The 274640-nt window shown below is 35.9% G+C and overlaps 2 long non-coding RNA genes across 2 annotated transcripts; one reads left to right on the top strand and one right to left on the bottom strand.

Moving 5' to 3' along the window:
- Window positions 1-39820: 39820 nt before the first annotated feature.
- LOC141577399 (uncharacterized) lies at window positions 39821-234227 on the bottom strand. The gene is made up of 3 exons (XR_012506273.1): window positions 234092-234227; window positions 59059-59093; window positions 39821-43851 (listed from the first exon to the last, which is right to left on the bottom strand). It is a non-coding gene; the product is annotated as an uncharacterized LOC141577399 (long non-coding RNA).
- LOC141577398 (uncharacterized) lies at window positions 47151-52593 on the top strand. The gene is made up of 3 exons (XR_012506272.1): window positions 47151-49657; window positions 50116-50208; window positions 52011-52593. It is a non-coding gene; the product is annotated as an uncharacterized LOC141577398 (long non-coding RNA).
- Window positions 234228-274640: the final 40413 nt, after the last annotated feature.

Genomic DNA, 274640 nt, shown 5'->3' with positions numbered 1-274640 from the left:
ACATGAAGGGAAACAAAACTACTAATGTAATTTACATAGAAATATGCTTTATCTCCTTCCTTAGTCCCCATGTGAATATGCTTCAGTAATATATAGCCTATAGATTCTGAGAAATTCAAGAGAAAATATTCTGTGACATGGTTACAGAGCTATATTTAAAACAACAAAGGATAGAGAAGAAACTTCAGAAAGCAGAAAGCTTCAAAAGAGGTGTGTTTTTGTATTGTTACGCAGACGCCCTAATTCAGTAAAATACAGTGAATATAGCCACTTATTCATAGACATGCCTGCTGTATATTTTCTTATGTGTTGTGTGCTTTCAGGATGTTTTTTCTATTTTTTTAACAATGTATATTATAGGCACTTAAAAAAATCCTTGTGACTTGTTTAAAACTACAGTCATTTGCTAGACTACCCTAGGAATGCAGTGAATAATTAGAATAGGAGGCATTGGATTTGGTAATACATTCTTCCCTGTGCTAGGTACCATGGAAAATTAAAAATAAACATGCCCTGGTCCCTTTATAAGCAACACGCAATCTAGTGATTAGGTGCTGCAGTAGATAATCAATCACTGTTATGTATCGTCATATATTAAAATACTCACTTGAAATTCTAATAGTCATCTCAAAATTGATATTTTCAAATCTGCACTCCTTCTATTGACATTACCCTGCTAACCTCAACATGCTCCATCTACCACCTTCTCCGTCTCAGTTAAAGACAATTCCATCCTTCCAGTTGTCAGGCTGCATCACCTGGACTTGTCCTTCATTCTTCTCTCTCACACTCATCATCCATGCCTTCAGGAAATTATGGTTACTTTATTTTAAAAATATGTTCCCAACCTGAATTTTCACTATTTGTACTGCTACCAGATCAGAGCTACCATTAACTTTCTTCTAAACTATTGCAAAAGGCTTATAGGTAGTTTTCTTGTTTTTAACCTTCACCCCATATTTACTTTGAAATTCTATTGTCTGCTATCCTTACATAGGAGCAGCTAGAATAAATATTGTAAGACATAACTTAGACCATACCACTCAATTCTGATCAAAACACCATATTAAGTGGCTCTCCACTTCATTCACAGTAAAGCCAGAATCCTTACATCATCAAGAAGGAATTGCATGGCTTCTCTCATTACCTCTAGGCATCATCTTCCACCCTTTACCATGTTCACTTAACTCTGATGGTGGAGGATTCTCTAACACTCCAAGTACACTCTTGCCCCAGTGACGTTACTTCAGGCTTATGTCTGCAGTTCCTTTTCCCCAGATATGTTCTTGGCTGAATCTCTATCTTCAAGCTTTGCTCAGTTCTCACCTTCTAAGATAGATTTTCCTTAACTCCTCTAATTAATTGTGTAACCCATGCCCTCTACCTCTGTTTCACTGCCTCATGGCTATCCTTTCTGATCCCTTTTACTGTGACCTATTCTTTTTCTTTATGTTTGCTTTAGTCTTCTTAAAGACCAATTTTTTCTTTAATTCATCTCTCTTGTACCATACACTATCATAGGCAGCTAACAGTTGAAAATCTCTAAGTGAAATCTCATTAGCCAAAGCAACAAGGTTCATTAATTACTCTGTTTGTCTCCTAAATGGCTACAGTTTACAATTGGGAGTGAGACCTTCTGATCACCCACCGTTCTGCCTGGTTAAGGGAAGAGCAAATCAAGCAAAGCATCGCGGTCTCACTGAAGTGAAGAGAGAGAGAATGGCTGAAGAGGCTGGGATTTGTGGAGCAGAAAGGAGGGAGCTGCAGAAAGGGAGAGTTGTAAAAAACACTAAAAATAATCACAAGGAGATATAAGAGCCCAAAATAGGGTAAACCTTTGCTTTTCCTTGACCAAAAAAAATTCCTACCTTCTTCTAACTCTGAAAGAACGATCTCCATTCAGAATTGTCACAGTTACTTTGTATTGTAGCTACCTGCTGATGCTTTGTGTTTACCTTCTCTGTATTCCATCAACTTTTTGAAGGCAGTGGTTATGCAGAGTTTTGTATTTCCAGCAGCAACCAATCAGTATTTGTTGAAAAAAAAAAGGTAAAGAAAAATGTCTAGCTTTTGGATATAGAAGTTGCTCATCTTCTGTTTAAAAGGAAATGGTATCTCTTAAACTTGGATATTATGAATATACATCCATTCTTTTAAGTTAATTATGCTATAACTTCCAGTAAGATAGTTGATTTCCATGTGTGTCTCTTTAAAAATTCTTAACATATAATATACATTTAAATCTAATTAGTTGCCATTTTCAACAGTGAAAAAGCTGGTACTAGAAATTTTATACCTAATTTTAAAATAAAACTGCCTTTGAGAAATGTGTTTTTTAAAGGAAAAAGAAAAGTCTAGTTTCTGGTTCTAAACCTCATAAGGGTCGAAGCGTATGGATTTTTTCCAATTCTAAATATATGATACAGAAAAGAATTGCTAACAAAGTGGGCTTTTAAATAAATGCTATCCAAAGTAGCTAATTTCTAGCAGCTTTTCCTTTACCATTTAACTATAAAATATGGTGATTACATAGGAAGGTTATAACCCTCATCCATTACCTTCCCCTAGTATTCACTAGAAATGGAAGATGATGACTCCAACAAGCCTATAAAATATGATACAAAGAAACCTTAGTGAGTTTTAAGATGTAAAACCCCACATTATATTCTAAAACTCTACATAATATTTCTGACTATTTCACTTTATAAACATCTAAGATTAAAAAATAGGAAGAAAGTATTTCTCCTGAGGTGAAAATTATAGCCTACGGGCTACTTGAAAATCTCTTTTAAATGGATTGGGAATATTGCCGGTATTTAGCTGCGATGCTCCATCCAGATTCAGAGTTGCATTATCTTCTCAGTCTAATCCACACTGAGTAATTTTTATACTAAAGCTTTTACTAAAAAAAAAAAAAAAAAAAAAAAAAGCAGTGTTGCTATATCTTTAGCTGAAGACTGGATTGATTTAATTTTAATGATTTACTAATTGTTTGGCTGAATTGTTAAAACAAAATTATATCTAACAGAATTTTCCCACTTCTAATTCTCAATTTGAAGTTAATAAGGCTTATTTTCAGAGTGAAGATTTGCATGTGATGTTATTAATTAACTAAAATTCTACATTTATCATTGAACAAAGAGGGGGAAAGTTTTTAATCACTTTTATTCCTTATAATAATTCATTCAAGTGAAAACAAGATGTACTATTTTCTTTTTAGGTATTTGAGTAGTTCAATTTTGTGGCTAAAATATCATTCATTGTACTTGAATCCATTTGTCTCCTTTACTACAATTTGTTTTTATCAATGTGAACATTAAAAAAGAAGGTTGTGCTAGGCTGAGTAATAACTCCCCAAGAGATGTTCATGTCCTAATTCCTGTAAGCCATGAATGTTTAACTTATATGGTAAAAGATGGGATTGAGTGAAGGATCTTGAGATGGGAAGATCACTTTAATTTATCCAGGTGGACCCTAATTGCAATCACAAGTATCTTTATAAGAGGAGACACAGTGATTTGACATAGACAGAAGTCATTGTGACCAGGGAAACTGAAATCTGACACAGACAGAAGTCATTGTGACCAAGGAAAGCTGGAGGAGGTGAGGAAGACATTCTCCCCTAGAGCTTCCAGAGGGAGTATGAGTTGGCCAACATCTTGACTTTGGTCCAGTGAAATTGAATTTAGACATCTGGCCTCCATAACATGAGAGAATAAATTTATGTTTGTGGTAATTTATTACAAAAGCTTCCATAAAATAATACAAAATTATTGATAATTATTCCGTCTTTAACAGCAGGAAAAAATAAGATTTCTTTAGAATAAGATGGTGGAATGAATCTGTAACTTTTTGTGTGTTTAGGAAAATAATAAATATTTGGAGTAAATTTTTTTTTTTGTCCCCTGTTGTAGAACCTGTATTCTGTTTTTAGAAAAAATGTAGTAATAGGCATTGTTTAGGTTCAGAATTCCTGGGGTGTTTCATTTCCCCTTTTTGAAAACTCAACTGCTTTATTTCTCCTGAGGAGAACAATGAATCTGGGCTCTGTTAGCCTCCATTCTCCTATCTTCTCTTTCCACAGTCTTTTACAGTTTTTTTTCCTTTTTTTTTTTTTTTTCCAAATTTTGATTGAGATGCGAAGCTTGTGGAAGGATAAGCAAAAGAGAAGTAAAATTGATCCCATTCCAACAAGCAGCTTATGTTCTGGTTAAAAATACCTAAGAGCACAAGAATAGCTGCTAGGAAGAGAAATTCCCTGAAAGAAAATGGGGCTTATGGAGAAGTGTTTTGGACAGGTCTGTATTTTCTCAGACTTGGCAAAATAGATGTAAACTTGCGAAAATAAGAAAAGCATATTCCTGAGCTGTCTCCTGCTCTCCTACGCTATATGTCAATTCCCATCCTCCGAAATCTAGTAATTAGATTTTTCGTAGGCCCTTTCAAGTTGCAAGGAAAGAGAAATCAATCAGGAAACCAAAGATGAAAGGGATTTAATAAGTATGTATAAGAAGAAAGGAAATCCAGAAATCTCTCTAAGTAGCTGAACCAAGTCTGTACTTCAGTAATTTCCCTTTCCACTTAGAGCAGCCAGAATTCAAGACCACTCCTAGGAGCTGTAATTAGTGTTGGTATGCCTTTGATGGGGAGAATAACATGTCACCAAAGTCTATTGGCCTTAAAACAGGTTTGGGTATAAAGGAAAATTTTCTGGAAATATTTGATAATCCATCTTTTTGGAGTGTATCTGGTATTTATGGTAAATGGTGATCCAAACATTTCTATTTTCTTATTTGCTTGACTTAATTTCTACCACTGGTGGCCAGTGTTTCTGCCACTCAAGCAATGACAGAACTTGATAGACTTTTTCAGTAAACACCAGTTTGGATTTTTAGACTCTGTTAGTTTTTTGGGCATCTCTTCTGGTCTTGTACGTTTTGACTTAGCTTCTGCTCTATTGTAACTATTTCCACTCAAGCTTGAGTCTTATGCACTAAATAGTTGGCAAGTTCCATTCTGTATTATACTTGAACCCAGGTACCGGAAATAAAAGGGGGCATTGTCTGTATAGATATAACAACAACAGAATTAACTAGTAGTCAATTTGCCTTTTTTAAATGAGCACACACCAAAAATTCTAAACAGTATTAGTGATACAACATTCCTTCTTGATGGAGCACATGGCTGCCAGTGCTGCCTTGATATGTCATCTACCGATAGTCTCCGTCGTTTCCAAACATTGTTATAAATGATATCATAGGAGAGCTTTTTACCTATTAACCTTATTTTTTATTGAGAAATTAGTTACAGGCGATAAAATGTACACTTAAGCATTCAACTTCACGTGTTCTAAGAATTGATCCCTTGCAACCACCATGCTAATAAACACGTAGAATATATCCGTTACCCAGAAATATCACACTAGTTCACTTCCAGTTAATTCAAAGCCATCCCCAAACCCCACCAAGAAACAATCCTTTCTGTTTTAATCACTCTCAATTATTTTGATATTCTCAAATGCATTTTAAATGGAATGTGTCGAGCTACATTTGCTCATTGATCTGTTTCTGTTTTTAGGCCAGTACCTTACTGTTTTGATAACTGTAGCTTTGTAGTATATTATGAAGTCAGGGAGTGTGACACCTCCAGCTTTTTTCTTTTTTTTCCCTCCAGATTGCTTTGGCTTATCAATTTTTTTTTGTGTGTGTGGGTTCATATAAAATTTAGGATTATTTGGTCTAGTTTTGTGAAAAATGTCATGAATATTCTTATAATGAGGATTGCATTAAATCTATACATTGCTTTGGGTAGTAGGGTCATTTAAAAATATTAATTCTACCAATCCATGAACACAGGGTATCTTTCCATTTGTTTGTATCATCTTTGATTTCCTTTATCAGTGTTTTATAGATTTCTGAGGACAGGTCTCTCACCCCCTTGGTTAAGTTTGTTCCTAGGTATTTTATTCTGTTAGACGCAACTTTAAACAGGATTGTTCTCTTGCTTTCTGTTTCTGATAGTTCATTATTAGCGTATAGAAAAGCAACAGAATTCTACATATTAATATTCTATCCTGCAACTTTACTGAATTAATTTATTAATTCTAATAGTTTTGGTTGAGACTTTAGGGCTTTTTTTTAATGTATAGTAGCATGCCATCCATAAACACTGACAGCTTTACCTCTTCACTTCAAACTTGGTTGCTTTTTATTTGTTTTCCTTGTCTGCCTTTTGTTTTCCTTGTCTGATAGCTGTGACTGGAACTTCCAGTACTATATTAAATAGCAGAGATAAGAGTGGGCATCCTTGTCTTGTTCCTGATTTTAGAGAAAAAAATGGTTAGCTTTTCACTGTTAAGTATGATAGCTGTTGGTTTATCATAAATGCCCTTAATTATGTTAAGCTATATTCCCTCTATGCACACTTTGATGAGAATTTTTATTGTGAATAAACATGGAATTGTGTCAAATGCTTTTATTGCATCTATTGAGATGATTGTGTGGTTTTTGTCTTTCTTTTCATTAAGTGATTCTATCTCATTGACTGATTTGCATATGTTGAATCATCTTTGTGACCCTAGAATAAATCAAACGTGATCATAGTGTATGATCCTTTTTATACATTATTGGATTCAGTTTGCTAATATTTTGTTGAGGATTTTTGCATCTATATTCATCAAGGATATTGGCCTGTATTTTCTTTCTTTTGTAGCACCTTTGTCTGGTTTTGGTGTCAGGGTAATGATGACTTTGTAGAAAGAATTTGGGAGTATTCTGTCCTCTTCAGTTTTTTAGAATAGATTAAGAAAGATAGATATAAGTTATTTTATGTTTCAGAGAATTTCTCTGTGATGCCTTCTGATCCTGGATTTTTGTTTGCTGGGAATTTTTAAAAAATTGTTTTAGTACAGATTCAGTGTCACTACTAGTGATCAGTCTATTCCAATTATATATCCTTCCTGATTCTATCCTACTTCCTGAGTCAGTCACGGAAGATTGTAGGTTTCTGTTTTACTATATGTGTTGCCAAAGCGAGCACAAGATTGTAGGTTTCTAGGAATTTATCCATTTATTCTAGGTGGTCAAATTTGTTAGTGTACCTGTTTGTAGTATTCTTTTATGGTTTTTTATATGTCTGTGTTATTGGTTGTAATTTCTCTTCTTTTCTTATTTTATTTGTGTCCTCTCTCTTTTTTCATGATGTGCCTAGCTAAAGGCTTGTCAATTTGGTTAATCCTTTTAAAAAACCAGCTCTTGGTTTTACAGATCTTTTCTATTTTTTCTTTTTTTGGCCTGCATTTTATTTATTTCTTCTCTGATCTTTATTATTTCCTTCCTTCTGCTGACTTTGGGCTTTGTTTTTTCCTTTCCTTAATCCTTTAGATAATAGATTGTTTGAGCTTTCTCTGATTTTCTGACTTAGTTCTGTATTACTATAAACTTCTCTCTTAGAACTACTTTTGCTATGTCTTACAGATTTTTAAGAGCTGTGTTTTAATTTTCACTTGTCTCAAGGTATTTTCTGGTTTCCTTTTTGATTTCTCCATTGACCCTTTGTTTTTTCAGTAGCATGTGGTTTTTTCCCCCATTTTTCTAAATGTAATTGATTTCTAGTTTCATACCGTTGTGATCAGATAAAAATGCTTGATATAATTTTTATCCTCTTAAATTTGTTGAGACTTGTTGTATGGCCTAGCATGTGATCTGTCCTGGAGAATTTTTCATGTACACTTGAAAAGAATGTACATGCTGCTGCTTTAGAGTGGAATGTCCTGTAGGTATCTATTAAGGAGAACTGGTCTAATGTGTGATTTAAGATTACTGTTAAGAGTAAAGATATTCATTTTCTTTCTGGATGATGTGCCCATTGATGTAAGTCGGGTGTTAAAATCCCCTTCTATCATTTTATATTGTTGTCAATTTCTCCCTTTATGTCTGTTAATGTTTGCTTTATATATTTAACTAAATATATAAAACTCGTGTATGAGTTGCAAATGTATTAACTAATGTTGTATCCTATTCTTGTACTGATCACTTTATCATTATATAATGCCTGTCTTTGTCTTTTGTTATAGAACTTTATTTTAAAGCCTATTTTGTCTGACATGATTATCACTACCCTCACTTTCTTGTTGTTTCTATTTGCATGAAATATCTTTTTTCCATCTCCTCACTTTCAGTCTGTGTGTGTGTCTATAGTTCTGAGGTAAGTCTCTTGTAAACAGCCCATAGATGGGTATTTTTTTTAATCCAACCAGCCACCCTATGTCTTTTGACTGGAAGACTTAGTCAATTTACATTTAACGTAATTATAAATAGGTATGTGCTTACTGGCAATTTTGTTACTTCTGTTTTGTTTTATTTTATTTTTGTTTTTATAGTTTTTTGTTCTTTTCTCCTTTTAGTTTCTTCTCTTACGGTTTTATGATTTCCTTTAGTGGTATCTTGTGTTTCTGTCCCTAGCTTTTGTGTAGATTTTTCATTTGTAGTTAGCATGATGTTCATAATTTGACTTATAACTATATTTACTTGTTTTAAACTGGTAGTCATTGAGGCTCAAAGCACATTCTAAAAGATCGATATTTTCTTAATCTATGCTATGTATTTATAGTGTCTTATTTTACATCTTTGTCTATCCCTTAACTGTTTATTGTAGTTATAGTAGATTTTACAATTTTTGTCTCTCAGGCATAATACTAGCTTATTTAAGTAGCTGATCCACAGCTTTTACTATATATTTGCCTTTACTAGTGGGGTTTTTCCTTTCCAATAGCTTCTTTCTTCTTGTTATAGGTATGTGTTTTCCATTTAGCAAAGACCTTTCAATTTTTCTTTTAGGGTCAGATTAGAAATGATGAACTCTTTCTTTTTTTCTTTTGCTTTTTTTTTTTTTTTTTGCTTGTCTGAGAAGTTCTTTTTCTCTGCTTCAATTCTGAATGATAATCCTCCTGAGTTTGTAGGTTGTTCCCTTTCAGGACTTCAAAATATCATGCCACCTTCTTATGGCCTGCAAAGTTTTGGCAGAAAAATTAGGTGATATTCTAATGGAGGTTGGCTTGTATATGATTCTTTGTTTTTCTCTTGCTGCATTTAGAATTCTCTTTGTAACTTTTGCCATTTTTGATTATGATATGTCTTGTTGTGGGTCTCTTTGATTGGCTTCTCTAGAACTCTCTTGTGCTTTCTGTACCTGGATATCTGTTTCCTTCTTCAGGTTCAAGAGTTTTTCAGCTATAATTTTATCAAATACATGTTCAACCCTTTTCTCTCTTCTCTTTCTGCAACCCCTATAATGTGAATGTTAGCACACTTGGTATTATCCTAGAGTCTCTTAAACTGTTCTCATTTAAATTTTTTTTTCTTTTTGCTTTTCTGATTGGGTGATTTCCAGTTTTCTATCTTTCTGATCACTTATGGATTCTTCTGTATCACCTAGTCTGTTATTAATTTTTTCTAGTGTGTTTTTCATTTCAGTTATTGCATTCATCAGTTCCGCTTGGTTCTTATATTTTTTAGTTTCTTGTTAAAAATTTCACTCTGTTCATTATTCATTTCCCTAGTTAAGTTAGCATTCTTATTATTCTTATTACTAAGCTTTGAACTTCTTTATTTGGTAAATTATCTCTGTTTCATTAGAATTTTTTCAGAGTTTTTTTTCTTTTTCTTTCATTTGAAAAAAAATCCTTTGTCTTCTTATTTTGCTTAACTTTCTCTCTCTGTGAAATTAGTTGAAACAGTTATGTATCCTAGTTTTGAAGAGTTATCTTTGTGTGGAAGCATCCCCATACAGTCTACATGTGCCCAGTGGCCTTGGTGAGAAAGCTGGATCTGACACGAGCATGAGTCACATCTTTTCTCAGGGTGTGCTGGCAGCTGTCAGCTTGGTTGGATTTGGGGCTGGAGATGGATTGGCTAGAGGCTGAGTCAGGTGTGAGCCAGTGCCTTTTCCCTGCTCGGTGGCCGATACCACCCTATCAGAGGTGGGAGTGTGTCCCAAGTTGCTGGAGCAGAAGCCCTGAAGTTTGGGTCTGAGCTGGTTCAGTTCCCTCTAAGTGTGTGTTCACCCCAGATGGGAATAGTGCTGGAGCAAGAGGAGCTGAAGCAGGCCTCCTGTGTGGGCTGGGGTGCTGGCTGTGGTGGTCCTGGGACAGCAGTCAGAGTTCTGGACTGCTTCTGATCTGCCACCTCTGAGCACCAGTGATGGCTGCTCTTGCTGTCTTCAGATACTTTGCCACATCTGATCCTGCTCTGATCCCCACAACTGTGCACTCAACTTGGTCGTGGCATTCTTTGACCTAGCATAGAGCTGCCCTGCTGAGCAAGACGGGTAGGAGTGGGTGCTTGGCTCAGGCTGCTGTGTTCATGGGAAACTGGCCAGAATCCCAGGCAGTTTCAATCTTCTTTCTCCACCTTTTTTCAGGAGTAAGCAAGCATGTGTGCACTCCTCATGAGCGAAGTCTAGGTTTCTTACAGCCCCACTGTCAGTCCCACTGATTTTCAAACCAGCTAAGGGGACCCATCCTCCTGGTGTCGAACCACAGTGCTGGGGTGCCCAATATGTGATTCAAGCTGCTCACTCCCCAGGGAGGGTCACCAAACACATGTAATCCCTCTCCTCTTCTGTGTCCCCTCCTAGAGGCACAGGTCCTGACCTGACTTCTCTTCCCTTCCTACTTGATCTTGTGTGCATATTTATTACAGCCTTGGCTGTAGATGAGTCTTTCTGCCAGTGTCCAGTTTGTTTCTAGTGAGGATTGCTCCACATATGGATGTAGTTTTAGTGTGTTCACAGGTAGAGGTGAGCTCTGTATCCTCCTACTCTGCCATCTTGACCTCTCCTCACTATTCAGACAGTTTAGTTCACCATTGTATTCATTGAACTAGTCCTTTTATACCTTATAGTCTGACAATTTTACATATTTCAAACAATGCTAGCTCTTTCCCTCATGTTTCACTTTCTGTAAATTTTTCCTGCATGATTTAGAATTTTAGAATAAAAAAATAAAGTTCGAGCTCTTCATTGACAAATACATTTATATATATGCAACATTAATAGGATCAGTCAACAAGTATACTGTATACTTTATTATACTAGTACGTCAGGTTTTAATTTTTAGTTTTATTTCTTTCCCACAGCACTTGTACAGAATGTATAAGCTAAATTAAAGATATAAATAAAAACTCACACAAGTCTGAGATATATTTGGTGCATGTGCATTGCCTCTCTTATAAAATGAGATGATTACTTGCAAAATCATCAGTGTCATAATCTGCCTTTGTTAGTTCATATATACTTAGTTTTCTTACGTTTCCTTTTGTTTTAATTCTGTCCCTTAATCTGATTGATAAAAAAATTTTCATCAGTATCATTTATAAAACATTTCTACTTCAAGCCTAAGTATCAGAATTTTAAAAGAACACTACAGGATGATATTTATTAAAATACAGTTTGATTTTTTTCTATGCATCTTGGGTATGTGTAAGCATATCACAAAAGGCTGAAATGTAGTTTTCAAACTCTTTAGAAAGCTTTGACAGTAAAGAAAAATTTTAAAAAATCATACTTTAAAAAATTAATATCTTTAGCAAATTGTTGAATGTTGTTTAACTTGTTTTTCCCATCACTATATTTTTAAATGCTTTTCCTCTGCAGGATGTTATTAGTGTTCTCCCAAAGGAAAAGGAAAACTGTGTGTCAAATTATTTTTTTATTACGAGGATTATTAGTCAGGATTTCCACAGAAATGCAACCAATAGCATCTCTCTCTCTCTCTTTGTCTCTCACCCTAGAGAGAAAGATTTATTATATGGAATTGGTGATTAGGGAGATTTATAAGTCCCCAGAGCTGCAGTTGGCAGGCTGCAGACCCAGGAGAGTTGTAGTGTTGTTCCATTTGGAAGCCTGGTGGCCTCAAGACCCAGGAGGACCTGATGTTTCAGGGCAAATCTGAAGGCAGAAAACACTGGCGCCTTTACTCAAGGCGGTCGGGCAGGAGGAGTTTCCTCACACTTACTGGTGGGTCAGCTTTGTTGTTTCTCGCAGGCCTTCCACCAGCTGCATGGGAGCCACTCACTGTTCTGAGGGAAATCAGCTTTACTCGGTCTACCTATTCAGATGTTAATGTCATCATGTCATCCAGAACACCGGTACATACACATCCAGATTAACCTTTGGCCCAAGTCCTGGGCACCCTGTTAGCTGAAACATGAAATTAATCATCACATTAGACAATGGTTGAGTTACCAGTTTGAAGATTTCCCCACTGTAGAACAACTCAGTCTTCAGTATGGTAATATACATTGCTAGTTTGCATAGCATGGATAATTCCAAAATATTTTCGGTCTTTTTTTTTTTTTTTAAGGAACAACACAATAATGTTTCCAGTAAGTGTGCTGCAAAGAGCAGTTTGGAATACACAGTCAACCTTTGAACAATGCTAGTGGTTTGAGGCACTGAGCTTCTGCTCAAACAAAACTCTGCATATATGTGTACAACTTTCCTGTTGGCCCTCGGTATCTGCGGTTCTACATCTATGGATTTAACCAGCCACAGGCTTTGTAATACTATAGATCACATTTACTGAAAAAAATTTAAGTATAAGTGGACCCCCTCAGTTCAAACCCGTGTTGTTCAAGGCTCAACTGTACTTACTTAACTCTCAGAATAATGATCAGACAATGACAACAAAATACTGTTAGTCACAGGTTATCTAGTTGTTCTCATTGTTGAAATTCTAGAGATTTTACATCTGGAATTATAGTAAATCACTCGTTTTAATCTCTTTCTCCAACTGTTGTTTGTCATGTTCAGCCAAATATATTAATAAATCTTTCCAAAATTCAGGATTATTTATTGATCTTGCAACCAACATGGAAGTGGAGATGACAGTAAACTGATTTCCACTCAAATAATGATTCCTGCATTTACAGGCTCTTTTTAGATGGCCTTTTTTACATAGTGAATGCTTTTGTATTTTAGTGTTTTCTGTTAAACCTGATTATCTGAAATTTTGATATTCTGTTTAACTTCCACGGGCCCCATAGGTGTGCCATGAATGACTCTGCATTAGAAAGAGCCAAATGGAAATTTGGTATTATCTGGTAGTAATTTGGTAATATTATAGGTAAATTTTCTATGAAAAAATGCTTTCTTTTTTTTTTTCTGATTTCATCAGTGGGGCACATTGAAATTGAAATATTATAGTTTAATGTAATTCAACTATTTGTTCTATGAAAATTCTTTTTCCCCACTGTGGGTTCTTTAATAGGTAGTTGTTACATAAGCATAACCATTAATTTTTTACTAATGTATTCATCGAGATAACCACAACTGATTTGTTGTTTTGGTAGTCTGGTTATGTAAGCGTATGCTATTGACAGTCTTAGGCAACTGTTCAGTAATCTAATTAGGTCATATATTTAAAACCCTAAATTGAATATATTTTTGACACTGCAAAATAAATCACAAGCTTTCTTTGGAAGATTTAATGTAATTACCAAGCGTATGTGTGGTGATGATCAATATACTAACTTGACATAAATAAAACAAATAAATCCTTATATTTAATAATTTGAATTGCCAAGCAAGTAATCATTTTCATGTTGATTAAATTATTGAATATCACTTTTCTCTCATGACAGTAGCTCGTCCTCAGAAGAATATTGTCAGAATTTGCCATCTGTGTCTCTATGTCTTAACTCCAAATCTCCTTATATAATTTAATTGTTTCTAAAAGTGGTCTGGAACTCAAATCTATGTTTCTGATTTTCTTGTCATTACTCTTCTAGACACACGCCTTAGCATATTAACATAGCCTTTTTGGTGTTTCCTTCAGAGCTGTTATGTTCATTTCGCTTGGTGATCACCTTGATGGGTCGAGCTGTGATGAGGAGGAGGTTGAATGAGATAACTTATAAGTTCCCTTACTAAAACATGGGGGGAAATGAACAAAAGAAGTACACAAAGCACATTAGACAGATGGGGAAGGACCATCAAAGAAGTCAAGAGAGGGAGATAAGTTCAGGTGGTGGTCACCAGTGTCAACTTTCGCAGAGTGTGTCATGATTGTGGTTACCATGTTCAGTGTTAATCCCCCAGGATAATTTCCAAAAGATACACTTTTCACAACTCTTTTGCTTCCACTTCTGTCACGGTGGCCTCTTTCATATTACTGGGATTACAGGCATATTTTCGAGATGCTGCAAGTTCAGTTCAGGACCACTGCAATACAGTGAATATCACACTAAAGCGAGTCACATGGAATTTTTGGCTTCCTAGTACACGTAAAAGTTACGTGCACATCATGCTGTAGTCTACTAAGTGTGCTGTAGCATTATGTCTAAAAGGTAATGTGCATATCTTAATTAAAAAGTGCTTTATTACTAAAAAAAAATCTAAGCAAAATCCGAGCCTTCGGTAAGTTGTAACATTTTTGCAACAGTAACAGGAAAAAATCACCGATTACAGAGCAACATAACAAGTATAATAATATTGCAGACGTTTGAAATGCCACACAAATTAGCAAAATGTGACACAGAGAGATGAAGTGAGCAAATGCTGTTGGAAAAATGGTGCCATTAGACTTGCTTCACGTAGGGTTGCCAGAAACCTTCGATTTGTACAAAATGCAGTATCTGCAAAGCACAGTAAATGAGGTATACCTGCATACATACCAGATGAAACTCCAGTAGCTTGTCACAGATCCTGTAGCTAGCAGTATGGTGGCAGAATCCAATGCTTTGGCCTTCAAATTAAGAGAGCTTTCTATCTAGAACCCCAAAGCATCATTCTCATTTACTCTTTTCTTCTGTGTTTTCCCAGTTTTGCCTTAGGAGGTCTTCACAGTAAGTGTAGTGTATCTTGATGGTGGACAGAGTAAGATGCTTTTTCTAAGCAAATAATTGGGCAAGTGAAAATACTGGCAGCTGCAACATTTTATTACTGTAAGAACCAGGCTTTTGGGTGTGTTGAGGTAACAGTATCTTGGAGCAATGTGTGCTTTCGTGTAGTCAGGCTTATTATATAAATAGTAGCTCCCACTTATCTGCAGGGGGCATGCTCAGGATCCCCGTGAATGCTTGAAAGTGTAGATGGTATCGATCCGTACGTGTACTAGGTTTTCTCCTATACATACATACCTGTGATGAAGTTTAATTTATAAATCAGACAGTAAGAGAGTATCTAAATTGCCAACACCACTACCCTTGCACTTTGGGGCCATCGTTAAGTAAACTGAGGGTTCTTTGAACACAAGCACTTTAATACCTTCACAGTCGATCTGATGACAGAGAGGGCTATGCTAAGCGAATAATGAGTGGGATATGCTGAGCAAAGGGACGGTTCGTGTTCTGAAAGGGGCAGAGCAGTACCGCGTGAGACTTCACCACGCTACTCAGAATGGCGCCCAATGTAAAACTTAGGCATTGTTGAATTCTAGAATTTTCCATGTACTGTTTTTGGACTGCGGTTGGCCACAGGTAATTGAAACCACAGAAAGTGAAACCACGGATAAGGGAGGACTGCTATAGTTAAAAATCACAGAGTCCGAAAAGGAAGGAAGATTCCATTTCCTTGACCATTCTTTTGTTCCCTCAAGGAAGGCCCTCAGTGCAAAAGGCATTTATATCTTATTATTGTGCTAATAAAGGAAATGCCAGAGCATGTATTCTATCTGCTGTTCAAACTGAGAGCTATAAAGCATTTATCTCAGGCTCAGCATTAGAGAGAGATTTGTTCCGTCAATTTTATTAGACATCAGCAGAAAGAAGACAACTGGGGAAGCCCTTGAGTAGAAACCATAAATGCTGTGTATTTGCTAAGAGGGAACCATTCACTTCTCTTACAATCCTGGGGATCGTAGGCCTCAAACAAAGCAAAAGTTCTTAGGAAGAACTGTCCTTTAAAAATACTTTTCATGGCTTTAAAAATATTATTCTTGTTTAACTTGTTCTCTATAATTCTTACAATTGGTGAAGACAATATGTGACATGGTATTTTTCTCTCATCAAAACATAATGTACAACAATACCTCAAGCAACTTTGATAGCAATAACTAAATGTCTTTCTTTTTCTCTGTCTATCTATCTATCTGTCTTTCTAGCTATCACTCATTTTGTGCCATACACAGCTCTATGAATGTGTGCTATTATTAGCTCCATTAAGTGATGAACAAAGGGAAGCGTTGACAGGTTAAATAACTTGTATAGAGTCACACAGATAAATTCACTATGGCAGGCTAATCAATTATATATGATCTTGTTAAATTTTCCTTCCTTTTATCTAAACTCCCCGAAAGATAATCATGTATATAATTTATCTTCTGAGACAAGATATATATTTAATTTTTGATATGAAACAATCAATTACACCTTCTTAATGGCAACTCCTTTACAATCTATGGGAAGCTTTTAATGCTTCTAAAATAAATTTTAATTCAAATCTCTATTAAAATGTATCATTGCAAATAAAAACTAATAAAAAGGCTATACTATGTTTTGTTCTATTCTGTCATTAAATTTAATAGAAAAATTTGAAACATAAATGTTTCTTATTATAGAACTATTTAAGTGAATTATGATACATCTGTATGTAGAATATTACATAGCTATGAATGCAGTCATCTTCAAGAAATGCTCATATCATAAAGCAATAAACATGATACAAATCTGAGTGAAATTCTGATCTATAGTGAATATAATATGAGTAAAATCAGTTTTACCTGCAACATGATCTTCATTATAAAGGTATAGATATGTATATACATGCAGAAAAAAAAACAATGGAAAGAAATACTCCCAAGAGGCTGTGAGTGGTTATCTCTGGAGGGTGGGCTCTTGAGAAATGTCTGTGTATGTTGTGTCTTTATACTCTTCTTTATTTTTCTAATTTCATGCTGTGTACATAAACAACAAAACTTACCAAAGACACTTTTATTCCTTGCCTCAAATATTCTTAGTAGGTTATTATTTCTGAATCAGTTAAGGTAGTAGACGCAGTAAAGCTTTATGAAAAGTGTACTGATCTTATACTCAGGAGACACACTGCCTGATTCCTAGCCCTCATCTAAAAATAGATCATAGAAATAATATTTAGGATTATTTCTAGATTTAATATTTAGATAAAATTAATGTGTTATCATCAACTAAAGAAGTACAATTAGGATCTAAGAAATTATGGAAAATTCATGCAAATGTTATACATTTTTATCTGATATAGAATATTTAAAATAAAAGAAATATGTGAACATTATATGGTATTTGATTGATTATAAAATTTATATACAATAAAAATATTCTTTCACTTTGGAAAAAATAGGGAAGTCATGCAACAGCACACTACTATAGGGAATTTAAGGTATGTTAGGCATCCCCTAGGGAACAACCGGGAATTTTCGCTCCTTCACTCTTGTCTATTACACTGCCTGAAACTGACTTTCTCTAGAATGAGAGCTAGTGGGGAGAATGATGCTTCTAAAGGCAGTCACCACACAGAGTTATGCAGGTAGTATGAAAATACATTTCAAATATGAATACATTCCAAAATGCAGACAAGTACTGGTGACTCTTATATTTTAGAAAGATTTTCTGCATTTATTTTTAAAGTGTTTTTTTTTTTTGCGTAACTTAGTTAACAAATGCATGTTCTTCTCCAGATAGTCATATTAAAGTGAACATTCATTTCCTGGAACATTCAAGCTAGATGAGATTTTCCCACCCTCACATAAAGTGCTTGACTTTAAAAATAACCTAGGTAGAAAACATTTTAATACTCATTTATCCTTTTTTTTTTTTGCTAGCTCTCCTAGTAAAATGGGTCAGACATACAGAATGAAGAGATCTGAATAGGTTGAAAATGTCTAAGCACAAATACCATAGCAAAAGGACCCACAAGGTATTTTAAGTTAATTTTAAATGTAGGTAAAATACACCTTGTGTTGTGAAGATTTCAAAAGTGGCTTGATTTATTCATCTCCTCTGACTTTTAAAATTGTACAGCAGTGACTACTCACTAACTAAAACCATAAGTATCATCACTAGATTATGGTATATTATACTGTTAATGTGATGTTAAATTTGATATCTAATAGTTTGTTGAGATTTTTCCATCTATGTTTATCAGGCATCACGGATACTGATCGGTAGTTCTCTTGCAGGTTCCTTATTTGGCTTTGGTATTAGGGTAATGCTGGCCTCATACAAAGAGCTTTGCCATATTCCCACCTCCCAATTTTTTAAGGGCTAGCATTAATTCCTCTTAAAGTTTCTTAGAATTCACCAGTGAAACCATCTGGTCCTGAGCTTTTCTGGTTGGGAGGTTTTTGATGACAGTTTCCATCTCTTTATTCACTATTGATCTATTCAGATTTTCTGGTTTTTTTTTTTTCATTTTTCAGTCTTAATAAGTTCTATGTTTCTAGGGATTTGTCAATTATTCTAAGTTATCCAATTTAGTGGCATAGAGTAGTTCATTGTAGCCTGTATATTTCTGTGGTATCAGTTATAATGTTTTCTCTTTTATTTCTGATTTCAAGTTTCTGCATCTTTTCCTTTTTTCTTAGTTTAGCTAAAGGGTTGTTAATTTAATCTTTTCAAAATTGTGAGTTTTATTGACTATTTCCATTTTTTTGGTCTCTATTTCTGTTCTAATCTTTTTTATTTCCTTCCTTCTACTAGCTATGGGTTTAGTTTGTTCATTTTTTCCTAGGTCTTTGAGGTATAAAGTTAGGTTGTTTTTAAGATCTTTCTTTTTTTCCTCATGTAATTATCACTACAAACTTTTCCCTTAGAACTATTTTTGCATCACTCCATCGATTTGGATACATTGTGCTTCCATTTTTATTTCGTATCTTTATCTCACTTTTGATTCACTGCTTATTCAAGAGCATGTTGGTTGATTTTCACATATTTGTGAGTTTTCCAGCTTTCTTTCTGTAAATGATTTGTAGTTTCATACCATCGCGATTGGAGATGATATGTTTTATGATTTTGTGAAGCCCTGTTTTGTGACCTGTCATATGATCTATCTTGGAGAATATTTTGTGTGCACTTGAAAGAATGTGTATTCTGTTGCTGTCGAATGGAATGCTCTGTTTTTGTGTTAGGTCCGTTTGATCTAAAGTGTGTTGATTTCTTGTTTGGATGATCTCTTCACTGTTGAAAGTAGGGTATTGAAGTTTCCTACTACTGTTTTATTGTCTGCTTCTCCCTTTAGATGTTAGTATTTGCCTAACATACTTAGGTGTTCCAATATTGGGTGCATATATGTTTATGAGTATTGTTCCTATTGATAGATTGACCTTCACATCATTTTATAATAGCTTTCTTTGTCTCCTGTTACATTTTTTAGGTTTACAGTCCAATTTTTTCTTGATAGAAATTTGGTTCCTACTTTCACGGTGTATCTTTGTTCCATCTCTTCACTTTGCACCAACATGTATCCTTAAAGCTTAAGTGAATCTGTTGTAGACAGTATATAGTTGGTTCATTTTTTTTTAACGTATCTAACCACTATATATCTTTTGATTAGATAATTCAATCTGCATACCCTTGGAGTAATTACTAGTTGGTAAGGACTTATGACTGCCATATTATGACCTGTGTCCTGGCTTTAGAGTTCCTTTGTTCCTTCCTTTTTCTCTTGATGCCTTCCTTTGTGGATTGATTTTTTTTTGTTATGATTTGCTTTGATTGCCTCCTCTTCATCTTTTGTGAATCTCCTCTTTTACTTCCTCCCTTTTATATTTTTGGTGTCACAATTCACATCTTTTAATATTGTGTAGCCCTTAACAAATTACTGTAGCTATAGCTATATGTTATACATTTCTGTAACATTTGTACTGAGGTAGTTAACACAAGCCTGCATCACAGTATTAGTGTATTGTGAATCTGACTGTATGCTTACCTTTACCAGTGTATGGGGTCTTTTCATATGTTTTCATGTACTTATTATCTTCTGCGGTCATTTCCCCTTGACACACTCCTTTCAGAATTTCTTATAAGGTACATTTAGTGGTGGTGAACTCCCTTGGCTGTTGTTTGTTAGGCAATAATGGATAGCTTTGCTGGGTATTCTTGAGTTTTGTAGGGGGATAGAGGCTGGGTTCTCCTATGTCCCTGTTTTGATGGAGATGGCAGGCTGTTAATGGTCAAGAATTCATCACTGAGTAAATGAATATAAATATTTAAACATATTTATATTTGCAGAGATATTTTCCTTTATTGTAGCCTCAAATTGTAATTATTGAAAATGTGAAATAATGTGATTGGACAAATCTGTAACATCATGAATTCTGTTTTGGGCTGCTTAGCCTTGATCCAAACCAAGTTCCAACAAAGTCTTTTGTGATAGTCTTGTATTTATAATATAATATACTCTCATTCTTGGTCTCTGAGGTCAGAATCATGGAAAATAAGGGGAAATATAGTGAAGAATAAAATAAAGCACTATTGAAAACTATAGGAAATGATGAAAAACCTTAAAACCTCAAAAAATCTAGATATATTTTTTCTCAATGTAAAGAATATTATGTGAATCCAACTAGATAGATTTTCTGTCCAATGCAATGTCATAATTACACAATATAGCTTTCAAAAGTATAGTAACAAATGCGTAGTCTTTTAAGGTGAGAATTAGGAAGAATGTCTAGAAATATGCAGGATAACCACAAATGGGAGTGGTGAGTCAGACTTTCATTTAGTTTGCATCTTTATGAAGAAAGAAAAAATAATGTTGAAGCAGTTATCTAGATAATTTATTAAAAATAAAAAAGACAAATCTTCCAATTATAGAAATGTAGGGTTGGCTGCTTTTTTAAAGAACTAGGTTTATTTCTGATGAGTAGTCTGGGTAACTTTGGAAGTGTTCCGTCTTCTAAGCACTCTTAATTATGTATTATAGACACAGACTTAAATGGTTCATACTAGGACTGACTTTAGGTTTCAGTGTAGTCAAAGAATAATGAAGTGTATCAATGAGGACTTTAACTGCATCCTACTGTACTTATGTCTGCAAACAGGCAAGAATCATTATGAAATGGCCGTAACATGCAGGAGGCTGAGCAACATGCTTTATTCTGCTGAAGCAAAAATAACTTGATTGGCTAAATGCTGAATCCTGAACTTTGTTGTCTATTGTAGTTATCTTGATGGGAATGACTTGAATTTGATCTCCTCATGGAGATCAAAGGAATTCAAGTCACAAATTATACAAAGGTATAGGCAGAGGAGAGGTGAAGAGACCAGAGGAATATGGAAATTTAAAACTGACAATTCACCAAGGCTAGGCTGGTTCTTTGCAATAGATTGTGGAAACTCAGTGGTTGGTACACTGAAATACTCAAAAGTGTAAACTACTATGTTCTTCTTAAATATTTATATGACTGAGAAAATTATTTAAATGCTCTTTTCTTTAGGTTTCTTATACTTGAGACGTGGATATTGATCATTCTCTAACTTGATTGTCAGATAAAGTTGATAAAAATGAAAATAAGAGTGTACCTAGTTCTTGGTACAGATTAGGCACTTACTAAACATTTGTTGGTTTTTACTCTTATAAGGGTGTGTGATGATGTTGTGGAATAATGTGTTACATTTCAGTGCTATAGCTCATTTGAAGGAATTTTGGCTTTTCATGTCTAATTTTAGGAAAAGCTGTGTAATTTCTACTTTAAGAGTTGAAAACAAAAAAGGGGAAAAAACCTGATTATGTTTAGCCCTACCACTTTACCAGGTGTGGAGAAGGGTTTAAGTATCTGGACAAATGTTACTAAACTAGTGATTGGTAGAAGTATAATTTAAACCCCGCCTTCTGATTGCAAGTTCATATTCTTTGCACTGGACAATGCCATCATGTTCATTGGTGAATCCACTGCCTCACGTAAGATATGTGGGTGGCCCCTTCTTCCTAACTCCTCCATGTGTCAGTGATGCTTGTTGCTACTGTGTGAGAAAAGGCAGAATCAACACATTAGTCGTGCCAACCGTTCTGCTGACAAATTTTCACCCAAGGGAAAGGAATGTAACAGAATTTGTAGATTTTCACATTAAGAAAGTCATTACTACATGAGAAGGAAAATGTTACGCCATCTCCCAAAAAGGACTCGCTTAAAGAGAAAACAAACAAATAAATACCTGTCAAATATGTAGGTCAAGCCTTGCCTTAGGTAGTGACCTCACTATTTCTTTATACCTCTGTGGTCTCTCCAACAGGAAATGATTTTTACTTGTATTTTAAGTAAAAAGACGTCAGGCATATTTGCCATTTGGTTCCTTTCATGACCGGTCCCAGTCAGCTCAGATATCATGGTTGCTATCACACATCACATTCTGATACCTCCATACAAGGTGGATACTGTTTCTTTTTCTTTATTTCTCTAAACTTGGTAACCAAAGGGAGCTGTAGGTTTGATCTCTGAAGTGAGTCGTAATCGTAGACATTCTATTTGATATCTGAAATACATGGTTCATCCGTGCATCAGATAGAACCATGTTTCCTAAGTGGCAGTTTAGTATTTAAATATAGACTTTACCCAAGAGTATGAGGAGCAGTCACTGAAAACCCACTACCCTATGAGACAATACATAACTCCCCGACACCACTTTGCTATTTCTGTTGGCAGAATGTTCTGTACAGAGTTGGAAACGAGGAGCTAGTGAGATTCCCAGTGTGGTCACATGTGTCCCGCCCAGGAAGCACATAACGTGGCATAAATGAGGGTTGCAAGGTGCCTTGAAATGATTTTAAGGCCACTCAATTGCAAAAGGCATCCACTGATGACTATAGTTCCAGCTCAGACACCATCTAGTAATTTATAAGAGGCATGAAAACAGGCATGGCTGCTGGGCTGGTAGATATTAGACCAAGGATGGGGCAAAAAAGAATCCACTAAAGAAGTAACAAAGTAAGGACAGGAAGGAGAGGAGAGAAGAGAGAAAGAGAGAGAGAAAGGAAAGAAAGAAAGAAACAAAGAAAGAAAAAAAGAGAAAGAAAAAGAAAGAAAGAGAGAAAGAAAGAGAAAGAAACAGAAAGAAAGAAAGAAAGAAAGAAAGAAAGAAAGAAAGAAAGAAAGAAAGAAAGAAAGAAAGAAAGAAAAGACAGAAAGAAAGAAAGAAAGATCTCTCCTACTCTCCTACAAAAGAAAGAAAGAAAGAGAAAGAAAGAAAGCTACTCTCTCCTACTCTCTCCTACTCTCTCCTACTCTCTCCTACTCTCTCCTACTCTCTCCTACTCTCTCCTACTCTCTCCTACTCTCTCCTACTCTCTCCTACTCTCTCCTACTCTCTCCTACTCTCTCCTACTCTCTCCTACTCTCTCCTACTCTCTCCTACTCTCTCCTACTCTCTCCTACTCTCTCCTACTCTCTCCTACTCTCTCCTACTCTCTCCTACTCTCTCCTACTCTCTCCTACTCTCTCCTACTCTCTCCTACTCTCTCCTACTCTCTCCTACTCTCTCCTACTCTCTCCTACTCTCTCCTACTCTCTCCTACTCTCTCCTACTCTCTCCTACTCTCTCCTACTCTCTCCTACTCTCTCCTACTCTCTCCTACTCTCTCCTACTCTCTCCTACTCTCTCCTACTCTCTCCTACTCTCTCCTACTCTCTCCTACTCTCTCCTACTCTCTCCTACTCTCTCCTACTCTCTCCTACTCTCTCCTACTCTCTCCTACTCTCTCCTACTCTCTCCTACTCTCTCCTACTCTCTCCTACTCTCTCCTACTCTCTCCTACTCTCTCCTACTCTCTCCTACTCTCTCCTACTCTCTCCTACTCTCTCCTACTCTCTCCTACTCTCTCCTACTCTCTCCTACTCTCTCCTACTCTCTCCTACTCTCTCCTACTCTCTCCTACTCTCTCCTACTCTCTCCTACTCTCTCCTACTCTCTCCTACTCTCTCCTACTCTCTCCTACTCTCTCCTACTCTCTCCTACTCTCTCCTACTCTCTCCTACTCTCTCCTACTCTCTCCTACTCTCTCCTACTCTCTCCTACTCTCTCCTACTCTCTCCTACTCTCTCCTACTCTCTCCTACTCTCTCCTACTCTCTCCTACTCTCTCCTACTCTCTCCTACTCTCTCCTACTCTCTCCTACTCTCTCCTACTCTCTCCTACTCTCTCCTACTCTCTCCTACTCTCTCCTACTCTCTCCTACTCTCTCCTACTCTCTCCTACTCTCTCCTACTCTCTCCTACTCTCTCCTACTCTCTCCTACTCTCTCCTACTCTCTCCTACTCTCTCCTACTCTCTCCTACTCTCTCCTACTCTCTCCTACTCTCTCCTACTCTCTCCTACTCTCTCCTACTCTCTCCTACTCTCTCCTACTCTCTCCTACTCTCTCCTACTCTCTCCTACTCTCTCCTACTCTCTCCTACTCTCTCCTACTCTCTCCTACTCTCTCCTACTCTCTCCTACTCTCTCCTACTCTCTCCTACTCTCTCCTACTCTCTCCTACTCTCTCCTACTCTCTCCTACTCTCTCCTACTCTCTCCTACTCTCTCCTACTCTCTCCTACTCTCTCCTACTCTCTCCTACTCTCTCCTACTCTCTCCTACTCTCTCCTACTCTCTCCTACTCTCTCCTACTCTCTCCTACTCTCTCCTACTCTCTCCTACTCTCTCCTACTCTCTCCTACTCTCTCTCCCTGCCTGGAATCGAACCTACAACCTCCTGCCTGCTAGCTCTATGCTCTACCACTACCCTACAGCCTCTCTCTAGCTACCTGACTTACCTCCATACTCACCTTTATCTCTTCAATTCAGCCAGTATGCTGGGTTCCAGGTTCCTCCAAAAATAAAAATAATCAAATTTAGTGCTAATATCCTTAGATGCCTGCATACATTTCTGTGTCGTTTGCTACCTATGCTACTGAAATTTCCCAAAATGTCTGATTTAGGACTCTCATTTCCTCAACAGGTTTCTTTGAACTGGATACACTCATCCTTTGGATTTGTTCCATTTATCAGAAATGGTAGGCCACAGAGTCAACACACCCTTGTTATCATCAGCACATGGAAGCAGAGGTATGACTGATGCTGACTTGACTTCTTCCTTCTTGACTATTAAGGGTTGTCCCTAGCATAAGTTTAATTATTTCAAGTCTGGCACAAAACCTCTTCACATGCCCCCTGTACTTCCCTTCTCCATCTAAATGCTCCCCAGTGGCTTTTAAGATTCTGTCTTTGCATCCATGTCTTGTTTACCCGAGTAGATATTGTGATTGGCAAAAACAGACATATAAGACAATGGACTAAGTGCCACAAGGCCCTGAGGAAACAACTTACACTGCAAATTTTTGGGTCCTGCTAAACTATCTAACAATGACTGCAAGAACAAGCCCCAAATCCACAAATAAGATGTATTAGAAAAAAAAGAAAAAAAAACCACTAGCTAACATACCTTGAACCGTATCATAGCTATATATGTGATATATATAGAATATATGTATATATGATATATATATTCTATATATACTTAGGAAAATAAATTCCTTTATTCATTTATTTAATTTTCTATATTTTCATTAAATATACTCAGTTTACAAACTTGTGACAATTTCTGGTCAGCAACACACAGCTTCAGGCATCTCGAAGCATACATATTCATTTTCATAATTTTTTCATCATAATTTAATTCTAGCTATTGGATATAGACTTACCTGTGGTATACAGTATAAACTTGCTGTTTATCTCCTTTACAATGACATGAGTTGGTATCTATCCGCAAATCTCAAACTACCAATCTATCCCTTCCTAACCCCTGCCCACCCTACCCTGGGTCGAGTAACCATAAGTTTGTTTCCTGTGTCTATGAGTCTCTTTCTGGTTTGGAAACAACTTGGTGTCTTGTTTTTCTTTTTTTGTTCCACATATAAGTGATTTCATATGGTATTTTCCTTCCCGTTCTGCCTTATTTGCCTTAAATGACATTCTCCAGGTCCATCCATGTCGCTGCAAGCAAATGGCATTTTTTCATTATTTTTTATGGCTGCATTGTATTCTGTTCTCTAAATGTACCATAGCTTCTTTAAACAGTCCTCTGTCAATTCGTGGGTGAAGTTATTTCCATGTCTTGTCACCTGGAAACAGTGCCACTGTGAACACTGGGGTGCATGTGTCTTTTTGAATTAAAGTTCCATCTGGATACATGACCAGGAGTGGGACTGGTGGATCACAGTGTCAGTAAGTCCACGATTAGACTTCTGAGGAACTGCCCTGCTGTTTTCCATAACGGGTGCACCTAAATACATTCCAACCAAGAGTGCAGGAGGGTTCCCTTTCCTTCACACCCTCTCCAGCACTGATCCTTTGTGGACGTCTGATTGATGGCCATTCTGAGGAGCATGCGGTGACATCTCATTGTAGTTCTGATTTTCATTTGTCTGACAATTAGTTATATTGAGCAGTTCTTCATGGCCCTATCGGCCATGTGTATGTCATCGTTGGAGAATAGCTTGCTTAGGTCTTCTGCCCATTTCTGGATTGCGTTGTTTGCCTTTATCTTCTTTGGAAAATTAATTTTAGTATAAAGGCAAAATAGAGACATTTTCAAAGAAACACACAGAATTTGCCACCTGTAGACTGAATAAAGACTTACTCCACTCACAAAGTCATGAAACATTCTTCTCGACATAAAACAGTCTCAGATTTACTAATAATTTCTAAACAAAAAAAAGAAGGCAACTTGGTCTGCCCTTCTGTGCCCCAACAGTAGACAGGAATTTCCCTGCACAGACTTCAGGCAAGAAATAAGAGGAATCCACTTTCCATCTGAGACATGAAAATGGTGTCTATTGACAGAATTCAAAGTATGTTTGCTTGTATGTGAACCTATTACTAATCAAATAATATTATTTGCTCTGCTCGGCAAATGCTGCAAAGTTATGGTACAGGAGAATCTTTCATGAAAATTCATTTTGTTTTCACACATATATATATAATCAAATCTCTGTCAATGAATTAATGAAAGCCATTGCAGTTCCACTAACATCAACATTACTCCCCAGGAATATATGACAGCAAGATGCAATACTTTTTATGGAGGTAAAGCTTATTGTATGACTCAACTGAATAGAAAATAAATTCCTTTTTAAAATGCTATGTCAATACTGTGTCAGAAGTGGAATGATTTAATAAACAAGTGCACGTAATGCCCAAGCCCCAACAAGTTCCCACTCCTCCCCACAAAAACTGGAGAGACACTTTGGAAAGATTATAATCATGAGCCATTTTATTTGATGCAGATGAGGACTTGGTGTGGTTACAATAGTGCCATATTTAGAAATTCACTTTTCCATAATTTTCCAACAAAACTGTAGATAACATTACAAATGAATGCTGAATAGTTGCACAATAAATACACAAACATCAATTGCATTTTTAACACTGCAGATGAACATCAACAACAATCAACAGTGACAGAAAGAAGAAAGCGAGAAAGAGACAGAAGGAAAGAAATAAACAAGAAATACAGAAGGAAAAAAAAAGCCATCCTATGTACAATTACAGGCAAAGGAAAAATTAGGAAGGAATCTGTATACACAGGAGAGTGGAACACATGCACACTGAAATCTTGCACATCTAGATAATCCATTGAAAAGGACAAAAACATAGATGCAAATTTCATGTCCTCATGGCATCAAAGAATGACAATGGTTAAAACATTCATTCTGCCCAAACACTGTAACTTAGTCCCTACCTGAACCGCAATACATTATTCACAGATAAAGAGCCAGTCGACCTAGGTTTTGTGTGGAACCAAACCACAGTGTATCTAGATGGCTCAACTCAGTCAAAGATGGGGGAATCAGGCCTTCCCTGTCCTTGGAATAATTTCATATGGTTTCTCTGTATCTTCCCTGTCCAGCTGTCCATTCACACTTAAGCCTGTTTGGAATTGAAAGAGTTGATAATACCTGTCTCAAAAATTAATCTCAAAAAATATAAACAATATAAATTCCATTTTCCTGATTCCAAATCGGAAACATCTGAATGGTCACCTGGGCAAAGAAGATACATTGATTCCATACAAACTTATGCCAAAGAAGTGTAGGGCCATGAAAACAATGGTCTAGAACAACTCCTGAAATCCTGTGCAACTCTGATCTAGTTCACTATGTAAAAAAAGCACCCTAAAAATCAACAGAAAACATCATACTCAGTGTAAAACACTTTCGGCTTTCCTTACGGTTCCTACATAGAAAAAGAAGGCGGTGGCGGCTTTCCCGACTGCGTTTCTCAGTGCACTGGATGTCTTCATCAGGCTGGAAAAGCCAAGTCCATTTGAAATTTCCCTAGTTACCCACGAGGGTGTCTCTTCAGGGAGAGCTCCACTCTGAGGTGGCATTTCGGGGAATGGAACCCAAATTGTCTACGACAGAGACAATACAGAGGAAAATTCTAGATGAAAGTGGAAGGGAAAAGAAAGCCAGTCAATCTCCAAAATCAAGGTAGATGCCATATTTTTACACAAAGCACAAAAACAACAGAAATGGGAGCCTTCTAAAGTTGCACAGGCTACTATAAAATGTACTTTCTTGTAAAAGGAAATTCCATTCATGTAAAAATGGGCAACACAGAAACTATTAAGGCCAGATACCCATATAAGTTAGAAGAAAATTTTAAAAAATGGACTAAAAAGCAGAATTTTCTTTCAGAAACAGTATGCATGCCAGAAAACAAGAAGGTACATTTCAAAGTAAGCTCAGTATATTAGATACTTATGCAAGGCACGAAATAGCATCATAAATAAAAATGCAAAATGGGATGACAGAAGTTAAGAATTATACATTTTTTAAAAAATCTTAATATTTTAGAAGTTGTACAGCAACAAATAAATATGCAAATAATACCATAATAGCAGCTGATGATACAAACTGAGGAAATTTTATACATTAAAAAAGACAGAAAACATTGGGGAAAGTAGCAGTTATTGAGGGCTGGCACAAGAAAATGTATGGATAAAACTAATACCTGAAGGTGAACATCTGATCCAGGAGATGGAATACATTAATAATAATGTGAACACCGTAATTCAAAGAACTACAGTAAGAAATTTCCCAATGTCCTTTTAAAAACAGAAAACAAAATACCTGACACTTTTAATCCAGAATGACAACACGTTCTAGTAAAATGGTTGAACTTAAGTAAAAAATTTAGCCATTCATGCCAAAGAGTATGAGATTTATGTAAGAAAGCAAATAGATTATCAGGAGCTGCTTAACTGCTACACCTTCAGCTACAGTAAAATGAGGTAACATTTCAGGTACCCAAGAATAGAAAATGTGAGCCAAGGATTTCCTGCTCAGCAAAATTGAGCTTTATTTCTACAGACTATCAATTGTTATTAATTTATCAATATTAATAAGATTGTTCCCATGAGACTTTACTCAGTTGTCTCCCTGTGAAAATGGTTCAGGCAATCAAAGACTAGAAATATAGTGACTTAAGGACTGCTGATAGCAGTGATACACATACTTACCTATGAAACTAAATTGAGATCTAAAACTTATAGCATGTAACGGCTGTGTTATCTGCCATTGTAGACTAGTGTAAACATGAAAGTGTGGAGAAATTGTATGCAAAAAAAAAAAAATAATTAAACTCTTTCAGTCACCATAATTGATTTGGACACTATTCCCATTGTGTTATTCTGGTTCTGTTCGTGTGTGCTATGCTATATAGCAAACTGAGTAACCGTGGACTAGTGTAATCGTACCACCTTCTGTGTTCTTTAGAACCAAGATCTTCATGAGGAAGAAAGAAGGTATCTACAGAGACAATGCAAATATAATATAGACTAGATTAAATGAAAGCCCCCTAGAACTACTTACACATTAGAACCAGGAGTATTAGCAGCTTTAACAAGGAAGGACAGACCTCAGTCCATCTTAGATCTACGCCTGCAGCTCTAACACTGTGTTGTTTCCTGTTCTCAGTCACGCTGGTTCTGCATGTTTTGTAAACGAATGTTGCCCACAGCCTGAAATGCACGTTAGCCCGTTCTCAAGGCTCTGACCTTTACAGTTGTAACCACTTTCCCATTCATGTAAACATAAACGTTGCAGAACAGAGAGTAACATTTGTCTTGTCGGGGGTTTACAGGAACATCGTGCTCTGACCTAAGCGAACAGTTGCGAGAACAAAGGATTCTGACACCAAGAAGTTTGCAACAACCAACCGCACCCTGTCCCCTTCTTACTATAAAAGAACCTGAATTCTCGCTTGAGGAAGATGGTCATTAGTTCCCCATCTTCTCAGTCTTCTGGCTCTCCGAATATCCATGCTGTTCCTCATGCCAGTACCTCGTTTCTTGATTTATCATCCTGTTGTATGGCAAGCACGATGAATTTGGACTCCATAACATGGTTTGAGTAGGCGCTCATAAAGTTTCCTGTTCCTTTCACCTACATGTATACACCTTTTTATGGTCCGCTTCTCCCTGCCTTTTCCTCTCCTCCACATATAGGCGATACATATCACATTTTCTGATGACTGTGTATACATATATATTCTCTATAGATATATATTCTATAAACTATCTTTAAACTTAGTAGCAATGAGCATCCATATTGTTTTCTTCAATTACCATTCCTCTTTGAAGGAATCCAGGGCTCATACAGAATGGGCTGATTCCTTGTGTAAGATGAGCCCAGATCAACTTGTCATACCAAGTTGTAAGTTACCTATCAACAAATATTAACACCATGTCCAAAGAACCAAAAGGACACAGGAAGCGATTTGGGAAACCTACCACTGTCCAAAGAGGGGACATGTTACACTTCATGAATGATAAGAATGGCCATGGATGGCACCCCATAAAGTGTTTACATCTCTTTGTAACTGTACTTAAAAATCATAATTGGTCATCTTTTGAGGATGGCAGAAATTAATTTTTACATACAGCAGGTACACAGGATGTAAAAATCAAACATTTTTATGTGGCTTTTTTCCATCTGGTGGATACTCAAATTATAATTGAGGAAGAATATCACTGTATTCAAAGCATTATAGTGAATCATTACAAAATAACAGGATGGAACTAGAGCCATCTTGAAAACTCCCTGAGTTAGTGGGTCTAGGCATTGAACCCCTATGTATTTTAACATCAAAAGAGACTGAAAACCTAAACATATGCCTCCTCCTAAGGCAGGAACACACGTGAATCTATACCATTGCCAAAGGGACTGTGCCTGATTCCGATAGTGCCTTGGCATCCAGAGGCCAATTTGCAGTAATTACAGAGGAGGGACTAAATTGCTGCCATGCACCATGACTATACAATGAGCAAAATCCAGACTCTGAGAAATTCTAGAATAAATGGCCTAATATCTTAAACAGATAAACATCATAAGGAAAATGAAGGACTGGAATGGAAATTTTAGATTAAGATTTCATCCATGTGGCTGTTACAGACAGGTACACAAACATACACAGACAATTGCCCATACACAGGTACCTATGTATCCTTACTTCAGCATCTGCCTACAATATCATATTCAAAATATACATAAATAAAAATTCTGAATCCCATCCTTCAACAGTTAACTGTAAGATGCATTTAAAAAAATTCACTTATTAAAATAAACTTTAACACTGTGGCGTGACATCACTAAAATGGTAGCAAGCCATTCCCAACTGCGCTCCCCCTCACAAGAAGGCCTACTAACAACTATTCATCTGCAAGACACCATTGTGAAAATCTAAAAACACGGGGGTGAAGGGAAACACCTCCTCCATCAAGGAATCTGCCCGATGTAGATCCATCACCCCATATAGTTACAAAAAAGGGCTTTTTTTTTTTTCTGTGAAGAGAACTTTTAGGTGTCTGCAAGTCCCCAGAGTGCTAACCACTCTGGCCATGTAGGGAAGCTCATCTGTATCCCTGCCCACTCCTGAGTGCGGCCTTCAGCCACCCAATCAATGAACCTAACCAGAGCATGTTGGCAGGTGCACAGACCAGCCTATAGCCCCACTTACAGTGGCATTTGACCAGAAGACACATCAAAACCAGGGGTCCCCTTCTGGCCAGAGGATTCAGTGCACAGTCTTGTGTGAATCAGGACCCTAAGCCATGAGCCATGCTGGCCACCCTGGGGCACATTCTGTAGCCCTGCTAGGACAGGGAAGCTAATTCATAGCTTCCTCTTCTGGTGAGGACAGTACCCAGTCTTGACCATTTAGGAAAGCTGACCAGAGAATCCAGGCAACTGTGGAGGCTAGCCTGCAGCCTTGCTTGGGCAATGAACTAGTCCAGGAAAGAAATGAATGGTATATTCAGATTACTGAAAGAAACAAAAATGTCAACCAGAAAAACTATACCCAGCCAAGCTGTTCTTCAGAAATGAAGGAAAGATAAGACTTTCCCGAACAAACAAAAGCTGAGTGAGGCTATCAACACTAGATCTGTCTTGCAGAAAATGCTAAAGGGAGTTATTCAAGTGGAGCTAAGAGGAGGTCAGTTAACATTATAAAAACCTATGTAGATAGAATAAAACTCACTGGTAATGAAATAAATTAAGGTTTCTAATACAGTAATGGTGATGCATAATACACATAACTCTGGGTTAAGAGTTGAAAAAAACAAGCATATTGCAATAATTATAACTGCAATGTATTATTGTATACATAATGTAAAAATATGTAAACTATAATAATAATGTGAAATACCCTGATACAAATGCCAAATAAGACATCACAAGAAAAGAAAACTAAGGCCAATATTCTTAATAAAGATAGATGCAAACTTTTCTACAGAATATTAGCATACTGAATTCAGCAGCACATGAAAGGAATCATACACAGGAAAGGAATCATTCAAGTGGGATTCAATCTTGGGATGCAAGGATGATTCAACAGAAGCAAGTCAATGAATGTGATACAACATACTGACAGAAAGAAATATAACATTCATATGTTCATCTCAATGTATACAAAATATTTCATAAAATTCAATACCCATTCATAATAAAAACTCTCAACCAATTAGATACAGAAGAAAGGTACCTCAACATAAAAATGGCCATAAAATTCAAGCCCACAGCTAACATCCTACTCAGTGGGAAAAGTTTGAAAGTCTTTAAGATCAAGAACAAGATAAATGTGTCTACTCTTTTTTTTTTTTTTTTTTTAGTCAGTTATAGTCAGATTACAATGTTGTGTCAATTTCTGGTGTTAAAAGTGTCTACTCTTACCACTCTGATTCAATTCAGTATGGAAGTCATAGAAAAATCAGGCAAGAAAAAGGAAATAGAAGACTTTAGAATTTGAGACAAGGAAGTAAAAATGCCTCTATCTGCAGATGACATGATTTTATATATGGACACTTCTAAAGGCTCCACCACAAATTAAAAAAAGAAACTGCTGGAACTATTAAACAAATTTAGTACAGTTGCAGCACATAAAAGCAACATACAAAAATCAATAGCATTTCTATACACAAACACAAATTATCTCTACAAGAAGTAAAGAAAAGTACCTCATTTACAACAGCATCAAGAGAATAGTTAGAAGTAAATTCAACCAAGGAAATGAAAGACCTCTACACTGAAAACTATGACGTTGATAAAAGACACTGAAGAACACAAAAATGGAAAGGTATCGTGTAGTCATAGATTGGGAGAGTTAATATTGTTAAAGGGCCTGTATCACCTAAAGCCAACCATAAATTTGCTATAATCTGTATCAAAATTCCAGTGGCATTTTTTTTACACAAGTAGAAATAAAACAATCCTAAAAGTCACATGAAATCATAAAACACTTCAAATAGCCAAAGTAACCCTGAAAAAGAAGAATCAAGCAGTATTAGACTTCCTGATTTCAAATTATATTACAATGTTGTAACAATCTAAACAATATAGTGTTGCATAAAAATAAAGACACCTACCTCAATGAAGCAGAATCAAGAGCCCAGAAATAAACCCATGCACTTACAGTCAACTAACATTTGACAAGGGAGCCAAGAATACCAATGAGAAATGACAATGTCCTCTATAAATTGTGCTGGTAAACCTGGATATTCACTTGTAAAAAATGAAACTAGACTGCTATCTTTCCTCACTCATAAAAATTAACTCAAAATGGATTAAAGATTTAAATGTAAGACCGAAACCATAAGACTCCTAGAAGAAAATATAGAGGAAAAGTTCCTTGACAGATTTCTTGGCAACAATTTTTTAATATAACTCCTAAAACCCAAGCAGCAAAATCTAAAATCAACAAATGGGGATATATCAAACTAAAATGATTCTGCCCAGCAAAAGAAAAGAAACAACACAATGGAAAAGGAGCTTATGAAATCAGAGAAAATATGTACAAATCATACCTGGTAGTGGATTGATATCCAGACTATATTATAAGACTCATAAAAATGAATGGCAAAAAAATAATAATCAAAAAATGAGCAAAGGACCTAAATAGATATTTTTCCAAAGAAGACGTAAAAATGGCCAACAGGAACATGAAAAAGGTACTCAACATCACTGATCATTAGTAACATACAAATGAAAAACATAATGAGACATTAGTTCATGCCTGTTAGAATGGCTGTCAGTAAGACACAAGAGATTACAAATGCTGGTGAGGATGTAGACAAAAGGGAATTCTTGGGCACTGTTGGTGAGAAAGTTAGTTGGTACAACCATTATGGAAAACAGTATGGAGGTTCCTCAAGAAATTAAAAATGGAACTACCATATGATCCAGCAATTCCACTTCTGGATATATGGCCAAAGAAATTGAAATCAGTATGTCATAGAGACATCTGCATTTCCATGCTCATTGCAGCATTGATCACAATAGCCAAGACATGGAAGCACCCTAAGTGTCTACGGACAGATGGAAGGAGAAGAAAATTGTATATATAGAAAATTGTGTGTGTGTGTGTGTGTGTGTGTGTCTATCTATATATACACAAAATTGATTACCATTAAGCCATAAAAAAACAGGGAAATCATGTTACTTGTGACAACATGGGTGGACCTTCAGGGCATTATGTAAGGAAGGCAAATACGGTATGATCTCACTTAGATGTGGAATCTAAAGAAATCTAACTCATAGAAAAAAAGTTCAGATTTCATTTCCTGAGTTGATCAATGGATGAGGAGTCAGGGAATTGGGTGAAGGTGGTCAAAGGCACAAACTTCCTGTTATAAGGGAACTAAGTACTAGGGGATGTAATGTATGACATGATGATGGTTAACACTGCTCTGTGCTACATTCAAAAGTGGGTAAGAAAGTAGATCCTAAAAGTTCTCTTCAGAGGAAAAAAGGCCCTTTTTTGTAACTATATGAGGTGATGGATGTCAACTACACTTATTGTGGTAATCCTTTCACAATACATATGTGACGCCACTATGCTCTATACCACAAACTTACACAGTTTTGAATGTCCATTATATCTCAATAAAACTGGAGGAAATAAAAAAGAATTCTACTCATAGAATGAGGTACTTAGTCATCATTAGGTGGCCATGCGGTTTTCTCACCTTTTTCCTTTATACTGTTGAGTGCCCGTAAAATATTACGATATTCCATGTTGATAATCATAAAAACTTGGGTTTTTTAACCAAACACTAAAATCCGTTGTATCTCAAATACATCTAAGGCAAAGACTGCAAAGTATCTTCACTCTGTGTTTCTATCCAACTTGGAAATGCTGAAGCATAGCTGTTATTACAATATTTTGTCATTTTAGTTTTTGTTCCAAAGCCATGTCAGATGGAGAAATAGTTTTCTCATTTTCACCCATTTCAAGCAGTAAGAACTCTAGAAGCTTCTTTATTAGACAAGGCCATGAGGCTACACTGTATTACTTGTGTAGCACGGTGACCGTGTAGCATATTTTAGGGTAATTTATTAGCTTGTACTTCAGACAAGCCCCCCAATTCTACAACCATAAGCCAAATGGATCCGAATTCAGCTACTTTGCTGTGAGGGAGACAGTCAGCCTCCTCTATGTCCTCTTACGTTCATTTTTAACCTTTCAATTCAATTTAATGTATTGTTCTTGTGTTTTCTACATGTCATTGTACTAGGCACAAAAATAAGTAGTGTGAATAGAAAACTCTGGTTCCTAACCTCAAAAATATTTTAAAACTACCCAGAAAAAAAAGACCACTGCACAAGTACTTAAAGTATGGTAAATGTTATAAGAAAAGGAAACCTCGTGCTTTTATGATGATTACTCTTTGGTCTTATTCCAGTCCTGGATACTAAATTCATCACTTGGAAATAATAGTATACTGAACCACTATGGCAGTTAATTCAAAGACAACCCGGTTATCACCTACATGATCTCTTGTGAAATTCTGCTTGAGAAAAGTAGAAAAAAGGAACACTACAACCCTTTAATTTTTTTGATTAATATGTCGCTTTTGATGGTTCCTTTTCTAATCTTTGTTGAAAATGGAACTCAAGGACACAAAGAGGTATAGTCAGTTAATTATAAAAGGTTAATCTATAACCTGGCAATCTTTAATAAAAAGTAGATCCTACATTCTTTTTCCTCATTGTATTCCTTAGATTGACTTCCCAGATAAGCTATTGGGCGGGAGGGACTCCAGCCTCCAGTTTTTAATTGTATATTAGTACATTAATTTCTAGAAATACATATTTTTGAATTCTTGATATTACTAAAGCTGGTACTGGTGAGGCAAAGTTCATAATGATGTAGGAATTCATGTCTGAATATTTATCTATTCTATTTAATTCTGCTGTATTATTTCATTATATTGTACAATTTTCCTAACAACCCCAAGTTTTGATATTTTCCCTGTTTCTCATTACAAAACTCATCCTGTATTATTTAGGTTAAAATAGAATAAATAAAATAAAATAATGAAATGAAATGAAATGAAATACCAGAGAAAGTTAATAAAAACTTTTCTGGCATAGGAAGTTTTTTTTTTGTTTTTGTTTTTGTTTTTTTTTACACAAGTGATAGAACTCTTGTATTTAATCCCAGGTCTGTTTGATGTCAAATGTTCTTGGTAAGCTACATGGCACCAGCAGCTTTCTGGTTTCATGAAATAAAGATACATGCTTTGAAATTTGAACAGTCTATACTACTGCCAATCAGTCTTTCCTGGTGAAGTCCTATAATCATTTGCAACTGTATGGTTGCTTGGATGTACATATTTGTTATAATTTTATATCAGCTCCTTTACATTTCTCCTTCACACATAGGTAAAAGTGAAGGGGTGTCCCTTGTGGCTGACTGACTTGTCTGAGGACAGAATCCATCTGATGTATTCAGAACTAACAAGAAAAAAACAATTTAGTAAGACAAGTATAAATTGGAAAGCGCACCCTTTCTTTCTTGCTTTTGAGGATGAAGTGATTTTTGGAAACTCTGTTAAATCTGTCATCTTCCAGGCAGGAATCTGAGAGGAGTAGATATTTGGGGGGATATTATTCCTTTACAGGTAGATCAGGTATATCTAGACATGATTCACTCATTCATTCATGTTGTCAATGTGAAGTCGTTGACCCCTTTTACCAAGTCCTCCTAATTGTTACATGTAATCATTCTGATCACTCAGCTCTAAATGTTTACAAATTAGGCAAATAACCTGATGACATATTCTCATATTTTTACCTAAACTTCTCTATGAAACTTAGTAATATTCCAACAACTTCAGTGATCCTTAATGTCTGTATTCTGTCTCTCTGAAAGAACCGTATACTAGCATAACGTCCTGAAAACTAAGATTCCCATGTCACAATTCAATTCATAGGCTTCATCCCCCTAAATTCTTAGTGATCGCTTTATAACATGCTGGGGAGGGGTCTACAGATGCTTTTATGCCTCTTGTTTCAGTAGTTCCTTCATTCTGTCTTCCGGGTTCCCACGTTTTAATGCCTACACTAATAGCAGCTTTGACATAGTAAAGGCACAATTCAATAAACGAAAGCTAAATGAATGCGCAGCCTAGGACCGTTACCTTCTGGGTGTGGGTAACGGTCCTGGGCAGTCCTCGGAAACCAGGATCGAATATTCTCATATTGGCAACGATTTTAGAATGCCTAAGCATTCAGAGAAACAGCTTCATGGAGATTTTCGAATCTGAAGTGTACCGAAAAGAAAATGTGTCACCTTTCTCTCCAGGTGGCCATTGCTCCAGCAGGAATTAGAAGAGGCCTTTCAGGGAAGTAGGAACTGATAGATTAGGTTCATCTGAAATAATTTGTGGCTGTGAAAGATGCTGCTTTAATAATCAGGATGTTAGCCCCAGTGTTCTGGAGACATTCCAGCTGTCATTATCTCTGCCCACCTACTTTCCTCCCTGAAGTTTCAATGGAATTGTTTTTCTTCCCAGAAACTTAAAAAGCTAATAAGGCCATGTCGAGTTAAAGTAACACTACAATATTTTACTCTTAAATACTGGAATTTTAAGAATAAAATGACTATACATTTTCTTATGAAAGATGTAATTACATGCTTCAAATATTTACTCATATAAAGATAGTTACAGAGTCCAATCAACAGCATACTTGTGGGAAGTGAAAATTTTCAGAATTATTCTCTTTACAATATAATTTTGGGAAAAAAATCAGAAGACAACACAATTACACCTTTATTTGCTTCAGATAGCAAGGCTTTATTCTAAGTGTGAATATGTTTTGCGGGCGACTCATAAGTCTGAGGTCTCTGGATGATTTAGGTTTACCTGTGTCTTTAAAAGTCTCCTTGATGCTAGTCACAAAGTTGTAACAGCATAAGCGTGAAAAACATATTTTAAGAATTGCTGCAATATGGGCAATCCATTTTGTGCTTCAATATGTAAAGAATTCTAAAATTTTGAAGAAAGCTATGTTATTGCCCTGGCTTATTCGTCTGAGGAATTGAGAACTTTTTAAAATAGCCTAATTAATTATAAAGATAGTTAAAAAAAAGTTGCTCAGAAATATAAATTTTTTTTTTTTTACATTTTGAGCTATTATCCACTTACAAGTTGGAAAGCCATTGTTCAGCAATTAAATCTATCATATATATTATTTTTATTAACTTCTTATGTGACATCAATTAAAACATAGAATTTTATCACAATGTTTTGCAAACAGTGAACTCTTCCTCATGTTAATAGAAACATGACCATCTAGAGACGGAAGCATTGCTATTCTGTTACCATTTTAGTCTTACTGAGCTTCCTACTCAGAACAATATACTTCTTGCTACCAAATTTCTCAGGAATGTGACAAATGCCCCCTAGATATCATAAATTAGAGAATAAATTGGGAAGTGCTGTAACAGGACTCCTGAAGGTCATTTGAAGGGCTTTAGGAGGAACGCTCATAGATAACAGGAGAGTAGCTTTGGACCAGAGACAATGTCTATCACTACTGAGTTAATGATTAAGGATGCTTGGAGGTTGAAGTGAATGTCATTAACCTTCTCCTGCCAATGTTAGTAGCAAAGTCAGATAGTATAAAGTGGATGCTTACTTTTTAAAGTATCATTTTCATAGGACACTTGAAATATTCTTTAAAGAAGCAACGGCCTTCTATGAAGATTAATAAATACAAATGAATGAAAAATGGAGTCTACAGTTCGTTAACAAACCACTGGTGAATGAGAATGAGGTCTTAATCTCAGAGCAAGTGTACTTTAATCAGTCCTTTCTGTGGTTGATTGCTTGCATCCTAGGTTGGGAATTTTGTTTCTAATTCAGAAAAGTCTCAATAGCAATATCTCTATTATTCTCTGGCATGTAGAACTTGAAACAGGAATTACAGGTACTTCAGGGGTAAGTGCTAGTCTCACTCATCTTGGTAACAGCCACTCTTCCATTTGCACAGCCATTCCTGAATTATTTCTGAGCCAGAGTTTCTGTGTCTTCAGTATATCTATTTGTTAACATGCTGACTGACCCTACACATCCATTGCTTTCAAATATCCAACAGATACTACAGTTTAACAGCTGGGGGGGTCCTCATATGTACCTTCATATCTAAAGCTGTCATTTTTAGATAGGGAAATTAAGATATCCTTACTAAAATCATTTGGGAACATTCACAGACTTGGACAGAGCCTAGCAAGGGACATTGAGAAAAATCTATCAGAATTTTAAGGTAAAATTAAGTTCATTAAGATGATGTGGATGATAAAGAAATATGCACATTATCAAAGAAGATAAAGCACACTGGCTTTCCATTATATAGTAACAGCAAAGATATGGATATATTTACACTGCATAAAGTAAACTATACCAGTAGTGATAGCTTGTTTATTTCCTTAGAAATGAAGATTGATCTGTCTACCTACCTACCTGTGAGTTTGTTTACTGACGATGATAGCCCAGCAAACAGAGTCTCAGTAGCTCTGAGAGGACCGCTCCCAGGAGTCCAGCCAATATTACTAAGTGAAGTTTGAAGACAGAGATGAGTATAATGTAGAACATACTGGCCAGGGCCCACCTGCTATGAATCTTAACTTCGCCTATTATAAATGGTAGTGTTTTAATCTTCTACAAACTCTTGCCTTCTGTGAGCCCCAGGAGACAGTTGAACTAGATCATTCTTCCAAGGTCTGAGATGTTACAACTCTCTAGAAGGGAAAATTTTCATTTTAGATTAGATTAATTAAAGTACATGTACATTTTAGATACAAGGAGCCAATTTAATGTTTACTGTATCAACTTACCAGCTGTAACTAATTTGAAATATTTTAATCAAGTCAAAGAAAAGGCATAAGTTAGATGATCCCCTATGTTTACATTTTATTTTTTACTTAGAATGTTCCTAGGTAATTAGATGAATATTATGCATAGTTCATCTTCACTCATTATTAATTTAAAAATTAATCATATTTTTTTACATTTTTGTTATTTTACAATGTGTCAAATTCTACTGTAGAGAACAATTTTTCACTCATACGTGAACATGTATATGTTCATTGTCACATTTTTTTTCGCTATGAGCTACCACAAGATCTTGTTTATATTTCCCTGTGCTATACAATATAGTCTTGTTTATCTATTCTGCATTTTAAAATCCCAGTCTGTCCCTTCCCACCCCCTGCCCCCTTGGCAACCACAAGTTTGTATTCTATGTCTATGAGTTTGTTTCTGTTTTGTATTTATGTTTGTTTGTTTAGATTTAGATAAGTGATCTCATATGGTATTTTTCTTTCTCTTTCTGGCTTACTTCACTTAGAATGACATTCTCCAGGGACATCCATGTTGCTGCAAATGGCGTTATGTTGTTGGTTTTTGTGGCTGAATAGTGTTCCATTGTATAAATATACCACAGCTTCTTTGGTCAGTCATCTGTTGATGGACATCTAGTCTGCTTCCATGTCTTGTCTATTGTAAATAGTGCTGCTATGAATATTGGGGTGCAGGTGTCATTTTGAAGTAGGGTTCCTTCTGGATAGATGCCCAGAAGCACGATTCCTGGGTCACATGGTAAGTCTATTCCTAGTCTTTTGAGGACTATCCATGCTGTTTTCCACAGTGGCTTTCCTTGCTTCCCTCTCCCACTCTTAATTATTTAGATGTCTTCTTTTACAAATTTGTGTTTATTCTTTTTGTAATTCATGGCAGTTATCTCCTCTCCAGTTATGAGTTTCTCATTTTTGTAGCATCCTGCTTCTTTTCTATTTAGAGTAGACCTGTGAATATTTCTTTTAGCATGGATTAGTGTTGCTAAACTCTTTTAGATTTTGCTTGTCTATCAAGTTCTTTATCTCTCCCTCTATTCTAAAGGATAACCTTGCTGGATAGCGTATCCTTGGCTGCATCCTTTTTTCATTCAGGACTTTGCATATATCTTGCCCACTCCCTTCTGGCCTGTAGTGTTCGTGTAGAGAAATCAGCTGAGAGCCTTATGGGGGTTCTCTTGTAACTCACTCTTTGCTTTTCTCTTGCTGCCTTTAGAATCATTTCTTTATCCTTGACTCTGGCCATCTTGACTATGATATGTCTTAGTGTGGGTCTGTCTGGATTTTTCCTGTTTGGGACCCTCTGAGCCTCCTTACTTGGATATCTGATTCCTTTAGGTTTGGGAATTTTTCAGTCATGATTTCCTCAAATACATTTTCAATCCCCTTTGTTTTTTCTTCCCCTTCTGGAACCCATAATATGCGTAGATTGGCATGCTTTATATTATCCCATAGGTCCCTAATATTGTTTTTGTTGTTTTTTATTTGTTTTTCTCTCAGCTCTTCTGATTGGGTGCTTTCTGTTGCCCTGTCTTCTAGGTCACTTATTCGTTCCTCTGCATTATCTAGCCTGCTTTGTACAGTCATTAGGTCAGCTCTCATCTCAGCAAATGAGTTTACTAATTCTACTTGGTTCTTCTTTATACCTTCTATTTCATTTTTGACATATTTTATATCTCTAAACACTATTTCTTTTAGTTCCTTCAGTACTTTCACTCCTTCTTTGAAATCTTGATCTAGTAGGCCATCAGTGTGTATTATTTCCTTGATTGTGCTTTCAGGGGATTTCTCTTGATCTTTTAATTGGGAGTGGTTCCTCTGCTTCTTCATATTGCTCATATCTCTTTGGCACAGTGGCTTAAGGAGTATCAGTTATCTAGTTCTCCTGGAGATGGTGTGCTCTTAATGATTTTATCGAGAGGTCTTTGTGTCTTCACCCTGTTTTGTGAACTCAGCTTGTTGTTTCCAGAGGCCCTCTGTTGGTGCCCTCGTCTGTGCTGCTCCCAGTGGCTGTCGGCTAGCGGAATGCGCCCCCTCCCAACACTGGGTCAGGTGCTGAGCTTTTACTCAGTGGGCAGGCGGATCACTCCCCTTCCAGATGCTGCACTCAGCTGCTGCTGTAGGGCGAGGGAGGTGGGTGGATCGTGCCCTCTCCCGGCTCTATGGTCAGGTGCTGCATTCCTGCCAGGAACAGTGGTAGCAGCCCGCCCTCTCCCAGCACCGGTCGCTCCGCTGTTCTGTGCAGCTGCCCACTCCACCTCGGGTCGGCGCTCTGAAAGTGGGCTTGGGGAAGACCGCAGAATGGCTGCCCCTGTTCCATGCCAAATCTCAGCTCCTTATTTGTCTTGGTGGCACGAGTACTCTGAGGTGCCAGGGCAGAAAGATCCTATCTGCTTCGGGCTGTAGACAAGTCTCAGTCCTGCCTATGAGGTTGTGGAGCCCCGGGGTGTGGAGTCAGGTCTCGGCCCCTCCCCAACCCGGGCGCTGAGCACAGGAGGAGATGGTGGCTGTGGCTGCGCCCCGCCTCTCTTCTCACGAGAAGCATCAGTAATGGCAGTGCAGGTCTGAGGAGACAAAGGCTACGGCGCCCCTCCCCCCAGGGCACACCAGCTGTGTTGCTTTGCTTTTTTCACAATTTATAGGGGACTGAGGTTGTTCTGCTCTGTCCACCTTCCCAGCCATGGCGCGCAACCCCCTGCAGTCCCCTGGGGCTGCCTCAGTGCAGCCGCCCCAGTCCTCCGCCCGACTCAGGAGGCCTGTCCCAGCCCCAGCTGCTGGCTTGCGTCTCAGGCTGGGTGTCACGGGGACTCTTTGTGCCCATTTAACTCAGTTCTGTCGGTCAAGGGGTGCTCAGGGCAGATCTAAACCTCGGAGGCTCCCCTTCTGTCCCACTGGCCTCTCCGTTGGAGGGGGGGACCCAGCAAATGAGCACCAGTCCTCCTTTGCCACTCCCTCCCTGTGGGATTGGTCCCGCACTGTTTTGCTTTTTCTTCTTTCTTTTTTCCTTTTCTCCTACCAGATTTTTGGCACCTTTGTCTTTTGAAGGCGGCGATGTTCTGTCAGAGTTCAGCAGGTGCTCTGGGTGGCTGAGTGGGTCCATAGATGTGAGTTTTGGTGCCTATGTGGGAGACGGTGAGCTACAAGCGTCCTTCTACTCCACCATCTTGCTTCTCTTTCCCAGTCATATACTTAGAGATGTAAAGAACCTAGAATAGCCAAAACATTTTGTCAAAGATGAACAAAACTACCTGATTTCAATAATTATTATAATGGTGCAGTAATCAAGGCTGTGTATAATTGACATGCGGACCAAAAACAATAGATCAGCGTAATGAAAAAGAACATGGGCAACTCATTTTTAACAAAAAGGGGAAAATAGCACTTCAGTAGGTGGAACAATTGATAACCTTATGCAAAACAAACAAAATAAACCCCTTAGATTCATACAATGTACAACAATTAACTCAAATGTAACACTTACAGTGATAAAATTCAATTAAAATGCATAGGAAAAATGCATATGACCTTGTGTTTATACAAGCGCATTTTAAGATTTGATACCAAAAACAAAGCCCATAAAAGAACAAACCAATATATTGGACTTCATTAAAATTAAAAGCTTCTTTCCTTTGAAAGTCAATGTAAAAAGAATCAACAAACCAGTTACAGACTGGAAGAAAATATATATAAACCATATTTCTGATAAAGGACTTGTACCTAGAACTCTCAAAATTACCCAGTTTAAAACAAATGGGCAAAATTTATGAAAAAAATCCTTTACCAAAGATGATGAGTCATTAAACATACGAAAAGATACTAAACATGAATAATCATTAGAAAATGAAAAGTGTAACCACAATGAGATTCCATTTCACATATATTAGAATGGCAAGAATTAAAGAGATTGACTATTAAAATTTTGGCAAGGATAAGGTGGAACTGTACTTCTCATACACTGATGGCAGGAATGTAAAATTATACAGTCACTTTGGAAAAGATGTGGCCGTTTCTTTTAAAGTTAACTGGACACCTTCTGCATGATCTAGACTTCCCACTCCTAAGACTTACTCAAGATAAATGGGAGCACACACATGCATATATTAAGACCTGTACGTAAGTGCTCATAACAACTTTCATTGTAATGGCTGGATGTTGGATGCAACCCAAATATTAATCAATGAATAAACTTGTAAACAAATATGTTATATCTATAAAGTTGAATACTATTTAACAACAACAATGAAGAAACTATTGGTAATTATCCCTACATGGGTGAATTTTAAAATAATTATGGTTAAGTGGATTACGTGTACAATTTATGATTTCATTTATATAAAGTAGTAGAGTTAGAAAATGCAAATGAATCTATGGAAAGATTGTAGACAACTCATCTATGGTTTCTCTGGGGATGGGGAAGGAAGTTAATTGGTCATAAAGGGGAGGGAGAGAGAGAGATTACAAAGGAACATGTACACATTTTTAATAATGATAAATACGTTTATAAAGATTTTGGCAACAGCATCTTGGGCACATGCATGTATCAAAACCTATAAAATTATATGCTTTAAATGTGTGCAACCTATGTCAAAACTATTTAAAAATGATACTTAAGAAAGATTATTCAGACCTAATCTTGGCATGCAAGGTCCTAGTAATGTTATTAGTGTTAAATATACATTGGTGAAAAACAAGAGAACATGATAGTTTTCTATCAGAATAAACACACACACACACACACACACACGGAAGTAAATAATCCAAAGGAATTGAAAATTTTTGGATCAATCTTTAAAAGGACTATGTAAATGTAGGGCAAAATGGAAACAGAATGGGAAAGACAGAAAAAAGTAGAAATAAACATTTTAATTAGCACTATGTTTTGTTGTGAATTTAAAAGAAGCAAAGCAATTTCATTAACCTCTTATTTGTTTTATTGTAATTTGGTTGGTTAATATTATAACTATAGCCCACACAAGGTCAAATATTGCTCCTGGTTCCTAGAGTTTGAGCAGTTTTAATTGCACACTGGAAAACCAGTATGTTTATGGTTTGCAGTGTGTATAGTGTTTCAACAAAGGAAAAGGAAATATCTTGAGTGTCATAAAATGAAAAACATAAGTACAAAAAATTAATTGTGAGTTTTCATCATAAGGCTGAATGACTTTCAAAAGCACAGGGGCTCTGTGCTTATCTGGACACTGACATTGCGATGTTTTAGATACATCACAGCATCGCTCTGACTTAACAACTTGGCTTCTTTAAAAAAGATATTGTATTATGAAAAACAATATTGAGAAAGAAAGAAAGACATGTCTGGAGACCAGTTTATAAACCTCCGTTTCCTTCTGCCAATAAATATTTTATTCTAGTTGTAGCAATGAATTGTTGAAGGTGAAAATTGTTTATAGGTTACTTCTTATTATATTGTATTATGTTATATCATATCCAGTTATAGCTTCTCCACCTAGGATATTCTTTCCGAAGCTTCCATTTCTGGGCTTTGTTCCCCTAGCCTGCTTTGCCTGTTTAAGTCCTATTCGTCAGTACCCAGCATAAGTATCAGCTCTTCTATAAACAGTCCCAAACTCCTTGTGTTTGTGACATATGTTATCTCAAGTTTACCGCTTCGATGGCACTCAGTCCACTACGTTATCTGTTATCTCTTCTGTCTTCTCCGCTGGGCCAACCTGGCCCATGAACCCTTTACTTGTATTCATGTACATGCAAAGAAACCATTCAAAACCCAACACGTATTTGACATAAGTGATTGAAAGGATTGAGTGCAATGCAATGCGTGAATTGTCATGAGAAGATACACTACAAAGATGAAATTTAAATAAATATATAGCTTCTCAAATAACTAGAAAAGTCAACCAGTTACATTGAAGGATTATGGAAATTAAGGAGCTCTTTTGTTCAAATCAACAACACAACTAAATACAGCCAGAGGAATTAGCAAGCAGACACAGCAGAACTACGGAAGAAATGAGTCACAGTTGCCCTGGGCAACTCCTACAAGCCATTGGCTGGAATCTGCTGTATCGTGTCCTAAAGGATAAGTCACTGGCCAGTCCTCTCCCATCCATACCAAAACAGCAGTATCTGTGGTTTGTTCGTAGGTTCAATATAGTTAGAAAGACCAGCTCTCCAAGCAAAATGTAGAATCAGTGTATGTACTTCCCTAGAAAGTATGGTAGGGCTACCAAGATACCCAAGACAGTATTTGGGGTCACTTTAGTCTTTCCCACATGGTGTATACAGCTCACAGACTGAGGAAAACCTTACCCTTTTATCACAGTGAGGGCTTTTCCATTCACACCTGCATTTCCTGCTACAGAACAGTGATCTCTATAAGGAAACTCATTAGTTTTGAATATTGATCATTTATTACCACTCATTATTACTGATCCCTATGCTTTATATGAATGGACAATGAATTCTCAGTAGACATGTGAGGACAATGAAGACAGGGAAACTAGAGAAAACAGTCAAATAAACAAAGAAACCAACTTCCAAGAAAATAGAAAATGGAAAAAAGTATCTAGCTTATATTGTCAAAAATTCAAGAAAAGTTCACATTCATAAAACAAAAATAGGCTAATCTGAATAAAAGAACATTCGTTCTTCCTTTCCGTCTGTGTTATCTTCAGTAGATCTCGTGACTTCTTCTGTGCCTGTAACAGTGCATTTACTAAGTTTTTCTCCCCATCTGTGCTCTTTTGTTGCAAGGTAGTTAAAAGCTTCAAGAAATATCACACTAACTTCTTCCATTGATAAAAACTGGTGAGACCTAAGCATTTATTATTCAACAAAGTAATCCATTCATCAAATATTGATGAAGCAGCAATGTGTGTCAAATACTTTTACAGGTTCTAAGAATGCATCCATGGGAGAAAAAAAGAGATAACCGACTCTCTTCATGGAACTTACATTTTAGGGAGATGAAACTGAAATGATCAGATGTGGTAAGTTTGAAGAAGAAAAACAAGGTAGGTAATGAGAAGAGAGAATGATACTATATTTTGATTGTCTTCTTGGGGAAGACTCTTCTGATAAAACTGTATTTAGCATTGACATGAAAACAGAGTTTGTGAACCCTGAGTAAAGAAATTTGCAGGCAGAAGTAACAGCAAATGTAAATCCTGTGCCAAGTATTATATTCTTGTCGTGTTCATAGGATAATGAGCCTCAGTGGCAGCGGGGAGGGAAGTAAAAGCTGAGTCAGCGAGGCCCCCGATGAACGGGTGTGAAGACCTCCCAGCTGCTGGCTTCGCGCGCCCATGGCAGTGGGACAGGGGCGGGGGCGTGGACAACAGTCACAAGGTCATCGCAATAACCCTACTGAACCAGGATGCTCAGGTTCTGGACGTATTCTGAAAGGGGAGCTGACAGAATTGGATGTAAAATGTGAAAGAAAGCAGGTAAGATTAAATGTTATTCTCCTTCTTTGGGGTACACATCTGCATACTGCACCGCTGGAACCGCCCTGGAAAGAGGAGGAAAGAGGTAGGGGCAAGGAAAGAACAATTAGGATAGCTAACATTAATTGAACATGTACTTTGTGCTGGCAAACTTCTCAGTGCTTTCCATGAATAATATCATTAGATATTCACGATAATTGTCTGAGATAGGTGCTGTTAATAACCACAGTTTCAGAAAAGGAAACTTACCCTTAATGATGCTATATTCCAAACCCTAAGTTAGTACACCTAGTAATTAGAGAAGATGATGACATCAAGCCATCTGACTTCAGGTCCAAAATAGTATCTGTAGGCCACCCGCTTTGGCATGAAGGACTTCCTGTCAAGCACTTTGCAGAGGTGCTCCTGTTTAATCATCACTATCAAGTAACTGTGAGAAAATCTTTACTTAACAAGGATGTTAAACTTACTAAAAATCACAGATGCTTCAAACATTAATGATTACATTTCTAGTTTTAAGTAATATGTATACGATATTAATTGAGCTATTACCAAACATAGAGGGAGATTTTATAATCAAATATTTCCAGATTTGCTGAATTAATTAGTTATATTGATTGCAGGAGTTTTTAGAATCTTTGAATATTATTATTACTCAAAAGGAGTTTTAGCATGCAACACGTTTCAGGCTTTTATTTGACCAGGCTCTTATTTTTGGAGTTCCTGGTTTAAAGTATTTTCTGCCATACGTTTTGTTGCATGTACCATGAGAATGATGACTGTTCCTAGCAACCAGATGAACCACATTCCTTGGGAATTTTGTTACCTCTTGGAAGAGAATTCATGGAGTTGTGAACGGCTTCACAAGGATCCTGCAGAATAACTTCAGCCACATTATTTTCCTTAGAAAAATTAGAAAAGTGGAGTGTTTGGAGTAGTAGATGAATAGTGAAGAGGGGAAAAAATAACTTGCTATAATTCCACCAGCTGTGGCCAGGACAGGGCACGATCAAATGCGCCACATTCCCAGCCTGTATGTGGTAAAATCTGGATATGTCCACACTCATATCTTGTTATTCAGCAAATGGGTCACTCACTACAAATATTTATCTTCATTACTTGCATGGACTCAGATACTCCTAAAGAGTTATCTCAAGCCCTGAAAGACTCACCTTTGATAAAAACTGGGCCACTGATATCCTTAACCAACAGTGGTTTTGATTGTCTAAGCCACAACATACAAAAAAAGTTACAATTATTTTTTCGTTGGTGTCTGTGTTTCTGAGAAAGGATGAATTCCACAGACTGACATGTCAGAGCTAGGAATGTTCAGCTGCTAAAACTGATGCCGATTTATGTCTAAGACTGCCTGCTGGTAAAAACTGCCACACGCTGCATCAGGCTTGGCTGTTTAATTGCCATATGACATCGGACAGGTGACTAATAATCACAGTGCTGACCTTCTAGGGCTGTTATGCAGATGCTTGATGATGATGATGATGAAGAAGAAGAGAAGGGAGAGGAAGGGGAGGAAGGAGAGGAAGAAGAAGAACTACTACTACTTAGAATGGACCATGATATATTGCAAGAGGTAGGATTGCAAACTCATAGTGAGTGAACATGCCACAGTAATAATAGAGACAAAGTATGCATATTTAAAGTTGCTGTATTCGGATATACTTTTTTTTAAATCTATAAACCTCTAAAAGGTGGAGCAAACATTAACATGGCATCAATCCCTCACAACTGAGATAAATATAATCTATTAAGTAACTTTTCTAGTAACAGTTTACAGGGGGCAAAACACAAGTGGATGCTCTGAGAGAAATGGGTAACTCTGAGTGACGGCTCTGCTTGGAACTTGCACCTACAAATAGTCATTAATTACTGAGCATTTTAAATGGTCATTCCAGAAATGATAAAACTCTCTCCATTTGGAATATTTATGTAATTATTGATCTGAATTATATATCCATTGATGTGCTAGCCCTTTCTAAGTGTGCATATTAATTTAGAAAAAAATACATTGTACATTTCTGCTTAAAATAGAACACGGTGTTAGAACACAGAAGTAACACAGTTGAGCCTTAGTTAACGTGCTGCTTACACCTGGAGTCTAACGGAGAGGAAGACACGTGAAAGGTGAGTGGTATTAGCCTTGTTTTGAATCTTATGGCTTGAGATTTAATTATGACACTAGCAGTGTCCCTGCACTGGGTTATATAAAGTCACTTCCCAAGGACCCATATCTGCAACCTCTTTCAGGTGTGAGCTAGAAATGCCATCAGCAGTTCTGTGACACACCGATGTCCTGATGCCCGGCAGCAAGAGGAATGCTGACTCTGCCTCTTACACACCTTTCATTCCTTCTGTTATGAAGCAAGGGAATGAAACTGCTGTGTTTTGAAACATAAAATTAAGAAACTACTGGTACAAATAAATTGGTTTTAATTCATACATGTCTTTTAATTCTTTCTAAGCCTGAGAAGATAATTTAAGCCCTCAAAATAAATATATGCTAACAGAATAGCTCAGCAACTGAACTCAGATGACCTTCTATTTCAGAAATATGTATCCCTTGGGTTTTTTTAATACACCATATCCTAAAATGCTTTCAGAATTTTCTCAAACTTGGTAAATATAATTCTCTCCATATAGATAGACAGACAGACATGTCAATGGACTGTCTGATTGACTTCTGTTTAATGGTGATGGTTTCTACTTTTCCCCCATGTTTTTTAGGAATTATAAACTGAACGCAACCAAGATCTATCTAATTCTTTCTTTCACAGAAACTTCTGGATGTATTTTTACCTAAACCTCCAAGCATTACTTTTTAATATGGAATCCTAGGAGCCTTACAGCAGTATTTTTCAAACTGTGACTTGACCTACTTACGGATTATGATGGAATAGTGGGTCATGAGAGCAAGTTAGGGGTGAGGCAACAATTTTTTAAATAAAATAGGATAGGATAGAACAAAACAGTAAAAATCAGAGTGCAGAACTAAAAGTAGATATATAGTATAAGATGTTGTCTCATGAACATTTTATTCCCTTTGGCACACAAGAGTGTGCGTGTCCAAAGTTGTTAAACCGTATTTATACTATGGACGGGTATGTAAAATTTTGATAGCTGCAGTGTGATAATTTATGTTTCTACTTCCCTTGTTTCACGTGCCCTAAAAATGGTCTTCCAAATTCTCTCTATGCACATTTTCTTGGGAAACGTATTTTGGCGTTCATCTGTTTATGAAAATATGTTTTTCAAAATGCTCCAGAGACATACTTATCCTAGAAAAAAATTTAATTATTATAGGCATAGCTTTAGAACAGGTACACTTTGAAATTTGAAATTAACAAATAAGTTTATATATCTCTCTATTCCACAAATAGATATACCAAAAATAATTGCTTCTGTGTTCCCAACTTAAATTTAAGTTCTAATCAGGTTACATACAAAATTTATTTATGTTCCTAAAAATGAAAGTATATTTACACTTATAAAGGTGTGAATAAAGCTTATTCTACATTTCAGTTTGCCTAAAAGAGTTTACATCTTCATAAAACAACAGCATGTCATGAATTCAATTTATCTAAATACTATATTTCCAGGCTTGTGATAATAGACATACAATATACTAAGTACATAATGAGGATGGTGGCCTGTGGAAAGTTGCAGGTGAGGGGAAGAGATGAAAGGTTATTTTATTAAAGATCTAAAAATGAGCTAAAAGAAGAAGCAAATGCATTCTGAACAATAATTTACACCACCTACCATGCTAGAGGTTTTATATCAGTATGTTCAGCACATAGGCAACACTCTGATGTGGATAATATTATTTAAAATTTGCAAATGAGGAAACCAAAGATCAATGTAGTGAAGGTTTTTGTTTTTGTTTTTGTTTTTGTTTTTGTTTTTGTTTTTGTTTTTGTTTGCCATAGGTCACAAAGCCAGTAAGTGGTGGGTCTTGAAGTTTATCACAGCTCTGACTCCAAGTCCACCCGTGTCACACTGCACAGAATACTGAAGGAGGGAGCAGGAATTCTCATTTCTAGTTCTCATCTGCAGGTAACTTAGGTAAAAGAGAAGCCAGTATTTTACACCTTCACACTATCCAATTCTACAGACTAAACTGGAAGTTAAATTATTGTGGAAAACAACCAGCCGTGCAAAAGAGATATTACATTCTTTACTTCCACCCAATTTATTCTAGTACACTGGGGCCTCAAATGAGAAAGGAATGATTTAGCAGCAGGAGGAACTGAATGGAGTTGGAAAAGGTATATATAAACAAACAGGCAAATGTTCAGTTTTTATGCCAGTTTTGGGTGATGGCAGAATGTGTGCCTTGGGCAGACACCATCAACAGAGAAACAGATAACACACATATTTTAGCAAAGATCAGATCTAAGTTAAGAAATCAGAACCTGCAGGAGTAGCGGATGCTGTGATGCGCTTTCCAGATGCCCCTTCAAGACTGAAGAGCTGCTTTCCCATCTGCTGTGGCTGTTGCTGGCTGATGGCTCTCAACTGCCAGCCCTCCCTGGAAGCTGTCCTGGGTTGCAGGGACTGCCTTACTTCTCTCTCTGTGGGCAGCCTACGTTCGTTGGCTGGTAGCTTCCATAGCATAAAGACCTGGTTCCCTCACTGTAACACGGACTAATCTAAGGGGTCCATCTGGCCTCAGAAATTCCTTCCTTAATGTCTGGTCACCTGAGGTGTTCTTTGAGACAACCTTGCATCCAGAGCTTTCCCTCTGCCCAACCCTGCTGCTTTGTCCTTCCTCTTCTACAGTGATGATGATCTCCAAAGTCCTCTCTTACCAAGTCCCTAAAATATATGCTCCACCTCACACTCTGTTTTCTGGGGAACCCAAGCTTCAAGGAGGTCTACAATAATCTGAGTCCACATCGACTGTCAGACACCAAGGGCTCCTTGAGCAAGCAACACTGATCAAATGATGAGGCAAATGGTCACACTCATTCAAAAGGTTAAAAACACACAGATGTGGGACAGAAAGTACTCAAAGAAGGGAAAAGGAAAGGGGATACACTGGACAGTGGCTGAGTCTGTTTGGATGAGGCCAAGTAGGAAGAAAAATGGCTCCCAAAGTTGTCTGCATCATAATCTCCACAGCCAATGAGTACGTTATCTTACATGACAAAAGGGACTTTGCCAGTGTGATTAATGTTAAGGATCTTGAAATGGGGAGACCGTGCTGGATACCCAGGGAGCCCAGTCTAATCATAGACATCCTTAAATGCAGAAAGCCTTTCCTAACTGTCATCAGAAAAGGAGTTGTGAGAATGGTCAAAGTGATGCAGTATCACTGGATTGAAGGTAAAGGAACAGGGGCAAAAGCCAAGAAATATGGTTACCATTAAAAGCTGGGAAAGGCAAGGAAACATTCTGCCCTAGAGACTCCACACAAAATGACGACAACAAAACACACACAAAAAACCCCCCAAAATACAAAGACAGACTATTGGTATCTTAATTTTAGCCCAATAAGGCTTTTTTTTTTCTTCAATTCAAACTTACAGATCTATAAGATTATATATTTGCATTGTTTAAAATACTTCTTTGGACTATTTGTTACAGCACCAATAGTAAACTAATCTATATTTGGTATCAGGGGTGACGTGCTGCTATAACAAATATCTAAAAATGTATAAATGGCTTTGGAATTGGGCAACAGGCAGAGACTGGAAGAATTTTGTAGATCATGCTAAAAAAAAAAAGAAACAACTAGATGTCTTTGGGGAAACTGTTAGTCGAAATATTGATGGGAACTATTCTTCATAAGGACTCAGAAAGAAGCGTGGAGCAGGACTGAGAAAACATAAATCATCTCACAGAATCTAATATCACTGTGAACAGACTGTTAGGAAAATATGGACTTTAAAAGAACAGCTGGTAAAAGCTGAGAAGGAAATGAAGAACACGTTATTGGAAACGAGAGGAAATAACATCGTTGCTGCATAGCGGTGGAATGCGCAGCAGAACCGTGTCCTTCAGTTACGTGGACAGCAGAACTGGTGAAGGACAAAGCTGTACATTTCCTGGGGAGACGTCTAAGCAGAGTGTTGAAGGTGCAGCCTGGTTTCTTCTTGCTGCTTATAGTAAAATGTTAGAGGAAGGAGATTGACTGCAGAACTGTTAAAATAACACAAAAGTGAGTTTAAAAAAAAAAAAGCAAAAAACACCCCATTACTGCATGATTTTGCAAGTTGTCAGCCTATTCAGATTGTGGGGAAAAAAATCACTATAATGGAGAGGTTCACCACCTGGAAATCATGATCTAGAGGAAAAGTCAAGTATGAGGCTACACTCCTTCTTGCTAATACCTCAGAAGAATCAAAAGAGCATAATGTTCCTTTGCACATATGGCTCTTGGAGGAGATTAAGTTCTAACAGGTCACTTTAATCTAACTGGCATCTTGGGAAACCATACGGCATGAGCTCTCAGCCATCCCAACAAAAACCAAACACAGAAACTGGGTACTCTAGGAAAGATCTTGTCCAATGGAGGGGACACCATGACATAGATGGGAGAGCCCCAAGAGTCTCCAGAATTCCAGCCAACAGAAACACTGCTAGCTGGGAATGAAAGGGGTAGGGAGAGTAAAAAATTAACGAAGGCTGGCGGAACCACCCATTTCTACAGGCAGGAAACAGGCCGCTACAACTATCTAGCTGCAAAGCATGCACCACCATTTATTAAAAATGGAGGCTGCCGACCAGGGCGGAGCTACGAGCCCAGATAACTGAGCCCCTTAGGGTTACTCCCAGCACTTAAAACAGAGCTTCCCTGCCTAGACTTTGAATTTGCCTGGGACCAGTAACTCGTCCTCCTTCCATCTTTGACTATCTTGAGCCTGAATTCTGGGAACTGTTATCATGTACCTGTCTCACCATAGTGCTTTAGGAACAGGTAACTTGCTTCTCAAGTTCCATGAGTCCATAGATGGACAGGATGCCCAGCAGGGATTGTTACCAGGGAAGCTCCCATGTCTCATTTAGATGATTTAGACGATGAGATTTTAGGCTTTTAGGCTAATGAGATTTAGATGAGACTTAAAGTCTTGAGACTTTTTATACTGTTGTGATGGGTTGAATATACTTTTTATATGGGAATATAAACATGTAATGTAAACAGAATAATGACCCCCTACATAAGTCCACATCCTTATCACTGGAATGTGTAATCATGTTATCTCACATGGATAAATGGATTCTGCAGATATAATTAAGGTTAAGGATCTTGAGATGGGAGATTATCCTAGATTAGATTATCTAAAGAGGTCCAATCTAATCATATCAGCCCATAAAAGAAACTTTCCTGGCTGAGGTCAGGCTCAGAGAGAGAGTCGATGTCAAAAGAATGGTAGAGAGATGCAAGGCCAGGAAGGAAATGGGCACAGAGCCAGGGAATGTATGTGGCCACTGGAAGCTAAGAAAGAGAAGAAAATGGATTCTTTGCTAGTGCCACCAGGAAGAAACACAGCCTTCCTCTCACACTGATTTTTTTTTAATTTTTAATTTTTTTTTTAAATTTTGTCTCCCACACTGATTTTAGCCCACTGACACCCGTGTAGAACTTCTCACGTACAGAACTGTAGGATAATAAATTTGCATTCTTTTAAACCATGAATTTTGTATAAGTTTTATAGCAATGAGAAAGATAATACAACATTTATAACTATCACCCAGTATAGTATTTGGGACACCTATGAGAAGAATTAAAAGGTTAAGTATGACAATTGAAATGTGCTAATGAAGATTTAGGAGTCAATATGGTGTCTCCTTTGAAATATCTTCTCTATAATAGTTGCTGGAATCCAAAAAAAAATCAAGATTTATGAAATTGTAAATTAATGTTTATATATATATAATCCTAAATTGAAACCTGACATATATATGTTACATATGTTCCTTTTCACTTTTGACCTAAATTATTCCCATGAAATTTGGGGTGCTGCTTTTTACGACAAGGAATTTGTATTCACTTTGATTATTTTATATTTTTCTTTTTATATGGAGCATGGATGGCTTTAGCTTTTACTTTTCATAATAACAGGTACTTTATTGACTGTAATTATAAATTTTTTTTCTTTTCACTGAATTCAAAAGAAACCACTTCTTTGATCTCATCTGATTTGACTGAAAAACACTTACTCTGTGAAAATGCTGACAGAGCTGTTCTCCAGAAAGAACAATGTCACATTTTAGGGGGTGTTGGGGAGAATGCTTATGGAGGGTAGGGTTTCACTGTTGCAAACTTAATTGTTCTGAAGTAACTAAACAGGCAGAATTAACAAGTAAATTTGAAACAGTTACAGAATTTATACATAATCCAGATTGCTGGCAATGTTTCATACAGACATCGAGTTTATAAGACAGTTTTAACGCATCATGTAAATAGAAATGCAGAATAAGCAGTGTGCTTTTATCTTTAGAAAAGTAAGTAAACATATGCTGTTTGAAGGATAATTTTCTAATCTTTAAGGTGAAATGAAATTTCCTGTAATCCCTTCCATGATTTATTGCTGTCTCATGAGCCAGACTCAACTCTAATTTTTTCCTGTAATATTTCAGGTCAGCCTTTTTCTTTCTTTTGCTTTTCCAGTTGTTCACCGTATGATCTTCTGCAATTTTTTCAAATACAGACAATACGTATGGATTCACTTATCTGAGCACACATGTGTGCCTGTATATATACAATTTCTGATTGTTGGTTTGGCTAGATACAGAATTCTCAGAATGAATTAATTTTCTCAGAATTTTAATGGAAATTTAACATTATTTTGTATCGTCATGTATTACTGATAGAAGTTATGCCAATGGCTTGCATTCATTTGTAGGTAACCAATTTCATCTTCCTGAAGGTAATATCATCATCAATGGAGTTGTGAAATATATAGGTACCTATTATTTAACATTCCTTCTGTTTATAATGAAGCGAACTCGTTTTCATTTTGAAAGCCTAAAATTACTAAGATGTTTTAGATCAGAATAATTCTCCTCTAGCATAATGTTTTAAAATTTTTTAAAATTTCTTTTATATATTTTTATTGATTTATTTTTACTGGTGGGGGACGTAGTTAGATTTGTTTATTCATTTTTAGAGGAGGTTCTGGGATTGAACCCAGGACCTTTTGTAAACTAAATTGTGCTCTACCACTTGAGTTATACCCGCCCCTCATCACATTGTTAATAAATGCTTCATTTTCTCCTTTCAGCCCTCCCAGTATGTGGATTAATACTCCACGTCTCTTAATGTTTTCCTATTTTCCATTGTCTTATTGTCTTGGACTCAGGATTTCCTCCTCCCCCCCAAAAAAAATCTGTGATTACTAAATAGGTAGATACCTGCATCCATCCTATTGTTTACCTATCCTAATAAAGTTGTATTTTGTAATTTTATTTTACATTCTCAATACATTTTTGTTGTGCTTCTTTACTACTTATTTCCTAGAGATAATGACTATTCACGTCTTTCTAAGAATATGACTAGAGTTTTTTTTAAATTTTTATTTTATGTCCCCTGGGTCTGTTTCTCTATTTGCATATTTAGCTCTTTTATCCAAATAGTTTTTTTTCTATCCCTAAATTGCAGGTGGTTGGGATGGCTTGTTGTGTTTTTAAGTGGGAAATCAGGCTGCTTAATAGATACCTGGTAGGTGTTTTCTCTGCAGGTATGTAGGCCTGTTTCCCCAATATTTCCCTCCCCTGGACGAGCATAAACAGCAGACCTTATTAAACTGGTTTGTGTTAAGTTTGCCATACATGTCGACTGACAGGTTCTGCTCTAGCATGTTATGTAGCAGAAAAACTAGGCACCCACCAATCTCCAAAATAAGAAGGTAAAATCATTTCATGTGTAGAACCTTTTTGTTCTCTTTTTCATTATTTAGAAAGCCCAGCTATGCTTACTTTTCCCTCAAATCCTAATACCTACACATGGGCCCTTCTTCTGGTCAGAACTGAGGCTCGCTTTAGAAAGACAATGTTCATGGGATAGTAAATTAGATGGAGCTTTTAGGAAAAAGGATATTTTTTACTTAGAACTTGGTATGTCTGAAAATTTCTTTTCCTCTTGCTGACATGTGCTCCACCTTGTGTTGTATGTATGGGGGCTCTGATTCTTTTACTCTGCTTTTGATCTAATCTCATTTGCCTTCTATATCCCAGGAATTCTTTAATTTTTTGGCTCACTAGTGGCATCTCTTCATATTATGGAGATGTGTTCTATCATAGGAGTGGAAATTCAGGATGCCATTCATCAGTTAATCTGCACAGCAACTCTATAAGGAAATTTTAAAAAATCAGCCAAGAAACTAAATGTCTCTATGTCATAGTTTCTGAGTGACAGAGCTGTAATTTAACCTTCAGATTCTCTATCTCCATATTCAGATCTCTCTTTCTTAACCAGAGATAATCTTGAATTCCCTTCCATTTCAATCAATTCCATTGAATTCAGCAAAATGTACTCTGAATGTCTATAATGTGAGAGTACTATTAAAGCAATGAAAATACACAAATGGCTAAGACAAAGATCCTATTTTCAACGGATTCACACTTTTGTATGCGGAATTTAGTAAAGAAGGAAAATCAGTGAAAGCAAAGACTAAATTTACTTGCCATTCAGTTTTGCCTAAGATTGTACTGGTATAGGTAAACTGACAAACATGTAAATTAGCAGAAGAATCGAATAGCCATTTTTCCAAAGAGGAAAGGCAGATGGCCAACAGACACACGAAAAGATACTCAACATTGCTAATGATCATGGAAATGCAAATCAAAACCACAATGAGATACCAATTCACACTGTCTGAATGTCTATCATCAGAAAGAACGCAAATAACAAATGTTGGCGAGGACATGAAGAAAAGGGAACCCTTGTACACCGTTGGTGGGAATGTAGTGTGGTGCAGCCACTGTGGAAATCAGTATGGAGATTTCTCAAAACACTAAAAATAGACTTACCATATGATCCAGCAATCCCACTCCTGGATATATATCTGAAAAAAACACAAATTCAAAAAGATACATGCACCCCAATGTTCACAGCCATGTTATTTACAATTGCCAAGGTATGAAAGCAACCTAAGTGTCCATCAACAGATAAATGGTTAAAGAAGGTGTGATACACACACAGTGGATTACTACTCAGCCATAAAAAGAATGAAATTTTGCCATCTGCAAAATTAGAGGTTTAGAGCGCCTTATGCTAAATGAAACATGTCAGAGAAAGACAAATACTGTATGATATCACTTACATGTGGAATCGAAAAAGTTTTAATTTTATTTTGGTGAGTAAAACAAAACAAAACAAAAAAAGAAGCCGATTCACAGATATAGAAAACAAATTAGTGGTTACCAGTGGGGAGAGGGAATGGGGAAGGGGCAACATAGGAGTAAGAGGATAAAAAAATAGGGATTATTATGGGATTATATGAAATCATGTGTGTGAAACTCTTGAAAATTTTAAAGCACTGTAGAATTTAAACACTCTTTCATTCAATTTTTAAAAACTGTAAAAAAATAATAAAAAACAAAACCCTTAACTTCTAGCGATTAAAGTTGAAAAACATTCATTATGAATACTCTATATATAAGAGAAAATAATGAACGTGTTTGTTTTCATGTCTTGATATAATCTATAAAATACTGCATATTTCAAGTAATATACAAATGATAGAAATAAACCTATTCATATATACACAATAAGGATTAATGTTTTTAACCTATGTCCTACTTGTCAGAGTTAATTTGCAACAAGGAGGCAAGTGGAATAACAAGTAGCATTATTCATAAATAAAATACATAAAAGTATATTCAGGAAAACCATGCTGTTACTTAACTGTCTAATTTACGCTCTGCCTATTCAGTTTGTGTAAATAGTATTTTAAATTTTCCATGAAATGTGAGATCTTAGCACTTGTCTGTCTTTAGTTTCAGAGAAACTGAAATCAAAGGAAGACTTGTCCTTGGACACATATACACATACAGGCACAACCAAGCCTGCTTCTTAAGTCACTTCTCTGAGTCCCTTGTCTGAATGGAATGGGAAGATGGGAGATCTTTGAGTCACTTAATTTTCCACGTTTTCCTTGAGGGAAACTTTTCCTTTAGTGTTATGGAAATATGATATGTCAGTCTATTATATGATTCCTTTGAAAAACAACTTAGGCTCAGAAGGGCTAGACGATACTGAAACAAATGGAACCTGAAGAGATATTTTCTTACATGTCATCAAATCTGTTTCATTAAAGGCACAAACTAGGGGATACCTAATAAAGTCAATGAGGTTTCTTTGGTTGTTGACATCTTTCATATTGAAAGGAATACTGCCAACGTTTTCCCCTATCATTGGAATTTATGCAGGAAGTAGACTCATATCATCATACGGTACAGTGGAATCTTATTTTTCACTCTTTCTACTCTAGTTCCAAAGTAAATTAGGTGACTGAGAACAATGACACACCATTATTAACTGAAGGTAAGTAGAATTTTCCATGGAATCCAGTACTGATTAAGGGAAAAGACAATATTAAGAGATATATTTTCACATCCTCCAGGTTATATTGATGATCTGAGGAAGGAAAAAACTTGTTTCTTGTGCCATGTATGTGCTCTTTACTTGCTACAGATTCCAATTACACTTCAGTAGAAAACCAGCAGTAAGAAAACACCACAGACATTATTGTTCTAGACAAAGCCCACCAGAGGTTACTGAGTAGCAGGTGAAACTTTCAGAAGAAACAAGATATTATCATACTTTCAAAATATCTACCCCAAGATATTTATTAACTATAAATGGAAAGATAGTAACACAGCAAACACTATTTAACCAAGTAATCACAGTTAGCATCAGCGGTAAAATATATTGACATTGTTTTTGATACCAAGTGTTGAAGAAGGACATATTCTTAACCTTAGACCAATCATGAGGAAACATCAGAAAAATTCAAATTGAAGGACATTCTGGAATATAATTAATCAATTATACTATTCAGAAGTGTCAAGATCATAAAAAAAAAATAAGGAAAGACTAAAGAACTGTTGCAAGTTGAAAGAGACTTAGGGAAAGAAAAGTGCAATGTCAGATCCAGAACTGGATCCTAAAACAAAAAGAGGACATTAGTGGAAAAACTGGTGAAATCTGAATATGGTCTGCAGTTTAATAAATAATATTATAACAATGTTGGTTTGCTAGTATTGACAATTTTACCATGCTATGTCAGATACTTACCTTTGCAGAAGCTGATGGGATAGATACAGGAATCTCTGCCGCTTGTAAGTCTAACATTTCAAAATCAAAAAATTTTTTAATCATTTGAGAAGAAAAGGCAGAGTCTGAGGGAATACACTTTCTCCATCGAACTTTTAAAATTTCACTGACAGAAAAAGACTAGATTTGGAGGCTGCTCTTTAATTCTATCAGGAAATACACATGTTTCCATGAGAAAGAAAATGAGGCCTACAAGGAGAGTGGGTGAGGAAAAAAATGGGAAGGTTTGAGGGTTTTTCATTCAAGGATATGTCTACTTATCATTCTTCCTCAGAAATGGAAGGTGGGGTTCCTAGCAGCAGTAGTCATACAGAACAGGAGGCATTTAGACTTGCTCACCGCCGAAAAGGGGGGACTCTGTCTCTTCCTAAATGAAGAATGCTGTTTCTATGTAAATCAATCAGGAATTGTCAGAAATATGGTCCAAAAATTATGAGATCAAGCTGAACGCAAAAACCAGGAATTAGCAAACTCCTGGGCACAATGGAATAACCTCTGGAGTTGGGCCTCCTGGCTCCTCCCCCTAGCAGGCCCCCTCCTTGTGATCCTTCAAGCACTGCTGTTTGGTCCCTGCATCCTTAATCTCATTACCCATTTCATTAGCTCACGAATAGAGTCACTGAGACTATAGCTAGTAATTACTCAGTACAGGCCCCTGGACCAGGAAGAACCAATGATGAATAAGGGACACCACTCTAAGGTTGATGCTCCCTACAGATGTTAAAGAGAGCATTAAAAGAGGGGAATGAGGTGGGAAGCCCCATAAAAAGAGCGGCAGGACCCCCTAGGCAGGGCTGGTGCTCTCCTCCCAGCAACGACTGGTTCCCTTGCCCAGAGGCTCTATCTCACTTTTTGCCTCTAAAGCGGCTAACTTACACCTAGAATTCTATTGGTGCCCTGAGCTCACTTCTGATTGGCTATTTCCTTCACTCCTGATTGGTTATTACTCTCGCTTCTGATTGGTTATTTTTCTCACTTCTGATTGGTCCACCTCCCTAACTTCTGATTGGTCCATTTGTAGTACTTTATTTGCATGGAGCTCACTCCTGATTGGTCTATTTCTACAAAGCTTGTTCCTGGTTGGTCGACTTCTGTTGTACTTTATTTGCATATGATGTTGCAAAGTGTAAGACTGGCAGCCTATAAAAGGCTTGTGTAAACCTACAGATTGGGTCCAGAGCTTGAAGTGTTAACTCCTCTGGCCCCCTGGCGTAATAAACCTGAGTTCTCCAACTCTCTAAGTGCTACTTGGTCTCTCGCCCGGATCCAGGTTGCTGTCACAACTGAGTTGTAACACTTTTTTCCACAACAATTACACGGAGTCAGCATGGGGTCAAACACAGAGAGAGCATACGTTAAAGACCGTAAGTTTCAGAGGCAGACCAATCATCTGTCAAGTCCTGAATATTCTACCTGGTAACTGTGTGACCAGTTTAACCATAAGTTACGACTACCACCATGGCCAGTACTACTACTACCACAACTATCATGGCTACCATGACTACTGTCACCACTACCAGTACTAATACTACCACTACCACTACTACTATTACTACCATTACTACCACTGCTATCACTACTACCATCACTACTATCACTACCAGTACTACTACCATCACTACTACCATTACTTCCACTACCACTATCACTACCATTACTACCTCTACCACTACTACTACCACTACTACCATTACTACCACTACCACCACCACCACCATTATCAATACTACCGCTAATTCTCCTCCTTTTTTAGTGGCAATAATACTTACCTTGTAGATTTCTCAAGATATTACTGAAGTCATGTAAACACTACAAATAAGAGCCATTAATCTCATGTCTCTTTAAAGCCATACATTTCTTATCATTGTATCATTACATAAAGTTTAAAAGAAGAGAAAAATCACATCCATTTTAATTTACCAAAAGGTATGTGTGATCATTTTAAGTTTTATGGTTATATATTTTAACATGGTTGTGATCTTAGTGTATCATTTTTATTTTCCATTTTCGCACATTACTGTTTATGGCTTTTTCATGTTGGTACAATATACTTAAAATGATAATTACCTCTCCTCATTGGAGCATTTTAGTTTATTCCCTTTTTTTTTAACTATTGTAAGCCATGTGTGTTGCATTGTTTGCATTGCTTTTTTCCTTAACTTGGATTATTCCTTTTATAAAGAATTCTGTATCAATGTCTGTAGCTTTTTTTTTGTAAACTCAATAGTTAAAAATTGACCCTCTTTCTAGATTTTTATTATTTTTACCTGCTACTTTTTAGATATCTGAATACATGTATCTTAAAGCACTTGATTTTCTTGATGTTATTATCAGAAGTACTCTCTTGTCAGTACCAGACAAAGCAAGGTTATTGGCATGATCCTTCCTTCCAGTACAGGATTACAACCCTGGTGCAGACCATGTATAACCACCACTGTTTAGTTATATGAAGCATGACAAGTGCTATGTAAATGTTACTTCTCATTATTAGTTATTCATTCTGGCATGATACTATAGGGAAAAAGTAACTTTGCCAGAGATTTTACTATCATTCTATTAGCCTCCTTTAGTGTAGGTTGCCACTGGTGATGGTGCGTAAGAATACAGAACAGATGAGATCTTTTACGTTATGTGGAAAAGCCTATCACAGTGTCCCTCATTTTCCAGGGTTAGCACAGTGCAAATTTTCTATGAGTTCTTTGGAATTTGACCAGCGACTGCTTTGCCTGGGCCATTCATCTTGATCCTGAGGCTGTGCAGATTTCTGGCTTTTGAGTATCCACACAGACCTCTCACTATACTCTAAACTGCAATTTTATGTTCCCTGAACTTTGCTTACTTTTGTTATCTCAGGTTCATTGTGACCCCATTAGTGTCCTTCCTTTGTAGCCTGCTCTCATGTCTTGTTTTCTTGTTCAGCTATTATAACATGTTGCCATCATTGATCCAGGAGGGAAAATTTAGTCTACGGGTATAAGAATTAGATATGTTGCTTGTATTGGAGAATAACATAGTTATCAATTTCTTAGAAAGAGAAAAGATGAAAGGTTAAGAAAATAGAGGAGATGCTATGGGCTTTCTCTGCAATTTCCCCAAGCTGGGAAGGAAGAGTGAAGCACAACCTCTAAGTTAGAACACATGCTGCTAGTTTTGAAACAGAAAAAAACAAACTAATTCCACAGTGTTATTGTGATCATGTCAAAATATACATGACATGAAAGTTGCGATTTAAAATATTTAAGGGTACACTTCAGTGGCACTAAATACATTCATTATCATGCAAATGTTGCCACCATCTATCTCCAGGACTGTTGATTTTCTCAAATTGTAACTCTATCCATTAAACAATAACTCCCAGCCTTCCCTGCTCCCAGCCTCTGGCAACCATCATTATATTTTGTATTAATTTGATTAATCTAGGTGCCTAGAATAGTACAATATTTTTCTTTTGATTATTGGCTTATCTCCCTTAGCATGTTTTCAAAATTCATTCATGGTACAGCATGTGTCAGAACTACCTTCCTTTTTAAAGCTAAATATTTAATTGAATGTATACCACATTTTGTTTATCTGTTCACCCATATAGGGACACTTGAGTTGCTTCTACCTTTTAGCTAATGTGAAGAATGCTGCTATGAACATGTGTGTACAGATATCGCAGACCCTGCTTTTATTTCTTTTGGATATATAATTTTGCCAATATCTAACACTCGTTATTTTCTGCGTGTTTCTTGCCAATATCCCACAATTGTTATTTTCTGTTCATTTGTTTTAACACTAGCCATCCTTATGGGTGTGAGACAGTATCTCACTGTGGTTTTGATTTGCATGCCCCTAATTATTAGTGATGCTGAGTAACTTTTCATGTGGTTATTGGCCACTTGCATATCTTCTTTGGAAAAGTATCTGCCCAATCAAGATACTTTGCCCATTCTAATTAGGATTTCCCCCCTTTACAATAGTTTTAATAATGGAAGATTTAAACTTTGAATTAAAATATGAAGCTAGAGAAGGGACAGAAGAGATGTGAGAAAGGGCTCTGGCCTCAATCCAATACACTTGGCTATACCTAGATATTTTACATGTGTTAATGGAAATGATCATGTAAACACTGTTACTCCTTAAAGAGTCCTGTATCATAGTTGAAATAGTGGGTTACAAAGACCCCACAGGTGATAGGGAAATGGCAACATCTGGAAGCCCCCCACCCACATCGGAGCAGATGGCTCTTCCCCAAGGGATATAATAGTAACTACTTCCCTCAAAGAAGCCATCTGTCTGAATCATTATTTTCACCAATTAATGAAGAAGGCATTTGAAAGGCTGAGAAACTTGTTAATTCTAAAAACAGGAAGGAGGAAAGAACTATGATTTGCCCAATTATAAACTGACACCATTTCTAGACATCTCTGTTGAATACGAAATAGTATCTACTTCTGTTGCCCTTTCTGCATCATTCAGTGGAACTAGCTGAATTGGTAAAAAGCAAATCAATAGATGAAACTAGTCTGTGATGACAAATTTGACTTGCTTGACAGCAGTGTATATTATTACTGATCACCAAGATCAAATCAGGCAGAACAAGCAAGTCACAAAGTCTTATGATACAATAAAGCTCCAACTCATAGTATTAATCTGACGGTGAATTCAGCAGGGCAGGTAATAGTATTTTATCTTGATGTTGTTCAACTATTATAATATTGGTTAAACCCTTACCTACCACTCACTGACCCATTTCTTCACTCCTTAAACCCCAGCCATATAGAAAAATTAACAGTTCCCTTATCCACTAACAAGCCCATATAGCTGCTAATGTCAGCCCCAGATGATAACAAATTGGCAAACCTTTCTCATTCTGATTCCAGCTCAAGCATCTTCTATGTGAAGAACTGTTCTATCATGTAAGAAAGCTGATAATGCCACCTTAGCCTCCTCATGGTTTGTAATATAAATTGATACTGCAGCATTTTCTCACTCAGCTAATTCACTGTAAAATGCTGACTTTCATAGTAGACTGTTATCATGTGAGGAAATAGAATGCATCCCCCTCACCTATGTAGCACTAGTCCCCAGAAATAAAACTTAAAAAAAAGAAACTGGTAATTAAAGAAAAAAAAAAGGTTTGGAAATGCTATTGACAAGATGAGAACTTGCTTTAAAAAATCATAACATGATAATTTTATGAAGGCTTTCATTCCTTTTTGCTTACAATGAAAAGCTATACATAAAACTGTTATTCTCAACTTTTAAGCACACAGCAAAAATAAACTTCAGTTAAAAAAACAACTATCTGGAAACAGAGATGCTGAGATTACAAATCTGATTTTTTGGGTTTAGGGTTGGTGTTTATTAAATAGGGCTTGCCAAAATCAGTCACTGAACTTTGAACCTGGAAATTTATGGGTTCTTAAATAATGGTTCCTTATCCATGCCTATAGCTTTGTGTCTGACAGCAGGGCAAAAATGCTTCCTGGTGTTCAAAGGGGCTAATCTAATGTCTTACCTAGTTTCATTAATTATTCTCAATCAAACAAAATATTAAAAAAACAACCTTATAATCACTTCTGCTGGCCTGTTTGTAGTGCAGCTGCTACAGGCTCATGATATTTCTGTCTCTGCCCTACTCAGATTTCCTCGAGCCAGACACACTGGGTGGACCGACACTCTAGAAGCAAAGCTTGCACACCATGCTGAAAGTAACAATGCTACATGGCAAACTCACACCTGACTTTCCCAAACAAAGAAACCAGCTCTTGATGAGGTGATCTGTCAGTAAGCACAAGCGTGGAGAGATTTATAACAGACGGCTCATTCCAATGGGGATGTGATTTTATTAGTTTCCTCTCTCTTGTTCTCTCAGCCTGTCTCTCTCTCTCCCTTACCTCTTAAATATAATTACAAATATAAATATTGTATTTTGATGCCCACCTTTGCCAAAACAGTGCAAAGTGACTCACTTTTCATTGTATTTTTTCTCAAACATTGACTCATCAGGCTTTTTATAGCTCCTCACCCTGTTTTTTTTTTTTTCCCCCTCAGTAACTTTCTGATTAGTGAGCCTTTTGCTCATGACAGCACTTAATGATGTCGCTTAAGGGAGAAGTGCTTGGGATGAATTTATGTCTGCTTGCTTTATCCAAGCAGAAAAGTACTTTGCATCCTTTTCCTTGCCTGGTCCCCTTAGAGCTGCATTCTAGCCCAGCTGATGGATCGCTTCCTGTCTACAAAGACTAACCACAGTGTCTTTCAGTCTGGGAGTGTGCACGTTAACGCACGCTGTCTCATTGTCCTGTCCTCTTAATTTAAATGCTTGTCTCCTTGCTTCTCAGTCTAATAGCTCATTCCTTCTCCCCTATTACTCAGTACTGTTTCTCCATCCTATCACTTGCAATTTCCAGGATGACATATTTTAATTCAGATCATAGCTCATTTAGTCCTTTCTCCTGATATGCTAATAGCACCTCAAGCTAATCATTAATTTATACCCTGTGGTTTCAATAATTCCTTCCATGCTAAATCTTGCAAAGGAATATTGTTTTAGGCTTGGCACCTTAACTTAGTCTAAGGCAAAAATGTGCCAGAAGATGCCAAGTCACTGCAAACCCCCACCCCTGCCCCACCAATGGGGGCATCATTGCTCACCTAAAGGCTTGCTTTCTCAACAAGTGAAGACTAAAAGGCACAGAAATGACTGTACACCTGCTGCTTTATGTGGGTTTAATTAATGTCTTTTGGAAACAAAAAGGAAGTGTTTTGCAAAATTACTGTTTATGTGCCCCTGCAAGTAAATATATTAATAGGAAAAAGAGATCAAAAGAGAGAGAAAAAATTTAATGTTAGTGCTTGAAAGATCTTCAGAGATCAAGTGCAAGCTCTTCCTTTTTACTAATGAAACAACTGAGGTCCATGGAGTTTCAAAGATTTGCTGTGGGTCACACATCCTGTTACGTGAGGTTGTTAAAGGGGCAAAGCAAGCCCATGGGTCATAAAAGCAGGCAGGCAAGTTCTAAAAGGGGAGAACTTGGGCTGGCTCATTTGGAGAGCTTCTGTGCATGTGTGTGTGTGTGTGTGTGTGTGTTATTTATTTAAATATCATATGTTTATACACACTGATAACATTCCTCTGTCTCCATAGACAGACAGACATACGTATATACACACACTCTCTTTTCTCTTGGAGTTCCTTTTTCCTCTAATTATTTTTTACTCTCTTTCATGTTGTTGGATAGTCTCAAATCTGCCCTCCTTCACTACAACACTCATACACACACACACACACTCATATCTGATATTTTATGTTATCATTCATGTTTAAGTTCGGGACACTCAAATACTGATAGATGATCTATGTTGGGTGGAGGGAGAAAACTGTCAACTACTGATTTTCCTAATAGAAATACCAGATGGACAGGCTGGGCAACCATACATTTAGCAGTCAGACTCCAAAGTATCAGTATCTAAAAATCTGTTCTGTTGGTTTATTCAGTGTCTCTGTAGGAGGATTTGCTCAGCTCATACCTGGAGTGTGTAGATCTGGCTATCAGCATTCTAAGAAGTTTAATTATCTATCAGAGGACAGGAAGTCCCACCACTCCATGTGCTGGATTTCCCTTAACACTTCTGGTTTTTGGAAGGCAGCTCTCTGTCAGTCTACAGTGACACATGTCCCTGAGTCTGATGCTTCTCTAGTACCATTTTGCAGTGTTGGGGACAAGCAGTCACTAGGATGCATGAAATAATAAAGTTACCTGGGGCAGGTACCTGTTCCATATTGTGCTTTTTACCGATTTCCCTGATCTTAGCCCTACATGTAATACACAGGCCTCACTCCCACTCATCATCTCACCCAATAATATCAGTGCCTCTGATTCCCAGGTCTACTCAGGGCTCTGCAGGATGAATCACTGGGCTTTCCTTTGGCAATGTCTTCTGCCAGGAACTGACAACAACCTTCTGAATCTGCTAATGCTTCATCCACATCCCTTCATTAAAAATTTGTTAACATCTTTTACTCACTGTAGTCCCCACTCCTGTTCTCTTTGTAATCATAGTGTACAACTAATGTCTTTTGTTTTTTCTTAAAGTTTCAGAAGGCAGCAGAGAATGAGTCTGGATTTAGCTGTTGCCCCTTGGATAGTGTGACGAGAGGAGGATTTGTTATTTATCATTCATTATTATGCTTCTCACAAAATCACTGAAGAGGCCAGATAAGCATCTCTTGAAAAATTCCCTGAACAACACTGCTGAACTAGACCACTAAGTCAGCCACTGACTCTGTGATGTTTGGGATGCTACAGAATTAAGAAACGACCATCATTATTGCTGACTCCAGAGCCATGCTATGTCTGCCATGAACTGGGCCAAAAGATCTTTGCCCCATGTCTCTCCATAGCCAGGAGACTAAGCTCCTGACTTTGGATTTCTGATGCAGCTCACACTCATAAACACACACACACACACCCCAAATATCATTATAATCATGCTTGCCAGAGGAGTTACATATCTGCTTGATATTTTCTTTGCCTTTACTATCAAATGTTGCTGCCTTGGCTTGGTTTAATGTAGATAACTTGCAGAATCTGAACTGTAATGAGTCTTGGAAATACGGGTTTTAGGTTTCCATGCACTAACATGCAGTAAGGAATATTAAAAGGGAATTGGGCTGGAGTTGAGTGAGCTTTTATAAAATATCTTTCATGTTTGTGTTTAACTGAAATTCCCTTAAGATCCCTTTTCTATGGATTCAAATGTGTATATTCATATGTGTAATTCTCCTCAACTGGGGGTACTTTTGCCCCTTGGGGACATTTGGACACACATCATCTTTGACTGTCTCTCTGGGGGTTCAGAACTGATACCTAGGCAGCAGAGGCAAAGCATGCTGATAAATATCTTACAATGCACAGTACAGCCTCCAACAACAGATATCAATAGTGATGGAATTAAGAAACCCTAGTATATGTGAATACATGAAAGATGAGTAGTTCATAACTATAATTATCTCTGGGGATGAGAGAAAAGGACTCGATTTAAGAATGATGATTAATGACAGTGGCATTTCTTTACACAAACAATGAAATATCAGGAAAGAAAAGCAAAGAAAAACATACCTTTTAAAATTGCATCCAAAAAAATAAAATACTTAGGAATAAATCTAACCAAGGAAGTGAAAGACTTATATGCAGAGAACTACAAAGCACTGACTAAGGAAATTAAAGATGACATAAAGAAATGGAAAGATAACCCATGTTCTTGGATTGGAAGAATTAATATTATTAAAATGACCATACTACCCAAAGCAATCTACAGATTTAACGTAATCTCTATCAAATTAACCAGGATGTTTTTCACAGAATTAGAACAAATAATCCTAAAGTTTATATGGAATCACAGAAGACCGAGAATTGCCAAAGCATTACTGAAGAAAAAGAATGAAGCTGGAGGAATAACCCTCCCAGACTTCAGACAATACTACAGAGCTACAGTAATCAAAACAGCTTGCTATTGGTACAAAAACTGACATGTGGATCCATGGAGCAGAATAGAGTCCAGAAATAAACCCACAGACTTTTGGTTAGTTAATCTTTGACAAAGGAGGCAAGAACATAAAATGGAGGAAAGTCCAAGTCTCTTTAGCAAATGGCATTGGGAAAACTGGACAGCAGCATGTAAATCAGTGAAGTTAGAATGCTCACACTATACATAAAAATAAATTCAAAATGGCTTAAAGACTGAAACATAATACAAGACACTATAAACCTCTTAGAAGAAAACAGGCAAAACATTACCCAACATAAATCTCAGCAATGTTGTCTTGGGGCTATATACCCAGGCAATAGAAATAAAAGCAAAAATAAACAAGTAGATAAACAAGATTATACTGTATAGTACAGGGAAATATATATATATATATATATATATGTATATTTTTTATATAGCTCACAGTGAAAAAAATGTGACAATGAATATATGTATGTTCATTATAACTGAAAAATTGTGCTCTACACTGGAATTTGACACAACTTTGTAAAATAACTCAATAAAAATGCAAAAAAATTAAAAATATACATAAGACCTAATTAAACTTATAAGCTTTTGCACAGGAAAGGAAACCATAAACAAAACAAAAAGACAACCTGCAGAATGGGAGAAAATATTTGCAAAACATGAGACTGACAAGGGCTTAATCTCCAGAATATACAAACAGCTCATATAACTTAAAAAGAAAAAAACAACCAACCCAATCCAACAATGGGCAGAATACCTAAACCAACAATTCTCCAATGAAGACATACTAATGGCCAATAGGCACATGTAAATATGTTCATTATCACTATCAGAGAAATGAAAATCAAAACTACAATGAGGTATCACCTCACACCACTCAGAATGGCCATCATTCAAAAGTCCACAAAGAATTAATGTTGGAGAGGCTATGGAGAAAAGAGAATCCTCCTACACTGTTGGTGGGAATGTAGCTTGGTGCAACCATTATGGAAAACAGTATGGAGATTCCTCAAAAAACTAAAAATAGACTTACCATATGATCCAGCAATCCCACTCCTGGGCATATATCTGGAGGGAATCTTAATTCAAAAAGATACATGTACTCCAATGTTCATAGCAGCACTATAATACAATAGCCAATACATGGAAACAACCTAAATGTCCATCAACAAATGACTGGATAAAGAAGTTGTGGTATATTTATACAATGGAATACTACTCAGCCATAAAAAAGAACAGAATAATGCCATTTGCAGCAATGTGGTTGGACCTGGAGATTGTCATTCTAAGGTAAGTAAGCCAGAAAGAGAAAGAAAAATACCATATGATATCATTTCTATGGGGAATCAAAAAGAAAAAAAAAGGAAAGAAAAACTTATCTACAAAATAGAGTCACAGACATAGAAAACAAATTTATGGTTACCAGGGAGTGGGAAGGGATAAACTGGGAGATTGAGATTTGCAGATACTAACTACTACATATAAAATTGACAACAAGTTCATACTGTATAGCACAGGAAACTGTATTCAATATCTTTTAGTAACTTATGGTTAAAAAGAATATGAAAATGAATATATGTATGTTCATGTATGACTGAAGCATTAAGCTGTACACCAGAAATTGACACACTGCAAACTGACTATACTTCAATAAAAATATATATATACAACAAATGATTAAAGGGACTTTAGCCATTATTTAATTTTATTTTTTTAACAAAGTGTCTGTGTGTATTGGTGTCATTAAAAAGTAGTAAAAATAATAAAGTATAATGAACAGCAACCAAAATGTGGAGTAGGGATATTCAGAACAGAGTATCTGCCTTATCTCTAAAGGCCCTTTGTTTTCATATATATTCCCAGTGATATAACAGTCCACACTATCATTTTAGCAATAAATCTAAGTGTCTTCCTTAACTCCTTTCTTCTTCATCCTCCACATCTAATCTAGGATTAATTCAAACCCATTCTAATAGTGAGTAAACTCTCTGAACCATCATTCCCTCTTCATCTCCACTGATCATTTTAATTTATGCTTTCTTTTTAGGTTTTCCCTATGGCAACAGACTCATTACTAGTTCCCTGCTATCTGCCTTCAAAACTCTCTTTCCAAGTAATTTTCCACATCATTGACAATTTCATTCATATGTGCCATTATTCACAGTTTCCCCTAACAAAGACCTCAGTTGTTTTCTTCTTGGATGAAGGATGATGAAGACAGTCTCAGTATCAGTCTCAGTCTCCAGGACTGAGGCAAGTACCACTGGTATCACTGATTAATCTCAGTAGTCTTTTGGGCTGATACTAACTCTGACTTCAGACTCCCTCCTAACATGATCCATGCAGCCACCACAAGTATTCTGGGGTCTGTATGAAGATGACACTGAGCATGCTTTCTTTCAACACTGAACTGCTGCATATCTAACAGCTGTTTTTCTCTGTCAGTGGGTATTTCCATATTGAGGAATAAAAGTGATGAGGGGATACTGATGACTTAAAGAATGGAGCAAGAGATTCAGGAATATCCTGTAACTGAGTGTTCTTTTCAGATACTTTACTCTGATTTTGAAGATCTAACAAACTTAGTCACAATACTTGACCAGTAACTGACCATGTTCTAGAACTGACCCTATATTCTATTATATTAGTTTCCCAAAATAGAGTTTGGTGGAAGCTGACATCCAATTGTACCAGATTTGAAACTACAACTCTTACTAAAGCTTATGCTTTCACCTACTTGTAAACAGACGTCATCTCAATGGGAAAGAGAAAAATAAAGAGAAACAGTCCCAGGAAATAGCAGTCCAGAGAACAATTAGGGAGCAGTCAAAAAAAATCGGAAAAGGGGGGTAAAAACAAGAACCTATGATTCTGAACAAGTTTAAATAAAGCAGTGTCAAGGCAATAAGAATGAGATCACTTCAGAATAAGCAAAACTACCATAGAAAATAGATGGTGGTTCACCGTGACATAGACAAACTGGGGATTTATCTTGAGTGTGGAAATGTCATCAAAAAGATGTCAAATAAAATGGGCAGGAGTAAAGAATACAAAGATATGAAAGAAAAGAATTATAAGTTTGAGTCAATTCTTAATAGGAACCTAATTCCTAAACTCATGAAAAAAGGAAAAAATGAGTGAGAAATATGAAGAGTTGAGTAGACCTCGGAGGGGATGAGTATGAAGAATCCGATATCAGACAGAATGAAAAGAGAAGATGTGACATGTCAAGAAAATTATTTAACATCTTCCTCAGGAGAAGGATGATTTTTAAAAGAGGTATTTTTTCAGCAGCACATTTTAAACTGATTTCACCTGCCTTCTATAGAGGCTGAGGGAATCATTACTGATTTCAATAATCATTTTAGAAAAAAAAATTCTTCATACTTTATTTTTTATAATTTCACCTCTTCATAGGACCAAACAAGGAATCAAGTGTAAATATAACATTTGAACCTAAATGAAATGTCATGCATCAATGTCACCACCAGATGAGGACGGAGCACCCAACAGGGCAGCAGTACCTTCTGGATGAACCCCACACTCACCTTTCCCAATAGTCACGGTTCCAGCCTCACAGGGTCCTTGAGGTACCCTGGGTTTGCACTTCATTCAGTTGGCACAGTTTTATTTCTTTCAATGACTCATTACAGAAACAGACAGAATAATAGCTGGGATGAAAAGTTGGATGGTTTGAACTTTTCATCTTAGAAATAAAAACTGAGGTGCTTTTATGGAGCACATATAACTTTAAACGTTTGGTGTTTTCCATACAATCACATAATGATGACATTGTTGGAGGAAATCAGAGTAAGCACAAAACCAATAGGGTTAGCAAGGTTGGAGCCTACCAATATTGAGATTGATTTTCTACACAGAATGATTAAACTACCACTGCTCCCTTACATACTAAATCTTTAAAATCCAACTCACCACTTCACTTTTCCCAAAAGTTGAAAAGCAAAAGAAAAAAGAGAAAAACTTATATGAAGAAAAGTCATTACTTCCCCAAAGTACAATAGCATATTGGCTTTGAAAACAGTATCTTCTGAGAGATGGGAGCCCAAAAGCTAGGGTTCAATTAACTCAATGAAGGCTCCATGTTCCTTCCCATCAAGTCAGAGGCAATTACGTCTATACGCAAGTACAGACGTATGAATCAGTCTTTCTGTTCCAACTCTTCCCACTGTGTGTATGTATGTTTCTATTTTTATTTGTTTATGGAACATTCCAGGAAGAGATACCAGATAAAAACAAGAGGGATTACTCAGCATTTCTGAATTCTGTCATAAGATAGTCTAAAACTTACACATGTGCTACAATTATAGGCAGTTCTTGACATAAGTCATCAAATAAAAAGGAATAGAAGATGGTGACATAGAAGTCTCCCAAGCTCCCCTGCTCCCATGGGCACAATGAATCTATGGCTGCACATGGAACAATTCCCTCTGAAAAAGAACTCAGAAAGTAGCTCAGTGATGCCTGCACAATGGAACGATAAGAAAATCGCCACATCGTAAAGTGTAGTAGAGGGTGAGACACAATCTTGTCGTCACTACACCCCCGGCATGGTAACACACCATCAGGAGGGAACTCACAACTCCAGATTCTCCCTGAGGAGCAGAAGGTTTGGACTCCACATCTGACAACCCAACTTTTAAGACTTTCACCTGACAGATGGGTCCCCAAAACATCTAGCTCTGAAGGCCAGTGGGAATTGCCTCCATGAGACTCACAAGGGTATAGCAGACTGAGAAAGTCTCAAGGGGCATGTGAGGACTCACTGGGGCTATCCCCACAAGCCCAGTACAGAGGCAGCAGACAAACCTGCCCAGTAGTTCCATGAAAGAGACTTATTTGCTTAACTTAAAAACTGTACACTGAGGGTCAGACTTCCAATTTAACACACAGCTAAGATCCAACTGCATTCTCTCCAAACACCAGGCAGGCCAGTGGGTGCTGCCTTTGTGCTCTTTCTCTGCCCTGCACCCGGTCACTGGTACAAGAAAGATGCTTGTACACGCATCCCATACCAAGGACACATCCCTTGACAGCCTGGCTCCATTGCTAGAAGGGCTTGTGTTCACAGGATTAACAGGACAGAGGCAACAAAACAGCTCTTCTCCCCTCCTCCTTTTATTTTTTATTTTTTTGTTAATGGAGGTACTGGGGATTGAACCCAAGACCTCTTGCATGCTAAGCATGTGCTCTGCCACTGAGCTAATCCCTCATCCAGAAATAGTTCTTAACTGGCTAAGTACAGAGGGATCAGACAGAAACACCCAGAAAGAGGTATATTTACACACTTTAAAGCTGCTACCTGAGGGTCCAGCTTCCAATCAGCCTCCATCTAGGGGCTGACAGAGATCCTCCCGTGTGGCACACTGAGTGGTCTTGGCACATCCTCAACTACTGGGTACCACTAAGGACAGAGAAGGCTGCTTGGACATTCACAAAAGTTTGAGAGACGAGCAAGAGCTAGGGCAGGGCTGGATGGCAAGTTTCATCTCCTATCCAAGACCACTCCTTCAAGCCTAGAAGTGGTGGTTTTATCTATAGAAAACAAACACAGCAAGGATCAAAGTAAATGAAGGGAGAGAGGAATATGTTTCCAACTAAAAAATAAAATAAAATCACAGAAAAAGACCTTAAGGAAATGGGGATAAGTGATTTACCTGAAAAAATGTTCAAAATATGGTCATAAAAATGCCCACAAATTCTTACATTCTCCTGAGAACAATGTACGAACAAAGTAAGAATTTCAACAAAGGGACAGAAAATATAAGAATGTACCAAACAAAAATCAAAAAGATCAAAAATTGAGTAACAAAACTGAAAAATTCAATAAGAGTTCAACAGAAGACGAGGTGAAGTAGAAGAAAGGATCCAAAGTTCAAAGATAGGACAGTGGAATTCATACAGAAGAGCAAAAAGAAAAAAAAAAAGATTAAAAGAAGGTAAAGACAGCTTAAAGGACTTATGGGACATAAACATATGGAAGATATTCCCATTATGGGAATTCCGGAAGACGAAGAGAGGGAGAAAGAGGTAGAGAACTTATTAAAAGAAATAATGTCTGAAAACTTTCTGAACCTGGGAAAAGAAACAGAATTCCAAAACCAGGAAGCCCCTAGATTTCAAAGAAGGTAAAACCAATGAGACTCACAGTAAAACACATGATCATTAAAGTGTCAAAAGTTAAAGACAAGGAGAGAATCTTAAAAGCAGAAAGACAAAAACTAATTGTTATATACATGTAAACCCCCAGATGGCTAACTGCAGATTTTTCTAGCAGGACAGAAAGAAGTGGCATAGTATATTCAAAGTCCTGTGGTGAGGTGGGGGAAGGAAGGAAGGGAGGGAGGGAGGAAGGAAGCCCAAACCCTGCCAAGTAAGAGTACTTTACCCACCAAAGCTGTCCTTCAGCATTGAAGGAGAGATCAGAGTTTTCCAGACAAGTAAAAGCTAAAGTAATTCATCATTAGATCAGCCATACAGAAAAAATGTTAAAGGGACTTCTTTTCATTGAAAAGAAAGGGTGCTAATTAGTAACAGCAAAACAGTATAAATAACCCTAGAAAATGTAAATATACAGTTGACCTATGAACATGGGTTTGAACTCTGTACACTGACTTATACATTCATTTTTAAAATAAATATGTGCTACAGTACTGCATGATCTGTGGTTGGCCGAATCCATGTACACCAAACTGCACACATGGAGGTCTAACTATAAAATTTTATACAGATTTTAGACTGCAAGGAGGGTAAAGCCCCCAGCCCTTGTGTTGTTCAAAAGTCAAGTGTACTGTTAAACTCAGAATAATCTACTATTATAATGGTGATGGATGACTCATTTATAAGTTTGGTATAAAAGTTAAAAGACAAAAGTAGTAAAATGACTATAATACAAAAACTTTTTAATGAATACACAAAATAAAAAGATGTAAATTGTGACATCAAAAACATAAAACATGAGGAGGGACTAAAATTATAGAGCTTTAGAATGCATACACACTTAAGTTTTTAACAGCTTAAAACAGACTGTTATAGCTCTGTTTTATGCAAGCCTCATGAAATCATAAAGCAAAAACATATAGTAGATATATTAATGATAAAGAGAAAGGAATCTAAAGATACTACATTAAGTTACCAAATCACAGTGAAAGAGAACAGGAATAAGAAGGAAACAAAAGAATGAGAAAAATAGCCAGAAAACAATGTTTTTAAAATGGCAGAAAGTCCCTACCTACCAATGATTACTTCAAATTTAAATGAATTAAGTTCTCCAATCAAAAGATAGAGAATGGCTCAATAAATTTTTTAAACATTCAAGATCTAAGTATATGCTGCCTACAAGAGACTCACTTCAGCTCTAAGGATGCACACAGAGTGACAGAGAGGGGGTAGAAACAGACATTGCATGTAAATAGAAGCCAAAATGAATCCGGATAGCTATGCAGGAAAAAAGTAGGGTTTAAGCCCAAGACTGTAACAAGAAACAAAATTATGTCTGTAAATAAGGATAAAGGAGTCTATCCAACAAGAGACTGTACATTGCACATGTTTATGCACCCAACAAAGGATCACCTAAATATATAAAGGTGTTATTAACAGAATAAAGGGGAAAAATAGACATCAATGTGATAATGGTGGGGGAATGCAATACCATAGTTTCATCAATAGATAGATCATTCAGACAGAAATCAATAAGGAAACATTGTCTTAAATTACATGTTAGAACATATGAAATTAACAGTTATTTATAGAAAATTCCATCCTAAAACAGCAGAATATACATTCTTCTCAAGCATAGATAACATTCTCTAGGATAGATCATATGTTAAGCCACAAAGGAGATCTTAATAAACTTAAGCCGAAATCATATCAATCCTCTTTCCCAACCACAATGGTGAGAAACTAGAAACCAAGTACAAGAAGGAAAGTGGAAAGTTCACAAATACGTGACAATTCTACAACATGCTACTGAACGACCAATTGTCGAATGAGAACTCAAAAGAGTAATAAAAAATTATCGAGACAAATGAAAATGGAAACACACAATATCAAAAGTTATGGGATGCAGCCAAAGTAGTTTTAAGAAGGAAGTCCACAGCCATAAAAGCCAACATTAAGAAAAAGAAATATCTCAGGCAACCTAACTTTAAACCTTAAGGAACTGGAAAAAAAAATTAAGTTCAAAACCTGTAGATGGAAGGAAATAAAGATCAGAGCAGAAATAAGTAAAATATGGATAGAAATATGGTCAAACAAACAAACAAACCACCACCACCAATGAAAGTAAGAGCTGGTGTTTTGACAAGATAAACAAAATAAACAAAACTTTAGATCATCAAGAAAAGAGAGAGAAATCAAATAAATAAGATTAGAAATGAAAGAGAAGATATTAAAGCCAATACCCCAGATATACAAGGCATCATAAAATACTATAAAAAATATACACCATATTGGACAATTAGAAGAAGTGGATCATTTGCCAGAAAAAAACAACTTATCAAAACTGAATCATAAAGAAATACAAAACTATCTGAAAAGATCTATGACTAGTAAGGAGACTGAAAGTCCAGGACCAGATGGCTTTACTGGTGAATTCTGCCAAACATTTAAAGAAGAACTAATACCAATTCTTCTCAAATTCCTCCAACAAATAAAAGGAGAGGTAACACTTCAGGACACATTTTAGAAGGTCACAAATATCTGATACCAAAACCAGACAAGTGTGCCACAAGAAAGGGAATTACAGACCAATATCCCTGAAGAACAGATGCAAAGATCTTTCACAAAATATTAGCAAGTTGAATTCAAAACTGCATTTAAAAAATCATACACCATAATGAAGTGGGATTTATTTCAGGGATGCAAAGTGGTTCAACATTCTCAAATCAATCAGGGAGATACAGGCACTCATTTATTGTTTGTTTGTTTTTGGATTTGACCAAAATCAAAGACAGTAAAAACAAAAATAAACAAGCAGAACTATATCAAATGAAAAGTTTCTGTCCGGTGAAGCAAACCTCAAGAAAATGAAAATGAAACCTAAAGAATGGGAGACAACAGTTACAAATCATTTATCTGATGTGGTCATGAAAAGGTGCTAAACATCACTAATGATCAGGGAAACACAAATCAAAACCACAATAGATATCACCTCACACCTGTTAGAATGTCTATTATTCAGAAGACAAGAAATAACATGTATTGGGCAGGAGATGAAGGAAAGAGAACCCTCACGCACTGTTGGTGGGAATGTGAATTGCTTGTGCCTACTATGGAAAACAGTATGGAAGGCCCTCAAAAATTAAAAGTATAACTATCATATGATCCAGCAATTCCATTTCCAAGTATTTATCTGAAGGAAACAAAATCACTATGTTGAAGCAGTGTCTTGCATCTCTTTGTTCACTGTGGCATTATTTAGAACAGCCAAAACATAGAAATCTAAGTGTCCATCAGCAGAGAATGAAGAAAAGTGTCGTACATATACAATGGGATATTAATCAGCTATAAAAAGAAGAAAATTCTGTCATTTGCAAGGACATGGTCAGTCTTGAGGATGCTATGCTTTGTGAAATAAGGCAGACAGAGAAACACAAATACTGCATGATCTAACTCATATACCGACTCTTTTAAAAAAAGCCAAACTCAAAGATGCAGATAACACACTGTGGTTGCCAGAAACAGGGGCCAGGAATGGAGGAAGGTGGCCAAAAGTTATACACTTCCTTATAAGATAAATAAGTCCTAGGGATGTAATCTACAGCACAGTGGTTATAGTTAATAACATATTGTAAATATGAAAGTTCCTCAGAGAGTAGATCTAAACATTCTCATCATAAGAAAAAAGAATTATAACTGTGTGGTAATGGATGTTAACTTATTCTGGTAATCATTTTGCAGTGTTTACACATATCAAGTCATTATGACATATCTAAAACTAATAAAATTTTATGTTGATGTTTCCTTAATATTAAAATATTGTCAATATATTTTCATGACATAAATAAATTTTAAAAAGAAACATTGCATTTCAAATACCTCTTATATACATGTAGATACTATCTGACTAAAATTAGTAACGGGACTCCAATATAATTCCATATATTTTATATCTTTATAAGTTCTATAGGAGAAATTTTGCATATTGGAATGAGAAAAAGTTTAAATAATAAGTAGTCTAAGAGGGAAATAATTATTTTCAACGACTAAAAGGGTCTGATTAGGGATCACAAATGTTATTACTTAAAGCACGAAATAACTGGGCTTCCAGAACTCTCTCCTCGATAATTAATTCTATTTGATATTAACAGCTAACATGGCCAAACTTGTTCTTATAACTGAAAAGGGTAACTTGGAGCCTCACCTCTTATTTACCTTCTAAACACTGAAATGTGTTTCAGTTGCTGTTGTACCAATCTTATTAATCAGAGAGATTTCTTATGGTAGAAACAAAACCCTCTAACATCTTTCTGACACATGTCTGCTCAAACCAGAACCTTTGTTTATTTATCCCTTTTATTTGCTTTTCACATATGTATCGCTGCTCTACAGAGAGTAGTATAGGAAGCAAAGATTAACTACATTTTTATTATTTCAGCTTCAGAGTGGTCATGTGTGGTTAAGATTCCCATCTTGGGAAAAGGCCCAGGAAGGCAAAACTACATCACGGTCCACTCTGCTACAAGTTCTTTTAGTACTCAAGGGACTTTTTTCCTCTTACGGTTTTAGAAATAAGATGTGAAGTTTTTATTTTCCTGATTTCAATGAGAACATACGAATCTTTTAGAAAATGTAACAATGAGTAAAGGACAAAATTTAAATAACTCTTTTTCCCACCTTTAAGGGGTCCTCACTATTGTTTTCACTGTAAGCTGCATGCTGATAAAGTCAAGGAAGTAACAAGGACAGATGAATACATGGCACAGATGAGGTGATAGGACAGAGTGGTGGGCGGTCATTTTGTTTCACATCCAGTTATTGTTGTCAGAATGCACTTAAAAAAAAAAAAAAAACTTCCCCATCTACAGGTGGTTCAGTTATCACTTGGTGTTTCTATAAATTAACCAACCTGCTTAGAGTAAACGGCTGATGCGCCGTTTGTCATTCTTCCTGATGCAGCAGTTGCCACTTTCACCATGAAGCCGTATTAATAATCATGTCACTCCTTGCGGTTATGATTGGTGATTCAGTCATTCAGTTATTTTCAAATATTATGTTACTGTGTTTTTTAAAAAATATTTACTTTATTGGTTGCAAATGTGCTTCATGCTTCTTTAGTCTTAAAATGGTATCAATTACCCACTGCAGCATATAACTCGTATTTTTGAAGCTGGAGAGAAATTCGACTCACAACAATTATGTCTTTGCTATAGTAGGCACCTTCATGTATTCCTTTGTTTTTGTTGGTTTTATGTTACTTTAAAAAACTTGTCTATTTTCACTTTGCTCTTGGTTTTAAGACCAAAGCTAGACAACGTTCATAGTATCTAAGAAATTTTCTGAGTCATTCAAAATTAGTTAAAATTGAAGTTATTAGCCACATAATCCTAGAAAGTTAAGCAACTTAGAAATATGAAAATGAATATTCCAAGAAAACTGATTCTAAAATTTATTATTTATGCAAAAAGTGAAAAAGATTAATATAGTGATCCTTTATTGGTACAATTGAGATAGCAACTATATTACCCTAAACAATTGCTTGGGGTTTTTGATACTAATTATGAAGCAATATTCTGTTTTCACCATGTCCCAGGGGTTCACTTTTTTTCTTGATGCAAAGGGCATGAGATTTGATATTTGGAGGCCAGACCATTAAATTTCTATCAGTGATGAAATGCTGGTACCCATTTATTCTCTTTGGGAAAATCTCTGCTAATTTTAATAGGTTTATCATTATTAATATCAAAATTATCTTAGATAATTTTAAGTTTTTTCATTGTCAATATGCTATACATATTGCATATTTTATTTTGGAAAAATTTTTTCTAAATTCTGGTAAGATTTCCATATATTTGCATTCAATTATAATTTCAATTAACAGTTACTATTATTTCACAATACCATAATAAATAATAGAGAAATAATGTGCTGCTCCTTGTGTTTAAAATGACTGCTGTCTGAAATGAATCCTAGCAACATATATATGAGAGTACATAATACTCATTTAATATTTTTGGAAAAATTATATATATATATACCCGAGCCAGTTTAATTGTTTGATTAATGCAATTGGTCAACCTTTCAATTGTATTTATCAATTAGACTATTAAAAATAATCAAACATCCTGGGAGTCAGGGAAGTTAAGTAAATATCTGGTTAACAAATCTATAAGTATATTAAAGCCCCAGTTCCAAAATAGATCATTGAAACATTAGCACTTTCAAAGCCAGTTTAGAAATTTAGAGCACTTAATTATTTTTAATATAATCAGTTTTAAAAACTTTGACATGGCCTTGACTTAAGACAAGTGGGTCAAAATGTGCCTTGAAACATTATTTACTGAATAGATTAGTGATAAGAGAACAGTGAGAATAATGGCCAAGTTTGTCTCTGCGGTAACATGCATTCTTTCCATATCTTTTTAAAAACTTATTTCATATGAGAGTAAAAACATCTTCATGAATAACAAGAATCAAAGGAAATGAAATGGCAGACACATATTCATTTTTCCCTTTTAAATAAATATTTAAAATTTTAGTCTTCTTCAATCTAGGAGCCACAAGGAGGCATTTGAATTTGTGCTCGCCATAATACTAGTTGAGAATTAGGTTATGGTTGTCTTTGCTAAAATGTTACCTAGCCTTCTTTCTACCACTGATCTCAAACTATTTATACATGCATGAAGAAGGATTCTTTTATAAGGTATTTTTATGATGTTTCACTTCTAACAATTTCAATACGCACATTAATCAAGACATCGTGCAAGTTACGGAGTAGGTGCAATGTAAGGACCTTCCTTGCGAATGAGAATTCTAAAAAGACGGCTAATGTTCAGACTACATAACTTCTTTCCTTTCCTGTGAAAGCATTAAGGTCTTGGCTTGGCCTCATTTTCCACCGAGAGTACTATGGAAATGAAGTTCTTTACTGACATATATTTTATTTGTTCTCCTTCCCTTCAATCTCTTATTGTCATTTAAGCTCAGCTCAATGTTTAATCCTGAGCAGACTGATTAAACTAAAAGGCCTTAAAATATGACATGAATTCTTGCCCCCTGCCCCTGCTCCCCTATCACACACACACACAAAGGAACACAGCTTCTTTTGGCTCTCCTCATTTTTCTAGGGGTTAAGTGCTTAGTAAATGGAATTTAATTTTGCATCCGCAATGGTATGAGTTTTAGAGTTAGAAAATTTGGGGCTCCCATTTCTAACTACCACTTACTTGTTTGATGACATTAGAGTACCTGCTTAATCTCTTAAAGCCTCAGTTTTCTCATCCATAAAATTTAATTTGATTGGATTGTTGTAAATATAAATCCGACAATATATGTAACAGGACAAGGGAAGGTACAGACTGACTAGCTGCAAATTAATGCATTTCTTTTATTTAGGTGTGGACATGTAATTAGGCTTTTGAAGCAATTGGATGTGCTTGGGAAATGTACACTCTCCTAAATTCAGCTCGTTAAACAAAATTTCTGGCATAATACTCCACTTTTCCTCTCCTTTCAACTGGTGCAGTGAAACCCCATTGAAAGTGGCAAATCTTGTCAGGTTACGTGCCTGAATGACTGCCTTGTTCAGAGTCAAAAACTGAAATTTCACTGGGGGAGAAATAAACTTCAATTTCTTTGTAAAGCACTGCTTTCAAAGTTTATCCGTTACATTATTAGCTTTAGCTTAACTGATAAGGATCTGAATAATCAATGTTACTAATTGTTCTCCAGTTGGAAAGGAAGAGAAAAAACTTAGTTTAGCCATATGGACAGCTTATACAAAGGCATAGACTAGGCATTCACTGTAAAGAGGAAGGTATTCACTGTGTTGCCTCTTTCTGCACAAATATCAGCAAAACATAATTCAGAAGAAAAGATTACCCGCTGATTTACATTATACATGCTAAAGCTCAGCGCCCAGGAGCATTACATTTATATGACATTTCCCCCCTGATTATAGGATCAAAGTCTCGCTGCTAAAATTTTAACTTCAAAAGACCTTTGGGTAACCAAAGGCATGGGAGTGTCAGGAGCAGTGAATATTTAGCCACTGAGCAGATACATGAAAGAGAGAGATGACTGAAACACAGAAGTTTTCATTTGATTGATATTTTATGTTTTTAAATAGCCCATATTGTCAGAAATTTATTGATTTAACTCCCCCAATTAAATGCAATTATGATACATGTTAAGAGAATCATAGTTACCGAACTAAGTATCAAATAATAAAGAAATATGTGTATATATATGTATTATTGTGCTATAATACATAAAACATACAACTTACTATGTGAACCATTTTTAAGTGTAGAGTTCAATGGTATTGAGGATATCTGCATTGTTGTGCAACTATTAACCAGGATCACCATCATCCTTCTTCAGAACTATATTCATCTTGCAAAACAGTAACTCCAAAACAATAAATAAATTCCCATGACTTCCTCCTCCCAGCCCTGGCAAACACCATTCTACTTTCTTTCTTTCTTTCTTACTATTTTTTAAAATCTCTTCTTAATTCTATACTCAAGCTTCTGGTAATCAATATTCTGCTCTGTTACTGTGATTTTGAATTTACTGTACTTAATTTTTTAATATTCCACACATCTGCATGATTATGCAAATTTATCTTTCTGTGTCTAGCTTATTTCACTTAGCTTAATATCCTCCCATTCATCCACGTTGCCGGAAATGGCAGGATTTGCATCTTTTTAAAAGTTGAATAATATTCCAATATATATACCATTTTGTTTACCCATTCATTCATCAAAGGACATTAGGATGTTACTATATCTTGGCTACTGTGAATAAGGCTGCAAAGAACGTGGAGGTACAGATATATCTTCAAGTCAGCATTTTCACTTCCTTTGGATAAACACCCAGAAATGAAACTGCTGGATCATATGGTAATTCTATTTTCAGTTTCTTGAGAAACCTCCATACTCTTTTCCATAATGGTTGTACCAACTTACATTCCTAATAATAGTACATCAGGATTCCCTTTGATCCATGCCCTTATCAACATTTATTATCTCTTACCTGTTGATAATAGCCATCTTAACAGGTATGAGGAGAGTCCCCATTTTGCTTTTGATTTACGTTTCCCTGGTAATTAATGATGTTGAACATCTTTTCATAAAACTGTTGGAAATTATGTGAATTCTTTGAAAAAAAATCACTGTTCGAAAAGAGCCTATTTGTTTTCCGTGGTCCTTAGGGATTCATAAATGCCAAGCTCCACTGGGTCTTCAGGATGAGGCATTCAGGAGCTGGTCCCTTGGGTGGAAGTCTTCAAAGTCAGGGGCTAGATGTGTCAGAGATGCTGAGGGTTAGAGATGCCCTCCTGACTGTCAGGCACTGTCCTGGGGTGGCATTTATGGCCTGAGAGTGTCTAAGTTTTCCTGCCCATTTTGATGTGTGTATTTTCTGTTTCCCTCTGTTTAGGATTCACAAAACTAGTTTCTGGCTTTCTCACAGAGGTAGTGATCTACAAGTAGCTGTATATCTGGTGTGTCCATGGAGCAGGGAAAGTCAGTAGTTTCTAATTCTACCATCTTACTGATGTTTCTAGTATGGATTTTTATAAAAATATATACATTTTTTAATTAGGAGGGAAAATGATATACAGTAATACCAACATGTACCCATCTCTCAGTGGCTCAGGCCACTGAGCAGTGATATTCTGGGGGTTCAAGCTCCTGACCTAGAATCTTATGGAAGAGAGAGATTCAGCTGGTTGGATCATGTCAGGTTATTAACATTTCTATGCTTCACAAATTATTTAAAATAATGACCCTCCACCTTTCTTTCCCATTTGAGTTATAGGGAGAACTTTTATACATCCCAATATTCAGCCAATGACTCAAAACTATAAGCAGAATATTTAGAGGTATTATCAAGATATTACCAAAGCTTTAAGATTTTCACGTAATTCTAACTTGTCCCCAAGTTGAGAAGTGCTACTTTAAAATGACAGGGAAGTGTTTTTTGGTTGTTATTCTTTTTTTTTTTTAATGGGATTGTTGTACATCAGAGCTGGAAAGTAAAAATAAAATGATGGACTACCACTTCCAGGAAGATGACATAGACATATTTTTTCCTATTATGGACATAATATATAAGACAAACGTAAGAAGTCTCTGAAAGGTGGAGAAAAGAAGATTGGCTTGGGTCAACAGGTTCCAGGAAATAAAATAATAATGAGTTCCTTAGGTTCTGTTTTTGCCACATATAACTTAGACTTGGACCTGAGGAAGCTGACAACTTGGAAGTGCCAACAAATAAATGAATAACTGAGAAATAAACCAACCCACCATTACAGCTGGAGACTGTATAGCACATCTCTCTCAGCAACTGACAGACCAACTAGACGGAGAATCAGTACAAATATGAAAGAATTCAACAGAATAGCTTCCACATTGAGAATTTAGGAAATGAAGAGCAAAAGGACTTCCACACAGTAGAGGAAAGGAAATAATGGAGGTAAGAGCAGAAGTCAGCAACATCAAAAACAAAAAAAAGCAACAGAGAAAACTATTGCAACAACAGCAACAAAACGCTCTTTGAACAATATCAATACAATTGATAAAGCTCTGGCAAGACTAACAAAAAGAAAAAAAATGACACAAATATCAATGTTAGGAATGAAACATGAGCTATTACCCTGCATTTTGTAGGCATCTGAAGAGTAAAAAGAGAATGTTATGAACAACTCTAAATGCATCAATTTGAAAATTTTCATGAAATAGACCTATTCCTCAAAAAACACCAACTACCACAACTCATGGAGTACAAAATAGATAATTTGAATTGTTTTATAACTTATAACAAATAAGGGCATTGAATGCATGCTTTTAAAATGCCCAATGAAGAAATCTGAAGGTCCACATGGTTTTGCTGAAGAATTCTGCCAAACATACAGAAGAATTAACACCATTTCTACACAATCTCTTCTGAAAAATGAGATACAGGAACAACTCCCAATTTATTGTCCAAAATTAATTATTTCCCTGTACAAAAACTCAAGCACTTGCAAAAAAATAAAATTATAGACCAATGCCCCTAATGAGTATAGAAGCAACATTTCTTAATAAAATATTATCAAATAGAATTCAGCAATACATAAAAATAATTATACACTACGGCCAAGTGGGGATGAATTCCAGGGAAGTAAGTTTCATTTGATATTTTAAAATCAAAAAATGGAATCCAATATATATATCTTTAGCATGCTGAAGAGCAAAACTCACATGATTGCATAAAACAATGCAGAAAAAGCATGTGATAAAATTCAATACCAACTCATGATAAAAAAAACTCTTGGTAGTATCACCATATTCCTATTTCTCCCTTCTCAAGTCCGTTTACATTTAAATTAATTTTTGATATGTAAGGACTTACTATTGCCATTATGTTCATTGTTATGTTTTTGTTTTGTAGTTCTCTAACTGCTGTTTGTGGTTTGATTTACTTTGTAGGTGTGAGTTTTGATTTCTCTCTTTTTTTGTGTATGTGTTTACTTTATTTGTTTTTGTAGTTACCAGGGATTTACATTGAACACTTCATAGTTATTGCAACCTCTTTTAAACTGATAACTTTTGTAATACACAGACTCTAAACTTTGCACCTCCTTGTACGTATTTTATGTAACTGATGACAGATTTTACATCTATACTGTGCTTCCATCAACAAATTCTGTGCTTATAGTTATTCTTACTGCTTCTGTCTTTTAACTTATATGCTAGTGTTAAAAGTGATTTTATGCCACTATTATGAATGATAATATTCTGTCTTCATACTGTATTTACAATAGCAGTGGATTTATACTTTTGATAAGCTTTCGTGCTTCTGTATACTGTCTTTTTGTTTCAACTTGAAGAACTCCTTTTAGCACTTCTTATAAGGCAGGTTTACTGGCCAGGAAATCTCTCAATTTTTTGTCTGGTTAAGTCTTTATCTCTCATTTGTGAAGTACCCTGGAGTCTTTGTCCGTGAATGACTGCCAAGCCATTGCTTTTGTAGGGGTTTAAGGCCTGGAGACATCTTATTCCACCAACTTGCAGACATCCCTCAGGTTCTGTTAAATGCAAATTTCCAGCTGTTTATTACAGATATTAAAAATATCAAGTGATTTTTCAACATGTGTAAACTATATTGTTAGTTATAAAGTGCTTTTCTTGATTCTATTTTTCTACATAGATGAATTATATGATTTGCAAATGTTGCCAGCTCTGCTCTTCCTTGATTGGCTAACGAGTGATGCGCTTGTGTTTTGTTGATTCTCTTTTCCACAGAACTTAGGTTTTTGCTTCCAAAAGTTAGTTCTTTATTTTAACACTTTCATCATTTTTTTCTCATCTGCTCCTATCTTTCTTTCCATTTATTTGTTAATTTTTATATTTTGCTGAAATGAATGCTTAGTTTGTATCTTTTAAATTCTAACTATAAATATTTAAATTTGTGTGCATAGTTTTCTGATTATGGTTAGGCTATACTTTTCTAAGTGACTTACTCTTATCATCACAACTTGATGATAATTTTAACTAGAATGTTGGCCAAAGATAAAATCTATCACTGGTTGTAATAGTAGATTAAATTGAGATCATCCACAGATGGAGATAGCTTGTGGATAATCCACATTTTTGTTTAGAATGGTTGTAAATTCTGAGAGAACTTGCTTCAAAATTCTAGAGCTTTGCAGGTATGGTTGAGTGAATAAGAGTTAGAATGTGCCTGACAGATAAGCCAGACATTGTATTTGGCCTGTGATGTTCCCAAAATCTTGTGAAATATAGTATCATTATTATCTGTTTGCCAGTGAGTAATGATGAGGGATTTGCTTGCAGGCAAAATAAGCAGAGGTTACAATATTCAAAATAAGATTATGCTTTTTGCACTTGAACTTGGTATCATCCGTCCATCCCTTGTAAAGGATTACTCCTATGAAGAATTTCCTTTATGGGAATACTTGTTTTGCACATTTCTCTCTCAAACATGAAAAGCATGTATATAGGTTAAGGATTTTATCCACGTCATCGCTAAGTGTTGAGAATTTACTATAGGCTAGACTTGTGATTTCTGGAGGTCAGAAACTGAATAAAACAAACACATAACTGCTTTTTATGAATTGGATCATCTACTGGGGAAAACTGGAGAGAGATAACTTTAAAGTGTGATGAATGTTACAGAAGAAAATATTATGGTGGGATACAGCTTTATCTGTATTTCCTTCTTCTCATGTATACTAGAAATTGTTGTAAAAGTTTGATGTGTCCATATATTAAATATGGCTCAAATGTCTTATAAGTCTTAGTGTGCAATTAGGGCTGTTTTATAGTTCAAACTGCATCATGGCATGAGACATGGTTGTTTGGCTGACCATTTGTTAATGATGCTGAGACAGGTCATTGTATTGTAATTATGACATTCTAATCCCTTCATTAGTTTTATTTTGTAATTTATGACTGAAAAGAATTTCTACAATTTATATAGCATTATTTTGGTATCATGTGAACGTCTCTTTCCTTTAACCGTCTGTCTAATGCTCTTAACACCACCTGGTAACCTTTGCCTAAATAAGTCCAACCAACTGGTGGCAAAAAAGTAACGTTCTATTTGAATTGATTATTTTAGAGTAAACGGATCAATTTCTTCTGTCAGAAAAAGCTCAGTATGTGTTTGTCTTTCAAATTTCAAAAAGTAATGGGTTCAATTGAGCCCCCCAATGCTTACAAAGAATTTTCTTCTGGCTTGCTTTCTTAGATAAATATACTTCGTACTCCTTTATTTTCATTGATTACATGGGTTGAAATTATTGAAATATTATTTCTTTTCTACTGTTGACACTGTCATAATTTTGGTTAGTAGGCATGAATTCAAGCTGATATCTGTGACTTTTTTCATGATATTACTTTTTAATGCTTCCCTCTTTCTGCTGTTCAGGCTTGTATCAGGATCTGGAATCAAATCAGGCATTTCTAAGAAGTCCAGCTTCCATTTAGAGGACAACTCTCATAAAGACTTAAGTATGGTATGGCTAGCAGTGTTTACTGTCACTGAGCAGACATTCCTATAAGAGTATATATGTTTAGTACACAGAGATCAATATTTCATAATGTTTTCAGTTTAATTCTAACATTATGGTATTTTCACTTAATCTACTTGATTTTATAATTGCATCTCTTTTACATTGAATCTAATTATTCATAACATAATTAAGATAATTGCTTTATTCTCCCTCATAAAAACACTTTTAAAATAAAAATGCTGACATCAGTACAAACAACAAATGTACCAAGTGAAGTTTAAAATTTCTCTATGTTCTTTTATGTCCTAGAATCTATTCCACTCGTTCAAATTCCAAGGGCAGTGTGGTAGAAGTAGTCAAATCTGGGTGTAGGCAATAAAGGGATGCTCTTTTGAGGATTTTAAATCAACAACAACATTTACTTTACTAACACTTAGTCTACCTTTTATTATCATGAGGTGCCAGCAATTTCAGTATTGCTAGCAAGAGTTTAATTATCCCATATCTTTTCTTTTTCTAACTTTCTAAACAATTACCGTATTGTTTTCACTGCACACAGAAAAATATGCTTCACAGCAGCAAATATATTACTCATCTTTAGTAAATGTTTTATACTTGGAAGTTACTCTGTTATACAGCTAGCCTGGAAATGTGCAGGCTCAGCTACATGCGATCCTTTCGAGAGTAACCCTGTAATATTTCAAAATCATTCCACTGTCCTCTGATTCAGTCTGTGTCTCTAATCTCGGTGGTACCACATATCCTTTTCTGTAAACAACAAACCGAGGTGAGCAATGAGTGCAGCGATCGTGAAGCCAAAGATGCACAACATGAAATACTCTAGTTCTGTTCTGCAGTGTGAGCGTGTTGTGGACGACTGGTGTCAAAGGAAAAAGACTTCCCCATAAAAGCTGATGTGTTGCTCACTGTCAAGCTGTGAATGCAGTAAAGAGAAGTCTGGGGAAGTTCATCTCAACCTCTGAAGTCCTGCGTTACCCAGAAGAATATATGGATATGAAAGAATCTGCTCTTATTTTTCTATTTGCTATATGTCATTTTGCTTTTCTGAGTTACTATTTTCTCCTGGGATAGAGTTTTATAACATTTGCAAGGAGTCAAATGAGCCTTTTAAAGTAAGATGTCAAGTTTTAAAGTTGCTCCTTGAAGACTGAAAAGCAGAAATTGTGTAGAAGACCATTAATTTTTCAATAACAATAAGCACATAACAGAGAAAGTGACATTTACATATACAAAGGAAGAGTCAAATTTCCAATAAGGATACCAGAGAATCTAGGAAAGAAGCTTGTCGTAAACTTCCAGAACTAGATATTCATTTTAAAGCAACAAATCAAGTGATCTCAACATTTACTATCATTTAGTCATTCCCTCTGGCCTTTTTTTCCCAGAGAAAGAACAGTTTCAAAAAAATTTTTTTTAATCTTTGAGATATTACAATAGAATATGTTGGACTATGAGGATATATAAAAACCAAGAGAATAAATCCAGAAGAAGCAAAGACAGCAACTGAGACCAAGACAGGACTATTGCTAGCAATTTCTAGAATTTATTATGAAAAGGAAATTTAAACGATTTCTACCAAACTCATTTATATATTATTTTCCTATTTACTTGCATATCTGTTGCTTTACATCAAAAACTCAATAGTAAAAATTATTTCAAATTGTTCTTTGATAAACTATGAGTGAAGATGCAATAACATGTAAACTATATTTTCTAATAAACATGAATATGTGAAGATCATTGAAAAATTTACAGAAGTTAAGTCCTGAAAACAGGAATTATGTCACTATACTGTGACAGATCAAAATATATGTTTTTTACTTTTTAATTAAGATAAAACCATTACTGTATTTTAGAACTAATTCATTACTTTTAATATTTTATATTTTTATTTTTTACTAGCATGATCATGTGAACTTCAAAAACTTCTGATTGAATTTCTTTTCTGAGCATTATTTTTATTACTGTTTACTGAAAATACCTTTGTCACATAAACAAAGAGTATGTTAAAAAATGGACATTCTGGGTGTCTGAGTTCTTCTCTGAATTCCTTTGTGTTAGTTTCCTGTTATCCTTTCACAGTTTCAATGCATACATATTTAAATTAAACTTGGTATGTTATTTTTCTCTGCTTTGGTTTGGCTCTTTTCTGGTGATTTTTTTTTTTCTTCTTGATGAAACTCTCCAAATTTATTTTTAATCTTTAAAAAATATCCTTCTGTGATCATGGATGCGTTTTAAATCTGTATTCATATTTAAATAATTCAATTGACATGTTTGGGACTTTCCCGGACCCTCTGGAGGAGAAGGGGAGAAGTTTAAACAGATCAAGAACTTCTGTTGCTCACATGACATGCAGTTTCTTTAACACAACGTTCTCACGTGTTTTTCTGCACCTTATCACACTTCTTCCCTTTAGCCATTTTCAGAAACTCCTTTGCTACTTGCTGGCCTCAGAGATGATTACATCAGCTTCTCCTGGGGATGGGTTGGGGGGCTCCCACCCTGAGGGGGTGGGAGTCCTAGCCGTGCTGGGCTCTCTAGGAATACTTGAGCCCTGCCAGTCCCCTCGTGGAACCTGCCGCACCACCACAGCTACTGGCAGAATTCTCAGAGGTTTGGAGGGCCCTCTCATCCTGGTCACTTACATCTTAACTGGGAATTTTCTGGAAATCCCTGCCTCCATTTTACTCATGGAATAAATCACTGGGGACTTGTTTTTGTTCCCACGGTTTAGGTGAAGGAGTAGACAGTCAGCTCAAGGATGCTGCCTTGTCCCTGTGAAAAGTGGATACTTTAAGAATATCGTCTCACATGAAAATTATAGTCCAAAGAATGGCTCAAAAGAATAACTATTAGAATCGTGATGAAAGAAAGATGACTGAAGAACAAAGCAGTAAAAGTTAACTTCTTTTGAATTAGGAAGAAAACAGTTAATGTCTAAGATTTCAAAATATTTAGGAACATGGAAGGAAGCATCATAGGACCTGAAAGTCAAAATTGATCAAAGTTAGTTGCTCAAAGGAAGAAGGTATGGTGGTGGAGAAATGGTGGCATGGGGGATTTGAAATGTCCTTCATACGCTCTTCTTCACTATGTATGTTAGAAGATGTGCTCTTGTTGCTATATTCTGTCTGTCTCTCTTTGTCTCTCTCTATTTCAGGTCATCTATGTCCCAAGCAGTTTGGAGCATTCAGGTCCTGAAGTAAGAAAATGGAGAGACTGGTCTCACATGTAACTAATTAGGAGACTTTATGGCTGTCATGGCACTCTGCTGAACACCATGTGAGTTGAGGCCATAGATGATTATTCATCTGAAATTCAATAGCAGATTTTTACTTCAAAGATACTATGAATTACTTTAAAAAGGTCTTAAACACATTTTCTTGTGATTTCTAATAATTCAGGGACTGCTGGGGATTTTCAGTTCAGATAATCTTGTGATCATTTCTGAGAATTTTCTCTAAACACATTTAGTTACCATGTGTATACCCAAATCAATGTATATTGTATCTGTGGGTATGTGATTTAAACACTTAGTTATTGACTAAACTCATTGATCTACTTAGTGGTCAATCACTTTAAAGGTAGATTCATATAGTTCGATGTAGCTGTGTCATTACAGGCAAACTTAACTTTTCTCAGATGATGTTTGGACCGTGGCCATTTAGGGTTTACTGTGAGTGAGTGAACCAGAGCACTCATTTTTAGAGAACTACTCTGGACCGGTTTTCCTCCCTTGTAGTAAAAGACTTGGTAAGTTCTATAAAATGTCGATTACTAGCATTTGCAAACATTCAAAATCTGTGATAGCCTGTCTGGTAGGTTTGAAGATTAAGTCCAGTTCAAGACATATGTTAGCATTTATAAGACATATAATCAAGTCATTTATATGGACTTTTAAAATATTGGATAACTGAAGAGACTTTTGTCTTTCTTACAATAGGAAAAGTAAGATGGTGCTGATTACCAGAATAAAGCTCTACTTTAGTCGGAGGCTGGTTTTGAAGGTCATACTGGGATTTCTCTCTTTGCAAGAATATAGGGGCACTATGGTTTATTGCACTTCCAGTCATACTTATAATTTAATAAACAAATATAGATTTTTCATCAAATCTGTAAGTCACTGAGACATATTTCCAATTCAGTGTTTGGCACCATCAATTCCCATTTTCATTTTTTCCCACTGTCAACTTTAGTCATAGAGGGACATGCAACTGATGTCTTCATACATCCTCCAGTTTCTCCCATGACTGTCCTCTTAGAATGATTCCTAGCCTGTTACATAGAGCCACTGACTTCTTAAATTCTACTAAAGACGCCAAATGCTTCTATGTGCTCTTCCTCTGGTTCCTGCAAAGGATGATTTTTGGTGACACTCTTTCCTACATTTTCAGGATTCTCTTTTCTTTTTTTTTTTTTTTTGTAGTATTTTCAAATATACCAACTCAACCATGTGCTCTAAAGACTTGGTGTTTCCCAAGAGATCAAAAAATAAATGTCTTTGATTTTTGTTTTTACAATTTACGTGAGTGATAGCTGGGCTCAATATCACTAATTATCAGAGAAATGAAAATCAAAACTACAATGAGGTATCACCTCACACCAGTCAGAATGGCCGTCATTCAAAAATCCACAAATGACAAATGCTGGAGAGGCTGTAGAGAAAGGGGAACCCTCCTACACTGCTGGTGGGAATGCAGTTTGGTGAAGCCACTATGGAAAACAGTGTGGAGATTCCTCAAAAGACTAGGAATAGACTTACCATATGACCCAGGAATCCCACTCCTGGGCTTGTATCCAGAAGGAAATCTACTTCAGGATGACACCTGCACCCCAATGTTCATAGTAGCACTATTTACAATAGCCAAAACATGGAAACAGCCTAAATGTCCATCAACAGGTGACTGGATAAAGAAGAAGTGGTATATTTATACAATGGAATACTACTCAGCCATAAAAACCAACAACATAATGCCATTTGCAGCAACATGGATGCTCCTGGAGAATGTCATTCTAAGTGAAGTAAGCCAGAAAAAGAAAGAAAAATACCATATGAGATCGCTCATATGTGGAATCTAAAAAACAAAAACAAAAACAAACAAACAAACAAAAACAAAGCATAAATACAGGACAGAAATAGACTCACAGACAGAGAATACAGACTTCTGGTTACAAGTGGGGTGGAGGGTGGGAAGGGATAGACTGAGATTTCAAAATTGTAGAATAGATAAACAAGATTACACTGTATATCACAGGGAAAGATACACAAAATGTTATGATAACTCACAGAGAAAAAAATGTGACAGTGAGTGTGTATATGTCCATGAATAACTGAAAAATTGTGCTGAACACTGGAATTTGACACAACATTGTAAAATGATTATAAATCAATAAAAAATGTTAAAAATAATCTCATTTGTAAGTCAGAAGCATTAATAAACACGGTTTCCAACGAAAAATATTTTATTCCTCAAATCTGTCCCCTTTCTGTATTCTCAAATTCATTCATATAAGTTCTTTAACACATTGCATCAGGCCATCAACAGAAGCCTGCCTAGACCATGACCTTGCCTTCCCATAGCAAGTCTTGTCTCATTGAGCCTATTCTTCATTATAGTACCTATGATCAACCCCACCCATGTCCCCAGATTCAGGTTACACACTGTTATTTTGTGTCCAATATATCTTTCAATCCTTCAAATAGGCCATGCATTCTCTAGGCCGAGCGTTTTACCTCGCATGCAATCTTTTTTGCCCTCCTTCCCTCACTTATCACGAGCACACTGCCTGTGCAATTCACATCCACCTCTAGTAAATCATTTTAGCAGAGTTATTTATGTGATTTTCTTGCATTATTATAATAGGTTAGAATAGAAACATAAGTACATTGATAAATAAATATATCACTGCCCTTGTAATTAAATCTCTACTTGTTTAAAATCGGCTTTCCCCATTTAATTTTATATGAGTAATTATGCATAACTTATCCATAGTAATTCAAGGAAATAACCAATGTTACAGATTAAATGTACTTCAATGTAAGCTCCTTAAAAATAGATAGTTTTTCTCATATTCATCTCTGCACCCATATCTAGATGTAATTTAGTATCTAATAACAACAACATATTCTTTCAATAAGAAAATGACTTCTTACAAACCTCCTACTAAAATCTAACTCTTTGCAATCAAAATAGCTCAAATATGTCTGCTATCGTTTTAAGAAATTTTCCTGACTCAGATCTTAGACCTACTTTCAAATTGAAATATTTTTGAACTATGCATTTAATTTGAGTATCTGTCCATTATCTGGTGATTAAAATATATTAGTAACAATTATCTCACCAGTCTAGATTTCATAAAGGCATGGAAATCTATCTTGTAAAAGCTGCTTTTCCTAGTATTTATGAATGTAGCTCTCCATGCAGTTCATCTACTCATCTGTAGTAAAATAATGATTAGTATCTGCAGTGCTAACTCAAGACTCTACAAGATTCTGAGGTAACTTCTGAGAATCAAAGACAGGCTTAAATTGTGTTTATCAGAGTTCTAGTGGCCATAATAATAATAGCTCCTATGTGTGGTTTACAAGGCAGGTTCCTACCATTTTGTCTCACCTTTAACACAACCCTTATGTACAGACATTAGCATCCCCCTTTTACATACTAAGACATCCCCAGTATCACACAGGGCGGAAGTGACAAGACTCAAAGTCAAACCCAGGTTGGTCTGATTTACAAAGTCTGGGCTCTTAAGAACTACTTGCAAGTCCCTGGCATCAGAGTCATGTGAGCTGAAGTAGCTGCATTGATTCTCTCTGGGAATCTATGCCTTATTGGGTCCAAGAAGATCTGGGTTTCAGCTTTTCAGGACTAGGAAAAACGTGGATCAAGTCAGCTCCCTCAGGGATGATTTGATAAAATAAAACTCACAAGAGACTTGGTTATAGAACAGAATGACTATTTACGATTTCACCCTGAGAAATATTACTGTCAAGCTGGTTTCAATACTCATGTTTGTTTGTTTGTGTATATTTTTTATGACAAATTCTATGGTAGGCTATAAAGTCTGAATCCTTTGAGAACTGTTTGTTAACTTAAGTGACTAGAAGACACTGGTAAACAGATAGTTGCAACGCAAGTGATTTTTTGAGATGGTGCTGATAACTGATATTTCCTAAGAAGTATTTCTTATTTTTATGTGATTCTTAGCTAATTGTTGAGAACACTGCCTTTCTATTACTCCTTCCATTCAAACTGAAAAACAGATTTGTTCTCTCAAATGTAATACTTGTCATTCTGTCTTACAGGTTTAAAAATAAAATTCCCTTAGTTCCTTGAAAGCAGCTCCACCCTGCAGGGCCAAATAACCGTTAACCAACTCAGAGGACTGACGTATCATTCAGAATACTATGTGCGTTTTAAACTGCAAATACATCTACAGGAATAGCATGCATTTAGTATGCACAAACTAGTACATTCCTCTCCTATACACAGGATAACAAACACAAATCAGAACCATAAAGCTGTTGGATGAGCATATAATAAGGATAAAAGGTTTTATGCGGTGTATTAAACGTCTAGTGGCACCAGAATAAGGGTAGCCTCTTTTGACCTACACATTTGGAATGACCTTAACAATGGGGCTACATTTTAAAATACTCTGAACAAGCAGGAGTGGACACTGTCATCATTTCCTTTATTTAACTTCCTTTTCTTTCCTCCTAGGTAGAGTACACAATCCTACTTTAGATTTTTTTTTTTTTTTTTGGTATTTTTAAAAGATTGTTTACATTAGTTTCCAGTTAAAATCAGAACATTGTATCTGGTCATTTAAAATGTTCCAAACTCTTTTTCTGACTCACTTGGTGATGATTTAAAGTTTAACTCTCAGAATGTCATATATTTATTTCATTTCTAAGGTCTTTCTGAGCAATTTATGCCATCTCCATGCACTGATACATGCACTGTTGCCTAGCATTCAGGTTCACACACACACACTACCTCACACTGCCTGGTTTCTAAACCTTATTACATCATTTATTAAGTAAACTTGGGATGTGGGTCTTTCTGCGCTTATGTTTTCTCATCTGTAAAATGGGGGCAATATATTATAGCAGCTAGAAACAGAAGATTCAGCTAAAGTGACATTAGCAAAGGGGCTATATGCAGAGGTATATTTAGGGTTAAAAGAAAAACACAAAAATGAGATTGTGAGGCACAAAAAAACAACCACAGAGCAAAGCTGTTACCATCACTATGACTGAAGGGACAAGGGAGACAAATGATATAGTTAGAGACCAGTGAAAATGGAATGATAAATTTGGGTCATGAAGCAGAAGCTGATTTTAAGGAACGATGCATCTAAGAGATAACAATGGCTAAGCAGGAATGGACTTGGGAAAAAAAAGTATCCTGACTGCTACCTTTTTTCCCTGAACCAAGCTCTTGCTATTGCTTCCCTTTGGCTTCCAGAACACAAAGAGAAGTCAAGAATGGATCAGAGGAAGGAAGAATAGAGAAGAGCCAACATATCCTGTATTCAGAGCAACTTAAGAGATTAATATGAGGAACAAATGGGTTAATGTCTATGAAATTGTTCATAAACTCATAGCTGGGGAGAGGAAGCAATCAGAACGTCTGGGCGAGGCTGGCATAACAGAACTTGTAACATATGCAGGAAATTGGGGAAGAGGAAGTTCTGATACTTGGCAGCCCCTGAACTATTGGGGCTCTGTTCCATCATGGCACATGTCTCCAGCATCAATCCCTCTACATCTTGCATGTTGCCTCCTACTATGATAGACTATTTAGAAGGAATGCTGTGAATTTATGAAAACCATCATATTTCCATGGCAGTAACACCATGAATTTTGTATTAGTAAAGGACAACTTGGCTGCCTGTGAACAAGACAGTAAGATCTGAAAGAGCGAAGTGAGCCTTCCGAGTCTGGATGGCTCCGTCCCTCACATCATTTAGGCTTTGGGTTCCTTCCATCTGACTTCTCTGTCAACCCCTGAGGAATCATACTTGTCTGCATGACTGAAGCTTTATCCTGGGCATCTCTATGTATCAGCTTCTGGGAGTGGGATGAGCAGGAAAAGGGTGTTCACTGTTTAAAGTGCTGACAGAGAAATGGTACTCAGTGCTTCTGTTCATATTCCACCTCCCAAACCTTTATCACTTAACCTTTTTGTCACACCTGATGACAAAGGAGGCTGGGAACATACTTGGGCATGTACCTATTTTTTTAAGGAAGAATAAATGAACAAATGATGATTGACAGCCATACCTCAGATACTACTTTTCTTCCTTGATACTCTTTGACAAAATAATGAATGCTGTCTGAGATACGCATTTACACACTTAGTTTACTTAAAGAATGCATTTCATAAGTGTCTTAGATATTTGTTATTTGGCTCTGGGCAATTAAACTAAGTGAGCAATATTGGAGGGGTATGTTGAAAGCATATGGGAGAGTATATTGAATGTATGAATAAGGATTGCACAGAACACTTCCCCAAAACAGTAATCCCTCCCTTTCCCCATTCTTCCTCTTGATGGCAGTTTTAATTTTTTTCTTTTGTTATTTTTGTATGTCATTTCATTCTTTTCCTCTCAAGATTACTTTATTTGGTCCACTTGAATGTACGGATTCCTGATTGGCTCACTTGGAACTATCTTCTACCTCAGTCCTTCCTCATTGCTTGTGTCAGAGCCTAGTGCCATGTGGTCCACTACCTATTCATTAGTGATCATGGGACAAAATCATATGAGAAGATGATATACTAGGGTTGGCCAATAACACGTTTCATATGATAAATTATTATTTTAGGTCTAACTGGAGTCATGTCTGTAAGGGTTAACTATTTAGAAGAAAAAGGCATGGCTATATCTTGTAAGAGTTAAATGAAGGGGCTCAAGTAAGTGCTATTAATTTAAAAAACAGATACACCACTATGGGTTTCCATGGACTTCGATGGCTTTGTGCAGGAGTATATACTGAGGTACACTTTTGCCAACAGGTTGAGATTGAAATAGGTAAAGAAAGGAGGAGAAGTTACTCAAAGGGTAGTGAACGGGACATGTGTAGACACGTAGATGAAAGAATTCTTATGCAAAGAAAAACCAGATCCTGTTACAGCAGAGCAGTTCACATAAGTAAACAGAAAATGAATGACAGAAACACTGAATTAAATACTTAATTCAATTTCACATTAAATGCCTTTTGCCTTATGATATTCTGATGCTTTCATAGATGTTTTAAAATATCACCTTATTTAATTCTCTAAACAGCCCTTGTCATCGGTTTCAAATTGCTCGTCTGTTTTGGATGGTGAAAGAGCAGTTCAGAGAGGTTAACGTAACTACCCAGCGACCAGCAGCTAGTGAGTGACAAAGCCAGAATTTGAATCCCATATATTTTGACTTATTTCAGTGGATGCTAGCATTTACTTAACATCAGTAACTCTGTTATTCTTGGTTGGTTGTTTTCTATTATTTTGTCTGACTTGGATTTCTTCAACCACACATGTCTAAACATTCTAGGAAAACTAAATGGAACTTAGAGGAATGTATTACATTCCAAGAGGCTTCTTCATGGTACTGCTTGGTTGTGTGGGCTACAGCAAGACCTTTCATTACAGGTCCTTGCCTAAATAGTCAAAGAAGAGATCATCATTATGTTTAATACTACATGCATATTTATGGAAATGGTTGATCTACAAATGAAGCATTCCATTTTTAACTGTGTATTGTTTTGAATTTTCTATACTATTGCTGAGCTTCTTTTGGTAAGAAAAATTTTAGATAAGGATGAATCTCCCCTTTTTAAGACTCCACACTCTGACGTAGGGGTAATCAATAATGATAATAATAATAATAAATATAACAAAACAATAAAAACACCTTAAAAACCTATAAAATTTAAATTATCATCAGAACTTAGAAAAAATGGAAAGCACTATGTAAACAGACTCAGAATTTTAAAAACATTACATTTATTTAATGCATCTGCTCTTCTATTTGGGTTATTTTTCATATTGGTAAGACACTGGTATCTGAAAGTTAAAATGTTGTTTTAAAAAATTAAAGAGAAAATCCGTATTTATAAGAGCATTAAAATGAACTGTGCCCTGTACCTTGCTTTTAATGGTTTATTAATAAACACTTCAGAGAGAAGATACAACAAAGCATGAATTGCTCTTCTTCCGTATTTATTATTTTTATTCTTTAACATATATTAGGCATACCTAAGAGTGCAGAGTGCTATACAGAATGAATAAAAGCTAGAGTGATGATTAGGCTATATTCTGGTGAGGAATTCACAGTAGGTACTCAATAATTTAGTATGATTTATCCTCTACTTTTTATGCTAATGGTTAAAGAGAAGTCAGTAATATTTGAGCTGGAATTTGGAAGGAAACTCTAGGTTGGTTCATTGTGGAAAAAATCCTGTATTATGACTCACAAATAATATGATATAAACCTTCCTCATTGTTAAAGCATTGAAAAAATGTGTAACAGACTTTAAATTCACATCTCCAAGTCACTTCATAAAAGTTTGATTCTGGTTCCTTTCCTCTTATAAGCAAGAACCAGCTAGCTGACATGAAACATAGAGAGCTTCTGTGGGTCAAAATGGAAGACCACATTCTTTTACAACATTGAATTGCACATGGCCTAGGAGGTGGTAGAATCATGACTGGTCTTGTAATCAACCACTTGCCAACTCTGGACTATTTTTTTGACCCTCTTATTTGACCCTGAAATCAGCTTTCCATTTGCTTTAAAGAGTGATATAATAACTAATTCTTAGAGAGAGTACAAGAATTAAATGAGATTATGAGTGGAGTAGTGTCTCCTACAGTACACATTTAATAAATATTTGCTCAGTATTAAAAAAACATTTTATAATGAAGAATTTAGTCTTCAGAGAAAGAAAATTCTCAGATGACTGACTTTATGAGAACTTCCTCACTTCTGATGAAAAGAAACCATTCTTTATTCTCACTTTACTATTTCTCCACATATTTTATATAGTATATGCTTCAGTTTTTAAGAAGTTGCCAAGTGCCTTTCCTAAGTGGTCCCGATGTTACACAATTCCACTAGCAATTCATGAGAGATCCAGTTGCTACACATCCTTATACATGGTATGGTTCAGTATTTTAAATGTATGTGAAGTGACACCTTGTGGCTTAAATTTGACCACCCTAATGATTAATGATGTTATGCAACTTTTCATATGCTTATTGGCCATTTAAATAACTTAATTAGTATATTTTTGTTCTAAGTATTTGTCTTATTTTAATGGATTATTTGTCATTTATTATGGAGTTAGAAGTGTTATTATTAATACATGATACAAATACTTTGTAGATTGCATTTTCTTAATTGTTTCTTTTGAGATTATAATTTAAAAGACATATAATGGCCAACAGGTATATTAAAAGGTTCTCACCATTACTAACCATCAGGGAAATGCAAACCAAAACCACAATGGACTATCACCTCCCATCTAATGGCTGTTATCAAAAAGATAACAGAAAGTGTTGGTAAGGATGTGGAGAAAGGGAATTCTTTTTTTTTCTTTTTTTAACATTTTTTATTGATTTATAATCATTTTACAATGTTGTGCCAAATTCCAGTGTAGAGCACGATTTTTCAGCTATACATGAACATATATATATATTCATTGTCACATTTATTTTCCACTATGAGCTACCACAAGATCTTATATATATTTCCCTGTGGTATACTGTATAATCTTGTTTATCTATTGTGCATTTTAAAATCCCAGTCTGTCCCTTCCCACCCCCCACCCCCTTGGCAACCACAAGTTTGTATCCTATGTCTATGAGTCTGTTTCTGTTTTGTATTCATGTTTTTTTTTTTTTTTTTTAGATTCCTCATATGAGTGATCTCATATGGCATTTTTCTTTCTCTTTCTGGCTTACTTCACTTAGAATGACATTCTCTAGGAGCATCCATGTTGCTGCAAATGGCATTATGTTGTTGGTTTTTATGGCTGAGTAGTATTCCATTGTGTAAATATACCACCTCTTCTTTATCCAGTCATCTGTTGATGGACATTCAGGCTGTCTCTATGCCTTGGCTATTGTAAATAGTTCTGCTATGAACATTGCGGTGCAGGTGTCATCCTGAAGCAGGGTTCCTTCTGGATATATGCCCAGGAGCGGGATTCCTAGGTCATACAGTAAGTCTATTCATAGTCTTTTGAGGAATCTCCATACTGTTTTCCACGGTGGCTGCACCAAACTGCATTCCCCCCAACAGTGTAGGAGGGTTTCCCTTTCTCCTCAGCCTCTCCAGCATTTGTCATTTGTGGATTTTTGAATGATGTCCATTCTGACTGATATGAAATGATATCTCATTGTAGTTTTGATTTGCACTTCTCTGATAATTAGTGATACCGAGCATTTTTTCATGTGCCTATTGATCATTTGTATGTCTTCCTTGGAGAATTGCTTGTTTAGTTCTTTTGACCATTTTTGAATTGGGTTCTTTGGTTGTTTCTTATGAAAAGGGAATTCTTGTACACTGCCAATGGGAATGTAAATTGGTGCAAACACTAAGGAAAAATCACATGGAGGATCTTTACAAAATAGATTAAAAATAGAACTACCATATGTTACAACAATTCTACTTCTGAGATTTTATCCAAAGGAAACAGAAACTCTAACTCAAAGAGATATCTGCACCCCAGTGTTCACTGCAGCATTATTTGCAATAGCCAACACATGAAAACAATCTGTGTCCATGGATAAATGAATGGACAAAAAAATATAGTGTGTATATATATGTATATATTTATTTACATCTGTATATATATAATATATATGTGTAATATATATAATATAATATATATAATATATACACCTACATACACAAACACAATGAAATATTATTTATTTCATTCTATATTCATTTAATTTTATTCAAAGAAGAAAATTCTGCCATTTGCAACAACATAGATGGATGGGGAATGCATTATGCTAAATGAGATAAGACAACAAGATAAATACAAATACTGTATAATCTCACTTATAAGTGAAATCTAAAACACACACACAATTAACTTACAGATACAGAGAATAGACAGAAGGGGGAGAAAAATGAATGAAGGTCACAAGGCACAAATTTCCAGTTATAAACTTAAATCCTGGAGATATAATGTACAGAATGGTGCCTGTAGTTAATAATAACATTATGTACATTTGAATGTTGCTAAGAGAGTAGATCTTAAAAGTTCTACCACCAGGACTAAAATTTGTAACTATGCGTGGTGATGGGTTTTAACTAGACTTACTGTGGTGATCATTTCTCAGTAAATGCATATATCAATTCATTATGTTGTACATCTAAAACTAGTAATGTATGTCAATATATTTTAATTAAAAAAAGATTTCAATTTATCATCATATCATTGTTGTATGTTTCCTATCTAGTCACAAATAACTTTCCTATGTTTTATTTCAGAAGTTTTATAGATCTTACATTTAAAATTATGATTAATGTCTAAAATAAGTTAGTATTCATGTACCTTGTGAAATATGGTTTCTGGTATGTTTGTTCACTATAAATTATCCAGCTATTCCAATATAATTTGTTAAAAAAAGTTTTTGCCTACTGAATTTCTTAGAAACAGCCTCAAACAATAAAAATTAATTGACTATGCAAGTGTAGACCTATACTGGACTGGTTCTATTGATTTCTGTTTTTTTAAAATGAAGTATAATAACAATGTGTAAGCTTAAGGTGTACAGCATGCTGATTTATACATTTATATACTGCAATACAATTACCACTATACTTTAAGCTAACACCTCTGTCACATAATCATCATTTCTTTTTTGTGGTAGGAAAAATTAAGACATAGTTTCTTAGCAACTTTGAAGTTTGTAATACAGGATCCAAATCAGAAAGAAGTAAAACTGCCATTATTTGCAAATGATATGATCTTATATATAGAAAATCCTGAAGACTCAACAAAAAAAACCCTGCTGGAATTAATCAATGAATTCAATAATATTGCAGGATATAAAATCAACATCAGAAATCAGTGGCATTTCTATACACTAAAATGAAACACTGGAAGAAAATAGAATTATCACATTCACAATAACATCAAAGCACAAAATACTTAGGAATAAATTTAACCAAGGAAGTAAAAGATGCATACAATGAAAACTACAAGACTATAATGAAAGAAATTGAAGAAGACACCAACAAATGGAAAGTTAACCCTGTTCAAGGTTCTGAAGAATTAGTATTCTTAAAATGTCCAAACTACCCAAAACCATCTATAGATTTAATACAATCTCTATAAAAATTCCAACAGCATTTCTCACAGAAATAGAAAAACAATCTAAAACTTATATAGGACCACAAAAGACTCTGAAGAGCCAAAGCAATCTAGAGGAAGATGAACAAAGCCAGAGAGATCACACTTCCTAATTTCGAACTACAGCTGACCTTTGAACAACATGGGGGTTAGTGACAACAACTCCACCGGGCAGTCAAAAAACCACATACAACTATATAATTGGCCCTCTGTACCCATGGCTCTACATCTGCAAAGTCAACCAACTGTGGATCATGTAATACTGTAATACATATTTATTGGAAAAAATCCACATATAGGTGGGCCTATACATTGCAAACTCATGTTGTTCAACAGTCAACAGTATACTACAAAGCCATAATAATTAAAACATATGTTATTGGTAAAAACAGATAAATTTACCAATGGAACAAAATAGAAAGCTTTGAAAATGGACATATAATATACCAAAATTTATGGGATTCAGCAAAGGTAGTTTGTCATACAGTGATAAATGCCTACAGGAAAAATAGAAAGATCTAAGCAACCTAATTTCACACTTCAAGGAACTATAAAAAGAATAACAGATTAAGCCCAAAATGAGGAGAAGAAAGGAAATAAAAAGAGGAGAAATAGAGGCTAAAAAACAATAGAAAAAATCAATGAGTGGTATTTTTTTAAGAAGATAAACAAAATATAACTTTAAAAAAAGGTTCTCAAAATTATAATTGACAGAGAAGACATTACAACAGATACCACACCAAAAAAAAAAGGATCTTAAGATACTACATTAAAAAATTATACACCAACAAATTGTACAATCTGGTAGAAATGGATAAATTTCTAGAAACTCACAATCTACAAAGAATAAATCATGAAACAGAAAATGTGAACATACATACTAATAGTAGGGAGACTGAATAAGTAATCAACCCCCCACCAAAGAAAAGTCTACAGATGGCTTCAATGATGAATTCTAGAAAAAATTTAAAGAACAATTAATCCTAATACTTCACAAAGCTCTTCCAAAATTAGTTAAGAATAATTCCAAACTCACTGTAAAAGGCCAACATACCTGATTCCAAAATCAGACAATGTCATTGCATGAAAATTACAGCCCAACATATTTGATGAATACAGATGCAAAAGTCCTCAAAGTATTGGCAAAGCAAATTGAACAATATATTAAAAGAAACATATACCATGATTAAGTACGATTAATACCAGTGACAAAGGGATGTATCAACATTCTGAAGTCAGTCAATGTGATACACCACATCAACAAAATGAATGAAAAAGCAGTATGATTATCTCAAATGATGCAGAACAAGCACTTGACAAAATTCAATATCCATTCATGATAATAACTCCTAAAATATTAGGTATAGAAGGAACATAATAAACACCAGATATAACAAGCCCACAGCTAACATTATACTGAAAGGTGATAAACTGAAAACATTTCATCTAAAATCAGGAACAGGACAAGGATGCCTATTCTCACCAATTTTATTCAACATAATACGGGAATTGCTAGCTGACAGTTATGCAAGAAAAAAGGCATGCAAATCATAAAGAAAGATGCAAAGCTCTATTTGCAAATGGCATGATAATATATATAGAAAACCCTAAAGACTCCACTCAAAACTGTTAGAATGAATAAATAAAATCAGCAATGTTGCAAGACACAAAAATCAATCTACAAAAATCAGTTGCATTTTTATACACTAACAAGGAACTATCACAAAATTAAATAATACTCCCATATGTAGTTGCATCAAAAAAGTAAAATATTAGGAATGAATTTAGTGAAGGAGGGAGGAAAGATCTGTACACAAAAAACCCTAAGACATTTGATTAAATAAATTATGGAAGATACAAATAAATAGATATATATGTCATGCTCATGAAATCAAAGAATTAATATTGTTGTTAAAATGTCCATATTACCAGAAGCTATCTATCTACAGATACAATGCTATCCCTATCAAATTTCAATGGTATTTTTTAACAGAAATAGAAAAACAATTCTAAGTTTTGTATGGCACCAAAATGTTGCCAAATAATCCTGAGGAAGAATAACAAAGCCGGAGTCATCACACTTCCTGATTTCCAATTATATAACAAAGCTATAGTAATTAAAACAGGATGGTACTAGAACAAAACACACACAATGATCATTGGAGCAGAACAGAGTGTCCAGAAATAAATCTATGCATATCTGGTCAATTAATTTTTAACCAAAGAGTCAAGAAAATACAACAGAGAAAGGATAGTCTCTTCATAAATGGTGATGCAAAAGTCACATGCAAGAGAATGAAATTGGTCTACTATCTAACACCACTGACAAAAATAACTTGAAAAATATTAAAGACTCAAATGGAAGATGTAAAAGTGTAAAATTCTTAGAAGAAAATATAGGGAAGAAGCTCCTTAACATCAGTGTTTGAAGTGAGTTTTTTCATAAGACACCAAAAGCACAAGCAAGAAAAGCAAAGATCTACAAGTGACATTAGATCAAACTTAAAAGCTTTCATTAAATGAAACAAACACATAGGCAACCTACAGAATGGAAGGAAAATATTTGCCAACTTTATACTGTTTAAAAGATTCATATCCCAATTAAAACTATAACTCAACAAAAATAATCTAATTTTAAGGCAGAGAACCTGAATATACATTTTTACCAAGAAGACATACAAATGGCCAAGAAGTATATGAAAAGATGCCCAATATCACTAATCATCAGAGAAATGCAAATCAAAATTTCAATGAGATATCACTACATACCCAGTAGAATACCTATCATCAAGAAGACAAGAGATAACAAGTGTTGGCAAAGATGTGGAAAAAAGGAAACCTCTGTGCACTGCTGGTCGAAATGTAAACTGGTTCAGCCCCTATATAATGAGATTCTTCAAAAAGTTACTATCATATGATCCAGAAATCACATTTCTGGATATATAGCCAAAGGAAATAAAAACAGGGTATCAGAAAGATATCTGCCTTTCTTCCTTCCCAATTATTCTCATATTCTCTATGACTTTTACTTCCCACTGTCACCACCATACCTTACTGTTTCACATCCTGTTTACTGTGCTTGTCTTTCTGTCTGCAGTCTATCTTTCTTTTAAACCCCACACTGTAACCCAGCTTTGCTGGGTTGGGTTTTGTGATAAACTATAGGTACTACCTGACTAGTAGACAGTATTTTTAAAAGAGATTCCTATGTGATTTTTTTCTGTTGTAATTAAAACCTTACATTTGTACAATCCACTTAAAAGTGTAAATATTGTGTATGATAAAATGTATGTCAATTTTCATGCAAACTTCAAAAAAGATATCTGCACTCCCATGTTTACTGTGGCTCTATTTACAATAGCCAAGGTATGTGTATAACCTAAATGAGAATGAATACAAGGATAAAGATGACATGGTATATATTTTATACACACACATACACACATGCACACACACACAGGAATGTTATGCAGCCAACAGAAAAAGGAAATCTTACCATCTGCAACAGCACGGATGGAGCCTGAGGGTATTATGCTAAGTGAAATAAGTCAGACAGTGAAAGGTAAATACTATATGATATGACTTATACATGGAATCTGAAAAAGAATAATGTAATTCATATAAACTGTAGAAAAGTTGTTGTCAGGGGTTGGAGGTGGGGAAAATAGGGAGAGTCACCTAAAGGGCACAAACTTTCAGCTATAAGATGAATTAAGAACTGAGGATCTAATGTATAACATGGTGACTATGGTAGATAACACTGTATTTTATAATTAAAATTTGCTAGGAGAGTAGAGCTTACATGTTCTCACTCCCCCAAATTTTATATATACACAAACACGAAATATATATACACACACACACACTTATGTATATATGTGATGGTTGGATTAACTAGATAGAAAAAGCCTTTCATAATGTATATCAAAATATTGATGTATATTTTAATATTCTACAGTTTGTCAATTATATGTCAATAAAGCTTAAAAAACAACAAAAATCAAACAAAAAACCTCAATGAGATGACAACGACTTAGAATTTCAATTTCTTTTAGCAAAGTTTTATCATTTTCAGAGTTCAGGTGTTTTCATTAGAAAATAAAATGATTTAAAAACAAATTTATCATTTTTAAATAGAATTGTATCCTTGATTTCAGTTTGGGATTGTCACTGCTCATATATAGAAACAATTTTGTATATTGATCTTAAATCCTGTGACCTTGTTCTCCTGTTTATTTATTCTAATTCTTGTTTGTTTAGGTATGTGTATGTGTGTATTCATTAGAATTTTCTCTATATAATATTTTGTTATCTGTTCATTCTGACAAGTTTACTTCTTTCTATACAATTTGATAAACTAATTTTTCTTGCTTAATTGGTTGGGCTAGTTAGTTTTGATAATATGAAACATCTTGGGATTTGGCCATTTCATCTAAGTTACTGAAATTTTTGGCAAAATATTTTGCTTATTGTTTTCTTATCATATGTGTATTACTTATAATACTTAGAACTGAGTGGTCAGTCTCATTGATTTTTTCTACCATTTTTCTATTTTCTGTTACAGAAATTCCCACTCAAATCTTTATCATTCCCTTCTTTCTGCTTCCTTCAATTTGATGGCCCCTATTCTTCTAGATCCTAAATGTAAATTCTTATATTTGAGATTTTACTTCTTTTCTCACAAAGGCTTTCCAACCTATAAATTCCCTCTAAGCATCAGTTAAGCTGCATCACATAAAATCTGTTACAGTTTTATTATCTTCCAAATCTTATTTTCTAATTTCCCTTGTACATTTTTGACTCATGGCTTTGGACTTGTTTAAATTTCTAAACAATAAATTTTGTTTATAATATTTTTGTTTTCAAGCATTTGTGCATTTCTCAAGTGTAGTTCTGTTGATTTCTACTAACTCCTTTTCTGTCAAAGAACAGGTATTCTATGTTTTTACTACTATTAAATTTATGAATATTTGCTTTATGGCCTAGCATGTGGTACATTTGTAGAGTATTCCATAATAACAGAATAGAATTATGTACTTACTGGCCTCTGGAACCAAAAGAGTCTCAAGATCACTCACTAGGACCATTTTACTCTGTAAACTCAGACTACTGTGAGGATTATCAAGACTATTAAAAATTACTTCATGTTAGCTCATCATGTTAGAGTTTACTGATATAATATTTATGAGTCAAAACAAAACTATTAAAGCATTACTGTTTTTATATTAGCACCATGGCACCTGTTTGAAGGCAACTGTTAGAAGGATTTCCTAGTTGAAAGGATATTAGATTTTCTTATAAATTGAATTAAATGATATCTAATTATATCATATACATGCTAAGTAAATTTTATGTATTCAATGGGCTAAAATAATTTTCCAGGGAATAAAATTTTATCACTAAATGCCTGTGAATTAAATTGACATACTGTCTATAAATATTGCCTTTATTTAATATACAGACAAAAATATGGTCTGATAAATAAAAAAAAAAACATTTTCATAACCTAGAAAAAGAAAATAATTTCAGGCAATATTGTGTACAGTTTAAGTATTTGGCTTTGTAGTACTGCCTGTGTTTAAAATAAATCTTCACCTCTAACAAGATAGTTGATGGTAATTTAGATAAGTAACTTATTAGCCTTTATATTCTCCTCAATCAAATGGGAATTATAATAGAATTTACCACATAAGACTTCAATGAAGGTGAATACAGTTGTTCTAAACAGTGTAAATTCTCCCCAGATTAAATGGTTCTATTATTATTGTGATATTATACTATTTCAATATTATTATTGTGATGTTATTGTACCATTTCTGACACTAGCAATAAAGGAATTCATAAATGATGTTTTCAGACCCAAAATCATAAGATTAAAAATTATGTAAGAGAAGTAACCATCTTCGAAGAGAATTTTAGTCACTTCTTTTAGAATGAATTATGGAATACATCACAGCTAATCACAGTGGGAATGTGTCTTCTTCATTATGTTGTCACTGTGACAGATTTAAAGAGTGCCCTTCACTGGCCATCAATATAGATAAAAATTTAACTCTAGTTGTAGAATCTCCATAATAAATGAGTAATCTTCTCTCTCAATTTCTTCAACTTTGAAACATTTTTATATCTTTCAAGTTTATTGTGATCAGGCAGTTAAAATGTTGGAAAACTAGCATTTGAAAAACCAACAATGGGATTGAGATACAACATTGATGTTGATCCTGTTATTTTATTACTGATTTGACTCTAACACATTGATTTTACTTTATATACTTCTTAACAAATAAGCAAATGAAGCAAATTCTTATAGAAGTCATTGAGGCTTGAATATTTAGAGTAGAAGTATTATTATGAAAGTGATATTTTCATTGCTTTTTTTGTCTTTAGCAATTTGGATTGTGCCAAGGATATGAGAAAATGCCTTACAACAGAAGGAATACACACATAGCTTCAAAATGTCAAAGCACTTCAAGTACTTCTTAAGTATTTGATAGTATGCTAACTGCAGGAAATACATTAATGAAAAACAACGGGGAAGATTGACAGGTATTTACAGCACAGTGTGATGGACTCAGAATGTGGTAGGCTCAACAATGCCCCCCTCACAAGATACCTATGTCCTAATCATCAGAACCAGTGAATATTACATTATTTGGCAGAATATATTTTGAAGATGTGACTAGGATCTTGAAATGGGGAGACTTTCCTGTATTAGCCATGTGAGTTCAAAAAAATCACAAGGGTTCTCTTAGGGAGGAGAAAAATTTTCTTCTACCCCTCTAAGTTCTTCTTGCTAGGTCTAAATTAAACTGAAAAGAATTAAATTGATGTAAGACAGATTAACAGGGAAAAATCAAGCAATTTAATAATAAAACTATATGAGATAAACCCAGAAAAACTGAGTAACTTGTCAAAATGACTGAAACCCTCACCTTAAATATCATCGTTAGCTAAAGATAAAAGAGAATGTTGGAGGTTTGAGATTTTGAAGGGGAGGAAGGCAATTAATGTGGAGGTGGAAAAGCAAATGTTTGGCAAACAAAGGTTTGCTGGGCCTTGTATAGATAATGGGACACAGAATGGACTCCCTTGTTCTGTCGAGTTTCTCCCCAGGTTCTGCCAAGTCTGCCCCATCTTCTTTGTAGGTATCTTGGGTGGTAGCTTTATCCAGGAACAGGCCCTCTATCTAAAATCTTTTAGGCAGCAGGAGGAAACGTTGCAGGCATTTTCTGAGTCTTTTAGGCCTTTATTATTTTCTGCTCAAAATAATCTGAGTGCAGAAGAGACATTCTGAGGTGGCAAATTTTGTACCTCTACAGTCCTAAAAACAGGCAGGCAGAAGGAGAGCTGGTACAGAAGACAGTACAACTATTGAAGCAAGAAGCTATACTGCTGGCTTTCAACATTGGAGAGAGGGGACATGAGTTAAGGAACGTAAGGTATAACGATGCTGTGTTTTTTATACAATGGAATACTACTCAGCCATTAAAAAGAATAAAATGATGCAATTTGCAGCAACATGGATAGATCTGGAGGTTGTCACTGTAAGTGAAATAAGCCAGAAAGAGAAAGAAAAATACTGTATGATATCACTTATATGTGGAAACTAAAAAAAGAAAAAAGAAAGACATTAAAGAACTCATCCACAAAACAGACTCACAGACATAGTAAACAGTGTAATGGTTACCAGGGGTAAATGGGGAGGGAAGAAGTAAGTTCAGGAGTTTGAGATTTGCAAATATTAACTACTGTATATAAAATAGATTTAAAAAATGTCTTCTGTATGGCACAGGGAATTATATTCAGTATCTTGTAATAAAAATAATATAAAATAAAATAATATTTTTTAATGAAAATTCTTTTTTGAATTAAATGATTGTTTTAACTTAATATTTGCTGTAGATAGAAATTAAAGAATCTAGTTGCATCTTTATATACTTTTTGTAAGTATTAGGTTTTGCAGGTAATACATTCAATAATTTTTTTCAATGCTGATTACAGATGAAGCTGCAGTGGGTACAGTGTGCCCACAAAAACTTAATCAGTTGATCTAAGAAAGATGTGGAGATTTTCATTCAAGCCAAATTTGAGTATTCTAACCCAGAGAGACCATCTCAGAAAGCTCTGAGAACTGCTGCCTGTTAGAAGTCAAGGCTCAGTTATGTATGTTTTTTGAGACAGAAGACTATACATTAAAAGATGTATTATTAACAGTTTACACAAACCAGATTTAAATAACATAATGGCCCTTTACAAGATCAAGAAGGAATGTTATCTTTTAAGGACTTGCCTTGTTGATGCTAGGAGGATGTTGCTCTTTATGGTTGAGCAGGTTTTCTGCCGACTGGGGAGATAAGGTTGATGCATAATGCAGTTACACGATGCACAGTATTTGGGTATTTAAAATTTTATCAGTAATAAATAGAAGGTGATTTAGTGGCCAAAGATACACATGAATGAGTGGGGAGACACAGGCCACAAAAGAAAAATAGATACAATGGACTATATCAAACTTGAAAACTCCTGTATAACAAAGGACATAAGTAACAGAGTGAAAAGGCAAAATACAGAATGAGAGAAAATATTTGCAGTTCACATGTCTGATAAGGGACTAATATCCAGAATATATAAAGAATTGCAACAACTCAACAATAACCAAACAGCCTGATAAAAAATTAGGCAAAGTGCTTGAATAGACATTTCTCCAAAAACATATACAAATGGCCAACAAGCACATAAAATGCTCAACATCACTTGTCAGGAAAATGCAAGTGACAACTGCAGTCAGATTCCACCAGTAGGAAATATGAAGTATTGGTGAGGATATGGAGAAATTAGAACTCCTATGCACTGTTGATGGCGATGTAAAATGATATGGCTGCTGTGGAAAGCAGTATGGTGGTTAGTCAAAAAATTAGTGATAGCATTCCATATGATTAAGCAATTCCACATCTGGGTACATATGAGACAGGAAGGAAGGGGGCAGGGCAGAACCATTAAAAAAACAACACAACAAGTGGTACCAAGATGGCAGTAGATTCAACTTGCAGTAGACCTTGAGGCCCAAGATGGCAAGAGACTTAATTTCCAGTAGACCTTGCACTTCATTATATACTCACTGTAATACATTAGCATGGTAAACGGCACCCCCACAAGTGCCATGACAGTTATGAGGCTCTGATCATAAAAGTCAAACAGTGGGCAGTGGCCCAATTCCTGGGACTCCTTGGTCCTTCCCCAAAGTAATTGGAATAATCCCCCCACTTGTCTGCATATGGAATTACTAAACCCATAAATACTAACCACCCTGCATCTCATGGTTGCTCTCTCCTGCCTTCTGAGACAACCAGCACTCTGGCTCTGGAGTGTGTATCTACTTTTACCTTAACCACCCCCATGCCTCCTGGCCTCTCTGTCCTCCTGAGACAGTCTCGCCTGGCACCTGGGATGTGGCCATCCCCACAAGCCCCATTTCCCTGCATCACCTATATACCTAAACGAATTGAAAGCTGAGTCTTGAAGAGCCCCCTACACCTATGATCACAGCAGCATTATTCACGAGTGCCCAAAGGTGGCGGCAAACCAAGTATTCACTTATGGATGAGAAGATAAATAAAAAGTGGCATACAAATACAACGGAACATCATTCAGCCTTAGAAAGGACATAAATTCTGATGTGCATTATGATATGGATGAACCTGGAAGACTTAATGCTAATTGGATTAGCCAGTCACAAGAAGACAAATTCTACTTATGTACCCAGAGCAGTCAAATTCATAGAGACAGCAAGTGGAATCATTATTGCCAGGGACTGTGGGGAGGAAGGAACAAGGAGTTATTTAATGGGAATAGAGCTTTAGTTTTTTTAAGATGGCAAGACTTCTGAAGATTGGATGTCAACAATGAGAATGTACCTAATACTACTGAACTGCATACTTTAAAATGGTTAAGATGGTGAAGTTTTTGTTTTGTGTATCTTACCACAAAACAAGGGTGGGGACCTTCAGTCTCTCTCATGGCACTATTAGGCATGTTACTTAGCTCTCTGCCTTTGTCTCCTCATGTTTAAAATAATGGCACCCTCCTTGTTGAGAAGAGTGACAAGTTTATACAAGTACCACCCTTAGAACAATTTCTAGAACATGACAGCACTATAGAACTCTTCACAGTTACTACTACTATTCAAACAAAACTGCTTTTAGCAGTAGAGGTTAGTGGTAGGGTTAACTGCCTATGGGTGCAAGGAGAGCAAAGAACCATTAAAAGTTGGATCATCATCTCAGTAGTATCGACAAAGTTTTATCTTCAAAGTAGCCTTCATCAATTTATAATAAGCTTTTCTTTTCTTTTTTTCTTTTAGTAATGTGCCTTAGCTTCCAAAATACTTGTCAAAATACGCTGAGCAGTGCTTCATTTCAACTTTCAAATGTATGTTTTAAAGTTTACTCTTTATTTCAAAAGGACTTTACAACAGAATTTGATTTCTCTTTAATTCACTGTGGATAGGAGTCTCCATGAGTCTGTTTTGTAAGTCAATTTGTCATCTTGAGGAAAAAAATGACAAAAATACTTTCAGAGAAGGCAAGTTTGGAAAAACAACTGATTGCTATCGTAGAAATTCACATAGTAATTCATTTCAGAAGTATGCAATTCTCCAAAGAAAGGTTCTTGGCTAATAAAATATTTGTATTGGTGGACACAATTTATAGAGGGATACTTCTGTGGGTTTTGACACGGCCAAAATTCCTTAAAATTTTGAAAATAAGGTAACAGACAGCTTTATATTATTTCTATCACTTTAGAAAGAGGTCCCATTAATTAATTTGTAATTGCCACTGCATTTTATAAGTAGTAATCTCAATAATAATATATGACTTTATGTATCTTCAAAAGTGTCATTAACACTATTGCTTGTGTGATGAACATAGTGGGATCTAACCTTTTTTTCCCCTCATAAATTTTTCTTGTAATACTTAAAAAAAAATAAGCCACTCATTACAATTTTAAAGGTAGTGATTTTTGGAAAACCACCATTTACTTTTATCCATCCTGTAAAATTCATCATTGTCTTTCATTAAATATTTTTATGAGTCCATAACAAGGACTGAATTGATTGTTTCATCTTCTTTTATTTCCTGTATTTACCCTTTGACAGAGGTGCTAATGAGCAACAAATTGGTGCTAAAGACAAGCCTCGGGAGGGAGGAAGCTGGGTCAGACTGGCTTGAAATATTTATCAACAGAGTAATCTGTTCCTAAATAAAAGATGCTGTTTATTCCAATGTAAAATCCAGAATTTTGTGCTTCACTTGGAATTATATATACATAGGATTAAGTGGCCTGAGTCTTATTTTTTAGAAATTTTTTTGAGCTTGGCCATCATTGACATTACCCCTCAAGAGAAAACAGGTTTCATCCTGGCAGAAACAATGCTAGTGTTTCGCCCAGGGAGTTTCAAGACTCAGTTTCCTATTAACATATCCCAAAATGTGTCATAATTTTGGGCAAGTCTATTTTTGCTTTATAACAATTAGAATATATAAGAACATGGGAGGGTGTAACAACTGAGCCTGGGTCATCGCTATGAAAATGTGAGCATTAAGTTATTTTAAGTGCTCTTATCTCTGATTTTTATGTTCTTTGATATTTTGCACATTGCATCAAACACTTTTCTTCCAGGAATTTAGAGTCCATGTTTTGTTTTTTTCTTACATCTACTTTTCCCTTTTCCTTGTACATATTATCAAATATAGTAGCATCTCTTAACAGTCATGTATGTATAAAGTCAGTGTACTGATCGTTCCAGTGGCTTTTAACCGCTAACTGTAATATAAATATCCATCTTCATAAAAATATCTACAGTCATGCATGTGCACATAACAGATTTTTTTTTGTACCAGCACTATTACGGGCTAAACTCTTTCCCTCACCTCTTAAATGTGTATGTTTAAGTTCCAACCCCCTGTACCTCACTATGATTATATTTGGTGATGATCTTTATATGAGATCATTAGGGTGGGCCCAAATCTACTATCACTGGTGACCTGTATCAGCTAAAAACTGGCTCTTGCCATCTGCCTCTATAAGGATTAAGTCACTTGCCACTGTGGTCGCTGACATTCAACACATCCTGAAGGGAGTTCAGGGTGAAGATCTTGAATGAGGCACCCTGTGCTCTGCGAAAACTCACAGAATTGGCCCTCAGGTATTTTCAGGAGAAAATTTTATAAGCCCCAATTCTTGCATCTCCTCATATACAGAAAAACACTAAAATCATTAATGGAGGCATCTGCTCCTCGTGAGTAGCAGCAACCTTCTCGTGACTAGCAGCAACCCTCTGCCAAAATGTGTGCTTGACTGTCCATCTCCCACTTCATTAAAACCATACGTAATACTGATCTTCCCTCCTGCCTCTTGGGTGAGATGCTGTCTCCTGGAGTACAGTCCTCACCTTGCCCCACCTTAACTCACAACTCTCACATTGTGAAATTTTCTTTTTTCAACTGACACTTGTAAGAAGACAATGTGAAGAACAAGGAGAAGGCAGCCAACTAAAAGCTGAGGACAAAAGTCTTGCACGGCAGACTAGCAAACAAAAACACCCATTTCAATATTCCTAAAAACACATCACTGCCTAATATGTCCATAAGTAAAGCCGAAACTCTCCAGGGAGGCAAACATTGCAGTCTCCTCTTCCTGTGCTTGTAAAACCCCATGGAATAAAATTCAACAAATATATATTTATTTAGTGCCTACTGTGTATAACATTTTGAGCCATATCATGGAAGATAAAGTCCCTCCTCTTAAGAAACAAACCCAGAGGGGAAAAACAAACTCACAAATCATTCATATATTCTTAAATATGTGCAATTTCAGAACTATGTTTATAGCAACAAATCTACTGCAAGGTAGATCAAAGCTACCTTACAAATGCAGTTATTGTAAAAGAATTGGGGGAAAGATTATGCCCAACTGGATATATTGGGATATGCTTTCTAGAAGGAATGTCTAAATTTAAACTTAGAAACAATTTTCCACTTCCCAAGATGAGTGGAAGGGTGGGATAGATAAGAGTGGCTTGTGATAAACTGTAGATATTAGATTAAGCAGAGCATGTTGAAGAAACAAAATAAGGATTGTCATAAGGGGAACACTGGAGAAAAAGGAATAAAAAGTAAAATCAACTTAGGCTAATTAAAATTAAACCTATTAGGGATAAGTCAAAGTATAAAACAGTGAATTACACACTAGAGAGATGAAATACTATGTGATACTAACTACTAAACAATATTTTTAATCAACAATGTTTTTTAATCTCATATAGGTTGTTTATAAAAGCAGGTGTCTACCTTTCATATATAAAATAAAATCCATGTTAAAAAACATCTACTTGCTTTACAATGGTGCATTGAAACTGTGCCCCCCTGGGGTTAAAGGAAGTGGTAACTAACACAAACTCTTGAGCTTGTCTTACAGAATGTCAGGTAAGAAAGCAGCTTTTTGAAATCTCTGCTTGTTACATGACAAATTTGACTGAAACAGGTTGGAATCAATATATCTGATTTGAGTCTGCATGGAATAAATTTGCTTGTCCAATGGGCAACCCTTTGATATCACAGTCTGAATTTCCACACCTTGTTACATATGGACCCCTGCTCCCAATTTGCACAGGACCCTTGAAGAGACATGAAGACCAAAGGCGCCTGAGCAGGGAACTCTCAAAACTTACACATTTCTGATCATTGCTGAGCACCGCCCCCTGCCATTCCCTTGCTTAACTCCTTGCTTCCACGATTAATATCCTACTCAACAGCAGATAGGAGCTTTGCCTCCTGTTCCTTGGATTGTCTGCCCTTCAGTAAAGCCTTTTTCCTCTGCAAAAGACTGTTGCCTCAGAATCTGGTCTTGGGAAGTTGGAAATGAATTTCTCCCACAGAGAAATTTTTTTTTTAATTTTTAATTTTTAAATTTTAATTTAATTTTTCCTTAAGTACATTGTCCTTTTTTAACATTTTTTATTGATTTATAATCATTTTACAATGTTGTGTCAAATTCCAGTGTTCAGCACAATTTTTCAGTCATTCATGGACATATAAACACTCACTGTCACATTTTTTTTTTCTGTGAGTTGTCATAACATTTTGTGTATCTTTCCCTGCGATATACAGTGTAATCTTGTTTATCTATTCTACAATTTTGAAATCCCAGTCTATCCCTTCCCACCCTCCACCCCACTTGTAACCAGAAGTCTGTATTCTCTGTCTGTGAGTCTATTTCTGTCCTGTATTTATGCTTTGTTTTTGTTTGTTTGTTTTTGTTTTTGTTTTTTAGATTCCACATATGAGCAATCTCATATGGTACTTTTCTTTCTTTTTCTGGCTTACTTCACTTAGAATGACATTCTCCAGGAGCATCCATGTTGCTGCAAATGGCATTATGTTGTCAGTTTTTATGGCTGAGTAGTATTCCATTGTATAAATATACAACTTCTTCTTTATCCAGTCACCTGTTGATGGGCATTTAGGCTGTTTCCATGTTTTGGCTATTGTAAATAGTGCTGCTATGAACATTGGGGTGCAGGTGTCATCCTGAAGTAGGGTTCCTTCTGGATACAAGCCCAGGAGTGGGATTCCTGGGTCATACGGTAAGTTTATTCCTAGTCTTTTGAGGAATCTCCACACTGTTTTCCATAGTGGCTGCACCAAACTGCATTCCCACCAGCAGTGTAGGATGGTTCCCCTTTCTCCACAGCCTCTCCAGCATTTGTCATTTGTGGACTTTTGAATGACGGCCATTCTGACTGGTGTGAGGTGATACCTCATTGTAGTTTTGATTTGTATTTCTCTGATAATTAGTGATATTTAGCATTTTTTCATGTGCCTTTTGATCATTTGTATGTCTTCCTTGGAGAATTGCTTGTTTAGGTCTTCTGCCCATTTTTGGATTGGGTTGTTTATTTTTTTCTTATTGAGTCATAAGAGCTGCTTATATATTCTGGAGATCAAGCCTTTGTCGGTTTCACTTGCAAAAATTTTCTCCCATTCTGTAGGTTTTCTTCTTGTTTTACTTCTGGTTTCCTTATCTGTGCAGAAGCTTGTAAGTTTCATTAGGTCCCATTTGTTTATTCTTGCTTTTATTTCTTCTAGGAGAAACCCACAGAGAAATTTTGATTCTGCTATCGCAAAAAAGTGTTTGGGGGTAAAATTAGCTTATGTAAGTAATGGTAATATTGCTTGTAGAAAAGCTTTGTCTTTATAATCTTTTTGTATATTCTCTCATTGTAGCTTCAGTAACTTTATACAGTATGAATTGTATTCATTCCAAAATTTACATAATAGGGATAAACCTAATTTGAGTAGAGGCTTTCATTTTTTTGTTGTCTAAATTTCCTTAGTATCTCCAGGGTTTGTGATGGAAAAAAACACATTCAGTTAAGGCAAGGCATGACCAAGGATAGTTTAGTCAACATATGCTTGGCTAAGTGATGTTAATTAGAATCTATTTATTCAGACTTGGTAATTACTAAATCTTCAAATGCTTAGATTGGACTTCTCATAACCAAACCTTAAAAAAATAATGTGGCAATACAACAATACCATGAGAGGAAAAGAAAGGCTAAATAATTCTGGAATGGAGGAAGAATAAAGGACATTATTGGAACAATTGACTAAATTGGATTATGAATGATAGTTGAGAGAATCTTATCAATGTTAACTTGTTGAATTCAGTAGTTGTAGTGAGGCTGCAGATGAGAATATCCTGATTCCTGGGATTGCCATTCTCATGCATTGTGGGTGAAAAAGAGGTAACACGTACAATGTACACTCAAACACGAGGTGGTGGGGATTGGAGGGTGGGGAACGGGGAGAGAATCAAGCAAAATATTAAAAGCTGATAAACCTGGATAAAGGGTATCTGGGAGTTATTATTCTGACAAAATTTCTCTAAGTTTAGAATTCTTTCAAAAACAAAAGCATAATCATGATACGGCATTATCCACAATTTGATGAAGAAAAAATGCTGCTTTTACTTCTCCCACTTTTGTGACTCTGTTCCTTTTTATCCAAAGTTGCATGATGTTTTGACCATTTTACACCTATCGACTGACAGTTTTAAGTACAAAAGCAAGTAAAAGAAAAAGAAAAGCTCCATGCTTCTCAATTATTGTATGAAAAAGCAAAGCGTTTGCAATTTCTCTATTTTGGTGGCTCAGTCCAATGGCTTTTCTCAAACATATTGATTAAACTTGTTTTCAACCAAAGACTCAGATTAAGTCTTTATTGGAGGAAGTATAAAATACTTGCTGTTTCGGAAAAAGTATTTGGAATTGTATAACGTGATTTTTTTAAAAGCAAAAAAAAAAAAAAATAACAACAAAACAAAGACAATTACTCTGGACCCTTACAATATTTACTTCGTGTTTGTTATTTTAAAACATTTTGCATTTGGAAGTCTTGGAAAGTGAGACCAATTTTGAGTTGTCTTGCATTTAGTATTCAAACTGAAAACTGGCTGTCATTATAAAATATATTTTCCCTGAAGATTATGATTTTGTTAGTGGGTACATTGGAGCTGGAGCTCAGAGGAAGGGGGAAAAAAGTAGTTTACATGAATTCTGATGTTTTCAGCCTGTCTGTAATACAGACCTCTTCCACATCTTTAAAATATAGACTGGACTCATTCTTGACCTAGTGAATCTGATACATTAAATTTCTTTTTCATTATGGAATTATTTCTCAAAAAATTAAGGAGGGTAAATGGAATGACTTATTTCCTACTTTATTTTAAAAATGGTACAAAGTTGAAGTGGTTTATAATTGGAAAGAGGAAAACCTCCATCAATTTGATTAGAGTCATTTCCATACTCTCTCATTTTCTTTTAATACAAGTATTTGTCTTAGTAAGTGCTTAATAGAAATGTAAATGTCAATAAGGAAATAAAACCACAGACAAAAAAATAATGGAGAAATGTGTCTCCTGGCTGGAAAATGATCCCTGGGTCAAAAAATGTGCAATGTTTCCCCTCCAATAATAATATGAAGTTTCAAGACTTTTCATGAACAGATGCAGATACTCATGTAAGCATGCTTGTCCTGTGTTTTTAGAGTGCTATGATCTCAGAAATGAGGTTCAAATATTTATACCTAGATCAATTTACAACACGATAGTACACCAGCTGTACACCAGCTTCCCAGTGAAGTGACAATATTTTTTAAGGAAAGTGACTCAAAGTCTCTAGAAATGATTCTAAAGAAAAGAGAAAAATGAAGAAACATCTATTCAAGAAAGTTTATAAAAATTCAGCAAAAAATTTAAGAATCTATAGTATTTAAACCAAGACTGCTCCCTCCTGCCACCTCCCAGCTCAGCAAGATGAAATGAAACTCCAGACTCCAGACCAGTATATCCAGGAAAACAGGGCTTCCTCCCCTGCCAGCTCCCAATGAAGCACTTTATTCCTGGGATGACTGAGACATCAAAATTTCTCATTCTGCTCTGTTACCTATTGGTGAGGTCAGTTCTGGTTTTGTGTAGTTGAAACATGGAGCTCTCTCCTTCTGTCAAGCTTCCACTTACAAAATAGAAACTCTACCTTACTCATAGCACCATGAGAAAGCTGGACCCCTAAGTAGCTTTGCCCTGGATTATAAGGCTGGTTCCATAGCAAAAAACAAACAACCCCCCTCCAAAATTAACAAACAAAAACATACAAAAGCACCAAGAAGACCTTAAGCTATTGTCCAGACTCCTCTCCCCACTGAAAGATTAAAATTTAAAGAGGCATTATTACTCAGAGAAAAGTGCACCATTGTTTCTAGATCCCTGGCTTTGGCTCTGAGATTTCACCTGGGGTGAGAAACAGGATATAAAACAGATACTAATCTCTTCCCCAAAGCAACCAACTTAATAGCCAACAGGACCTGGAGAAGTTCAAGAGTAAGGATACGCAGAAAACACTGGAGGTTGAGGTGAAAGGCAACTGGGAGGGGATTCTTAGACTTGCTGAGGTTACTGGATAAACTCTGGGCTGAGTAATTTCCAAGAAAGAACTGCCAGAAGGCACTTGGGAAGAGCCTTCATGGGGTCAGATGAAACACCTAACACCTTGTGGAAGAATGACTTAATGAACTTGAACATAGATCCATAGGTGTTATGCAATTTGAAGAACAGAGAGAAAACATAATGAAGAAAAATCAACACAGATTTAGAGAAATATAGGGCACTATTAAATGCACCAACATATACACAGTAGGAGTACCAGAGAACAGTAGAGAAAGATGGGAGCACAAAAAATATTTGAATAAATAAAGCTGAAAACTTTTCAAAATACATTGAACAATCTACACATCCAAAAAGCTTAATGAACTCTAAGTAGGATAAATGCAGAGATCCACAGACATCTCATAATAAATACACTGAAAGTCAAAGACAAGGAGAAATTCTTGAAAGCAGCTAGTGATGAAAGTCTTATCACTAACAAGGGGAACTGTAAATAAAAATAACAGCTCATTTCTCAGAAACAACGTAGATCAGAGGATGTAGGATAACCTATTCAAAAAGGTCAAAGAAAAAACTGTCAGCTAGCAAAAACATCTTTTCAAAGGTGAAGGCCAAATTAACATATATCCAGGTAAACAAAAACAGAGAATTGGCTAGTATATCTAATTTATAAGCAATATTAAAAAAAAGTCCTTCAGGCTAAGAGCAAGTAACTCAAGACATTAATTTGAATCCACACAAATATATGAAGAGCACTAGTGAAATTAATTACATAATTATAAAATACAGCATAAATGCAAACTCTTTACCTAAGTTAAAAATCAACTGTGTAAAAATATGTATATCATGTATCATTGGATCTGTAACATACAGAACTGTAATGTATTTTAATATATTTACCAATGACACCACAAAGGATGTAGATGGGAGCAAAGTTAAAGAAATGACTACAAATGGTATGGTAATAATTATAAGAATGTATTGTTGGGCTTGTAATATTAACAGACATAATATATATAACAAAATACCATAAAAGAAGGATAAAGTAACAGAATTACATTTTTTATTGCACTGAAATTAAGCTAATATAAATCTGATACCAAAGATAGATATGAATTAAAATATATATGGTAAGCCCTAAATCAGCCACTAAAAATGACTAAAAATGGTGAAAAAATTATTATTATTAAGGTAAAATATTTTATGGAAAAATATTCACAGTGTAAATAAAGCAGTAAGAGAAGGATAGAGGAACAAAACAAAAATGTGACACATAGAAAATAAAAAGTAAAATAGAATACATAAAATTAGTGGTATCAATGTTACTAACTATAAATGGATGAAAATCTAGTCAAAAGACAGGGATCACAAGATCAGATAAAATAAAAAAATCCTACTGTGTGCTTTCTATTGAAAATAAAAGAATGGATAAAGATATATTGTAAAAATAGCAATCACAAGAAATGTGAAGTGGCTACACAAATGTGATGCAAACAGATGTTAAAACAAAGTATGATACTAGAGATTAAAAGAGGCATTTTATAATGATAAAAGGGTAAATAGAGGAAATCCACCAAAAAAAAGTAATAATTGTCTCTGTCTCTCTCTATATATACATATACATATATATGACTACCCTATAATACAATACGGCATCAATTTTCATGAATAAAATTGATAGAAATCAAGGGAGAAATTGAAAACTCAAAAATAATAGTTGCACACTTCAGTGTTCTACATTCAAAGATGAATAGAACAACTAGGCAAAAATATCAACATATGAAATATAAGATTTAAGCAACACTATAAACCAAACAGACCTGACAGGCATCTAACTACAGAACAGTCTAGTGAACAACTACAAAATGTATATTCTTCTCAAGTGCACAGAGAGCATTCTCCAGGATTGACCACATCTTTGGTCATAAAACAAATGTCAATAACATTAAAAACAAAGTATGATCTCAGATCACAATGGCATGAAATTAGGAGTCAGTAAGAGAATTATGGTCAATTAATCTATGACAAAGGAGGCAAGAATATACAAAGAGGAAAAGACAGTAATGTGATGCTGGAAAAACAAAGAATTAAGTTAAAAAAATTAAATTAGAATATTTTCTCACACTGTTTACAAAAATAAACTTAAAATGGATGAGAGACCTAAATATAAGCCTGGAAAACTTAAATCTCCAAGAAAAACTTAAAATATTCTTTGACATAAGTTGTAGCAATAACTTTTGGGGTGTGTTCTAAGGCGAAACAAACAAAAGCAAAAATAAACAAATGGGATATAATTAAAAGCTCTTCCTAGCAAAGGAAACCATCCTCAAAAAGAAGACAACCTACTGTATAGGAGAAAATGTTTACAAAAAATATGACCTATACGAGGGTAATATACAAATATATAAACAGCTCATACAACTCAGTATCAAAAAATAAACAACCTATGGGACCCATGTCTCTCATACTTAACCTTGTACTTAACCACCATGAAAAGATGATTTGAAGGCATTTTTTAACTGTATATGTGGCTATAATCAATATCAAATCTCATAAGAATATTTTGTTTTGGAAAATTAGGCATATAACTGTAGTATACTCAAAATTTTTACATTTCAGAAAAATAACAAAATTTAAGGGTCTAGAATTTTTAACATTGAAAGTACAAGTCGAGGGGTACATTACACCTATCTACAAGTATAAAAAATAGACATACACATAAAAAAATAAGCAACCCAATTAAACATGGAAACAAATATTTCAATAAACATTAGGATGCAGGTATCTTTGAGTTAGTATTGATTTGCTTCCCCCTAATGAACACTGGTTTGATCACCATTTCACGTAGCTGCTCGTCATTTGTATATCTCCTCTGCTCATTTCTTAATCAAATTCTTTTTATGTTATTGAGTTTAAAAAATTTAATTAATAATCTAATCTTCCAGTTAAGGACATTGGGAAAATAAGAAACCTAAATGTAAAGCATAAGGAAGGAAATAATGAAGATGGGCAAAAGTATTAAGAAGAGAATAGAAGAACAATAAAGAAAAATCAGAGACCAAAATCTTATTTTTTGAAAAGATTAAAAAAAATTGAAAACCTTTCAGGTAGATTGATCAAGAAGAAAAGAGAAGACTCAAACGACTATAATTAGTAATGAAAGAGAGAACATTACCTCTGAACATATAGAAATAAAAGATTAGGAGGAGATATTATAAACAATTGTATACCAATAAATCAGATAATTTACATGGAGTGGATCATGTTTTTAACAAAGACACCAACCACCAGAAATTTTTCCAAAAGCCATAAACTAAAAAAGCATATAACAAGTGAAGATATTTAATTATTATTATTATTATTATTATTATTATTATTATTATTATTATTATTATTATTATTATTATTATTATTATTATTATTACTACTACTACTAATAAAACTACCCACAAAGAAAAGCCCAAATGCAGAAGGCTTCACTGCTGTAATCTACCAAACATGAAAGAAAAATTTATACCAATTATTAACAAATTCTTCCAAAAAATAGAAGAGGAGGCAACAATTCCCAACTCAATCTTTAGGTGTTACCCTGATACCAAAACCATACAAAGGTATCACGAGAAATGAAAAGTACAAACCATTATCTTATGAATATGGTCACAAATCCTTAACAAAGTACTAGCAAAGTGAATCTAGCAACTTATAAAAAATAATTATACAAATATTATTTATTCTTGGAATACAGGTTGGTTTAACATCTGAAAAATTAATGTAACATAGCACGTCAATAGAACAAATTATATGATCCTCTCAATAGACACAGCAGGGAAAAACCTCAAAGAAAATGACTAATGAAAGATTTCTGATATGTCAGTTTCCTGTTGCTGCTATAATAAATTACAATAAACTTGGTGACTTGCAACACATTATCTAAGAGCTCTGGAGAACATGAATCCAACATGACTAAAGGGCTAAAATGGAGGTGTCAACTGGCTCCTTCAAGATGCTCTAAAGAAGAATTTGTTTCCTTGTCTTTTTCATATTCTAGAGACTTCCCACATTCCCTGTGATCCCACTTCAATGTGACCTCTCTATTCACATCATGTTCTCTTCCCTGCCTCTATTACCATGCTGCCATCTCTCTTCCTCCTTTAGTTTCTTCTGGTATTACATTCTCAAGAACATTGTCTGCAGATATCCTGGGATTCAGTTCACTTAATAAGAGACTCTCTACAGACCTTTTATGGGTAATCCAATCCCTAACCCTGGGCTTTGCTGAGATGCTGGAGGGGACCCAACAGTTATGCTCAGTCTCTTCAAAAAGCTCCTGTGGCCCTGATTATTTGATTCTTCCAAAGCACTAATAAAAACTACACCTGTGGCTTTCTTTTAAGACGGTATTTTCTGTCAGCAAATCTCCTAATTACATTATCTTTTGCAACCTACATAGACTGAAAGCTTCCCTAATTATCAAGTTCTGGTTCCTTTCGGCTTAACATTCCTTCCCTTGATTTTTTTCTTTCCTCTTGCATTTTACTGTAAGAAGCAAGACCACTCCAGGCCACACTTTGAACACTTTACTCAGAAATCTCCTGAGCTAAATAACCAAGTTTATTGCTTTCAAGTTTTGATCCCCTCACAACTACAAGACACAATTCAACTAAGCCATCTATCACTATACAGCAAGGATACCCTTTCCTCCAGCTTCAGTAACATGTTCCTCATTTCCTTCTGAATCCAGCAGAATCTTTATCATTTGTATTTAACAGTTTGCTTAAGGCAACCTAGGCTTTTTCTACTACACTTCTCAAAAATCCTTCAGCCTCTGCCAATTGCTCCATTGCAAAACCACTTACACATTTTCAGGCATTTGTTATAGCAGCATTAATCTCCAGGTACTGAAATCTGATCAGTCAGGACTCAACTACAGAAACAGAACCAACGGTGATACATGTTAAAATATTTCCCATAAATATTGGCACACACAACTGTGGGGATGCCGTGGCAAGGCTGAAATTCATAGGTCAGGCTGCCATCAAAGGCAGGATGGACTCCCAGGGACGATTGAGGCTACTGCCTTAGGCTGTTTGGGCTGCTACAACAAAATGCCTCAGAATGGGTAGCTGATAAACAACAAAAATTTATTTCTCACAGTTCTGGAGGCTGAGATCAGGATACACATGGTCAGGTAAAAGTCATCTTCTGGGATGCAGACTTCTTTTTTTACACTCACATGGTGGAAGCAGGCCAGGGAGGTTTACCAGGCTTCTCTCACAGGCACAGTAATCCCACTGGTCAGGGTACCACCCTCATGATGTAATCATCTCCTAAAGGCCCCCCACCTCCTAATACCACCCTTGCCTTGGGGGCTAACACTCCTTCAATATATGCATTTAAGGGAAATACATTCAGACCATGACATGCAGCCCCCAGTTACTCAATCGAATTTTTTTCTAGCTATTGCTATAGAGGTATTTTATAGATGAAATTCAAGTCCATAATCAGCTGACTTAAATAAGGAAGATTATCCTAGTTAATCTTGATGGTCATCCCATCAGCTGGAAGGCCTTAAAAGCAGAGCTGATGCTTCACCCCAAAGAATAAATTCCACCTGTGGAATACAGTTTCAGCCCACATTCGAAAGATCTAGCCTGCCAGTCCTGGGATCTGCCCCTATGGATTTCAGGCTTACCTAGCCAGCCCTCACAAATTCTCAAGCCAATTTCTTGCAATAACTTATGTTACCTTCTATTGGCCACCTCTCTGAACTCTGATACACCTACATCTTGATTATACAAGTTTGTTTTCATAAACTAGCATAAAATCAGTTTAAAGAGGTGTCATATGTTCCCAATAACCAGCATCTTACCTGAATTTGACTTAGAGCACTTCAGTTTTGAAGACATAAAATAGCCTACTTGTAATAATTGCCAAGTCAGAGTTAATATTAAATACAAAGTGATATAACCAGCTTCAAGTAGTTTTGTTTTATCATGAAAAGCAGTCATTAAAAAAACCTATGAATGTTGGTGAATGTTGGCAAAGTGTCTGTATTTGTATCTTACATGGATTTATTTTATCTAAACTGATGTAACTAGTCACACAAAAAAATCAAAGCAACTCTTCAAAATAAGTAATCTAGAGGCCCCTTAAAAATGATCTTCTAAAGATCACCTTGGATTGATTATTTTCAAGTGAGGAATCATTTAGATCCAATTTGGGTTCATGGGTCATTTCAAAGAAAATGAAATGACCTATTCCAACTATTAACATTTTCCACTGCATGAAGCAGTAAAGACGTCTTGATGGACTGTGACTAAAAGCAGCAAAAAACATTTTATTTTTTCTTATAGAAAAAATTTTATTCTATTTTTGTAATGAATCAAATTGAGACAACATTATGTCTCCAAATATAAACATTTAAACTGTGATCCTATTCTTTAGCTTCTATTCTTTTCATAAACATTTAAATAATATATTGTTGAAACAATATAGAAAAACAGGAGTAATGTCTAGCCAGTTTAGTCAAAAAATGTAAGCTATTATGGATGGAGGTTATTTGCTGGAGAATTCTGATGCCAAGACAGTTTTATAGAGCAAAGGCATACAAGGTGTTATTCTCTACCATCACTATGTAATTTTAGCTATAAAAATCTCCAGAAGTCTTCTCCTTCAGTTATGACATAGTAACTGGTACCAGGTTTGTTTTTCCAAAAAACCAAACAAACAACTATAATGCTAGACAACATATTTGAGGCAACTGCCTTTAGGCAATGAACAGCAGGCAGCACAGGACTATGGTTCTTGCAAAAGGAAGAACACAAGAAGTGAGCCTCACATGCATCCTGTTAACCTCCTGCATGAGCTGCTCTTCTGAGATGAGTTAAGGATTAAGCTGACTGAGCTAAGTAGGCAGAAATTAGAGCCCCATCCTACTAATATGATAGGATTCCAGGGAAAGGTAAAACAGTGCGTTGTAGCAGCAGACAGGATTTGCATGGGTATTTACCACAATTACCTCAGTGAAGGCTGTGTTTCTCTAATGCCAGCAAAGACTCCAGGAGACCCACAGAAACTTACTGATGATGCCAGAGGTTATGCATCACTGAGGAACAGAATTGGAATTCTGGCCCTGTAGAAGTGGAATCCTCGCTGATCACCCAGGACATTCAGATTAAGCCCTCAAATCAAGGCATGCCTAATCGTGCGGAGTACACCCTAGAGTGAGGATCACTTCCTAGGACTAAGCCTCAAATCACTGCGCACTTGCTCTAACAAAGAATCAGATCCATCTGAGAGGAGCAAAAGGATCTCCTGGCAATTTAATGACCAGCGAGAATACATCTTGACACACCTCAAAGCAAGAAGACTTAATCCAGGCACCTTGAAATGGATACCGTATAGCAGCAGTTTATAGAAAAGATGAAGAGTTTCCTCAGATCTGTAAATTAGGAGGCACTGAATTTGAATCACCCGATAAATGTCTTCAGAAATGTAGGAGAAAAGTTGATCATAATTAGTAAGCAAAGTGGAATTCAAATGGAGAAATTAAAATGAAACAAAACAAAAATCTAGAACTGAACTGAAAATTTCATTTACTAGACCTAACAGCAATGAAGATGGCAAAAGAAACTTTTAGTGAACTTGAAGACATACCAGTATAAAGTCCTCCAGTCTGAAGAACAGAGAGTAAGAAGGTTAAAAAAATACAAAGAGACTCAGTGACTTGTGGTATAGTCAAATCAAATATATGAATAATTTGACTTCAAGTGGAAATGATAAAGAGGGAAAAATTACTGAGACTACATTTCAGCAATGCATTTAAAAGGTTGTTTTCATTTACCTAACATCTGGGTGTTTTGCACTAGAAAGACTATTCAAAATGTCTAGCCTACTATACTGCCCCACGTTGAAGTTCAATACATTAATTTTTGAATTGATGTGAATTCCTTTCAATATTTTCTATATCTGCCCACTTCTCCCCTCCAGAAAATGATAGACAGTATAGAGACATGAAAGAATTAGTGAACTTTCCTAACACAGCAACAGGAGCTAAAATGGATGCTTGATGAGTCAGATCTCTTTGGACAGAGAGTGAGTGATGCTCTCATCTCAGTATTTTTTGCTAATGGCATAATAAGGCCATCAGCTGTGCAGTGTTCCACACTGTGCATGTCTCATGTACAATAAAAATACTTATGACTCATGGTTAAGGGAAAAGTACTTGAACTGCTTTTCCAGTAAGAAGCAAAATAAATTTGGTGATATGTCAAACAAATTATTGTAAAGGTTGTAAATACTGTTTACCTCACCTTCTGTTTTTATCATGTAATGTAGGCAGGAATGCAGTGTGTTTCCAGATGTTTCCCCGTTTTTTAAAATGCCATATTATTATTAAAAATATACAATACGTGACTCCATTCATTTCTGCCTATCAAACTATCACTTGCAAACAGTAAGCAAAATCATGAAGCTTGAAGCCTATTTTGGGTCTAGTCATTTTCAACACAATTATTTTTTTCTTTCTGCCCACAGTGCCTAAGACAGTGAGTCTCAGATTGTAGTCCTAACATGTGTTCTTGGTGGCATCCTAGGAGGACTGGATACCAAAACAATAAACGTGTACACTGTCCCATTCTCCTTGAGAAGATAAAATAACTGAAACAGTTCATCTTGTTCATCTTAATGATATCTAATATGGCATGAAGATGCAAAATTCATTTGCATTTTCTAAAATAAAACATAGTGTTCAAAGTTCTTTATTGAAGCAGAAGCTTTAAACTACACCTTTAAATGGTCAGAGTAGGCACTTCCTTTGCTTACAGAGGTACATCAATAGAAAGATTTTAAAAGTCCTGGGTTAAGGGACAACATTTTGTTTTGTTATTGAAACGTTCTTTTTAAAAAGAGTATTCAGGTGGCTTATTATAAAAATACTGTGCAAATGACTATAAACAGAGAACTACAAACTTTTAAGGGATGATTTCAGTAAAGCGAACAGAAGTATCAGGGAAAGAACAATGGATTTCCTTCTAGACCTGATCATCTGCAATAGAAGTGGTTTCCTTTAGGGTATGTGTACAGTTCAGGTCTTAGAAATGCCCAGCAGACACCATCACCCAGAAGCAAGATAGGTAGTTTTTTGCATCAACATAATTTTTCTATTTAGGTAGCTTCATTTGGGGACTTGAAAGTGGTCATCACCTTTACATCAAAGTGAAAATATTTACATTAAGAGCAAGTAAGTGCCCTGTGGTTATTTGTAGATACCTGCTATCCCCTTACAAGAAAACTCAGCTGAGCAAGAAAAGAAAGAAGAGTTGATATATATCATGTTTCCTAAAGGACTGTTGGTTGCTCTTTAATTCAGACCTGAGAATAGATTTCTAGCTGATAATCAATTCTTTGTGTTTTCTCTGAGTTAATGCAGTCTCAAGAAGAGGCCCACAGATGCTGCCCTAAATATATCGGTAGCAAGAAAAAGTAAAAGCAGCAAATAGAATTTATCATAAAAGGTCAGAGATGATATCCATCAACTTGTCTAGTGCCAGAAAGTTAAAGTAGATTTTTATTTTAATAATAATATTATGTAAAAGCCATTCCATATTTTAAAAGTTAAGTCATAGTAAATGCAACATTCTGTGTTGTAGGAAAAAGCCACGTGCTATTTTAAAAGGTCCTTCAGTTTTACAAGTCATGATTTGATAAGTTATTCTGACTTCGTGAATTTATCTAGTAACCAGTCTTCAAGCTAATCAATTACAGCAGTAGTTTCATCATAGACATTCACTTTTGCTAATATCTGATTGATTGTTCTCAGTGGAATTAAAACTGAACCTTGTTCAACCATACACTTATATGGAAATATAGAAAAACAGATCCTCCTCTTGAATACATGCACCTGCCATTGGTATCAGTGAGAAATATACACACTATGAAAAGTATAGAAGAAATGTTACCTTTAGTTTGAGATACTCTATACTCAAATTTAAATTTTAAATTGGTCCATGCTTTTCCTGACTTGCTCAAATGTAACAAAACCCCATAATATTCGGCTTGTTCCTGTTCCATAATAATTTCTTGCTCTAAACCATTTCCAAAACTCTTCTTAGTTTCACTTTGGGGCCAAGAAAATGAAGGAGGCTCTACAAGGGGTTATCTCAGCCATTGCTAATCTCCTCCTCTGATTTCCGGACTTTACTCATGTGTATCCATTCCTTCCTTCTCGGTAAATTTTCTGCTTTAGCCTAGGATTGTCACAAATAGCAGTAATCAAAAAGGATTCATGTACTTATCGGTATCAGAAAAGGGATTAATAGAAGCACAACTGGCCTGTGACCAATCCAATTTCAATGGAATTGAGCAATATAAAGGTGCAGTTGATTTTTGTGCACGTGTCCATGATGGTGGGGGGAAAGGCAAAAGCAATAGGAATTTCTAATTTTTTTTAACTCATGAAGTGCAATTAATCATTACATCTACATGAATATTTTCTCTCCAACTGAAGCTAGAGTCAGTGTCAGCACAGGGCACAGTATAAGCTGACAACTTCCAGCATATGGAATAAATCCCATCTTTCCCAAACCAAAATCTAAGTCATCAGCTCTACAGTCACAAACCTTAGAATCAGCCAACTCCAACACATCTGTCCCTTTATTATCCTTGTGTAATAAATATAAGTCAAAGTCTTGACTGTTATTTATGCATGCAACTGGAATGCTTTTTAAAATTATTTGTAACATATTTACTTTACTCATTATTTTTGGTTAAGTGAATATCACAACTTGCTTACATATAAAAAAGGATCATTCTCTGCACAGAATAGAATGCTTTACAAATGTGGCTCATGATTATTATAAATAATAAGCACAGATCAAATTGTTCTGTATAGTCTGGAGCAACTGATCAAAACTGCTCAGTAAAACTCATATATAAGGCAAACACACAATCAGAAACTGACTGCAACATCATTTCTCAATTTTCTTCATTTGGTGAGCAAGCTTTTAGCCTGTCAGGTAGAGGCCCATGAGTTTTCCAGGAGCTCTCACATCATGCTAGTCATTTCTGTATCTTGGGTACACCTCCGTGTTGTGCATATGTATAATTCATCAATTTTAAAATGCACATTTTAAATAATTTAACATCTCTAAAATGAGAATGTGCCTTAACAATCATTGGCATGTCACAATTTATTATTATGTTTTTTAACTTCATAGTGGAACACACATATTGGTGTCCCTTATCATCAATGATGCTTTTGATTCAGTTGACTATATGGTATTGACTAAAAGTGTTTTGAACTTGAAAAGCAGCATATATGTTTGAAAAATAAGATGTTCTAGGATCCAGGTTAAAGATATATTGCAATTCTTGGACTGATGCAATGGAGTTAGTAAAGAGGCTGGATTTGAGGCCAACAGTAGGTGATTTTAACAAATGGAATAAGCTACTAGAAAATGAGATTGGATAGAGACAAAGACAAAGTAAACATTTTGCCTTTGGATAAAAGGAGTGGGATATCTTCCTTACATACAGAATAGAGGTTGGAGAAGTGAAGACAAAATTTGTGGGGAGGGGCAGGGTGATTAGGAAACAGAAATCATTATTAGTTATTTTAGTGAAGTAATAAACAAGGTGATAACCTGAGGACCAGGCCAGCTCTCCACATGAAGCTGGGGAAGGCTGGTTATTAATTTGATTCTTCTGGTATAGCAAGATTCCTAATAATGTTTGATAGGGCTCTGGTCAGAATTCCCTTCAGAAGGGGTGCAGTCCTTTTGGGGAAGGAGTTGAGAAGGAGGCCTCTGGGGGACCCTCCATTTGCAACCTGCACAATTCATACCCCACTCAATAAAATAAAAGCCCCGAGACTGAGAGTAACAATGAAAAATTTAAAAATTGACCTCATATTTTTTTAGACAAATTGACATGTACAAATTAATCTAATTCAATTATGTCTGTACCCAAACAAAAACTTTAATACCAACTGCCACTAACGAGAGAAAATGAGAAGGAAAGACTTAGCTTTTATATGAAAAGAAGTTAAGGAAATTTAGGAAGGAAGAAAGACCTAATATCACTTAAACAAGCTTAAACCATCCCAAGGGGAAGTCTAGCTGTGGACTTAGACTGGGTAAGACAAATAAAAAAAAAATTTACAAAGGTAGAATTTAAATTTCTCTCTATAAATATAAATCCAAATTATTATATGTCAGAATTCTTATATATTGCAATCTATCACTTCTCATGGTCAGGTTAACAAAGTATTTAGTTTTGTGTTCACACAGCAACATTTCACCTATTAATTTGTTTAGCATCACTTCTTAAAAGGAAACCCAGCATCATAAACTGGAAAAAGCCTGACAATGGCATTCTTGATCTCGGAAGGATTCTTGGAAAAAGACAACTTGCTACTTTTCATCATTTTCTGTGTTTTGCCACAGCCTAGGAGGGTTGGATCCACTTTTGGGGAGAAGTGGAAGCAACAGCCTACATTAAACAACTGCACTATCTATGAAAACAATTCAGTTTATATTCTGGGGGGTCTCAGGTCCATCATAAGATAATGAGAGAAATCCATCCAAAAACACATATGACATTCTCTGAGACTTACGGTAATTCTTCCTTTTTATTTTTTTTTAATTTAATCACATTTAGGATCCCATGAAGGATTGAGTTGTGCTTTTGCACTCTGTATCCACTGGTACCTTTGGGAACTGCATGTTTTGTTTGTCCTTTATTCTGCCTTTAGAAGCAGCCAAAGTGAAGAAGTAGAAGACATGATTGACCCTGGGCAGGGAATTGGAAAACCAGTTGTGAGAATGAGGGAGCCCATCCCTGGAGCTAGCAAATGCACCACTGATGTGACTTGTTAGAAATTAAGTGAGAAACACCATGGTCTCCTTTTGAGAACATAAGGTAGGCAGGGAGGGAAAAGAGGTTGGGACCCAAGAAAGCAGTTATGTATAGGCTGAGAAGAGCCTATTGGCCATTGGTTTGTTGTGGAAAAATCACGTAGGGGGAAAAAAAGTTAAAAAAGAATTTCAGTAGGGTGGCCTGAAGAGGCACTAAAGTTCTTGCCCCAAATCAAGCAAGGCTGATAAAGTAGCTTTCCCCTTTAGCACAGTTTAAAGAGAAGCATGGACATCACATATTGTATCCACCTATCCCCCTGAGTGGTCCTGACAGAATTCACATCGGAGCCATAGGTTTTCCATTCCAATCCCAATCCCCCAGAAGTCACTGATTTTTTTTCAGTATAGCAACAATAATTTCAGACCTCACAGCAACCCATTCATTATATGGAAATTCTGTTAACAATTTGAGCTGCCCTTTTAAGACAAATTGAAGCAAAAATTTTGTCACTGTGTTGGCTATTCTTTAAATGAGTATTTCGCTTGTTTGTTTTCACTAATTCACCAGTAAACTTACTTGAAATGATCAAGCCAGGTCTATAATTATGCAAAGCTAATGGGTTTCTTGGACTAAATCATTAGATGATTATATTAGTTAATGTTCTTTTGGTTGCAAGTGATGAAAGCTGATTCTCTTAGCTTGAACAAAAGAGGAGGCTTAATGGCAAGACACTGAAATAGTTTATGTCATCAAAGGAACATTTGGGCCAACAAGACTTAAAAAGGGATTGAAACAGGACAGATTTAAATAATCATGGTTCTCACCTCTAGGTAAACATTTTTTTTTCCTTTTTTTTTCCACAAAGAGCCAGATAGAAAACAATTCAGCTTTCTGGGATACTCAGCCCCTGTTACACGACTCAGAACTACCACTGCAGTGTGAAAGCAGCTGTATGCAGTGCAGAGATGAATGAGCATGGTGTGCTCAAATAAAACTTTATTTATATACTCTGGAATGTGAATGCCATAGAATTTTCACATGCCAGGAAATAGCATTCTTCTTTTGACTTTTCCCCACAACGGTTTAAAAACACATGCAAAAACCATCCTTGCCTGCTAATCACACAAAAACCAGCAGCAGGCTGGGTTGACCTGTGATCCTTACCCCGTCCACTTTTGCTCTAGAAGGCTGCCTAGAATGCTCCAGGACTTTTGGTCTCTCTTTGTTCAAAGTTTAAAATGCTGGGGAAGATAATCCTGTTGCCCTCAATCACATGTTCTCCGCCACACGGGAAGGCCCACACAAGGCAGACATGGGCTCTGGAAACCTGCCCTGGGGAGTGAGTCATTATTGACAATATTTGGAATTACATTTGAACCACCTAAAATAAGACATGTCATTTTGTTCCCTGCCTACAGACTTCAAGTTTAACATAACTATAGGTAAATGGCCTTAATTTTTATAGCCTATTGTAGGAGGCAAAATTCTAAAATGACCTCTAAGATTTCCATCTCCTGATACACACATACATATATCATTCATCCCTTTAAGTGTGAGCTCAACCTGTGAATAAAAAGAATTATCACTTGCATGATTACGTTACATGGATAAATAAATTCTTTAGATGTAGTTAAGATCCCTAACTAGGTGACTCTAATTTAATAAAAGTGATATTATCCTAGGCAGGCCTGACCTAGTCAGGAGTGCCCTTTAACAGGGAGAGATTTCAGAGAAGTGCTCTTATGCTGGCCTTGAAGCAATGAATGGAGAAAGTAATTATGAGATATCTATCTATCTATATATATCTTCCTTGTTGTATAGAGCAGCTAACTACATTCTCTCACCAGGAAAAAGATCTAGAAACAGCCATTTCTGATTTTATTATACAATTGTCCTCTATTAGTTTTCCTCAGTATTTTGAAATCACTATATATACATACACACACACACACACACAAACACACACACAATGGAATATCATCCAGCCATAAAAAAGAGGGAAATCCTGCCATTTGTGAAAACATGGATAAAATGGGAAGATATTATGCTAATTGAAATAAGCCAAAAAGGGAAAGATAAATACTGTTTGATCCTACTCATATGTGGAGTTTGAAAAAAAATAAAAAGGTCAAACTCATTGAAATAGAGAGTAGAATAGTTGTTACTGGAATCTAGGGGTTGTGGGGGTGGAAAGGGAAGATACTGGTCAAGGCTACAACCAGTCAGTTATAAAATAAATATGTTCTGGGGATCTAATGTATAGCATGGAGACCACAGTTAATAATACTGTATTATACACTTGAAATTTGCTAAGAGAGTACATCTTCAGTCTTCTCATCACTCAAACACACACACACACACACACACACAAGTAACTATGTGAGGTGACAGATGTGTTAACTTGATTGTGGTAATTGTTTCACAACATACATGTATATAAAATCAACATAGTGTACACTTTAAATACATACAATTTATTTCCAATTTCACCTCAGTAAAGCTGGGGGAAAAAGATGGGAGATGAAGCAAATCTCCATTTTTTAAGAGGCTTATGAATGGGACCAGGTTGAAGAAAACAGATGGAGAAAAATTGTGCCCAAGGAGCTAGCACACTGAAAGATTACACCCAGGAGCTACAACTCCTTCTGATTTAGATTTAGATGGTGATGAGATTGGACTTTCGTGACATTTAGCTTAGATTTTGGACTTTGAGTTGAAATTATGAGAATTAGATTTAGATGACAAGATTTTGGATTTTAAGCCAATGGCATGATAGAATGAGAGTCAGGAATTTTGATAGACAGTGGATATATTTTGCATTTGGGAAGTAAGTGAATCCTTGAGGGCCAGGGGAGCAGACTGTGGTAGACAAAATTCTACATAGCTCTCAAGATTCCTGTCACCTGAGATAGATAGACAGATGGACAGATAGACAGATAGATAGATACATACTATATATATAGTATTACCCCCTTCCTGAGTGTAGACAGAATCTGTGGACCTGCTGAACTACTGCTCTCATGATTAGGTTACTTGGCAAAGTAAAGGGATTTTCACATGGAATTAAGGTCTGTAATTAGTTGACTTTGAAGGAGGTGGTCCTTGTGGAGTTGACCTAATCAGATGAGTTTTTAAAAGAAGAACTCTTTTACTGGTCTAAAAGAAAGGAAATAACAATGTCGTGAACTGCCTATGGAGAGGACTGTGTGGCTGGGTTCTGAGGGATGGATGGCTCTATGAGCTGGACTGGTACCTAGCTGACAGCTTCAAAAAAAAGGGAACATCAGACCTAAAGGAGCAAGGAACTGAATTCTACCAATAACCACGTGAGTTTGGAAGAGAAGCCTAACCTCCAAAAAGGAACGGAACCTGAGCTACCACCTTGACTTCAGCCTAGTGAAATCTGAGCAAAAGCTTTAGCTCACCAGGACCTGAACTTCTGACCTGCTGCAACTGTGAGATAATAAATGGAAGTTGTATGAAACACTTACAGATGTGATAATTTGTTACATGGCAATAGAAAACTAATACAACTGTGTTATAACTATGGGTCTCAGTTCCCAGATGCCAGCCTAGTGGGATTGTTGACGGTATTTTATAACCTGTATCTAATTGTAAGTCTTACAAAGACAATTGAGTGCATATTTGCATAATTCCCTCACTAGTAAATTAAGTACATTGTTTCTCTTATTCTTTCCTTTAGAGGAAAGTGCAAGTCTTTCCATATTCATTGTCTATTCATTGTTTCTAACCTTGCATTGAAATTAGTATTATTTTTCATTGTTTGTTGGTCTCCTTTTCTTCAGTTTGATAAATGTTTATGCTTGCTTAACTGTTAATCCAAAAACACATTATTAGAACTTTCATTTGTATATGAGACTATTTTATGTCCCTGTTGTACAGAGCGACTAAAACCTTCCCTCGGCAGGAAAAAAGACCCAGAAACACAGCCAATTCTGATATCATTATACACTGTCCTCTATTAGTTTTCTTCAGCGTCTTGAAATCACTAACTGTGCCTGAGTTCATTTCACCAATTATTGCTTCAGCCAAGAGGTGGGAGCTAATATCCCTCAAGTTCCTATTCTTTTTAGGAATCATTTTTATACCAAACATCTCAAAATTCAAATGTATAAAAGAACATGTATTATACAATGAATCACAAAAAATGAATATGTAAAGAAGAATTAACTATACTGTAGTTATAAACCACCTCTTCTGAAAATTTAAGTAAAGCTATTCCTAAAAATATCCATAGAATAATTTAAGTATATAAAGGGCATTTTAAAAAGAATTGTACATGATTTTCAAGAGAACATGTAATTTGAATTTCCTTAAACATTAATAATGGATACTGAAGTAGTTTTGGTAAGAAAAAAAAAAGTAATGACTGAAAGTGTTTAAGATTGAAAATATCTCCATAAAAGTAGAGGGGACAGAGCTGGGAATGGTAATCAACAAGGTTGGTAAAACCTGCAGTTTTGTAGGGTTTTGGGATGTTTTTTATTTGTTTTTAAAGTGGCATGGATAGTGAGCAGAAGGCGAAGAGTTCCAAGCACTATCTGACACATATATATAAGACTGTGATGAAGCCCTAAGGAGATGTTACTAAGGGGCATAATTCTTCCACGTCAAAGGAGGATGGTGGTGAGCGCCGCCAGTACTGGCAGCCTCGCTTCCAAAGCCAGTCACATGAGAGCTGCCTCATCCTCCCCTCCATGTACTAAGCTTTTGTGTCCAATTACACTAACTTTAACTTTCATCCTGCATTTTAAGTCCCATTTTCAAACACAGGATCTAGTCTCCTACTCCCAACCCAAGCAGCATGGCACTGAGTAAAGTGATGGAAGACACCAAGATAACACTGGATGTGAATTTCTGTCTCATCCTTTGGATGCTGAAGGCAGCCTGACTGGGTCTCAAGTCTAAATCTGAGCTGTTCCCCCAGCAGCCTGCTTTCCTGCCCACTTCTTATTCTTTGCTCTTGGCTTCCATGATGCTGATGTCTCTCTGTATTACTCATCCCACACACATCTTCCTTCATGTTCTCTATGTACCACTCACACAAGCCACTGCGTACAGAATATTTGGATGAAATACATGGGGAATTTGGAGAAATTTTAAATAGTGAAAAAAATATCAGAACCAAATTCTAAGCTTCTTCCCGGCCTTAGGTCAATTTTCCTTGCAAGATTTCTCCCTTATGATTTTCCTTTTCTAGGTAAGATTTCACATCCTTTTTTTTTTTTAATGCTAAACAAATAACTTTTTCAGCCTCTCTTCCACATCCTAGTCTCAATCCATTTAATTGATTTCATAATATACTAATGAGTTTTGGCGTTCAGTGTGTAAAACAACTTTCAGATCATGCTCCCCCAAGCCTTCACCTCTCACAACAAAAAATATCAATCATTTTCTTCCAAAATATCAAAGTCATCTATCTCTGACATGAGCCCAGTTGCTGTATCTAGAATATGGAAACAGTAGATATTATACTATTGAAATAGTATTTTTTCCCTTTCTCTTTGATTACTACTATCATCACCGTGGGACCCGCTGTCTCTGTTATTGCTCGTGTTGCTACTGTATCATGAGTACCCCCCCAGCTCCTATCATTACAACTGATATTTAGCAGGTATCATTAGACCTGATTCTACATCAAAACTTACAGCTTTTATTGTTTTGTTGTTCTTAGAAATCTATCATCCTCAACTGTGGTAGGCAGCCTCAAAAATGGCCCCTTGTGTCTCCTGCTTTCTGGTATGTATGACCTTGCATAGTCCCTCCCCTTCTGTGTGAGTTTAGAAGAGTGTGACTCACTTTCTAAATATTAGAATAGGGCAAGAGAGAATGGATGTCACTTCCAAGATTAGGTTACAAAAGACTCTGGCTTCCGTCTCACTGGTCCTCTCCTGCTCTCTTACTTGTTGACTTTGATGGAATGCAGTCAACATGTTATAACTTGACCTGTGGAGACAGACCCAGGTGGGAAGGGACTCAGGCAAGCCTCCAGCCATCAGCCACAAGGGCCTGAGGCTCTCAGACCAACAGCATGCAAAGAGTGGATTCCTGCCAATGACTCTGTGATTGAGCTTGGATGTGAATCCTCCCCCAGCTGAACCTTGGGAAGATTATAACCTTTGCTTACACCTCTTACAACCATGGGAGAAATTCTGACTCAGAGGATCCAGCTACACACTGTGTACATTTTGGAAGCTCTGTTGTTTCATCTACTATGATTTGGGATATTTTGCTATGTAGCAATATATAACCAACAAAGCACTTTCCATAAATGAGTAGTTTTTTTTTTTTTTTTGGTCTCTTTTACAGCTCTGTAACTCCCTATATTATCCCATCAATAGTACTATTCAGATACTATAGTAATTGCTTATTTATTTCTCTGCCTAACCTACAAGACACTAAGCAAAACAGGAACTGCCCCTTGCTCTTCCCTGCCTCTCCTGGGCTCAGCACTCTTCTCTATTCTCTCCCTCTCCCCTGAGAACCTTACCAAGTATGACTTCATCCATTCACAGGCACCAGTGAATATTATAAAAAGGATGAAGTCCTCCAACGTGTATCAGCTATAACAACAGTGGTTTATTGACTCAGAAATGGGACAATGTGAAAAGAAAGACTATCCTGTTATCAATTTTAAAGACTCAGGAGAAAGACAAAAATAGTTAAAGAGAATGTTTTAACATGTGAGAGATGGAGAAACATTGAGTAGACAGATGTGATAAAATAAAAGAGGGAGTGTATAGTTTATGAAACCATAAAAGGGAAAAAGCAAATTGGATTCGATGAGTGTCACTGATAGTCATACCTCTTAGGTGTTTTTTAAGACCGTTATGTTGGTTGAAGCTCCCAGATTGAGTTATGTACTTGCTAAATATTTGGCCTGTGACATTCCCGATGTGCTGGTCAGGTTATGGCTGTTTTCTTCAAAGCCCTGTCCTTTCAGTCATTCTCACATTAAATTTTAGGAGTGGTTTACAATGACACAGAAAGAAAAAAGGACTTTTAAATGATACTGTTTTCCCAGATTGTCACTGCATCTGCTTCTAGTGGTACCCTGGTCAGTGGAGGATTTGAAAGTCTGGCAGCTTCTTCTTCTAATGAAAACTCCCAGGAATACAGACCATTGACTCTGCTCAAAGCAGCAGCTTCCAGCTGCTTCTTTGGTAACTTTCATTTCTTCCTCAATTCCTGATACTTTCACATCAGTTTCTTCTTTCCTAGCACATCTCATTGTTTCTTTTTAAGCACCATTTAACAGTTGCCCCTATGGGTTAGATCTAAGATTAGCAAACTTCTCTGCTACATATTCTGATATTGTAGGATCTGTATCTCTGGCAAGTATCTAAGGTGATTCTTACCGGCAAGGAAGTTTTGAAATCACAGGACAACTCAAAACTAGGCCCAAGCTGAAACTATCTAGAAATAACAATGGTGCTGTATCATCATCTCAAGTAACATCCAAGCCGTTTGAACTTTGAAGCTCTTTAATTCCACACAACAAAAAAATATAGCTTTCCCTTAAAAAAAAAAAAAGACATTTTAAGTCTTAACTAAACTAAATTAACATAACTAAAAGGTGAAAATTGAGACAAAATCCATCAACAAAAGGAAAATTAGAAGTACTAAGAATCTCATGCCATGGTATATGATCCAAAATACGTGTCAGCATGGTAACTGTATCTTGGTTTCTTAAATTTAAGGCAAAAAAACCTCCCCCCAAAACCAAAAAAAAAAAAAACCACGTCATATACAGTTCATAGAAGGAGGGGGAAACTAAGGTCCTATGGAGCTGATCTTTATTTCACCCTGGGCACTGCAAGGAATTAAATTCATAGTTTTTTTTTTTCATATTGAGAATATTAAATGGCATATGTAGTGTTTATAAATATAAAACAGGGTCGTCCTGATGGTTTTGACATTTACCCAGGAAAAAAATCTCGCGGGGAGGATGAACAGTGGCTGGGAGGGAGGGGATGGTAAAGAGACAGTTAACTACTGAAGAGCGGGATCTGTTTTAAAGATGCTTACAAGCGTGTGTAGCTCAGCAAGTAGACATGCTTTTTACCTGCTAATGAGCTTGTCAATAATGGAAGTTGATACGAGCAGAAGATCAAAGGCTTCCCTTTGTGTCTGACCCTGAATCCTAAAAAGCAACTTTGACCACACATTTTTCCAACTGACATATAATTATGATCATTATACCATTAGGTATGTCACTGTCCCTATTTAAAATTTAGGGAAGATGGATGAATTTTTGTGTGTTATTCTCTGAGCATATCAATAAAATACCCACTGACTTCTCAGATGTAGCTGTGCCATTTAGTGTCATCACAAAGAGGCTTCATTTCAGAACCAAATGAAGATTCAGTGGTGATTCTCTACCCACGGTTTATGAAACCTAAATCCTGCAGTCACAGAGGTACAGTATTCCCATAGAGTACTTTGTGTAAAATGGATTGCAATCTGCGCTGGTCTTACATCTCCTTGACAGTCAATTTTGTGCCTTATTCACAAATGTAGCGCTTCATGTGAAGCAGTCCGCCACCGAGGTTACAAATCCTAATAAAGTGCTTTACCTCCTGCCAGATTTCAGTGGGGGAAGGTTTTCAAATGCGTTTCCATTTATATATGTCTGCTTTTTTACTCTCAGTGCACAATGAAATCCTACTGAATGATGTGCTTAATTTTCTATTTCCTTTCCTTGAAAGTGTATGTGGAAAGACAGAAAGTAGATTGGTGCTATAAATGCAAAGAGAGAAGCAATTAAGTCACAAAAAATTGGGTAGGCTTTGCCTAATGTGTATGTATTGTTATAAATAAGACACGTTTAGAAGTCTGTTGACTTTGGGATTTTCTTCTCCATGCATGTGGTTTCAGTTTTCTATCAATGGTGAGAAGGCAAGGATTCTAGTCTCTGTTTTTTTTTTTTTTTTTTGCTAGACCCCAAAACAATACATACAAGCTTGTAGTTTCAGAGTTTTAGAGATCTGTCTGCATTTTTCATCTTTCTGGATCAGTGCCATTAACAGCAGGCAAGTTCAGGCACCAGAGGAAATCTGTTAAATATGATAAATTATTTTAATAGATAAATTATGCCAAATAAATAAATAAAAGTTAGAAAAATAACAGAAAAAAATCAAATAAACCCGCTTGTTTTGCTTTCAGACTACTCAGCACGGTTTGTTATAACTGTAAATTTAAATCTAATCACATTGGGAGGTGAGCTTTGGTGAACAGACAACAAAGGCTCTGACAATTATATACTTGACTCCTGTCTTTCAGTCTTTTCAAAGTAAAACAAGATATCGTGATTGATCATGCACACAGCGTTGATTTAAACTACTAACTGAGTCACTAGATTTGTAATTGTTTTATCACCCAATGATAGGAAAGTTTAACACTATGCTATTAACCACAGGTTTTAGCATTTATTCATATATATAATTTCTCTAGCTCTCTCAAATCTGTACCTGAGATCTGTTACTAAGATTTTTGCAACTAAGGCAGGAAGGAATAAAAAAATCTGTGCTATACAAATCGGAAAAAACCTATAGACTGGGAGCTTCTCAAGCACTATTAGGCTTATTGGACTGCCTTTGTAGCAATGATGAATGAGTGAAAAAAATTATTTTTAATAAAGCACTGGGTCAGCAACTCATGGTAATCCCCTACCAACTTCCCCTTAAAATGTGCAGGCACAAAAAATGTGAGAACACAAAGCAAACATTTTTTAAAAAATTAGATAAGTAGGCCATTTATTTCCATAACCTGTGAGAAATTTTATCAGCTACAGAAAATGCAGCTGAACACACATGGGCTTCCTATCACAGGATGGGTGTAGAAAAGGGGGAGGGGGAGATATAATGTGCACAAGGATAATGTGCTGTGGATTCTCAATCATTTACTCTGGGTTATTTCATCATTAGACATCATCAGCACAGTGTTGACTCCCCTGAGATTTCAAGGGCCTATAAAATCACCATAAAATAGCTGAAAACAGAAGAGAGTGTCAATTACAAAATAGCAAAATAAAGACAGCAAAAGTGCAAAAGTTCAAAAAATACACAACTAAAATATTCATGTAATATTGCACCAAAAAAACTAATTGCCATTTAATGGAACTTGTAATTTGTACCCGTACAACAAGTGCAAGAGTTATGTACATGCATGGTCAGCAGGAAGAGCCCCATAGAGGCTGAAGGAGCCCTGGGAACGTCCTCCCATTGAAGAAACCCTCTCAGCACCTGACTCTGCCATTCCCAGTTCCTCACACTCAATCCTACTGAACTCCTATCCTGCAGACTCAGTATCACTGATTCCCAGGCCAAACAGGATTCACAAAAGCAAAAAATGAAGGCAACGTCAGCCTCCTCAAAAGTTGAGAGGAACATTAAACTATGCTGACTTGGGGTGGGAGTGGTGCAATGGTGCAGGGATCTGCTGGGTTTTATGCTGGTCCCCAGATTCAAAATTTCTTTTTTTATTCCTTACCCTTGGCTGCATCCTTACACCTAGTACTTAGCATTGGATTTCAACCATCAGTCCAAAGTGAATTTCTCTTTTACTGATGAGTCCTCAATCATGCAGATTCTCCGGAAAGTGTGGTGCTAATATACTGTGAACTTTGAGCCCCAAGTTCCACAGTGTCCAAATCTGTAGTCAGGACTAAACCTCTCTGGCGATCCCTTTCTGAGCTACTATTTGAGTGGTTTACCCACTGCCACAATATCCTTCCTGTCACCTGACCTATTTTACCTCCTAAAGTTTCAGAATATTGCTCCTGAATCTCAGTTACACCTGGGCACCAGGGATCACTCTAAATTTCAGCTGTTGCTTTTTGGATGTTGGGCAATCTCCAATCATCTCACCCACAATGGGAGGGATGTTGCCCGTGTCCAGCTGAATCTCGGGTCAGTCAGGTTTAAATGCATTCCTCGGATAACAGCAGGTCTCCAGCTTGTCCTATTGCTGGACATAACTTACCACAAAGAAAAAGCCGAATCCCCTGACACTTCCCAAGATTATATGAACTCATATAATGTTCATGTTCTCTTCTATGTTTCATGCATGCTTTCTGCCTATTTTCTTTCCCCTCACATTTGGGAGCACATTAATCATTCTGCTCTTTGAAATGAAAGACATTCTTTGACTATTTTAATTAATTTCTTGAGAACAAACTTGGAAAAATTGTATATAAGTTTTCTTTTTTTAAAAAAATGGGTAGTATGGCATTGTATAAAGTAATTTTTTAAAGTCCATTACAGTTGATCAGGCTTGGAATTCTAGAATGACTTCCTGGATCAATGCATAGCAATTTAAAAGAAGAAGGAGAAAGAGAAGGAGATGCAGGAAGAGGAGAGAAGAAAGAAGAGGAAGAAAAAGGTTTTAAAACCCCTGAAGCTCTGAGTTACCCCAGTTGCAGAGAGGAGAAGGAATACTGTGGTAAAGATATTTCAAAAAAAAAAAAAAACTTATTAGCTCACAGCAGGTGGGAAGCACAGGCCTTGGAGAGGGAAGATACATCTTATATACCTTCTGAACAGCATTCCCTGCCCTTTTTCATTCCTTACATGTGGTCACTAGGTAACACACCCCTTTTACCACAGCGATCAGCTGAAGGCAGCTGACAGGGCTGTGCTTATAAATAGCAAATGTTCGAAGAGTCTCAGAAAAACTGGGTCCTTCATCATTCAGCTATCCATTTTGGCTTAGGATACAAGTCAAAGAGAATAGGTAATTAAATACTGGCTAGAGTGTCCACGCACTGCAGACTGTGGCTAGTTTGGGGTGCAGATGAAAGCACAGGTATAAGAACATTGACCTGAGGGCCTATTTTCCACCTCCTTGTGTTCTTTTTAGGGTGTCTTTAAAGTACAAAATGTTATCAGTGTATATTGATATGAGGTATGCTGGCCTCTGGTATTTTCCATCTCAGCAGAGGACGTCGCTGAGATGTTCACTTTTGCAACAACTATGTCCTACTAAAATGCATCTAGACTATCTTACACATCTTTTCATGTTCCCAGAGAACTGGGTCAATCTTATGAGGTTTTTAATCATGTATGTGTGAGTCTGTGTTATATAAACTCCAAGGCCACTGCAAAAATCTGTAAGTACACCTACATATTTTTTCCAAGGCAGTATTATTTTTAAAAATTAAAAAAAAAAAACCCTTTCCTTATAAATACACTTACAGCAGGAAGATTTCCTTTGCGCAGTTCTGAGACCAAAAATTCACACGAGTTCAGAAGAAAGAGAAGCAGCTGATCAGAAGAGAAATAAATAAATAAACAATTAAACAAATAAATACAACCACAGTTGTGTTTTCTCTGTGCATTAACATCATGTGGTAACTTAAGCATTACATACAAGAAGAGCAGTGTTTATTAATTGTACTAAACATTGGCAGTTTCTTTCTTTACAGGGACAAGGCCTTATTGCAAATATTTTCTTTGCTGATACCATAGAAAATAAAGATTGCAGGAACAAAAAAGAAAAAGAAAAAGGGAAATATTTCATGTGCATTAGAAGTTTAGGAGATGCTTCATATTTATCTTTAAGAGGATTTTTGTAAAGCAACTTTTGAAGCACATTTTCAAATATATTTTTGAGTATTTGTGTACCACTTTAAGGTTTTGCTATAATTTTAAAACAGCTTCTAAAAGTTTGTAAGTCTAAGAACAATGTAAAACAGCACCTATTATTAGCCACAATTTAGAAACAAAGCATTTAATTAGATTTTTATGCCGAGGAGTAGAATTGTGAGCAAAGCCAGTTATTCTAACCTTTCTTCATTTTAAAAATAATCAACTGCCTTTCCTTCTAGTTTATCTTTCTCCTTTTCTTAACACTTTTTAAATTCATTTATAATCATTTTACAATGTTGTCTCAAATTACAGTGTAAGTTTATCTTTCTTTTTAGCTTCTTTTCCATTTTTTTAATTACACAAGTTTGGCAGAAAATGTAGTGAAGGAAGAGACAAACACCCTTTGAAACAAAATTGGCCATAACAACTACCAAACTTTCCATAACTGGCTAAAGTTGATAATTAAGCAAAACCTCTCAACTCAAAAGGAATTTAGAAGGCATATACATTCTGAGAGGAGACAGATTTCATTATTTTGGATGTTAAAATTCTTGAATAGGAAGATTATTTTTTCATTCTCTTTTTGAAGTTTGCACATGAGAGCTACTGCTGATACCCAGGTCATATCCCCAATGATTTTTCCCTGGACTAATATGGGACTTAGTGACACTCACAGTACTTACTAATTGACAGGACTGATGCTGTATTCTCTAATGAACTGAATAAATAAATGATATTTTAGGTATGCAGCAAGCAAATGTTGGGGAAGAGGGGAATTATACTATGAAGAGAGAAAAGCAGAGTAATTGACCTGACAATGAATACTGGGAAAGAGGTTAGAGACAGTAATGACAAAGAAAAAATATAGAAACAGGACAAACAATATTAAGGGAGTGAGCCATGGCCAGGATAAAAAGAATTCAAAGTATCTTGGGTTTGTTTTTTTTTTATATATTCAATAGCTCACAGAAGGGAGATGGTGTTCTTATTCCTCAAATCCTCTGTAAGACAGTACAGTCAGCCTTTGAACAATAGGAGGATAGGGGCACTGACACATCGCACAGTCAAAAATTTACATATAATTTATATTCAGCCCTCCATGTACGGCGGCTCCATATCCTGATATTCAACCAACCACAGACTCATCCAAACACGAATCATGCAATACTGCAGTATTTACTACTGAAAAAAACCCATGTGTAAGTGGTCCTGCACAGTGGGTCAAGGGTCAATTGTAATTCCTATTTTGAGAAACTCTCTGCTGTAATATACTTTTGGCCTATGAAAATTCCAAAGAATTTGTGGGTATGTGTACGTATGTGTGTGCTTAGGTGTGTGTATGAAAATAAAGTTTAATTTCACTTATCTAAGTATAGCAACAACATCATTATATGGTAACTGTTTCAGAACTCCTGCTAATTTTAGTTTTGCATCACCAAAAAATCCAATTTGATCCCTTAGAGGAAACTTCCAAGGAGTCAGTTTGAAGTTAAAAGCAAGTATGTTAAGAACCCAGCTATATTTGTGTACAAATGTATGTCAAATATTTAGAAGAGAATGTGGAAGATAGCAGCAAAAACAAAAAACAAACAAAAAAAAAAACCCAAGAAATTCTAGTTCTGTATTATGTTTACAAAGAAGGCAGACAACTCCATACATTTCTATACAACCCGTAGGTCTATCATTATTTTAAAATTGATTTAAAAAGGCAGGGTTGATTCATATCTTCTTCATGCCCAATGTGACTTGACAGAAGAGAACTCGCCAACAATGTATGCCAAGTTCATGGTGCTTATGACAGATATTGATACAAGAACAGTTCAAGTCATCACGTCTGCCGTGCAGACCAGAAGGCTCCAACTTTTGCTGAGAAACCACAGTCAAGCTACTCAGGAGAACTTCTGCCGATCTGAAAAAGGATGCAGCTCAAAGAGAAAAACTATGCCCGTGAGTCTGAAAAGTTTTGGAAAACTCATTAAGGGCTTTGCATCAAGGTGAGGAATGTGAACTTAATACTAGGAAATTCTCCCTCCATACAATGAAATGATGATAATTCAAGTAAAAAATATTCAGATAAAGTGTGATACTATAAAGTAAAACACAGCTCCAACAAAAATAAAGTTTCCCATGGACTATAAATGCACAGAAGTAAACTAAAGATGGAGCGGCGGGGCACTTGGGTAGCAGTGGTTGAAAAACTTAAGAGTGGAAGATGTGTGACTCCAGACTGCTTGACCCAAGGAGGCTGAAAATAAGTGCAAAATGTGCTGCCCAGGGCTGGAGCTGATAGCGATCAGTGTTCTTGTGGTTGCAGAAGTCGCTGCAGAAGGAGCTTGAGTCAAGTCAGCCTCTGGTCTCTGGTCCAATAACTAGACCTAGAGTAGCAACAATAAGACTGTGAGCCAGACAATGAGCCACTGAGAGGACACCTGAGTTTGGACTAGGAGCCCACTGAGAATGCTCACAAAACCTACGGAGAGGAGAAGATTCAGTACAAAGATGGAGGGGAACAGTGCACAAGAAAATCTTCCCAAAGAATTAGACCCCACCAACTGAATCTCCAAACCTCCTGAGAAAACTAGGAAAGGCACCAACATTTTAGAGCCATTGGGATACATCAGACTCACAGAATAACCTCAACATGATTTTAAAATGAATTAGCTCTGAAAACTATAAAATGAGAGAATAATGGTCCTGAGAACAGAAGTCATTAACAGCAAATACCTATAAATTTGAAATGCAAAGACATAGGCTTACAATGATTAGACAGAGACTATACATTGTTTACTAGTACATCAGGCTTTACATTTTAATGACCGTATAGTTACCTATATTGGCTGATTCCATTTTACGTGCTGCACATCAGTAGGTCGGGATAATCATTTCACACACTACACTTAGGTGGTTCTATAACTGGTTAATGGTTAAAACCCAGAGAATTTTCAGTGTAAAATGATGGCCTGAAGAATTTAATAAAAGTTATTTCAAAAGAAAAAGCCTCAAGCCTATTGTAAAAATTTCTCAGTGGATCTAGATAAAAATGCAATTTGTGCTATCTGCAAATTAATCCAACACTGAAGGATATAACACAGATCACCACATTGTTAATATGGCAGGTACTGGCCACGTATGGCTATTTAAACTTAAATTTAAAATTAATAAAATTTAACACAATTAAAATTCAGTTCCTCAGTTGCACCAGCTGTATTTCTAATGCTCAGTAGCTACACGTGGTTAGTGGTTACTATTTTAGGTAGCAAAGACCTAGAACATTTCCATCATTGCAAAACTTTCTACTAGACAGGACAGTTATAGAAGATTCATAGTAAACTCAGTCACATCTAGAAGCTCATACAAGAACCAATAGAACAAAAAACTTGCTGACTTGGTCAATAAAATACATCTGACTTTGGGTGTTGCATAGTACAGTTTTGAATATATTTAGTTTGAGTACGTTTGGTACATAACCATGTGGAGATGTTTAGTAAATGAGTGAAAAAAAATGTGGCACTCAAATGTCTGATGTCAAAGACAGAAATAAATAGTTGGTGGTTATTAACTTCCAGGTTTCAGCTGAAATTGTGAAAAGGTTTGACTTAGGACTGGAGCATAGAAGAAAAAGCATAGCTCTTGGGTAACCTTTGATGGACTCTGTGTCAGTCACTAATGTTTGTTGCTAATAGAAAGCACTGTAGCTAGCTTAAGCAGAAAAGAAATTAAAGGCAAGAGGTAGCTCAAAGAAAATGAAGATTTTTTAAAGACTCAAGCTGAGAGACTATGCAGCCAAAAGGTTCCTGACTACATCATGGGAATGAAAGAGAAAAAACCTGATACTGCAACTGGCATTACTGGCACCTGCCGTGGATGAGGAGACCCTCGTCTTGTGCTTGGGAGCTAGATGCTCCCATCTGTATCCTCATCCTTCCTAGTTAAAGTCTCACACTGATGCACTTGATTGGCAGAGTCCAATTTCCAAGCCTACCCCCTTTTAGCTTCAAGGAAAGCCAAGACTAAGTTTTCTGCCACTTTCCTTAGGGATACATAACTCATACTGTAAGAAATGTACCAAAACATGGAATGTATTATTTTTAAACAGCCAGAAAACTCAACTAAAGTTCATGATACTATGGATACATACGTGCATATCTTTGGTAAAGGAAAAATAAACACTTGATACATCAAAAAACTGTAAGAATCCCATGTGAAAGCCCAGGGACAATGGGTTTTCAGAAATGAAGGGTGAACAACAGTGTCAAATTCAGTAGGACAATTGAAGAAACAACTATTTTAAATTTAATTCTGTAAAGTTGATGTTAAGGGATGCACTTCATGGGAGAAAATGACAATACTAAAAGAGAAATAACAAAATGGCTGCACTTAGGCTAACTAATTCCTGGCCTTATACTTGCCATTTGCTTCTACAACGGTCAGCACATCTGACTGACCAGACACTGCCCCCAGCCCCAGGCCCACTGTTACAATTAGGGTTAGAGTCAGAGCTAGTAATGTCTCTGTCCGTTTCACCTTACTCTGGCAATTGACATTTACAATCATGTTTGGATTCTGAGTCATTCCCCTAGGAATGGAGTCACCGGACGACAACCTCAGGAGAATGACCAGACCCACCGAAGTCCCTCCTGGCACCTAACGAGTCTGATCAGATAAAGAAGGTCACGGGCTGATGACCCTCCAGACCACTGCATGGTCCCATGATGCTGGACAGACCCGCCAAGATTCAGGAGGAAGCTTCACCAGAGACTCTTGCTGATCGATATCCCCTTTTACTCTCCAGTTTGTTCACTATATAATCACTAAGCCCCAACCCTAAGACGGGTTCCCAGTTGTGAAGGCACTAGTCTGCCAGCAGTCCCCTTTGCCCAGCAAAGGAATAAAGCTGCCTCTCTTCTTCTAACCTCCAAGACCCAGTCTCTGAATTCTTTGGCTCATCAGGGATGGGGGCCCATCTTCCAGCAACAACACCATATAAAAATTAATTCTGGCAAGAGACTCATTGCACTTGCTTGTTGGGTTACTGCATTAGCCAGCCACCTACTTTGTGGTGGTGGCACGTTACATGAGTTGTCTAGTTGCATTTTCACTTCAAGTTACACAAAGTCCCTTTGCGTGGAGAAAGCAAACTGAAGCTCAGAGCCATTAAATCATTTGCCCAAGGTAACAGAGCTGGCAGGTACTAAAACACGGACTCCAATGCTCAGTATCACTCCACTTTGTTGTGCTGCCTACTATTATTAGACTTTGACCTCAGCAGGCTGTATGACAGACATAAAAACATCTGTTAGAGCAAAAAGGGAAAAATACGGACTGGATGGTGAAATAAATTGATTGACAGTTGGATGAACAATCAATTCTCAGAGAGGTTTAATCAAGTGATATCAATTAATAAGAGATGGCTCAATATAAACTCTTTGGTTCTCTGCATACATTGCTGTGTTTTTCCAATAACAGAACTGAAAATGTGGGAGACGGCATGCTTAATTTTGCTATTGGTGTTTTTATTTTTATTTCTCATACACGTCTAATTAGCCATTCTCCTTTATTTTACTTTGTTTCTGCTGTGTTGACTTAAACCATGACTTTGGTTTAATTTCTAGTTAAGTCATTCAAGTATAAGTTCATTGACAGTCTGTTGATTCAGTCAATGAATAATTATTCACCAAGGAGCCACCATGTGTCAGGCCTTTTGCTGGGTTCTGGAACAGACTTAATGAGCAAGCTAGTTATGGATTCTGGCCTCATTAAGCTTGGGTTTCTAAACTAATATTTTCTCATCTGTAAGGTGGAACTTGTAGTCCACACCTAAAATTGTGCAGTCAATGAGTGAGCAGATGCATCTGAAAAGATCAGCACAGTGGTGATTGCCTTTTTTAATTCATTAACTCACTTACAAATTTATTTACCCCATTACAACCATCACTTCTGTGCACTTATATTTTATCTGGGTCATTTTACCTGAATAAGCAGCTCTAAGTACCAGGAATTCTGTTATTGAATCCCGGACTGTCCTAACTCTTGTGACTGACTGTCCCTGACAACCTGCTGGTCCAGCACGCTGGTTACAGTGTTCCTGGGTTGTCCCAGCAACTACGTCTACCTTATCCGATGCAGTTGCCCTTTATCCCTTGATGAACTTCTTTGAAGGACTAATATGTCTTCCTCTGACCTAATAAATTCTTCTGACTCCTTTCATCTTCTGCCTCCCCAAATGCCCCCTTTTTTTCCTGCTGGATCCGCTCCAGAGGTTCACAAATTTTAGGGTACACCGTATATCCCTAGGGAACTAGCTCAATTGCATTTTTTAACCACCACCTTCAATTGCTAGATTCTGATTGTTGGACCACATTCTTACTAAAGAACAAGACTTAACCTGAGATATTCAAGACTTAGATGATCTATAGCTTAAGAGGAAGGGCATACAGTAAGTTTTGTTGAATGTCTACCATGTGTAAGAGACATTTTAGTTGATATATGTTTTAGTTTATTTAATGCACAGGAAAACTCAGTTTGATTATTATTATTGCAATTATGTAGATATGGTTATTATGGGTGGAAATGTGCCCCCTAAAACACCTATGTTGAAGCTCTAGCCCACAATACTTCTGAATGTAAGTATACTTAAAGATGGGGCCTTTAAAGAAGTGATTAACTTAAAATGAGGCTATTAGGAGGAGCCCTAATCCAATCTGACTGTTGTCTTTATAATCAGAGGAAACTTGAACATCAGGATGCACATGAAGAGAGAAGAATACAGAATAAGAAGACGGCTATCTGCAAGCCAAGGAGAGAGGCCTCAGAAGAAACCAAACCTGGTAACACCTTAATCTTGGACCTCCAGTCCCTACAGTGGAAAAAAGGATTGTTCAAGCCAGATTGCTTACGAAGTCCTAACAAACCAATACCTATGGTAAATAAAGCTCAGAGGGCATGTAGTTTGCCCAAGGTCTACCAATGCAAAAAGAAGTGAGAATATGAACCAAACATAGATAGGTTAATCTAAGTAAATTTTTTTTGCATTACGCCATGTTGGCTCCCATAGCAGCAGCAGTAATATCATCATGTTATTATAAGTAAGACTCTGCTAACAGTGAGATTTTTAAAATATTCTCAAGGGAGATCATGACATTTCGAATAGAGTTGTGCATGTGGATTTTGAGTAAGGATGAAAGGACTGACGAAGCAGCCCACCATTCAGAGTTCATTCCTATATTGCTTGTGTATGGTTCAACATTCCCCTCTAACGTCTGTTGTCATACAGATTTCGGCCTTACGTTTTCCAGCCTATGGGGTTACTTGTTGGTGAATAAAGCGAGATGCTGATTTTCAACTTTTATTATTTCTTGTCTTTATTTCATTAGAATGCAGAGGGCAGAACCAGCACCTTCCCTGTGATCTGTGCTGTAACTTTTAACTGCCAGTTTTCAATCACTATGAGCAATCAGTCCAGAGTCTAAGTTGAAAACTGATTACCAACAGGTAATTTTGTATTATCGTTCATCTAACCTTTACTATGTAAGAAAAACTCTACTCTGATTTCACATTTTTTTCCTAATGTGTTTTGTTCTTGTAGCAAAGTCCTTGAGCCTTGTCTATTTTTGTGGGGGTCAGCATTTTCAGAGACATGATTCACAGAGGATAGAATCACTTTCAAGAAGTGTGAATTTCTGAGTCCACAGCCTCATAATGCAAAGGTGAAGAAAAGGAAGCAGGGCAAATCTCTTGTATCTGTCATGAATTTCAAAAGGCAAATTAAAAATAACTCAGAATTTCACCCAGTTATTACATAAGCTTACATTTTGCTATTCAAATATGCAATCAAAACAATGAAGGTGAAACCTTCTATTAAAAACTAATACATCCTTCAGAGGGAGACACTGAACTTCACCCAGCTGCAAAAATAAAATGTTCTAATGAAGCTAAAGTTGTGAGATTAATTGCTCTCATATATTCATTTTTAATGAAGAGTAACAATTGACTTGACAGGCTAATTATTATAACATCCTGGGTCCACAGTATGTAATAAGAGTTATAATGTACCAGTCAATCAAAATCTTTCACTTCTCTTATTGTGCCTGAGATCCTCAACTTTCTTTGTTGTCATATTAACTAGGTGACATATGGAAATTACTAGAGGTGTTATCCTCAAGAGAGAACAGAAGCCTGAGATATTCTGCTCATATTTTAATTTCAGTTGATGTTGTGAAATGGCTTTGGGTACATTGAGCATAAATTCTTTCCAATTTTATAAGAATTATATTACCATAGGGCATACTGAAATGGAAATTTTGGTAAGATGTGCTAAAGCTTAGTGTATCCTATTGGTAGACAATATAGGTTCTTAGACAATGGAGAGAAATTAAATAAATTATAATACCAACCCCTAATGAAAGGTATGTTGGAAGATACCACCTGTAGAAATTATTGCTCATGTTGTTAGACACTTTTAATATATATTTTTAGTAGCTCCACACATATTTTTGTGGAAAATTTAATTTTTTAAGATCTTATATTTAAAATTTACTACTTGAATGCATGTGATTCTTCCTTCTACTGGAATTCAACCTTTCTGATGCACTTCCCCAATCATGTTTATATGGTACCTTACATTTATACTGAGAGCTCCTGCATCAAAACAGAGAAAACTACAATGAAAAGGAGGAATGTAAAGCAGTTGGGCCAGGAGTCAAGCACACAAGAGGATGGAGATTGAAAATCCTGTTGAGCAATGCAGTGTGAATGAGAATTCAAGGAAGATTCTTGAGATGTCATTTAGATACTGCTATGTTATAAAACAGCTGATGTACTTATAAGAGATGTCTCTGCATCATACCTAATGCAAAGAAGTAGAATTTTGTGTATCATCTTATCTAAGATGCCATCAATTGTAAGAGTCATCATCACCAAACTGACTGACTCAACACATTCTTACCACTTGGAAATTTCATTTTATAATTATTAGAAAAACTTTTTATACATAGTCTAATAAAGGTATTTATGAAATATACATCTTGGTGAGGTATATGTAAGAATAAAAGGAAAAATAATTGATCAGACGATTCCTAAAACTTATTCCCAATCCAAGTTTTCTGAACTATTCTGTGACTTGATGTAAAAAAGTTTATATTTTCTTCATAGTATTGTCTCCTGGGACACCAAGAGAATTGGTAATGCAGCTTTTTCAAAGAAGGCTGACTCTTGTCTTAGTTATTTTCTCCTAAGTTGCTGGAAATTATTTATATGTTGATGTTGCTTTGTTTTCTTCACTAAGAGATGCCAATAGGTTATCAAAGAGCAAGCAAAACTCCCATAGCTTCCACTTTTTCTTTTTCTTTTTGGACTGAAACATGGAGTGGTTGCATTTGTCTGCTTGGATGATGAGGAACAGTATCCAGGCTTATGCACACACAGAGCGCAACTGCATCCCAGTGTCACCAGACCAACAGTGACTACAGTATGCTAAATAGTAAGATGCAGCTTGATTTTAGACATTAAAACGTGAAAAACAATGTCACTTACAGTTAAAGAATGTAACAGGCTCTAACAGGGCCATTCCATTCCTCTAAACACTTCTAAGACATACCCTTATTCTGGAACCAACTAAGTAATGGAATTCCTGGTAATCATTCAATATTTCTTGCTCAAAATAAAGAAATGAGAAAAGATGGTCTTTGTCGTGGGGCACCACATAAGATGCCATTTACTGTAGTTCACAACGTTCCACTCAGTCTCCTACATGCAAATGATTCAATTAGTATTCCTCAAAATAGGGTTCTTTTCATTAGAAATTCAGATCTGATACATTGAAACTGATCAAATAATACACCTGAAATCAATCAAATCGTACTATTGGATGGTCGTACCTGCATATCTACTAAATAAGTAAAGCACACTCTTCCAATAAGAACACGGATAAAAGGACTGATTTGATTCTGTTTACATACCCTGAATCTTTTCTCACCAGGCTTCTGTTAAAAATACATTAGCTATGAATAAATAAATAAAAATCTTAGGCCTAATGTTGGACCTCAGTGTTTTCAAATTTTGCATAATTTTGGTTTTCTTATATGTTTTTCAGGAGATAACAGACACACTCTGCAATGTACAGTCCTATTGCAAGGTCTGCTATCTGCAACATTAAATACAAAACACATTGCTCAGCTCCAATTCTTGATTCCGTGGTTTCTTCTGATCTTGGGGCACCATTAACTCTGTTTTCCACTTCTCTCTCTTATCATGTTTCATTTCTTCCTCTTGGTCTAATTTTTTCTCTAAAAGCTACATCTGTCTGCACCAGTCTATCTTCTTTGGCCACTTCTTCCTCCGTAATTGGTCTCAGTCTCCTCAGTCCTCCAAGCCAATGATTTCCAGTTTTTGGAAAGTATTTTCCTATCAGTAAAATAACTGCATATATGAGTATCATCTGTGCATGTGTATATGTGTGTAACACTCCACTAATTTTTGCTAATTCTTTTTTAGCCCAACTTCTCATATCAGATTGGATCATAATTGACAAATATTTTAGTTCATTATACTCATGATAGCATAGTTGGAGACATAAGTAAACCTGTCAGTTCCACTCTTGTATTATTATTTGTTTATATCTGTATTAGTTTAGTTTTCTATCTATTCTATAGGTCTTTCAATGAATAATTTAAAACCATTTTTGTGAGGGTAAATATAGTTGAAATTAAGTAACATTAACTGTAAGTCTTCTTAACGTAGGATATATAAATTGCAGTGTCCTGATAAACTGAAAGAACTAAAGACTATGAGCATCTGAGCCCTGAGTTGTTGATTTCTCTTTCTTTACTCAGACTGCCTCCCATGTGTTGACATATTTGACACAGGGCCACCCAACAAAGCCACAGAGTCAACTGTTCCATTAACTATAAATGGAACTTAACTTCTTTAATACTTGTAGATATAGTATACAGAAATTACCACTGTATATTCTTTCTTCATTTCAATGGATGACCTCCCAAAGCCCCTAGAATGTACTGATTCCTAATGCTGGAGACCACTGCTCTGAAATGGCCCTCTTGACCTCCTTGTCACAAGGTCATGACTCCAATGTCTGCATCTTTCTTCTATTCTTCTGATTGTGCTAACTCTTCTGCCTTCACAAACTTAACTGGTTGGAAAAAAAATCTAGCTTCCTGCAAACAGCAAATCAAAGAACAATAAAAGAAATTTTGTCTCCATGTAGCTTTCTCGTCTCTGATTTTGAAAATGCTCCCCCTACGGTATACAGCAAGAGAAAAATGAACATATATTAAAATACACCAACTTGCTTTGAAATCTAGCAATTGGAGATGAAAAGTAATTCATCTTTAGCTCTTTCTTATCTACTATGAATAAATTACATAGGCAAATTTATCTTTTTTCTCCATTTTTCTTTCTTGCTAGGAGATGAAAAATATTGATGAATAGAGGTTAAATCATTCTTTTTCCTCCTTTTCTGCCTTCTTTGTTTGCTATGCAATTTTTATAAACCTCTGTACAACTACATATTTAGAAAATAATTCTGGCTTCCCATTTTGATGAGAAATAGGTCAATTCTCAATATTTGGCTAAATACACAGTTATTGACAATTTCCTCTGTGTGACACATATGTTAAGAACTAGAAATATAAAAATGTGTATATATATATATATGCTCATAAAGTCCTCGGGGACTCTAAGTCCAGTGAGCAAGACAAATGTGCACATATACAATTCTAATAAAATCTTACATGCATATTCTGCATATAAGAATACAAGCAAGGGAATGATGAATTCTGCTTAGAAAAAAGAGAAGGCAGTTTGGCCTTAAATGATGAATGGCCATTTGGAACTTTATTGGAAGAAGGAAAGCTACAGAAAAAAATACATAAATTATAAAAATGCTTAAAAAAATGCTTGGTTCCATGTTATGTTTAATTAGTCAGAAAGGAAAAGAAAACGACTACACTCATAGCTCAATTTAGTTAGAATTGCTTTGTCCAAAAGGAAAAAATCTCAAATTCATCCAAATTGAGATGTTTTATAAACTTTATTTCATGAATAAGTCATTTATTTTTATAATCTGGGAAGTTGTAATGCATGTATAAGCTAGAGCTATATTTCTTTTCAACAACAGAAAAATATTTCTGGCTAAATTCAACATAAACTTATTTGAAGGCAGATAAGTAGCTGAGCAAATTATAATTAAAATCTTAGAAGAGGCAGAAAACTGAGGAGACTGATGATTTTTGTAAAAGTATTCACAACTACTTTCTTCATTCTGTCCCCTTAGCTAGTCTTTGGAATGGCTTTCAAATATTTTATAGCATTGTATATTTCTCATAAAGATAAACTTTTGCAAGAGAAAGAGTCTAATTTGATTAACTTGAGTCATGGGGCCTGGAAGAGTGATGAGGAGCCCCACATAGAATGGGGAGGGCAGTTTACTAAGAGGCATTGTGATGGAAGGGGCATGGGATAAAATGTGTGCTTTCAAAAAGAACACTTACTCATCCATTGCATTCCTTGGTTTCTCATTAGAAACACATCACTTTATTTCATACTAAAAGTTCAATATATTCACACAGTATTCTTTACTATCATATATATCAGACATATAATAAATGCATAATATATATTTACTATATAACATCTGTCTCCTCAAAAGAGAGGCAATTCTAACCCGTTAACTGCAGCAGCTTCATGATCTCTGAATGACTTGTATTTTCTCTTCATCCTGGCTTTTTTCTTTCTAGGTATCTTATAATGTATGCCAAGTATGATCATAATCAGTGCACCCTTTAAATAGTATGAATAAAGAAGAGGAAAATATGATTTTTTTAGTGTAACCTAATAAGCAAACTTCGTAATATTTGCTTCTGTAATTGTCTAAATCTGTAACTTACATTTATGGTGTTTCTGCTCCTATTTTCCCGTTTTTTCACTTAACCAACTTAGCTAATTGGAATACTTGATCAAAAACTTAATTTTAACAAATCTGATTTTCTGGTGATCCTTCCTAGGGAACACTTTAATAGTCTTCTTTTAAAATTTACAATTGCTATATTCATTTAAATAATGCCCACCAACAAAGATCTTACATTCTTCACTTCCTTTGTGTAACAGAAAACCTACTTGCCAATGATCTGAATTATTTTTTGTCTATAGAGATAGTGGCATAAAATGCCTGAAAGTTAGTAAGACCTTATCAACTTCCAAAGCTAAGTAACCATTTTTGTATGCCCTGATAGAAGATGAACCTAGAATGGCAAAAATGAGATTTATTTTCGAGATGATCAAATAATATACTTTATTGAGTCACCACTCCCATATTTGCTTCTTGATTCCTGGGCTTAGGTATTGTAGCTCTAAGAGAAACAGCACTATATAGACAAATGGTTTACAGAATATAGCACATCCTCTGTGACAGCACTCTTAAGCAAATGGTATTGGCAGTGTCTTGTCACATGGTCATTTACTACATTTTATCAGAGCCTGGTAGCATGCCAAGAGTTGCTTCTCTGAAGTTGACTACCAAAAGGATCATGATTTTTCTCCCCCACCTCAGGATTCTACTCTCCAATTATGAACATAATGCTTGTCAAAGGCTCCATCCATCTGTAATAGGCACCTTGGGAAGTACTGCATCTTCAAATTAGTTGAAAGACCCACCAGCAATATAGGCTGGTATTGCTCTCTCTTGCTCTGGGATTCACACAAATTTCACAATTTATTTCACTTGATAAATGGGCCACAGAAAGACACCTAAATATTTCCAAAGTTCTTTGTAGGGTAGCCATCCAAATGTTGTTTGTCCTTCCTAATGGTAGCAGGACAAAAATGAGCCGTATTTAATTTACTTTAGAGGTAATATCCTGAGAGGCCTCCAGGCTATACAAATCCGAGAAGCTTTCCTGAAGTATAGATAAAATCTATTTTGTTCTACTAACAGTCTATGATACGATTGTTTAAACATCTATAAACAGCACAAACTTACTCTCCAGACATTAACATCACAATATTCTCCTTGTCATACAACAGTCACTGTGACAGTGAGTTAACTATTAGCATGAGTTAAATTGTGACACAAAGCAAGAATACAAGAGTGTGGTAGGCTGAGTAATGGCCCCTAGTATGTCCACATCCCAATCCCCAGCACCTGGGAATGTATTTCTGTACATGGCCAAAAGTCTTTGCAGGGGTGATTAAATCAATGAATTTTAGATGGGAAATTATCCAGTTGGGCCCAATGGAATCACAAGGGTCCCTATAAGAAAGACACAGGAAAGTCAATCTCAGACAGGGAAGTGTGATGAGAGAAACAGAGGTGGAGCAAATTCGTGGCATTAGCCAAGGAATTCAAGCCATCTCTGGAAGGTGCAAAGGCAAGGAAACAGATTCTCCCCAGAAAGGAACACAGTCCTGCTTACACATTGTAGACTTCAGATAACATATTTTTGTTGCTTTCAGGTACTAAAGGACTAGAAGAAAATATATTTTTGATGTTTTAAGCCACTAACTTTGCAGCAATCCATTACAGCAGTAGAGAACTAATACAAATAGTAAAAAGGTACTATTGATTTTACTGGGAAAAAAAAAAAGAAAACTACTTCAATAGCTGATAACAAGAGCCAAGAGCTGCATTACTTTATCCCAGTAAGGCTTCAACATTGAGGACAGCTTACACCGTTGGAGTTTTTTTTGTTTTGTTTTGTTTTGTTTTGTTTTGTTTTGTTTTAAATTAAGCTTCAATAATCTCATAAATTTCTGAGAATTATCAGCAAATTTCACAGGCCAAATGAAACATTTGAAGGAGAATGGCATGGAAATTCCCACCCCTGGTTTTTAACTGTTTCTAATTTTTAGGTCTTTGATGGTGACTAGTTATCTTTGGGTTTCTCAAGGATATCATTACTTTTGGAGGAAGAAGAGCCTCCAACAGCTTTCTCTTGACCATTCCTTCAGCAATGACCCTTACAATATAGTCAGTGGAGGATGCTTTCATTTTCCAAGAATTATCTATTCAGATTCTTACTCTGAGTATATGTGAAAATAAAAACAAAACAAAATAACAGGATGGGTTTGAGGTCAAAATCAGGCCTCTTCTATCCCATGAACCCTATGAGCCCCCACTCTTTCCAGCAGGTTACAGTAGTAATCAACATTTTATACCCAATGCTTTCCAAAATTTTCACCTCTTTCTTATCATCCAGTATAAAGTTGTTGTGAATATTAATCCAGATCTCTTTGTAGAGAGCTATGAAAGATAGTATCTATCTGTGGTTGTACAACATGTACATAAGTTCCTCTTTGAGACCCCACAGCAACTGGGTTCATTCCTAGGAGCCCCCTGGCTTCCTGTCGGATGTACACGCAGACCATGACTTGCCACGCATTCTAGTTACCTTTCAATCCACTGTGCTCAGTGTGATAATCACAACGAGTGAACGGATGCACATAGAAGATCCAGTCCTGCTTTCCATTATCTCAAAGTCTGTGACAGTATTTCTTCTAGATATGGACAGGGGCTTTTAGTCTTTCAATGTCAGCGAGCAAATTGGATTCAGGTTTGCTCTGACTAAACCAGGCAGCAGCTGTCTACTTAGGCTAGCTCAGTAACGTAGGATCTCTGTTGAGAGTAACTATTTTGTTGAGTCCAGCCTGATCCAAACTTATGTTCCCCAGCCCCCTCCTTGGCTAAGTGTTCTCAAAATCCAATCTTACAAAGTTTATAGGCTTTGACTATGCATATTAGCAAATTCCTGTAAATCCTCCTGGGACTAACTTTTAGCTTCACTATTCTAATTCAGCATTTCAATCTCTGTATATATTCATGATTATGGCCAGTAGTCTCTCAACAATACAGGGACTGTTTTCTCTTGCATGAGAAACATGGATTCTTTCCATAAAAGGATGTTTTACAAGGATTTGAGGGATCTAGGTTGTCCAGCTAGTCTTATTCTCCCATGTACTATCCTCTAATTGTTCCCGATTATTGGGGATATATTAGTTCTAGAGCAGTGCTTGAACTTACAAAAGAAAACACAAAAGGTTGTGAATTCAACAGATTTATAATAGAGCAAATTACAGAATTAATGTCTAAGATTATTTTGGTGATCTCAGCTCTGTGGCAGAAGAGAGAAGTGAGTTTTTTAAGTGCAGTCACAAAAAGGCCCCGAATTCAGCCCATGCCTTGGAGCAAGAATCTGAAGATTTGAGCTTGTCATTCTTTTGCTTTGAAAATAGCGAATATTGTCAGAAACAACTATCCTTCCCTGTGCTTGCAGAATTATTTGACCTTTCTGGGCTGTACTGTGACAGTAGTTAGTCACCCAAAGTCTTGTGCTTGTTGAACACATGGTTCCAGGTGATCAAAGGGAGACACTTAATTAGCTGCCACACCGCTGATTACCTTGGGGTAGTTATTTTCCAGTTCTGGAATGTTAATGGGAACTGCAGTGCCATTTCCAGCATTTCAATGTCATATCCCATTATGAACACCCCACGTTGTATATATATGTCCGTGTGTATAACGTGGGGGAGTAGACTGTGCCGCCCCCAAATATGCAACTTTCGCAGGTGAGTTATTATGAGCTGAAGATAATCAAAGTGCAATGAACTCAAGAAGGCTGTCTACCTTCCTCTTAACTGCCTAAAGAATTTCGACAGAGGGCCTGGACCAGGAAGAGAGCTAATACCAAAGATAATTCTTTCTGTCAGAAAGACTTATCTGCATGGCATGACAAATATTTGTTTACCAAACATCTGTTCTTCTCTTTCTCCTGTAAGTTATCTTCTTCCCCGGTGAAGCCCCAAATCCCTACCCGCTTCTGCTCAACTCAGGATGGACTATCAGCCTCACCTGCCTGAAAGTCTTTGGGTCTCGTGTCTTTGGGGCTCTCGAACGTACAAAATTTGTTTTTCTCCCTTTAATCTATCTTATGTCAATGTAATTACAGGACCAGCCAAAGAACCTAGAAAAGAAGAAGGGAAAAGTTTTCCACCTCTATAAATGCAATAATTAAGAGGGTGAGTTCGCAAGTCAGACTCAATGGAATCAAACTGTGTTCCCACTACTTGCTAGCTCGGGAGAATTTCTCTCTAAACTTCAGTCCCTTCATCTCTAAAGTGGTAATTATGATACTGCACATGGTAGTTACAAGGATTAAATAAGCTAATGCAGCACATAGGATCTACTCCAAATTATGTTTAAAACTTGATTAAAATTAATAAAAATTATCCATTAATTTGTGTTTATATGTGAATATATATATAAATATATATGTGCATATGTATATATAAAACTAGGTGTGTGTTTTAGACCATCATTCTAACACATGTTACCCTCTAGTCCAGATCTATTTAACCCATGAAACAGCATGAGAGGACTTGTTAATATGAGAAAAATCAAATCTCTTTTTAAGTTTCTTATGACTTCACAAGTAACTAGGGGTGAAAAGGAGCAGCTAATAGGCTCAGCAATTCTCAGTGGTGCAGGGGATTTTTGAGTAATTTTTTTTCTTTCTTCTTAAGTAGCTTCTCTCTCATTACACTGTGAACAGATGCATATATGGGTACTGACTCAGATCTTTAAAGCATAAGCAGAATTTACTGTCTACCCTCCAGCATTTTTTTGTAATGCATATTAACAAGTGGTCTCATTTCTTTTTTCCCAAGGAAAAGAACCAGAGGACCAATAGGAGTTAAGGAAATACACTTTGCTTTTAAAAGTCAGCACAATAGAGATGAAGCGCATAAAGAAAAGGTATTCAGATTAAAACAAAAAACCTTTTCATGTACCCATGACAAGGCTGTTTCCACATGCATGTTGAATTTTCTGACAAAATAATTTTTAAAAGGCTATCTTTCTGAAAAAAGAATGAAATAGTAAAAACCTGAGTTTGAAAACAGATGAGGTCTAATTCACCAAAAGGACTAAGATGATTACATTTGGATTCCAACCTCAAACTCCTAAGTACAAGATTAGCTACAACAAGAAGATACATGATAGGTTCTCTGAGTAATTCATTTACCACTTGAGTCATTTTGGGTGCTTTTCAGTAGCTAGTAATCGACAATCACACTAAAATTGAATCAAACCATAAGGACTTTTATGACTCAGAACACTGGCAGGCAGGTGGTCTAAAGTTTAGTTCAATGGCTTGAGAAGACCAGGATGGGCCCAATATTCTCTGATCCTTTTGCTAAATCACATTCAGTCTGATGGCAGTATCTCTGTAAATATCCTATTATGTCACCAGGGTGATGGAACAAATCAGGAACAAAGAGTAAGTTGGAGACAGTAGCCGAAGATCTGTCTTTCCCAACCCCAAGTGATTTATTTCTCTTTATATTTCATTGGCCACAACTAGGCCATGTACCTGCTCTTAGGTGAGAAGAGATAGGGAAAGCTGGCATTTTTCACCCCTACAGTGGTTATAAATTAGGAGGTGTCTTTTCGATTACATGAGATAACTGGAGTAACAACAGTTAGTTGAAGACAAAATATATTGATATATCACATGCTTCATTGGCAAGAAAGACAGACTCTTAATTGTTTCAAGTTTGCTACATCATTTACTGGGTTCTCCTCAGAGTCTTATGATCCTGTCAAGCTGTAGTATATTTAAATCTCAAAAAAATTTTTGATACAGCCAAGGAAATTTAAAAGCATTTCAGTGCCCACCTGGTCTCCCATTCACATAATCTGCTCATCTGCTTTGTCATCATGTTTTCATTTCAGCATATTTCATCCAATGATAGCAAGATTCCAAATAAGGAGTCTCTTCAAGAGTAAGCAAAAGAAAAAACAAACTCTGTCTTCCTGCCTCTAAAGGTAAAGTCTGATTAAAAGAGAACATTTTTTTCTTCTGCTTTCACGTCTCGTTTTTCCAGTCCGTTACTAGGTAATATAAGGCGTATAAATGGTGCACGTGCAGATACAGGGAACCAAGTGAAATGATCCTTTCTATCCCACTGCCCTGTCAAATCCTTAAGCCAGAAGAACAAAAAACACCCCAGGATTGATGTCTTTGTTATCTGCCTCCCACCCTCCTGCCCTCCACTTTCTTTCCTTTTCCAATTTTCCCATAAATCAGGAAGCTTGATGTTACAAACAAATGATCAAGTTGAAAGGGACATTGCTATGGGATTATGGGTGGAAATGTTATTTTATTTTTTAGCAGAAACCTTTGTAATATAACTTTGAATTAAAGCCTAAGTTCCTTCCATTTGAATTTTAAAATGCTTTTTTATGACTTGAAAGAAAAGTATTATGATACAGAGATTCTTTCAATTACACTATTAAGAACATATTTTCTCAACTATCATATATTACGTATGTCGCTACTTGGCAGCTACTTAAAGTTTCCAACAAGAATATGTGAAATTCTTAATAGAAAGTCTAGCATCCCAGGGATCATTTAACAACATGGATAAATTCCAAAGAAAATAAGTATTTCATATTTGAACAAAACTTTTGTAGCTTAGAATGGTTTCCTGATTTATGTAGGTGCCTCCTTTCTGCCCCATCTTCTTTAAATAAAGATTGAGGCCACTGGTCCACCCACTGAAGTCTATCTTTTGCAGACAGCCTTGCTTCTGGATTTCGGGTACATGGAGTTCTCCCATCTTGTTAAATCCTACCCCGAGGGGGAAACATTTAAAGTGCCCCAAAATGTATTATTAATTTCTCTTTCAATGAGATAGTTGAGGAAAATATAAAGTGCCACATGTTCTTTTAGCATCTAGGCCTAATACAGTATTTTCTTTTATTCTCCCTAAAATTTCTAGGTTTATAACTACTGAGGTGAGTGTAGCAAAAAAAAAAAAAAAAAAAAAGGTGTTAGCATCAGCATTTCAACAGTGGGCAAGTGTCACATTTAGCCTGAGCACTGTAATTTTTTTCTACCTCTAGCTTCAGGGCCCATCCTCACTGCTTTGATCCTTCCACAAATGCAGCATTGACAGGGGCCAGACCACACATCTCAGGTGTAAAATACTGTGAGATGTAACCATTATCTCCAACTTTAGAAAACAGTACAAACTCCAAGCTTGTTAGGGTTTTTAAAACCTGAAGGGATGGGTTTACAAGAGGTCACAGAAATCCCACTTGTGACTGCCCTTGCTAAACTTCCACACCAGAAGCAGATTTAGATGGGGCAAATTCCAGACCAAGACCAGGCAGGACTTTGGGGAGTTCCCTTCTGATGGGGATTAGCAATGCACTTCCTTGGTTTAACTACTGTAACCTGTATATTTCTGCATCTCTGCATGCATATGGTTCCAGTGGATACTCAAACATGGAGTCATGTTTCTGGAAGGAAAAATGAATGAATGGATGAAAGAATGAAGATTAAAAGCTAACTCACCCTTTCTGTCCTAAGCACTATACCGTGACTCCAGGAAATCTCCTTCTAAGGCTTACGTGTCTGTCTGTTTTTGCTCAGGTAGTCTCAAAGGTGTCTTAAAGTGAGTATATCCTGAAGTAAACTTTTATTCTTTTCTAAAAATCTGTTTTCATTCTTTGGTTCCTGTCTTGGTAAATCATGACAACATCTATGCAATCATTCAAAACAGAAATTCCGATGACTTTACTTTTTCAATTCATTCAGTAACTAAGTGCCTAGTTTGTGGCTTTGTCAGCATGTTCGTATTTATACCCTCTCCCCAGCCTATCTGTTCCCGCTGCAGTTAGGGGCACATCGCATTTGACTTGGTCAAGTGAAATAGTATCTTAAAAAGTTGATTGCTCTCCAGCCTCATAGCTCCCCCAAACTTCTCTTTAACGTCTAAACAGAAGGAAATAAAATGTGATTCTGATCCCATCTCTCCCTGACTTAAACCTCTTTAGATCACACTGCAAAGGAGATAAAACCTAAACTTGCTGGTATCATGAATATTTACCTGTTTTTCAAAAATGCTGTCAAATCCTAACTTTATTATGAATACATTTTCTATCACCTCTGATTCACAAATAAATCTGACACTATTTTTCTCAGAGTAAAACTCTTCCAACCCAATAACTGACTAACAAATAGATAAGTGTAAAGATACAGCCGATATTAAACTGAAATCTACTTCCTTACAACTTTGTTTCATTTATCTTAGACATTACCTTGTGACCTTCAAAGTCTAATCTAATTATTTACTTTAATTTGTTTTATTTAATATTTGGTCCATGACAACTATCTAAATAATTTAAAGATATCCCTCTGTAGATCTGTCAACATTAGCTGAGAATCACCTCTTTTCTATGCTGATCTTCCCACTTCTTTATTCTCTTCTTGAATTATATCTTTTGTCTTCTTAATTTTATTAATTACAGTACTATTCAAACACATGGAAAAGAAAAGAGAATAACGGATTGACGCCCAAGCAGCTAGCTTCAAGAATTAATAAAGCATGAACTAAGTTGTTTCATCAATATCATGGCCACCAACTCCAAACAACTTTGATTTTTTTATGAAGCAAATTCCAGACATAATATCATTGTATCAGTCAATATTTTGGCATGTATTTCCAAAAAGTAAATTTCTGAACAATTTCATGACCCACTCATCATTCTGGTCAATGTCCTCTGAATGTGTTTTTGTCTCCTTGTCTCCCTCCACGTGTGATAGCCAGAGTTACAGCTGAGTTACCAGAACGAAATGATCAGCAGAAAATGAGTATCACCAGAAACTCTGCAAACACACTTCTAAATAATTACATTTTTATTTGCTGCATAAGAAATAAACTATTTGTTCCTTTAGTAGCTATTTTTATTTTTGTCTTTAATTTTACTTTTATTGAGTTATAGTAGCTATTTTTCAATGCTTATTCATTTAAATTTGCCAAATAGGCTACTTTCCTCATGTTCTACAATATTCTCTCAGGCTGTGCATGTAAATTTGTATACACACTCTTAGAAGCCTCAAGGGGCACAGTTCAGCTTTCATTATCTTGGGAGAATTTCTAAGAAAGTCACCTAAAAGGGTAAATGCCTCTGGCATCTTAAACAGTTTAGAAAGTACTCCAAAGAGAAGGTAAAAGAGGATGACTCTGAGGAAGGAGGAGAGACTAAGTGGGGAGAAGCAGTAGAAAGGGGACAATTAGTGCCCTCAAGAATCTTAAACACTCAGGAGATATTGAAACCACTGATACAAATTATGATTTGACTTTAAAGCTGATACAATTTCAGTGGTACAGGGTCGAATAATCCATTCTAAAAGCACTCCTCTATCCAAAGGGACAACATGAGCACTAACTTCCTAGGGTAGGGGTTATCAGTGTCCTGCCTCTTAGCTCCAGGCTCACCTTCCATATATGCTCTGCCTTAATGGACTGCAGTCCTTTAAGTGTCTCTTTTTCACAGTGAGCATGGTGGTCAGCTTTCTCAAGATGGCACACTGCAGGGACATGGCAGGAGGAAGGGCTCCTGCTGGACACTGGGTCCGTGGGGTGGTGTGAGGCATCTAATGGAACACTGACCCCTGTTTCATGCCTAGACCTCTGCCTGGCCTCACAGTCACCTTCCCATAGCTCTCTTGACTTTGAGACCAGCTTCCTAAAGTCCTTTCTCTGCCGGCCCACGTGGATGGTTCCTTCTGAGCCTTCACTCTCTGAACACCCAAGCCACCAGTTCTTGTATCCTATGTGACTTTCAGATGGCTGCTTTCTGCATACTTGTGACAGCAAGCCAGCTCTAACTGGGGCAAACCAGCAAATGTCCGTGTTATCCAAGGGGGTGAGCTATACCTTCTGCAGGGAGACCGGAACCCTCGTCTTGAGACGGGATCCTTTGGAGTTTGTCCTTCCTTTCTCTGGTACTCTCCCTAAGTACTAGGCTAATATATAGACTACCTTTGTGTCTTACAGTCACTCCTTTATCAAGTTCAGTTGTCCTTTATGTGAAACTTCTCCAGGTTAAAAACAAAAAGCAAGGTCACTTGTCAGAAATTAAATCCTATATATGTGGAGTATCTCAATTCTGGCAACAATTCTATAAACTGGAAAATTTATCCCAATCTAACATACAATTAAACTGAGTCTCATGAAATAAAACAGGTGTCCACAGTTATTTATTCAACTTGTTGATGAACCCAGTTTTCAATCTAGGTCATCATTACTCTAAAGCCATGCTTTATCTCTCTGGCTGAGCCATGGAGGACTCCTTTGGTCAAGGTGAACGTATGTGATGAACAACAAACATAGTATTTAATATACTCCCTTTTAGCTCTTCCCATCACACTATCTCTAGAGAAATTACATATGCAAATTCCCTCCCAGATAGTCAATCTAACTCTCTTTCTCAGAGTTGCGGTGATGCAATGTCAAATCTGTAATATTAATCATTTGACAATTCTCTGATAACATACAATGTCTTCACTCCACTAAAATGAATGACCTGCCATATAACACATCATTTAGTACTCAAATTTTCTGTCAGTAGGACCAAATATTCATAGCAGCCACACTTGTATTTTTAGTCTTGCTCTTGTAAAGTGAAGATGAGACAGGTCTTTTAATGTTTTTAAATATGAGTGCTATTCAGTATATAGAAATAAATGCTTTAAAAATCACAGAAATTCCTAAACTATTATCAGTTAATAGAATTACTTGAGCACCCAGGTTGCTAATGCAATTATAGACCAGTACCTACCCCATGTGGGAAAGGAAAATGAAAAACTGCAGAGGCCAAAGGATAAATTTTAAAAGCTATGAATAATAATTTGAATGGAATAGTGCAATCTATTGAGTGGGTTAATTTAGCAGCAAAATCACCAGTAAGAAAGAAAAATCACTGAAAATATACCTAATAGATTTGCTCAAGATTAGCTCACTTAAGAGGAAAATAGGTGTTTTTACAAAAGGACATCTTAGCCAGTATCAGTAACAGATAGATAAGAGAGGGGAATCAAAAGGACATGCACAGCTTGTCATACACTGAATCATAGACTTCAACTCCCGGGAAAATTGCATTTTTTAGATTAAGGCTCTGTTATATTTGTATGTATCAATAGAATATCTCAAATATCTTTCTTCAGGCAAGTCTACACAGTTAATCAGTTTTCCCAGTTACAGGTCGATTACTGAAAAATATTATGAGATTTAGAAAATAACATTATCTCATGATCACAGCCATAATATCTGGTATACAGCTTATGTCTATTAGAAGGGGAAAAAAAAGCCAAAATGTCCTATAAAGATATATTAACTAGAAATATTTAATTCAAATAATTTATTTTTCTAAGTCAAATATACTACAGAAGTAAGAATCAGTAAAACAAATCTTAATTTTTTTTCTTCAAACTAATTAAGAATCGTTGTGTAGGGTTACTTAGGGTAACTTAATTTCTCTGGGCCTGAAATCCTTTATCTTTAAAATAAGAGATAAGTGTTTATATGGGATGCATTTTCAAAAAACTCTATTGGTATATGTTTTATGTCAGGCAACCACATACTGTGTTCTGTGTTAATGCGTTAAACAACACCACCACCAAAAAAAAAAAAAAAAAAAAAAAACACCTGTTTCTGCCATAAATTTCTGCCTTAAATCTACCTTAAACAGAGTTTTTGATTGTTTAAGTTACTTGATAGATCAGTAAGAAAGTTCTATACTAACACTGCTCATATCAAAACAAAAAAGAAAACTGTCTTTTCTATAGATGTTCCTCAAATACTGTGACCAAATAACAGAAAATAATGGCACCCTAGAGCAGTTTTAAGGACTTAAACTATGCGTCCCAATATAAGCTCATTATATTCATGATGATAAAATATATTTAACATTGTGCACGTATTTAGAGGGACTATAAAATGTCTAAAATTATTTCTCTAAGATTCTAAAATTTTATAATTATGCCTTGAAAGGAAAAAACACTAGCATTATCATATAGGCTTAAAAATGATAAAATATATATGAGACTGTACCCTGAGAACTTAGGCCAGACATACAGAAAAACATCACAGGTTTAACTTATTTAAGTGTTAGTATAATGAAGATTGATGATGACTCATTCTCACTATCCTTGAAACACTTCAGCATTATGGTAAACCCTGAAAAAATTCCAATTTGTTTCTCATATTTTCTTGCTCTATGCATTTTTGCCTTTCTCTTGAATGCCCACACTTAAAATGAGCCCTTTATTGAAAGCTAAAATCTTCCTCATTGAATGATTTACGACTATGGGGTAAGTTTTCATAGATCCTCATTTTCCTCTTTTAGCAGCTGAAATAAGATTGAACATGATTTACTTAGATGAATTTGCTGACTTTGCTTCATTCTGCACTGTAAATCTTGGGGCAGCCAGATAAATTCAAAATGAACTACTGGGGACATTCAAAGGTCCAATAAAATAGAACATAAAAATATTTAACCTAAGATAGCATCCCTACCTAAAGGAGAGGGACAGCCTATGCCTCCATTCAATCTTCCCGTTGGGACACCCACATGGCATAGGTTATCTCCACTTACCACCTCGGAGAGAGCGGCTGCCTACCGGTGTTCCTTTGGCAGGTGTCAAGATATTGACTCCAAATGCCAGGTTTTTTTTTTTTGTCTCCCTGATTTGGAACCTTCTTTTTAAACAATATTCCAAAACTAATTTGCTAGAGATTTTATGAAGAGTAACAAATATAGAAGTATTCACTTACTATGACTTTAAATAGATTAGCATATAAGCCAATACATAATTAACATAAACACAAATATCCTGGAACTCTATGTTTGAATTTGTAGAACTGTGTGTTATCAGCAAGTATCTTATTTTTTGAGCACCCAAATTATGCAGCCACATGAAAACATAGAATTTCTGTGCCATGGTTGATTGCTTGTTATCAAAGAGAGGGTATAAATATAAAATAGAAAATACAACCCATGCAGAACCAGGCTGCATGGAAACGACAGCTTGCAAATGTGTGACACCTCTGCTGCCACTTCTTCCTTCCTGTATCTGCTGTAAACGTTACTAACAAATCATCCTTTATCTCTGAGCCTAAAGCTTAGAAGAATTTTAAGGCAGTAAACCATATGGCTGCTACCAGTCAGGTGTAACATATGATATGAAACCCATTTTCTCTTACCCATCCAAAGAAATCACCTAAGATGAAACATAGGAAATAAGACAAAGTACAGTGCAATGAAGATTGCTGGGATCATGCGGGAAGAGCAGGTTCAGCTAACCAGTGCTACGCAGACTGATGTTTACATATATTGTAAGTAGGTAAGGTAGAAGCAGAAAAGAGTTTTCTGGACCTGGCATCGGTATCAATGATTCTTATCTCACCCAAAGGCTTAATCCAAGAGTATTTCTAAACTTAGATTGCCATTAAGAGGTGATTTCCTACTACCCTCGGTTCCAATTCATTCTGAAATGATGAATAGATGAATGTCATGGGAAGCTTAAGATGAGACTCAAGTTTGGCAAAAACTGAGAAGAAAGATGAAATTTAACCAGTAGGGCCAAGGAAAATGACACAACTTGGTTTGACAAATCAGCTTGGAGAATGACATTATTTATGGTAACAAAGGTTTCTTCATTTACAGATGATGATATCTATCCCTGAAAAACACCTTCATGCTTAGTTATTAGGAGAAATTCCTATTCAAATATCAGACTCTAGCTCAACTGCTAAGCCTTATCCAATCTTTCACGTGATATCAGGTAGGCATTCCCTTCCACTAGAACACACTGTGTTGCATTATTTCCCAGTTTGTTTATACAAACAACATAACCATTTGATGTTAAACACATTGAGACAATAGGTTGTATGATTTAAAAAAAATATTTCCCATGCGTAACATGAGAGCTGTTAAAGAAAATATATTTGGTATGTGTTTGTATGTGTATATAAATGAATGAGCAGTAAAATACACTAAGTAGGTGACACTTCTTCAAGATTACAGGCACACCACAGAGATATGGTGCATTCAATTCCAGATCACAATGAGAAAGTGAATATCGCAAAGTCACAAAATTTTTGCTTTCCCAGTGCATATATAAAGTATGTTTACACCATACTGCAGTCTACTAAGTGTGCAATAGCATTATGTCTAAAAAACAATGTACATACCTTAATTAAAAGTACTGTATTGCTAACCAATGCTAAGCACCATCTGATCCTTCAGCGAGTAGAGGGTCTTGCCTTAATGTTGATGGCTTCTGACTGATCAGGGTGGTGGTTACTGACAGCTGGGATGACTGGCCATTTCTTAAAATAGACAACAATGAAGTTTGCTTCACTGATTTGACTCTTCCTTCCATGAGGATTTCAATGTAGCCTGCAATGCAGTTTGCTAGCATTTTTCCCACAACAGAAATTAATTTAAACTTGGAGTCAGTCCTCTCAAACTCTGCTACTGCTCTATCAACCAAGCTTCTGTGATGTTCTAAATCCTTTCTTGTTGTTTCAACAATTTGCACAACATCTTCACCAGGAGTAGTTTCCAACTCAAGAAATCACCTTCTTGGCTCATCCATAAGAAGCAACTCCTCCTTCGTTAAAAGTTTTATCATGAGACTGCAGCAATTCAGTCCCACCTTCAGACTCTACTTCTACTTCTAGTTCTCTGGCTATTTCATCCACATCTGCAGTGACTTCCTCTGCTGAAGTCTTAGATCCCTCGAGGTCATCCAGGTGGGCTAGGATCGACTTCTTCTAAACTCTTGTTAACATTGTTAATTTGACCTCATCCATGAATCACAGATGTTCTTAATGACATCCAAAATGGTGAATTCTTTCCAGAGATTTTCAACTGCCTTGGTCCAGGTCCATCAGAGGAATCACTATTTATGGCAGTTACAGCATTACAAAATGTGTTTCTTAGATAATAAGACTAGAAAGTCAAAAATCACACTTCAATCCACAGGCTGCAGAATGGATTTTGTGTTAGCAGATATGAGAACATGCATCTCACTGTCCATCTCCATCAGAGCCCTTGGGTGACCAAGAGCACTGTCAATGAGCAGTAATACTTTGAAAGGAATTATTTTTTTTCCCCTGAGCAATAGCTCTCAACAGTGGACTTAAAATATCCAAAAAATCATGTTGTAAACAGATGTACTGTCTTCCAGGCTTTATTGTTCCATTTGTAGAGCACAGGCAGAGTAGAATTAGCATAATCCTTAAGAGCCCTGGTGTTTTCAGGATGGTAAATGAGCACTGGCTTCAACTTCAAGTCACTGCATTAGCCCCTAAGAAGGAGAGTCAGCCTGTCACTTTGAACATTAAAGCCAGGGGTTGGCTTCTCCTCTTTAGCTCTGAGAGTCCTAGATCACATCTTCTTCCAATCTATTTTGCCTACAGTGAAAATCTACTGTTTAGCGGAGCCACCTTCATTAATGATCTGAGCCAGATCTTCTGGATACCTTGCTGCAGCTTCTACATCAGAATTGCTGCTTCATCTTGCCTTTTTATGTCATGGAGACGGTTTCTTTCCTTAAACCTCATGAACCAAACCTCTGTTAGCTTCAAACTTTTCTTCCACATCTTCCTCACCTCTCTGTGCCTTCAGGGAATTGAAGGGAGTGAGGGTCTGTCTCTAGATTAGGCTTTGGTTTAAGAGAACATTGTGGCTATTTTGAACTTCTATCCAGACCACTAAAATTTTCTCCATATCAGCAATAAGACTGTTTCACTTTCTTATCATTCCTGTGTTCATCAGAGTGGCACTTTTAATTTCTTTCAAGAACTTTTCTTTTGCATTCACAATTTGGCTGTTTGGGGCAAGAGGCTTAGCTTTCATCCTATGCTGGTTTTTGACATGCCTTTCTCAGTAATCTTAATCTTTTCTTGCTTTTGATTTGAAGTGAGAGATACGTGACTCTTTCTTTCACTTGAATACTTAGTAGCCATTGTGGAGTTGTCAATAGGTCTAATGTCACTACTGTTTTGTTCCGGGGATAGGGAGACCCAAAGAGAGGGGGAGAAACAAGGGACTACCATCGTTGGATCAGTCAGTACACACACAAAATTTATCAATTATGTTCATTATCTTATAGGGTGCAGTTAGTGGTGCCCTAAAACAGCTACAATAGTAACATCAAAAGTCACTGATCACCATCATTCAAAAGTCCACAAATGACAAATTCTGAAGAGGCTGTGGAGAAAGGGGAACCCTCCTACACTGCTGGTGGGAATGCAGTTTAGTGCAGCCACTGTGGAAAACAGTGTGGAGATTCCTCAAAAGACTAGGAATAGACTTATTGTATGACCCAGGAATCCCACTCCTGGGCATCTACCCAGAAGGAACCCTACTTCAAAATGACACCTGCACCCCAATGTTCATAGCAGCACTATTTACAATAGCCAAGACATGGAAACAGCCTAAATGTCCATCAACAGGTGACTGGATAAAGAAGAGGTGGTATATTTATACAATGGAATACTATTCAGCCATAAAAACCGAAAACATAATGCCATTTGTAGCAACATGGATGTTCCTGGACAATGTCATTCTAAGTGAAGTAAGCCAGAAAGAGAAAGAAAAATACCATATGAGATTGTTCATATGTGGAATCTAAAAAAAAAAAAAAAGAACATAAATACAAAACAGAAACAGACTCATAGACATAGAATACAAACTTGTGGTTGTCAAGGGCAGGGTGGGGGAAGGGACAGACTGGGAGTTCAAAATTTATAGATACTGACAGGCATATGTAGAAAAGATAAACAAGATTATACTGTAAAGCACAGGGAAATATATACAAGAACTTGTGGTATCTCACAGCGAAAAAAATGTGACAATGAATATACGTATGTTCATGTATAAGTGAAAAATTGTGCTGTACACTGGAATTTGACACAAGATTCTAAAATGACAATAACTCAATAAAAAAGTTTAAAAAAAACTCAGTGATCACTGTAACAAATATAATATTGAGAAAGTTTAAAATATTGTGAGAATGACTAACACATAATAAAGTGAGCTAATAGTGTTGGGAAAACTTGCTCAATGCAGGATAGCAACAAACTTTCAATCTGTAACAAAACACAGTACCTGCTAACTGCAATCAAATGGGTTATGCCTGTACTTCTATAAGCTGATTATGAGTTTATGAGTTATATTAAGTTATTGATTTTATGTAACTTTTAGAAAATCTATTTGTAATGACAAACTACTGCCTGTGAGCTAAATCTGCTCTGCTGCCTATTTCGGTAAATAAAGTTTTATTGGAACACAGCCATTCCCGTTCATGTACAAATTGTTTACTGCTGCTTTCATGCTACAACAGCGGAGCTGAGTATTTGCAACAGAGAACACATGGCTCCTAGAGCTGAAAATATTTCCTATTTGACCCCATAGAGGAAAAAAAAAAAAAATCCACTGACCCTCTTCCATGAAGTCATGTCATAGAGGCATAATACATTTGGAAATGAGTGGAATAGGACATTTGTGAAGACGACAAGTTTGCAGAGCAAGTCACTGCTCTTGGCTCACCTAAGGTTCCATTTTGATTTGGGATGCCTTGTGGGATGTTTTACAGTGTTCCTGGCCTTTCTCCCAAGCCATAGCTTTATGATCCACTGCCTAAAAATTACATAACTTGAAGTCATAAAGGCCCCTATATTTCTGGGTTCTAGATCTTTCCATGAGCTGTGCTATCAGCGTCATCATTAGTAAAGCAGTTCTCTTTGGATCTCACTTCTTCATCAGCAAAGTGAGAAGGTTAGATGGCAATGTCCTGTGCTCTCTTCCAGAAAGGCTGACTTCACGGGCATGTGACCTGTGCAGTCACACAGTTTCATGCAAACATTCCCCTGTACAATTCACTAACATGGTCTCCCAGGCTGGAGCAATTCTGCTCTATACCCAGGATCCCTGAAGCATCACAGCATTGGAAAGCCTCTGAAGCAAGTGCTTCTTGGGGATTGTCTTTCCCCCACTGCACTTCCTCCCCCTGTCAACGCTTCCCTTCCAGGTCATCCATGGCCTAGGTTCCCAAAGGTCCGATATTTTCTGACATTCCACCAGCCATGGGCAAGAGGTGGCTTAGTGTTCTTTCTATCACAGGAATACTGGTATTCAAAACAATCTTGGAAATTAAAAATATATTAAAATCCAAAGAAACAGGACATTATCTAGAGACCTAGTTCTCTCATTCTACAGATGAAGAAACCCAGAGCCAAAAAAGTTCTGGGATTTTCCCAAGATAAAAGCAAAGCCCAGAACAGAACACATGGTCCAACTGTCTCCATCTGCTTATTTTAGCATTTCAAGGGAGGGGCAAGGCATTTCCAGATTTCCTTACAAAGTACTGCAAACAGCGAAGGTACATCCTCTGTTATTTCAAAAATTTAAGAGAGTGCCAGGCTTTTCAAAGTTTTTCAACAAAACCCTCTAAGTTGCAGCCTGATGTACAATTCGCACTTCAGTCCCACTGCAAATGCTTCAGTTTAAATCACCACCAACATCATCACCATCATCACGATGATAAGTCATAGTAATGAACTAAGTTGCACTTTGTAACTGCTATGTATCAAGCACAGTGTTAATCCTTTTAGATGTATTACCCATTCGCTCCTGTACTAGAGAAGCTCTGAGACTTTGCATAAGTGACTTAACCTCATGTTGCCTCACGTGCAAATTAGTAAGCCCAGGTGGTACATAAAGTGAAAACAAATGTTATATACAAAACATGGTGGAAAGTGCGAGATATACCACATTATTGTATTTATTTATATATTTATATAAATACATTTATTTGTAAAATATAATGTAACCTAATTATTTATATAATTATATTTTATATATTTTATACAATTAAATAATTTTATATATTAAATTTCATAAAAATATATGTCACATTATTAACCTGCTTTGAACAAAATATGTTTACAACTAACTGGGTATGAAAATCATTAAAGATTCTATTCCCTTGAGTTGCTTCTACACTAGTTTTGTGAAAGGGACTGTAAAAATAAAGAAATACACAGAAGGTATAAGCAGGTGATATAGGTAATCATTTGTCAGTGGAGAGAAAGGATGTTGTGGTCAAATATGTGAGAAGGGCTTAATAGCCCTGGGGAAACACATCTGAAATGTGCAGAAGAAATTTCCTAGACCTCCATACATCATGTTTCTCTCCTTTCATGTGGGGAAGCCCTGCATTAGCTTGTGATCTAGGGGAGATGTTCTTTAAAAGAGACACCTCTTCTGTGATGCAGCCAAGGCTTATAAACTTCTGATCTGGGAGGTTTCTGTGACCTTTTCAAGCAACATATTACCCAACAGAGCCCTAGCTTTTATTTGGCAGTTGTTGGAGCTATTTTGAAGACAAAGGCCAGTTTGCCCAGCTGAGTGTTCCATTTGCCTTGTGACACAGGTTTTCAAGTCCAGCACAAAGAAATAACAACATAGCAAACCTTCCATTTTACAAAGTCAATCTCACCACCACAATAAACTTGAAGCTCATAATAAGCAGTTATGGTAATCAGCAACCCATTTCAATGCGCTACCAAATATATGTAACCTTCTGACCTAGAGGATAACTGCAAGTTTCCTGTTTCCCTAAGTGTATGGATATTCATATCATCACTGAGCTGATGATCTTTGTTCATGTATTTGGTGGTGCACTTTCCTCTCCAAATCCTGGGAGTTCTCTCTGCTCTTCTCTTTCAGTTCAAATATCTGCTATATTCTCCCTCAATCATACAGTCTCACATTTTATTTTACTTGAAATTTTAAACATTTTTTGGAATTTTGTTTAGGCTATGTCCTATGATGAGAAGACGTGGGGAGCCCCACCATGCCCTGGAGCAGAAACACAGCTAATCAGCTGCCTACATATACCAAGAGGGAGAAATACTTGGTGAGGGAATCTGCTCCAATTTCTTTCCTACTGCAAAGATGACTTAATAAATTGACTACGCTTTTTGCCACATGAATGTAACTTGAACAGATAATTGATAAGCAGATATATGAAAGAAGTTTGTCTTTCTTCATTGTCCTAAATGGGGAAGGGGGATTGGGTACAGATTTAATTTCATTTTTTTGTTCCAGTTGCATTATTATTTCCATAAAGCAACTTTAGAATAAGCTCATCAAGTTAATAAGCTCTAACTGGGACCATATAAACAACTGTAAAGTTACTAAAAGGAAAAATATGCCTCATGTGCTCTAATGGGATTTTTGTGTTTTCTGACTTAACTGATATCTCAGATACTGTATTTTTCAGTTCTAGAATTTCTATTTTTAATAGTTTTTTGTTGCTCTGGTGAGATTTCCTATATTTTCATGTTACAAGCATATTTCCCTTTACAACACTGAGCACAGTTATAGCAGCTGCTTGAAAATCCTTGTCAACTTATTCTAATGTCTAGGTGACTGAAAAGTTGGTCTCTACTGTCTTTTCTCTTGAGAATGGGCCATGGTCCCAGAATTTTTTCCCCTATATTTTGAGTAGTTTTGAATAGTAGCTTGGATATTAGAAATGATACACTGGAGACAATTTAGACTATATCACAGTCTTTCCAAGAACATTCATTTTTAAAGCAGGCTGATTTCAGACTACAAAGCTCTTCTCCTCTGTAATGGGTGGCAGCTCCAGTTTCAACTGAGTTCTGTTTTTCTGTGCTGTGATGTTAGTTTCACTTACACGTGGTCCAGCGCTAAGTCGGACATCCGGGCAGCGACTGTGAACAGGACGTGTTGCTCTCGATCTCTGGCATTCATGTTTCTGAGATTTCCCCTTAATTTTCTTATCACTGTAGTTGCTCTAAAACTCCCTCCCCTGTTTCTTCATGCCAGTGTGACTATGGACTGGCCACCAGAGTGCCCCGAATGGTGCAGACTTGGGCCTGCTCCCAGGTAACAGGCATAAAAAAATGAAAAATAAGTTTTCCCAGTACCCAGTGCCATTCTCTTCTTTCAGAAGTTAACTCCCTTCTAGTTTTTTTCTTTTTTCTCTTTCGACTCTCTTGATGTTTTCAAGGAGGTCCCCCGTCACCAAATTTTCAGTTGCTATCTTTGGAAAGTTTGTTCTGATAGGAGCCACTCAGTGAAACCAGAAGCAAAATTTTCAGATAATATTTGAAATTCAGATGAAGGTTTGTTATCTACAATTAATATCTATAATTGAATTAAAAGCTTATTTTTAATTATATGGAATATATTAGTCTTCATATTCCAATCCTCCCACACTCTACTGATTTTAAGAGATTATTTTTCAAACAAAATATTCTTTATAAACTAATTTCTAGAACATTAATTAAAAAATAATGTTCAGAGTTGTAATTTAAGTGATTTATGATCTGCTTCATTTGTAATCTACTCTGTATAAAATATTTAAAAGGCTTCAAAGTATTCTTTCAATTGAATAGGAGTGGGATTTGAATTCTTCTGAGGCACCTCTTGATATGGCCCATTCTTACAAGGGATTACATTTTAAAATTACTTAAAAATAATAGTGAATAAAGCTACATATACTAGAGGAAAGAAAAGAGGAAAAGAAGCACATTTTAAAAGAAATTTTTATTGATTAACAAATGTTATGTAAGTTACACATATGAGTCTACCATCATCCCTCACAAAATAAATTCTGATTATTTTATATTAGGTTATTTCTGGTTTTCATGGTGAGGGAAACTTGATATAAGAATAAAAGTTTTTTGGGGGGTGGGACATAGCTCAGTGGCAAAGCACGTGCTGAGCCTTCATGAGGTCCTGGATTCATTCCCCAGTGCCTCCAGTAAAAAAAAAATAAAAAATAAACAATAAGTTAAAACAATTCAAAAAGAGTGAAAGTTTTATATTTCATTATTGGATACAAATGATCAAAACAGAAGAAGGTTTTAATTCTAAACTTAAATTCTGAAGAACGTAGCTACTCTGCTTCTCCTCCAGAATAATAAAGCCTTTGCATAAACCAAGCATATTCTGGTGAGTCAATATGACAAATAAATTCAATTCATGCCCAAACTAATAAATTTCACACATTTGCCAACAGTGCATGTAGTGTTTCATTCCCCTTGATACACAATCACTATAAATACAGGCTATTTGCAATACAAAGCGTAAGTTACTAAGAAAACCATTACTTATTCACACTGATATCATTTATATGAAAAATATCCTGTACAGTTTGAACAGATCAATTTATTCTTATATACAGAACAGCTAGTCATAAATCCTATCTGTTTTTCTGTTTTTGCTTTCATGTTGAATCTTACATTTCCTGTACTCCCTAATTTAAATCAAGTTTCATTCACAAAAATCATTTTGTGGCATATATCATTACCTTATTTACTATTCTGGGGATATGAAATAAAACATTATTATCTCCTTGAAGCAGTAAACAACTCATAAAACCAATGTGAAAAACAATCACCAAGAATACTTTAATTCTTTTTCATTTCTGAGATCTTCTATATCAAATTTGCAAAAAATTATGTGGTATATAGTTTCCGTGTAAGTGTATGTTTAGATTTCAAGTCAAATAGGAGAAATCCATGTTTAGTCTGCTTAAAGTAAGCAAATTTTACTTCTAAAATATTTTTGTTTCCATGTTTCTTAAAGAATCTATATTAACTTAACACAGAATTGTTGACCAATGTAAACTATTATAGTGACAAATATTTTGATTTTGTGTTAGCAAGTCAAAGAGATGTTGAAAACTAGAGGACCAAACCTAACCATTCATTTATTCATTGCAAATATATAGTTTTTATGACAAACTGTATATAAAATAACTACATAGATAACTCAGAAATTTAAATAAAGACTTGAGAATTTTGTGGTAGTTACTGACAAGTTAGAAATATTAGCTCAGAAGTCAAAGAACATTCCTTTCATGTTTTGAAAGGCTTATGTAGTAACTTATTGCATATATTTCCATTTTACACTCTAATCAGCTCTATGCTGTGGGGTTTAACAAGGTTCTCAGGACTGTGTTTTCAAACAGAGCTACAATTAACCCTCACTTATTTTTACCTTTTTGGAAAAATAATATATATATTTAGTTTGTAAAAGAAGAGTCAATATGAAAATACTTTATACTCACACAATTAAGAAAAATTCTGGACAAAGTAGTTTAATCATTAAGTGCTATAGTTGCCATTTTCCCATTTTATCTTGGCTAAAATAACCTGTGTTTATTGTATTTGTTTAAGGTGAGGACAGGTAAATTTCTAGCATCCTCCTCCCAAACTCCAGGAAAGGGCATGTGTCCCAGATTTGATAATTAAAACATAATAGGAAGTCTAACAATGAGACATTTCTTTACTTTAAAACAGGAATTCTTAAAAGACATAGTAAGAATTTCTTCTTTGAAGTGAGAGAAACTCACATAGAGAAGAGATCTGTCTGGATTCTGCTTTATCGAAATAAGCCATTGGTAGATATTTTACTACATTCTATTGAAAAGTGTCCCTAACTAATATATAAAACATACATGTGAAACAATGCTTTTTGGATATCTCAGAATTTTCATAACAATCTTAATAAAACCAAAATACAGTTGGGAGATGGTGAATCCTGTGATTGCCAGAGCTTACTGGTTGAAGACAGTTTTCAGACCACAGCAGAAGGAGGGGAAATCCAATGAGAAACCAAGGATCTCACTGAGTTGAAAATGAAAAGTTAGAATTTCTGGGGGCCAAAATGGCTAGAATTTTGGGGGTGGAATATTAGACTATGAAGGGTCCTTAGCCTTGTAAGTTGCATCTGGCCTCCCTTTTAATTTTCACTCACTGGGAATGGCACTCAAGATCGGCATTATAGAGTTCAAGGGCCATGTGCATTCAGTCAAGAAGATATCAATGGATGCTATGAAAGGATGGCTACAGAATGTCTTTTCCTATTTTGGGGAATCAGTATAAATAGCATTTTGTCAGACATTATGGAGAGTGAACATTTACAGCACCCCCATCACCCCTTTAAGGACTAAAATTGAATTTCCAGCCAGCCTGCTTTGACAGAAGCGAAGAGTTTTATTGAATTCCAAAACAATAGTATAAAGAAATGTAAATTTCTCAAAAATGTTTCTTTTCAAGAAAGACATCACAGTTCTTAATTTGGGCAATTGTGAATTGCACACAATAATTGTTAATTGTGACAGCAATGAATAGGGAAATAAAGGAAATGTGGGAGGTGGAAAGAGAAAAATGAATAGAGGTCTGGAGGAAATACTTGATGAAGGAAATTAAGGAGGAGCAAGCAGGTGGATTAAAGCAGCTGGACTAGGAGGTTAAGACTGCAAAAAAGCAGAGAACAAACTTGAAAATTAGGTAAAGCTTAGGTCATGAAGATTAAGAAATGTGCTCTGTCATGAGTGAACAGTTGGGAGCCACTGAAGCTTTTACATATAGAGAGTAAATAGCGTCATGAAAATAAAATTTTATTTTAAAGATTCATCTCTGTGGGAATATGGTGAAAATTATCTTGGGGAGTAATTAGAGATGAGGAGTTAGGACACACTATCTGTGGTTATCAGAGCCCAAGTTGGCATAAATATATGAAAGAAAGAACTGAGAAATATTTAGGATGCATTGTGACAAAATAATTGACAGAATTTAGTGAATTTATTGACTTAAGCAATGAGAAGGGGTAGACAGTAACATGGTCAGATGTTCTGAGCCCAGAATATTAAGAAATTGTTAGGAGTCACTAACAAAAGTAAATTAATTGCCAGAAATTAAGTTAATATGGAAGCTGTAACTAAAAGATAGGTTTTGATCACATCAATATTTCTTAAATAAACGAAAATAAGTCATACTTAGGAAAATGTGTGTAAGTGAGCCTATTACAAAGAGACAGACATTTCATGATACTGGGAGGATAAATATTTAAAATCTCACATAGAATTATATATAATATGTGTGTATGTATGTATATGTATATATGTGTGTGTATATATATATATATAACTGAGCAAGCAATTTGTTGTTGTTGTTACATTAGGGCTAGAAAGGACCTGGACATGTATATTTTGATAGAAGAAAAACCTAGAGGAGTTTAATGCATAGCAATGATTCAAGATCTGTTTCCTAAATTCTCTTACTGTTCTAAAAAAGATAAATCAGAGGAAAATATAAATAGTAATATTGCCACTTGCCTAGAATTTTCTTTAAATATATATATTTTTGATAATAAAGATGAACATCAACTTCTATGCAGAATCATAAGATCACTTGTGAATTCTCAAACTGATCCTGACACCGAGTGAAAGACAGTCCATTAGTTGCTTCACAAGCCAGCTCCAGACTGTATGTAACACGTTTTATTGTGACTTCATCTATTGATTTTATTTTTGAAACAGTGACCCTCTGCAGATAGATTCACTTTGAGACTGGATAACAGATTATGTGAGGCAATTATTTATAATGATTAATAATACACTATTATTTTAGAGTATCCTAATTCCATATGATTGATAACATATGATTCAGTTGGATCCAGCTCTTAGAAAACTGCTGAGATACAATTAACTGTGAAAAATAAAACTGGAGATCGGCATATGTGAATTACAAGAAGGAAAAAACAAAAGGGCCTATGATGTTACAAAATACTGGTGAGAATTTCAGTTTTCTCAGATCAAAAGAAGTTGCTTTCAAATTAACAATGACAGAAGGTGGGACAAATGGTTGAGAATAAACATGATCACTTCCAAGTACTAAAGAGTTACAGGGACTACAGAGCAACAGTGAAAGAGAAGGACACAATTTAGCATTTGGTAAAAACAAAAAGCCAAAAAGTTTGACTTTACCAAAAGCAACTGAAATAAGGAGAAGTAAAGAAAGAGTTTCTAATGCTTTCATTTAACTATCAATTGCATATCCTTATATTAGAAAAAAAAAAAAAAAGGCCAAACAACTGGTCTGTTATAAAAGTATTTCCAAAGAGATAAATAGATATTCCTTTATCGCATGACTTGGAAATTTTATGTATTTACAATTTTTGTGATTTTCTTTTTTTAAAAAGAAAAAAAAATTATTTTTTTAAAAAATCCACCTTTATTCAACATTTCCCAAAAGCTCTCTTGTGAAAGCATGGATGATGCTCAGATATATACAATACCTGCTCAAGGACTCACAAACACTTGGGAAAAATCATACAAGCCAACAGGCAGAAAACACATCATGGTAAACCCTAGATATAGGCACCTACAATGAACAGATCTAGAGTGAGGAATATGGTATTTTTTCACTGTTAATTAGCAACACTGTTCACACTGGAGACACTCAAGGCATAACAGGCAGTCAGTGACTATTAGGTGAAATAATTAAAGAGGGAAAAGAGTGAAGTGGGATTAATAGGGAAGCTATGTTGCTTTAATGCAGATTTTTTTTAAAAGCATCAGAAATAATAGATTAACAAATAATTATACATAGAGAATAGGTTATTTGCTCACACTTGATTTGTACTGTATCTTCAGACCTACCCAGTGCAATAAAGCATGATAAAAGAATAAATAGTAAAATATTAGAAATGAAGAAACAAATGCCTTATTTGAAGATGAAATGGCTGCTTATGTAGAAAATCTTAAGTATCTATGTAAAAACACTACTACAGATATTGAGTTTCTCAAAGTGGTAAAATAAAAGTTCATTATACTGAAATCAAGTGTAAATTGGAAAATTACATTTAAAGAATACCTTTCACAATAGCTTTATAAAATATTTAAGGGTAAACTCAAAGAAAAATGTGTGAGAATTCTGTTCCAAAAACTTCAAAGGATTAGAGGGAAACATTTGTAAAGATACCAAGATATGTGCAGATATATACTACTGTCATGGATATGAAGTCCCAACATTAAGATGTTAATTGTCCCCTTTATTGATTTATTCATTAAAGGCAAAGCCAATTAAAATCCCAGAAAACAAGATAATTTTACAATGCATACAGAAAGGCAAGGGACTTAGAATAACCAACACAGTATTTTAAAAAGAATGTATTAAGGGGACTTAAAGTATCTGATTTCAAAACTATTAGGCAACAAAAATTAAGGCAATATGGTAGTGATACAGAGATAGACATCTAGAACAGAATAGAAAGTTCGCAAGTAGATCTAACATACATGGTTAATAAATTTTCTAACAAGGCCACCAAGATCACTTAAGGAAAGAATTATCTTTCAAGTAACTGAAAAGAAACAATTAGATAATTGAGTGAAAAAAAAAAAAGCTGTATCCCAACCTGCATCTCCTGCAACACAAAAATATTTTGCTTAGATGAATCACTGACCTACATGTGAAAACTCAAGTAATAACAGCTTCAGGAAACATGTGAGACTTGCCTCACACTTCAAAAAATTCTTACGACTTCTGTTTATTACAAATAAAAGTGATTTATAAAAATCTTAGGAAAGGCTTTATTGTTGCTACATTTTATACAGTTTCGTGCACCAACAGATGGATGTAATCCAGGACAATCTTTGAAATACACAACCTCATGGAAGACAGAGGAAACATTACTAAATGATCTACTCAACTATCAGTGGACTTTCATGTTTTAGATTGGCTTAGATATTTATTACAGGGATGTTGTAAAATATCTCAGCTGGGAAATGTAGTATTTATAAAATGACTACAATAAGTGGACAATGGAGACAGTAGTTATGAATGTAGTTGGCATCCTCTTCATGAAGATGCTGGGGCTGAGGGATACTTCTGGCATACACTTAGAGCAAGTGAGTTAATCCTATATAGCACAAGGGTCCAACATCTTACAAGAAGTGAGCAGGATCACCAGAGCGGACCCTGAGGGCGAACAAACAGCAATAGCAGATTTCTCTCCCTTTTAATAATAACCCTACAATCTCTTATGAGTTCATACTGTTACATTGAACAAATCTCTTTTGAGATAAAAAAAAATCAGCTAATACTATTTTCATTATTTATTAAGCCATTTCATTTTATTTCAAATTGCAGGATGGAAGTGAAAATATGCACCCATAGAACAATGATAATATGAACAAGAAAAGGTAGGAAGGGAAGAAGAACAACACTGCATGAAGACAATTCCTTTCCTTATGGGCAGTGTCACAGCGCCTCATTTAAAAAAATTACTCAGGTGTGATTCTGTATATATATGGAAGCAGTTCATTCTGAATCATTTAGGGTCTAGGAATAGCAAAACAGATTTGACATTTTTGAATAATATATTGTAGCAGAAATGAAGGGGTTTCAATCCTGCTCCACTGTCTGCCAGAGCCTCCTATCAGAGAATGAGTGTTTAAGAAGCCTCACAAGTGAATCAGTAAGTGCTCTGTCTTCATTAGAAATACCACGCAAAATTGATGACAAGATTTCTGACTAAGATCTATTTTGGGCTAGGTGTTGTCATAACACCCTGTGACCTCACATGTGATGCTTCCTTGATCTGTATTACAGACATCTGAAGTTAGAGATGAAACCTTAACGACTGTGCTATACACACGGGGTGTCTCTTTATCCAAAGGCAGTGCACTTAGCTACCGGTAACTCCAAGAAAAATATGGATTTCTCTTTGAAAAGCAACTCTGAAAAACATAACCTCAATGGGCATAGCTCATTATTTACCTACAACTTATTTTATTTAGCCCTTTCCTTCCCACATTCCTGATTCTGATCAGAAATATATTAATTATAGTCAAAAGAATACTGACAATTGAAAAAGTGAAGACCTAGCCTTAAATTTTTCCCCCCATTTTACCACCCATAATAGGATGTGAAGTTCATATTTATTATCTCATTTTAATTGGAGAATGGATTTTATTTGAATGCTTTTGTCTTTCATTACTTCAGTAAGAAAAAATATGTGATTCACAAAATTCACAGAAAAAGTATTAGTATTGCTACATTTTATGCAACTTGGTACAGAGACAGATATATGCCATCCAGGACAATCCTTGAATATATACAATCTCATGCAAGACCGATGAAACATTACTAAATGACCTACTCAATTATCAAAGTACTTTTATGTTTTAGATTGACTCAGATACTCAAAATGACCTAAAACTAGGTTAATATGCAATCATTCAATAAAAATTAACTCATCTGTTTTTAGACTTATTTTCTTTAAGCACTTTTATGTTCATCTCCTCATATACAATCAGGATGCTAACAAAAGTGAGTGAAAAATACTTTAAAATTACAGATAATCTTTATAATATTATGGCCACAAATGGAAAATAGAATCCTTCTTTCTTTTAGAATCTGGACATTATGGAACTTAACAATAATGATCCTTATTTTAATTGTCTTTGCTTTTTTTTTTTTTTTTAATCACTGATACTCTCATCTTCTTTGGGTCTATTATAATCAAAAAAGTATTCCTGGTTTTCCCCCTGACTTGGACTTTGGTTCAGTTTCTTTCAAGATCTTCAGCGTCCTGACATTTGAGTGTTTCCCAGAGATTTAGTCTCTTTTTCTTGTTATGTTTGTATACTTTTTACTACTTATGCTCCCTGGCCAACTTCATCTCATCCATTATTTAACTTCCTTTATACTCCTTTGAGTTCTAAATCTATACTTGCAACATCCTATTAGCCTTTCCAAAACAATGTTTCATCAGTGTTCTCTCCTGGCTGGTTAACACCACCAACCATACAGTTTCTCAATCCATAAACATGGACCTATTTGTTGTTTCTTTTCACTAAATTTCTACATCTAGCAAGTTGGTAATTAACTAGGAAGACATAGTCATTTAATATTGCCAGACAATTATTTTTTAATATCACAATTCATCAGAATCCCAATTCATAAAAGTATGTTAAAATCTATTTCACTTTAGCTATTTTAAATAATGTTTATTTGAAGACTAATCTATTATTTTGTTATAGAAAGATGAAGATAAGACAACCAACATATATGGAACTATGGTAATTTATAGCATATGGATTGAATTAAATTTAAGAAAGTACTTGGAAATAGCAATGGGAAGAAATGTCTAAATAACCTTCTCATCACACATGGAAAGCCCATTTTTTGTTGATACTCCACTTAATGGGAACTCTTTGTTACCAAAGAGCATTGAACTCAATTGTTTTTCCTTCCTTCATGACTTTGTAGCTTACATGTCTACTGATAGAATGATGGCTTAAACATGTGAGCAGCTAAGACATAATTATTTCTAAGTAATAATAAATACACCTTGTGCAGGTGTTCTCTGGGGCCATTTATAGAACTTCTGGTTAAGTCTCTTTCCCCATTTTCCACCCTGGATATATTCAGATGTATTCTCCCATCAAAACAGAAAGCCCTTTGCAATAGAGAAGACTCTGTCTACTCCTACCTTCCAGTACTCCCAGGATATTTTCTCAACTGCCTTAGTGAGAACGTTCTTACAAATGCATAATAGGAAGTAAGTATGCCATAAAAGCAGAATGGCTATAAAATGTTTTTAAGAAGGGTTAAAAAGACACCAATCAGGTGTTCACAATGGCCTATTTCTTATCTTCTGTTCTGTCTTCACTAAACCTAAGTCAGGCCTTTTCACTGGACAACAGTTCAGTAAAGCCTGCTTTCCCTGCAAGCCCTGGGCAAGCACTGAAAACAGAATATGCCCCCTTATCAACTTAAACTGGGTGACTAACCAGAGGGAGACACTTTCCCTCTCAGGTACTGCTGATCATTTTCCCTTGCTTATACAACTCTCCTTAAAGTTTCTGCTGAAGTACTGCCTACCTCTTCATACCTATTCAAAAAAAAAGCCTTTCTGGTTTGATTTTGAGACACTTGCATATTTCTGATAGAGCATTCTCCCTATTGTAATAGTCTTACACTTAAGCAAATTCTCTCCTCATCTAAGTCCAGATTTGTTTTTATTTAACAACATGAAATTTTAAAAATGGAGTGGAAAATGTATAAAGTATATGTAAAATCTGAACAATTTTATAACACCAGATTGTAACTCTTGTTACATACAATACAAGTTTAGATAATTCAGCATAATCCTCCTGCTGAAAACATTGACAAAAGCTTGAAAAAATTTAAATCCTTTAAATACCTCAAATTTTCAATGAGGAATGAGGTAGTGAAGATTATTTCAAGAACAGAAAGATACCCCATTTTCATATTCAGAAGACTTAATGTAAAGTTGTCAATTTCCCCCCTCAATTAAGATCTCAAAATGCTGTATGTGAAAATATACATATGCTAATTCTAAAATTTATATTGAAATGTAAGATGTCAAAAGAGCCAAAGACAATGTAGAAAATGTAAAAAAAAAAAAAAAATACAAAAGACATAATACATTGGCCAAAGTGTCAATAAATTAATCAGTGGAACAGAAAATAGTTTCCAGAAACAAATCCACTTTGTCATCCATGCATGATACTTGACCTATCATAATGCTTGATACTGCATAAACATGAAGAGCAGAGTCTTTTCATGATTGAACTGGTAACTTTTTTTCCACATCCAAAATATCTTGACCATGTCTATAACGGATAAATTATTTCTATACGAATTGCTATTCTAATATAAAAGGTAAAACAAAAAGTTTCTAGATAAAAATATAAGAGATTAACTTTATGAAGTATAGGAACATTTATCTTTAAAAAATCCACAAAAAGCACAAAATAAAAAATAAATAAATTTGACTATATTGAAATTAGAACTTCTGTTCAACTAAAGATAGTGGTAAATTCATCTTCAGTATTGGCAAATACATTTGGAACACATAAAACTTACAAAGAATTTATGGCCAGCATATACAAATCATATAATATATAATCCATAGATAAAGCTTATGAATCAATTTTTAAAAAGATATGAACCCTGGAAGAATTATGGCCAAAGACTTGAGCAATGTTCTACAGAAGATGAAAGAATATAACCAAAGAGACATTAAATATATGTAAAGGTATACAATTTCATTAGTAAAAGGAAAGCAAGAGGGAGATCAAGATGACAGAGTAAGAGGATGTAGAGTTCACCTCCCCAACAAACATATCAAAAACACATTTACATGTCGAACAATTCTCACAGAAAACTAACTGGAAACTAGCAGAACTCCTATACAATCAAAGCTGTAGGAAAGATTCCCATCTAACTGGGTAGAATGGAAAAAAAAGCAAAAGAAAAAGCCCATCAGGTTTTCATTCAGGATCTGTGCCACTGTGAGGGGCCTAAGAAAGAATACTGCATGAGCAGACACTCACCCTGGGGAATGAATAGGTCAAGCCACAGACTGGGTGTCCCAGTCCTGGGGTCCTACTCAGAGGAGACAAGCCCCCTAGGTTGCTGGGAGAATCACTGGGACAGATAGAAGTGCTGAAGAAGCCTAGGCTCCACCCACAAGAAGTACGTGGGTGCTGGTGAGCCAACAGACAGGATGGAGAAGATTTTGCATGAGAGGCAGCTGCCTCACCACATTCCTTAATTCAAGCTGGGGAAACACCTTGGCCCCACTCATTCCATGTCAGAGTTTGGTGTAAAATCTAGGGCAGCTGGATCCTGGAAAAAGACTCACTCTAGGAAAGCAGGGGTGGCTAAGGGGCCTGAGGTATGGCTTTGGTGGGGTCACAGTGGCCATTGCTGGCAATAACTCAAAAAACACCACAAAGGCAGCAAGGACCTCTGATGGTAACACAGCCAATGGAGCTCCCGTGACCAACAAGCCATGAACCATACTCCCAGCAGAGTGAACACTCTGACTCTGCCCACTCCGTGCCACAACCTTGCACTGGATCTGGGATGACCACAGCAGGGGAAAGGATGTGAACTTGGGCTGTGTCTGAGTGGAGCTACAGCTGCCTTCACAGGCAGGGCTCTAGACTTCTGTGAGCACACAAGTCTCACTTACTTCAGCACTGCCTTCCTTTGGGTCAAAGTGTGAGGAGAAGAAAAAACACACACTTAAAGAAAATAGAGTCTACTCAAGTCCAACATAGAGGAATTACACTCCAGTAACTGGGGGGTAGACCCTCACTGACAGGGAAGCAACAGTCATGGAGCAGATGGGAAGCTGTGTCTCATGCAGACTTCTGCAGTTCCAGCATCAACCACACTCCCCATCACTGTGACATACTAAGTCACAAAGCAAGCCTCAACAAATCTAAGAGGATGGAAACTATTTGAGGCATCTTTTCTGACCATCATGGTATGAAACTAGAAATCAACCACAGAAATGAAAAATGGGAAAAAATAAACACTTGGAGACTAAACACGCTACTAAAAAAAACAATGGGTCAATGATGAAATCAAAAAAGAAATTAGAAAATATCTCAAGACAAACTGAAAATAAAAACAGCGACTTAAAAAATCTATGGGAAGCAGCAAAAGCAGTTCTAATCAGCAAGTTTAGAAAAGTCTTCCTCAGGAAATAAGAAAAATCTCAAGTAAACAACCTAAGCAAACAGCTGAAAGAATTAGAAAAAGAAGAACAAACAAAACCTAAAGTCAGCAGAAGGAGATAAGAACAGGGAGAATATAGATAAAACAGAGATTAAAAAAAATAGAAAAGGTCTATGAAACAAATAGCTGGTGTTTTTGGAAAGTTTAAACAAAACTGATAAACATTTAGCCAGGCTCACCAAGAATAAAAGAGAGAGGATGCAAATAAAATAAAAAATGAAAGAGGAGAAATAACAACCAATATGAAAGAGATATAAAAAATCTTAAGATAATACTATTAACAGTTTTATGCCAAAAAAATGGAGAATGTAGAAGAAATGGACATATTTCTAGAAAAATACAGTCTGCCAGGACTGAGTCAAGAAGAAACAAACAAACTGAACAGGTGAACCATCATAAATGAAATAGTACCTGTAACAGAAAAACCCTCTGCAGACAGAAAGCCAGAGCTGGACAGCTTCAATGGGGCAATCTACCAAATGTATAAAAAACTTACATCAATTTTTCTCAAACTATTCCAAGAAATTGAAGAGGAGGGAACACTCCCAAATTCATTTTATAAGGCCACCATTATCCCAATTGGAAAATCAAACAAAGACAGCACAAAAGAAGAGAGAAAATACAGACTAGTATCTGATGACTATAGATAAAAACATCCTCAACAAAACATTAGCAAACTGAATCTAACAATACATAAAAAGGATCATACACCATGATCAAGTTGGATTTATTCCAGGGTCCCAAGAAGGGTTCAACATATGCAAATCAATGCGATACACCACATTAATATAAAGAAAGACAAAAACCACATGATCACATGATCATGTCAGTAGAAGCTAAAAAAGTATTTGACAAAATTTATCATTTATTCATGACAAAAACATTTCATCAAAGTGGGTATAGAGAGAACATAGCTCAACATGTAGAGGTCACTTAACACAAACCCACAACCCATGTAACACTCAGCAATGAGAAGCTGCAAGCCTTCCTGCTGAACTCAGCAACAAGACAAGGATGACGGCCTGCAACGCTTCTATGTAACATAGTATCGGACGTCCCAGTCACAGGAATTCGACAAGAAAAAGAAATAAAGAGTATCCAAATTCAAAGGGAAGGTATAAAACTGTCAATATTTGTAGATAACATGATTCTTTATATAGAGAACCCCAAAGCATCTACCCCCAAACTAGTAGAATAAATGAATTCAGGATACAATATAATATATATATATATCTGTTATGTTTTTATACACTAAGAGTGAAATATCAGAAACAGAAAGAAAAAAAATCACATTTAAATTTAGATCAAAAAACTTACATACCTAGGAATAAACTCAACAAAGGGGGTGAAAGAACTATATGCTGAAAACCATAAAATATTGATGAAGGAAACTGAAGATGATTAAAAGCAATGGAAAGATAATCCATGCTCTTGAATTAAAAGAATTAATGTTATTAAAATGGACATACTACCCAAAGGAATCTACAGATTTAATGCAATCCCTATAAAAAATACCTAGGACATTTTTCACAAAACTATAGGGAATTATGCTAAAATTTATATGGAACCACCAAAGACCCTGCATTGTCAAAGCAATTTTGTAAAAACAAAAAAAGAACAAAGCTGGGGTTATAACCCTCCCAGACTTCAGACTATACTACAAAACCACGGCAATTGAAACAGCATAGTATTGGCACAGAAACAGACACACAGATCAATGGAACAGAATAGGGAGCCCAGAAATCAACCCATGCATCTACAATTAATCTACAACAAAAAGACACAAGAATATACAAGGATGAAAATACAGTTAACAAGTGGTGCTGGGAAAACTGGACAGTCACATGTCAAACAATGAAACTTGAAACTTCCCTCACACCATAAATATAAATAAATTAAAAGTGGTTTAAAGACCTAAATGTAAGGTATAAAATCATAACTCCTACAAGAGGACTTAAGCAAAGCACTCTTTCACATAAATTGTAGCAATCATATTTTCTTGGATCAGTCCCCCAGACTAAAAAAAAAAAAAAAAATAAGCAAACCTAATTAAACTTAAAAGCTTTTTGCACAGCAAAGGAAACCATCTATAAAACAAATAAAACATACTGAAAGGGAGAATATATTTGCAAATGATGTAATCAACACAGGATTAATATCCAAAATATACAAACAGCTCATATAACTAAATACCATAAAAACAAACAATCCAATCAAAAAATTGGCAGAAGACTTGAATATACAGTTTTCCAAAAAGATATAGAGATGGCTAAAACCTATATGAAAAGATGTTTGGCACCGCTAATAATTAGAGAAATACAAATTAAAACCACAGTGAAGTGTCACCTCACACCTCTTCAAATGGCTATCATCAAAAAGTCTATAATTAAAAAATATTGCAGAAGATGTGGAGAAAAAGTAACCCTTTGTAAACTGTTGGTAGGAATGTTAATTGGTGCAGCCACTATAGAAAATACTATGGGGGTGCCTTAAAAAAACTAAAAATAGAACAACCGTATGATCCAGCAATCTCATTCCTGGGTATGTATCTGGAAAAATAAAAAACACTAATCTGAAAAGATATACGCACCCCAATGTTCATTGCAGCACTATTTACAATAGCTAAGACATGGAAGCAACCTAAATGTCCATCAAGGGGCAAATGGATAAAGAAGATACACACACACACACACACACATATGATGAAATGTTACTCAGCCATAAAAAAGAATGAAATACTGCCATTTGCAGCAACATAGATGGACCTAGAGAATATTATGCTTAGTGAAATAAGTCAGAGAGAGACAAATACTATATATCACTTATATGCAGAGTCTAAAAAAAAATACAAATTAACCTATATACAAGACAGAAGCAGACTCACAAACAGAAAACACACTTGTGGTTACCAACGGTGAAAGGGAAGGAAGAAGGGACAAACTGGTGTGTGGGATTAACAAACTAGTATATATAAAATAGATAAGCAACAAGGATTTGCTGTATAGCACAGGGAACCATGCACACTATCTTGTGTTAACCTATAATGGAATGCAATCTGCAAAAATACTGAATCACTATGCTGTACACCTGAAACTAACACAACACTGTAAATCAACTCTACTTCAATAAAGAAACAAATTAAGGAAAAAAAGAAAAAGAACATAATGTAATCAACCAGCGTAAAAAAGAGGTAAAATTCTGAGGATTGAGAACAAACAAATAAACACTGAAGAGAGCACAAGGGAGGTAAAGAAAAGATAGGAGATCAAGAGAGAAAAGACTCAGCTTCCCTAAGCCTGGTGTAAAATGTCACTGGCACAAACAGAGGGAGGGAAATTTCTGATGAGAACCAGAAGTTTTAGTTCAAGGTCAGTATGACCCACAGTGAGATGTATGCAAGAGTTAAAAAGCAAATACAGTCTCCAGCTGTGTGAACAGAAGTAAAATTATGTGCAATAAATAAGGCAAGAACAATAACAACAAAATAAAACCACAATTGATATCTCTAGGAATAAAGAGGTGCAATTTTAAGAAAATTAAAGAAAAGAAAACAACAAGTTTTGGTATATGAAGGGATAGGGACTCTTAAAAACCTCATGACCGGGAGGTTTGGTTAATTAATTTCAATAACAATTTGATATTATTTACAAAATAGATGTTAAATAATGAAAAAAATTAGTCCTTGTTCTGAGTTCCTGGCATAGCTTCTAAAATCCTGGAAATTTTCCAAATGATAGGAGTGACTCTATTATTCATGAACTCCCTTGGACCATATCTGAGTTTATGATAATCAGACAATTCAGGATGGGGCTAGTGACCAAAAAAACCAACTATATATTTAAAGGGTTGAGGTTTTGAGCCAGACCAACCTTCAGCAAGAGGAGGAGGGGAGGAGAATGAGTTCAGTCATGTGGCCAATGATTTAATCAATGATGTCCATGTAATAAAGCCCAAGACAAAAACTCTGAACACTGAGGTTTAGTGGAACTTGCTATTTGGTGAACCCATCTGTGTGCTGGGAGGGCGATGCAATCTGATTCTATGGGGAGAAGGCACAGCAGCTCTGTAATTGAGAAACTCCATGTCTTGTCCTATATATCTTTTCATTTGATTCTGATTTGTATCCATTACTACAAATTGCAAGTCTAAGTATAGCACTTCCCTGAGTTCTGTGAGTTGTTTAGCGAATTTTCAAACCTCAGTGAGGTTATGGAAATTCTTCTGGACTTGTAGCCAGTTGGTCAGGAATGTGGGAAGCCTTGGGAACCCTGAACATGTGGCTGACACTCTAATTGAGTTCCACACCCTTAGCAAATAAGGTTTGCACTAACTTCAGTTGTTAGAATCAAAATTGTATTGCCATACAATAAGCATATACCATGATCTAGCAGTTATATGCCTAGGTGTATTCCCTAGAGAAATGCATCTGTGTATGAATCAGAAGACATGTATTCTTAGAAGCATTATTCGTGAAGTAAAAATCTGTGTAAACCCCACTGCTTATTGGCATGACAAACTGTAAAATGCTTTATATTCATTAAAGGAATACAGGCAATGAAAATTAATGAGCTACAATGACATGCAAAAATGTGGTTGATTCTTGAAAACATAATTTTGAATGACAGAAGCTTATAACAAAGTAATACACACAATATTGCAATTCTCTTTATGTCTAATACAAATACAGTCTGCTGAAAAGTAATAAACAGAAATCTCAAATAAACAGAGTCAGGAGACCAAAAAGGGGAGCGCTCACACCTCATGACCACAGCAGAGCACAACAGAAAGAAGAAAGGCTCCTCTTCCTTCCTCACAGGACTCAGCAAATGAAAAACCATGGGCTCATTATCATAGCCCTCCCAACTTCCTTTTCTCCTCTATAAAAGTGTTCTCCTTCCCTTGCTATCTGGGGACTTGCACATGCCTCGTCATGGATGTAGACCTTAAATCCTAACTCTTTGCTGATACCAAATGTGAGCTGGCCTTGAGATGAGTTAAGGCCGTGGACCCAAGGCCATGATCAGAGCATGTTTGTAGTATTCAGTAAATGATGACTGTATGCATGCATCAATTATATAAGATTCAGAACAAAGAACATAGAAGGACACATTTGCTAGACACATCCTGTAAGCCTCACGAACAAAGGAATTCACATTGCGCACGTGCTGGCAGAGAACAGATAACGAGCAGGACAGGGGCATCACAGGTGCGCGCACCGCCCTGTGGCAATGCAATAAAATTCTGTTAACCCCGTGGTGTCTCCTGCTGCAGTCTGTCCAGCGGTATGGCAACTCCTCGTGTATTTTTTCATTTGGGGTGCTCACCTTCTAGAACCCCACATCAGCCCCCCTCAGCTGACACCAAATAAACCCATCTTTACTAGAGAAATACCTGGCAGTCTATTTGTTTTAGGACAATGCTTTGGTGGCCCATATGGGGATCATAAATGACCTTGAAATGTTCCAGGGCTGATGAACAAATAGGTGCAGTATCCGCAAAATAAACCCTCCGCTTTTCCCACGGACGCTGGAGTTTGAAGGTATGTGTTTCTCCTGGATCTGAACACGTCCCTCTTTGCAGCTGAACATCTCTAGGCTTTACTCAGAATCTACCCTAAGGTTCCTTTCTGGTTAAAGCCTTGTTCTGTGTGCAAGTACTCCTTAGGCACTTTGGTCTGATTTCAAGATTAGACTGTTTCAACTGCAACTGGCTGAGAAGCTACTGGCCCATTCCTCCAGGAACAGGGACTACTTCACTGAAACTGTGCCAGTTTTTCAGTCATTTGCTCATTCCTTTGAAGTAGGGGCTGTTCTATTGAATTTGGCTGAAAAGCCTTTGGCTTAATTTCTCCAGGATCTAGCTATTTCCATAGAATTAGCTGTTACTAGCTTGCAAGCAGTTTGAACTGAGCTGTTTGCACTCTTTTTTACTCTGTAGTGATAAACCTCTAAGAAATGGGATCCCAGTTATTGCACTATTTTCAGGGTGCCCCACCTACAGGTACTTTAGCTGATTTTATGTTCCTTCCTCATGTGCACTTTTAACTAAATGGACTGATGTGACCAAAGGCAATTTAGAATATCAATGGCTATTATGGGGAAATTTTTAAATCCCTGAAGTTAGTTTCTTTAAAATTGAATTGGACTACAATAACTCAAAAACTTACAGAACAGTGTGCAATGCTTATTTTGATTGATATTTTGAGGTTTCCCAGTATTATCAGGAGTCTAAATTGCCTCGATGCAAAATAATCATTTAAGATTAACTGAGGGAAACAAATGGTTAAAGAAAGATAAAATGGCTTCTGAAGCCTTAGACTTTCTTCCTTGGCTTATCTCAGGCTCTGGCTCTGGCTCCACCCTGTCTCTCTTCCTCATAGCCAGACTCCTCCTCCAGCACCATCGTCCCCCTTCCCTTCTAGGCTGCCTCTGCCTTCTCTATGCCCTCAATCACCCCATGCTATTTCTCTTACCAAACTTCCCTTTGTCTCTGGAAGTCTCACCACACTCTTCTCTTCTCAACTTACCAGAACCTATCTCCTTACAAGTAAGTCCTCTGACAATGCAAAGGTTAAACCTTTAATTTCTTACATTCTCTGAACTAAAGCTGAATTGTAAGCCATAGTCAAAGATTTTCCCAGAGCAGCTGAAGATCCTCACCGACTTAAAGCGGAATTTAATAAAACCATTCAAACTTATCAACCTGGTTTCTCTGACTTTTATCAGGTAGTTCACACGCCTGCTGGTGAAGGTCACGCTCATCATCAGACAAAAACCACGAACTGGGAAAATCCTGAACTTTCTCTAGAATTACAACCAGGAGATCAACCTGGTAACTTATCATAAAATCAGGATTGGAAAATCACTAGGCAACTTCATCAAGCAATTCCCAGGGATCATCCAAAACCTGTTGATTGGAACAAAATTTAGGTTTCCACACAAAGCCAAATGAGCCTGCTCATGACAGTTACAAATGATTTCAGATAATTTTTAAAGGAAATTTTGGTTTTCCTCCAGATGTTGATTTCACCTGGGTAGCTTTTAACTCTACATTTATTAATGGGCTAACCTGGGACCTTCCCCTTCTAGTAAAATGGACAAGGATGGCATGAGAAATTATGTCCATTCCAGATTTACTTCACCTGGCAAACCAGACCTGTCACACTACAGATGAGTACTTCCAAGAAGACCACCACGATTTTTAATCTTCAACTCCAGCAAATGAAGGCCCCTAAACAAAAACAAAACCCTTCCGGTTTCTGCTATTATTGCAAACATTCAGAATGCTGAAAAAGAGATTACTCAGAGGTATTTTTGTAACCTATGAGAATACATAATTGCTGGAGAAATGTCTAGTAGTCTATTTGTTTTAGGTCAATAAGCCAAAAGTAAACCATATTGTTTATCAAAATATCTATATCTATCTCTCTATCTATCTATATATATATATAGATATAGATATAGATATAACAAAGAAGTGGTTACTTAATGACAGAATAGTGATTACCTTTAAAGAGGAGTGTTATTACTAGGCTGGGGCAATTGTACAAAATAAGATACTGACAAATGTTTCACTTTTTGTCCCAGGTGGCAGTTACCTGAGTCCTTGTTTTGTGGAACAATTTTGCTGTTTGTTTTATGAACATTCCTATGTGTAGGTTATATTTCACTATACAAAAAAAGTCAGAAGAATTTCATAGGAATGAAAACTTGTGACCAAGTTTTACCAGCTTCCTTTCACTTGCTTTGATCAATAATGACAATGAATGTATCATGTTTATCACATAAATGTTTGCTTCCAAAATTGGTAAGTCTGGTTATTATCTAAGGGAGATTTTGTGTCACAATATTCTTTTCATGAAATATTCGATAATGGCATCAGAAATTCACTAGCAAATTTCAGTGAGGCTTTAGCCAAGCCTCATACAAAATGTAAATGAAACATTAGAGACAAGTCCAAACAAATGAGATTTTAGAAATGCAAAATTTTCTCTTGTCATAAGACTATGACCTAGTCACTTAAGCCAGGGTCCTGGAAATTAACTAGTGTTATAGAAATCAAACTTGAAACTGCCCAATTAATCCATAATGTAAAAATCTATGATATTTGAAATTAGCAAATCAAAGCTTTGCCAAGTAAAATGGAATATTTTTTAAAAATCCAAATATTACTTTTGACTCAGATATATATTACTGTTCATTCCTTGATATTTATTCAAATTTTTTAATGAAATACTTAAAGCAGTCCAGTCCATAAATTTTGAGGTTCACTTGATTTCATTCATCCCAACCTCCCCAACATTTACTTTAAAAATATACCGCTTTTTTGTAATATGGTAATAATATATCATGACAAAGCTTTTGTAATTGTTTTCATTTATTTTATAATCCTATTCTTCAAATTGTAAAATAAATGCATCAAAAAATTTTTTTTGTATTTCTAAAAACAGCAGGAAGTCATAGTCTATAGCAGCTATTCAAAAGGCTGTTTGCACACAGTAATTATTTCAAAATGAGAGTTCTAATTTAGTAGACTTGGAGTATGGTCCAAGTACTTGTGATTTTAGAAAGCTCTAACAAAAAATTCAATGTACAATACAGTTTGAGAAGAGATTCTATGAAAATGTTTATTTATTACCAGAGTTCCTTCTTTTCAGAAGTGTTTGTAACTATTTCTAGGATGAAACAGTTCAATTCTTATGATGTATGATTTCCTCCTAATTCTTAATTTTTAGGGTTACTGTAACTTCTTACAGAATATAGAAATTAGGATGTATATTTTTCTGTTTTATTCAAGGGTAATGATTGATAGAAAGTATTTCTCTCCTTTCCACATACTATTTATCTGTCTAGGACAAACTGGAAATTATGGCTGGCTGTCCTAAAAGAGTTCTACAATTTTATTAAAATATGAACTACCATTTGAATATATGCATCCCCAATTGATTTTCAAGTCTTGATCCCCTGAACAATTTGAAGCAGTTACCCTTCCCATCATACACAAAGAGGATAAAATGTTATATTTATGAATGTGAGTTTCAGTATCATTGTGTAGGTAAAAACGGGTGGGATTCTCTACAAAGGCTTTAAGGAATGAGGGATTTGGGACATAACATACCTGGAAAAAAAGCTAACTCTATTCCTTTACTTTTCCATTTACAATGGAGTTAGAATTGCAGTGCCTTTCATAGTCATATACTGACAGCCTTAGCAATGTTGAAACAAACTTACAAGTACACTTGACCTCTCCCAAGTCACATTTTTCTCATCCTTAAATAGGAATAAGTGTGCCTTTTACGTGGAAAGCACTGATCATGGGAAGAATCTGTTGTCTAAAAGCAAGGGGAAGGCATCAAGTGTAGACAGAAGAAATAGATTTGGTTAAATTAGCAAATTCATGAGAGACTGGGTGATGTCAAGGTCTGGGGAAAGAAAGCCCAATTTTGAGAAGATAGTAATTTTTTTTAAAAGACCAAAACCCCAGGAAGCACCATAAATGGTCCTCATTCCCTTAACCCAAGTAATAAAGAAAGGCAAGATCATAGCAGAAATCTAACTGGGTAGATTCTAAGACCACTGTCAAAGCTGCTCTGCAAATTCTTAACTTCAGGTGCCCATGGTACTTCATCTCACAGTAAGAACATTATATTTAGAGAAAAATATTTAAAAAGAATAAATGGTTTTTGGGGGAGTAACAAATGTCTGTCTAGTCCCATCCTGGGGCACCATTCAGGGAAGATTTTGGCTAACGTCTAGGCAACAAAGAATACTGAATATATTGTAATATCTGATACTTACTGAACACTTACTCTATGTTAGGTGCAGTTCTAAGTACTTTCCATGTGTGGACTCACGTAATTCTCATAGAAATTCTATGAGATTAGAGTAAGTATAATCATAATCTCCTTTTTTGCATTTGAGGAATCTGAGACCCAGAGACCTTAAGTAAATTATTCAAGGTTACACAGCCTGTATGCAGATACACATAGTAGTATTTATAATTACAGAAGATAAAAGAAAACTTTTTCATTGTAAAATTTTCTATAATGTCTTAGCCATTTTCTTTTGCTTCCCGTAGGAAAAAAAAATAAATTACAATCACTAAAGATTACCTCTGTATGAAATTGGAGCTCTCTTTTACAGACAATATATTTTTGATTATTGAATTTCTGATAGTTACAGTGTGAAGATAAATTCTTCATGCATTGAGAAAATAGATTTTTTAATCCACTTTAATACAAATGATATAAATTGGTGGAAAACATTTTATTTTTTAAAACCAAAAGTCAACATCATTTTGCCATCTAAATAAACTAAAAATTGCAGCTGATTTTTTTTCCTCCAAATAGAAGACACTCTGACCTTGTTGACACTAAGTGCTTTGAAGTATCTGACTTTTTTTCCATTTCCCTTCCTTTTCTTTTTCTTCTTAACTTCATAGACTAACCTTTGGTAGAAATCATGGTAAAAATGTTGATATTGCTCTCAGAAAAGACCATAGAAGTGAATAGACACACTTTTTCTTTTACCAATTAGCTGAGGTTTTTAAGATTTTCAACTAGTTAAAATGCGTAAAAGGGGAACTTAATTGCAGAACTTTCTATTTATACTTTTTATGTATCAGCACATTATAGAACATCACTACACAGACAGACACCCTGCAGATGGGGCTCCATCTGTTCAGCCTGATTCTGCTACATGCTTATGAACGAAGCCCAGTCATCGACCTTGTAAACTGCTGCTGCCTTAAACACTCACTGCGTTTCTATACCATTAACTCTGAATGTTTTCCTGTCTTGACTATTGTTTTCTTTCTCTTGCAAAAGAGTTGTTTTGCTGGAAGATTTGTCTCCACATACAATGTGTCACTGTGGGCAAGTACTGCCAGTTATATCTTTTGTATGAATTCTAAATGTAAATTTATTCATTACAATGCCTCCTGTTTGGGCTAAAATTTCAAAACAAAATAATATGGTTTAAATCAACACAATGAGTACCTAAATGCTGTCTTAATAATTCTTTTGTTACTTTAATTGAAACTATTTTTTCTACTAGAGTCTTTTAGTACTGACTTAAGTCAAGAAGGCATTGTGTTGAAAGTGCAATGGCCAAAGCGTAGCTTACATTTCCCGGACACTCAGCACAAACGTATGTAAGCACACTGAGTTGCCCTCAACTGTCCTGAGAAGCAGAATCTTAAGTCAGGATGAATGAGCACTAGCCTCCGTCTGCGATCTTTTTCATCTTCTTTTCTGAGTGAGTGACAACAAACATAAAACCAAACAGAAATGACAAGGAGATGAAATTAAGTCTATGCTATGTTCACCTTTAGTGGAAGCCCTAGAGTTTTGGGGAGCGGACTTGGGACTTCACAAATGAAAGCTTCTAATCACACACGCCTCTCATCAGTAGTAAATCTACGGCAATACAGTATTTTTTGGTGAAATAAAATATGTTCTATTGGAGGAGAGTATACAAGTAGGCAACTGCTTGACACAGATTACATAGTGTTAAACGTTTCCAGATCAGAGCTGTCTTGCTTTATGATTAATAGCGCTACACATCCACTTCTGCCCACCCGACAGTAGCCTGTTCTAACGTACTCTTTACCTGAACAGACGAGAATTGTTCATTTGTTTAAAAGTTTATCTCCTTCTTTCTGCCTCATTATCTTTTAACCTCGACTGTTCCCCCTGGGAATTTATACCGAGATTCCTTTGTGGCCCCTTGTTCTGCCAAAGAAAAAACAGTTTTTTTTTTTTTAATATTCCTAAATGTGGAAAGACTATCACCTCCCATCACACACACACACACACACACACACACACACACACACACCACACACACATGCTCCTTTTTGAATTTTTGAGCTACCACCTGGCAGGAATTTAAGTGTGATTAAATTCCCTTCCTTTTTCTCCAGCCAAGTATACTTAGAAATGAGAGCTTAACGACCTCAGTCTGGGAGGATGTAATTCTTGGAGAAGGAGGCGATCACCAAGAAGCTGAAAAGAAGCAGCTTTACGAGAGGCGATCTTCAAACCTCAGAACTTCCAGGTGATCCCGGTCACTGTCCCAGGCAGGTACAGATCTACAGGAGCCACTCCACAATTAGCGCCAAACAGAACAGGGTGATGGAAACAGAATAAAGTCTGAGACCACAGAATCCTGTCGAGAATCTGGATTTGCCAAATATTTGTTCTGTTTTCTAAGCTTTCTTCTAACACATGTAGATCCCATTTTGGCACCTGTGAAAGTGACTTTCCCTGGTGTCTGCCCTCCCTTTCACCCTCACACCTTTATTTTCAGTTCCAGAGCTCTTATTCTCATGTAGTTAGGATAATTTTAGTACATGAACAAACTCATGAGATTTCAAGCAAAGACAAAATTATCATCTTACCCCATTTAGTCAATTTTTACAGTGTTTTCTCTTCCTTTGTCCTTTTTCTTCTATGCTTGGCTCCCACATTCAGGGTTCCAGTTTTTTGTTTTGGGTTTTTTTTGGGGGGGCAGCATAATAACTAAACACTACACAGTTTCTTAAAAACCTAAATGAACAAATTTGTAATGTATTAATTTCTAGTAGATGATGGTACTATCTCTAAATCCTCTATTAAGTTGTGCTGATATAGCTATTCTTTTATCAATAAGATGATACTTTTGGAAGCACATTACAGATTAATGAGGAATAACAAATACAATTTAATATCAAACATATCATCCCACTTATCACTGAAATATTTATTACTTTATAATAATATAAATATATTTTATCATTATATATAATTGCACCAAAAAAGGAAATCACTGGTAAAAATTAAGGAGACTCAAAGTGCTTATTGTACAAACATAACCTGCCTATAAAGCTCTTTGACAGACCAAACTGATACCTGCAAATAAGGATGTTTTTAATTCTGCTTTGAATGTATTAAGTTGCAAAAGAATTTTTCTTACACCCTAGTAAGAAGAACCAGGCAGATAACCCCTAAAATTATAGACTTATTTAAATCTATAAGAGCTCTGAGAATCTAAGCAAACTGAAATGAATTAAAAATCCAGGCATGACATTCTTGTAGTAGAAAAGAGACCCACGGTTGCTTTTTTTCTTGGCAGAAGAGTGGAAAGTAGGAAGTTGCCACCCTTAGGAACTGGGAGAAAGCAGCTGAATGTTTTCACAATTGTATAAAGTTGAGAGTAGACTAAGATGAGTGTGTAGATTCTAGAGGAATCTGAAGCTGAAAAGGGTTTGCATTCACCCATCATCACTTTCCCTCAGGCCTTCATAAAGTGCTCACTCAGAAAATAAGGGTTCAGCAGGTTGTACAAGAAAGACCCATTTGAGCACTTCAGGTCCTCAAATAGTAGGGAAGGTTCACCTAGGCCAGGAGAGAAGGCTATCATTTATATAATTCATATAAATATATCTATTCATCCATCCATCAGTTTATCTATCTATCCATCTATCTACCCATGTGTGTATTAGTGTGTGCTTGTGTGTGTGTGTGTGTGTGTATGGAGAAAATGTGAAAGTAAAACTGTTTCTAATCAAAGGCAATCTGATTGTCTAGCATAAAATCCTAAGGGATCTACAAAAAGTATCTGAATTCTAGTAGTATTAATTAGTAGTAGTAGTATTCTGGTAGTAAACTAACAAGGAATTAAGCAAAGTGGCAAGATAAAAAATCAACACCTAAAGTCAAGTGTACTTCTATATACTGGTCACAAGCAAATGGAGAATGAAAAAATTAAAAAGCTAGTTACAGGTAGCATGTATAAATTATATATTTCATTTATTTCTATTCATTTGAAGGCCAGGGTAAGAGGAAATTCAGCAGGAGATGGCCTTTTGATTCCAGCTACCATGTAGACACAAACACAAACACGCACACACACACACCTATGCATATTAATATATATATATATATAGATACAAACTTTAACACATAAATAAGTAAATTAGACACAAAAATGTGCAAATTCTGGCCTTCAAAGGTTGAATTTCTGTATTAATTTCATGCAATCTCAATCAAAACATAAACAGCCATTCCTGAAGGAAACAAAAAATGACTGTAAAATATATTTGGATATACAAATGCTTGCGAATATACAAAGCAATTTTTAATAAGATGACTGCAGTTTTAAAGTAGAAAGAATTTTTCACAATATATTCTTGCTACACTAATTCACTGATGTATTTCACAATAAAGCTTAGCACTCAAACCAGCATGGGATGGCATCTACTGTAACTCCCTTTTATTAAAACTTTGAAAAATCTCAATGCACATTAACACTGCATAGTGGAATAAAGCAATAAAGGAGTTATAGTGTTTAGTCAGTGTTTCCCAAACTTATTTGACTACAGAACCTCTTTCCACTTGATTCCTATTAACACCTTTTCAATGTAGAGGTTAATGGAATACTCTGTGAGGAACCCTGCTATATACCTCCAAGACTAGGAAACAACAGAATTAGTAGGGGAACTGAATGTTAAAATAGTTTATAATGCTTAAATAAACACCAAAGACTACAACGTGGTTTTCTCCAATGCTATAATCACAATATTTTGACTTTCGTGTCTAATCAGAATTTTATTAAATTTGATGAAGTCAGGATTGGCCAAATATCCACTTTTGACTTAATGATGACACAGCTAGACCAAAAATATTGCTGAGTCATGATTCTTGACCCTCCAGGATTATCTTCATAAAAGAATTGGTTCTGAAATTTCTGCATCCCAGGAGAGAAATACCATTAAAAAAACTATGGTCAGTATGTTTCTTGCTGTCCACTGAGTGAGCTTAATTAACAGAACTCTTTATGTTCCATACAAAGGCCACTGGTGATAGTTAATTTAATGTGCTAACTTGGCTACAACACGGTCTCAGACACATGGTCAAACATGTGTGGATGCTGCTGTGGACGTGTGTTTTAGATGAGATTAGCATTTAAATCAGCAGATTCTGAGTAAATCAGGTCAATCCCCCATCATGTGGGTGGACCTTAAGAACCTTAAAAGACTGACCTCCTTGAGGAAGGGGGAATTCAGCCAGCAGATGGCCTCTGGACTGAAACTGCAGCTTCTTCCTGGGTCTCCAGCCTGTCAGCCTACCCTGCAGATTTTGGACCCACTAGACCTTATAATCACATGAGGAAACTCCTTAATATTTCCTTAATATTTATTTTTATATTTATCTCACACACTTCTGTTTCTCTTGAGAACCCTGGCTGCCACACAGGATTCCTCCTATTTCACACATCTATCCTTCCCTTTAAGTCCCTAAGATGTAAAACTCCTTTCAGTGTACTATGTAAAGAAATGCTATTCATCCTTCCACTGAAGTCACTTTGTGCATCTGTCTGAAACCCAAGATCATACACTTCTTGGCACCAACATAGAAACAGGATTGGATAATGATGTATTAAATACTCTTCTAAATGTGACCACTCATAAAAGCTGATCTTTCTGATACTAAACAATGAATATTTCAGAAAGTGATTGTATTTTGAAATGCATGTGGTTTGGACAACAACTTCTCTCTCACCATGAAAGAGAAAGCAGGAGAACTTCTTAAAGGGCTCTTCTGAGATAAAGGGGCCATGCAGCCTTTGAGTAAATGTCTTTGAAGAAAGAGTTACTGGACATCATGTTGTATGCATGTGTCTATGCACCTGGTCGTTACTTTTTGACTCATTACAGTTGATCAGGAACCCAAACCTTGGTACCCATTCACTTGGCTAACCATTCTAACTCACAAGAGAAGGATTTGAAGAGGAAAGGATGACCACAACCAGCTGGTATTTAAGTTCTAAACTCTTTGAATTTCCAATGCAACATTTTTCTCCCCTCCTCTACCACCCAAGGAAAGGGTTAACTTTTTTTAGCAAAATTTAAAAATTTGTCTGGTAACATTTTTTTTTTGACCAAAATAATGATTCTTGGTTGATATACCCATAAGAGGAAGACCCCTCATTTTTTCCATCCCCAGAGTCAGCTTTATTTTCCTGTCTAATAATTCAGAAAGAATACTACCTCACTACTTAAAAATAAAAATAGGTAAAATGCCTAAAGATGAGAGAATTCATAATTTTTTAAAATAATTCACACTTACTGGGGAGCTCCAAACTTCAATTTCAGTAGAGACGTAGCAACAGTAAGAAATGGTACTTTACTGGCCCTACTCACAAAGTGATAAGAACATATTCATTCTCACATTATTTTTCATTAAAGGCTATACTAAGATATTGAATATAGCTCCCTGTGCTATATAGAAAAAATTGTTTTTTAATCTATTTTTATATATAGCGGCTAACATTTGCAAATCTAAAACACCCAAATTTATCCCTTCCCACTCTCTTTGTAACTGACTGTACTTCAGTTAAAAAAAAAAAAGAACAATTTCTCTGAAATCCTTCTTGACTCTTTTAGAAAGTCATAGAAAGGGGAGTCCTCCCACCTCAATCTCTCTGCTAGATTTCTATACAATAATCCTTACAAATCCCTGCAAGCTGCCCTTCTGTGCTATTTTTCCTATTCCCAGTATGGAAGACTCTCTCAAATTGGTGCTTTGACATTTCTCATTAGTGCAAAACAGGCTGCATGGTTCAAGATCTAAAATCATCTCCAGTGCCTTATACTGACCATACGAATATAGTCTGCTTCTTCCTGCACACGCAAGCCATATATAATCCTATATCCTCATCTAATTCTTGGTTTCCATGTCTTCCCACTGGCATATCACAGTACAAGGATATCTTCCCTCCATTTTTGAAATTATTTCTATTTAATTGGGCTCTGAAAATCAGAAGAAAAGTGAGAATATTTAAATCACATACCATGATGCACTCAAACTAATCCCCTCATATTTTCTGACACTTTGATTCTCTTTTACTTTAAGAAGAGCTCTTTCTCCTGAAGAAACTCAAAGCAGCAGAAAACAAAACATGTCCAAAGATGAATCATCCTATACACTGTGTTAGTCCTGGCAAGCCCTTGCTGGGTCAGTATTTATAATGAGTACACAGCTCTGCAGAATCAAGTGCTCAACTGTTTTCTACTTCCCCACTGCCTAAATAAAATGAGTGGGCCAGGACTGGTCTGCCTGAAGCCAATGGCCAAATTTTAGGAAATATATTATAAGAGACAGTATTCTTTCCAATATGTGAAGAATACATCCTGGAGGGAGAAGGAAAGGAAGAAGTTTACTTCACTATAAGAAACGCCTGTTAAATATTAGAGTATGTTTTAACACAGACACTGTGTGATATCACCCTTATCAATTCTGTTTCTGGATGGATACAGGGTTTTAGAAATTTGAGATGTTGAAACTACTCCAAGGGCAGAAATTGCAGGTAGCCCTACTTTGTGTGCCAATGAAATAGTTATAATTACAACTTGGTCCATTTCCAAGTCAGAAAACCAGAGTAAGTTACTTTTTCTGAGCATCTTTTATGGGCTAGGCTTAGAGTATGCACATTATTAAATATTCTGAAGATATAAGAGTTCATACTATTTATTCTGTGCCAAATGCCAAGTCCTGAGTTAGGTAGTGTTATTATTTCCAGTTTTTGGGTGAGGAAACTGAAGTACAGAAAGTGAAGTGGTTTACTAGCTCATGTCCGGGCTGGTAGCAAAGGCCAAAGTTAAAATAGAATTCTTGGCAGCAATGCTTTTGAAAATATTTTAAAGCAAAAACATCATGTGCTCAATAAATACTGAACTAAACTGAGTTAATTGCACTATGTTCACAATTTTAAAATGGGGTTTTGACCAAGTTACATATATTTTAGTTTGAAACAAAGAGAAAAATTAATTCACAATGTAAAGTGCCTTATCCAGCAGTCTTTCAAAGTCAAATCTCTGAAGGTCACAATTAAAAAGCCTTTCTGAGAATTCAGTGACGAAAAACAAAACACACATACCCTATTATTAAGGCTACACATGCAGTTATTTAAAAATACATTAAAGAACTATGAAGTTTTTTTATTTGATATTTTTAAGAAAATAACTTCCCACATGCCCAGTAACTTGTCATAATTCATTTTTATGTGATATTTTATTGACTACTTAAAATATGAAAGCATATAATTTCCTTCATCCAAAATCTAACATTTAAGTAATCCATGACATCTGGTTCTAATGCTGAGGCTGATGACATGATACATGCCCAGGTGGGTACAAATAGAATCTTTTTTCATATACTAATTTTTCAATTTGTATTTACTTTTTATTTTCTTCTTTTTTTCTATTGAGGGGCATTTTCAATTTTTAATTAATTCACATGAACTCTTTATGGATGAAGGTAATTAAAACTTGGTATTTTGTGCTGCAAATATTTTTCTCAACCTCTTTTCTTGGTTTTCTGCCTTTGTGTTAGCCACAGAAATGACTGGGTGTATGTAGTCAAATCTATCAGCTTTTTCATTTATGAACTCTGACTTGAATTTATATATCTAGGCCTGTCTTCCCAAGTTTGTGTATCTAAAGGACCTCCACACTACCACTGAGGCGTAAGCCAATGTGGTCTCAGTGTGCACAAACACCAAATGTGAACATGTGGAACAGTTACTGTCCTCAAGGTGAATCTGATGAGAACTGGGGAGCTGATTGATAAATCCCCTTTCCTTTCCTCCTCCTGGACTTCCTGTCTCTGGTGCTTTACTTTATATGACCTGCTGGAAATCCTGTGCAACTGAGCTATTTTTTGTGCTCCATCCAGTAAGCAGCCACCTCAGCTGTGCGCCTGATACTTGCTCTTGTTCCTTCCTGTCTTTCTCTTCCCCTCATATTTGCTTCTCAATCATCATACTCCCTAAAAACATGTTCACAGGCAAAAGTCTGCTTCAGGCTCTGATTTTTGAGTATCCCACACTAAGACATATGTGTAATAAAGAACTAGTTAATATGCCAAAAGAAAAAGAGGAACTATTGATTTCCTAAAAACCACTGTCTGGATTGTTTCCCTGTCTCAGTAAATGGAAACTCCGTTTTAAGGGCTTCAAGCTCACCAATTTTAAGTAATCCTTTTCCTCTCTCCTCTTCTCATATTCTACATTTAATCCATTAGCAAATCCTGCTGTCTGTACCTTCAAAACACATCTAGAAAATGATCCCCTCTGTGCTACACCACAGGTGCTCCTGCCCGAGCTGCCGTTACCATTCACCGGGATTTTTCAGTATCCTTCCTTCAACGTGGTACCCAGGTGTCTAGACTTGACACCTATGATCTATGTTTCATGTAGCAGAAGAAAGATTCTTTTTCAAATGTGCATCATGTCATGTCACTACTCTTCACATAACCCTTCAAAGATTTTACAGTTGCTTAGAGCGAAGGGAAGAATTTACAATGGCCCATAATGCCCTCCTTGTTTTAAGCCCTTGTTTTTTCTCTACCTTAATTTTCCCGCTACACATCTAATCTCTCCTCGTGACAGACCTCCTTGCTGGATATCACACATGCCGCACATCCTCCTCCATTATGACTCTTTCCATTTGCTATATTTTATTAGCTTTTCCAAAGGATTTAAATAGATAATCTAGTAAATCTGGAACACAGTTCCTGATAAGATCATAATAATTATCACTTGTTATGACATTTTAAAATAGAAGCTGCAATTATTCTCAGTGCCTCAGTCTTGTCAGTAAATATGTGCAATGACTGTAACACCAATGTTAAATGTGAGAATATTTCTGAGTTTACGTGAGGAATATGAGTGGTTAGCATGAGACAGTGGTCCATAACCTGGAGAGCACTATACAAATGCTGGCAGTTATTAAATATTTAATGTATTCACTGCACTAACCATCACTTTTTTAAAAATCCTTTTCATCATGTGTTTGGATGACTGAGTGTGTCATGGTTATAGATTTTACAATATATTATTCTAACATGTCACCGCACTCTTCCCTTCTCCTCCCCTTCCATTCCTTTTCCATTATCTAGTTGATGTACATAATCAATTATTAATTGATCAATAAATGATGTACATACATCAATACATGTATCTGGTCCTATCTGTTTCCTCCTTCCTTCTAGCAGTTATTCTATTGATTTTTTGAATCCCTATCACCATTCTTTTCCAGGTTCACTTTTCTCTTTCCTAGATTTTCTTCCATTTTCTATTTTTTTCTAACATGATTTTGAGAGTTTCTCAGCCAGTGTTTGATGTCAGGGCTTGGAGTTGTCTGTTGCCATGGATACTGCTTCAGCTACTTGCCCACAGGAGGGAGCCCTCTACCTGCGAAAAGGTAGGCTGGCAGCAGCAATTTTGTTGTTCTACAAGAGGATGGTGGAGGAGTCAATTACCAATAGAGGCATAAGATGGCTTATTTTCTCATTGTGTGCAACTCTTACTGGTGCAAGTATGGCGTTTGGTTTATTCTCTGGACAGAAATAAGAGGCACACTAGACAGTTACACAAATAGTAAGAAAGGCATCTAATGTCTCACTGAACAAATATATCTTCTCATTTTCTCTTACCAGCCTGATCTCTTTGCACTGAAATCTCCATATGAAATACCAAGCAAGAGTCCCATGCAGCTAGACATCAGCCAGGACTGTCCTCACAGGAGAGGAACAAATCCAAATGACTGCTTCTGAAAGGAAGTGAGGTTTCAATGGGGCAAAGCGATGGAGTTCCTCAGATAACTGGGGCATCCTGTGAGACTTGCTGAGAAGTATACGAGTCCTCAAAACTAAGGACATTTCAAAACCATCTCTCCACATTCACAATGTTCTTTTGGGACAATTATGCCAAGCTAAAAATAATTTCATTCAAGGCTCAAGAGTGTTTTGTAACCAAGGAGGCCTGAAAATATCCCTTTATAGCTCCAGCACTATCAGTCCCACAGAGCCACCATCCTTGCTCTGAGACCTGGAGGTTCCAGCAGAAAGAAGAGATGCACTGGCCTCCTTGGGCAGGAATTTGTGCTCACTCATCCATCCCTAGTGACTATGACTGGGCTGATTGTGGGCCTGGGACCTAGAATTTTTTTCCCTGGCTACCCACCTTCAACTACCAATAATTATAATTTATGCTAAAGATGATGTTTTAGGTCAAATAGGAAGAACAGAGCACTGAGCAGTCAAAGCTGGTGGGCCAAGGAGCATGGGTCTTCTAAGAAACATGAAGCCTAATGTTCTATATTTCTTAAGGGAAAAAAAATTATCTGTCCAAATTAATTGGGGATAAACTGGCATGAAAATAGGATAGCAACTGAAATTACAACTTACATTAAGTTTTTAGCTAATTTATCATTTATCAAATGCTTTTATCATAAAGAATATTCATTAAAATCAAAAGATTATTCTCACATAAATAAAATCTAAGCTTCATTATTGGAAAAGAAACCATAGGTTTTCAGAGGACAGAGATTTCAGATGACACATGTCTTTAGCAGTCCTATACTGAGTGCCAAATTTAACTATAGAATATTACGCCAAGTGTAAGAAAAAAGGGACCCTAATGTTTAATTTTAAATATAAATATAAATATAAATGAAGCAAACAAAGTAACTTTATTTTCATTCATTCTTTTCCCCTTCAGTAGGGTTCTCAGCATTCACATGTCATGTCTAGGGTCCAACTTCAAAATACTTCAGTTTTGTCAATGCTGATGCTGGAAATCTTTTGAGTATCTCAAAGTAATTTAAGAGCCAGAAACTAATGATAGAGGCTGAATTCCTCAAAGAAGATTTTAAAGAGAAGAGACTCACAAAAAGAAAAAAAAAAAGAAAAAGATAAATAGAAAGGAAGGAAGGAAGGAAGGTCATTTATTTTCTATTATACTAGCAGGGCTAAGGGAAGAATTTCTTCATAAAAGCAGAATCATTGCAGCTTTTACCACTACTTCCCAGATTTAAAGCCTTTATTGCTTCTAAAACTCAATAAAGGAGTCACAGGTTGATGATTTTTACATCTCTTTTGGTGCTGTCAGTCAGAGAAAAGCAGAAATTTTTTAAATAACCATAATTACAGCATGAAGTTAAATAACAACATTAATTTTGTACAAAGTAATCCAACAAAAGAATTATGTAGCTAAGGTCTGCATGGAGTTATCAACAAAAGGTCCCATTTATAGCTAAGTTGTTTTGTGGGGGAAGGATGAGGTATGAGGGCTTCATTAAAACCTCCTAACAATAAATACAAAAGAAAATCAAACCGCAGATAGATGGCTCCTAAAACACTTCATTCCAAATGCTATGCATAAGCCATCAAAGTAGGAAAACAAAAATACCCTCAAATCACATTATCTGAAGGGAAACAGCCACTGTGTAACTCACCTACATTTCTGCCTAAAAGAGCAAATATCACACCAGTGCAGTGACAACACACACAAACATTTGGAGATTAAATGAGGAAAACTGTGTCCAATTTTTGCTCAAGTGTTACAGTTTTATGCGAGCCAATGACCGACCAGTCCACTGCGAAGAGGTGACTGAACTGCCTGCACCAGCACAGAATACCTGTGAACCCAGCCTTGTTTTGGGGTGAAAAAAAAGTGTATGTGTAACATATAAATATATACATGCATACCTATATCTGCCCTTTGTTTAATCTGTAACTCTTCAATCTTATTTTTATTAGAATCTACTTACATGACTTAGATTTGCTAGGTAATTCTGCGACTTTAAACTTCTTAAAACTGCTTTAGATCTATTTAACATTAGAGTAAAAGGTAAATGTTATAAAATTTTTGCTTGATAGTTTATCCAAAATGTCAAAACTATTTTTAAGCCTGAAACAAATTAAACATTCATTTCCAAAGTCTGGGCTCCGGACGCAGAGTTATGGACTCGGTCTTTCTGTCCTTTCCCACAGGAATCATCAGTTACACATGTGGCTTCTGAAAAGCAAGGTGGGAATCTAAATTACAGCAGGTTTTCTCATTGACCTCTTACTCTGCTCGCAGGCTTTGGAAAGATAATTACTCATTTACATAAAAATCCTTTTGCTAGGTTATTTGAAAACTGAGATGTTTACTTCTCTTAGCAGGGGAAATGATTCAGACTTGTTAGCATAATACATAAAAATGCTAAATGAAAAAAGTCCTGGCAGTCTCTCTGCACTCTTCCCAACTGATCTGGGATAATCCAAAAGGCCTGTTTAATTGAAAGGGGCATGATATGAAATATAACGACATTTCACTGTAGGACGGTCCAAAGTTTCCATTTATTAAAAAAAAAAGGATCTGGGATCTTTATCAGAGGCATGACTGACACCCACCTGCTTATGGGAGGTTTATGGTGGAAATAATTTTCCGTAAGTACATGGTTGCTGCCCCTCCACATGCTTACCCTCTTTCCACTTTAGTAGTATTTCAAGGGCATGTGCATGGCACAGGGTTGGGGGTGGGGGTCCATGCTCTGAACCTTGGTATTTGTTCTTACTCATCAACCCTTCACTTGCATACTCCTCCTTTCTCACCACCTTTGCTTTGGGATATGGGAAGTCTCTGAAGTTCTCTTTGTCCCTGATCGTTCTCACACAAGTCTTGGCGTCAAGTCCTCTTTGCTGCTTGCGCCACCGCATCCCACGCTGGGGGCTGACTGCTAACACTAAAATCTGTAAGTTATCCCAACTCCATCTCCTGGCCACGCTGTGAAGTTGTGCGCTATGAATGCTAACTGCCATTTTCAAGTACAACTCAGATTCAGCAGGTTTCTAATTGTGGCCCGTTTAATCTTTGTCTGCTGGAAGATACGTCATTTATTCTGAGAGCTCTTTTAGACCTAATGAACCTTCCTTCATCAATCTACTGAACCCCGTGTGTATTTCAAGCACAGCTGCTCTTCTCACGTTAGTCTATGGATTTGTTTGCATTTGTGTTTCTCGCTGCTCTAGACTGTAAGCTCTTTGAGAACTTATGTGTATTTGCTTTTATATGCCCACTAGCTAGACCTGTACTAGGCATATAATAGACTCTTAATAAATATGTATTGTATAAACAAATCCTCACAACAAGCCAGTAGTGTAAATATCTTCAGCACTATTTAAATTAAGAAACTCACATATGGAAGATGTTAAGTAATTTTTTCCAGTTCTCCATATAGATAAAAATGGACATTTAAACTTCAGGTAAGTCTGACCCTAATACTTGCACTTTTTTGCATCCTGTTATACACCTTGTGTGACCTCAGACTGTGTTTTCACTATGTACAGAATTGAGTTTTTAACGTCAGTGTTTTCATTATTGCTCATTTTAATTTTTATTCCACGTGAAAATTCAAAATAAAAAAACATGATCTTTTAATTAAATAAGAGAAATTTATCCAAATGAGAATAATTTGCTTTGAATTCTCTGAATGAGCAGGATTATTATTTGGATGAGACCAAATTAGACAAATGATAGCAAATACTGAGAATGATAAATTGCAAGTGAGGTGTGCAACACTGTACTTAAAATCAAGAGTTCGTGAACCTGATCACACTACTATTGAAAAGAGATCAAAAGGAATGTTGCAATTAGCAGTGGCCAGGAGTATTTTTCCCAGGAGAAATATTCCTAAGGCAGTTACTGTGACTCTGAATCTGCTGTATTGTTTTGTGTTGATCGCTGCTCCTTCTCCCCACCCTTCGAAATATGGCTACAGGGAAATGTTGTTACAACTTATTCGGCTTAGCTGGGCTTCATTAAAGGCTAATCGGCCCATGGAATCTATTTTATATGTTTCTGTACCATTTGCTGAATTGGATCTTCTCAAAATAACATTTTAAATATCTGTATCAAAAATAACGACAAGTAAACTTCTGAACTTAATAAAAATGTTCAGTGTTCATGTCCCCAAGCATTCATGAAAATCAGCAGAAACAACTTCCCAGGGAACACCATATCAAAAGGAATTTTGTCCGTGTTTTGTGGATCATGGGAAGGGGGGCAAGCTAGTTGGAAAGAAAATAAACAGGATGCTGATCCACAACATATATTTTTGGAAGTGCTCTCCAGTTGAAGCCTTCCTCTTTATATGTGCAGAAAGCCTCCTTCACTGAAGACATTCTCCCATAACTCTGCCTTATATGGACCCAGCATTGTAAAGAACATTGTTATCCTAGAAACAATACCCACAAATGCTTAGTGGTAAAGATGCTCAGAGCAGATGAATTTTTGACTCCAATTACAGAAAGCTGTATTGAAATAAGGATTTAGCACCATGATATAATCACTGAGCTCTAGTCAAACAAACCTCTCTCTTTCTCCTTCACTCCCCTTTCCCTCACTTGGCCTTCTCTCTGCCTCCCCAGAGATATTAAGCAGCTACTCTATACAGGTAAAATTCACAAAATGAACACACAACCTTTATATGTGTTGTTAAAATCACTAAGCCAAGAAGGAAAAAAAAAAATGCAGGCCCTTCAATGTGTATATGGAAATAAAATAGGTGGAGGAAGAAAGTGAAAAGCAACTGGGAGAGACAAGAAATGCAATTATATTAAAAAGAAAACAAAATTGGGGCAGATATAGGTTAAAAATGCTAGTTTCCTTTAATGTTGATTATACTGGAAATCCATCCCTTCTAAACACGGCTTTCCTAATATTCAGCAAATTTCTGATGCTGTACAATTTTCACACTGAAAATGCTTTTCAGATTCATTAAAACTATTTTATCTCCATGTTCTAATATTGTGATAGACTTTCACCTTAAAATAAATATATATCTGTTTAGCTATCTCCTAATTTTCAATTGTTGAGGAATACATTCTGCTTTTTACTTAAAAAGAAAAAAAAGACCTATGGACTCAAATAAGAGAATTTTGAATTTCCTTTCATTGTGCTCTAGAGTGATGTTTCCTTGCATGAAAAATTTAGAGTCCATCAATGGATTCTTTATTATTTTCCTGCTTTCTCAACTGTTTTGCAGGCATGGAGTCATCAGCTTTCCCTACTTGCAAAAAAAATGATATTTGTAATTTATGATCTATTTATGGTCACCTTTCAGTTTTTTAAATAACATTAGAAAAAACACATTTAAATCTACATTTGAATCTAAATCAGATGTCATCGCAAAGGAAACTATATGTGGAATTGATTATACACATTAAGCTATTTTAGCAGAAACCAACCAGATCTGCACTGTGCTGTGGTACTGTGAATGCAGCTGTCCATCTCTGTGTTAGCATGCATGGTCTGTCTGAATGCAAATACAAGTATAAGTGAAGAGCTTGAGATCAGCTCAAAAAATAAAGTGAAATTAAAGGAGTGATTTGCAGAAGAAGTATTTGAACATAATGTTTTAGGACCAATCTCATTTTTAATAAGGTGAAGAAAATTTAAAAAAAAAAAAAAAAAAACTAGAGAAAAAAACTGTTTTTGCCATGTGATCTCAACACCCAATTCCCTCCATATAAACAAGCTGTGGCAAGGGTGATTGGCCCTAGTATTCTCAGCATGATGCACTTGAGATAAAAACTGTCCTGTAACTGGAGGCTGGTTGCAAGACAGAGTCCCCCAACTCTCAGATATACTCATCTGGAATTTAGCCTCCTCTGGAGAGATGAGAAGTACGGGCAGACTGCCCCTCCTGGGGAGATACTGTAGCCCTTGACTATGAGGAGAGGGAGCTCTGTGTTCTTGGCTGCTCCTGTCTGGATTGGATTTTCTGTCACACTGTGTGCAAGGTGGGGAGAGTTGGGGGAGAGAGAGAGAAATTTGCAATTCAAACGCTACTGTCTCTTGCAATTCATACTGAGGTGTAGTAGAATTTCCTGAGTAAATGCTTCTTCATTTGCTGTATGTCCTGGGGACGATTTCCAAATAATTTTTTACTTTATAAAATACTTCTCACTCATTATACTTGTTTTGCTGGAGAGTGGGCCACAGAGATCTTCATGCCCAATTCCAGAAGTGGAACTCTACAGCTCATGTAATTTAAGTGTTCAAAATAAAAGGTAGCCTGCAAATTATTTAATCACTGTATGTCACTGATAGTAGATCAGCTGCCCCAGGAATTTAACAATTGACAAAATTTTAAACCAGTGAAGAAGCAAAACCTATAATCTGGTTCTCAATTCTTTGAAGTTATACAAAACAGAAAATCATGCCCCTTAAAAACTGTAAGTTTGTAAGGAAGATTTTTGTATTGTTAACTGAAATAAACAGTCTTTATTTAGAGAATGACAGAGGGAGAGTCCAATATAGACTAAATATTTAGTCTAAAGATTAACAGGGACATAATCTGATTATTGAGTATACTAATCCCCTATGTGATACTCGCTCTCGCTCACATTACTATTTTATAATTGCTGTTAATGTTTTTTTTAGTAAGAGAATAATTCTAATTTTGTTTTTTCCAAAGAGAGTTGTTTCTGAAATACAGCAATTTATGAAATGGATTGTTACAAAGAAACACTATGCAACTTGTTTTCAATCATCGCCAAAATGTCTTCAAATAGAACGAACAAAAATTTCTGAAAGACAATAAATCTTTCATCAAGAGAAAGATAACACTAACAGCAGTAAAAGTCATTACAGTTGTAAACTCCTGGCTGTGTAAATGGACTAGGCACATGGTAGATAAATAGAGACGTTGATGTAACTCTATGTACAGATTAGTGATTCTCAACTTAGGGTGACTTTATCTCCTGGGAGATGTTTATCAGTTAGGTAGAGTTCAGGAAGGCTACTATATATTCTGCAAATCACAGAGCATCCCCTCACAACACAAAACAATTATGACATGGTTGAGAAATCTTGCTATTGATAATTATAAGTACAAAGCAGAGGTCCCATTATAACACTGCTATACATTTATTCAACTCATATTTATTTCATATGTAGATGGATCAAGCACTGTCCTAGGCTTTTGGAAATTCAGTGGTGAATAAGAATCTGTCATGAAAATTCTCATTAAATTCACAATTTCGTAGAGAAAACCCTGTAGAAAAGCACCTGTGGGGAATCTGAGTAAGAATCGGAGAGAGCAGAACAAAGACTTTAAAGCTCTTCAGTGACTTCTTTCTACTGGAACTTCAATTCAGTTTTATGATCACCTCAGGTCAAGAACTATGAGCTTAAATTCCAATCTTCCATGTCACAAGATATTAAAGAAGAGAAAGCAGTCTCTTTTTGAGCCAAAGTTTTGTTCACTGAACAACGCAAAATTTTTAATCTAGATAGACGATCAGAAGATCAAGCACAGAGAACTTAGTTTCTACATTTAACAAGTAATTTTATTTTCACAATGAATAGAGAAGCATCTTAAGGAGATTTAATGGAGGAAGGGGAATCACATACAGATTTTGGTTCAACAACGTGTTAGAAGTGAAGTATAATTCTGACAGAGCAAAGGGTTATCAATTTCCCTTAGACCTCTGACCTCATCCTTAGGGATGTATTTAGAAACAGGGATGAAATAAGAGTTAGTAAGAACAATACAAGCTATTTCTCTGTAATGCCTGGGGACTACTTGGTGGCAGTGTCAGTAGTCTCAGAAATGGGTCTAAGACTTTCAGTAGCAGTACAGGTAAGAGCAGTGATTGTACTCAGGTGTAAGTTGTGACAACAGCATGGTTTTAAATTTTTGCCTCTACAACTGATAAAGATACACCTCTGGCAGGTTAGAGAAGGAGATAAGAAAGCCATCGGATGATCTGCAGTAGATGAGGAATTCTGTAATGACTCCAGGATTCAGAGGAGAAATGGAATTTCTACGGAAGAGCTAAGGTAAACAACCAAAATACTCTTTTCCAACTATTATTGTAGTCTTGTTTTACTTCCTGACTCAAGCAGTGTGAGAAACATTTAAAAAAGTTTTTTTCCTCCTCCAGTGTATCTCCTTTCAAAAGAACAAACACCCATTTAAAAAAAAAACAAAAAACTGAGTTTATGACATGAGTGCGTTTTGGCACAATTAAATCAGTAATAAAAATTTTCTCCTACAAAGAAAAGGGAAGTCCATTGACTCCTATATTATATCCATTATAACACCAAGAGTGAAAATAGGATAAAAGTAAAAGAATAGCATTTGCCTGCCTGGAGATCATACTCTGTAGATGAGCAAAGATATTACTGTTCCTTTCTTAGAGTTTTTTGCTTTTCAGTCTTGCCAACGTAGGATTGATATTTTCATTAAAAATTACAAGCTTCCTCCCAAATGCACATCAAAAGCAACATTCAGTATCGTTATCATGGATTCTATCGCTATGGGCAGCCGTTCTGTATTCCCTAAACACGCAAGGAACCTGAATCTAGGGTCAGTAGATAAAAGAAAGTATGACAGACCATGTTGTTTTAGATTTTATATTTTCCCTAACAATCTAATAAAATAGAAGATGAATAGGAGAAATTATTAAATGGGTAGCAGAAAAAGAAAATGGTAGCAGTAAATCTCTATCACTTTATCAACTGATTTAAACGAAGGGCTTTTAAGAGACTGTCTAAAATTTAGATGTGAAATTACAATAATGTGCAAAATGGGGAGGAGGGAGGGAACATACTTGTTGATTTTTATAAAAAATGAAATTTCAACTGGGAAAGTCCAAATTCATTATATCCTTGGAGAATTGTGTTTTCTTAATATAAATGTGAGGGAAGGAAGCAAAGAAACACTCTTCAAATCTTATGTTTTGCTGATGTGATGGAGGAATAAAACTGAACACATTTTTGTTCTGATCCCAACTAGCTATTATTCCAATAATTGTTTAATGTTACATTAAAAATACATCATTAAAGTAAAGAAAACACTTCCGCACTGTGAGTAGAAAGCACTTACACTGAACACTTAATACTGAAAAAATTACCACTAAGAATAAAATTTACTTCTGGCTGCCTAACTGGAAATATAAAAAGAGAAAGAAAGTCTACTAAAATTTCATTCATGAATGAAAAGTTGCTTATTAGTTTATGAAGATAGTTCTTCAAATTTTTATTCACACTCAATTCTTAGCCAATTTATCTGGGAGAAGTTTTTATAAGGACTATTGGATAATATGAAGAACAATCTTTCATAACCATTTTACAAAAGACGAAGACTTATTTATTTTCTAATTTTTTGTATGAATCACAAAGATAAAGTTAGTCATGTCAACTCATGGTTTATGGAAGCTATTTCTAAGTTGTACAAAAATATATCTGAGGCAAGAACTTTCTAGTTTTCCATTCCCAAGTTAAATGGAAAATGAATTCAGGATAAATAATGGATCTGACATAAAATTCAGTTACGTAGGACTGCGAATGATTAACATGTCTTTCAGCACTAATATTCCTTACATCAATTGCATTAGTCAAATTTTTTAGGGTTAAGTTATGACAAAATTTTGAAACTGACATGTTTGCTAATGACCTGAAGTAGAGATTCCTTATTAATTGATTGAAAACAAAGTCACATGGTGCAGGTGATACCACCAATTTTTTTTTTTTTTTGAAGAATCTAAATGTTTGGCTCCTAATTTTGCAGGGAGTGCCAAGCCTTTTCTAACAGCTGTAATTCTGTTTCAGTACGCATGCAAGTTGAGCTCACGAAATTGTGAATTACATAGCAGAGATGAGATGAACTTATTTGCAAAGATTTTGAGACATAGCCTCTGGACTGATTCTTAAAACCGCCACTGAATGATTAGTTTTTATTGTATTGAAAAACTACAGTGAGTATCTTAGCTAGGAATCCCTTAAAATGGACCCAGAAACAAGTACTCAGGTACAGTTGTAAGAAAACATGACATGAGAAAAAAGGAAGGAGTAAAAGCTCATACAAGGGTGCATTATCAAGTTCATTGCTGTAGGCTTTAACTCTAAATTCCCTCTGGACATTTGAAGAGTCAGAACACCTCTCAGAATGGTCCATTTAAAATTAGAGATGCTGAAATTCTTATGCAAAGCCCCTGTTACCCATTGTTTGAGGACTGCCTCCCAGGGGCATCTTCACCTCTGTATTTCTAGGCAACTCGTATGGCCAAATCCAGCCAGTTTTTGCAAGGGTAGCCTGCTGGAAGATGCAGGGTGCTTAAATTTGCACAACAGCAGTTCAAGATGAGCAGATTAAAAACAGAGATGGGTAGAGTAATGTGATGCAGGCAAGAGAGGCATGTTCACAGTGAGTTTTGGAGATAACATATATAAGCTAGCTTTTTTTTTTTCCAATCATCCCAACTGGATGCTAATCAGTACCTGCTGAACAGGAAGGCTTGTGGGTACTTGTCTGCTTTGATACTATTCCTTTTAATAGTTGCAAATGTTTTTGAAGGTCCTGAAATGTGATACTAAGATGAAGTCACCAGTGTGAACAAAAAATATTGCCAGTCATATCAGTAAACAAAGAATGCTGTGGCCATCAAGTCATCAGCTGCTACTTCCATGCCCTCCCCCCGCCCTCCCAGTGAGCAGAAGGAAATGAGGATGCAGAAAGGCGGGCCGTCCAGCCTCTGCCGCCACCCACAAAGGTGCCCCCCAGAGGGAACTCAGGATGGGAAAGAGCAGGAAGCTGGCTCTAGATGGCTAAGGTGCACATGAAAGGGATGCTTTCAGTGAGCCCAGAGCTTTGCACCTTCCTGTACGTAGAAAAGCACTAAATTCCTTAACTTGAGATACCTGGTTTATGTTAATTAACAGTTATCTTTCGATGTTCCAACTACCTGGTCTTTGTTGCAAAAACTCGTATATCTTGGTTTCTCCCTTGCCACTTTGGAGCAGTCCCTCAGAAAGCTCTGAGAAGCCGTCAGCCCAGGCATAAATCCTCAGAAATGTCGACTAAAGAAAACATAACTTACATATGTGTATATTATAGACATGTATATGTGTGCATATATACACAATGACATAACTATTCTCTTAGAAGTATTTATATGTCATCCTGTTACCTAAATATGGGTTTGCAATACAAAGTTACCAAATTAATCCCTGTCCTAGATTTAGCAATGGGTCACAACATCATGCAAACAGCTCCTCTGGGACTTTGTCACCTAAAGCATGCAAAATATATTAAATTGATTAGATGAAAAGAAAAGTTGCCATGGCCACTCATGTGGGTAGCAGGTCAGGAAAACTGGATTCGGAGAACAGAGACCAAGCAGTAGAAGGTAATCTATTATGTGGGTTCCACTGACAGCTAAGTGTCTGCAGGTGTGCTTCTCAGCCCTTGGACTCTTCTGCTGGAAATGGACTCCCTCAAACCTGTTTTGTTCTCTGTAGAGCAGGCACTACTGGTCTCTTTCCACATTGCAACTTTTCAATGTATCTTGGGTCTGGGCTGAGCAGTCACGTGAAATTCATGAACTCAACCTTTATGGAATCATCTAATGCTGCAATTGGAAGGAATTTTAGAGGTCAGCAAATCTAGTCCTTCTATGATGTGATGCATCATTTACCATTTATTGACTGTTCGCCTGCAAGCAAATACCCTAAGGATGTTCTCTCTGGCCATCTTTCTGGGATCCAAGAAACAGTTTCCAATCTGAGGGCCATAATAAGACTATATGAAAAGAAAACTTGATGGCCATATTGCTGATGTTTAAATCCTGGCTCTGAATTGATGTCTCTGTGATTTTGGACAAGTTAATTGAGTCATAGAGATGCAGATAGAGATTAAAGGTTTTTTACAGTGTTTCTTGGCACTCTGTAATGCTCAATGAATTTAAATTACTATTTTCATCAAACTCTGCCCAACTTAATACTTCCTCTTTCTCACAGCTGTCTCTCCTAGCAAGCACTCAGTATTCTTTTATATCATCTCACCCAGGAAAAAAGAGGATATTAATAAATGCTTGCTCTCCTTTGCCTACTGTTTAGGAAAAATATAAAAGGTATCTTATCAGTTAAAGCTGGCTTGCTGGAAGTCATATATGACCATAGAACAACTTTATCTGTGAACCCCAGAGATCAGTATGTTGTAATACAGCACACCTCAGAGGCACTCCACGTTATCATTATCTAAGACTTTAAATAATTTTATCATCACTTCCAATTTTTATATGTTCTACAACACTGCAAATTTGTGTAAATGGTGAAATTCTAACATAGAATCAATGAACCTGACATTATACAATTGCACGTCACTTTAAATGGAGCTGTTTTAGTTAAAATAGGAAGCAAGCAGGAGCAGGTACCATCTATATTTCATTCATTGCTATGTAAAGCGTAGAGTATTTGTGCACGGTATGTTCTAAATAAATATAGTTGATTGAGTGATCTATTTAGTTATTAAGAGATAAAACATAACATTTGTAATAATTAAACATTAATAGAATCAGTAAATGTACATTTTACTAAAGCAAGAGAACTGACACAAGCAGGATAAATTGCTACTGCCACCAGAATGCAGATACTACGAAAGCCGATGCATTCCTAAAAATAACCATATTAAAGTTTTAGTGGGAAAATCATGCTTAATACTCGCTACACATGGTGTTTGCTAAATAATGTGCATATTTTAATTTCAAACTAGTTTATGTCTTCTTAGTGAGCACCCACATGCTGTGTATTTTCTAAGCTATACATTTTTAACAATGGCTATATGATCATCAACATATCTTCAGCTAACAGCAAATGGAATATTTTTTCAATATTCTCATCTTAATGACAGCTTCCAGCATACATGCTTATTTGATCATGTGACTTTTGTCCTTTCTTTGGTGGATATGGTGTATCACATTGATTGATTTGCATATGTTGAAACATCCTTGTGTCCCTGGGATGAATCCAACTTGATCATCGTGTATGATCTTTTACACGTGTTGTTGGATTTTGTTTACTAATATTTTGTTGAGAAGTTTTGCATCTATGTTCATCACCATATTGGCCTGTAATTTTCTTTTTTGGCAGTATCTTTGGTTTTGGTGTCAAGTAATGGTGGCTTCAGAGAATGAGTTTGGGAGAGTTCCCTCTTCTTCAGTCTTTTGGTAGAGTTTGAGAAAGATCGGTATGAGTTCTTTCTATTTGAAACTTAACCGAGACACAGATTCCATTTGTCTATCATACAAAGTTGAGTAAATTATTTTAACTTTTTTGAACGGCTCAATTTTCTCCTCAATGTCTTAAACTCAAAACTGGCCTGGTTAGAAGTTTTTACAGTGAGTTACTTATAGAGACATAGCAACTTTTATTCTCTATAAATGATTAACTGACAGATTTCTTTATCCATGCTTCTTTTAAAATTTTACTCTTTTATTATACTTACATAGTTCAGTGTGCTAAAGTATCCTTGCATAATTCAAGACTTTACCATAATACGAGAGACCATAAATCAGGATTACACACCTTTATGCTGTTTATAAATATAAAATTCTTGGTTGTTTTCACATTAATATATTTATACATTCAGTATTCTATTTGATTATGATAAACATTATACAGTGAAAGAGATATAGATACATATTTAATCTGTACAAATATATACATGCAAAACCCACAGATGAGATTTCTTTCTTAGAACCAAAGAAGACAACATTTACGAAAACCTTGAATTCTGTTTCTTTTAAATAAAATAGACCTGAATTGTTATTGCTTTCTCTGAGTCTACTTTTTCCTAGATGCATTTTACTCCTCTGGTTCATTCTGACCTAATAACTACTTTACGAGCCCCCTGTAATTCTGCCACTTCACGTGGTCTGTATCCACAGGGTCATAATTCTTCTATCACATTCTTACTCTGTCCTCTTCTATCTTAATTACTCTTCATATTTCTTTGAGTTTTAATTGGAATACTCAATCTCCTTACTTGGAGGTATAAGAAAAATATCATATTTGTATATTCTCTAATTTATACTGTGAGTTTTTCAAGAACAGCCTCTTTCATAGACTTCTTTGTACTCAGCCTTGTCATCATATCAAAGCCCAGGAACTGTAATGTACGTGGTGCAGAAATTCTATGTGAGAGACGATGGCATCCTGTATACAATTCTACTGGGATTATTCTGACCTTTCAAAACTATGTTTCTATTCTTTGTTTTTGAAGGATGAAAATAATACATATTATAATCATTGTAATTTTTAACATAAAACCTATATAAAGGAGAAAGTAAAATTCATCAATAGTCCCCTTCAAGCTCCTCACTTCCGGAGACAGTTAAGTTTAATAGTTTGAAATAAAATTCTTCCAGATATTTTTTTCCCACCTAAAATAATTTTATACAGAAATTTGTTTTACACATTGTGTGAGCCTGGGTTGGGGTGAAGGATCCTTGGGTGATCAGCTTAGCTGTCTGCTCTTTCCTGCAGTAAGAACTATGCTCTTGGCTACTGTGTCCTCCCTGCCTCCCTGAGCCCAAGCCGGGATGCCAGATACAAAGGGCTGGCACGGAGAGAGGCTTAGATGTTGGCCTAAGCTGAACACAGGTGAGGAGTGTTGCATAATCAAAGCCTGAGTAAATATAGGTAATAAGACACTTGCATTGACTAAATCTTGCAAGAAAAAGTATTTACGTTTCTCTTTGGTATTTTAGTTTCTCAGAAAGGAAATGCACAATGATTAGTTTTGCTAGAGCAGGCAGATAGCTAGATATGAGTAGAGAATGGGGGACACAGACCAAATGGCAGGAATTGGGCAGAAAGGAGGGGCACAGGCCAAATGCAGGAAACCACACATCATGTGAGCAGCAGGGGTCCTTGGGCAGAGAAATAAAAGCAGGAACATTGGGGCTGGTAAGGGATCATGACTTTTGGGATGACAAGTGGCCTGGAGAAGAACAAAGGTGAGAAAAGGCAAGAATTTCTAGTGTCCTAATGTAACCTTTTGCTCATTATGCCCTCATTTCAATAAAATTAGCCTTGCATATCAGAAGTACCCATCATGCACTGTTGCCATGACACTTTCAATCCAGACTAAATAAGGACAAAAATCCCTCTTCCCTATGGGAAGGTGGAGTTGGGATGATAATCAGGGAATACTACCCTCAAACCCATTCCTCCCCTATGAATATTCCACCCATTCATTTTTACACCCTATGTAACTAACTTGCTAAAGAAACTCGGGGCAGCCGCTCACCTGAGCCTGCCCGCTCTCCCCTGAGAGTGTACTATCCATCCTTTAATAAATCCTCACTTTACCTTTTTTAACCTCTAAGTCTTGTGTCTGAATTCTTTCTGGGATAGGATAAGAACCTGGAACACCAGTTGCATCTATTGACAATATCTTAAAATAAGAGTTTCCTATCCTGAGAGAATATCAAATTGTCCTTATATGTAGACCATTAAGAGTATTTTATTTGTCACATACATATATTTTTTTCATGATTTTTCCCTATCAAGACCTCTCCAACAAAGTCTTGATTTTAATATAATAATAGTACATACACTGAATACCATGTAGATTTTTAAATATACTGCTCTAGTTTCAAAATCAATTACTGGTTTTATTAAAGTAATTTCAGTTAATTATACGGCAACTGTGCTGATCATTTAAAGTCTTTATAGCTCAAATATTAGCAATCATTAACTTCTTTACACAGACTAGCTGTCCAATTTTATATAATTTACATGCATATTTGACTCACTAACATCTTTGCAATATTGAAGTTGATTTTTAATATAAAGTGGAAAAAGTCATTAAATTTTTAAAAGCCTATAACATTTTCAAGAAATGCTTAAACCATTAATTAAAGGGAAGAAAGCTATTTACACTATACCTCTAATTTCCATAGTAAATAATTTTAAATGTGAAATTTATTATCTGAATACAAGATGTTCCCTGAATATGTGCTGAAATACAACATGTATTTTGTACTTTGGTTTCCCTGATATTAAATATTTGTGTTTTAACTGTGCTGCTTTGTTGAATACTATTTATATCCTAGTGCATGACAGATATTAGAAAGAAGTCTTTGAAATGACTTTAGGAATAACATTTAGAACAACGTACAAAAGAGAAAAATATTTAAATAAATTTTGGAATGAAAAATCCTCATTTTTCTAGTATCATTTTACTTGAATATATTCACAATGACAATTGTGTCTGCTAAATAACATTTTGTAATTTATAAAGAGAAAGTAATATACTTTTACCAAAAAGCACATTAAATGTCTCCTTAAAAAATTTCATGAAAAACTCATATATTAAAACTCTTTACTCAAGATACATTCCTATACTAATAATTAAAAAGATTTGATCTTGCAACATCTAAAATCTAATATTTCCTGGTTATTCTCAAAACCTATTCACGGAAGTTCTAGGGTCTAAGAATTCAGTATTAACATTTTCCTCTGCAGCCCTCACATTTTCCAGCCTTTCTCTTTATCCCTACCTAGACATATCTAATAAGACAAAGTTAACTTCCTGCACCATCTACCCAAACAGATTGGTTTCATTCAGGAAGTCCCATTAACGTATAGAGTGGGAAACCCACATAGTATAACTCATGAAATACTTAGCTTCACTGAATTCCTACAAAGGGTCTTCTTTGGAAACACGCATCAAGAATTGTAGTTACTCATATTATTTCAAGAAAATAAAACACAAAGTAAAATATTTGTCAAACTGCTTGATGTGTACTACCTTGTCTTTACCATGAGGGTTAAAGCCACAATACAGATTAAGAATTAACTCAGTTTCAAAACAAAACAAACAAAAAAAATTCTGAATCCAACAAGTGTAAAATGACTTAGTGAAAACCACATGATACTTTAAAGCAGAGAATGAAATCAAATCCTAGTTCTGCTTTATCCTAAAGCTTACATTCTTTTTGAGATGCTATAGTACTTTCCAAAAATAGGCTAAAAATCATTTAGCCTAAAGACGATTCATCACATACATTTTACAGATGACCACATTTATGATGTTTGTTGACTTCTTTTTAACTCTTAGTCTTTTTTCCCTTTGGTCCCACTCTGGACAAGCTGATGCAAGAGCCAGCACACACCTTCTCCTTTGGAGCAGGTGGGAAATTTAAATCTCACACACCTCCTGACTGGGTGTCAGAACATTCCCCTGGTTACACCTTTTAATAGCTATAAACCCATCATCCCCTCTGCTTTGCCCAAGCCACCTCTTACCTGTTTGCACAAACTGATTTCCCCAGGTGTCCCTGGTATGAGGACCTTCTGTCAGATTCTCTTGGTGGGTGATGTGTCATCAGCTTCAACATCTGAATGCAGATTGGGGTTGGGGGGAGGTCCATCCTGCAAAATAACAAAATATTTATAACTCTATAAAGGAGTTTATAGGTCAGTTCTCAACCAAAGTAACAATATTACTCACAGATTCTAAGGAAAACATCCAATACGTAACTGGTTTGTTACAGATAGCTGAGATATATCAATATAAACCAAAGGTAAAAGTTTAGAAACTAATCATTTGATCCTTGACCCATTTTCCTATTTTATAACCTCACTGGACACTTCTGTGAATGAGATAATTGGTAGTAATCAAATACTATTCATTTTAAAATACTCTTTGTATCTAATATGTAACAAGCATCTAATAAATGCTATTTGAATAATAAATTAACAGACACAATTGATTATTCTGCTTACATTTATTCTTAATAAAATTTGATATACATTGTAGAGGCCTATTTATGTAAGAATCATCAAATCAGACTGACCATGTTCATACTGTTTCAGATTTTCATGATATAAAAAATAACACTTTCTAAAAAGAGTAGAATAAATGCTGTATATATTCACAGTCTAAAAAATCTGCATCCATGTGGAATTACCATTTAAAATAAGGGCAAAATTTAACAAAGAATGTCAGAGTTTATGTCAATAGAACTTTGATAATGATTTTTATGCTCCAAAATTAACATGGACCCACCAGTTAAAATAATTAGATACCTTAATTAGTTATACTATTAATGAATTCTGATCCTCTACTAAGAAATTGATTGAGAGTAACAGCATTTTATTTAAATTCTAACTCTAAAACAAACAAACAAATGCACAAACTGGAAGAATTAATCATTTTCTGTCAATGTTTTCTAATTTTCCATTGATGAAAATGAAATAAAGGAATGTGTTATAACACAGCTTATATACAGATCTCTTTGGAGTTTCATGCATTGGCACAGACTTTCTGTCTTCAGGGAACATTGCATTTTTTAAAACTATCTCTGAACAACCTAAATGTCCTCGACAGATGACTGGATAAAGAAGTTGTGGTATATTTATACAATGGAATACTACTCAGCCATAAAAAATGATAAAATAATGCCATTTGCAGCAACATGGATGGACCTGGAGATTGTCATTCTAAGACAAACAAGCCAGAAAGAGAAAGAAAAATACCATATGATATCACTTACACTTGGGATCTTTAAAGAAAAAAAAAAAGACAAACTTATTCACAAAACAGAAACAGACTCACAGACATAGAAAACAAACTTATGGTTACCAGAGGGGTAATGGGGTGGGAAGGGAAAAATTGGGAGTTCGAGATTTGCAGGTACTAATACACATAAAATAGATAAACAACAAGTTCCTACTGTATAGCACAGGGAAAGATATTCAATATATTATAGTAACTTATGTTGAAAAATATGAAAATGAAAATATACATGTTCATGTATGACTGAAGCATTATGCTGTACACTGGAAATTGACACAACACTGTAAAGTGACTATACTACAATAAAAAAAATTTAAAAAAATAAAACTCTCTCTGCTGCAAATATTAATCGGTATAATGCCCCTGTTAAATCACTCTGCAGTAAGATTAAACTTACACATGTTTTCAAGTTAATACACTGTTACTGAGATAACCAAAACTCTTTAAAAATCATAATTTTCTGTTCTTTTCATATCTCCTGTTCAAGACACATATTGTCTGCCCAAAGAAATGGAGAGGATGGAAATCCCTTGTGATCTATTTAATATATAGCTCTTAGGAAGCTAATATAGAAATTAAAGTTCTCATGCAAAAAATATATTAGAAATATGTGGAGAAACAAAAAATAAAGTGTTACTTCTTAACATATTTATGTGATCCCAAAAACAGTATGGAAGAGACTTTCTAGTTTGAAGGTGAATTTGCTAATATGGAAGGAGTGAAACTCACAAAAGGCCATTAAGTCATACCCTTTTGTCTGAATGTTGCAACATGTAAACAACTCAAGATAAAATGAATTTGAAATTAATAGAGAGGGAAAACAGAATTATGGAAAAAAAGAGAGAATGGGTTTTTTGTTTGTTTAAGGTGTGGCAATCATTGGCTTCTGACATTTGCATGGTGCTGGTCCTAGAATATTTAACATTATGCTACTTGATTCAAGATTCTTTGTTATCAGGTTCCCTTGCCAGCACTGAAGTTCTGGAAGTACAAACATAATATCTTTTTAACCAAGATTCATGGGCCCAGGAGTCAATACTTTTTAGCAAGAGACATGAACTTAAGTGTCAGTTCCTCAGATTTTTAGTGCAGAGTTTGTGTTAACAGGATCTGATGAGGCTCTTTCCAGTAAGATAAAAAAAGGAGTCTTAAATCAGTTACTTCCAATTTTTAGCTAAAGGTCACACAAGGAGTCCATACTTTATCCTTGAGAATAACTTTTTGTACTTGTTAGTAATAAATCTGGCTTCAGTGACTTAAGACTTTATAATAATATATTAGATGATTGTGAAAGCTTTGAAGTGTCTTTGTTCTCTCAGTTTTCATTGCTGATGATGGATGATAAGGACAAAGATGTTTGTAGATGGTGAGCAGCATCGGATAAAGCATTGACACTGATAGTTATTTATGTTATTCTGAAAGCAAACATAATGGTTCCAGATTAGAATCAGACTATTATTAATTACAGCAATGACCACATCAGTTTTCCATACCTCACTCTCAGAAAGATGCAATGAGAGGCCGATGGTTAGCCACCCATACAAAAAGTGGTTTTCTTATACTACAGGAGAGGAATCTGAAATTATGTGTTTACAAAGTGACTGATATACAGTTACACTCCTCTCCCACTTGAGAGAGAGAGAAACTGTACCTCCTTAATGAAAACAAATCTCCAAGGCAAGAAGAAGAAGGTCCCTAGTTTACAACCATTTTGAATGTGAATGTAAAGGAACAGCCCAGGGATCCAGCCCCTGTGAAATGCAAACCCACACCTCTGTGCAAAGTACACTGAAAACGTGAAAGAGCAAATGCTTCCAGAGGACAAAAGGACACAGTGTCTATTTTTAGCATGTCAATTTCCATTGTTCAGGAGGCCAGAACCCTGCAGGAACACTGAAAAATCCAAGGAGGACTACTTTCCCAGTGTCTTGCAAAGCTTTTTATAAAATATAAAATCATAAAGTGAATGCCTTTTTTAGCAGATAGAGAGATTCCCAAATTAGACAGCTCACCAAAAGTGTGGGTCATTGCCCACCAGTTGAGGAGGAATTCTCAGCAGAAGCAGAAAGACAAAGTGAAAGACACCTTTATTGCTCAAAAGAGAGAAGGGAAAGAAAGTGTTTGAGTGGGGGAAAAGAGAAGAGAAGTGCTCCAGTGGGGAACTGTTAGCCCAGGTGGCAGGATGAGAGCTACATCTCCAGGTAGGGGCACAGGGGCTTTTCCTGGAGACTTCTGCCCTCATGTCCTCCTTCCAGGTGTGTTGGAGTCAATCACTTTTTCCAGTCCTTATGCAGGATATTCTGGCTGTTGTCATGGCAACTGTCAACTCTCCTGGTGCTGCTGGGTGTGTCATTTAGTATGCTAATGAATTATAATGAGGCTCAAAGTCTACTGGAAGTCAAATCCTCTGCCATCTTGGGCCTAATTGGTTCTCACCAGTTTTTGTTTTTTCTCTTTGCAGCTTCCTCCTGTGACTTAGATAGGAGTAATTGGTTTCTACTCAAGGGAGGGACAGAGGTATGATCCTGGGGGCAATAGCCTTGAATTTCTAACAGAGAAATTCAAGAGACTACTGAAGGGGAGGCTAAGGAAGAGATCTGGTCATCACACAGTATACCTTTTTTCCTCTGGTAGCAAGTATAGTGTCTGTAAAACATCTCAGGAATGTGCATCTGATAATGAATCTGTGACTTTATTGTCCTAATTATCAACTGCTTGAGCCTGCTCTTTTATGACTCAGAGAGGCCTGGGAAATTTCATCTTTTCTACAAACAAGAGGCAGAGGTTTGGGAGGGTGCCCCGCAAGGTCCTGCTAGGACTCCCCATTGGTATTGGATATTTAAGTTAGATAACACAAATTGGACACACGGTATTAAAGTTGTGAGTTTATCTTTTAAGTTATGTTTACATAATCATCTTTTCATTGAGCAAAGCTGCTAGCCATCCAAAAAACAGACAAACAATAATAAGAATGTGTACCTGTTCATTTAAATGGTACAAATGCATAAATTCCATTTGCTGGTGTTCAAACACCTATGTCCCACTTTCATAGATATTTGCCAGAATTATGAGGTTGGCAGACAGGACATGTACTAGAGACAGCCTCAGGAATTTTGAGCAAAATTGTCCAACAAATACTGATTTAAGATTGCAGCCAAATTTCTGTTATGGGAAAAACTGAAAAGTTTGGGCCAATTAATTATGTTGGGTGATTTGATCACACTGGAAGCAGGTATAAGAGAGTTTATTTAATACTGCTATGGGCCAGTTTTGAGGTCCTGGCTCAGTTTCCCTTTCTAACTAAGTTCACATTCCCCAACCATTCACCTTACTGGGTTCTCATACTTCAGGCCACAGTATACCTTCCTTGGATTAAATACCATAAAATGAATGATAGTCAATTTGCCTGAGAGCCATCCAAATTATTTAATGAGCCAATCCCCAGGGAACCCATGAAATCTAGCTAATGTCACCCTACTTGGCACATATAAGCTGTCCCCTGAATTCCAACTTGCTGTTATCTTATCCCCAGGTCGACCTTTGTAAGGCCCTCAGTGAAGGCCTTCTCTCACTCAGCCTTTCATCTATCTTGAGTGTCAGTATGTTGTGCCCACCATCAAAAGAATCTTCAAATTTTATGAAACTGAAGGTAGAATCCTCATTTTAGGAATGACATTCAATTAATTTATAAGAATGTAAATGATTATTCCTGAATGAAAAAATACACAAAGAGAATTGTAAAAAATCTCCAAGGCTTTTGATTAATACTATAAATCAATCAAATGATATGGCATGTATTATAAATTGATATATCATGAATTATACTGGACTGACAGGTGTACTAAAATCTGCAAACAAGAATTAATTGGTAAATAGTACCTAGTCTTTGGGTTTCAGCATAAATCCTCACATGAGAAAGCTACTTATGCATATAAATTATGACAATGAAACTGTATAGGTTTGGAAAACAATTCTCACAATTATGAGTTGATTACAACTTGGAGAATTCATACAAGCTTCATTCCTCACATGAACAATTTTTAATCTTTCTTTTTATAAGGAGATAGAATACAATTTGTGTTAACTGGGTCATTCCAGCAAAGTTCACATTCATATTATTATTATTATAGATAATGTAACCTCACTCATTTACGTTAACTTTCATCTTAACCCAAGTAACTAACTTTTGCTTAATACAAACACAGACACAGTGAAAACTAATCACAGATCCATAAACTCTTCATCTTTATGAGCAGATATTTCATATAAACTTCAGAAATTCTACTGTCAAAAAAAAAGGCACCAAAACATAACAGCATACAGAAGCATTTTCACATTCTATATGGAAAAAAAAAAAAGGTAAATTAAAATTATGTTTAATGATCAAAGCTTCTATTTTTGCTTGCTTTGAAATTCCCAGGAAACCAAAGATTATTTATTAACACATTTTAATATTAGTCTAAGGTCTAAAATTTACTTTGGAACTTGGAAATTGTAATTAAAGTCAATATATTAATCCCTCATTATTCCTAGAATTATTAGAATTTATGGGTTTTAATGTTTTGAGATAACCTAATAATTACAATCTAACTTAAGTGCCATTTTATATATTTGAAATCTGAAACATTTGTGGGAACAGTGATAGCTTCTTTGACTCATAAACCAATGTTTATTTCTAAAAGTTTAAATCACGAGATGCTTAGAAATAATCTTGCATAGAATATTTTCTTGGCATTAATTTACAAAGTAATACTTGGAAGAAGACATATGCATTAGTTAACTTGTGTTATTCACATACTTAATAGGACTACTACGTGTTCTTATTTTAATACACTTTATAAGCTTATGTGTTTATAAAACTGAATTTTAAAGACTTCTTAAATCATATTTATGCTTTCTTCTTCATTTCGTGGAACTAAAGGTCATCTTTTCCCTTTTACATTGAGCAAGGCCATTACTAAATTACTTTCCCAAGTTGCAGGTTTTATTTTTCTTTTTTGTATATATAAGCTCATATATCTTAAGCAAAATAAATTCAGTTTAGTAATTTTTCTTTAGTTTCTTTTTATAGATGGCAATTGCTGTGTATTAGACTAGATATTTTTATAGTGAACATATAATAATTTTCTTGATCAATTCATTTCCAAAAGTTCCCGATAGAGGGGATAAAGTAAAAGAGAAAAAAATAAAATAAAAAGGAGAATTTGAAGAAGCCAGTTTCATCGATGTGGGAAATTATTATTGTCAAAAGCTATGTATCGGCCTTCTGCATGAAGGAAAGAAATATTAGATGCAGAAGTCTTCTGAGACACACGCACACGAGCTTTTATAAATCATTTAAATAAAGTGAACTTTCATAAATGTTCTATCTTTCGGACAAAGAATCTAGACTCTCTCTTCCTTTTTGTGCTAAATTGTCTCCAAAATGAAAAATTTTGTTTATGTCAAAAGTTCCTCAAAGTGACCATTGTAATTCCAGATTGTCCTTTATGAAATCCTTTCAAAAATTAATTTTTTTGTGCTTTGGCACCCATACAAATGGGCAGATGGAAACTGGCTTCATGGCAAACATCAAATGATGGTTGCCCTTTGCTTTTTTATTGGTGAAAAACAAACATTATTCATTAAGAGTCCTCCCAAAATCAAAACCAACGCTGAACTCGTATGTACCTCATAGAAAGTCTTAGAAATTGTAAAACTGAAATATAGAAATTGTATAGAATTACTCTCTAATTATACCACATTAAAAACTATAAAGAAATTGCAAAGGTAGAAATGAAAAAAATCTAACAATGTGGCAGTTTACTCAATTAACTAAGCAATACCTTGATAAAAGAAGTAATCAAAATTCAATTGCCAAATAATTAAATCTACAAGATATGACAAGTGTACAGAGAGGAAATTAACCACCTTAAAACTCATCATTACTCACAAAAGGAAAGAACGAAAATAATAAAGGCGATATTCAATTTGATGACATACAGAACAAAAAAATTTAAAAAGTTACAAAGATTAGAATTCATTAGAAATAGAAATTTTTCAATGAAAAATAAAAGTACAAGAGAACTCTGATACATCTACGGAGAGATTCTTGAAAAAGTATAACCTAACAGTGGTATAAAAACAGAAATATGAAAAAGATTCTGTCAATGTGAAAACTGCACTGGCTATAGTTGAACCGTCTAGAGTGACCTAGTCCAAGGCTGTTCAAATGAGGAAGAGAATGGGTTCCAGACTCAGTTCTGCTGTTAAGAGATGAAGTGGAGAGGATTTTAGGCTGCCTCTCTGTGTCAGCCGCGTCTTGGCAGGAAAATAAATATTCCCCGATCTTTGTGATTGGAGGCAGTTTTGTAACTTGGAATCAGGCCCTTACACTTCCACAGGGACTGTGAGACAGGCTGCTTTCATCCTTGGTGATGATGTTTCACTGGGATGGGTCCCGGCCCTTAAGAATCACAATCCTGGGTTTTAAAACCGGCAACAGACTTTTAAATGAGTTATAGCTCAAGGAGCAGGGTATGAACTTGCAGTTACAAACTTCCTAAAGTAAGTGGTCTAAGAAAAGGGAGGTCAGGTGTCTAGAGTCAGAAGGATTCTATCTAAGTCTAGTTAAACTAAGAAGAATATTAAGGCCCAGTTAGTCAGTACTCCGGGGCCCCATGTTTCCACAAGTCATTATTTTTGAAATTGAACATAACACAACACATACTAATAATGTTATCACATGATAACTAAATTGTTCCATAGCACAGAAAAAGGAAGAGCATGTTCAACTTTTTAACTGCAGCGTAACCCTCATAACATAAACATCACAAAGTACCAAATGAAAATTACCAGCCAGTCTTATCTCTGAGTATTTACACACAAATACACACACACACACACACACACAAATTTAACATGAATGGATTCATTCCAGCTGACATTAAAAAAAAAAAAATTGAAAGAGCTGGGCTGTGTATCGGCAGGGGTTGTACCAGGAAAGAGAGGATACACTTAAAATGGATTAATTGAAAACAGTTCAGTGAAGGCACTGTTTACAAAGGTTTGAGCAGAGTTAAGAGATTAATATGGATAGTGCAACTCCTAGGGAATGAACAACAGTGGCAAAGGGGTAGGCGATCTCACAGAGATACAAGGAAATAACATTACATGTAATCTTAAAGGGACAAGGGAGGTGGGATCCCGATTTAACGAAGTCTGGTAAAAACTAGGGCCACAGACCACTAGATAAACCTTAGGGCCAGAAAGAAATGCACGCTTCGCCAGGTCTGCAGCCACGTTTAAAAGGAGATGCGGGAATAACCGTCTCCAGATCTCCTTACCTCCCGCTCGAAGACCTTCTGAGTGTGCGCCCACTGGTCAAACCCAATAGGAAGCCAGAGGGCAAAGGAGCCTTCCAGAGTAGACAGCAGGGCAGAGAGGGCTGGTGTACTGAGATCGGGGAGGGGGAGAGCAAAGATTGTATCCCAATTTGAAATGAGCTCCAAGATCAGGAGACGTGCTACATGTTATTGAATCTAAGACTAAACTGATTGGAAGATGCCATTATGTGGCACTAACAAATAAGAAATGCTGGCAACTGAATTATAATACGTCCTAATCTGACTTTTTAAAAATTGTACTGATTTAAAATATTTTAGATTAGATAAAAATGTTATATCACTCTTGGCAACAAAAACACATGCAAAGCTAGCCGAGATATTCTGAAACTGCCACTTATTCACTGTGATTGTTTGAAATCACTTGACTCAGCTTCCCTATGTCCTACCACCTGTACCGTCAAGAACATTAATGAGGTGACCTTTCTTAAAAGAATGCCTGACCACCATCCTCAGGAGGCTCCTCCAAGACACAGACTCTCATTTTACAAGTTTTGATGCTGGTACTTGAACCATTGTACCAAAAGGTACCAATGGAAAGTTTCCAGACACCTTTCCAGATTCATTTTCTTTCTTCAAATGATCCATGGGTAGAGTTTGAGAGAAAAGAAATAAAAATCTTCTCTCCTTGTGAAATTAGTAATATTTTGAATCACTGTCACATACAAATGAACCTGTATTATACTACACCAAGACATCATGTTAAGGTGGGCCACATTAGGAGGATTATATAGGATTCCAAGGAAAAAAAAGTATTTAAAAATGTACTAAGGATATAATAGAAATTACAAAAAAAAATTGAGACATTTGTTCCTTCAATAAGTAAACTTGAAGAAAACACTGTGTATATTTTTAGATCCATGTTTTTTTCCTGTATATAATGAGGTTTATTATCTATGTTTTATGGGGAAGAAATTATGATGCCTGACTACCGAGTCCAGGAAACCTGCAGAGGTCACCAAAAAGACAATCATGCTGCACATTTCTACAGCTCTGAGAGTGAAGAGAGTGAGGGCAGAGCAGCTGTGGGATTCCCTGCCGAGAGGCAAAAATCAGGCGGAACCCCAACATGTCACTCTGACACGGTTTTTCTCTCGCTTACTTTTTTTTTTCTCCCAGGCTGGAAAACTGCTAGGAAGTCAGAGGGAATGCTCAGAGTGTTAATTAGGGGCAGGAAAATGCTCTTCAATGGCTTCTCTTTAGTAGTTTCTAAATATGAAATTAAAAGCCTCTCCTCCTAGTGGAAGGAGATGCTGCACAAAAACAGCCTGCCAAAGGGCTCTGGAACCGAGACACGGTGAATCTAGGATCAAACGTTTGCTTTGCGGGCTTTTCCTTCCAGCAGAGCGCTCCAGCTGAGTTAAATGTCCGTCTGCCTCCTATTGGAGTCTGGGGAGGATAATGAGACAATGCATTTATGTGCCTAAATTAATTTTATAGCAGCCTTTCTCCCATTGATTGATTAGTTAAAGTCAACAAGGAAATAGGAAATACTCAAGTGAAGTGAGGTGCTGTTTACTTCCATTTCTTGCTCTGCACTATACTGTCATCTAAAATATGTCATGTTAATGTTAGGCAATGCTTCAAAATTGAGTTTCATCAAGGAAGAATGTTTCTGTGGGAGGCGGGTCTTACCTGAGTGTCAAAGAAGTATAGAGATTCATGTTTGTTTGTTTTTTAATTAACTCATCCTTAGAATTCTTAGCTACTTCAGTTTAAAACCCACCTACAATATATGTGCATAGGTAAATAGATGCAGATATACAACTTTGTATTTAATGCATCTCATGCAACAAGCTTTTGCTAAGGGGACAAGCAGGGTAAACTGCAGTCTACCCGCATACCATAGTGGCATCCACTATGGTAAATAGTAGACATAGTGACAATAAGCAGGACCCTGCAGGGCCCTCCCAAGTACCAAAGCTCCTATGCGTCCCCCATTTCTTTTTTCTAGTAAAAGGCTTTAGTCTTCTAGAACTTTCCTGAGTTCCAAAGAGCAGACATGGGCAGTTACTCATTAGGGAAGTGAGGGAATGCAGAAACAAAGGAAAAGCAGTCAAATCAGAAAAGAAATAACAAGAAACCAGCAATGAAACAGAGTCCTAGTTCCTCCTCAAGGGATGCACAGAACAGTCTGACAGGTGACTTTCAGTTGTTCTTCAGGAATTCAGATCCTCCCCCTACAAAGACACCACCACCCCCAACACACACACACACAGTGGAGAATGGTGATTATGTGCTGAGCACAAACACTAGACCCTAGGCTGGTTGAAAGCAGATTAATGATTGAGAGTCCTGAAACACCACACTGTCCGCTCACCGTCAACCAATCAGAAGAAAGCCATGCACCCTGCAGCCCCTAACCCCCAAATGCTACCTTCAAAAGCACCTCTCTGAAAGGCATCTGGGAGTTTGGGTCTCTTGAGCATGAGCTGCCCATACTCCTTGCTGGGCACCCTGCAAATAAAAGCTGTACTTTTCCTTCACCACAACCTGATGTCAGTAAACTGGCTTTGCAATGCTGTAGGTGAGCAGATCCAAGTTTAGTTTGGTAACAGTAGTGACTAGGAAAGCAGCTCCTCCCTGTGTGGCTAGACTTTAGTAGCACTGAACACAACAGAACACCGAGAATGGGAAAGGTAGCCTAAACATTATGCTTTCCTAGGCTCCCTTCCACGTTTGTCCTGCTTCTGCTCACACGGAAGTACTTCCAGACATTTGTTTTTTATATTTAGACTTTCTAATTGTTTTTGCCAAGAGGATTAGCTCAGCACTGGTTAACTCAAAATTATCAGAAATGGAAATTTTGTATTTTTAATCTCCCCAGGTGTTTCTAATATATACTGAGAACTTTGATCTAGCCAAAGATGACCTATTAGCTTCTAATTATAATGTTAATTTGATTATGAGTTGAGTTTTCATTGATAGCTACATTAGCATAATAAATGATAGTAAAATACCTCTCTAGCATTTGTCCAAATTTTCTATCCAACTGGTAATGTCTATTAAACAAGAGACTTTTCTTGGTATGTGACTTTTGGCCTTTAAACAACTGCAACTCTCAACATTCTGTAGCTGCTTGTGAAATTTGGGCCAGTTTTACTCACAGGAGCTTATTCACCTTACTGTTTTTCATAAGGAATTGGCATATTGCAGTGTGTCAGTGCATCACCTCAGGCAGGCAGAAATCACTTCTGAGATCTTAACCTGCAATCTTTGTTCACAAAAGCAGGTATTAATTCCCAGTTCATTACACAACTGGATGAACCAGCAGGCATTACATGTCCCTCAACATTTAAATAAAATGCTGCTCATCTCTAATTGGATTAAACATTATAATTTCCCTAACAATTCTTCTATTTCAGGATTGTTTCATGGACCTACGAAAATTAGAGACTATATGACCTGACTTTTCTTATTCTTTCAATCAATAATTCATCCTCAATATTTTTACATAACAGGTATAAAATACATTCACATTTTATGGCAAGACAAGAAAAATTCAAACATAAAAAATGTTATCTGCACCTTGGACTCCTCCCTCCCCTCTGCTGTGCACTGTGTACCTACATGACGCACTGAACAACTTCCTCGTGGGCAAAATACCTGCTCAAACATAAAGAGGAGCATTTTCCCATCACCAACAATACTTAAGAGATAACATTCCTTCTTAATCTTGTAAGGAACCCCAGTGATCCATGACCCACTGCTTTGTGCCAGATTGTGTAAACTGTCAATAACACATCATTTAATGTATAGTCCTCTGTCTCAACAACATATGTAACTATGCTTTGACTTCTAACTGGCAGAACAGATCTTGGAGTTTTCTGATATGCTGTTTCTGGGTAACAATAGTCCATTTGGCCCAAATAAAATTTTCCACTTCTTTCTTACTTTGATTGATTAATTTTTTGTCAACATAGGCCAGGAATTTTAAAAAAGGGGCTTCAGAATGTTCTTGTCTGCATGTGTCTGTCTGTCTTTCCTTTTCTTTTTTTTTTTTTTTTTTCTTTCTTAACTGGGACTCTGATGCTCCATTTGGAGCAGTACTTCTTGCTTGGATTGCAACCTTCTGAAATTTTTCTTTACTAAGTTAGAAGACAACAGCATTGGTGGTTAATTGGTTCTTTGCTCCTGAAATAGGAATAATTGAAGTACAGTGATTCATATGCAACCAATGCACACCATCAATGCTTAAGCAATTTCTTTTACATTTCAAAAACCCTGTAACAAAGACAATACTGCAAAGAGCAGAGTTCTCCATCCTTAGCAGAAAGGAAACTTCAAATAAACCCTCTTTCAAGCATATCAAAGAGCCTTTAATGGGAAAATTACATTGTAATCTCTAAAAACACCAGTTTAGCAGTAAAATGAGTTTCTAATTAGTGGGCCCTATTATTTTGCTATTTGATAACAATTTAGCTTCTTAGTGAAGCATATTAACTCTAAAACTTTTGAGGAAAATTTATAAACCTTGCTGCCAAGAGCACCACAATTGATGGGCACTAAATATTTAGAATCTATTAAACTAAACATGTTCCTAAGTGTCTTAAGGGTGAATGATGAGTTACAGCCTACAGGACAAGGGGCTACATTGCCTCCTGATTGTTAAGGCTCAAGCAATTCAGTTCAGAAGGGGTCATCTGTTTGTGTTTGTAAGGCAGTGAAATTTTGAGTCAAGTTCTATATATCTATGTCCTCTCCTATCTAGTCCTTGAAAATAACATAAATAGAAATAACACTGTAATCAAGTAGCAGGTTTTGCTGGGCATTTGGCCCTAAAGAGTTTATTTTAGACACTTTGTTAGGGTCTGAATATAACACTGCAAATGAGATAAGAAACCCAAGATCAAATCCTTGTCTCTGATCAAAATAACACTGTTTGGGTCAATCATGATATAAAAACATAGTGATGTTTCACATTTCTATTAGTGAAAGAAAATACATTTTGTTTAGTCTCTTTTTTATCACATCAAATGTTTGCAAGATTAATGTTTTTCAAAAAAATGGACTTTCTTTTTGTTTATTTTCCTCAGACTTCACATGATAAGTAACAAAAGTGAAATGGTAAATTATAATTGTATCTTATCAAGAAGCTGTATAAAAAGCACATTAGCAAAGTATCTGTTGTTTGGACCAGGTATGGCGATGGTGATTAGGTAACTGGAAACTGAACTTTACTAATATTCACAGAAGAGACTGAGAGAAGGTAATGAATAAACTGTAATGTGTTTCTGAGGATGTGAATTGGGTTATATTTATCTGTCTGAGGGGAAAAAAAAAAGAATAGAATGTCTTGCAAGCTACCAGTGAGAAAGGAAGGGGGCAGGGCACAGCCATTCAAGGAATGTACAGCCATTAACATCAAAATGGTGAAGATTCAACCCTCAGGAGGCCTTGAGGCTCAAGATGGCAGGAGATTTGACTTCTAGCAGATCTTAAGCTTCATTATACGCTCACTGTAATATATTAACATGGTGAATAACATGCCCACAGGCCCACAGTCCCAAGGCTAGCCACAAAAGGTCAAAGAATGGGAAATGGCCAATTTCCTGGGAATCACAGCCCCTTCCCCAGGCTACTTAGACCAGTCCTTCCAATTATTAGCATATGAAGCTACCAAAGCCCATAAAAATGGCAACATGGTGCCTTGTAGCTGCTGCCTCTCTCTCTCCATTCAGAGACAGCCCACACTCTGTCTATGGAGTGTGAATCTGCTTTTAATCTGAGCACCCAACCCCCACACCTCGTGGCCTTTCTCTTGCCTTTCAATGTATCCCTCTGAATAAATCTACCTTTACTCAACTTGAATTCTTTCCTGTGTGAAGCCAAGGACCCATACTTGGTGGGGCACGTCCCAGGGGCTCAACCAAAGCCTGGGACACAGCCCTTCTCATGCCCCACATCTGTTTTTCCTGCATCACTAGGACCAAATTCTAAATATGTTTTATCTCTGCAGACAAAAAATTGTTACCTGCCTTTCCAGTAAACAAAGAATGTTGCCCTCCATCAAGCCATCAGCCACTGCAGCTTCCACCTCTGGTACACCCTGAGGGGAACTGGGGATGGAGGAGAACAGGCTAGGTCTTACTTTTCTTACCTGTGTGAACAAAAATACTGTGATGTGAATGAAGATACTGCAATCATATCAGTAAACAAAGAATTCTGAAACCAAGTCATCAGCGGCTGCTGCCACCCCCCAGTGAGGACAGGCCTGCAGCCACTCACAATGGTGCACTCTGAGCGGACTCAGAATAAGAAAGGACAGGATACTGGCCCTAGATAGGTGCTTGTCAAAGGAATGACATCAGTGAGCCCAAATGTTTGCTTCCTCTCATACATAGAAAATCACTTAATTCTTTAACTTGAGATGCCTGGTTGTCTTTAGATAACAAGCAATCTTTTATTGTTCCAACTACCTGGTCTTTGTTGTAAAGCTCCTATATATCTTGGCTCCTCCCCCACCTCTTTGGAGCAGTTCCTCAGAGCAATCTGAGAGGTTGTCACCCCGGCTCGAGTCCTCCCGCCAAATAAAATGTAACTCTTAACTTTTAGGCTGTGCGTTTATTTCAGTCGACAACTATTACAAAAATTAAAAACCAAATTCTGTCTACTAAGGAGCATATGATGTATCTTATGAATAATCTTACCCATAAGACTCATGTAATGTGAGAATTTCAAGTAGAAATTCATGAAAAATTGTAGAACACATGTTCTTTTTTGGCATTACTTGTTTTCAGTTTTTAATTATTTTATAGTCTTTCTTAGCTTAAATAGTAGCTTTGGGGAGAGTTTTGTATTACTATTTCCAAATTGCAAAAATTTCAAATTTGTTGCTGTTGAAAATATTTGTTTTCATTTTTCTAAGAATTTTATACAACACATTTTTCAGACTGTTTGAAATGAAATAAAATGCATTGGTTAGTATAACTTACTCTGTTCTCATTTTGTTTTTTCCTACTTCTCTTTCATATATTTATTAGTGAATTTAATTATCTGAGTATAGATTTTTATAAACCAACTACATTTTCAAGATTTCAATCATGAAAATTAAGAATTTTGGCCTTTGCCTTTGGTGAACAATAGCCTAAGAATGTTGATTAAAATAGATACAAATTCTGCTCTATCATGAATCCTATCATGAGAACATCCACTTAAAGTACATGTTACTAATACTAGCCAAGCTCCATCATGTGCCCGATCATATGATAAGCAGTTTTGTACAAATTATTAGCCATCATAACAAAGCCAGGAGACTCAGCTTCCTCATTTGTAAAATGGGGGTTAAATACTCCTCATGTTCCTTATCATTAAAATATATCATAACTTACTGGCAAAGAGTTACTGCTAGCTACTTATCTTGGTACAGACAAGCATTATTCATCTTCTAATAAATTCACATATTGAAAGTAATTAACCAAAAAAGTTCTAGCTGAATTCTAACTTTTAATTAATTATTCAGTGCTGCCGAAGGTAAAGTCAGATTTAGGTCTTATATTAAAGTGATGAGATTAAACAGAAAATATTCAACAGAAACCTTACCACTGCCATAAAATGTTCACCTGAAAGAATCTGAGAATGTAAGAATTGTGTTGATGGTGTTACAAAACAAACACAAGCTAGAGGCAGAAAACCTGAATTCAAATTTATACCTTTTAATAGTTCTATAATGTAGGGCAAGTAACTTAGTTTCTCTGAGCTTCATTCATTTGTTAATGCTCAAAAAATCAAGCATGGAGACAGCCGACTAATTGGCTCCACTTTCTTCATCTTTACAATACAGGTAACGACCATCACAGAAGTTGTTATAGACTCCAAAGATGTCTAAGTTAGTAGGTAACATTGCAGACCATTCAGCCCTACAAAGCTGTAATAAATTATTATTCAGATAAGTGACCAGCTCTACCCAAATAAGAATAGGATGGTTTTGATTTATCCATTTTACCACCAAAGAGCTAAATGTCTTAGAAGATTTGAGGATTAGTTTTGGTTATAATAGTTTTCTCAAGTCTCATCAGCTCTATCATTCTATGAAATTTATCATAGCATTGATTCACTCATTGATTTAATTTCCACATGTATTCATTCGTATGTTCTTTCTTATTGAAGGAGAGTTGATTTACAGTATTATATTAATTCCAGGTAGATAGTATATTGATTCAGTATTTATACAGATTATACTTCAATAAAAGTTATTATAAGAAAATGGCTATACTTAGTAACGTGTTATACAGTAGATCCTTGTTGCTTATTCATTTTATCCATAGTAGTGTGTCTCTCTTAGTCCCATATCACTGATTAGCCCTCTTCCCTTCCCTCTCCTCTTTGGTAACCATAACTTTGTTTTCTGTATCTGTGAGTCTGTTCCTGTTTTGCATATACATTTCTTCATTTTTTTTTTTTTTTTTAGATTCCACATGTAAGTGGTATTATGCAGTATTTGTCTTTCTCTGACTTATTCACTAAGCATAATATCCTCTAGGCCCATCCACATTGCTGCAAATGGCAGAATTTCATTCTTTTTAATGACTAATAAATATTTCATTGTATATATACACATCTATATCTTCCATTTCTTTGTCTGTTCACCTGTTAATGAGCATTTGTGTTGCTTCCACAACTTGGCTATTGAAAACAGGGCTGCTAAGAACACTGGGTGCACGTATCTTTTTCAATTAGTGTTTTTATTTTTTTCCAGATATATACCCAAGAGTGGACTTGCTGGATCATATGGTACTTCTATTTTTAGTTTTTTGAGGCAGCTCCATATTGTTTTCATAGTGGCAATTGACATTCCCCCCACCAGTGTGCAGGGTTCCCTGTTCTCCACTAACATGTTATTTGTAGATTTTTGATGATAGCCGTGCTGACAGGTGTGAAGTGATATCTACTTGTTGTTTTGATTTGCATTTCTCTAACAATGAGCAGTGTTGCCCATCTTCCCATATATCTTTCAGCCATCTGTATGTCTTCTTCGGGAAAGTGCCTATTCAGGTCTTCTGCTCACTTTTTGATAGGGTTGATTGCTTTTCAACATTTAGTATGAGCTGTGGATATATTTTAGATATTAATCCCTTATAGATCATATTGTTTGCAAATATTTTCTCCCATTCAGTAGGTTGTCTTTCAGTTTTGTTGACAGTTTTGGTTTCCACAGGTGTGCAAAAGATTTAAAATTTATTTAAGTTCCTGTTGTTTATTTTTACTTTTATTTCTCTTGCCTTAGGAGACAGATCTGAAAAAAAAATATTGCTACAATTTCTGTCAGTGTTCTGCCTATGTTTTCTACTAGGAGTTCTATGGTTTCCAGCCTTATATTTAGGTCTTTAATCCATTTTGAGTTTACTTTTTGTATACGATGTGATGTAATATTCTAGTTTTATTACTTTACACATAGCTGTCCAGTTTTCCCAGAACCACTTACTGAAGAGATTGTCTTCTCTCCATTGTATATTCTTGTCTCCTTTATCACAGCTTAATTGAACATAGTTGCATGGGTTTATTTCTGCGATCTTTTGTGTTTCCAGATACATTTTAGGATTATTAGTTATAGTTCCGTGAAAAATGTCCTTGGTATATTTATAGGGATTGCATTAAATTGCTTTGGGCAGTATGGTCATTTTAACAACATTAATTCTTCTATTTCAAGGGCATAGGATATGTTATCATTTCTTCATATCACCATCAATTATCTTCAGTGCTTTAATTTTCAGTTGTCAGAAGGTACGTCTTTCACTTTCTTGGTTAAATTTACTCATAGGTATTTTATTCTATTGGATGCAATTTTAAACAGGATTGCTTTTTTTCTCTTTCTGGTCTTAAACTATTAGTGTATAGAAATGAAACAGATTTCTGTATATTAACTTTTTACCCTGCAACTTTGCTGAATTCATTTATTAGATCTAATGGTTTTTTGGTGGAGGCTTTAGAGTTTTCTGTACAAAGTGTCATGTCATCTGCAAATAGTTTTTCCTCTTCCCTTCCAGTTTGGTTGCTTTTGTTTCTTTACATTGATGGCTGTGGCCAGGACTTTCAGCTCTGTGTTCAAGTCAAGTGGTGAGAGGAGGCATCCTTGTGCTCATGCCTTTACAGGGAAGGCTTTCAGGTTTTCACTGTTGAGTGTGATGTTAGCTTTGAGTTTGTCAGAAATGGCCTTTATTATGTTTAGATGTGTTCCCTCTGTACCCAAATTGTGACAAGTTTTTTTTTTTTTTTTTTACCATGAATGGATGTTGAATTCAGTCAAATGGTTTTTTTTGTGTGTGTCTGTGCTCTGGTGGAGATGTTCTGGTGATGTTTACCCTTACTTCCGTTAATGTGGTATATCACGTGGATTGATTTACATAAGTTGAGCATCCTTGTGAGCCTGGAATAAACCCAAATGGGTCATGGTTTCTGACACTTTTTACATATTGTTGGATTTGGCTTGCTATTCGGTGGAGCATATTTGCATCTATATTCATCAAAAATCCTGGCCTAGAATTTTCTTTCTTGGTAGTGCCTTGATTTTGGTACAAGGGTGACAGTGGCCACATAGAATAAATTTGGGGGTTTTCCATCCTCTTAAATTTCTGCAACAGTTTGAGAAGTACAGCTATTAGTTCCCTACATGTTTAGTAGAATTCCCCTGGGATGCTGTCTGGTCTTGGAATTTGGTTGCTGGGAATTATTTTTTGTTTGTTTGTTTGTTTTTACAAATTCAATTTCACCACTAGTGATTGGTCTGTTCAACTGATATTTTTCTTCTTGACTCAGTTTTGGCAGGTTTTATATTTCTAGAGATTTGTCTACTTATTCTAGGTTGTGCAATTTCTTAGCATTCAACTGTTCATAATCTCATAATTTTTTATACCTCTGTGACATTGACTGTTATTTCTCCTCTTTCATTTCTTATTTTATTTGATTCCTGTCCTTTTCTTCTTGGTAAATCTGGCTAATAGTTTTTTTTTTAATCAATTTTGTTTATTTTTTCCCCCAAACCAGCTCTTGGTTTCACTGTTCTTTTCTATTTTTATCTCTATTCTCTTTATTTCTCCTCTGATCTTTATTAGTTCCTTCCTTCTGCTGACTTCAAGCTTTGCATGTTCTCTTTTTCTAACTCTTTTTGTTGGTAGGTTAGGTTACTTGAGATTTTTCTTTCCCATGAGTGGGATGCCCGATCTGTGGCTCAGCTTACTCCTTCTCCAGGACAGGTGTCTGCCAAAGCAATCTCCCTTTCCCTCTGAGCCCCCTCCCAGGGACACAGGTCCTAACCGGATTGTTTTTCTACCTTCCCTACCTGATTACATGTGTGTATTTCTTACAGTCTTGGTTGTACATGAGTTCTTCTGTCAGTTTTCAGTTAGTGTCAGTAAGAAGTATTTCAAATGTAGATGTATTTTGGATGGGTTCATGGTAGGGGAAGTGAGCTTCACATCCTCTTACTCTACCATCTTGATCTCCTCCTCCATTGGTAAATTCTTAAGAGAGAACAAAATCTGTGGCTTTGTTTCAGCTAATAAATGTTCTTAACATCTGGAAGACACTTTTGTATGAATTTTACACATACGAGGTAAAAAACTGTGCTAGATTAAAGGTTATCTCTTTCCTGTGGATTGTTATAAGCTCAATTATGAGAAAAAGATACTTTGAGGATAGTATTTGCTTTGTTTTAACCGCTTTCTGCATCATATGCTGCAACATCATATTGTCATTATAAGATCACCAGACAGGTGTGGGGTCGGTGTAGGCAAAGACAAGGATGACGGAGCCTGAGGATAGAAAGGCCATGCAGGATGGTCCTCCTCTCTCACCTCAAGTTCACTACCCACATTAACCTACATTGAGGGAAACTAATTCAGACTTAGGGGATGTTAAATTTAAGAATAAACATCCTACCACTGGTATATTGTCAGGCTCAACAGGGCTTGAAATTTACTGGGTGATTAGAATTAATGAGGAATAAAATATAGCCATCACAAGATTAATAGGCTGACTACAAGGTTTTAGAGGCACACACATATGTGTCTGTGACTTAAGAGGACATCAAAAATAATATATATATTTTTTATATAAACTAAAAGCAGCCTCTGCTTCAACCTAGCTTTTCAAAAAAAAGGTTTATTCTTAATTATTTTCATTGAGGTGAAATTTACATAACATAAAATTAAGCCATTTAAGTTGTGCAATTCACTGGTACATTCATAATACTGTCACAACCCCTTCTGTCTAATTCCAAAACATTTTCAGCACCTGAAAAGAAATCCCTGTACCCATTAGACAGTCACCTGCCATTTCACTCTTCTACCAAACCCTGGCAGCAATCAGTCAGCTTCCCACCTTTATATGTTACCTGCTCTGGATATTTAGTATCAACAGAATCCGTTCTTAACTGTAGGTCTTTATATGCCCAGACACTTGCACATCTCAGAGCACAGTGATGCTCTTCTCGTGCCTCACAGCATACTGTTGCTAATGTCACTGCAGCAGGTCTAGTGAGAACTTGACTCACACTTTCACAGTTACTTTAGTTTTTATTGCCTTCATGTTTCAGTTCGTAATCTTTAATGATCCTCTTCACAGTAAAGGCAAATCTCATCTGTGATGGATCCAGGTGAGTGCCAAGTAAACTATCCTTATAAAAACACAGGAGTGATGTCTTAGGCTTCATCAAAATCATGTTCCACTCTTCTGAAATAATACTTTCCTACTATTTCATCAGGAATGTGTGTGTGTGTGTGTGTGTGTGTGTGTGTGTGTGTGTGTGTGTGTGTGTGTGTGTTGAGGTGATACTACTTTCTAAGAGATATAGTAAATGTTGCCACAAAATGTGCAATAAGATAGTTATCCCTTCTCTAGATCAGTGGATTTCAAAGATATGCTCTCTTGGTTCTAAGGACTACTAGAGATAGTGCAATATTGGCTTGAATTATGTTGTATTTCCAAATTACCTAAAGGATTTTATAGCCATCTCTGCTTTTTTCCCCCTAGTCCTGTCTTTTAGGTGTCTGGCTGAATACCTTGTCCAGAGGCATCCTAATAATGGTGACCCTAATACGGTCTTTTCAGGTGCTCACCTGAACCCTAAGATGAGTTTGTGGGCTTTCTTTTCTGTGGATCTACAGACAGAAATTATGTTTTTTATTTTGAATTATAAAGAAATAGAAGAATGAAATGTGGCTTCTAGATCTTTAGTTCCAAGCTATAAATCTCTGCTTTTGAGGTATGAAATGTTTGCAGTTATGCATGTGGCCCTTTTATCCATGCTTCTTGCTTACTTTGTGTACCATTCTTCAGAGAAAACCAGAGGTGATTAACTGGACAGGAAGCTGGCATTTGTTTCCCACTGAATGAATAAATGAAATAAGGAATAAATACATAAGCATCAATCCCTAACTTTTATCATCTAAGCAGTTGTCTGCTTACTGGTCTGCCTCTCCTGCCTATACTGAGGACTCTAAGGTCAGGTAAAGTGACTTCTGATATATTCAATTCCACACTGAGTATAGCAACAGGTACACAGTAGAGATACAATAATCTCCTGATACACAGTAAATTTAAGGTAATATTTTAAAACACGTATTGTGGTACAACTTCATATGCAACACTTTTTGTTCCAGGTAAGAAAGCAGCATGTATATATGTGTATGTATATGTATATGTATATGTATATGTATATGTATATGTATATGTATATGTATATGTATATGTATATGTATGTATGTATTTATGTATCGGGGTGTGTGTGTGTGTGTGTGTGTGTATGTGTATATAGCAAAATATTTGATTTTCAACTGGTTTTACATTTCAGATCAAGAACCAGTGACAGCAGTGATGTAGGCAAAAATGGTAGAGGAGGGGTCTCTAATGGCTTGCCCTGCCCCAGAAACACTGAAAAACCTGACAACAAAGATCAGAATCAACCTCATAAGAACAAATAAATACAAAGACATTCTGTCATTCTGTGTTTACGAATTGGAAGACTAAATATTTTTAAGATGGCAATACTACCCAAATTGATCTACGAATTCAGAGCATTTTGTACCAAATCCCAGTGGTGGTTTTTTTTTTTTTTTCCAGAAATAGAAAAGCCAATTCTGAAATTTAGAGGGAATATAAGGAACCCTGAATCCAGAATAATCCTAAAAATGAAGGACAAAATAGAAGGATGCACATTTCTCAAACGTGATCTCAAAACTTAACTACAAAGTGACAGTAATAAAAATGTAGTATTAGCCTAAGATAGACATACAGATCAAAGAGAATCAACCATCCAGGAACACATACTCATATTTAAGGTCAGTTGATTTTTGACAAAGAAGCCAAGAAATTTCAACAGGGAAAGAAAAAGTTTTTCAACAAGTGGTGCTGGATCAACTTAGCACGTGCACCCACATGAACACGCACACACACATGCCTTGTTTACAAGTTGACCCCTAACATATCACACAACAAAGATAAATTCAACATAGATCAAAGACCTAAATGTAAGAGCAAAAGCTATAAAACTTTTTGAAGAAAGTATGAGTAAAAGTACATGGTTTTGAATTTGGTAATTGTTTCTTAATTATGATATGAAAAACACAAGCAACAAAGACAACTACAAATGTTAGACTTTCTCCAAACTAAAAACTTTTGTCATTCAAAGTTTGGGCATCAAATACTATCAACAGAGTGAAAAGAAAACCCACAGGATGGAAGAAACTATTTTCAAATAATGCATCTTATAACTATCTAATATCCATGAAATATAAAGAACACTTACAACTTCACAATGAAAAGACAAGCAATTCAATTAAAAAACTGGCACAGGATCTGAACAGACGTATCTCAAAATAGATAGAAAAATGTCTGATAAGCACGTGAAATGATGATCAAAGTCATTAGTCATTAGGCAAACGTAAATCCAAACCACAAAGAGCTATCACTGCACATCCGCCAGGAGGGCATAACCAAAAAACAGATTACAAACAACTGTTGATGAGAATGTGGAGAAATTGGAACCCTCATAAAATTAAAATGGGACCATCACTTTGGAAAACAGTTTGGCAATTCCCAGTAAGTGAAATATCGAATTACCATTTTACCTAGCAGTATATACTCCAAAGGACTGAAAATGGACACCCAAACAAATACTTGTACATGAATGTTCATAGCAGCATGGTTTACAATAATCAAAGGGTGAAATGCACAGAGAAACAAAATATGCTATAGCTATGTAACAGAATATTATTCAGTCATAAAAAAGGAAAGAAGTACTGATATATGCTACAACGTTTACGAACTTTGAAAACATTATATTAAGTTAAAGAAGCCAGACACAAAAGGCCACATATTGTTTAATTCCATTTATACGAACTATCTAGAACAGACAAATGCAGAAAGACAGAACAGATCTTTGGCTGCCAGGGGCCAAGGGGAGAGTGCTGCTTGGTGGATACTAGGTTTCCTTGAGGGTGAAAGAAAAAGCTCTGGAACTAGGTAGTGGTGATAATTACTCAACCTTGTGACTGCTCTTAAGGCCACTGAACTGTACACTCAACATGGATAAATAGTAGGTTTCAGGTCACCTATTTTTAAAATAATCAAAATAATGTAAAAATAAAATAAAAACCTATTTTTCTCATTTATATCTAAAAACTATATAAGAAAGAGTCTTGTAATTAATCTCTGCCATTAACTGAAATCTAAAACATGATCTCTATCTAAAAGTAAAACAAACAATTTCTGAGACTCACACTGTGACCTATTTCAGGAACCATTGGAGAATGGGACAAATTTGAATGGTGACTCAGAATTTTTCAAATGATGTCCAATGTAGCTGCATACCACTCCTAAGACAGACGGAGTGGATATTGACTTATTTTTTTCCAAAACCACTTGTAAAAAAAAAAGTATATTTTTAGTAAATAAAGTAACTTCTGTGATTTATGAAATAAAAAAGATAATAATTTAGTCAGGATTTATGGTCTTATCTCAGTTCAGTAAAAAATATTTATATTTTCTAAAATGTTGAGAATATCCATAGTTGATATCCTTGGGAAAGATTCTGAAATTATTACAACAAAAATTGCATTGTTTGATTCCCAATATCACCGAGCACCTACTCCTTGGTGCAGTGCCCCTAATCTTATGCTGCCTCATTATAAACTGGGCTCCTAAGGTTAAAAATGTGTTTATCTTAGTTTAAGTCTTTAAATTTTATACATTATGTTCCAGACTTCCTAGAAAAGTGAAATACATAAAGTGACAGAACATTTGGACTAGAAAAATCCTTAGTGATTCATGGAGGTTACTAATCATTTTAGAAAACTGATTCCCAGAGATTTTAAGTTGTTTTTTTGTTTGTTTGTTTTAATTTTTTGCACTTTTTAATGCACTTTTACTTTATTTTAAGCATTTTATTTTTATGCACTTTTATTTTAAGTGCAATAAAATGATGTGGGAGATTTTAAGAAAGGACATTATATCTCTGATTAAAATTTTAAAAGATTAATACATAGATGGCTGTTCTATTGAATACAGAGCACCGCTGAACAGGATTACAGGAGTGGAGGTACATGGGGGAAAATTATCCAGTTCTGGGTACATTTTGGAGCTAGCACAAAGAAGACCTTATTGAAAGACTGGATATAGATTTTGAAAGAGATGAGTAAATGTTGAGTCTTTGATTTGTAGACTAAAAGTCTATGTGGGTATTGACAAAGATTTGGAGTGGGAAATCAATTCCTGTGTTTTGGCCATGTGAAATTGAAGTTATCAATCATGCGTCTCAGGGAGATGTGGAGTAATCATCTAGACACATAATCCTCACACTCAGGAGTGGCGACTGAGAGGAGGCATACATTTGGATGCTATAAATTGGTTTCTGTAAACTTTGCAATTTAGTTATATCACTTTGGGGAAAAGGTGAATGGACCAGATCAACAGGGACTGCTCTCTAGGATATTCCAACATTTAGAAGTACGCAACAAAACAGAACCCAGGAAAGGAAACTGTAAATTCCCATTAGGACAGTGAAAGCCTCCTTCAGAGACACTTTCAGAGATCTCTGAGAAAGGCTTCAGTAAAGAAGGGAGCAGAAAACTATGTCAAGGGCTGCTCAGAAGTCACAGAGGTTGAAGACAGAGAATGGACCACTGGGATTGCCAAGAAGTGGATTACAAGGGCGTTAAGAGTCGGGTGGCTGGATTAAAAGCCCAAATGTGACACATGAAGTAAGTGGATCCAATGAGGAAGTAGAATTTTTTTTGAAATGTTTGGTTATGCATGGGACAGGAAAATGGAGTACTTACTGGAGTAAGAAATATATGAACAAAAGCATATGAAGGCATGCAATTTATTGGCATGGGCAGTTCCTCACAAAATTCTGCAAAGTATACTATCTTTTTTTTTTGCACAGTTTACAAATGAAGAAGCTGTCTCAGTGACTTTGCTGAATCCCTACTAACTGTTAGAGGGACTCTACTTCTGAAACCTGAATTTCCAAGTATCGTTTCTCCAAAAGTCACTATTTTTGGTGTATAATCTAAGGAAATCAAGCTGGTAAAATACATTTTTAGGAGGTGCTTTTGTCAACCTAAGTTTCCATCACCATGTGAATTGACAAAAAAATATTTACACACACACACACATATATATAAGAATATTACTTAGCCATAAAAAGAGTGAAATACATGGATGGACCTAGAGATTATCATACTGAGTGAAATAAATCTGACAGAGAAAAACAAGTATTTTATGATATCACTTACATGTGGCATCTAAAAGATAACTGGAATTAATTTATTTATAATACAGAAATAGACTCACAGTCATAGAAAACAAAGGTTACCAAAGGGGAAATCGGGGATAAATTAGGAGTATGGGATTAACAGATACACATTACTATATATAAAATAGATAACAAAGATTTACTGTATAGCACAGGGAAATATATTCGCTATCTTGTAATAACCTATAATGGAAACGAATCTGAAAAAATAAGTAACTGAATCACTTTGCTGTACACCTGAAACTATAAATCAACTATACTTCAATTAAAAAGGTGCTTTTGTTCTATGAATTTTGAGAGCCCAAATTCTGTACTGTGTGCATGTTCCTCACAAGATAAAAGACTTGAACAGCCTTTGAATGTATGTTTTCTTCACCTGTCAATGGAGGACTAAAGCATAATTGCTTAGCACAAGCGTACTTAAGTGTGTGCCGAGTCGTTGAGATGACTGACGGCAGGTATACAGCCATTCATATGAGAGATGACCAGATGCCCATCAGAATTTTGTGAGTTCCTACCACAGAGGAGAGATATCCTCAGCAGTGGCACGCTGGTCTCTGTTGCGCCTCTTTCTGCATCCAGGTAATATCACACAAATAGCCCTTACTAGTGCATTGCCAACAGAGGAGATGTGTATCAGTTCCAGATCACAGTGATTAAGGAGTGGATAACGTTCACCATGGTTTCCCATTTCCAATATACCTGGTACATGCAGAGAAATCTGATGCCCTAGAAATAGGCATTCCGTGTTAATGGGAGAAAGTCCAGATCCCTGAATGTCCCTGTAGAAAGCCACTTACAGATAAGGATCACCAGTATTCAACTTCATATAAACAGAAAGTGAACATCTACTCTATTAAACTGCTGAAATTTAGAGATTCAAGTATTAAACAAATTAGTTACCTTGATTAATACACTCAGCTAATGCTGAATTCCTGTAACTAATTCTTTAGAAACTGAGAATCATAAATAGTTTGGGGATATTTGGACACCACAGTGGTGGTACTGTGTTCAACAGCAAAAGATGTCCTGTTGCTGAGAAGATGGAAGCATTTATATAATCTGTATGTGATTTTGTGACATTCTGGGTGTCATAGAGCCAAACTATTGGAATACAGTGAAGAAACCAATGAAGTAAAACCTACTCTAGCTAGTAACCGCACTGTTACCAGTAGGTGCCAGGAAATTTTTCTTACTGACTTTGAAAAATCAAGTTAAATGAAGAAAATGCTATAGAAATAGAAATTGATAAAATTAAATGTTTTTAAAAAATCTCTTTACTCTGTGATGTCATTTCTTTTGTGCACATTAATCTTGATCAATTGGAAAGAATGGTACACAGTGTCATTTTTAAAATGTTAAAATACAGAGGTGGTAGATTTTTTACAAGGATTAACAGATGTACCAACATTATTAGAAATACATGTGTGTAGAAAGATGAATATATTTATGTATGTAACCATTACATTAAATATATATACATATATATTCTATTTCTATTTTTATCAAGGAATCCTCTATTGATGATTTCATCTTAGACCTTCATGTTGAATTGAAGAAAATTCAGTTTTGGGGGTTAAAGATGAAGAAAATAAGATAACATTAGTTAACTTAGTCTAACAGATGCAGAGAAGTTTTCAAAGCAGAAAGGCAAGGGCAGGACATAGGTTCAAGAAGGTAATTCTGTGAACATCAGAACGGTTCCCCTGTTTCAGATGCAGATTCTTTGTGAGAAAAACAAAGTAGTAGAGGAAGATACTCCTCTCCTCTACTAATTGTTCCGTGTTTTCACATAAAAGCAGTACTTTCATTTCTAGATTTTGAATACCTCTTAGACGTAAGGGCATTCGTACAAAGTGACACCATATATTGTAGGTGTTAGCGTGTACATTTTTCAATCTTGCTGTAAAATTTAGAGAGTCAATTATTTAAAAGTACTCGTTCAAACACCATGCGGTTCATTAATTTTAATTAGGGAGTCCTAAACAGAGAAACATGTAGTAAGTCCCACAACTAAGTACAAAATAAAAGCGCCATTTAGGGGCCATTTTTTAGATAAAAACATTGCTTATAGAGGCAGCCATGGACTAGGCAGGGGAGTATTTTTCCAAATACTATGATTTGAATGATGACAAATGAAACCCACCAGGAATCCTATCTCAATATATTCCTTCCTGTTTCCAATGACTTGGAGGACAGTCATCCTTCTGCCTTCAAGAGAGATTGGTTCTCTCTTGAAATCTGAGGATGCTCAAGTCCCTTATATGAAATGATGCAGTATTTTCACACAACCTACACGCATTCTCCCATATGCTTTAAATCACCTCCATATTCCCAGTAATAACTGATCCAGGTAGCCCTCGAACAACACAGTTTTGAACTGCGTGGGTGCACTTATAGGAGGCATGTTGTCCCTAAATACATACTACGGTACAACACAACTGGCAGTTGGATGAATATCCAGATGTGGAACTACGGGTACAGAGGGCTGACTGCAAAGTTTTACTTGGCTATTCAACGTCATGGGGTCAGTGCCCCTGACTCCCTTTTAGTGCAAGTGTCAAACGTACAAAGTAAGTGCGATGTAAATAGTTGGCATATGGCCAATTCAAGTTTTACTTTTTGAACTTTCTGGAATTTAAAAAAAAAATTTCAATTAGTGGTTGGTTGAATCTGTGGATGAAGAACCCGTGGATATGGAGGACCAACAGAACTACAATATTCCTCTTAAATTAAGCACACATAGTTCTTTGTTCTTGCGTTCAACAATACTGGGACCATAAGCACTTCCCTGACCCTGTCTTAAACAACACAGGATCCAGATATATATTCCTCTCCCTTCCTATTCTCCCTATAGTGGGAGAAGCCCAAATGCCTCAGCTGCTTTCTCTAAGTATCTGCTCCCAGAAGATAAGACTATGGGAGTCAGCTCAGAGCTGCTCTATGCCCAAGCAGCTTTCTTGTCAAGAGTCATTTCAGAACATGCTCATCTTCCTTTGCAAAACCAAAGTTATTATGTCATACAGTCTGTCCAGACAGAGCTAGTTTTCTGTTGAGTAGAACCCACTTTAAAATTATCTAACCCAGTTCTTAAAATCTCAAGAATACCCTACACTTAATTTCCAGTTTTGAGACACTAGTATGGCAATGTGAAGTGGCCTTCTTTTGGAAATCAAAAATCTAGATTCTTTTTTTCCTGGTGGCCTTTTTTGGAGTTTGCAGTAGTCACTTGTGTTAGAAAATGAGTCTTTTTCTCATCCCAAGGATGTCTCTGAGAATAACACCCCATCCAGGAAGTGGGCCATGAAACCATGTTTTTATTATTTTTGCTTTTGTTCTTGTTTTTTATAAACCATATTCTGGTGTTAGATCTGATTGGACCAAAATGAACACTAAGCAAAAAAAAATCTTCTCTATTAGTTGGTCTTAAGTCTATAGGCACTTAAACTTTTGGCTGTATAAAGCTACCATGTCCCCCTTCCACCTTGTTCCCAAAGAAGCACAAAATGTGGGGTCTGAAGAAAGATAGCAGTGGAGCAGGTACATTTTAAGAAACAACACTGGTTACTGATGGCTTCCCAAGTTGTGGCTCCCTGTGCGATTTGTCCCTTAGTATGTGACTTGAGTCTTCTGTCTTAAGCAAGTGGAACAGCTCACAGCTCCTTGTAATCGACGGGATGCTCATGGAGGCAGCTCTTTAAAAGTTTTGTCATAAAGTTGAGTTTTCTTTGCCAAAACTAATCACTACCACAATAAATGCAAACACATTTCTGGTAAGAACCAGGGTACTGGTGAGGATATTTAGCACTGCACACCAGCTACACTTCAAAAACAGGGAAGAAGCACAACCAAAGAGCAATTTCCTTTACCCTGTAATTTCCACATAGTTCATGCTTGGCACAGCACTTCACAGATAGGAAGGATTTAATAAATTAAGAATTTGATTGTCACCAGATACTACTGATTTCAGAATTTTCTCTCTTATCCCAACAGAATAATATAACTCTCTATAATTTGGAGAACCATTTGGATGAATTAATAGTAAATTTTTAAAATCTCAAATTTCTAGATGGAGAAATAAAGGATTGATAGGAAAGTTACATGTAGCGATGGTAAAGTAACAAAATACTGTATGATCAAAACTGACAAAATCATTTTAATGTTGTCTGACATGTTAATTGCATTAGTAAGTGATATAACAGGATTTTTTTATTGTTAGAAAATACTATGAAAGCACAGTGCTGAGTTATTTCAAGGATAAGTATCCTTGAAATGAATAAAACAAAACATAAAACTACAGTAATATATAAAATATATTAAACTTCAGTAAAGTGTCCATGAAGAGAACATTATATTGACTATCAATTAACTGCAAATATTTGGCCAATTACCTACTAAACACTAATCCTCATTTACTCTCTCTGACAGGTAAATTGGCAGGATTTGGCTAAAATGATTCCGGGATCTGTCAGTCTACAATGATTAGTAATTCCAAAGCAAATTTAATTTCATCCTTTGTGGTGTATAAACCATTTTCTCATCAGTTCCTTATTACTCTTATACAAATTTTCAGTAGATAAATTAAAACATTCATTTCAGTACTGAAAATACACTGAATCTGAGAAACTATCATTGCTTAAGATCAAGAACCTCCCAGTTGTTGGGATAGAGTTCTAATCCAAAACTTTTAAATTCAGAATTTTTATTAAATGACATCAGTTTTTCTGAACACTTAAGATTCCTACAGTGAAAGGAATATATCTTTTACAAGCCCACTAGATTCCTGAAAGCAACTGATAAAGCATCATTACTGTAGTAAGATTTCAATGCTGAGAATGTTTGCAAAGATAATTCCTTTGAAGTTCATTTAATTCAAAGCTGTTTTCAAGCTTCAAGTTAGTATTCACTAAATGAGTACAGGTGACGTGAAGAAAAAAGAAAAAGAAATCTGATTCAATAATCTGAAACTTTTTTTTCTTTTGCCCAGCCATCAGAACAAATTTTACTGAATCACTAATTCAACAGAGCAAGTAACTTATAAATTTAAAGCCAGAAGAGCATGTAATGGGAAGGCATCACTTGTGTAATTAGCTTCTCTAGGCTTGCCTGCTTTCATTGCTGAATGAGGCTAATATGAAGAACTAATTATACAAATTTTACCATGTGCCTTGCACTGTCCTCAACTGAAAAGGATTAACTTACTGTAAGACAACAATTCTAAAAATTCTCATTTTACAAATGAATGAGCTAAGACAAAGACACATTAAGTAATTTGGTCCAGGTTTCACAGAGGGGAAATTTCAGAGCCGTGATTCAAAATCAGATAGTCTAACTCCAAATTCCACATTTTAACCATTACTCTCAGTATTCCATATACTCTGAGGATTTGCTGAAAGAATTCATGGAAAGAATTTACAGAGCCAGCCATAGAATAATCTCCAATTAATATTCATTCTTGTTAATATTATCAACCTATAACATTTACACACTATAAAGAAATACAATAATATGCTAGTAAAAATAATAAGTTATTAATATGATAACTAGTATCCTACAAGAAAAGGACATAAATTAGGATATATTGTATACTACTCTGGTTTAAATTTAAATAAGCATAAAATCGAAGGGGTTCAGGGCAGTTTGCCCAAAATATGTCAACTGACATGCAGATTACTTTAAGCTGAAGATAATTAAGGTCTAAAAGGCTAAAGAGTCCCCCTTAACTGTCTAAAATAATTTAGATAGGGAGCCTACAGGAGGAAGAGAGCTATAATCAACTATAACTTTTCTAGCATAGGACTTCTCCACGTGGCACTGAAAACACTTGTCTATCAGGCAGTATCCTCCTGTGAACTGTCTCCCTCTCCTTTTAAGCCCCAGATACTTACACCTGCCCCTTAGCTCAGAATGGCATATAAACCCCAGCTGCCTGCCTGTCAGGGGGCCTCTCATGTCTTTGGGGATCCTATACACACATAATTAAATTTCTTTTTCTCCCATTAATCTGTCTTCCATTAATCCATTAATTTAATTATTAAGTTCGCCAAAAAATCTAGAAGAGAAGGTCAAAGTTTTTCTCACCTATGAAACAAACAAGCAAGCATCTACCCTCATCACAAAAACCATTCATGTGAAAACAAAAATTTAGAGTTAAAAACAGAGACTGAAGAGAAGTCTATATACACCTACATCGTCCCCTGATATTTAAAATATGAATACTTCCTAATGAAAAACAACGTTTCTGTCAAGATTTCTTTAAATTTCTGGTGGGGTATTTGTTTATTTCTTGTTGTGACTCACTGCTTTCTCTGAAAACTTGATCCTGCTCTTATCTCAGCTTCTATGTGACTAGCAGACTTTTTCTTTTATTCTCTCAAAATATTAGTATGTACAGCCAGGTGAAGCAAGATTGGAAATAATGCAATAAGTCAATAAAAAATAAAACTGAATATTAGACACTCTTGTCTTCCAAAGCCTGTTAGCCCAATCAATAGCCTGAGATTTTCTCAGAGTTCTAATCTCCTGCCCTATTATTGTTCCTTTGAGTCCATCCAAACTCAGCTCATCTTGCCTTACATTTTCCCCCATCTTTATGCACATACGTTTAGTTACTTATCCTCTCCAGCTGAAGATTTACTTTGGTCTACAAAGGGCATCTTCTCTGGATCCCCCTTGGGTGCCCCATACAGCATCCTAACGGTAATTTCAGAGATTTTCTTTTTCTCTTCTATCGAAGGGGTGCCATCCAGTGACCTAATTCCTCCTTGATATCAATAATAATATGCCTTATTAATGGCACATCCATTGTGAGTTTTGATCTTTCTTATCTCAATGTGAATCTGGCCATAGAATTTGTGGGGACTAGTGCAAAATAAAAATGTTCAAAAAGTGGGGGAGAAAGCCAGACACAAAAGTCCACATATTATATGATTCCATTCATATGAAATAAACAGAAGAGGCAAAACCATAGCGACAGAAGGCAGATTAGTGGTTGCCCAGGGGCAGGGGGTGGAGGCAATGGGGAGTAACTGCTTGAGTTAGTGGACCTTCTGATTCCCAGATGTCCTCTGGAGACAAATTGTGAAGGAAGCTCCTTGTCATTTAAGGTTAAATTCCCAAGGAACAAATGCATCTGTTAAAGAGAAGCTGTTGATTCATTCACTCATTCATTCATTCACTCTGTATTTTTTAGTTGCATATGTTTTTCTTTTCTCCTTATGGCCTAATACGATAGTTTCATATTCCTTGTATATTTATTTTCTATGTTGTTTTGATTAATCCTTAATTGTGCTTATCATCCCATGGTGATATATTTCAATAACCTCCTTTCTCTTTGTCTCTATTTAAAAAAAAAAATTCCTTCTAGTTTTATTGAGATATGATTGGCATATAGCACTGTATTTTTGGGGGGGGAGGTAATTAGGTTTGTTTGGTTATTTAATATAGTTACTGGGGATTAAACACAGCACCTTGCATTTGCTAGGCAGACACCCTGCCACTGAGCTATACCCTCCCCGCTCTTTGCCTCTACTAAATTCAATGTAAAATCCATCCTGTTTTTGTTAGGCAGTTAGATAGAAATGAGCACTGGGCAAGGGGAGAGGGCAACGCAGAGTAACAGTACGCCTGTGCTCATGATTAGGGGCTCCAAAAATGTTTGCTTTCTTTAAATGAAAGCTAGCAAAGAAGAAGGCTAGAATTGCACACTGCAGCTGCACAGCAGAGAGAAGGACCCGCTTAACTTGATCTAATGCTTATTGTAATGTAATTAACATTGCAGTGCAAGACCCCTCTCATAGGTTTCTCTGTGTGCATCATGCGTAGGAACATGTGTAAAAGGGATGGGAGCTCCTGAGCACAAGGAACCTGAGATGTCAATCAGTAAATCATAAAAACACCCCCTAATCCAGGATATGAAAAAACTGAAAAAATAAAGGAGTGGCACCATGTTTTCCTCTCTTGGGTCGGCCTCCCCCTAATTCTAAGGGCTGTATTATATAAAATCTTCTGTTTATATCACACTCTCTGTCTCATTAAAATTCATTTTCCTCAGGGGACGAAGAAACAAATTGACTTTTTCCCACTTCTCCCAGTAACATTTCTAAAGGAATTAGTTAACTATATAGTAAATATTAAATGTATATATATATATATATATTATATATATATAATATATATATATATCAATCCTGCCTTTTCACTGGTGTGTTTAAAACACTAGGTAAAGTACCCCAGTTTAATCTGATTTTACGTACCAGGCAATAAGGGTTTAAATCAAATTTTTCAGAAATGATATATATATATATTTTATATATATATTATTTCTGTCACTTTCCTTCTCAGAATTTGATTTAGACTCTTACTGCCTAGTGTATAAATTCAGATTCAACTACGATACTTTACCTAGCATTTTTTAAACACATTAGTGAAAAGGCAGCATTGATCAAAGGGAGATTCAAGGATATTCAGTCTCTACAGAGTCTCATAGACTACAGGAAGACATGCAGTTGAAGCATAGTCAGGATTTCAGTTAAAAAGTCAGGAGAAGTGATTATAAAGAATTTGTGGAAAAATAAATGGGACAAAAAAAAAGGAACAAGAAGAGACAAATTATCTTCATTCTTGATCACCGTAAACATGAGGATCACCAAGGATGGGAAGTTTTAACTAAGGAGGCATAAGTAATCAATGAAGACTGCACGCATGTACTCCTCCCTCCTCCAGCTGAGCTGGCTACAGCCCTCCTGCTCTACAGGATCATCTCCTTAGGGTGTGGGGGAAAAAATCATAAAGAAATTACGTAAACCATAAAAAGTATCAAAGCTACATCATCCACTACTTGGAGAAAGATCTGCACAGAACTTTGAAAGAAAACTATGTCTCAAATAAGTGCTATGAAAAAATAATGTTAGTTTTGTAGGAAGAGGTTAATTTGAATCGTCCACCTCACAATATTTTGAAGCTCCCATAGGTAATGGCTTCTCCTACTGCATTTATTTAAGTCCATGCAAGGAATAGGTTGTGTAGATGCATATATTATGATGAACCACCTGTTCCATTTAGCAACATTGCTGCCTGGAGGAAACCTCAGGGAATCCAAGGACTAATGCTGAGCAGCTTATTCTGCAGGTTGCCTTTGTCATTTGTGATTAGATTGGAGTAGCTGGACTCTAACAGCTTCTTCCTTAAACACAAACTTCCAAAAATGTTGAAACTTCTTGGTGCATGATAGGGACAGAACAGGAGGTGAAAACAAACCAGACTTCTAACATTTTTAAGAGAGATTCCTCCAATAGGAAAGCTCTTTTCAATCATTTTTCTCCTAGGTTTTATTATCTGGGAAGGTCCACTGCATCCTTTAAGATCAATATAAGGTCATATCCACTGTGAAGTCTTATTGAAACCTCCTGTCAGAAGTAATTACCTCCTTTACTACTGTATAATATTCTATATGCACTGATGAAATGAAAATATCTGTAAGGCATGACAAGAAAAATGTAACAGAAAATTTTCTCTGCTGTTTGAGCCACCGCTCCCTCCCCTTTAGTGTGCATTGTGCATCTGCATTATACATTAACTAGAGTTACTCGAGCCAACCTGAGGATTATGACCACAAAGACAGTCTTTCAGAAAGCTCTGAGGAGTATTCAGCCTAATAAAGGTCAAAGCACAGTCGTATTGAGCTTTTGAGACAAATGATTATATATCCAAGTAACATACTGACAATTTACATACTTCAACGAGGTGAGTAATGGGTCATAGTGACCCCTTACAGGATTAAGAAAGGAATGTTCCTTCCTAATGAATCATCTTCCTGAAGCCAGGTGAATTTTTTTTTTTTTTTTGGTAAGTAGGAATTCCTGTGTCTACAATAGTCAAGATACAGAAGGAAACTAAGTGTCCATCAACAGATTAAAGGATAAAGAATATGTGGTATATAGCTATAGATAGACAGACAGACAGACACATACATATACATACAATGAAATACTACTCAGTCATAAAAAGAATGAAATAATGCCATTTGCAGCAACATGGATGAACCCAGAGATTATCATACTAAGTGAAGTAATTCAAAGACAATATTATATGATATCATTTATATGTGGCATCTAAAAAAATGATACAAATGAACTTATTTATAAAACATAACAGACTCACAGATACAGAAAACAAACATGGTTACCAAAGGGGAAAGGGTTGGGAGAGGGATAAATTAGGAGTTTGGGATTAACAGACACAAACTACTACATATGAAACAGATAAACAACAAGGTCCTACTGTATAGCACAGGGAACTATATTCAATACTTTGTAATAATCTATAATGAAAAAATATGAAAAATACATACACACACACACAAAGACATATAAGCCTAATCACTGTGGTGTACACCAGAAACTAACACAACATTGTGAATCAACTATACTTCAATTAAAAAAAAACAGAAATGAGTATGGGACATAGTCAAGGAAGGAAATTACACAAAATGGGAAGATAACTCATATATTTGCGCACATACAAAATAGTAATCTGTCACAAACTGGTATCACTTAAGCTGTGAGAAATCAATAAAATACAAGCTTCAGCATTTTGACAGAAGTTTCATTCAGCCAGTATTTGTTGACCTCTGGTAGCCATTCGGGAAATGGGGATTCAATAGAGAACAATTAATTCTGTAGAAGCTAAGCATCCAGAGGAGAAAATACACATTAATTTGCATGGACAACCATGCAAATCTATCCAGAACTGTAAACTCTGAGAAGTATTGGAAGAGAGATACATGGTATCACAGGAGAAAAGGGAACAACACCGTTGTTGCCTATTCAAAAGCCATGGTCCCTCCTCCCTCTTTAGCATAACCACAATTTTACATCGTTAAAGTTTTTGCTACAGCCCTCTTCTTTTCTGCTGGGATGTTCAAGACTAAGGGTGTGAAGCTTGGTGCTTCAGCACATACTTTACCAAGGTGACCAAGCTGAGGAACTGGAGATGCAACTAAGAAGCTCTATTTCTTGACATTGTTGAGCCAATGGGTTTACCTCCTAGGTGAAACTGATCCCATTAATACAACTATTTGGGTAATTACTCTGTTACTGAAGCTAAACACATCCTACTGAGAGTTAAGGAAACATTATTCCAACCAATGTTTCAGGACAGGTATCACAAAGTTTGATTTCCATTCTCTGAGATGTTCTTCCACTTTGTAATATTAGTTATGATGTACTGAATACTTACACTTATCCATAATCACAAATATGATTTTTAATCCTTATAAAATTGGAAAAGAAAGATATTACCCTTTTTCCCAGATAGGAAAACTGAAATAGAGACAAATTAAGTAAGTTTTTTTTTTTCAGATTATACAGCTAGTGAAAGGAGGAGCCAGACTTCTAATCCATGTCTCCCTGACTGCAAAGCTGAGGATCTTCCCAGTATATCATGGCAAGTATCTCATCACTCTGACATTTAAATGATTCCAATATTAACTTATTAGGAAAACAGACTCAATTAATTTTAGTCATAGAATTAATGAGTAGAGAGCCTCAGATCATATGCTGTTGAGGTATAGAGATACTCACTATTGCCATGTTGGCTTACAATTGGTACAGCTTTCAAGTAAATTTTAGGATAAATCCAGATATAACTGATCAGTAGATCTTATGAAATCAGGAATAGTGTAATAATAATTCCAAATATACTCTGTAATTTAAGAATTTTTTTTGGTCATAAGTAGACTAGAATTCACTATAAATTCATTTCTCTTCTATGAGGTCATAGAAGGTGTAATAAAATAAAATGCACACATTTAGATCTTAAAAGTTCTCATCACAAGAAAAAAAATTTTAAAATGAAGTCATTTATGCATACATGTGTATGTGTATATATATAAACACACACATAAAATCATCAGAAGTAGCTGTTAATTACCTCCTTATGATTGTTCTCATTTTATATCACGTTGTCTAATTTGAAATGGATATTTCATTCAAAGTGTTAGGGTGTCTACTAACACTTTTGTGTTAGTATTTGAGAATTAAGCTTTTGAGAATTAAGGTTGACAGTATTGCTGTCTCTTGTATGTCAGAGGAGAATTTACTTTTTATTATTTCTATCATCACCCAAAGAAATTTAGGCTATTGCATTCTAAAAGTTTTAAAAACAATCTTTAATGACAATCTGATTTCTCTGCCTCATTAATACACCTGTTAAAGTCAATAAATCCTTTTAGAACTGTTTAGGAGAAAGTGAACTCAAGGGAACAATGTTTTCCAGGGAAATGATAATGGGATACACAGCCTTTCATTTCTGGGTCACTGGTTTGAAAGCAGCTCTGGTTGTAAGTGATGGGAAGTCATTACTGTTCAATGGCCTATGTGAAATTAGCTGGTGGTTTCAGTCCAGTTCCTAGTGAATAGGTGTCCACATTCCAACTAGCGTTGACATGCATGTTGACAGTTTTATCATGAGGACCAGGGGCTACAGACATCAAAAGCCTGATTTTTGGCACACATGAGAAATTATAGTCAGCACGGCTGGGGAAAGGTATGTTTCTAAGAACGTAGCCATGGAAAGAAAGAGTTTGAAGATTGTTTCTCCATGGGGACCCCTTTCTTTGGTACTAAGAATGTTCAAATGACAGAGATATATTTATAACACTGATCTAGTGTAACTCTAGCATTTTTCCATGTTCTCAGGATTTTTTTTTTAAATCCCAAATTATTGGAAACATTTATCAGCAAAACCAGTATTTATTTGGAATCTAACCAAAAATGAGCTCTTAATTTTCTTAGACCAATGAAGTAATCATCTCTTGACAAGATCCAGGAAATCAGTATTACTTGTTTTTTGTTTTTTCTTTTTTGAGATGATGCTGATGGCACTCAACCAACTTTGGAAGCGAAACAGAATGTACCTTACAGAGGACCAGCAGAATTCTTGGACTCAAATAGTACTAAAATAGATTATTTTAATACTGATCTTTCTTCATTTCTTGGCAGGTATACTATCAGAGCTGAAAAGCCAATTATATCAGAATCTCAGGTATTCCAACACACACATGGGCACCAACAAAGGAGAATGCTTACCAGATGTTTCATATGGTAAAAGTTGCACAGCGATGTCCACAAGAGATAATTATCTAAATGGGGCTATCAGCCTCCTGTTCTCTGGCTCTGTCTCCTCCTCTGTCCCTCTCACACACACATACACACGCCAATTCAAAAACAAGCCATCAGCAACCATTTATTATCTATTATTTTACTGTTTTCCAGGAATTTTAAGCTTCTTCAAATAGCTCATTTAATACTGACAAAGTATGTGTGGGTTGTCATTATTATTTCAATTTCATAAATGAGGAAAAAGTCTTAGGGAAATAAAAGATTCCATGCATGTTTCATTGGCTAAATAATAGGGTGAAGGTTCCCATTCCATGTTATCTTGACTTCTAAATCTGTGTTTATTCCACTATGCTAATATAGGAAACTTATGTCAAAACACAATGTAGAAGTCCATAAGCAAGACATGTCTACTGTTTTTCATTTCTTATATGCAAATAAGAGAGTGGAACTAGATGCATTCCAAATCCCTGTTAATTCAACTGTCCTAAGATTCTGAAAATGTTTTCATTGGATGATGCAGACAATAATTGGAATCATTAAATAACATGTTCTATCTATGGTACCTCTTAATATTACCACGTATGAAGTTCAAAAATCATTCTTGGTTGGGATTTGTTGCTACTGTTTCCCACTAAAAGGCTCTGGGCTAGTAATCCCAAGATTCAATGCACTTGTTTCCCTTCATGTGACAATGAAGAAAGACTCCATTGTCAAGTTTACATTTAGGGGTGGTATCATGAATGTGGTAGAAATGGAGCTGGGTCTCAAAGCACAGCAGAAGCCACCTAAGACACACAAAATAGCTTTGAGTGCTCCTGGACTGGTCACTCTGGTTTCAGATGTACTGACATTCCTGGTGAAAAATGTCTTTGCTTTCTTTATTAAATTGTACAGGGTACAAACCAATGCTGGGAAATGGAAGAAATGAACTGTTAAAATTGGCTACATAGAATGAGTAGACATTTTTCACATGGCCAATCTGATTAGTCAAATTAAAGCCTGTTTACAACCCAAGACCTGT

The sequence above is a fragment of the Camelus bactrianus genome, chromosome 4, assembly GCF_048773025.1.
Source record: "Camelus bactrianus isolate YW-2024 breed Bactrian camel chromosome 4, ASM4877302v1, whole genome shotgun sequence".
NCBI classification, from domain to species: domain Eukaryota; kingdom Metazoa; phylum Chordata; class Mammalia; order Artiodactyla; family Camelidae; genus Camelus; species Camelus bactrianus.
The sequence above is the reverse complement of the archived record's forward strand: the minus strand, read 5'-3'. Positions and strand labels throughout refer to the sequence as shown.